The sequence below is a fragment of the Tenrec ecaudatus genome, chromosome 17, assembly GCF_050624435.1.
Source record: "Tenrec ecaudatus isolate mTenEca1 chromosome 17, mTenEca1.hap1, whole genome shotgun sequence".
In the NCBI taxonomy this organism is placed as follows: domain Eukaryota; kingdom Metazoa; phylum Chordata; class Mammalia; order Afrosoricida; family Tenrecidae; genus Tenrec; species Tenrec ecaudatus.
In genome coordinates, this window is record NC_134546.1 from 61,761,300 (window position 1) to 62,049,657 (window position 288,358).

The window sequence follows — 288,358 nt, forward strand, 5'->3', positions numbered from 1 at the left end:
AGCTAGTGGGTTTGATCCGCCTGCCTTGCAATTAGCAGTCCACTGCTTACTAGACAGCGCCATATAGTTACATACAGTGGAATGAAAAATTACCTAAATTGTATTAAACGTTAAAGACAAGCTCTGGAATTGTGTAGGACAGGTGAAGCCCATTTGCATTCTAAAAACTGGAAATGAGCAAATATATATCCAGAACATTTCTGGGAAACCACTCAAACGTTTGTTAATATTGAAAGTTAATAATTGCAGAGTTTTAATCATTACCCAAACGGGAGGAGGTATGGGTCAGGAAGGGAACTTTTTATTTACTACTTGACTTATTCTTCACTATATGAAAATGTTTCCAAATACGTAGCATTCTGACACCTTTTTTTTCAATTACCGGTAACTCAACAAAACATCGTCTCAACTAAAGGCATACACTGAACAATAAAGACACAAACTTCAAGGCAGGTTTTTTGTTTTGGTTTGAACATTTACTGAACACAAATATCAGTTTTTCCTTTTATACAGCAAGATTGTTCGTTTCAAATTAGCTGATCTATTAAGACGATCCATTGCCACAAAATGAAAAGTGATGCCCCGTGCCGGGTGTAAATGGGAAATGCCGTGCGCCATGGATCACTACCAGACCTCTGGTGAAGGCGGCCATGCTAGGAAAGCTCCTGGAATGTTTGACCGACCGAAGGGCGCGCTGGGATGGCGTCTCTGGTTCCAGGTCAGTCACAGCGAGCTGCTACAACAGCACGCGCCGGCCTCGCCGTGGAGCTGCAGGATGGGGCGCCGATCAGAAAGGACGGATTAGGCCCGTCAGACTTGACTCCTCTGTGTGCCTCGGAAGCCGGGCTGTAGTTCTTCCCCCTGAACTTTCCTCTTCAACCAACCAATTACGAAGCACCAACCAAATGCCATGCGCCCGTTTACTACACTTGATCAAAGCAGAAAGAAGTCCTTGTTCACAAGATGGCAAGCTTACATCTTTCTGACCACTCATCGTAACACACGACCCCCCACCCCCTGCACACACACACTCCAAATGAAACCTAACTTAGCCATGCACACTCATCAAGGGACACTCCCCAGACCCATCAAGTCCCTGTCTGTCCCCACCCAGGAGCGCAAACTACACACAACTAGGACTAGACACCACAGTCGACTCCGATTTGAAAACTAGTACACCATGATGGGTTTACAATTTACTTCAGAAAGCGTCGTCTTTGAGGCGTTCAATCCAGCCTGTCTGCAACAAGGGCCAGAGCCCTGCAGTGTACTGTATGAACCTAAGAGCTCTCTGCTCTCCACAGAGGCCACAACAGAGCTGGGCATTTGAAAAGTGGGGATGAACACCCAGCTTCAAATCTTAGGGACTATATAAGTTTCCGTACAACAATGGGCAGATTTTGGTTTTCTCTCATCTATTTTAATATTACGTCAGTATCTTGGCTGTGGAAAGCAAGCTACTCGTCAGTACAGACACCAACCTGGAAGGAATGGTGACGATTTGTATAGGCAACTGCCATGAAAACAAGCACTTTATAGGCTGTTTTCTATCCACTCCCTAATCAACCCACTGGCTGCTTCTACACCAGCAGCTCACTCCTCCCCAAAGAGATGCTTCTGCATGGAGAATCCCAAGTCTTTCTCAACTACAAGGGCAAGAACTGGTGGCAGGGGCTGTTCCTTGGGGATCTCATTTTCACAAACCCTGACCAATACAGGGCTGGTACTTAAGAAGTTGCACCTGCACCCCCATCCTCCCCTCAGTGCTATCACACCTACCTAGGTTTCTCACAATTACCAGTTACTGATCAGCTATTATTAGTACAATAGAACTCACCCCTGAATCAAGCAAGACCAAAGCTTACAGATGGTCTGTTTTGGGGACTTGCTTGTTTCAAGTTCCTGAAGCAACGAACCTTTGGGCATTGGGCCCTGAGCGGCTAGAGCTATTCGGATGGATGGAAAGCAATGATGTTGCCAGTGGCCAAACTCGTGTGTAAAAACTGGCCCTTCCTTTACCAGTGGAGGCAATGGATTTGCTGCCCACCCTGCGAGTTAAGCCACTACCTTCGCTCGAGGTCCATGTCACCTGCTCTAGGAAAAGGCCAAAGCCCCCTCGGTCTCACATGGTTTGCCATTAAAAACATCCGCCAGGGCCTCTCAATTGCCCAAATGTCTGACAGTCACTGACAGGCGGGATTCACTTGTAATGCCATCAAGAGTTAGTGGTCAAAGGCCCAATATGACCAATAAGAAAAAGAACAGAGAAAAGAGCTGAGATATAGAACTATCACCTTTCTTACCCACCGTATATATTCCTGTATAAGCCATTTTCAGCACATTACTTATGCAGCTTTTGTGGTAACAGTAGGTGCCTCAGCTGATATTCGGGTCGGCTTATACTCGAGTACATACGGTATTTCTTTTCCTCTTTCAAAAACAATAATACCAAGTACGGGGAAGGGTTAACTAAAGTTTTAAAGTAATTCTACCCCCCAAAAAAGAATTTTTTTTAAAAAACAGGCACGTAGAGCACTTGTTTCCAGAATGATTTTATACAGATGTTTCACAATACATACTTGGATTTTACACATCCTTAGCAGTACAGTGCACGATGTATTACTATAGTAGAGTTAAAAAATAAAAAGGGCTCCGCTACCACTAGCACAGGTGTTTATTCCACCGCCTTCCGATCCTTTCTCCTACTGTGTCAGCATCCGATCGGCATGGCCCTGCTTTCTCCAGCCTTCCGTCCTCCCTTCTCAGAGACATCCAAGTGTCACTAAATTGTGATGTCTGTATATGCACATTTCACCGTTATCCTCATTCTGTAAGCACTAACCAAAACAGTGCTTGTCCTGGGTAGCAAAAGGGACGGCATGTCGTCAAGCCCGCAGCGCTATCGGCAATCGTTAAGTCTGGGTGTTTAAAAAGCATGGACATGAGTAATGGGCACCAAGTGAACACCTCAGTTGAAGGATTTCTTACAGTCCAAAGAACAGGCCTTGAAGTAAAACCAAAAAAGAAAGAGTCCCACCTGAGCCACAGAAAAGGCATGATTCACTCACCTGGAAGTGGGACATTTTCCTTTAAAGGCGCCAAGAGTTGCCAAGAGCAAGGTAGTCTTTCCTTGATGCAGCCCAGGCAGGAGGGTCAAGGGCAGAAATCTCCAATCAGGGCTCATTCAAATACCCCACCCGCCACCCACCCCACTTAAATCCTTCTAATAGACCTTCCTTGTAAAAACTTCAGGGAGGGAAAATAGAAATCTACTACCATGCCAGAATTTAGGATCAGAACATTTCCCAAGCAGGAAGACACACTAAACAGAACTATAGGGGTTGTAAAAGTATCTTGCCTCTTATGTGGTGAGGCGGGGTTCAAGGTCTCCCTTCCATCCCCTCCCACTGTTGAAAGGACTTCATTTTGGGAGGTCTATTTTATTTAAGGTCCTAGGTGCTGATTTTGGCTTGGTCATGAGGCTATATTGATCCAACTGCAATATTTTTCTCATTCATACATCAACTGTTTATTGACACCTTAAGAGTTGATATCTGATGTTACCGTATCATAATGCTTTTCATTAAAGGAAAAAAAAAGGTGCAGGTCGTCACTGACAGTGCCAGGCATTATGAGGAGCTAAGGCATTCATTTGGCACTAGAGAGAAAAACACAGACATAAGCTAATTTTACTTTCTTTGCTGTTAACTTCCCTGGAAAGGAGTGCTCACCCTTTACTTGAACTGCTGTGATGCTGAATCATCACAGAATGCCCTTCATCTGATACGTACAATGTAGTGAAAACAAAGCAAAACAAACAAGCAAGCAAAGAAAACCCTAAAGGGCTCCTCTGTACAGCCTGCCAGGAAAACTAACATTTTATGGTTTAAACTGTGCTGCTCTCAGAAATACCTTTCAGAATGGCATTATGAACTTTCGTCATCAAAAACAATTGATTTCTTCTACCACACTAGTGGTTCTACTTATCAAAGACTAAGTAAAAAATTAATAATAAAATTTAAATCTCCGGGGTGCCCTTTTGTCATGCTGGACTCAGTCCATCCTGACTCAGGGTGGCTGACCCTGTGTGTTTCAGAGTACAACTGCACTTAGGGAGGCACAATGATGGCCCCTGAAATCGTAGCTTCCACATGTGGAAAGCCGGGAGGATCGGGGAAGGTGGAGGGGCAAAAATAGGCTGCATAGTGATCCTGTGATTGCACTGTGCATTCCTAATGTTGATGCCTGGGAGCTGAATCCCACTGGAACAGAAACTTCTAAGAATGCTAGTGCTCCAGCTGAAAGACAAAGTATCCATCAATATGCTTTAAAAGCTGGCTTTGGGTTACTACTTTGAATGTGCCACCCAGCACAATAGTACCATTTCACTAGATTGCCCGAAATTCATGTGTGTGGCTATCACTGTATGAGCACATTAGGAGTTAACTGTAAATTTTGTAAGTCCTCCTGATGTGAGGTGGTGTTCCACGGCACATATACAACTGAGGACCTCTACAGAGGCTTGGCATGTTGGAACGCCTGGGCATCCTGCTGTTTTCAAAGGTCCTTTAGGCCTTTTCCTTCAGCACATCCTCAAGGCTAACTGCATGGCTAACATGCTGACATAGGCTTTTAACAGAAATACGTTTTTAGGCAGCGGTTTAAAAAACATTGTCCGCTTCAAATAAAAAATGTTACATAAACAAAATAATTTATATTCACCTCTTAAAAAAAAACACCTTTAAGTTTAGCTATACTTAATCAATGTGGCTTCGCTTAGGGCATATTTCAAATTAATTACCAGAAGAGGCGAGAAAAACAGACAGAGCCCGTGGGGAGGATGGGTTAGAGGGGTAGTGAAAAGAAGGGTAGAATTGATGAACACATAATTCTAGTGTCTGCGATTAAAGTCCTTTACTTTTTAGCACCACATTAAACGATTTTACACATCCAGTCACTTAATGAAATCCAACAAACTCTTCCAGAGTTCTGGGGATCTGGTCTTGATAGTTAATGTCGTTAGCCCGAACTGCTCGGGCAGCCAGGCACTTGAGACTCATCTTCATTTGAGTTTTAAGTAGTATTTCCGATACCCCAGTCGTACTTTTGTCTAGCGGAGTTTTGTTCTGTTTATTTGTCATATCAGTGTGGGCGCCAGCTTCAACCAGGCTGATGATGATGGAGTGCAAGGTCAAAAAGTCACTGATGGGCCGGTTGTACTGCACGATGACATGAAGGGCGCTGTTCCCCTCATTGTCCACGGCGTTCACTTCAGCACCACAGTCCAGCAGGAGCTTAGTGACCAGAGCATTTGGAAAGCTGCAGACGTCATTAGTGTGGAAGTCATCGACTGGGGTGTTGGAGTTGACAGCCAGGTGGAGCAAGGTGAACCCTTCCCGGGTCCTGGGGTCCAGGTGAATCAAATTGTAGATCTGCTTGTTAATTCGGCACTGATCCTCCTCACTGCACTGCGTTTTGGTGGAGATGCACACTAAATACAGAAAGGTATACAGATTACATTCATAGTTGTCCATAGCGCTGTGGACATCAGCATCCTGGGTATTCTTCACTCTGTTCATACTCTGTTCTATTTCCAGCACACTGCATCGCAGCACACACTCGATGTCTGGGGCCTTCACACATTCATTCAGATGTATCATCTGGGAGAAAACTTGGGCAAATCGGAGAAGATCCTTGTGGGTGTTCCTGTTGCCTTTCTGCCTGAGGTGCAGCGCGTGGAGCCACAACTTGATGCACTGTTCAAACTCCATGTTATCCGCATAGACGGCCCCCCTGTAGATGATGGGATGGGAAACATCAATATTGTCAGCACCTAAAATCCGCTCCCGGACGATCAGACCTTCCATATGAAGAGCGTCTCTGTCTTGCCGGATGGACTCTAGTTCCTGAGGATTTCTGCATTCAGTTCTATTCCCATAGGCATGGATCGGTGGGAGAACCTCTTTCTCTAGGATGTCACCATCCTGAAACCTCTCCAGCATGGCCAAATAGAGATAGTGATATGTCTTCATGATGTCATAGTTCTCACGGTCGTTTGCAAAGGAGGCCCCCAAGAGTTCCAAAGCTTCGATCCGACTTCTCCGGTCACAATCGGCGTGAGAGAGCAGCAATTCGACAACATCAGCTTTACAGCTTTCCGCAGCGACTTTCAGGGGTGTCATCCCATGGCCGTTCACGACGATGGCAGCCCGCCATTTTATCAGCTCTTTGACAATGTCGATGTGGCCAGCTTCCGCTGCAAAGTGAAGGGCGGTGGCGCCACAGTGCGCTTTAGCATTGGGGTCAGCACGCTGTTCTAACAGGTAGCGGACCACATCGGTGTGCCCCTTATACGCTGCAATCATTAGGCAAGTGTTGTCATACTTGTTGGCGATGCTGATGTTGGCATTATTCTCAACCAAGTACTTCACGATGTCCAGTCTGCCATCAAAGCACGCTGCCCGGAGAGGGGTGGAGTTAGTGACCGTGGTGTGGTTCACATTGGCTCCGTGGCTGACAAGAAGCTTCACAACTTCAAAGTGGCCTGCTCCTGCTGCGCACCAGAGGGCAGTAGCACCGTCGATGACGTACCTGCACAGGAGAGGAACACTCAGTTAGAAAACAGGGGCCACGGCACGCGCATGACCCCGACTCAGCCCTCGCTCCCCACAACCGTCCCCAAACACCAAGTCAAGTCTGAAGAAAGCTGAAGATGCCTGGCTATTAAAGTGTCTGAGGTCTCAGGCTTGTCATTAAACAAGCAGCCATCGAGCAGGAAAGCAACAATGCCACACCAGCCTCTGTGATCACGAGGTGTCGACAAGAAGTGCTATCAGAAGTTCAAAAACAAGCAACCAAATGTGAACAGACGTGGATTTAGTGGAGAGCCAAAACCCACCTGTAAGATAAGTGGACAGTCCCTCTCAGAAGGGGCTCAAGGAAGGGCTGAGAAATCCAGGCTGCAGTATGTACTAATAAACCTCTTAACTATCCTCTAGCTCTTTAATATTTCCTCCCCAGTAAGGTTATGGTTTTTATTTGTTTTACCTCATTAATCATGTTAGATTTGCATATGTTAATTTGTATATTTAAGATCATTTGGTACATGAAAGTCAAGATAGATAACTCATCAGGAACTCATCAGTTTAGCAAACTGTAGGAAACAGTAACAGGAGTAATGGGTGCCTGAGGGAACAAAAAGGGGTGGGATCAAACAACAGAAATTGTACGTAAATGGATATATTGGATTGTGTAAGATATGGGGGAAAAAACAAAAAAACTACTCTAGAAAAAAAAGGAACAAGTGTTCCTGGGGGGTATGATGAGGGAGGGAGGAGATAAGGGGAGTTCATATCAAGGAGTTCAAGAAGAAAGGTTTTGAAACTGATTGTGGTAGCAATTGTACAACATTGCTTGATGTGACTGAACTATGGAATGTTATGATGTCTGTTAAAAGCCCCATTAAAATGACTAAAATGAATAAATAAATCATCTAAGTTAAACATGTTGCACAGAACCCTGACCTGGTGTGAGCTCAATATTGCCAGTGACTGTTAGTCTAGTGTAAGCCTCAGAAGAACTCTGAAGAGTCTCCAACTTTCCTCCAGCAAAATTAAGTAAATTTTAGGAAGCACAGTGGGAAAGCGCAAACCTGGGGAAACTCCGCGTCACCAAGCTGATGCACGGCCACCTCCTTTCCTCAACATCAGCAGTCAAAGGCTCCGATCCCTAGCCAATGTGGGGTCAGAAACCATTTTAGGAAGAATGATTTTTTTTTTTGAAGAATGATTTTCAGTAGATAGTTTTTTCCTAAGATGATCAAAGCCAATTAAAAAATTTACTTCCTCAGCCACATCACTTAAAATGAATTACTTTTCCATAAAACAAGATTGGGGGGGGGTGTCACATAATTAAACACTGAAGCAAAAGAAGTCAAACAAAAATAGTAATGTGCATATTACATTACTGCATCCATGTGGCTGTCTATACTGTTAGGAGACAAGATGCTGACGACTTTGCCTGACACTAACAGGAAGGAGCCCAGAGGGGACTTTCCTAAACAAACATGTCCATTTCGTGGAACTTTACTTATGTCTGAGAGTTTCAAGAAGTTGATGGGTAAAATGGCCTTTTTTAAAAATAAGCTATTATATACTTATTACGGTTTTTGTAAGCAGATCACCAGGCCCTTCTTCCTAGTTTATCTTAGTCTGGAAGCTCTGCTGGGACTGCCCACCGGTCGTGACACTGCTGGTGCTTGAGCAGCAAAGCACTGCCTCCACCTCACAGCAACCCGGTAGCCACCCCAGTACAACAAACTGACGAGTGGTGTACGAAAGACCTCCTCACAGGTGAAAAAGGCACACTGATTGATCACACAGGCTCTGCTGACATTCAGGAAGAGTTTCAAGAAAAGGTGCTAAAGTATCTAGCTACTGTATGGGCAAAGTAACCTTGACTCCAACTTCACGTTGAGCACAAAAATTAAAGAAAGGGCAGAGGCGTGTATGTAAAACACAAAACAATAAAAACTTCTCAGGAAAAAGAAAACAGACTACCTTCCTGACTTTGGGATCTTAAACAGAATACAAAAGAGTACAAACCATAAAAGGACTTTTTTCTGATTTATGAGACTTCATCACAATGAAACATGTCTGTTCTCTGTGGAGCAGTTCTCCTCTGCACTCATGGGGTCACAGGGGTCGGACAGACTCGAAGGCAATCTCACGACCCAGCAACGCCACTCCTTGGGGTAGACTACAGAGAAAACCCCAAACCAAGCCAGACCAGCCAAACCCCGGGCAGTCCAGTTGATTCCAATTCATAATGATCCTTTAGAACAAAGCAGATCTGCTCCATAGGGTTTTCAAGGCTCTACATCTTTAGGAAAGCAGGCAGCCTCATCTTCCCGTGCTAGGTTCAAACAATGGACCTTTCAGTTAGCAGTCTAGCACTTAGCTCGCTATGGCACCAAGAGAAATTAATAAAAATGTCCACCAAAAAGACTGTTCATAGCAGCTTTATTCATTTTTGTCAAACATGGGAAAACAACCAAAATATTCATCAGCAGGAGAATAAAGAAACTACAGTATATTCACACAATGCAATAGTATATAGCAATATTTTTAAATATTAATTTACTACTTAACCCATCAGCCACTCTGCAGAAGAAAATGAGGCTGTCTGCTCCTATAAAGATTAGTAATCTTGCAAACTCCATAGAGGGTCGTTAGGAGTTAGAACAGACTCAATGACAACAGATTAGGTTTTTTGTTTATGCATATTTTGTAATTGATCTAATTGAAAGATTTACATGACATTAAAAATACAAAGTGCTCTGAAAACCAAAAAATATATCAGATATACATGTATAAATGTATTAAAATATAATCTCATTGTTCAAACATTGTTTCATTTTAAAGAGCATTTTTTCTAATTGATCATTAATGTAATCTAAGAAAATAATGCATAGTATATAGTTATACATAGTTACATTTTCTTGCACTATTCTTCAAAAATGCAAAATTATTTTAATTACATGAACTTAAAACGAACACTCAAGTCAAGAACGGTTATGTACATATCTATGTAACATACTATACAAACCAATCACATGGAAACAAAGCACAACATTTGCCCAGGGATAAAGTTCAGAAGGCAGGAAGGGACAGGAAAGGATGAATGAAAACCTGTGAAGCCAGAGAGTTAGTAGAAAGTGTTGTACATTGTGAGGATTTCAGCCCAGTATCAAGAAACAAATGTGCATGGACTGTTGAATGCAAAGATGATTCCAACTCATAACTGTCACCCAATCATAAGAAGTTGAAAAGAAGGCTGTGGATGGCAGTGAAGCCCAAACTCCATTTGCAGGTCCACACGTGGATTAAGCCTCTGACCATAGTTGAGGAATGCAAATGGCTTTGTTATCAGAGAACACTGTAAAGGCGATCATTCTCCTGAAGCAAGAGGAAGCTGGATGTCAGGAGCAGGAGGGTACAGAATCTGTTGGTAAGTAAATGCTCGAACAAGTGCCTCCTTTGCTATGGGGCCAAAGAACTCCCATTAATGAACATTTTGATCAAAGAGTCCATGGAAGAATCCAGATCAAAGTGGGGGAAACACAACAGAATTTCAAATTCTCATGAAACCCACACTTCCTAGTTCTATGGAGACTGGATAAACTCCTGAAGCTACTGCCCCGATATAATCTTTTAAGCGTAAACCAAATACAGCACCTGAAGCCTGAAAACCACACAATAGCGTAATTCGCAAGATACGTTTGCCTTGAGCATTATCAGCTTGTAAGAACTATCTATATGGAATTAAAGTGAACACAAAAAGTCAAAAAATTAGAAGAAACCCTTAGCAAGCGTGAGCTTGTGTTAATGGAAAGAACCTGAGACAGGGGGAGGAGTACGGTACAGTCTCAACTCTGGGAATGTCGTCAATACCGTTACATGGTGTATGTAGAAATGACCCCCCAACAAAATAACTGTTTTAAACGTCCAATATCTTGCTGATTGTTTTCTAAATAATAGTCCTTCAGAAACATTCACTTTGGTAAATTTAAGATTTGTACATCAAAATATGAAGGGGAAACAAATACTTCGGACATTCCTGGGTCTGTAAAAGTTAGCGAAGATTACAAGTGTGTACACTTTCAAAACAAAGACCAAACGTGTTTAATAGAAAATAAAGTTACACCAAAATTAATGCAGCATTTACTTAGCTCTAATGGGAGTACTCTAACGATCTTTCTAGACTCAGTCCAAAGTTTGCAGTGTGTACACAATAAACTGTTAAACAAAAACTCGTGAAAACATGAAGCATTTCAGGATGAAAGATAAGCTTTCTGATCACAAAGCGAATCCACTTCCTGGTTCAATTTTAAGTAGAAAGTCCTGGTTCAAGCATTTGGAATGGAAACAAAAATTCATCAAAGGCACAGCTTCTGAGTCACTAACTGGTGGCTCTCCTTTCATTTCCACTAGTGTCGCTTTTCTTCTGTCCATTCATCCAATGTTGGTTGTTAAACCATAAATAAAATCATCTCAAGTGTTACTCCTAAAAATGTAATAAGGGCTCACATGTCAGCAAGGAACTGAATCTGGATGGGGGGCGGAGAGCACAGAGCGGGATCCCTTTCCCTCTTCTATAAGAATCCACCTGAGACGTGTATATTTCCAACAACAAAACAGAAAATTCATAAAAATAGAACACATTCAAGTTTCCTAAAGCATTGTGGACTTTTTAGCAGAACAGACTTATTTTTTAATGTGGTATGTATTTATTTTAATGTCTCCTTTATGCTGCATGCATGTGCATGAGCCAGGATGCCCACGTGTGCATATACACACACACATGTAGCACATCGAACCATAATCACAGAGGTACAGATGCTTAGAATGGAGACGAGATCATTTAGAGGAAAATACTAAGTAAACCAAAGGACAGAGGGTAAACTGTACCCCCCCCAAAAAAAAAAAATTTTAAGGTGACCTGTGAGGGACCAAACTCTAGACGGCACCTAAAAATGTCTACTTCAGTGGGCAGAGAGAACGTTTTCTTCCTCACCTGGCCACTGGGTTCATGTGCCCAAAGGAATCTAAGGAAAGAGTCTTGGCTTTCAAAAGTCAGCCCGAGGGTGAGCAAGCTCCTATTGCTAACAACTCACTCAGGCTGACATTTCCACAAGGCTGGGAATGAATGCAAAGTGCCCGCACCACATTTGCAAGTAACATCTGTTTTTCTGGTACTGAAATGACAAAACGACTGGGAGAAACAGCAAAATCATCTCACAGGGTGATGCGAGTGGGCAGCAAGGTGGTCATGAACATCAATTCTCCCCTTATCAGCTCCTCAAAAGTAGAGACTTTCCAATTTGCCTGTATCTTCCACAGACTGTGTTGGGAATCTTGGTCCATGGCAAGTCTTACATAAAATATATGCTGAAATAAATCCACATTGATAATAATCCATAAACTAAACAGATTCAAAAAGGCTCCCACAAGTCGCAAATGATGGAGATGTTTGCATTGGAGTCTTGGGATTTTTCCTCAGGATCATGGAAACCTGGTCTCCACTTCTTCCCAGTCTCACACAATCTCTTAATTGGCCTGGCAGGAATCCACTCCTGGAACCACACTAGAAGCACTTGTCACTGCACCTGCAGTGTGCTACTGCCAGTTTTTCCTCATTGCCTATGATCTTTTCAGACTCAGCTTGAATACCATCTTCAGCTGAAACCTTCCCTGGTTGCACCAAGCAAAGCTGTGCACTTCCTCCTCCCCTGGGCAACCCGACCCGCAACCCCGCCAGGCTTCCAGATAGTTCTCTAACCTTAAATGGCATGGCACCTGCAATCACTCATTTATGTATCTTTCTCTCCCCACCCCTTGCCCCACTAAATTCTGTCCACAGTGGAAACTGTATGTTATTCATTTCTGCCCCCAATCACTACCACAAAGCCTGGCATCCAACAGTGTTCAATAAATGCTGGCTTAGCCTACCATCATTTCACCATCCGATGTAGCAGCTCACAGGCTCCGTGGGGCATTCTGAATCATTTCAAGTGCTCCCAACTGCTGTCCCTGAAGAGCTTTCTCCTTGATGGCCAAGGAAAAGGGCACTAAGAAGCACCTTTCCAAATTCTGGAGAAAAGTTTCTGTCCCTTTGGCCGCAGAGGTCTGAACAAGCTCCCCAGCAGCTGGTACTGCAGAGGACCAAACTTCAGAGTGGGAGCTGGCACTCCCGCTGTAACGGACAGCTGGAGCAGAGCTGGAGGTGCAGGGCTCATTCAGCGCCACTGCTCGCTGGGTGTAGGCAAGAAAACCGGTCCCAGAAGAAGAGCAGCATGCATCAGGGCCCATCTCTGGTACAAGGGGTCAGCAAAGGCAGTCCCTGAGATAAGCCAGCACCCTGGATGATCATTTCATGAAAGGGTCATGCTCTTAAGATTTTCTCTCTCAAGAAAAAGCTCTTCTTATTTAAAGCTAAATAAGAATCTATGCTAAAATGTAATGCCCATGGTCATCTTTTTAAAAAAAATTTTTCAATCAGGTTCTAATCAGATCGCTTTCAGTGACCAAAGCGGTCCATAAACATTTACACTCAGACATCATCTACTTCGAACGAGGAAACTGACAGTACAGAACAGCTTATGGGCTAGTCAATAAAATACACCCTATCTAGCAAACTCTTTGAAGCTGTCATCTGAAAACCATGTGTATGCCCCTCTAGAACAGAAAGGAGGAGACTACAAAACCTGGCCGTTTTGTGTTCAACACAATCACACTCCAAAGTAAACCCAAGCAAGGGGCAAGCTTTAACTGTGGCCACATGAAATTTCTAACTCCCCACCTCCACTACCGGTGAGTGATCAAACTTCCCCACATTATCACATGTAACTTGACATTGCTCTCCTCCTCTCCCATACGCGGTCCAGTGCCACTCTTGTGCCCAACCGATCTCCCCGGAGCCCCAGGGAAGAGTCAGACCCTGGCTTGAGGTGGGTGGGTGGTAGTGAAATGACCCCTCAAAGGATTGGGGCTGCTGACGGCTCTGGGAGCGGCTGTTGACCGGCAGGCAACAGGCAAGCTGCTAAGGGCCTTAGCCAACCACTCACTTGAAAGGGGAAGGGGGCACTGGGTGGCCAAACCATTGACCAGAGGTCTTTCATGTTAATTGCTGCTCTTGGCCACAGCCCTCCCATATTGATCAAAATAAAACCTGGAGAGGCAGACCCCTCCCTCCACACCACACCGACGGTTCACAGACTGTCCAGGAGAGAAAGACACCCAGCTACCCAGCTAGAGGGTGTGGCTATCTATCCAAAGAGGGAAGGGGTGCAGATGAGGCAGCAAACCACGGGACGGAGGATGAGCGCCCGGTGGGCTCATTGGCGGCAGGAGGAGGTACACCCAGTGGGTGGTGAATACCGACATCCAGAGGGTTCCGCGCGCCTCGAGAGAAGGCTGGAGTGGGGCTGTACCTACCCGTCGAAGCGGACGGTGCCAGTCTGCTGAGTCTGCACTCGGTAGTGTTCTAACAGCAAGCGGACCACCTTGGCATGCCCATTGCGGGCCGCGATGATGAGGGGCGTGGAGCGCTGCCCGCCCTGTTGGCTGACATAGCCCAGCAGGTAGCGGATATCGCTTTCGGACCGGTTGAGCAGCAAGGCGGCCAGGGTCAGCACCTTGCCCTCGCTGGCCGCCTTGTACACATAGCCAGCCAGGCCCTCCATGGCCGCCGCCAACTCCAACACCCGTTTGGTCGCCACCGCTGCTGCCGCCAGGCGCCCCCGGAGGCCGCGTTCGCCAGAGCTTCAAACGTGGACCCTCACAGCCCATTCAACAGGACGCCGCCGCCGCCGCGCCCAGGCAGCAGTGCGGCCCGGCAGGGCGGACACACAGAGGGGGCCTCGTGCCGCCGCGGGGGGCGCGCCGGTGACCCAGCCCCGACGGGGAGGAGGGAGGTCAGGGCCGCCCCCAGGGCCCCAGGCGGCCGCCCTGGGCCAAGGGGTTCTCCATGGCGGCCACCGCCCCGGGGCTCGGGCCGGACCCTCCTCCCAGCGGGCTGCGGCAGGCGCGCGCCCGAGCTACGGGTCGCGGGCGGGATCCCGAGAGGCCCGCGCGCCCCAGACGGCGCAGGCGGAGCGCGTCTCGCCCGCCTCGGGCCTCACGCTCGCCGGCCTCCAGCGGGAGGCCACCGCAGAAGCTCGCCCACCGGGCCGCGGAAGGGCTGGGCACGGGGGTGGCTTTGGGGGACCCGCGTCCCGTGGGGTGGGGGGTCCAGAGCGGGGCGGGACGCGCGGCCGCGGCAGCAGCAGCCCGGAACTCCAGGCGGCGCGGAAGGCCGGCCTACGCCGCCCGGGCGGGGGCGGGGCGGGGCGCGGAGCGGGGGCGGGGCCGGCCGAGAGGGGTGTCTCTTCCAAAGCCGGCCGGCGGGACACCGAGACCGCCGAAGAAAGGTTCTGGTGCGCAAATGGGCCCCCACCCATTGACGCCTGGCCATGTGTCCTGAGTGCCCTTGATGCCTGGGGACAGACACACACACACGCCTCCATGGGTCCCTAGCCAGAGTGGCAGCAGAGTGGGTGCGCTCAATCTCGCCCAAGCAGCTCACCCCATTTGACCAGGGACATCTGGGGACTCTGCCCAGGGAGGGAATTTTGCTACATGCCCATTTGGGGGCTTCTGATCCATGCAGGTGTGAACTATGACCTCCGACCGAAAAGGGAGAGGGAGACATGCATGAGAAATGGGGGACCCAAAGGAACTCAAGAGGAGAATTCGCAGAGAGCAGAACTGAGCCTGGCAAAGTCAAGGTTTCCTCACTTCCCTCACAAAGCATTTCAAGTTTCAAGAAACCGTTTACCCAAGAAATACTAGAAGTCTCTACAAGGCTCTCCAGCAGTGCTGTCTGGTAAGCACTGGGGGGCTGGCCACAGTGATGGTTCAAACCCACCTTCCACTCTACAGGAGGAAGTCCAGGCTGTCTGCTAAAGATTTGCAGCCTCCTTACTTCATACGGGGTCACCACAAGTCAGAATCAACGCGTTGACGACGAGGTTGGGTTTTTTTGTTCCTGTTGTTTGTTTTGGTTTGGTTTTTGCTTGTTTGTAATTGGGGTCTAATTTTTTTTTAATTAACCGCCATGAATCAATGTTGGCTCATAGCGACCCTACAGGCTGCCCCTGTGAGTTTCCAAGACTGAAACTCCTTATGGGAGTAGAAAGCCTCCTCTTTCTCCTGTGAAACCACTAGTGGGTTCAAAATGCTGCCCTTGCAGTTAGCAGTCTAACAAGTAACCACGATGCCACCAGGGCTCCTTGATGTGTGATAAAAAAACAAATAACCCAACAAAAACCTCACTGCCACTGAGCTGATGCCACCTCAGACTGACCCTCTAGCACCTGGAATTCAGCCCCTTCCCCACAGGGGACTGAATTGTTGTGAAGTAGGCAGCAATAAACAAGTAAACAAGAGTATCCTTATCATTAGTTATTTGCTAAGAAGAAAATAAAATAAAGTTGGGGGCAGGGGGGACACTAATTTGGTGACCAGGGAAAAACTAAATGTCAAGTGACAAGGACAAACTATTCTTGGCAGAGGGAATGATCTAATATAAAGGCTTGGAGGCGTGAACTCTCTTGGTGAACTCAGCACAGTGCAGTCAATGTAGTAGGGACGCACTCAGATATGTGACCTGGGGCTACCTCCTCAACGGAGTTCCAATTCTCATTGGCTTCAGTAGTGCCCCCAGACCCCTCATCTGCTCTTCCCTCCCGCCCTGCTCCCTCTGGGCACTGCCACCATCAGAGCGCCAACTGTCAGCCTGCTTCCCTAGCACACTGTCAGCCTCTCTTCTTTTGCTCTGTTATGTCCCTGCCTCCTGCTTCACCCACAGGACTTTTTGAAGGTCATTTAAAAATCCAGACAAGACCCTCTCTCCCGGTTTTGTTGTCTGAAACCAACATGATTCATCCACATGGAGTTTGCTGGGCATGAAACTTCCTCCTTCCTTCTCCTGCCCTCTCCCCCTCACTCTGGCGGTGTAACTGGGAGGTTGCTAGGGGGTGTGGCTGGGGCTCAGAGCCTTCACTGAGTGACCTCCTCCCCAGAGAGAAATGCCATCTCTGCTCCAGCAGCCGAAAGCCAGGGAGGATGTTCCCTGTTGTCGTTGGTATTCACTGCGGGTGCCTAGTCCACGGTTCTGGGCTCCTGGGAGCTCCGTAACTGTGCACTGACCGGAGACTTTTGGGTTGTGCCTGGAGAGTGACTGTGCTGTGGGCTGGTTGTGCAAACCTGGAGAAATGAATAAACAAGAACAGGGTGCTTTGCCAAAGACCAGATCCCTGTGTTCCTGACCTCTTCCTTCCTTTTGACAGAAAGAAACAGAGCACCGAACAATGGTCAAGGTTAATCCTGAGGAGGTAGAGCCTGATGGACATTGACTTGCTAAGGGCAACACTGCACCTTCCCCCTGAAGCAAAGGCAGGACGAAGTCTCCCCAACACTGTATTTCCTGGGAGGAGGCGGCCTCCGAGCACAATCGCTGGACCTTCCGTGAGCATTTCTCTTTCTAAGACAGATTGTGCTGTCCTGAGGGGGCATGATCACAAAGTTCTAATAATGAGCAGAGAAAACTTTGATCCGGCGGCATATGTGGAAAATAGAGCGTGGGCACACAGGCTGACGCAGGCCAAAGCTGTGTGTGACTGCATCCAGAAAACAATGCAAAATGAATGGTTTATAGACCAAGTGGATGGGGGCTGGTTCTCGCCGTAAACAAACTGAACACGAACAATAGCTTTCACAAACTCTTTGGTCTGACCTGCTGTTGCCACCAGAGTCGGAAGGGTTTATGTGCTGATCCAGCAGGCCAACGTGGGGAAGAAGCATGAATGTTCGCTTCCTTCATTTCTGTCTGAGTTTGGAGGAAAACTCCCTTCAGCCAGTCTTCCTGATTGTGTGTGTGTGTGTGTGTGTGTGTGTGTGTGTGTGTGTGTATCTGCTCCATCTGTCTTTCCCATAGACCAGCGGTTCTCACCCTGTGGGTCATGACCCCTTTGGGGGTCGAGCGACCCATTCACAGGGGTCGCCTGATTCATAACAGTAGCAAAATGACAGTGATGAAGCCGCAACGAAAATAATGTTATGGTTGGGGGGTCACCACCACAAGAGGAACCGTATGACAGGGTCGCGGCATGAGGAAGGTTGAGAACCCCCTGCCCTAGACCCAACTACTGCTCCCTGCCTTCCCAGATTGCCAGGGACACTGTTTAGGGCTACTGCTCCTTCTCTCTCCTTGGGGCGTCACCACGGTAGTTAGGTTGGAAAGGGGGGAAGCATGGGGGGACTCAAGATGGCATTAGGACAGCTTCAAGGCTTAGGATGGAGCTGGGGCTCTTGCTGAAGGCTTATCGAGTGCCTTTGATTTTAGGTACTAACCCAGTGCCAAGTCTGACTGCGGTGCATGAAGGATGTGTCTCAGAGTTGTATAAAATAGATGCAAACATATTTGTCTTCTGGTGCTGTTGAAACAGCAATGCCACAAGTGGGTAGATACAGAGAACATAAATTTATCCTCTCGGTTTAGGAGACTACAAGTCCCAAATCAGGGCACTGATCTAGAGGAAGGGGTGGCTGGGTCTGGAGGACCATCCTTGTTTCAGCGTCTGCAGCCCTGGCGCTCCTCGGTTCCTGGGTAGAACGGTCTCCCTCATGCGTGCAGCTTGGTCTCTGTGTCTGTGCTGCCACTTAGACCTCAGAAGAGATTAGGTTCAGGCTACACCCTATGCTGATATCTTCTCATGAACGGAACAGAAAGCCTTGCTCTCCGAAAAGGATGACTTCCACAGGCCTAGAGAGTAGGATTCCAACACACATGGGTGGGGAGCGCAGTTGGATCCACAGTAATCCTCTCCACTTCCCACACAGGCATGGAGAAGGAGAACCTTGGTCTCAAGTGCTAATCTGGCTAGATTTACTTAAATCCCCTCTGTATGTCTACATGGACTAACTGTGGATGTGAGCACATTGCCTCGTCTGTAAAAACAAGTTTAATAACGACTGAGCTTGCAGGCTTGAGGACAGATTTGTTGCCTGCCCCCTGATTCTCACCTGCTCCGGAGGAAAAGGAGACCACACATTCAGATATCATTTCGGGACACCCACTTACTGTGCCTTAAACAAGACAAGACAGATCAGCCCGGTGAGGGGCCTTCCATTGTGAGACCATACCGGCGTCGAAAGACTCACAGATACGTGGCCCCTTAAATAGGATAGAGAGGGGGAAACCCGGTCACAAAGCATGACTGGCTGCAGTGATAGGCAAGATGACAGAGTGGAGAGACCGAGGTTGTGTTGTATAGGCCACTGCAGATGAGAAAACATACGAGACTGGCTCAGCGCCTTCCGACCACCATGGTCAGAAGTCTGACTCATGATCACGGAGCCCTGGGACCCCAGTTTCCATCAAGGGTACACCCAGGCAATTTCCTAAGGGCTCGACTGCCCCACTGGGCTGGCCAGGGGATCCCAGCAAACAAACTCTCCCTGAGGGCAAAGCTTGTCACACTGCCTGTCAAGGCCCAGGACGCACTCCATGCAAAAGGGACACAGGAGGAGACTCCAGAGGGGCCCTTCTAGCCTTCTGCAAACGCCGTGCCTGCCCAGGAAAACACGCCCCATCCCATCCCCATTTCCACTGCGGAGATGTGTCTACCTCCGAGAATGGGAGGGTCTGGGGCAGCCCATTACCAAAGCTTCCGAAATCCCCGCAGAGCGACAGAAGGAAGATGCCGTGATCACTTTGGCGAACAGAAAGTCACTGCTGACGAGCTTCTACGAGCCCAGTCTCAGAGGGCTGAGCTCCGGGCCTTCAGCTCCTCTGCCTCCCATTCCCCCTGTCTTTTCCTGGAAAGCAGAAGGGAAAAAACAAAGCCTAGAGTGGGGGAGAGAGTGCAGTGAGCCTGAGTTCATAAACCCACTCACCCCTGCCCAGCCTAGGTTTCCCAGGAAAGTAGATTGTGGTAGACTGCTTTGTTCTAATGCAGTGGTTCTCAACCTTCCTCATGCCGTGACCCTTTCATACAGTTCCTCATGTGGTGGTGCCCCCCCCCAACCATAAAATTATTTTCGTTGCTACTTCATCTCTGTCATTTTGCTACTGTTATGAATTAGGCGACCCCTGTGAAAGGGTCGTTCGACCCCCCCAAAGGGGTCGGGACCCACAGGTTGAGAACCACTGTTCTAATGCCTCTTTCCTGGCTGCCTAGTGGTGGCCAGCTAGTTGTTGAGACAATAATTAACAATGACTAGCCCCGACTGCCTGCTTACTGTGAGGCAGGCCCCACGCTGAACACGGCACATAGAGGGTTGTTGTCCGTCGCTGTGATTCTGACTCTTGGGCGCCCCATGTGTGCAGAGTGTAAGTGCTCCGTGGGGTTTTCAGGATCTTTCAGAAACAGTTCTCCACTGCTAACGTACCTCTGAGTGAATCTGAACAGCCATCCTTTTGGCTAGTAGTCCAGTGTTTAACAGTTTAACACAATCAGGCTAGTATTTTAAATTTGTACAAGTCTCTGAAGTACACGTCATTACCAGCACCCCCATTCTACGGGCATATGGAGCCTTGGTGGCTTAGGGGTTATGCACAAGGTCAGCAGTTCGAAATCAGCCACCAGCTCTTGAGGAAGAAATATGGGGCTTTCCCCTCCTCACAAGAATGACGGTCTCAGGATGGTGGCGCTGAAAACATGAAAGAAGGAAGCCAGTGCAGCTCCTAAAATGGAGGCCATTGCGAAGGCATTAAAGGCCACGAAGGCCATGCTGGAAGGTGTCTACAGCCACACAAAATACGAAGATCCACATGTGACCAACCTTCCGGCAGCCCATGACCCTGAGGCAGTCCAAATGCCCTCGGAAGAGTGCCCACAGAAGAAACAAGTTTGACCACTAGGCCGTCATCAAGTTCCCTCTGACCACGAGTCCACTATAAAGAAAATGAAAGGTAACACCACACTTATGATCATGGTGGATGTCAAGGCCAACACGCACCTTGACATTGGTGGTGAAGAACTGTATGACATTGGCATAGCCAAGGTCAACACCCGGATCAAGCTTGTTGCTGAGAAGAAGGCATATGCTCGACTGGCTCCTGACTGACACTTCAGATGTTGTCAACAAAATCAGAATCAGCTAAACTGAGTCCAGCTGGCTAAGGTTAAATATAATTTTTTTTAAGTATAGTCTCAGAAACCCACAGGGGCAGTGAGTCAACATCAACTTGATGACAGTGAGTTTGCTTGGTATTTTGTTGTGCTTGTTTGGGTTCTACAGGTGAGGAAGCAGAGTTGTTGAGCATGATGGCCTCAGAACTGCTGTGAGAGACTCTCCTCTGTCCAGGCCACACACATCAACACTGCGTGCTGTCTCACTGCCCTGCTGCCAACTTTCTGGGCTTAGATGCAAGGGCTGAGCACCTCTCAGAGTTGCCCCCACCTTGCCTGCTAGGACCCAGGTGAGAAGCCCCCAAGGCTTTCTGAGGTCCTGAGTGTAATCCCCTAAAATACTATCATCTACACTACCCTAACTTACTCCATGTTTGCAGTGCACCTAACACACCTCACCCCAGTCTCTGTGGAATTTTTACAACTTTCTGTACTGCTCAGGGACAGACAGTGTGTGCGCAGCAGCTGGACACTTCCCTTAGTGAAGAAGATTGCTTGTACATCACAAATGGTGCCCTTTCTGTCTTTATCTGATAGTTAGTTATCAATGGCCTTTACATCTTGTGGTTGTCCTGTGACTTGGGTAAAGTAAGACACCTGGGAAAGCACGTGACTCCCCCAGAAAACACATTCCAATGTGGACAAGATATACACTCCTTGTGTTGCAGTCACTAAGGGGGCTCCACCACACCGCCTGCATTGCAACCGGAGTACTTCTAATGAAACTCCTTTCTTTTCTCTAACTTGCAGTGGGTGAGTCTGTCTCCACTGCTCCAGGGCACCAACCCTTGGTTGGAGTAACACCATCACTGCACGCACACAGGACAATCCTCGTTGTTCCCCAGGAACACGGGTCCAGATCCAAAGCAAATGCCAGAGATCGTCCTTGATTTTTCCAAGTGCTCAACCACGTTTTCACGTTTCTTCCTTTCCACAAATAGTGGAACTTCCACCTTACTCCTTTCCACGAACAGTGGCATCTCTGTGGCACTTTAAGGATCCTTGGTGGCACTGTGGTTTTAAGTGTTGGGCTGCTAAGCAAAAGATGTGCTGTTTGAACGCACCAGCCCTATAGGTGAAAAATGTAACAGTCTGCTTCCACAAAGATCCGCAGCCTCCGGAGCCCAATGAGGATGCTCAAGTCTGAGCTGCCGGGTCCCTGTGAGTCCCAATAGAATGGACCCAATTCCAGAAAGTTGTTATACATCGACCTGGTGCTGCTGTGGGATGAACATCACAAAGTCGAGGTTCACACCCACCAGCTGCTCCATGGGAGGAAGATGAGGCTGTCTGCTCCCATAAAGATTTACAGTCTCAAAAACCCCATATAGGGTTGCTGTGGGTCAGAAACGACCTGCTGGCAGTGCGTTTGACAGGCTGCAAAGTACTTTCTTGTCCACGTGACCCAGCCTCCTCTCTCCAGGCCTCTCACCCGACCACCCTCGATAACTGAAGAAGCACGTAACATGGCAGTTCAGAGCCTGAGTGTCTGAATCTACTTGCTAGCTGTGTGACTTGGAGCAAATTACTTACTTAATCTCACTGCATCTCTGTACTGCAGATAATAAGAGTGCTTCCCCAACTGCCCTGGAGTAAGAGATTGGTAAGTATTGGTTGCTATTATCACCCTTTCATTGTATCTTCCAAAAACCCTGTGAGGATGAACAAAGCGAGTAAGTTCTTGTCATGAGAAAAAGGAGGTTAAACCAGATGACTCTTCTAGGTCCATCACGCGATGATACAACCGTGAATCATTGCTATTTGTGGTCAAGTCTTCGCTTCTCAAGATTGTAGCAGTCTCCTCGAAGCCCTGTCCTTAAAAAGAAAAAAAGCCCTGTCCTGAGAGGCTTGTATACAGTAGGTTCTCCCAGCCTCGGCCTGGGGGTGGGGTGGTGATAGCTCAGTGCCACGATCCCTCCCTCACGCAGGCACTGGATGGAACCAAGGAGAAAATTCCTACAAACTCTTGAGCACAGATTCTGCCACTTAGTAAATGTCTAATAATTGACAGCTCCTCGGTATCTCCATTTGACAGCAAAGCACCCAAGCATGGATGTGAAAAAGAATAGACTCTGGGGCCAAACTACCTGGATTCATCCTACCGCTGACCTGTGAGACTGAGCAAGTTAATTACCTATTTTGCTCCTCAGTTTCCTCATCTGTCAGATGGGCCTGATGATAACCTGCTTTACAAGGTTGTTGTGTGGGTCAAAGGTGTTAGTAGGAAGCGCACCCAGAACCCTGCCTGGCATCTGTTTAGTGAGTGGAAGTGCTTTTCCCCGTCATTTGCAAATGAGGAGACAGGGACGTAGACCCATCAGACGACGTCTCCAAGCCTTTTGGAGCTAGGATCCAAACCCAAGCCTGTCTGATTCTGGAACCTCAATCCTATTATTAAGATATGACACCACCCCATACAATTCATATACATTTTTAATTGGTATTTTACCAGTTTGAGGATCAACACAGACGGTATGAACAATTTCCACATGATTCTTAATGCACATACCAAAAATCTAAGAAGCCAGCAGTGATCATTCTTTTTAACCTTCCACTGACTTTCTAGCTTTAAATTTGGAAACAAAGTTTCCTCGAGAGGATATCAAGGACCAATATTTTCAATTGTTGATAGACTGCTACATCATTGTTGTTACTGCTGCCAAGTCAGTACGAACTCTCACCGCGACCCCGTGAACACGGCCCAGAACACAGAAACACAGCCCAGTCCAGCACCATCCTCACAATTGTTAGTTTGTGCCCATTGCTGCAGCCACTGTGTCTGTCCACCTTATTGGGGGCTTTCTCTCTCTCTTCTTTTTTGGCTGACCCTCTCTCCACCTTGCCAAGTATGATGTGCATTCCCAGGGACAGATCTGATCCTGTGTCTACAGTAGATAAGATGGAGTCTCACGATCCTCCCTTCTAAGGAGCGTTCTAGCTGGACTTCTTCCAGCACAGGTGTGATCATTCTTCTGGGAGTCAATATGCTTGACCACCACCATCATTCAAATGCCTCAGTTCTTCCTCCGTCGTCCTGATCCGTTGGTCAGCTTGTGCACACATAGGAGGGGATTGAAAATACCTTGACGTGGGTTAGGCCCACCTTAATCCTCAAAGTGACTCCTTGGCTCTTTAACACTGTAAAAACCACTTTTTCAGCCAACTTGCCCAATGCAAGATATTGTTTGCTTTCCTGCCTGCTGCTTCCACATGTGTTCATCGTGGATACAAGTAAAATGAACACCATGACAGCTGCCAGATTTCCCAATTTATCGTTGCTTATTGGCCCAGTTGTGAGCTTTTTTGTTTTCTTTACATTGAGGTGCGATCCGCACTGAAGGCTGTAGCCTCTGATATACAAAACTAAGTGCTTCAAGCCTTCTTCACTTTGGGGAAGCTGGAAGACAGCAGGCTGCTCTCAAATCATAGCACGGAACAAGTGGCCTTTTCCTCAGCTGTGTCTGGTGACATGGCATAGCATTCCATCAGGACTGAGGCCCAAGAGCCTAAAAAAAACTGGCACCACCCACACCTGTCCTCTAGCTTGGAATCTGAAGCAAAGCCCTCATTAGGCACGCCGATGTAACCCCAAAGCTGGGCCCCAGCCTTTCAGCATGGAGAGGCCTGGGCCTGCGGGCTTTCCCCATTTCTGAGGTATGATTCACCCAGAAGGCAAGACCAGACAGACTTGTACCAAGGTAAGGAGGGCTGGGTAGTGTTTCCAGAGGAAAAAGGAAAACAAACAGGGGTTGGAACTGGGCAGGGCTCACAGCTGGCTGCTGGATACAGGAGAGGTGCAGGAGGAGTAAGGTCGAGGCAGTCTTTGCTGGAGGAGCTGTGTAAAACGTGGCCTTCTGCTTCCTTGCAGTCAAATACACGGAGTTCAACACGAATCCCGCTGTGCCTCTAAAACTCCAGGAAAACACATATCACATTTCACGTGTGTACAGCCCAATCTGATGTTCAAAGTACTTGCATACAAATAGCCTTAATTTTGAGCTGTTTATATATATATATAATATTTCTCCAACACTATATGCTTAAGGGAACAGTAGACAAAGAACCACTAAGCATTGTAAACATATATTCCCCAAATGAGAGACCCACTAAATACATCAACCAATCACTCCAAAAGATGAACAAAGAAATCACAGCCTCAACAATTACAGTAGGTGACTTCAATACACTGCTCTCTGAGAAAGATCACAGGGAAAGAAACTCAACAAGGAGGCTAGAGATCTAAACGCTATAATTAAACAGTTTGACCTGATAGATATTTACAGAGCTTTTAATCCAAATTCAAAGAAATTCACATTCTTCTAAAGTCCACATGGCACATATTCAAAGATAGACCACATGCTGGGGCATAAGGCGAATCTACATAAATTCAAGCACATTGATATCATACAGACCTCTCTCTCTGACCACTGTGCCATGAGGCTGGAAATCAATAAAAGGAAAGCGAAGAAAACAGGAGCAAACAATTGGAGGATGAAAAACTCTCTACTGCAAAAGAAGTGTGCACTGGCACAGATCAGAGATGAAATTAGGAAATTTCTAGAAACCAATGAGAATGAGAACACGATGTACCAAAACGTATGGGACACAGCAAAGGCAGTTTTCAGAGGAAGTTTCATAGCAATACATGCATAACTGAAAAATGAAGAGAATTATGACTTATATACTGGCACAAAATTTACAGCAACTAGAGCAGAGTTAATAGTATAACGCCTCAATTTTTAATTTCAGGGGAAAAAATTTTTGTTCTTTACTTTCATAGTTACCAATATATATATATAAACCAAGTATATTTAAAAATATAAAATTTGCAATTTAAAAAAATGTAACCAATTGTCACATTCATCCATGGATTTATAATACAAGAATAAAAAAATTCATCTTCATTTCTACATTGTTTTTCATCTTATTTTATTATTAAATAAAAACAAACTGTAAACTGATTTTATTTATAAAATGTAACACAAAATTCATTTGTTTATAATTTTAGTTAGTGTGAAATTGAACAAAACAATTTTTTTATTTTGTGATACAAAGATGAACTTTACATTTGCTGCAAGAAAATACTGGGGCACTCTTGCAATTTACATTTTTGCATCTTCCTCTGTGACCTTGGGGTAATGGTGAAGACCATCCAAATGGGTATCTCTTCCAGGGATACTTTTATATAATTAAAATTTTATATTGTAAAATCAAAAATTTTAAATATTATACACATTTTATTTACCAAATTCATCCATATTAGCATCTGGTTCCTTGTCTGAGTCTGTACTGCTTCCATCTAGGTCATAAATTTGCCATTTTCCATAAAACAAATCACAATCCATTCTGTGGTAATTTTTGTCACCGTCAATTCAAAAGACAAATGTAATGAATTCCTTATGTTTTGAAAAAGCGGAAATATATCATAAATATGTTTTTATGAGTATTACACCTCTGACATAAAACTACAGTTTTATGAACATATACAAAAATATCAACACTAAAACTTCACTGATTGAAAATTATTGTAAAATTTACTAAACACCAACAGCCACTTAACCTCAGATGCACAATCGGTCAAGACATGGGCTACTATTCAAGCATTTGCTGCTAAAATGTGTGATTGTGGTGTGCATTTGTACTAGTAAAGTGTGAGGATTTCGTCAACATCGTCGTCGGCTCCAAAAGCTTTACAATTTTGGTACCAAATACGTTTTAATTAAATGTCGCACTTGCCATTATAAGGTTAACAGGACAATGCTACTAATAGCAAAAGAAAAGAAATAATAAAAATCGGCTGAGATTCAGGAGAGGGAAAATAAGAAAACTATGGAAAAAATAATGCTGCTAAAAGTTGGTTCGTTGAAAGGATAAACTGAATTGATAGACCACTGGCAAACCTAACCAAAGAAAGGAGGGAACAAATTTCAATATCAAGGATGAGGGATGAAAGAGGGGACATTACAACAGACTCTAATGAAATCAAAAGGATAATTACACAGTACTACAAAAGACTGTACCCCAATGTATTCATCTGGAAAGACATGGACAAATTCTTGGGAAAAACAATCCCTCCCTAGACTGTCCCCAAGGGATATCAAAATTTCAACAGACCCATAGCAATAGAAAAAACAGACAAGATTATTAAGGGATTACCAACAAAAAAAACATCCTGGACCAGATGGCTTCACAGGAGAATTAGACCAAGCATTCAGGGAAGAACTGACACCAATTCTACACAAACTCTTCCAGAACATAGAAGAAGACAGCAAACTCCAAAACTCCTCTAAGAAGCTAGTATAACTCTGATATCAAAACTGGGCTGGGATCCCACAAGAATCAAGAACTACAGACCAATATCCTTAATGAACATTGATGCAAAAATCTTTAACAAAATACTGGCCAATAGAATACAAAATTATGTAAAATAAATAATTCACCACCACCAAGTGGGATTCATACCAGAAATGCAGGGATGGGTCAACATATGAAAGGCCACTAGTATCTTTCGCCACTTTGACATGAAAAACTAAAAGAACCACATGACACTATCGATAGATGCGTAAAAAACATTCGATTAACATCCAACACCAATTCCTGTCAAAGACACTTGAGAAGATAGGAATGGAAGGAAGATTCCTCAAGACAATACAAGCTATATTTGAAAAACCAACAGCCAACATGGTAGCCAATGGATAAAAGACGAACATAATCCCACTGAAAGGGGATCAGACAAGGATGCCCCTCGTCCCCACTCTTATTTAACATCATACTGGAGGTTGTAACTAACAGCATAAGGCAAAGAAAAGACATCAAAGGTATTCACCTGGGGAAGGAAGAGGTGAAACTCTCATTATTCACAGATGATATGATTTTATATATGGAAAATCACAAAAGCTCCACAAGGGGAGTACTGGAAGCAATAGAGGAATATGGCAGAGTGGCAGGATACGAGATCAACAAACAGGAGTCTATCAGACTGGAATACACATCAGATAAGACTACAAAAGAGGAGATCAAAAAGGTGGTACCCTTCACAATAGCCAAGCTCAAATTAAAATAATTAGGGATATGCCTGACTAAAAAAAACAAAAGATTTATATGAGGAAAACTACAGAACACTATTACAAGAAGCCAAGAGTGACCTCAACAAATGGAAGAATAGCCATGCTTGTGGATTGGAAGACTCAATATAGTAAAGATGTCACTTCTACCTAAGGCACTATATAAGTTCAATGAAATCCTGAAACAGTTACCCTCATCTTTCTTTAAAGAAATGGAAAAACTGATTACCAACTTCATATGGAGAGGGAAGAAGCCCCGAATTAGCAGAGAACTCCTCAAGAAGGACAGAGTGGGAGGGTTTGCTTTACCTGACTTTAGCACGTATTATACAGCCACAGTGGTCACAACCACATGGTATTGGTATGATGACAGATACTCAGACCAATGGAAAAGAGCTGAAAACCCAGAAATAAAATCATCAGCATACAGACAACTGATCTTTGATAAGGGCCCAAAAAATATCCAATGGGAAGCAGATGCCCTCTTCAACAAGTGGTGCTGGAAAAAAAATGGATATCTACTTGCAGAAAAATGAAGCAAGACCCTTATCTCACTCCATGCACAAGAATAAAGTGAAGGTGGATCACAGACCTCGAAGTAAAACCCCAAACTATTAAGGTCATGAGTGAGGAAATTGGGACCAATGTGAGACCTAGGTGCAGGGACTACACAGGCTACCAGAAACAGGGAAGGACACAAATACAGGGGAGACACAAATAGACAAGTGGGATATACTGAAGAAAAAACAGCTGTGTACATCGAAAGAATTCACCAAGAGAGTAATAAGAGAGCCCACAGGCTAGGAAAACTTCTTTAGTAATGACACATCAAAGGCCTTATTACTAAAATCTACAATACCCTGCTAGCTTCCAAAAATAAAAAAAATGAATTGCCCACTGAGGAGGTGGGAAAAGGACCTGAACAGAAGTTTCACAGGGGCAGAAATCTAATTGGCCAATAAACATATGAGAAAATGTTCCCAATCTTTAGCCATAAGAGAAATGCAAATTAAAACAACTAAGAGATACCACCTAACACCCTGAAAGACAGCCCAATTTAAAAAAATCAGAAAGCAACAAGTGTTGGAGGGACTGTGGTGAGACAGAAACTCTCATTCACTGCTGGTGAGCTTGTAGGTATGTACAGCCACTATGGAAATCGATCTGGCAATAGCTAAGACAGATGGAAATTGAGCTACCATACGACCCAGCAATCCCCCTATTGGGCATATACCCAGAAGGGGCAAGAAACAAACCACAGCCAGACATCTGTGCTCTAACGTTCATGGAGGCACAGTTCACAATTGCAAGGAGTTGGAAACAACCCAAATTTCTATCAACTGACGAATGGATTAAAAAACTGCTACATACATACAACAGAGTACTACACATCACTAAAAAGCAGTGATGCATGTATGAAGCACATCACCATATGGGAAGAACTGGAGGAAATCATGCTAAGTGAAGTAAGCCAAGCACAAAAGGACAAGCACAACATGAGTCCACTGAGGTAAGCTTTAAAAAAATGCAAAGGGGCACAGGGAAAAAGCTACTGTATACAAACATTCCTGGGGTGAGGTCCAGGTAGTATGGCAGGGGCCAGACCACATTCAAGGATACATATGGTAGCCAACTAAACAGGAGGGGTGGGAAAGAACAAAAAAGAAATGGGTAACGGGGAAACAGGACACTAACCCACCCAAGGGGAGGGTATTGTTTATTTCTCCACAAGGAAAGAGGGACCAGACTTCAACCAGGTGCTCCAAGATGCGAATCCAACATACCGGCATGAAGTAAGGAACCAGTAAAGAGGTGTGAGGGGCCAGCCCCAATTCAAACTACGTGAACAGCCACCCCTCCCCCTGGAAGAATTTACTTCAAAGGACAGCATTGAAGCTACAGTTCAGGGAGAGGGACATGTCTCACTAGAGCTCATGGGAGCAAATGAAGGGGGAGGAAGAGAGAGTGGAGCACATCCTGGCCCACCAAGCCTTGAAGACAATATCCCTGCTCAGAGCAGCCAAAGCACAGAGAGGACTATATGGCCATCCCTACTACAAGACAAGGCATCCCTCACTTACCCATAGCCCTGCATGGGACAACACTGGAGACACAGTGTGGGAATTGCACCTGAGCTAACCCCACCACACTGAGGTAAAACACTAAGGGCCTGCAACAGAACAGTAAAGGGAGCAGAGCAAGGAAGTCCTGAGGGAATACCAAAAATAGACCTGGGGGCCAGGTTGTGGCATCCTATCAGACTTGACCAGAAAACACTCCTAAAAGTCAACAAACAGACTTTGAACTATTTACAGGCTTTTCTTTTTTGTGTCATTTTTTGTTGTTGTTTTCTTTTCTTTTGTTCCTTTGTTTTGCTCTGTCTTGTTTTTGTGCATATTATTACCTCTGCAGGTCTGTCTAGATAAGCTAGGCAGGACAAACAGTCTGGAGGAGAAAACAACTTGACCCACGGTTCTGTGGTAACATGGGAGAGGGGGAGGTTGGGAAAGGGAGTGGTGTTAACAAGCCCAGGGACAAGGGAACATCAAGTGATCCAAAATCCATAGCGAGGAGGGTGTGGGAAGCCTGGTAGGGCTTGATCAAGGGCAATGTAACCAAGAGGAATTACTGAAACCCAAATGAAGGCTGAGCATGATAGTGGGACAAGAGGAAAGTAAAAGGAAATAGAGGAAAGAACTAGGAGGCAAAGGGCAGTTATAGAGGTTTAAATATAGGCATGTACATATGTAAATATATTTATATAGGATGATGTGTAAATAGATCTATGTGCATATATTTATAGGTTTAGTAGTAAGGCAGCAGATGGACATTGGGTCTGCACTCAAGTACTCCCTCAATGCAAGAACACTTTGTTCTATTAAACTGGCATTCCATGATGCTCACCTTCCCGACACGATCACTGAAGACGAATGTGTACATAAGCAAATGTGGTGAAGAAAGCTGATGGTGCCTGGCTATCAAAAGATATAATATCTGAGGTCTTAAAGGCTTGAAGGTAAACAAGCAGCCATCTAGCTCAGAAGCAACAAAGCCCACATGGAAGAAGCACACCAGCCCATGAGTCGAAGGGATCAGGTATCAGGCATCATCAGAACAAAAAATCATATCATTGTGAATGGGGGAGGGGGGGAGTGCGGGGTGGAGACCCAAAGCCCATTTGTAGGCCACTGGACATCTCCTTACAGAAGGGTCTAGGGGAGGAGAGGAGCCAGTCAGGATGCAATGTAGCAATGATGAAACATACAACTTTCCTCTAGTTCCTAAATGCTTCCTCCCTCCACTTCCTCCCCCCAACTATCATGATCCCAATTCTTTCTTACAAATCTGGCTAGACCAGAGGATGTACACTGGTACAGATGGGAGCTGGAAACACAGGGAGTCCAGGGCGGATCATCCCTTCAGGACCAGTGGTGAGAGTGGTGATACTGGGAGGGTAGAGGGCGGGTGGGTTGGAAGTGGGGAACTGATTACAAGGATATACATGTCCCCTGGGGGATGGACTGCAGATGAGTGGATGAAGAGAGATGTTGGTCAAGGCAAGATATGACAAAATAATAACTTATAAATTATCAAGGGTTCATGAGGGAGGGGGGAGCAGGGAGGGAGGGGGGAAATGAGGAGCTGATGCCAGGGGCTTAGGTGGAGGGCAAATGAAAATGATGAGGGCAATGAATATACAGATGTGCTTTACACAATTGATGTATGTATGGATTGTGATAAGAGTTGTATGAGCGCCCAATAAAATGATTAAAAATAATAATAAGACAGCTCTAAATGCTACCTCACTGCTGTCAAGTTGGCTGTGCTGCGGTGACTTGTATGTTGTGGTACTAGAAGCCATGCCCCTGGCAGTTCAATCACCAGTTGTAAGACATGAAGAAGGCTGCACCAGGATGGCAGGAAGATGCATAACAACCGGAAATATGTAAATGACACACCTTGTTTGCTTAAAGTAAAAATGACTTGAAGCACTCACTGAGGAAAATCAGACTACATCTTTCAGGGTGGGCGTCCCTGTCACATAAAACAAACAGACATCCTCACGAGACTCACAGGCAATATCATGATAAGCAGAGAAGCAATAGGCATTGGCAGAGTGAACAGGTTATTCGGACCCACAATCAACATACACGGAAGCAGCAGTCACGAGATTAAACAACATACCGCATTGGGCGAATGCACTGAAAAAGGCCTCCTGACAGTGCAGAAGGCAAGGTGTCATTTTAGGGACTAAAGTGGGCCTGCCCCGAGCCATGGTATTTTCAACCACCTCATTAGCATGCGGAAGTTGGAAGAAGAATCTATGTATTTGAATGGCTAGAGATGGAGGTAGGTAAGAATACTCCATGGACTGCTAGGGGAGTGGCCAGATCTGTGCTGGAAGAAGTTACAATCAGAGGACTCCTTGGAGGCAAGATGGCAAGCCTTCATCTTACGTACTTTGAACACATTATCAGGAGGAACCAGTCCTTGGAGAAGGACAACATTCTTGGGAGAGAGCGCGCGCACACACACACACACACACACACACACCAAGGTAGGCCCTCAAAAGAGATGGATCACCCTAGTGGCTGCAACAATGGGGTCAGACATAGGAACGATGGGGAAGCTGGCGCAGGACTAGGCCGGCACTATGATGGACATGGGATCGATATTTGCTGGGACCAACTCAACAGCACCTAGCAATAACAATAGCCACGAGTGACGAAGAACCCAGAGAGAGCCTTGCTAACAAAAAGATGACCTGGTATAGGAGGATGGGAGCATCACTCGTGAGCTCCTCAGGCACGAGGAAAAAAGGGACAGAGATCTGATAAATAGATGGCAACTCCAGAGGTAGCCATAATTTGACACAAATGACCTGCTTGAATAGTTCTCCACAAGTCGTAGTAAAGTGAGGTATGAATTCATAATCTAAAGATGGTACAGTTTTGTGTGGACTGAGGGGAAGGGTAATATATTCAGCATCCAGTCATCTTACTGGCATTGGCTGCTGATTGAGCTAATTTGATTAAAAAACAACCATCAGGGATGGTTATGATAAATAGAAAAAAAACCTTATAATTTCATAATGAAGAAAGACCCATTAAAACAATAAAGAGAAAATATCATTATGAAGCATGCTTAGATCAAACCTATTAAAATACCAGCAATTAAGAAATAAGGGTGCAGAATTTTAGCTGCTGGGATGTATTCTGGTTTCATGCATCTTGGAAGCTTTTGAAAGTTGTCTGCTTCTGACGCCCAGGGTGTTTCCCTCGGAGTTTCAAATCTTCATTTGGTTAACGAAGCCCAGATAGACGATTGGCTTTCTCAGTTGTGATACACGAAGGCAGCAGTTCACTCCTAGCTTTGCTGCACCAAGGTCAGCTAAGAGAACGAGAGAAAGCCTCTTCCAGAAATGGTCTGAGGTCAGCAGTCCAAGCCCAGCAGCCACTCCATGGGAGACAGATGAGGCTGTCTACTCCTGAAGAGTTACTTTTCAAACTCTCTGAAACGCAAGGCAGTCCTGGCTGTACTACGGGAGCTTAGCCAGAAGCCATCAGAAGTTGACGGCAGGGAGTTTTGTAACAGGGGAAACAATCGTTTGGGAAGCAGCCTGTTTAGCAAAGTTGCATTAATAAGGGTATTTCCTTGAAACTTTTCAGTTCAGGGTGCAACTTCTGCCCCAGACTCAGGGTGTAGGACAGACTCAAGGTATTGGCAGCCCAGGAAAGGAAAGGCCACAGCCACACCTTGGAAAAACACTACTAACTCTCTTCCAACCACACCCACCATCCTGCTGGGGGCTCAGCGTGGCAGCAGTCTGCGGCAGGAGCTGGAAGAGAGAGGTCAGGAAGAGCCAGGGACATCAGGATGCTGGTGGACAGATAGTTACAAGCACATCCCACCCCCAACCCCACCCGTGGACAGGAAGGAGGTGGGCCGGCTTCTGACTACGCTTTATTATCCCACAGGGCTCCGCTTGCAAAACTCAAAGTCAAAGATAAACGCACAGATGTCAAGGCAGCGGCAGTGGAGCATTAAGCCAATTGCAGGAGACTTTCTGAGCACTAGGAGCCCTATGGTATAGTGGGTCCCACTGTTAGGCTGCTGACCGCAAGGTTAACAGTTCAAACCCACCAGCTGCTGGGAGAATGCGGAAGCCTTCTGCTCTCATACAGACTTGCAGCCTGGTAAACCCACAAGGGCCTGTCGTGTAGAATTGCTATGTGTCATACTCCACTCAGAGGCAGGAAGTCTGGTTTTGCATTTTTTCTGAGTGCTGGACACTATGGACAACTGTTTGGGCGTCACACCCATGAGTGTGATCCTATATGAGTAGAGACCTTATATGACCACAAATACGGATAACATCCTGAGCCGTGCTGGCCAACAGGGAAGGAAAAAAAAGTGAGTCACAAATTCCAGGTGGACACGTTAAAATGCGGTAAACAAAAACCCGTGAAATTTATTTTAATAATGAACCAAGCTTATCTAAACCCGGTTGTGTAGTAGTTACGTATTGGGCTGTGACCTGCATGGTCAGCAGTTCAAAACCACCAGGAGACGGACTGGGCTTTCCACTCCCATAACAGGTACAGTCCCGGAAACCCCCACGGAGTCTCTATGCGTAGGCAGTGAGTTCATTACATAAAGGAGTGTCATTTTAACGTGCTATATTCCTCAGAGGCATAGCACAGACTAAGTCGTCAAAATGCAGTGTCTATTCTGCTCTCAGAGCACATCAGAGTTTCCGGGGTCAGTGATCACATGTGGCTACAGCAGTGACTGTCTGTACACAGGGCAGATCTAGAGAGTGAAAATGAAAGCAGGTGGTCAAGGTACTGTTTATCCTTTGACATTATGTTGGCCACTCACAGGAACCAGCTCTTTGGCACCATAATTTCTTTTTGTTTTATCATTTTATTGGGGGCTCATACAACTCTTATCACAATCCATCCATCCATCCATTGTGTCGAGCGCATTTGTACATATGTTGCCATCATCATTTTCAAAACATCTTTCTACTTGATCCATTGGTATCAGCTCCTAATTTTTCCCTTCCTCCTCCACCCTTCCTCCCTCATGAACCCTTGATAATTTATCAATTATTTTATCATTTCTTTCACCCACTTTTCTGTTGTCCATCCCCCAGGGAGGGGGTTATATGTAGATCATTGTGATCAGTTCTCCCCTTCTACCCTTCTCCCCCCACCCTCCTGGGCACCAGAATTTCTGCGTGTAATTTTGACAACAATTGTTTTGGTATTTTAACAGGATTACTAAACCACATCAGTATATTTTAAATACAGTGAAGCGTGTGAGAGCCCACTTGATAGGGTACAGTCTTGTCACTTTTCTACACTTATGCTCTGCCCTTAGGTCAACTGAATCAGAGTGGATGCGATGGCAGTGCATGCGGTCTGGCAGCCCAGAGGATCCAGCTGTTTGGGATCAGTTAGGGCCAAATCCCAACTCAGGAGCCCTAGGAAAACAAAGCAGAACCGTCCCCATATAACTTAGAGGCAGCCTGTTCCACCTCTCCTGCAGGAGTACATGGATCCGAACTGCCGATCCTTTGCTTTGCAGCAGAACACTTAACCACTGTGCCACAGGGATGCCTGGGATCCTCCAGAGAGAGCAGAATGCAGCTATTAGATACATTGCTGAACACTGGCTTACACTTCCGGGAATTATTTTACTGTGTTAGACTGCCAAGTAGTGGCAAAAAGAGGGAACTACAGGCCACTGAAAAAAATGAAATAGTTGATACATTAAAAAAAAAACAACAACACATGGATTGCATCTAAGTCCCTGAACAAAATCATACCCAATGTGAATGGGAGGAGGTATACAGTGGAGACCCAAAGCCCATCTGTAGACAATTGGACATCCCCTCACAGAGGGGTCACAGGGAAGAGAAGAGCCAGACAGGGTGCAGTATAGCACCGATGAAACACACAACTTTCCTCTAGTTCTTTGGTGCTTCCTTCACCCCACTGTCATGACCTCAATTCTGCCTTACAAATCGGATTAGACCAGAATGTGCACACTGTTACAGATAAGAGCCAGCAACGCAGGGAATCCAGGATAGATAAACCCCTCGGGCCAACAGTGAGATTAGAGATAGCAGGAGGATTAGGGGAGAGTTGGGGGGGGGTCAACATATAACCCCCTCCCAAGGGGACAAACAACAGAAAAGTGGGTGAGGGGTGACAGAGGACGATTTAAGATGTGAAAATATTGGGAGGGAGGGTGAAAAAAAAAGAAAAATGAGGAACTGATTCCAAGAGCCCAAGCGGAAAGCAAATATTTTGAAAATGATGAGGGCAACAGATGTACAGATATGCTTTACACAACTGATGTATGTATGGATTATGATAAGAGCTGTATGAGCCTCCAATAAAATTATTTTTTAAATAATTAAATTGCTCCCTTTTTTAAACAAAAAAGAGATATGAAAATTATAATATATAACTTATCATGAGGAAGGAAGGGAGAGGGGGAAATGAGGAACTGATAACAAGGGCTCAAGTAGAAAGAGAATGCTTTGAACAGGATGGCAGCATACATGCAAATGTGCTTGACACAATGAGTGTTTTCATGGATTGTGATAGCGATATAAGAGCCCCCAATAAAAGTATTTAATAATAAAATTTTTAAAAACCATTGATTGTCATTATTTAGGAGCCCTGAGTCTCTGCTAAAGGTGTGTGTTTGTGTGTGTGTGTGTGTGTGTGTGTGTGTGTGTGTAAAACAGATAGTAGTGACAGTTACGCAACATGAGAAAAGCAATTAAGGGAGTACTGAGGGAGACAGAGCACGAGTGTTGGTGAATGTGTGGATCAGGGGAGCCTCATACACTACTCTCTACTCTCTACTTTCCTGGAGTCTATAATTCATTACAATGGACACACAGAACTCACGGACAATGCTCACGATCATGGGGCTTCTTAGGGATCTTACGGATTACAATTCAGGTGAGACATGTTCAGGATGTAATTGTTCAGTCAGGGTAGCTTCTCAGGCCTCTCTCTGGTCCTCAGCTTCTTGGTCTGGCCTCTGCCCTGCTCCGGCCATGTTACAAAGTTTCTTTAGGTCTGCCACTAAGTCCACCAGAAGTCTCAGCCTGAAGGCACTCAGCTCCAGCTCTGTGAGTCAATACGTCCAGCTCCCAAATCCAGTGCCCAGGGGCATCCCACTCCACAAGTTAACCTCCTGCTCAGTGTTTGGGGGAATTCACCACTGTCTCATGCTCTGGTCCCTCATTCTGATGTTGCCGTGTCAGAGCTGTTTCTTGTATCAAGGAGGTTCACTGTGTAGGGACCTTGGGGTTCAAAAGATGTGCTCCTCTCCCGCCTTTTCTCTCTTGCTGGTAGTGAGAGCTCTTCTTCCTTCTTCTGGGATGTCTCATTTTATACCCAGCAGGATGGGCATCACAATGAACTCTTCTAACCACTCAAAGCTGAGTCATCACAACCAGTATCTTTGCCCGCCTTCTTACCCAGAAGTCAGGAAAAAAGTCATTTGGTGGGAGTTAGAGACTATGGCTAGAAGAGTGAAGTCAAATAATCCACTGCACAGCACGTAGTTTTCCTAGAGTTCGTAAAGCTTGCCAGTAGAGTTGGTGTGGACTGGTACCTCATTGTGGCCCAGTTTTACTCCTCTTGCCACACAGTCAACTCCAACTTCTGGTAGCCCTGCCTCTGGCAGAGTAGACCTGTGTTCCACAGAGCTGCTTTTTCTTTTTTTTTTTTTTTACATTTTATTAGGGACTCATACAACTCTTATCACAATCCATACATATACATGCATCAATTGTATAAAGCACATCTGTACACTCTTTGACCTAATCATTTTCAAAGCATTTGCTCTCCACTTAAGCCCTTTGCATCAGGTCCTCTTTTTTGTCCCCCTCCCTCCCCGCTCCCCACTCCCTCATGAGCCCTCGATAATTTATAGATTGTTATTTTGTCATATCTTGTCCTATCCGAAGTCTCCCTCCCCCCCTTTCTCTGCCATCCATCTCCCAGGGAGGAGGTCACATGTGGATCGTTGTAATCGGTTCCCCCTTTCCAACCCACTCACCCTCTACTCTCCCAGTATCACCCCTCACACCCCTGGTCCTGAAGGTATCATCCACCCTGGATTCCCTGTGCCTCCAGCCCTCATATGTACCAGTGTACAACCTCTGCCCTATCCAGTCCTGCAAGGTAGAATTCGGATCATGGTAGTTGTGGGGAGGAAGCATCCAGGATCTGGGGGAAAGCTGTATTCTTCATTGGTGCTACGTCACACCCTGACTGACTCATCTCCTCTCCTAAACCCCTCTATGAGGGGATCTCCAGTGGCCAACAAATGGGCTTTGGGTCTCCACTCTGCACTCCCCCTTCATCCACTATGGTATATATAGTGTGTATATATATAATTTTGCATGATGCCTTATACCTGATCCCTTTGGCACCTCGTGATCGCACCAGCTGGTGAGCTTCTTCCATGTGGGCTTTGTTGTTTCTGAGCTAGATGGTTGCTTGTTCACCTTCAAGCTTTTAAGACCCCAGACACTATCTCTTTTGATAGCTGGGCACCATCAGCTTTCTTCACCACATTTGCTTATGCACCCGTTTGTCTTCAGCGATCGTATCATGGAGGTGTGCAGCCAATGATATGATTTTTTGTTCTTTGATGCCTGATAACTGATCCCTTCGGGACCACATGATCACACAGGCTGGTGTGTTCTTCCATGTGGACTTTGTTGCTTCTGAGCTAGATGGCCGCTTGTTTATCTTCAAGCCTTTAAGACCCCAGTCACTATCTTTTTTGATAGCCGGGCACCATCAGCTTTCTTCACCACATTTACTTGTTCACCCACTTTGGCTTCAGCAGTTGTGTCGGGAGGGTGAGCATTGTAGAGTGCCAATTTAATAAAAGAAAGTATTCATGCATTGAGGGAGTGTTTGAGTAGAGGCCCAAGGTCCGTCTGCCACCTTAATACTAAACCTATAAATATAGACACATAGATCTATTTCCCCATCCTCATATATATATTTGCATGTACATGTCTTTGTCTAGACTTCTATAAATGTCCTTTGACTCCTAGCTCTTTCCTCCATCTCCCTTGACTTTCCTCCTGTCCTACTACGATGCTCTGTCCCCACCTGGGTTATAGCTATACCTCTTCTTTACGTAACCTTACCCTTTATCATTCCCTACCAGGCCTGTCACTCCCCCCTCACTACCATTTTGGGTCCCCTGTTGTTCCCTTGTCCCTGTGTTTGTTAACACCACTTCTTTATCCCCCCATGTCCCCCTATCCCAAGTCCCCCTGGAACTGTCGGTCCGTTGTTTTTCTTCCAGATAGTTCATCCAGCCTGTCTTATTTAGACAGACCTGTGGAGACAATAACATGCATGAAAACAAGACAGAGGAAAACAAAGCAACAGTATACAACCAGACAACAAAACAGCAACAACAAACAACTGACAAAGAACGAAACAAAACACATCAAGAAAGAAGAGCTTGTCGTTAGTTCAAGGATTGTTTTTTGGCCCTTAGGAGTGTTTTCCATGCCCTGGCCCCAAAGTCCACTTTCAGCATTCCCTGGGGACCTTGTCGCTCCATTCCCTTGCTGTTCCACTGCACTCCCCCAGTGCTTTGCCTCGGTGTGGTGGGATCAGGTCAGGTGCAATTCCCACACTGTGTCTCCGGTGCTGTCCCCTGTATCGTCCTTGGTCACTGAGGGGCATCATGTCTCATAGTGGGACCAGCCATGTTGTTCTCTCTGTGGACTGGCTGTTCTACTCAGGAACATCATCCTCACGGCCTGGTGGGTCAGGCTGTGCTCCACTCTCTCCTCCTCCCACTTCCTCTGCTCCCGTGTGCTCTGATCAGAAATGTCCATCTCCTGGAGCTGCAGAATCAATGTCGTCCTTTGAAACAAATTCTTCTTGAGGCAGGGGCAGGAATCCACTTAATTTTTGGTGCTGGGGCCAGCCTCCCAGACCTCTCCACTGGTTCCCCACTCCACGCCGGGATGTTGCATTCATACCTTGCGGCACTAGGTTGAAGTCTGGTCCCACTTTCCCTGTGGAGATATAAACAATACCCTCCCCTTGGGTGGATTAGTGCCCCATGCCCCCACTCCCTTTTCTTCCTTATATTCATCCTAAGGAGATTACCAGGCCTTTCCTCTGAAGTACCTCTGGTGGACTTGAAATCCCAACCTTTTCATTATCAGCTGAGCATGTTAATGCTTTAGACCACCAGGGACTCCAGACTCCCTGACAACAGGAAGGGGATGCTCAGGGATGGGGTTCTGAGGTCACCACGGGATGCATTGTGGGTGTGTGGCTAGGGCAGAGCAGCACTGGAAATCCACCATGCACACCGCCACTGAAGGCACAGCCTCCTGAAGCAGCAAGAGAAGCCATGCTCCTGACTTCTGTAGCACTCTCTACTGAAACAGCTTAGCACCATGGCCACTGAGGAGAGGTGTTGTCACAGAGGATGCCAAGTCCACCAGAAGCCAAGAACCCCTATGGGCAACAGTTCTCCCCCCACCCCCCAGGAGCACACAACAACAAACTCACAGGGCAGGGGTTGAAAAATGAACCTGGAGCAGAGGCAATAAAGTGATCGTTACCCAAGGAGCTGAGGTCTGAATGGAAGGAAATGCAGGTTGGCACTACCCCAGGAAGGGTTGCAGGGGGGGGGGGGGGCTTTGCCTGGAGTGCCCAGCAGGTGGTTCTCTGACACTCGCCCTGAGGCCACTCGATATCTTGCGAGCCTTGGTGAAGCTCTGTCCCTGCTCACAGCTGCAGAGCCTTTGCAGGTGATTCTGAAGAAGTACACCCAGAAGCTCAGGTCAGCCCCTGGGCCCAACTGCACCACCACCTGGGGAGAATTATGCCTTCTCTCGGTCTCCTGCTTCTCAAATCTCACACAAGTGCCTCTCCTTTGCAGCATCTCAACTGGATCAACACGGAGCAGAGGTTTCTGGGAAATGTAGTTTCTGGCTTCTTTGTGCTGCCAAGGACGGAGCAGGAAGGTAAAACGGGAAACTGGGAGATTACATGAAGAGTCACATGATCCAAGATCTACAGGAGCTTGGCAGGGTGCCAGAGCCCCCAAGGTTGGTTGGCAGGCTGCAAGGGCCATCAGCCCCAGGGACTGACAGCAAGCCATCCAGGCAAGCAAGGTAAAGAAGAGCAAGACAGAGACGTTCTCAATGCCTCTCCTATAAACAGGCCGCGCTCAAGGAGCTAGTGCCAGCCTGAGACCTGACTGATGGTTCTCCACCCAGGTACCATCAAGTTGACAGAAATCTAAAAAAAATTTTTTTAATTTACAAAAAGAAAATCTAACTCTCATAGACATCAGCTACCAAAACTAACTCATGAAAGTATAGGCAATCTGAATGCAACAATAACAAACAAGGAGACTAAATCGATAATCCAAACCACCCAGGACCAGATGGCTTCACAGAGGAAGTGCAAACAGTTAAAGAAAATCAGCACCCCTATCTTTCCCAAATGCCCCGAAAAAGGAAAGCTAAAAGAGGAGGACACACTTCCTATCCAATCAAGGCCAGTGTGACCGTGATGCATGATGAGAAGAACAAAAAAGCTACAGGCCAATTATATCTTATTAGTGTAGATGCAAAACCCTCAACAGACTATTAGCAAGCCATATGCAACAGCATGTCAAAGAACTACACATCATGATCAAGTGGGATTCATCCCAGGAGTGCAAAGGTAGTTGGATCAACGTAATAGAGCACATTGATGGACTGAATGAAGGTAATCAGCCACACGCTCATCTCAATGGATGCAGAAAACGCCTTTGACAAAACCCAGCACCCCCTCATGATCTAAAAACACTCTCGCTACACTGGGAGTCAATGGAAACATCCTCAATAAGACAACGGCTTGAGGTCAAAAGCCCACAGCTAGCATCATGCTCCACAGGGGAAGGCTGGACGTATTTCTAGGAAATCGGGAAAAAGAGAAGGGTACCCACGTTTCCCACTTCTATTCAACACAGTGCTGCAGGTTATTGCCAGAGCAACCAGACAAAACAAATCGTAAAAGCCATCCAAATTGGACAGGACAAAATGATGACAGGCCATCTCCAGATTGTGTTGCTGTACCTTAAAGAACCTCTTGGTCAGTCAGACCAGGTACATAGGATTCTTATGTAGCCTTACTTTGAGGCTGGACCGACTTGATGGCAGTGAGTTTAGTTTTGAGCATTTAATGCAACCAAAAGGAACCCTGGTGGTGCTGCTGGGTGAGTACTGGACTCTCTGCAGCACAAAATTAATCTCTCTGCTCCTAGAAAGATTTACAACCTCGGAAGACCTATACAGGGTCCCCATCAGTCAGAATTGACAAGAAAGGCTCAAATTCTTCTCAATGATTCTACTTGATGTGATTGAACTATGGAATGAGACGTTATGTGTATTAAATCCCAACTAACATAAAAAATAAACTACAGATAAATAAAAAATAAAAGCTGCACGTGGAGCTAGTGACTGTGATCAATGCGTTGTGAGCAGGAGCTGATGCGATCCTTTGGAAATGAGCGTATTTCTTTTTTTTTTCTTTTTTTACATTTTATTAGGGACTCATACAACTCTTATCACAATCCATACATATACATACATCAATTGTATAAAGCACATCCATACATTCCCTGCCCCAATCATTCTCAAAGAGCGTATTTCTATAACATTAAAGTAAATGTTATAAGCTGGTGGCGCCCCAATCACATATGGTAGTCAGTCAGGCCACTGCGTGTGACTCTCCAGCATCACACATCAGGTTCCTGAATGGGTTCACTGTGTATCCTCCAAGTCTCCCACTCCAAGCCTTCAATCCATAATTTTTCCATTCTGCTTACCTTGATGATGCAATTGTAAAAATTCCAGTCTTTTCCTGTTTCAGACAAGGGAATACCAAAAAGAGTCTCATTTTTCCTGTTAGGCGAGCACCCAGCAACTCGCTCAGAGTTAGTGCACCCAGCGGCATTGCCTGGGAAGTTCCTGTCTAGTTCTGTCAGATAGCATTGTCCCATGGTCATCCAAATCAGGAGCTGTTCCTGCAGTGGTGTTCAGACCAGAGCAGGGGAATGTCTCTCTCTGTGCAGGGGGTTTCACTTCTGTTGGGGTATAAAGCAGGAGGGGCTTAGAGAAAACACATAGCATTACTTAGATAGACCCCCAAAGAGAGAGTCTGCCCTGTATTACATTCCCAGGCATGCATTTCTGGCCGAGTTTCTATTGAGTCTTTGGTGACCCAAGCCACCTGCTATAGGCAACCTGGATTGTAGATTTTGTCTTTTTTGAGGTGTACAGCCTTCTTCCCAGGCCACACCAGAAAGATCCAATTTGGAAGCCCCATCAAGTGAACCAGACTTAACACACCTGTAGCAGATTAAAGGAACAGAACTGCTCCTTGAACTCAAGGCTGAAATGCCCTGGTGTGAGAAGATGAATACTATCTCAAGGTCATGGATTTGGAAGTCATTGGAATTTGGCTCAAATCTCTTGCTTTTGAGAGTGCCCGATAATTGGCGACTTAAGACTGCCACATATTTGCTATTTTCAGACTCTGTTTTTTATGACAGGTCTTATGACTGCAGACATGGTTTTGCATTAGTGAATGAATATTATTGAAATATTTGCCTATTGCCCAACCCTGGCTGTTTTTCTTAAACAGTGTTCAGTCATTTAACATTTTTTTAAACTTTTTTTAATTAAAAAATTTTTTTTAACATTTTATAAGGGGCTCATACAACTCTTATCACAATCCATACATATACATACATCAATTGTATAACACACATCTGTACATTCTTTGCCCTAATCATTTTCTTTTTTTTTTCCTTTTCTTTTTTTAAATTTTATTAGGGGCTCATACAACTCTTATCACAATCCATACATATACATACATCAATTGTATAAAGCACATCCGCACATTCCCTGCCCCAATCATTCTCAAAGCATTTGCTCTCCACTTAAGCCCTTTGCATCAGGTCCTCTTTTTTTTCCCCCTCCCTCCCTGCTCCCCTCTCCCTCATGTGCCCTTGGTAATTTATACATCGTTATTTTGTCATATCTTGCCCTATCCGGAGTCTCCCTTCCCCCCCTTCTCTGCCGTCCATCTCCCAGGGAGGAGGTCACATGTGGATCCTTGTAATCTGTTCCCCATTTCCAACCCACTCACCCTCCACTCTCCCAGCATCGCCCCTCACACCCCTGGTCCTGAAGGTATCATCCACCCTGGATTCCCTGTGCCTCCAGCCCCCATATGCACCAGTGTACAACCTCTGCCCTATCCAGTCCTGCAAGGTAGAATTGGGATCATGGTAGTTAGGGGGAGGAAGCATCCAGGATCTGGAGGAAAGCTGTGTTCTTTCATTTAACATTTTAATCTGTACAAATAAGTAATCCATGTATTTTAGTCTAAAAAGCTTTCCTATGTATTTTTCCTTTTCTCGATAATGTTTTAAGTCCTACACCACAAGCTAAATTAATGATATTACTATTAGAATTACTAAATGTCCTATGGGGGGGCATAGACAGTGGAATAAGGCCCCCCTATGTAATGACCATCTGCGAAGCCTTTATGCCTGTCCCATAAAGACTGAGCTAAGTGGTACTAGTTATTATAAGGTTTTCCATTTGTGATCATTTTGCTTACAGGATATGATGTACATCATCCTTTAATTTATGCCCAGGCCTTACATGGAAATCAACTCTGAAATGAAATAGTATTCTTACAAGAAGGGCAGTTGGGGCAGGGGTCAGTTTTTCAACTGGTGAAAAAGTGCGTTGCCTTGTTTCATGTGTGCTGGTCATAGCCTTTCGTGTTCTCCAGGGAGGAGCGGCAGAGGAGGAAGACTTGGGCGTTTAGTCATCTGTGAGGGAGAAACAATAGCCACCGAGCAGCTGGACAAGGGCAGTAAGGAATACTGGTTGTGTGTGTGCCTTGGTCTCTTGCAGCTCAACAAATGCCTATTGACCAAGGGGGTAACTGAGTACTGCCTCTGGGTAAGTGTCTTGCTAGGAAAGAAAAGACACCCAGCCTGGTCTGCTAGGTCCATTTAGAATTATGACTTACCCATTGTTCAATGGCAGATCCTGTAGCCAAACAAATAAATAGTTAATTTAAAGTCAGGCAATGAGGGCTTTCTTGCTCGGGGTGGAAATTTAATTCCCGGACAATCCATGCATTATGTATAGACAGCTTTGACCTGATTCTGCTCTCAGCGCAGGGAGATTATGGGAGGGAGGGAGAGGATGAAAGAGAGGGATGGGGGTGAGTGACCTAGTTTAGAGTCTCCTTCTCACGGTGCAGGGCTGAGGAATCTCCGGGCCACAGGAGTGCAAAGTTCAACTTGATTCATCATCAAGATGATGCTGCTGAGGTACCACTGTCTCTATAGCCCAGAAGGTCATCTTTCCTAGCTTCTGCCAAATTGCAGAACAGCGGGCATTTTTCAGATGAAAGATCTACTGAGATGGCCCAGAAACTTAGACAAAGAGTTGACACTTCCTTATAAAGTCAAACATAGGCTTCCCAAATGACCTCGGTATCTACCCAAGATAGATGAAAACAGCTGTCCGTCCAAACACTGGCACCAGACTGCTCCTTCTACCATTCGGCAAAGGAAGGCGAGTATGGCTTCACAACTGGAAGACTGCACTCGGTGTCACTGGATTGTGCATGGGGCCATTACCACACCGGTGTCTATTCTGCTGTGTACATTCTCAACAACACAACACCGATGAAACAGCAAGGAGAATGTTCCTATCAGCTTTATTCACAAGAGATCTGAAATAGAAATAGTCCAACACACATTTCCTTCAAATGGTGCACAGATAAACAAACAACGGTCCACCCAGCCTACAGAACAGCAATCAAGTTATAAAAAGGACTGAATCCTTGACATACCACATGAGTGAATCTCAAAAGCATAATACTAAGATGTTTTTAAGCTGATGGATTACTAAGGACAACTTAGAATATGATGAACTATTTTAAGTGAAGAATCCAGAAACAAAAAACAATGATTCCACTAACATGAAATTCAAGAAAAGGTAAAACTCTCAAGACAAAACGGTCAGTAGTCGTTAGGGGCTGGGGACAGGGGAGGGGAGTGCCTGCTGAGGGCCTGAGGGGATTTTTCAAGGTGATGGCCTGATTCTGAGTTACGAATCTATGATCATTACATGAGAGGACATATTGTTCAAAACTCATCCCACTGGCTCTTTTCTGAGTTTCAACCAGGCAGTATGTCCTTGTCCTGTTCAAAAAACAACCTCTTGGTCTGAGTACAGGAACACAGTGAAATGTTCTGGAATTCTCGTGTATATCCAGAATTTGTTATGATACACATGCTCTGCTTCCTCAAGAAAAATAGCTAAAAAATACATCTTCCTGGGATTCTCTGCTCGCAGCCAAGACCCAGCAGACATCAACAAAGGCAGCCTGGGTCCACCTTTCAGGGGCTTGCGTTTGGGCGCTTCCACTAGGGTATTGCTGCCATCATCCTATCCCCATCTGCAGAACAGAGTAACCGCCTCCACCGCTACCAGGTTCTTGTTCCCACACAGGAGGCCTAGATCCCTTCTTTTCTGTCTGCCTAGTTACAGAGGGAGCAGGCATAGTCGCCTACAATCCAGCCTCGCTGATTGGTGCAGTGTGGTCACCTGGCTCAGGCTGAGCCAATCAGGACACTCCGGGGGAATGGGACCTAGTGGGAATGAGTCTGAGTTTACTGGGTTCCCTCTCCTAGATGCAGGAGGGGTAGACTCTTGGGCTGAGGTCATTTGCAGCAGGAAAGCCAGTCAGCAGGGCAGAGACAGATGTCAGAAACAGAAGTGGAAGGGAGCGACTTTCAGTTGTGCCCCTCCTTTTCAGAAGCCCTGTTACATCTTTCAAGGTAGAGTCCTTTGGACACTCAGGGATCCTAATAAAATCTTTTTTTTTTTCCTTTTGGCAATTTGATCTCAGATGTTTCTAGTTCCCAAGAATATTAAATAGTAGGTCTATGGTGAGCGAGGAGGCCTGGGGTCACAGTGAGTTCATCACTGGTCTGCTGGTGGAGTCTGAAAGCTGCAGCAGGGGGCAGAGACAATGCGGTCTGCTTCTGTAGAGATGGACAGCCTCCCAAACCATGTGAAGCAGTGCTGCGCTGTCGTATAGGGTCACCGTGGCAATTACATAATCTCCTGTCAACTTGAATGTTGGGGTGGAGTAGTCAAGCCTGTCAATCAGGTCATAGCCAATGAGGCCTCTGTGTGGGCATGGCCTTCTGAGGATTCTAGGAACTCCTGTCTTCCTCCCTGGAGGCAGGACACACTCTCTCTCTGCTTGACATTCCTGTTGACAAGCCACATGGAGCTATGCTGATGGCAGCCAGAGCCCTGGAGCTGGAGGTACCATGTGGAGACCCACGCCAGTGCTGAGATGCTTCCACCACCACTGAATCCACAAGACTTCCTACCCACTGGCCCCTGATATTCCTGCATTCAGCATCATTAAATGGCTGTGTGAGTCTAAGGAGAAATTTATGGACTAGTATCGGACATATGGGCTAATACCAGACTTATGAACTTGATCTGGACTGGACTGGGATATCGTCTTAATACACAATGGCTCTTTGATATAAAATTCTTTTACACACCTATGAGTGTCTCTGGATTTGTTTCTCTAGTTCACCCAGACTAGCAGTCACTATGATTTGTGATCCACTCAAAGGCAGTGGATTTGGTTTGGATAAGGTAAACAATAACACCAAGGAGTTATGAGCCAATCAGCACTACCTGACTACATGGAGCCCTGGTGGGGTAGTGATTATGCATTGGCCTGTGATCTGCATGGTCAGCAGTTTGAAACCACCAGCAGCTCCAAGGAAGAATAAGCAGGACTTTCTACTCCCGTAAACAGTTACAGTCTCGGGAAACCCACAGAGAGCCAGCAAAAGGGCAGCATTTGTCTGGGGACAAAGCTCAAAAAAATAGGACAAATGGAAAAGGGGAAACACAGGGGAGAAGCGAGAAGACAGCAAAGAGAAGACTGGGACAGAGCCAATGATCCAGGAAGCCCAACCTCCCACAGCTGAGAAAGGCATGCTGGTTCTGAAATAACCCAACAGGGGGGACAAAAAACCCCAAACAATCTCCTGTCTTCTGCCACTATAGGGATTGATTGCCATCAAGGTTCCACACTGATGAGTGGAAAACTAAATTGCTCTGTAAACTTTTGCCCAAGTCACAATTTTAAAAAGGGGGTCTGAATTTAAGTAGCATGAGGCAAGCACCTCCTCCTCTTTCTTCCCCCTCAGATTCTCCTGCAGCTTCCTTGAAGGCAGCCACAGCCTGGAAGCAGTTGACAGGTAAAGCCCCCTTCCATTTCCTTTGTAGCCCCTCATTCTTCCTTTCAGCATTCCAGCCCTCCTGTGGTCTTCCCACTTCTTTCCCACTGTCAGTGTCCCTCTGTCAGGTCTTCCTGACCACCTTTGTCCCGACGGCATAAGTGATCCTTCCCCTTGTCCCATGTGTTTGCTCTTTGCCCTCTTGGGTCTCCACGCCCGAGTCCAAGGATCTGTAGGTGATGCCTCCCAGGTTCTGACCATGGGTCATCAAGCAGAGCCTTTTGATGCCTTCAGGGCAGCCAGTGAGGGAAGAGCACAGGATTAGGAATAGAGGGACAGTCTTCCCGTTCTGCTTTACCTCTCCCTAACTGTATGACTCGGCTTCAGTTCTTCTTTCTTTTGGGGGACCCCTAGGTGTACTTGGTCCTCCACCCTCTCTGTGTACAGCCAAACGTTTGCATTGGGGGCTGCACTATTTTGTGCGGAGGTGCAATCTCACGGAGGTGAGAGTGAGGCGGAGGAGGATGGACAGCCTAGACCGGAGGAGGATGGACAGCCTAGACCGGAGTACTCTGCTAGAACTACCGATTGGGAGCTCTCCTGGGACCTCCTCTAAAGAGGCCATGGGAACTGCCGATGCTCAGAAGAGTCCATCAGGAAGAGGCACAGAGAATAAATGATCTGCCAGCTCTGTATCTTGTTGGACCAAACTTCACCTGGTAGAATGTCCAACAACTTGGCACTTCCGGGGCCACAGGTGTCATGGGAGATGGAGGGTGGGGGGAGACCTGGGCCTGCATGACGTTAATTACCACAGCCTCGGGAAGGAGACAGGTCACATGAAATCCTTGAAGACAGATGGGGCTGGACCCCCCTGAGGGGCTGCTTTAAAGTCTGCTACAGCTCCAGGAGGGGGCTTCTCAAAGTCTGTGAGAAATCCTCATGCTCTTTTCACCCCAGTTTCCCACAAACTTCTGGAAGCCTCCTTGCATCAGTGAGTCTGAGCGAGAGACTGCTGGAGTGCAGGTTGACATCACTGAACGGGATAACCCTGAAGGATCTTCTGAGCTGAGAAATCTGTGATGCTGTTCACACAAAGCTGCTGCTCAGAGATGAGCCTTTTTGCCCATCTGGTGTGCAGGGACCAGGTCCCCAGAGAGGCAGTGACCAGCAAGATCCCTGAAAATGTGTATACCCCTTAATGCCCACGTGTTGGCACCAACTTTGCCCTACTGCCCCATGCAAATTCCCATGCCATGTAAAAGGGAATGCAGGTGGTATTTTAAAGAGTCCTAATGAGATGGGAAAGGAGAGGTGGGGAGGCCCAACAAGCTGGGGTGGGTGGGGTGGGGGTGTTGGTTCTTCTTGTTCATTCAGAGTGGTCTGGCCGTCCTGCCTGGACTCCCTTCCACACAAGGAGCAGCTGCCGGCCCCAAGCAGAGGGGAGATTGGTTGGTATTGAAGGGATGGGCGGATTAAATGGCCCATAAGTCTGCCTCCACACAGCCTCCTCCTCCGAGGTCTGGAAACCATGCGCCTTCCTCGGGGGGCAGCACACTTGCAAAGCCAGCAACTCTTTACTGGCCTATCCAAAAATCAATCTGGAGATCAGCTTCACCAGGATTACACCCGGAATCCAGTTAGCTGACATTGAACATGCTACTTCTGCTCAGGGCCTGAAAAAATAGGGATACACCTCACTCTGCTTATGGTGTGGTGAGGATCAGATGCAAGAAAGCTATAAAGCAGAAGTGCCCTTCAGGGAGACCAGGGTGGGGTTGGGGTGTGGCATGTGGGCTGCTAGAACCCAGAGTGAAGCTGATAGAAGAGGGCCCATGAGCCAGGCAGCCCCAACCTGCCACCACTGAGAAAGCACATGCTGGCTCTGAAGGGACCCAACGACCCCACCACCACCCCAGGACAAGAAAGCAAAGAAAATAGAACAGAAATAAACATAACTCGAACTCCTTCCATCAGGAAGGGGAAATTGAGGTCCAGAGATTATTGTAAATATCCAGGCGACCAGTCCCTAAACTATTTCTTTATTTGTTTCGATTGAATCAATGTAATTTTATCAATTTAATCGATGCCACAAACTTCTGATAACAGAAGAATAAGCCAGGTTAAGAGAATGGTGTGTGTTCCCCAAGTGCTACAACTTCTGCTGCCCGCGGCACCACCCGTCCTCCTCCTGCTCCTTCTGGTTCCTGGTGTCACCTCTATTTCTGTGACAGTATTCCTCATCTGTCTCAAGTTTAAGGTGGGCCTACAGCCCAACTCCACTCCCCTCACTCATCACCCAATCACTTCATCACTGCCCCAGTTCCTCCCAGGCCATTCTCTCCTTCCTACTGTCACTGGATAACAACTTCCTACACACAAGGCCGTCTCCATTCCTGCTTCCTCGCAGCCACCGCCCACGTGGCAGGGGCGGTTCTAAAGTACAGACACGATCCTACCACTTCCCAGCTCAATGCTCTTTAAGTACTTCCCATTACTCTAGGATCTGCCCCTACCCTTTCCCGGGTCAAGTCTTGTTGCTGTTCCTCCCTGCAGGCTCTTAGTACAGTGTCTGGCTGTGGGGCCTCCTCCCTGGCTGGGCCTGGGATACCCTTCCCACCCAGTGTGTCTGCATGACCCCTGCCCAGACTTTACTCTCCGTTCGCAAGTCCACCGTCATGGCCAGGATGGCCAGGGTCGTCTTCCAATAAGACTGGCCTGAACCTACTCCCTCCACATCTCAGCCTGCACATAGTTTGAACCTTCCTCCTTGCCCTGCTTACGAGGAAGACACACATGTACACACCCCACAGAAACCTTTAGGAACTACTGTTTCAGGTGCCATAAACCCTATTCAACTCCTGCTCATGGGGATCCCATAGGACAGAGCAAAACTACCCTGTAGGCAGACCACCAGACCTCCCTTCCCTCAGAATGGCTGGGGGGTATGAACCCCTGTACCACCACAACACCCTGTAAGCTCCACGAACCCACTGCCACGAGGGGATACCGACACAGTACAACCCTGTAGAGGGTTTCCGAGACTTTAAATCTTTCGAGAGGAGGTTGCAAGTCTCACCGCTCTCCCTCAGAGCAAGGGGGGGGGGGGGTTGTTGAACTACTGACCTTGCAGTTAGCCCTAGCAGAGCACCTTGGAAACGCTACTCAAGCAGACCTATCTGTTCTCCCTCAGCAATGTGCTGCTCCCAGCAGCCACTTACTACATATTTGAATAAGTCGAGGAGTGGTTTCTTCAAGGCCACAAAGCCAAGTGGCAAAGGCAGGCCTGGAATCTGAGTCATGGTCACCATGTCAAAGGAGAACTCTGGTTCTCTGCACTCTGTCCTCTCAGCCCACGTGATTCCATTCCTGGGTCCAGGGCCACCGCTGACAAGGTGGGCGCCTAACATAGTGGTGAAAACCTGCCCCACCCATGGGGTTCATCTCCAGTCACGGCGACCCCATAGGGCAGGCAGACCATCTTTCCCCGAGTTAGACAGCCGCAACTTTCTCCCAAGGGGCAGCTGCCGAGTTTGAGTCTGAACCGCCAGTCTTGCAAGTGAGCAGCGCAGCGCTTACCCCACGATGGCTGTAGGACATGAACACTCCAGCCTCGAGCCTCAACCACACAGAATCTGCCTCATCACTTCCCAAAGGGACACTGGGTGAGGTTAGTCTTGCCTGGGATCCTCACCTAGGCCCATCCCAACACCCGGGCCTCAGCCGGCCTAGGCCAACCCGGCAGCGCTCGCTCAACGCAGGGAGCCCCCAACTCCAGCCCCGAGAGAGGCACACGTGCTGCACACGCAGGACCTCTTAGCCCGCGGACGCTGCAATCGCTGAGGCCAGCCCTCCCTCGCGAGCTCGCCCCGCCCTCAGGACGCCCCGCCTCCGTGACGCCCCTCCCATCGTGACGCCCCGCCCCGTGACGTCCCTCCCTCAGGACGCCCCGCCCTCGTAACGCCCTTCCATGATGCCACGCCCCTCGGGACGCCCCGCCCACTCCCGGCCGTCCCTAGGCCTCGCCGGGGCCTCTGGGGGCGGAGTGTTTTCCCGCCGGCAGGCCAGGCCCTGCGCTCTCGGAAGTGCCGTCTCTTCCTCGGGGAAGTAGTGCTCAGGGCCCTGCGCGCGGCGGCCCGGCACCATGGAGGCAGCGGCGCGCAGGCGGCAGCACCCGGGCGGCCCGGGCCCGTCCTTCCTGCAGGCCAGGTGGGCGCGGGACGCCGGGTGAGAGGCGGGGCCCCGCGCCGGGACACGGGGCCGGCGCGCCCCCCGCGTGGGGGTGAGGGCCGCTGCTGGAGAGCCCCCTGTGCGCAGGCGGGGAGGCCCGATGGAGCGCGGACCCGGGTGGGCTGGAGGCTGCCTCCCGAGTGGCTCTCCCCTGCCCTCAACAGAAGGCAGCCGGGGCCTCGGCTTCCCTTTTCTTCCTCGCGGGGCTCCCGGCTGAACCCCCCGTGAGAATTTTGCATGTCCACGCCTAGATAGCCCTGAAGCCGAGACTGTAGGTGATTCCGTGTACGTGAGAGTGGTTATCTATGCCCAGGAGTCACCTGGAGAGGGGCTTAAACTGTGGATTCTAATTCGGTATTAGCTGGGATGGAAAATAAATTCCCAGCCGCGACCGCACCTGAACGCCTTGATTCCTTTTCACTCACGGAGTGGGTGGGCAAGAGGCTGGAAGCCACCCTTGAGAAACCCCCTCAGCTCTGGCCCGTGCCTGCCATTCATTCAGCTGGCATCCTTTCTGCCCGTCGGTGTGCTCGGCGCTGCCCCGCCCCGTAGGAGGCGGCAAGGCGAAGTTGGGAGGGAGGGAGGGAGAGGTCATCTTAAAGGCTCGGGAGGGTAGAGGACTTGCACAACCAGGAAGAGAAGCTGTTCCACCCAGGAGACAATTTGGGGAACGGGAAGGAGTGGGATACACACGTCGCTGGAGCTTTGTGGGTTTCAAACGGGACCGACTGAAGAGCACTCCCTCGCAGGGCAGGCCCCTCGGTTGCCTGACCTTGCTCTTGCCGTAAAGGGCAAGGATGTGGCTCTGATTCCACATATAAGGACCACACATAGGGAAGGGGCTTGCGTACTGTGTGCTTAGAGCAGGGAGCACAGGTGGTGCTGGGACTAAAGCGCTCCTCAGCCAAGCTAAAGGTTGGGAGTTCGAAGCCACCGGCAGCACTGAGGAAGAAATAGGTGGGAAAGATTAAACGCCATAAGGCCTATAGGCTCCCAACAAGTTGGGATGACTTGATAGCAGTAGGTTTTGTTCAGCTTTTGGTGCTTGGAGCCAGTTTGTGATGTGATTTTGGATAAGGTGAGGTGTCAGACTCACACATGCACATGCTCCTGAGGCAGCAGTTCTCAACCTGTCGGTTGAAACCCCTTTGGGGGTCAAATGACCTTTTCACAGGAGTCACCCAGTTCATTACAGTAGCAAAATTACAGTTATGAAGTAGCAATGAAAATGTTATGGTTGGGGGTCACCACAGCATGAGGAACAGATTAAAAGGTCGTGGCATTCATTAGAAAGATTGAGAACCACTGGATTTAAGGCTGTGCGTTTTTCCATTTCCCTTGGAAACAGTGTAGTGATTACATACTGCGTGTTCGACCCATCAGCACCTCAGTCTTGCCTCACAAGATAGTGTTTCGCGGAAACGGGCTCAGATGAGCTCAGGAACCTACTTAGACTGAGTCTCGGAGCCCAGACTACCACGTGTGTCATGTGGCCTTCTCCTTCCAAATAGACCCCAAGCTACTTGCCAAGTCTCTCCTAGGAGCCTCCAGCGCTGAGGGGCCATCTCTGTTGTGATCAAGTAAGTTGAGGGTCTTTGGCTGCCCTGATTAGAACAGCCTGTGGGGATCAGGTGTGGTCACCACGTTGTCTAGCCTCTCGCTCAGTCTTCACTATCACTCAGTAAGCTCCCCACAGGTGGGGAAGTGGAGGCCCAAAGAGGTTATGTCATGTGCTGGCAGGAACATAGACTCCTGGTTCCTGTTCTTAGTACTCCATCTTGACTGCCAGGAAGTCTTGTCCCTTTTTGCTTCTGTATGAGCTTCCCACCTGCCAAGCTACCCTGCCCTCCCTCCACCCCACCCCCCAGGAGATGGTGTGAGGGGCTGTTTCTCTCCCAGGGAACGTCTGCCTCCTCCCACAGTGGGTCAGTCTGGGCTCATTTCTAGTATGTTGTTGAAGACAGAGGCCAGAAGCATTCCTATCCAATTCCTAGAATGCTTGCATTGTCGCTACTGCTTTGTTTGCTTGCCTCTAATGACAAGGCACTCATTACCTCTCTAGCTTCCAACTGCCGTGTTAGACAGTTGCTTGTATTACTATGGAAGTAAGACATGCCCATGGTTCAAAGGGTATAGGGCAGAGCGATTAAGAGTCAAAAGCAACCAGCCTCTCCCCTCCCCTTTCCCTGCGCCAGAGACAACCACTTAGCCACTTTGGTTATATTTTTAGGTAAAAGATTGGTAATAATAGCACTTTTGTCATGCTTTCTGCAGTGTAGGCACTCGTGTACTGTTAACTCACCTCAGCCCTTGAGGTGTGATCTGTTGTTCCCGTTTTACAGGTGGGGAAACTGAGGTCCAAGAAGTGAAGTGATAACTTGTTCAAGAGCCGGTTAGTAGACGAGCTGGGATATGAACCCTCTTCAGTATTAGCACTCACTGCTGTTTCTTGGTCTTGGTCACCTACTGACTTCCTGCCACCGGTTGGCTCACTGCTACCTTCCCGACGGAGCCCTGCTGATGCAGAGCTTAAGCACTCGCTGAAGGCAGTCCGTTTGTCCCCAACAGCCGCGTCAAAGAATAAAGGTGTGGCAGTCTGCTTCCGTAAAATAGTCTAAGTCAAACTCACTACGATCGAGTTAATTCTGACTCAGGGAGCAGCCCTATAGGGTAAGGTAAAACTGCCCCTGTGGATTTCCAAGTCTGTTACACTTTACAGGAGTAGAAACCTCATCTTTCCCTAAGTGTACTGTCTGGTGACCTTGCCCAACAAGTAGCCCACTTTGCCACCGAAGCGCCACTGTAAGGCAGTTCTGCTCTGCCTGATTGGGTCTTGATGGCTTGGAACCAACTTCACAATGGGTTGCTTTTTAGTACTTCTTCCATCTTCCCATGATAGCTCTTTTTATCACCATGTCTGCCGGCTTATAAGAACAGAAATTGTCTCACCGTTCTGAAGCTAGGAGTCTGAATTCAGGGTGTCGGCAGGGACTCGCTCTCTTGCTGCTGTAGTGGAAGGTCCTTTCTTGTTTCCTGATCATCCCAGGCACCCCTTGACTTACAGGTGCATCTTCACATGAGCCATCGTCCCCCACATCTGTCTCACTCTGCCTTTTCTATAGAACACCTCTCTGGTTGGATTAAGTCCACCCCATTCCTTATAACCGCTTGTCAACTGAACACATCTTCAGAGACCCTACTGATGGGCACCAGGGGTTTGGACTGTGACATCAGTTTTTGAGAGACACAATTCAGTCCATGACAGTTACCTTTGTAGCCTTAAAGAAGGTGCATAAACCTCTTTTTATGATCATCGCTGAAGGCAGGCCAGGAGCTCTGATAGTATAGTGGTTACACGAGTTCGAAACCACCAGCCACTGCTCAAGAGGGTAAGATTTCTATCTCCATCACCAGTTACAGTTTCAGAGGGAAAAAAGAGGAGCTGATACCAAGGGTTCAAGTAGAAATGTTTTGAAAATGATGAAGGCAACATAGGTACAAATGTGCTCAATACAATTGATGTATGGATTGTTGTAGAGTTGTAAGAGTCCCCGATAAAATGATTTATACAAAAAGAAATTACAGTCTTGGAAACCCACAGGGGCAGTTCTACCCTCTCCTATAGGGTCTCTATGAGTTAGAATCAACTTGATGGACATTCAGTTTGCTATAAGCAGCATCCCTTGATGTCCCACTTTTTTAAAAAATCACTTTATTGGGGGCTTGTACAATTCTTATCACAATCCATACATATATCCATTGTGTCAGGAACGTATGTACATTTGTTTCCATCATCATTCTCAAAACATTTGCCTTCTATTTGAGGCCTTAATATCTGCTGCTCATTTTCCCCTTCCCCACTCCCCACTACCTCATGAGCCCTTCATCATTCATAAATTATTATTTTGTCATATGTTACACTGTCCGACGTCTCCCCCCGCCTTCTCTGCTGTCCATCCTCCAGGGAGGAGGTAATACGTAGATTCTTGTAATCAGTTCCCCCTTTCTACCCCACATTCTCTCCACCCTCCAGGCATCGCCACTCTCACCACTGGTCCTGAAGGAGTCATCTGTCCTGGATTCCCTGTGTTTCCAGTTGTTATCTGTACCTATGTACATCCTCTGGTCTAGCCAGATTTGTAAGGTAGAATTGGGGTCATGATAGTGGGGGGAAGGAGCATTTAAGAACTCGAGGAAAGTTATATGTTTCATCGTTGCTACCCTGCACCCTGACTGGCTCGTTACAATGATATGATTTTTTGTTCTGATGCCTGCCACCTGATCCCATCAGCACCTCGTGATCACACCAGGCTGGTGTGCTTCTTCCATGTGGGCTTTGTTGCTTCTGAGCTTGATGGCCGCTTGTTTATTTTAAGACCCCAGATGCTCTATCTTTTGATAGCTGGGTACCATCAGCTTTCTTCACCACATTTGCTTATGCACACAGCGATTGTGTCAGGGAGGTGAGCATCGTGGAATGTCAATTTAATAGAACAAAGTGTTCTTGCATTGAGGGAGTGACATTTACATTTTTAAGGAGCCCTGGAAGTGCAGTGGTTAAGCCCTCAGCTGCTAACCAAGAGGTCAGCTGTTCAAATCGATCAGCTCTTCCACGGGAGAAAGATATAGCAGTCTGCTTCCAGAAGGATATATGACCCTCTAGCAGTTAGTTATGCATTGCCCCAGAGCTGTGGTTGACTTCCTCATGCCGCGACCCTTTCATACAGTTCCTCATGTTGGGGTGACCCCCCCCCCAACCATAAAATTATTTTTGTTGCTACTTCATCACTGTAATTTTGCTACTGTTAGGAATTGGCCAACCCCTATGAAAGGGTCGTTCAACCCCAAAGGGGTCGCAACCTACAGGTTGAGAACCGCTGTCCTATAGGGTCATTATGAGTCAGAATCAACTCAGCAGCAGTAGGCTTGGTTTGGGTTTACATTATTTTAGCCACTAAACAGTATTCTCTACAGAGCCAGGCCAAGTTAAACGATTACTACACTTGCTTCCCTGTGTTGTTTTTGTTTCTCCTGGGGTCTTTAATGGCCTTCCTTTTATCCCCTCTTCTTGTTTGCCATCAGTTCCTCCTTCTTTTGGTCAGACTTTCCATCAAGTCAAGAAGTTCTATAGGTTCTTCATGAGGACTCAATCAGCCCCTGACCCCTGGCTTGACTCCCCCTGGATGAGATGTGCCTCCCCCCTTCTGCCAGACAGTCCTACAGTGGTGCCAAATGCCTTGAATATTTCAACGGCATGGCACGTGCTCCCGCCCTGCTTGGTAGACTGGTGACGCTGTGGAGGAGAGGCAGGCGCAGCCAGCCTTCCGGCCCTGTCCTCTCAGGTTCCCTGCCTCTGTGCATCCTCCCTTGTTCTCCGCGGCAGTTGCTGGAGACTGAGACCTAGGACTGGTGGCTCAGCACGGAATTTGGCGCTGCCCCAGGCGGGGGCTGTGAGGGGAGGGTGCCCTCCCTCCAGGGCCTGCCTCCCGTAGCCAGGGTTTCAGCAGAGGAAAGAAGCCTGGTGCTGACAAATCTTGCTTCCAAGCTGGATGCCCCCTGGTGCCCGCCTCTTTTTCCTGCCTTGCTTAGCGGCCACTGGTGTGATGGCAGGGGTTCCCCCTGCCCAGGCTACCTCCCGAGGTAAATGAGGAACTAAGTTACTGAGCCCATAACATGTGCCCAGGGCCCACAGCTTCTGGGGACTTATACCCTAGTGCTTCTCCAGCCTTTTGACTTCTGGTGCCAACCATCCCACTTTGCAGTTTCCAGGCTAAAAGGCAGAAAACCCTGAGGGGTCTTAACTCTTCTCCATCCAGGTTCTTTGGGCCTGGATGTTATCAGTGCCTGCTCTCTGAGGAAGGGTCAGGGGCCATGCCAGTTCCTCCCTGCAGGCCCCTGAGAAGTCCACACAGAGCTGACTCTCAGCCCAGTCTGAAAACCCAGGCCACACTGCCCAGCTCCAGCCAGTGCCTCTATGCACGTCCACCTCCAGCTCTTGACTCTGGTGGCTGCCGCTCTCTTCCCTCAGCCACGCAGAGCCCTTTCTATCACGTGCCGGCTGGGCTGTCGTGACACTCAGAGCAGAAGAGCAAGCTGTTAGGAGCACAGGCCTTCAATTCAGCTGCAGCTGCGTTCCGCTCCACGTGGCAAGTGACTGAAGTCCAATACCCTTAGCAAAGGGACTCAGAAGGTCTACACTGTCAGGGCTGCTTTGACCCCTGTTCCTTGAGACTGGATGCTTGGCCACAGGCTGCCCTGGACTCAGCCCTAAAACCTTAGTACCAGCTCTTCCCCAGCTCCAGGAAAAGTTCCCAGAGCCAGCCTGGATCACAGGCCCTCCCTGTGGCCTAGGAAATGCCATCTCTTACCCGAGGATGCGGGGGTGGGGTGGGGTGAGGGTGAATGGGTAGCAAAAGGTATAGGCTTACAGCGTCTTCCTGGTTGGTGACCTTGGCTCAGCCCCTTGCCACCTCTCAACCTAAGACAGAAGGTGACACTCTTGCCTCCCAAGTTGACCCGAGGGGGCTGATAACATTCCTGCCCCACGCAGCTGGCATTCAGTAAGCGTGGGAAAACCGAGGAGAGAGGGTTGTAAGACTTAGCAGATCCCTAGCAAAGACCCACCCGCCTGCCTGTCGTCCCTGCTACCCGGTTGCTGTTGGGCACCTTCAAGTCCATTTCAACTGAGAGCAACTCTGGACCCAGAACACAGCTCTGCCTGGCCCCTGCGCCATCGTTACGATCCCTGCCGCCACTAGGCCAGTCCCTCTCTCTGAGGGCCTTCCCCTTCTCTGCTGACCCGCTTTTGCCAGCCAGGATGCCCTTCTCCAGGGGCAGGCCCTCCTGGACACATGCCCAAAATAAGACAAAGTCTTGCCATCCTTACTTCTAAGGAGCATTCTGGCGATAGGAAGATAACTCCCTCCCCTCCCCCAGGAGCTCGTCTCCCTGGCCTGCAGATGTGGACCATTCTCAAGATATGCCGAAAGAATCCTGGAAAGTTACTGACGGAAAGCCAACAGCCGAAAAATTTATTTCAGGCTGGGAATGACCACGGTACAGGCAGGCAGTGAGCTGAGAATGCTGGGACTGTGGGTGAAGTCACACCACTCCTCCCGGCAAAATGGGACAATAAAAGTCATAGCTCAGGCATCTTAGAGCAGCTGGGGCACTTGTCACAGAGGGGTCCAGGTAACCTCAGGGGTGCTGCAGTGGGAATCTGGACTCTGGGGGGCAGGTGGCCTAAGAGCCTAGGTGAGAGCCAACTCCTGTGCCGCCTTTCCGCAGGCCTGAGTGTGTATGCACTGTTCCCTGAGCTGTGGCTGTAGGAAGGGCTGTACCCAGAGGAGGGCGCTGTGCACTGGGCCAGCTCATCAGGAAGCAGCACTCGGCAAACTGCAGGAGGGCCAAGCACCCTAAGACGTATTGTCAGGTGGTGCCCCGCTTCTTGTCACATCTCAGGTCACCTTGCCCCGCCTGGCTGCTTGTCTCCATCTGACTGGTTTTCCCCCTGTAACAACAACGGCTCTATATGACAAATCTCATTAGAGGGCTGTGATTGGCCCACCGAGTCACATACCTATCCCAGGGACCAATCACTGAGCACAGTGATGGGAGAGAATTTTAAAATACAAGCTCTGGGAGCCTAATCTTTCCGGCCAAGTTCTTCGGCTGAGTGAGCTTGGGCAAGTTGCTGAACGCTGTGGGTCAGAGTATGTTTTTACTTTTATAAGCGAGGAATATTCGAACCTCCAACGGTTTAAAAGAGTTAAAGTAGGTGATGCATGTAAGGACCTAACACTAGGCCTGGGACGTCGAAAGTGCGCAACGATGGGTAGCTCCTTGTCATGATGATCGTGCCTCACAGTTTTGTAGCTACATGTGTTCCCTTTGCTTCCTTTTGATATCCCATCATCCCATGGGGGGAGAGAGTCTATCATTATTATTATCCTTCTGCGTCCTTTCTTCCGGACGCACTGAGGGAAGCACTTGGCCGCTGCAGTTTCGTGTTTCCAGTGAGAACCTTTCGCCTGGAACTTCCGCCTGGATGTCACCCCCAGCCCTCTCTGAGGCTCCTCCCTTGAGGGGCATTACCACCGGAGGTGGCTGAAGAACTGACCCTCTAGTCTGCTTCCTTCCCAGGCATGGCTCCATCAAGGCTGATGAAGCTGCCCGCACCGCTCCCTTCCACCTTGACCTCTGGTTCTACTTCACTCTGCAGAACTGGGTTCTGGACTTTGGCCGCCCCATTGCCATGGTGAGTGTGAAGCTACGGTTGGCGTTCTGACCAAGAGTGAGGAGACTTCCAAACCAAACGCACCAAGCCCACTGCCATCAAGTCGATTCCAACTCATAGTGACCCTTTAGAATGGAGTAGAATTTCTTCGTGGTAGGGTTCCTACTGCTGTCAATATTTACAGGAAGCAGACGGCCCTATCTTTCTCCAAGAAGTTGGCTGGTGGGTCTGCACTGCCAACCTTGTAGCTAGCAGCCCATGGCTTACCCCACTAAGGAGACCTCAACTTGCTGCCATCGTCAGTCCCAGCTCATGACAACCCTATAGGGCAGGGTGGAGCTGTCCCTGTGTGTTTCTGAAACCAAATCTCTACAAGAGTAGAAAACCTCATTTTTCTCTATAGGAGTGTTCAAATCATTCACCTTGCCAACTCAAAACTTCGTGTGAACTAAATTAGCTAAGTGACCTTGGCCAAGTCCCTTACCAACAACACAGAACAGGCCAGGATACTTTCAGCTCTATAGCTCTTTAATTGAATATTTGGCAGCTGCCAGCATGTTGGGGACCTGGATAGACATGTGCCCTGACCACCGTAAGCCCCCATAATAAACTGGTCAGCCAGGTTTAACCAAGTCACTAAGATAGTAGTACAGGAGCGGGAGACTTAATCCCCACTGCCCTTCCCCAAGGCCCGAGAGATTATTTCTGTAAAGGAGACTAGTAGAGGCGGGCTCTGCACTAATATTACTCTGACTTGGGGACTCAGATACGTTTTTGTGCCATCTGGTGAAACTCTCCTTCCCTTCAAGGCTGCTTCATGCATTGATATACAGGGGTGGCTGCCACCCAAATCCTCTGCCGCCAGGCCAATTCCAACTCGAAGGGACTAGGGCGGAGTAGAACTGCCCCAAAGGGTTTCCAGAATGTCCATCTTGAAAGAGACCTACTGCCACATCTTTCTCCCCCAAAGCAGCTGGTTGATTTAAAGTGCCCCGTGCATAAGCCCCTGCCCCACTGGAGTTCCTTGAAGGAGTAACAGAAGGCAAACAGGGAGGCTGATGTGTACTGGAGTGCTTGCTCTGGGCAGAACGCTCCACATTCTCAGCCCAGCGCTATTACCTGATCCCCACTGTCCAGGCGAGGACACTTGGCGGTGGAGCGGGTGGGTAAGTGGGTCAGGGTTGCACAACCAGCCAGTGCCAGGAGCCAGGATCTGAACCCAGACGCAGCCTCGCTGACAAGGTTCAGCTCAGCCATGCGTGGTTCCGGAATCCTAATATGCTCAGCATCCCTCCTGACGCAGAAAGACCTTTCCAGAGTATCTGCCAAGACGGTAATCCCGGCCACAAGAGAGTAGTGTCTGCCACCACAGCTGTTGGTGATAACCTGGCCACGTTGATGATAATGGCCAGAGTCTGGCGAGGCTACAGTGCCCAGCGGAAGGGACGAGGAAACTCAGCCCTGCCAGTCCAGGATCAGTAATGGCCCTTGGCCAAGCAGCAGGAGTCGCGGAACATGTCCACAGGAGAGAAAAGGTGCCTAAGGGGCAGGTGGATGACGGGTGGCAAGGCAGTGACAATTCTGTGTTCACGGGACTGCAGACCTGCAGGAATGAAGAGGGGCGGTCATTCCTGAGAATGGGGTCAAGGCAAAGGGTCTATTCCGGGAGCTGGTGCTCCTGGCTGCAGACTGTGTGTGATGACATCATCCTGTTTTTTAAATGCAGAAAAAAGAAAAGGCACTGAGCCAGCGATCAGAACACCTGGTCAGGTGCACAGGGGTGACTTGGCCAAGCCACTGTCCTCTGGCCTTCCCTCCTCTCCTCTCCTCTGTTGAGATTGCACTGAGCCCTCTTTCAACTTGAAAGCCTCACTACTTGCTGTCCCAGGAGCTGCCTGTCAAACGGACCTTCAGGAGTGAGAAGGCGGAGTCAAATGCATGACTCTCCCTGCTCATTAGGGCTCCGGCTCAGCTGGCCTAAAGGGGGTCTCCTGCTGGGCAGGTCACTTTCTTGTTCCTGCCTAAAGTTGCTGAAGCCAGTCAAACTCTACGTGAGGCCCACTAGGAGAGCATCTGAGGCTTGTCCAGCAAGAGGAGGATTCAGAGACGCTGAGCAAATCCAAGTGTGTCATGTGTATACCAGAGCTTTCTAAATGTATATAAACCCCCCCATACACACACACGTTTGTAATAACTACAAATCAAGCACAAATGTTCATAAATTAAAGAAGTAATATAGTCATAACAAGCCAAGTCATACTCTAGTGTACAAAAAAAGTCGATGAGATGCTCCCTGCACCAGTTCCAGAACTACCCCTGACAGTTTGGGGCCCATCCTTCTTACAAATACTTAAAAACGCACGGCTCAGACAATGCCAGGTGTCATATCTCTCCATAGCCATACAAGGATTTCTCTTAATAGCCATCTAATCTGTGGTCAAGGTGCTGGCAAGGTCAGCAGTTCAAACCCACCAGCCACCCCATGGGAGGAAGATGAGGCTATCTGTTCCCAGAAAGATTTACAAAGCCTCAGAAATCCTCTACCGAGTCAATCTGAGAATCGACCTGATGGCATTGGGTTGTTTTGTTTTTAGTGAAGATGTGCAGTAATGTACTCAACCGGTCCTGTTCAGTTGAAGAAGCAGCCTTTCTGGTTTTACTGCCACAAAATAGGGGTCTAGAAAGAGATAAAGAAATACACAGAGAAAAATAGTTTGGGATCGCAGGCAGCTTTAATCCAACAGGGCATGTCGGGTTCAAAATCAATACATGTTGACTTGCTTGTTAACAGTTTTAGTTCATGCATCTTCTCAGTCAACGCCCACCATAAGCACTGGCGTTTTATGCCACGGGGTCTTCACACTGACCGGGACAAGACTTGACAGATGGAGGGGAGGAGCTGCCCTCGGGCCTGCCTGCCTCTTAACAGGCAAGGTAGAGTTAGGGATGGGAGACTGGACTGGACTCCATCGGTTCACTGTGTACACCTTGCCTTCAGCCCTTCTGGGAAGATCTGCCCTTCGGTGGCTAGAGCGTCTCCCCACGCCTGGGCTGGGAAACGGCCACCAGCTTAGTCAGGAGACTGTGTCACCATCAGGACCCCACAGTCCAAGTAAACAGCACATGGGACCAGGGCTCACAGAGGGAAGGACTTGCCCAGGATTACCCAGCCAGGTGGTGGCATCACTGAGCCCCGGGGGAGGGGGGCTGGGGGACCACCTGACGTCCATGCTGGAATCCGGGGGCGTTTATTTAGGACCTGCTGGAGAGGAACACGGGGACAGGCACCAGATTTGCACCGGTGACTCAGGGACAAGTCGTTTTACCTTCTCTAGGCTTGGGGACCTTTTCTTTGGGGTTGCCGAGAGGATTCCCAGAAATCACAGAAGTATATGTGGAGGGGGACCCCGCTGACTTCCTGGGGACCGTGAACACCTTGCTCTCCCCGCCCTGCCAGCTGGTGTTCCCTCTGGAATGGTTTCCACTCAACAAGCCCAGTGTGGGGGACTACTTCCACATGGCCTACAATGTCATCACCCCGTTTCTCCTGCTCAAGGTACAGTTCCTCACTGCTGCCTCTGCGGGCAGCTCCTCCCCTCCTGTGTAGCTGGCTGAGTGGGGCTGGACCCAGAGAGCTGGGCAGAGCCTGGAGCCAAGCGCTGGATCTGCCCAGAGTAGGGCTCTTGCCCTGCCAGAAGGGGTGGGGGTGGGGGTGGGGATAAGGGGTGTAATCAGGAGGCATGGAAGAAACCTACTCAACAGCATTTGAGGCTTTGGAGCTGGAAGGAGTGTTTTCATGGCATTTGTGGAAGAACACCTGTCCACCTCCATGTTCGTTTGGACCCCTCAGCAATCCGAGGGGCCCTTTAACGTGCCAACAACCCAGCCACCCATGCCGGGGCTGCAAATGCAGTCGGGGGCAGCGAGAGGACCGGACCTGCCCCTGCCAGTTCTTGTGTGGCCTTCGACAAGGTGCTGGCCCTGTCTGCCTCACGGGTCAAGTGCATCAGGAGGCCGGCACAGTTAACCAGGGTCCCTCCAGTCTCCAAGTGACCCTCCATCTGGTGGCTGCCACTCCCATCCCAGGTGTTGGGGTGGGCAGCACAGGTGCCTTGCCCTGTGACAGAGGGACGGGTCAGGCTGTTGGGACTCGTCTCGCTCTGCCCCTCAGCTCATTGAGCGGTCCCCCCGGACCCTACCGCGCGCCATGATCTACGTCAGCGTCATCACCTTCATCATGGGCGCCAGCATCCACCTGGTGGGAGATTCCGTGAACCACCGCCTACTCTTCAGTGGCTACCAGCACCACCTGTCCGTCCGGGAGAACCCCATCATCAAGAATCTCAAACCGGAGACGCTGGTAAGGCCCCTGCCCTCCCTGCACGGGAGGTGCCCCAACCTGTCCACTAGGTGAGGCCCCTGTCGGGCTATTAGAAATGAGCGGGCTCCCATGGGGCCCTTTGGGAGGGGCTGCTTCGGGCCAGGCCCCCGGGGGGACATGCCCCCCCACTAATCCCGCCCTGCCCGTGCCCCTCTGCCGCCTGCAGATCGACTCCTTCGAGCTCCTCTACTACTACGACGAGTACCTGGGCCACTCCTTGTGGTGAGATTGCCGCGGCCGCTGTGAGCCGGCCCCTGGGGTGGCTGCTGCATTACTTCAGAGCCAGCTGCTGGCCCTGGCCTCCCGCCCCTCCCGGGCGGCCACTGGAAGGCAGTGCGTGGCCGTCTCCTGTCACCCCCATCTCCCACCCCCAGGAGCTGAGGGAGGACGCAGCCCGAGTAAACAGCCCTCCCCCTCCCTGGTGGTGGGCTAGGGATACAGTAGGGCACTCCCCACTGCGGGCCCAGTCTGGTTTGCGGGGGTGTGGGGTAGCATGGAGAAAGCAGGGCCAGGTTGGGGACATAGGATGCTGTGCGTGCTCTTCCTCACCCCTCCGGGCTTTTCCACCCAACGGTTGGCCACAGGGAATTTAGAGCCCACACCGGGAGCCTCTGCCTCACAGAGGATGCTGCGAGGCAGGAGGAGGAGGGCTGTCAGTGACAGAACTGCTGGGGGCCCTAGGGGGCCAGGTTCCTCAGTCATGTTGCACAGACTCCGCCCTTGGGCATTCACGGTCTGCTTCACAATATGCTAAGTGGCCCTTTGGGCTAAGAGAATGGGGTGGTGGGTGAGGGTCCACACAGGTGTGTGGGAGAGGGAGGCTCTGGGGGAAATGTCTGTGCATGGGAGAGGGTGGGTTAGACTGCAGATGGGCATTGTTCTTGGTCTCTCACCTCAATCTGGCTCCCACCAGGCCCAGCAGCTTGTGTTGGGGGCGGGGGGCCCTGAGACATCCCACAGCTCCACCTGGAGTGAGTGAGGAGCAAGGTCCTAGGGCCCCCACCATAGCCTTGCCCTCGGCTCTCACCACTTTATTGCTGCCTCACACCAGGTCCCCAGCACAGGAGAAGCTGTTCTGCGGCATTTTGCACCAGGAAGTGATACCCAGGGCTGTGGGGGTGAGGGCAGGGCCTGACTGGGGGGCGCTGGCCGCCCCTAAGGCTCTGGCCTCCCTGTTGCAGGTACATCCCCTTCTTCCTCATCCTCTTCATGTACTTCAGCGGCTGTTTTACACCTACCAAAGCTGAGAGCTCAATGCCAAAGGCGGCCCTGCTCCTGGTGGTGCCCAGCGGCCTGTACTACTGGTGAGTGGACTCGGAGTGGCAGGGGGAAGGGTGGGCGCTCAGCAAGCAGTAGACATCCAAGCTGATCTCAGCCTGCTGGGGAGCCCAGGTGAGAGTCTCCTAGTGGGGCTGTGGCACCTCTGTTGCCAGGGGACCCGGCCTGAGTGTGGCAGGGATTATGGGCAGAAGTAGTGAGGTGGCCCAGCCCCTCCCCTTGTAAGCCACCCCCCAGTCCTAAGCTGCCACCCTGGGCCCGCAGAGCCCACCTCTAATGTGGAGCCCTGTAGAACTTCTGGGCCTCCACTCTTCGCTTCCTTCTCCATGAAATGGAGGTGATGATCCCTGTCTGTCTGCCTCTGGGGATTGGTCGGGATTCAGGCAAAGAGAAAAGGGGGCTCTGTGGACATGCCGGGTGAGGAGGGTGTAGCCTCAGGAGCACCTCGCCTATGTCCCTCCAGCTCTCATTCCCCTCACAGACGACGCAAGCCCCGCCAGGCTCGCTCCCTGTGCCGGTCGTGTCTCCCTGGAGATGGGCTGCCAGGGGTGTATCAGGACGGTGTCCAGAGGGCCTCCTGGAAAGTGAGGAGGCTCCCCCATGGGGCCTGCCCCTTGTAGAGAGGACCCGCTGGGACAAGGTGACAACAAATGGGTCAAACCTTGGGCCGAGGAGACAAGGTTAGACATGGACACGTGCTTCCTGCACTGTTCTTCCCAGAGAGCTCGCTGCCTGGGTTGCTACACAGTGGTAGCAATCATCCTTTGATCTTGACCAAGAGGTCTGTAGTTCAAGCCCACCAGCCGCTCTGCAGAAGACAGATGTGGCTGTCTGCTTCCTTGGAAGATTGAGAGCCCAGGACACTTGTCTCGCAGGCTCTCAGTGAGTCAGAACCGATTTCATGGCAATGGGTTTGCCTGGGGGTGCTGCTTCATAGGCCTTGAAGACGTCCTCTAACTCCCCCAGGGCTCCACGACCACCTTGTAAAGCTGTGGCCGCATTGCGGCTCACCTCAGAGGCAGGGAAGAGGACCGGCTGACCTCCCAGAATTCCTCGGTTCCTGACTGTGTGCTAGGGATGGAAGGTGGGAGTTGCAGGGAGCCCTGGGAGATCAGAGATGCTCCCCAACCTTCATGGAGACAGTAATGGCAACTCCCTAAATCAGAACTGTATTCCCAAACTCAAATGTCTACGGAAACCAAGCTCGGACAGAAGCGCCTCACCCAGGTAGCAAGTGAGACGCCAGGGAGTGGGGAGGCCTGTGGCAGACTAGCCCAGGGGCTGCTGGCTGCTCTAGGTAGACGTCTTGTGGGAGAGCAGACCCAGAGTGGCCAGAGACTACATTTAAAGGCAATCTGATGATGAAATGCTGGCAACACTCAAAGTTTAAGAAACAAAAACACTCTAAGCCAAACCAACATGGCATCTTGGGGCCAGGGAGGGCGCAAGGTGGTGCTGCTGAACAGGCTGGGGTGGGCATGGCGCCACCTGACTCCACCTACCGGTCTCGCCAGGTACCTGGTCACCGAGGGCCAGATCTTCATCCTCTTCATCTTCACCTTCTTCGCCATGCTGGCCCTCGTCCTACACCAGAAGCGCAAGCGCCTTTTCCTGGACAGTAACGGCCTCTTCCTCTTCCACTCCTTCTTGCTCACGCTCCTGCTCGTGGCGCTCTGGGTTGCCTGGCTGTGGAGCGACCCCGTCCTCAGGAAGAAGTACCCAGGCGTCATCTACGTCCCTGAGCCCTGGGCCTTCTACACCCTCCACATCAGCAGCCGCCACTGAGGGCCCGGCACCACCTCCCCCACCCCCACGTGCCCGTCCCACGTGTTACTGAGCTAGTTCTGCCCTCCTCAGGTGGCGCTTGCCCCAGGTGGCCCCTTGGTCCCAAGGTGGGGCGTGGGGTGGGGCTGAGCTTGCTGCTTCCTTCCGGGGTAGCTTGAGGCCCAGCCGCCTGTCGCTGCCCTCTCCCATCAGGGAGGTGTGTGGGTGCCCCCCAGCCCTCACCTAACCTCAGGCCCTCCAGGGTGTTGAGTCATCTCCTGGGAGCCCAAGACCTGCCAGTGCCCTCCCTGACTGCACCAGCCTGGCTCAGGGCCAGGGAGCCAGCCCTCCCTTCACCTCCCTCTGCCTGAGGCCCGTCTCCATACTTCTCCAGCAAAGCTGAGGGTGGCCTTCCACAGCAGCCTGGCCACAGGTGTTTGGGCTGCACTGAAGGCAAGCCTCTCCCACCCATCAAGGGGACGGAGGCGGGGTGCGGAGCGGCAGGCTCTGCTGCCAGCATTGTCTCAGGATCTGGCCTGGCCCTGCTCCCTGGAAAGGGAGGCCGTTTCATGGTCCACTCTGCCTGGGCAGTGCGCACAGCCTCTCCCCCAACACCGGCTACTGTGAGTGGGGTTCTGGGAGCCTGCTGTGCCTTACAGGACAGGCCTTCTCCCTCCTCTCGGGTAGCCCAGGCTTCAGCCGCCTCCTTCCTGGGAGGGGTCCTCAAGCCCCCCCGGGTCCTCTATACCTTCAGGGGGTGGGGGTGTGAATAAAGGTCTTGAGGAGCCTGGTTGCTGGGTGGGAGCAGGGGCACTGGCTAAAGCGGGGACCCCTCTGGCAGCAATAAGAAATACAAAGACAATGAGATCGGACCTCACAGCGACACTTCTATCAAGATTCAAAATAAACAGAGTATGTGCAGAGATGGGGGTGCTCACATTGTGGGGAGTACAGGATGGCACCACCTTCAACAAATGCAAGTGATCCTGCGCCCCTCTCCTGAGTCTCCACCCTACAGAAATACAGAACACACACACAGACATGTGCACCTATGTTTATGCAGCAGTTTCCATAACAGCAAAAAACAAGCAACGAAAACCTGTGATTATAGAGGAATGCATCAAAAACTGAAACACAAAAGGAAGAGCATGGACAAACCTAGAGAACATAGGAAGTTAGTCATTCCTGTAACTATTTGATGACACCGTTATATAGGGAATGTGTTTATACCAAAAGAAGACTTTGAACACTATTGGGAGGCAGGGAGAGGGGAGAGAGAAATAGAGAGGGAGGATGGGAGGTGGGAAGAACCACATTGTTGATCTAATAGGACATGATTCCTGATTTCAAGACCTCTCCAGCTCTGGCCTTCAAGTTGTCCTGCTGAGACTGCCAGGCCCCTTCTGCAGGCTGAAGAGGATGCCCTCTGAGCGGGAAGAGAGTGGCCCTTCGGCCTTGGGTGAGTCCCTTGGACTCGATGCTCCAACAGCTAAGACTTCCTTAAAATCCAAAATAAAGACGAGAGTGCAGGCTCACAGCCTTTAAGAAAGTCACAGGAAGTTGCAGGGGCTTGGATCTCTGTGTCCCCCGAGCCACACCGGCCACTAACGGCTCCCCCTAGAAGTACCTGATTCCAGTCCTCCTAGAAGCCCGGAGGCCGTGGGTTCTGACCAGGACGACGGATGGGGTGGCAGGAGAGCTAGTTAGAAATGCCAGTTCCTGGGCCCTGCCCCAGACTGCTGGGTCAGAAGGGCCTCCCGTTGACTGACGTGCTCAGGTTAGAGCAGCCACGTGACCCTGAGTAGGCACAGAGCAGTAGCATGGCCTTCACCCACAGAGCTCAGAATCCTGCCCCCCACCCCACCCCGCTGCCCTTGTAGGGTCAGCATTTTAACCTGATCTGGGAAGCTACAAAGCACCTTTCACAATCCCTCTCCCAGGGCCTTGGCCACAACTCTGCAACTTCTCAGGTGATTGTAACAGCTACATGTGGGAGCACAAAACTGGGGGTCTGACGGGAAGGCCTTGCCCCTTGAAGGCTCCTTCCCTTCCTATACCTCGCTGCCAGTGTTTGCTGGCCTTCCTTGGCTTGTGGATACATTGCTGTAGCCACTTTCTGTGTCACCGCCTGGTCCTCTCACCCCCTCGTGTGCGTGTCCACCAGTCATTGGATTTTCTGCCCACCGTGATTCAGTCTGACATCTTCAATTGATTATGTTTGCAAAAGAGCCCCTCCCCCCTGCCTCCATTTCAAAATTAATTTACACTTATGAGTTTCATTTTTGGCGGGGAACCCTATTCAGCCCAGTGTGAACCTGAAGCTTAAGCTCCAGAGTCTTGTTGTGGGGTGCACAGGACTGAGGGAAGCAAGGCTCAGTGGATCAGTAAGGGCTACCTCAGTGCCCTGAACCCAGCAGGCACTGGGAACCTGCCAAGAGCTCAAATGGGGCCTGAGGGGTGGAGGAGCCCCAAAGGTGCAGACAAGCTCGACTGAGAAGTCAGGCAGAGTGGCTGAGAGGCAGGACTGATGTGTCTGCCAGGCATGGTGACTGGGCTTGGCAGGATGGTGTGGGAGGCAACACGCCAGCAGCAGTAACATCTCTCCGGGCCTAGTAAGGAGGGCTGAAGGATAGAGGGTGACATTGCTCCTGCCTAGAACCTATCGGGTCCAGAGGGTCAGAGCACAAAGGAAAGAACCAGAGGGACACCCTCCACCTCCTCCCCCCACCGAGAGAGGCCAGGTTTGAGATCAAAGTAGACCATGGCCTCCAAGTGTCGGGGGGCTCCTGTGTTTCCATTCTGTGCCCGTGTGTGCAAGGGCCTTTCAAAGCTCATGGACAAATTCCATTCTCCTTTCCCACATGTGTTAGTCTGGGCTGACTAGAGAGACAAATAGACACTCGTGTGTAGAGGAAGGGCTTTATATAAAAGAGTATCTTTTAAGTCTGATATTAGCCCATATGTCCGATACCAGTCTGTAAGTCCTCTTCAGACTCACACAACACATGCAGTGATGGAAGAAAGATCACAGGTCAATTGGTGGAAATTCTTGTGGATACAGTGGTGTTGGAGCCTCTCGGCGCTGGCGTGGGGCTCCACGTGGCTCCTCCAGCCCCAGGGCTCTGCTCCATCAGCATAGCTCCATGTGGCTTGTCAACAGGGAGACTGGCCTCCAGTGAGCTATTTATCTCCTTCCAGCCTCCAAATAAGGTCATCAGGCTGAGACCTGATTGACAGGCTAGACTCTACCCCTTTCCAGTTGACAGATTATGTAACTGCCACACCAAACTTTCTGACCGCCCCACCCTGTTCCTCTGTATATAATGTACCCTCGTAGGCACCACCCCAAGGCAGAAGGCAGGTGTTTTTTGACCGATTGCTGATACATGAGGGAGTTTGCTAAGATCTATGAGGAGCCCTAGTATCATAGTGGTTATGCACTGGACTGCTAACCACAAGGTCAGCAGTTCAAAACCACCAGCGGCTCCAAGGGAGAAAGATGGAGCTCTCTGTTGTGAGTAAAGACTCATAGCCTGGGAAAACCACAGGGACAGTTCTACCCTGTCCGAGTGGGTCGGCGTCATGTGGATGGCAGCGAGATCAATTAGGAAGCCTTTGGAGACCTGTGACCTGAGCACAGAAGCCCTGGTGAGACAAGGTTAAACACTTGGCAGCAAGCCAAACAGAACTGGCTGCTCCTATAAAGTTACACCCTAGGAAGCCTTAGGGGCTATTTCCAATGTCACACGGGGATCTTGAAAAAGTTCATGGAACAAAAATCCCCTTGTGCACATGACTGCAACACGTGACCATCCTCGGGCATATAGCAACACCCCCAAGCACACAAGCGGACCTAAACCTCGGGGGAATAAACATCTGGTTACCCTCCTACCCAAACCAGGGGCTGCGTGCTCTGCTCGGCCCCTTCAGGCTTCCCCAGGAGCCCCAGCGCTGCCCAGGGCCTTTGTAAGACTTTGCCAGATTCCCACTTCCTCTTCCTGCTTCCTCTAGGGACCAGTCTTTCTTCCTGTTCACCCTCTGAGAGTGTGTGTGTGTGTGTGCGCGTGCGCGCGCGGGGGGGGGGGGGCGGTGGTCAGGGACCTTCAATGGAAACTCGGCTCTCCAGGTAGAGTTGGGGTGACAAGAGAAATAAAGACACCATCTGGAGGACCAGAGAGCGCTGCCTGGAAGTGGTCAGGAAGGAAGTAGAGCACAGGCAGGCCCCTCCCCCTAGTGCCCCCGCTTTTGTACATATTAGAAAGAGGTGTTGCTTGTGCTGACCAGGGGAAGCCCCGCAGACCACCTGCTGTCTATGGCCTCCGGCTGTACATTGGGAAGTGAGGTCTCAGAGCCGGCTGGAGTGGGAGCTTCCCCACCGTCAGGTCAGTGCTGACTCACAAGGACCCTAGAGGACAGGGTAGAACAGACCCTATGGGTTTCCACCTGTAACTTTTTACAAGAGTAGAAAGCCTCGATTTTTCTCCCCAGGGAAAACTAGCAGTTCTGAACTAGTGGTTTTGAACTGCCAACCTTGCGGTTAGCAGCCCAACCAACACGTGACCACCAGGGCTCCTTCCTAGTGAGCTCTTGGGAGGGATGAAAAGGAAGCATTCCAGGCCTAGTAAGGCCACCTTCAGGGTCTCCTAAGGGCTGGAGACACCATCCAGCCCTCAGGGGAATGGCTCATCCAATGTCATCCAGCTGCTCAGGGTCAGAGGAGGGATTTGAACCCCAGCCCAGGAGCGAAGGCTGACTTCCTTCTCCAATGCCGCCTCCCGCGGCTTGGGAGTCAGACGCATCTCCTTGGGAGTCAGAGCTGCACCTTCTTGGGCAGATTCCCCCCTTTCCTGCAAGATGGTGCCACAAGCCTTACATGTGGGGGTACCATGTGACAGGTGCCTGGCACGGGGAGGCTTGTTCCCTCCCAGCTTAGTCCCAGGAGAGGGAAGCGGGTCCCTGAGACAGGCTCAGGGGTGAGACCCAGGCCCAGTTCCACCCCAGCACTCCATCTGCTGCACTGGGGTGCAAGGCACTCAGTATCCCCGTCTTCAAGGGCAGCCATAACAAGGGGTGGCTTCAAAGAGCACGTGCTTTCCTTTTGCAGAGCTCGGGGCTAGAAGGACACACCAGGGCCTGGGCCTCGCGGGTGCCTCCTGGGCCTTCCAGAGAGGAAATGCACGGGCCTTGCCTAGCTCTGGGGAGCCAGCGAGGAGCAGGGGTGTTCCTTGGCTGCCTCGCTGGGCACATACCTCCCCTCTGGTGGCAGCTGTCTCTGAATCTGTTCCCCTCATAGGGCATTAGGATTCGGACCCACCCTCCTGCTGTGCCTTGGTGGTTACGTGCTTGGCTATGTCCCGGATGGTCAGCAGCTGGAACCCACATCTGCTTTGCGGGAGGATGTGGCGGCCGGCTTCTGCACGGATGCACAGTCAGTTCTCTGCCCGAGAGGGCTCCACTGAAGCAGGGTTAGTTTGCATCTCTCTCTCTCTCTCTCTCTCTCTCTCTCTCTCTCTCTCTCTCTCTCTCTCTCTCTCTCTCTCTCTCTCTCTCTCTCTCTCTCTCTCTCTCTCTCTCTCTCTCTCTCTCTCTCTCTCACTTCCGTAGTTTAAACTGCTCACAGCTGCAAAGAAAAGTCCCCCAAACCAGGCAGCTGGGTAGGACTTTCCCATTCTTTCTTTGTTTTTGTTTTTAATTTTAAATTAGTTGGGGCTTTACATTTTCCATCATCAACTTTGTATACAAGGGTTTAAACTACTAATCTAGCCCCTCAGTAGTTTTCTCTTTCCTGTTTGTTGACTCCCCGCCTCCCTCTGCGGACTGCGGGAGAAAGACAGGCTTTCTGCTGTAGTAACCAGTTGGTCGGGAAACCCACAGGGCAGTCCTCCCGTGGCCGACAGGGCCGCGCTGAGTCGGCATCCACGCCATGGCCATGAGTTTGTCTGCTTTCTTCGTGTGTTCCTGTGGACCACTCTCCCCTTGCCCCCACGTGAGTGAACACTGGTCGTCAGTCTAGCCCTGTTCTTTATCTCACCACCCCCGCCCCACGACCCACTGGCAGTCTCCGAAGCCTGCCCCCTTTGGTCTGGATGTCTTTATCTTGGTTTTTAGTATTTTTCTCCTCTTATAACCTTGATCTCCTGCAATAGTTGTCCTGTGATTAGCTGATTTCACTCAAGCACGATGTTCTCCAAGTCTAGCCGGGTCATGAGACGCTCCATTGTTCTGTAGCGATGCCTAATATTCCATTAGGAGCCTGGTGGCGTGGTGCTTACATGTTGGGCCGCGGCCAGAAAAGCCAGCAGTTCAAAGCCACCGCCTGCGCCTCAGGAGAAAGGGCTTTCTGCCCCTGGAAAGAGTTACTATCAGAAACTCACCGCGTGCCGTTCCACCCTGTCCTGTAGGATCGACTCGCAGGCAGTGCGTTTGGCTTTTCGGTTGGCAGTGTGGCACTGTGCGAATGTATCCGGCTTTCTGTATCCACGCCCCTCTGGCGGGCACCTGGGGTGCTGCCCTCTCCTTGCTGTGCTGAGCAGTGCAGTGACGGACAGGGGCGGCGTGTGTCTGCGCCTGCTGTGACTGTGACGTCTAGGACATACACACAGCCGAGGAGGGGCTGCTGCATCATAGGGACCTTCGGTCCCAGGTGTTTGAGTGAGCACCATAGAAGTTCTCACCACGGCGGTACGTATTGACAGCACCCCCAGCAGTGGATGAGGGTCCCAGCCTCCCCAGCATTTGCTGTTTTCTGTTTATTGAACGTGGCTGCGTCATGGGGGCTCAGCCTGGTTTTGATCTGCACCTCTTACGTGGCTCGTGGATCGTCAGCATGTCTTCATAGATCTGTGGGCCATTTGGATGTCAACCCCGCCCACGTTTTAATCGGGGTTTCTGTCTGTTTCTTATTGGGGGGCTGCAGGCTTCTGTCGATTTTAGAGCGTTTCCCCTTGTCTCGTGTGCCCCATTCCATGAGTGCTCTTCTTTCTCTTTTGATGCACATAAGCGTCTTGATTTTAGGGGGTCCCGGCCATCTATGTTGTCACCTACGCTCCACAGAGCTTCTGGGAGGGGGACGCACTTGGTCCAGGAAGGAAGCATTTGCCGTCCTGCTGCAGAGTGTCAGCTGGCCTGGGCGGGCGGGGGCTCCCCAGTCGCGTGGCCCCACTTGCTCAACACAAGGCTGTCTCCTCGCCTGCCAAGCCCTGACTGTGGCACCGGAAGCTGGAATCTGACCCAGTGGCTGGGCCCGGTCGCCATGGCAGCACGGCTTTATTACTGAGGCCTCCACCCGGCCAGCTTGGCGGACTTTCGACTTGAAGCAAGGAAGAAAGGCAGCCCTGGTCTGAGAGCAGGCGCCCACAGGTGGCACAAGGTGACCAGGCGGAATGGTGAGTGCGGGTCTGTGCCGCCCTGGCCGGCTGACCATGCTGGGGAGGGGACTACGGATGTCCGTCACTCCCTGACCCATGTCTTCTCTCTGCTGCAGGCCAAGTTTCTTTCCCAGGACCAGATTAATGGTAGGTTATGTTTGCTCTTTAATTAGCTATTCCCAGCAAATATGGGTCTCATTAGGCAATTTGTCCTGTTCAGTTTTTATCGGTGGAAGGAAGAAAGGAAGGAAGGCAGGCAGCTGGTGGTGGCTGGGCCCACCCAGGGACCAGGGGTGGCTGCGCCAGCGGCGGGTGGGGCAGGGGTGGGGGGCAGGGAGACCTGTGCCGTCCGTGTCTACTTGTCGGTATGATTTCAGCAGTGGGGATGGGGATGGGGAGGACTTTCCTCCAGAACCCAGAGGGGAGTTTTGAAGGATGGAGTCAGCGGGTGGAGGGTCTGTGAACTGGCCATGGCCCGGGCCTAACAGCTGAAATAAGAAAAGAGCCCAGGTCAGCCTCCCCAGATAGGATGTGTCCTCTCTCTGGGCCTCAGTCTCCTCCTCTGTAAAATGGGGGCAAGACACAGTGGTCCCTGAGCTCCTGCTCTGAAAGCAGCCCCGCCTTGGGGTGAGCACGTCATAGACTGACCTGCCGGCCCTCAACCAGGTTTCAGTTTGCCTCGGTGAGTAATTCTGCCTCCACCAGACTAAGCGAAAGAGTTGGGTTACAGAGACCTGAGCCAGCTGCTTAGCTGAAGTGCCAGAGGCTCCCTCCTTCAGGGGAGACCGAGCCTGTGCCTGGGCCTAAGCCTGAGCCTGGGCCTGGACCACAGGAGGGGCTGCTGGCTGTGTCCCAGGAAGCAGTGCTCTCAGTGGGTAACCTTTGGGTCTAAGCTGAGATGTCACCCTCTCACTGAAGCCGTCACCAGCCACTAGAGATGGATCACAACCAGCTCAGGCCTGTGGTGTCCTCGAGGCCCAGGGCAGGGCCACCCCTGGAAGTGGGTTTAGGGTGACCTGGGAGGGAGTCAACAGCCTGGAGTTCCAGAACTTGCTCTTGAAGCCAGCCGAGGCAGGGCTGTGGGGGATTTCACTCTCCTGAGACTCCGGGAACTCCTCACCCCAGGATGGTCAAAGCCAGAAAGGGGACGGGAAGATGGCACCTGGCTCATCATCCCCTCTGAGCCCAACCTCATCCTGAGGCTCCCTGACCCGGGCAGATGGTGGGGCGGGTCTCTGTACCGCAGCAGCTGAGCACTGAGAGGGAGGGGGCTTGTCGAGGCCTGACCCTGCACCCAGCCCAGGCAGGTGTCACCATGGGTGTAGGCAATGACTAGAAAATTTTCAGGGATTTTGTGAGTCGGTTGTTAAACCTAGCCATTGTTAAATAACGTAGAATCAAACAATATTCCAATCCCTGCATCTATCACGAAGCTAAAAAGCCCATGTCTATTGTGATGTGTGGTGGTGGCGAAGCTTGGGAAAGCGGGTTCTCTTGATGGATATCATTTGTCCAGGTGAGAGATGGTTTGGCAGGAGCTCACCTGCTGGACTTAACAACAACAGGCTTCCTGAGAGAAGCCATTGGCACCAGCCCCATCTGCCAAAGCCAGGCCTGCTAGACCCCATCTCTAAGTTGCCTGAGAGGTCAGCAAAGCTCATTTGTGACCAGGTTACTATATGGAATGTATCATAAGAGATTTTATGCATCTTCTACGTAAATGCTGTGTAGCCTTAAAATAAAAGCTCCTGGCAACCTGCCCACGTGTCAGCCAGAGTGGAGCCTGCTGCACAGGTTTTAGGTGGTTTTTTCTCATGGAGATCACCCGGGCTTTCTTCTGTGGTGCCTCCGAGTAGACTTCAGTCTCCTGGGCTTTGGTCAGCACTCAAGCACCTTGGCCATTGGTACCACCCAGGACTTTGTCACTTATATTGATAATATTGTAAATGTCTCTATATTTAGACTAGAAGGTTTCAGAAAGCCTGGGGGAGGATGGAATGAAAAGATAATGGGGCTTTCCCAAGAACCTTTTGAAGCCCTCTGGGGAGTGCATTAGAAAGTGAATCAGGACCGCACCTGACTGGCCCAGCCAGGGGGCACATTAACCCTTAGGGACTCTCCTGGGACTTGGTACTAGGCTCATGAACCGACCTCCTAAGCGTTTCTCTCTAGACAGTGCCCATGCCCCTTCCTTCTTCTGTTGTCCCACCTGCAGCCGGGACGTATCAATCTGCCTGTCACCTCCGTGGCGGTTTCCCTTGTACGACGCACTATGTACATGGGATGCCCCATCTAAGCGGCTGTGGTTCTGTGAATCCTTGGGCAGCCCGTGGGCTCGTGTGGCTGGTCTCCCTCACCCCGATGAACCGTCTTTGTCTTTATCTTTAGACTTAATAACCGTGTCTCCCTACATCATATTTGGGTTTGGGGTTTCTTTTCTCCCCCAGAACACCAGGTGGACTTCCGCTGCCTCTTTGGGAAAGCACTGAGATTGGGTTAAGGTCACCTGTCGTAGGGCTGGGGTGGATGCAGGGTGGCTGCGTGGGACAGGAGAATCTCTCCAGAGGACTTCCCAAGGCGGTGACCTCACCAGAGCGGAGGACCAGCTTCAAAGCACCAACCGTTAGTGGTTGAGGGAGGGCTGCAGCGGGTTTGCCACCAGGGCGCCTCTGCCAATGGGACCGCCAGCCAATTCTGAAGACAGACCCCACCTGACTTCTCCAATCAGCGTCTGCCTGTGGTCTCAGGGGTCTTCCCTAAGCTCCAGAGCTGCAGAGCCTTAGAGGCAGAGAGGGGACACAGTCCCCACTGCCAGACCCTCTATGCTGTGAAGCTACACAGCTAGAGAGGCTGCTTCATCTCCACACAGAGCTAGGAAAACGGTGGTCCCACAAGGAAGCAGCAAGCCAAATTACAGTCAGACCCTGGGAGGACTTTTTAGTTTCTCTTTTCCATAGTTTTAATGGCATATAATTCATATATCATATAATCCAATATTTCAGTCATGTAAGAAGAGTCAAACACTCACCACCACAATCAATTTTAGAACAGTTTTTCTTTTCTTGAACTCATTTGTTATTGGCTCCTCATTTCTCCCTGATCTCCTCCGTCATACCCCCCCCCCCCAGGGATCATTAATCCAGTTACTGTCTCTAGATTTTACCTATCCCGGATTTCAGATACAGAAAAGCATACCAAAGAGCAAGCAAACAAAACTTAAAAGAATGCCAAAGTAAAACAGAGAAAACCCTCAATCAAAAGGAAAGTAGAAGAAAAAAACAAAACAAAAACCAGGACAAATTTAAAATGGGTCAGAAGGGAGATCAGATGGTCAGGTGTTACATTTTAAACTAACGGCATGTCCGTAACCCACTGCCCGCCCTCCCACTGCGCTCTGCTAGGGCTATTCACAGCCCTGGGCCACGGGGAGAGGGGGTTCCCCAGAGGCCTAGCTTCCCCTGCACTTGGCCTAGGTTACCAGTTGGGCTGCAATCGGCAAGGTCAGCAGTTCAAAATCACCAGCCAATCTTAGGGAGAAAGACACGGCTGTCTACTCCACTAAAGAGTTACAGTCTCTGATGTGAGGTACAATTTTCCATGATATGATTGAATGATTGAAGTTTTGAATTATATGATATGTAAATTACTTGTGAATAAAACTGCTGAAAACCCCCCAAAAAAGAGTTATCGTCTCGGAAACTCACGAGGGCTGTTTTACCCTGTTCTACGGGATCACTGAGTCTGCATCGACTCAATGGCAGTGAGTCTTGTTTTAACTGAAACAACTTTAAAATAAGCTATTACATTTTAACCTAACTCCATCGTCATCGTCAACTTTATGGTGCTCTCTGTCCATTAACAAGACTCTTCTCATCCCTCGACTGTGGTCAGAGGCGAGTCACCCGAGGTTTAAGCCCACCACGGTGGACCCTACAAATGGACTTTGGACTTCCGCTGTCGTCCGTAGCCTGTGCAAACCAGGTGTCCACAACTTAAGCTTTGCTCCCATTCCCTCCTTTGGCTTGGGGCTCTATTTACAAGCTGCTGGGCTTCCTCCACGGGGACTTAGTTCGCCTTCCGCAGATGGCTGCTTGTTCGAAGACACCAGAGCTCTTCTCTGAGAGGCGGGGACCATCTGCTCTCTTTGCCACACTCTCTCCCTGCGGGTGAGCATCACGCCGGGCCATGTCATGGAACTGGTTGTTCTTGGACTCTTTGTAAACTTCTGATTGTGCATTGAGTGCAAGTCTACAGAGTACAAGCAGTTTCCATTCGCTAATGCAAACACATTTTGTTTCAGGTCACTGAGAACAATCCCCACGATGTCCCCTCACCCGGTGTCCCCTGCTTGCATCCTTCCTCCCCTCCTCACCTTTCTCAACCGTGTCCTTGGATGGATGCCAGCCTTTTGATCTCCAGTGGTTGATTATCCTAAAACACTCATACGTCCCTGGTCATAAGTTCTCGTCCCCCCCGACAGGACTATTGTCTGGCTGAAGAGTGAGCCATGTCTGAAGGGTAGCCCTCCATGCCTCAGGGATGCCACCAGCCCCCGTCTGACCAGAAACCTTGCTCTTCTGTGATCATTTTCAGTTTTGTTCCACATTTTCTTGGAACCTTCCAAAGTGATCGCTTTCACAGCAGTTGGTAGTGGTAGCCGGGCACCCTCTAGGTCTTCTGGGCTCAGGGTTCTGAGAACTTATGTCTGCACGGCCCACCCACTTAATCATTTCCAAGCATCTTCGATTTCTGTCACTCTCCGTTGCTCCAGACGGGCTGACCAATGGTTGCCTCGTAGTTGGCTGCTCACAGGCTTTTACTGCAGTCACTTCTCCCCAAAGCAGGGTGCAAACCAGTGCCTTTGGGGCTGTTAGGCCAATTGACCTTGGGAGCCAGGGTCCTTGGACACCAGAGGCCCGGTGACTCAGTCCCTCGAGGCCACTTGGTCTATCGCAGACGTTCTCTGGATTTTGCCCTGAGTGCTGGCCCGTAGCTGGAGCACTCCGTGACCTGCAGGCCCAGGTGGGGCATGGACCCCCGCAGTGTGGACAGTTAAAATACCAACCAGCCTGCGGATCTGTAGAGTGAGGGCAGCCTCTGGGGGCCACAGCTTGCCCTGGACTACTCTGAAAGATTGGCAGTGGGACCAGTACCCTCAACGTTAGCACCACTGAAGAAGGGCCCGGCCATCTTGGTTGGCCTTCTAATCGGTGCCACACAGGTTCCCTGGGCTGCCCCTTTTTTCCGGGCAGACTGCAGGCTGTCAGGGCTTGCTTCTGAAGAAACACGGAGTGGGTTCAGCCTGCCAACCTCTCAGTCAGCCACTGCCACTGGAGTGCTTAACTGCTGCACCACCAGCCACCAGGATTTCTTTCCCTCAATTTTAAAGCCATGAAAACCCTATAGCACAGTTCTCTGCTGTGCCACGTGGGGCTGCCTGGTGTGGGCTGGAATAGACTCCCAGCAACAAAGTGTGTGTGAGTGTATGAGTGAGTGCGTGTGTGTATGAATGTGTGTGTGAGTGCGTGTGTGCATGAATGTGTGCGTGTGTGTGAGTATGAGTGAGTGCGTGTGTGTGAGTGCGTGTGTGTATGAGTGAGTGCGCACGCGCGTGTGTGTGTGTGTGTGTGTGTGTGTGTGTGTGTGTGTGTGTGTGTGTGTTGAAAGACAGCCACTGTCTGCCAGGCCTTCCCGGAAGGGATTCCTGGGCCTCACAGCATCGCAGACAGCAGTCCCCCAGGTAGACTGAGGTTGGTCTGGCCCAACAGGGTGAGAGCTTTGACTGTGGTTTCAGTCAGCTATGAACGAGGAGAGGGAGAGGGGGAGGGAGGAATAGAAGGGGAGAGGGACAGAGAGCAGGAGGGGGAGGGAACAGAGCTGCAGCAGGGAGCAGATGGAAGGAAATTTAAAGGGAGGAGTGGGTAGAAGTTCACATAAAATACAGGCATTGGGTTGAATTCGAATGTCAGATAAACAGCAAATGCTTGTTTAGTACTGAATATGTGCCGTATAATATTTGGGCCACGCTGAGATGTTATTCGTCATGTGTCCAAAATTAAATTTAGCCTGACAGGCCTGTGTTCTTGTTTGCTGAGGAGGGGAAGGAAGAGGATGAGGGGTGAGTGGGTGGGGAGGAAGCAGAGGGGCTGGGAGCTGGGGGTGTGGAAGAAGGAGTCCTAACTGTCCCCTGGGGCTGTGAACAGAGTACAAGGAATGCTTCTCCCTGTATGACCAGCAGCAGCGAGGGAAGATCTCAGCCTCGGACCTGATGGTGGTGATGAGGTGCCTGGGGGCCAGCCCGACCCAGGGGGAGGTGCAGCGGCACCTCCACACCCACCACATAGGTAAGTGACCCAGGGAGCCCATGGCCAAGGGCCATGTCCAACCCATGCATTCGTCACAAACCTAAAACAAGACCAATGGGGTGTGGAGCGTGGTCCCCGTTGCGTGTTTGAAGGAAAGCTTCCTCTTCCGGAAGGCTTCCCATGCTCCCAGCTAGACTCCGACACCCAGCGCAGAGGCCCTGCCCTGGCGCCCACCGCACAAGTGAAGAGCAGGGCACAGCGCCATTAAGTCCCTCAACCCAACGGTGGAATCGGGGTGGGAACCAACGGGTGCTTCTGATCGCAAAGCCTGACGTGCTGGAAGGCGTGCAATGCCGCTAAGGAAGAAGGCCTGGAAGAAACCCACTCCAGCCCTCACGTGCTTCCTTCTGGGTGTTCACACCATCAGGGTTGCTTCCTGTGTTTTCCACAGTGGGAGCTTGGTGTCATCGGAAGTGAACATTCTGTTAGAGAGTGAGAGGGGGCACAGATTACACATGGGTCTGCTAAGCACAAGAGCTTCAGGGAGAAAGATGAGGCTCTGCTCCCACAAAGAGCTACCGCCTTGGAAACCCATGGGGACAGTTCTACCCTGTCCTGTGGGGAGGTCTCTATGAGTCAGGATCACCCCCTCCCCCATGGCAGGCAATTTGGGTTTGGGGGGACCCCTTTGCTTTGATGGGTGGGAGTGGCTGGGGAAAAAGCACTTGGCCTGGAGCCCCTAGGCTACTTGTCCATCTGTGGGATGGCTGGTCACCCTCTGCTGGCTTCCTGGAGGCCCCACAGAGGGAGCTGCAGCTGCATGGCTGGGACCCACCCTTGCTGGGCTGCCCAGTGGTTTGGCACCTGAGGTCTCCCATTTCCAAGTGGCTCCTGTGTCCTCCAAACAGGAAGTTACAGTGGGATGGAGGATCTGATTTCTCCAGGCGTGGGCCTCAGCGCCCAGCACTCCCTGGTTGAGGTCTTTAGTGGCATCATCTCCTGCCCCTCCTGGCTGTCTGCAATGGCTGCCCAGGGTGGCATGGTGCTTGGCCTAACGTGGGCATCCCTCCTGTGCTTCAGAGCACACCCTGACCCTCCTGAGTCGGTGATCGGTTGGGCCAGGCTGGGAAAGCTTGGGCCCCAAGAAGGCATTTCTCGCTGCTCACTGCTCTGTGTTTGGGGGTTCGCTAGACAGAAACGGAGAGCTGGATTTCTCGACTTTCCTGACCATTATGCACACACAAATCAAACAAGAAGATCCGAAGAAAGAGGTCCTGCTGGCCATGCTGATGGCTGACAGGGAGAAGAAAGGCTACATCCTGGCCTCCGAGCTGCGCGCCAAGCTCACGAAACTGGGGGAGAAGCTCACCCACAAGGAAGGTACGAGCTGGGGACTCCGCCTCCCAGGAGCTGGGGGGCGAGCTTGGCAGGGCACGGAAGCCAGTCACTGCCACCCGGGCTGTGGAGACCCCCTCCCCCGCAGTTGATTTGTGTCCCTGACAACTGGAGCCCTGGGTGACACCCCCGCCCACCGGGGCCCTGGAAGATGCCTGTATTTAGCTCTTCCTGTGGACCTGCGTCTCACGTGTACCACGAATGCCCCTGTGAACGCAGAGATACCCTCCCCCTCGCCCCATGAAACCCCTAGCCATGGAAGCAACCCTAGTCGTGTCTGAGTAGAACTGCTGAGGGGCTCATGGCCGACTCTTCAGAATTCCATCACAAGGCCCTCTTCTGGGGCACCTCGGGGTGCACTTGAGCCTCCGGCCAGGTGAGCAGCTGGGTGCAGCGCCATTCATGTTACTCGGGCTCAGACCGTCCTTCCAGCGACAAAGGATGCGAAGTGGGTGCCTGTGGCTCGCAGGGCGGGGTTCTGGATGCCCGTCATTAGGACTCCCTGCTGGCACGGCGGGGGAAGTGCTGGCCGGCTAGCTGTAAGGTCCGCAGTTCAAACCCACCTGCTGCTCCTCAGATGGACTGTCATGGAGGCCCCCAGCAGCAGCTCCACGAGCCTCGCTGTGCCTGAGCCCCCAGCACGCTGTCCACTGCGGATGCCCAGAGCTCCCCGGACTCTCCTTCCTCAGGGGCCCGTGCTGCCACAGTGGACAAGCATTGCTCTCCTGTCCCTGCAGGAGTCGGACCCTGGGCCCTGGGTCCCCTGGGAAAGCCCTTTGTGATCTGTACAGGGTGACCCCAAGGCTGTGCTGTTTGTGGGTGCTCATCCAGCCTGAGGGGACACTGCCTGCCTAGTCCTGGGTGCTGCCACCACAGTCGTTGCCCATCACACACACACACACACACACACACACACAAAACAAGGATTCCTTCTGAGTGAGCTTGAGGCCTTTCATTAAAGCCGGGTTTGATTTCACAACAAACCCCAGGAAGGGCTGGCACCCTGGCTCCCTGGGGGGGAAGGGCACTCAGACACGGGTTCTTCGCCTCGCCCATCCTCCTCGTGTGCAATGAGGTAACCACAGCCCTCCAAGAGCTCTCGGAATCAGACTGTTTGGGTTTTCTTTCCTTTTTCTTAAAAAAATCATTTTATTGGGGACTCATACAACTCTTATCACAATCCATCCATCCATCCATTGTGTCAAGCACACTTGTACATCTGTTGCTGTCATCATTCTCAAAACATGTGTTTTCTACTTGAGCCTTTGGTGCAGTCAAAAGACATGGTGGTACAAAACATTTATAAACAGCGCCACCGAAGGCAACTTTATCATCTTTGCCCCCCACCCCCACCCCAACCCCTCAGGAGTGTGCCTGCCTTTGTGGCCTACTCCTGTGAATGGGGCCACAGGAGCATCCTCAGGCCCAGTGTTGAGGAGGCCCCACCTCAGTAGATTAGATCTGCCCAGCTTAATGCTTGTGGTCAATGATCTCTGTTTAAAGCAAAAACCAGGGCCCCCAAACTCCCATTCATCTCTGCTCATTTGTTTAACCATCAAAGAAATATTTCAAAGAAAGTGGTGATGTGTCCCAGCCAAGCTGGGGGACAGGCTTCACTTCCTTTGCCGTGAGGGACAGGAAGGATGACTGGAGGCAGAGCCCTCGGCCCCGGGGAGTAAAGGAAACACTTCAGTTTAAGAAGCATTCTGGGGCAGCGGCTGTAGGCTGCTGGACAGGCCTCCCTTCTGAGGCCAGGGAGCATGCTGCCTGGAGCACCCTGATTCTTCGAAGGGAGTCGGAGGACACACTATTTTACCCTGGTGGCATCAGTGGAGGTCAGCACCTGGCTTTGAGCTGATGCGTCCTCTCCTGGACAGGAGGCCACAGTGGCAGCCCCGGTTCAAGCTGGAGCTGGCACTGGGCAGATCCACGGGGGCAGATTTAACCAGCAGACGGATGGGTAGACGTTGCTCAGGGAGAGAAGATAAATTAGTCTCCTAACAGTTCGATACAGCCATCCCGGCTATGGCTGGGGCAGAATTGAGACTCACAGGGCATTTATTTCCTCACTGCTCCAAACTGGGTGCATCGGGGGCAGCTAGGCCCAGGGCATGCCAGCCCACGCAGGGCAGTGTGTGTGTTTGCAGGGAGTGAGGACACTCCTAAGGGTCGCAGGCAGTGGGCCCAGAGAGGCGGACTGGAGACACGCAGGCCGAAATGGGTCTTCTTACCAACACCAGGGACAAGCTAGTCTCTGATCTTGGAATCCGGAAGCAGAAGTAGCAAGCAAAGGAAGTGATTTTTTTTTTTTTTGTAACGCCCCCAAACAATGTCAGTTTTGTATTCTTGGGACCATCGGCAGAGTTGGCCTGTATGTTGCTCGAGACCCTCCCCCCCCAGCAACACACTATTTTTTTAAGCGGTGAGACATTGCTTGTCTCTCCCCGAGGGTGCCCTGTTGCTGTGGGGGCAGGGGCGGTGGGAATGCTGATCTGGAACTAGAAGAGAAGGCAGCCGGGTCAAGCACAGGCCTGGGGCTGGCTGCCGATGAGCTGTGGAGGGGAGGGTGCTCAGAGGCTGCGCCGGGAAGGGGAATTCCAGGCCAGAGATTTCTGGGACTGGAGACACCGGGGCCCCATATAAATGCCCGGTGACCGAGCCCTAACCAGAGCTTCAGCCCAGCCCAGCCCAGTCCTGGCCCAAAGCATTGAAAGTTCAGCATTGAATAGGGGGGTCTCCAAGGCGATGGAGTAGGCTGTTCCTTTTCTGTTGGACTGGTTTACTTCCCAGTCTACACGAACAGTCCTGTGGGCACTCAGGGGAGTGCCAATCCCCAAAGAACTCCATGTCCTAAAATGTACCACGACAGCCAAACTGAAAAATGTATGTGCTTTATTGCAGTGGACGAACTTTTCAGGGAAGCAAATATTGAACCAAACGGCCAAGTGAAGTATGATGAATTCATCCACAAGATTACCCTTCCAAAGAAGGACTACTGAAGGCGGCTGAGGGCCAGAGCACCTTCCCGGGGCCTGGAGACACGGAAAGATGATGTTCTAAAATTCACTTCAGGGAGACAGCAGACACAGCCGCAAGATGATAACACGCAACTGGAGCAGAGCATCGTTGGCTGGCAATGGAAGGAAATCGTTTCAGCTGTAGTACTGGTGTGTCTTTAATAAATGACTTATATTGATTTGAAGAACTGCCACTAGGCCAGTGCTTTAGTACAAGTGAGCCTGTGGCTTTGAGTTGGTCCTGGCTTTTTGTTGCCCTGCTGTGTGTCTGGGCTCATCATTTCAGGCTTCAAGGTCTCAGGATCCTCAGTGAAGGGGGATTTCTACTTCTTACCTTAGGGAGAAGGCGCCCTGGTGACTCAGTGGTTAAGCATTTGGCTGCTAACAGAATGGTTGGCAGCTTGAACCCACCACCCATTCCACAGTCAGAAGAGGGAGTGTGCTCCCATTGATTTTTAACCAAGGATAGCTCTAATTGGGCAACTCTATGCTGTCCTATGGGGTCACAAATATTTTTTAAAGTATTTGTTTTCCTTGAGAGGACAGACAGATAATTTGAAAATGCCTTTGCAAACTCTACAGCACTGCACAATTCAGACCGCGCATCTCCTGCAACAAACAATATATCCCAAGGCCATGCTCCACCACTTTCCACATCACTGAGGGGGAAAAGCCAATGCTAACGGACAAGTAGCAACAAGCAAAACACATTAGAAACACACACGAATCGCTTAAACCAGTGTTTCCCAAAGTGGGCTGGGTGCCACCCCATGGAGGGCGCTGCAGTGATCCAGGAGGCTGCAAAAGCAGATACCTACACTTGACCCGCGATCATGGGTTACAGCACAAAAGTTTTTAATTGCCAGGGTAGAGCTGAGGAAATTTTCCTGAAAAGAGGGCGGTAGGCCAAGAAGTGTGGGAACCCATGACTAAATCCAAAACTTATGCAACAGTTCTTGTAGCACATGGGCCACTTGCAAAGTCTCATTTCCATCCCGAATACAGTTCTGAATGTTCATTCCTAGACAGCGCAGTGGAGCACAGTCCTGTGGAGGCAGGGATGTCCCATTTTTGCACCAAAGGAAACCGCAAGATGGGGCATGCTGCCTTCAAAGGCCTTCCAGCCTTCTGAGAAGACTGGACAGTCTCGCTACAATTCCGAGCTCTCTCTCCTGGGCTCTGTTAACAGAGAGTCTCAAGGAATTAGTATGGTTGTTTAACTTAAGGGGATCCAACTGAGCAGGGCCTCAACCCACTTGCCCAGGTCTAAGGAAAGGGCCAGGCGGTGTTTCCTGTTGAACATCAATAAGGTGGTTGGGTTGGAAGCCCTGCCTAACAACAGTGACATGGGCTTAGTGGGGGTGTAGTGAACTGGCTGCAGTCCTATTTGAAAGTGCAGCCATGGCAGAGATACAAGAGGTCTGGACAAGTTGTAGGGATGCTGGTCCTTCTGGGAGCCCTCCTAGCTCAACAGTCACGATGTGGCACAGGTTGGTGCTGCCCGACCTCCAAAGGTGGTGGTGCTACATTTGTGCACTTCGAAGTGTTTGCACCACCTTAAAAAGCTCTGGAGCCTCACACCAGCACACTGCATGGCAGAGATTTTCACCTTCCTACGAATCCAAATTCGATTCTCTGGTCTGTAGCTTGGTCTAATGGTGTCAAAGATAAGACAGGCAAAAGAAAAAAAAGATAGGCATGTGCCTTTGGGAAATTATTTTAGACAGGAATCTTGACTAAGGATGGGGTGGCAAAATTGCAGGACGACCGGCACAGGCTCTGTGCAAACATCACACCTTGCTGTGGGGCTCCAGATCCACTGGGTTCTAAGAAAGTTCTTTTTCTTTCCCCAAATCTAATTAATTGCTGACGGGAATGACAGGAGCTGCAGGGAAGGGTTTCGTGGAGGGCAGGCAGTCAAGGTCCCCCCCACGACGAAGCAGTGTTCATCCCAGATCCCATGCTGCAGGCAGACCCAGGTTTTGTGGGGCCTGAGACGTCTACAAAACGGGCTGCAGTCCGAAAGATCAGCAGTTTGAAACTGCCAGCTGCTCCACAGGAGACAGGGCCGTTTACTCCCATGAGATACGGTACGTTTCAGGAACCCACAGGGCAGTTCTACTCTGGCCCGGGTGGACATCGACTTCATGGCAGTGAGTCTGGTTCTTGGTTTGGAGGCTTATATGATTTAGTCATTTTTTTCAATACAAATTTTTAATTTCCTATCTCTGCAGCTAGCTGTAAAAACAAAAACTGAGAGGTCGCCCAGCCAGCCTTTGGGGGAGCTTGATCCCACTGGGAATGGCAGCCCCGTCTATGAAAGAAAGGCAGGCTTGCTGGGGAGCCCGAGATGAGTACTGGAAGTGTTTAGATGAGAGCACGGAGGATGCGTCTCAGTGCGAGAAGTTAAGAAGCTCATTTGAATCGAATTGCCCCCAGCAATGGATAAAATATTTTGATAAAAGAAGAGACTACTTAAAATTCAAAGAAAAATTTGAAGCAGGACAATTCCAGTCTTCAAAAACAACCACAAATTCCTAGACAGTACCTGAACTTTTCACAAAACTTGACTGTACGTACAAAGCTCTATTAACCTTAAGGACAATAGTAATTACAGTGCTATTTGAATTAAGGTAATATCAATACTTGTTCTCTATAAAGGACTCTTAATAACTAAAGTGATCAAATAACAGGATTCATTCAGACTATGAATAACTGAAATAAATGGTGTAAAATGTATTGTGTTTAAAAAGCCTATATTTTAAGAAAAATAAAAACACAATACTTATTTTATTATTGGGAGATGCGCAGTAGGTACATAGATAATAGATAAATGCTTAAAAATAAACAACCCAAAAACAAAAACTGCCTTCTTGGGGTGGGGTTAATTCCAGCTACAAGGCCCAGCTCATATTTACTTTTTGGACCTTCTAGTGCGTCTGGTCAGAGCTGTGGGCACTCTGCTTTTGGGAAACTTTGAATCACTTGTTTCGTCCGCATGCACTCCAAGCAAGTGTAGGTATCTGCTGTCAGCGTTTTATGGTCACTGTTTGGTCGGATGTCCTGGTGCTCTACCAGCGACAATACTGTGGTCGTTATTTGTGAACCTACATAATTAACTTGAGAACGAAGCAGGAACTCCAGGAAAAAGAAAAGAAAGACTCCAGGTTTCTGCTCAGTACTGTAATGTTGCCATTTCATTTGCAAAGCATTTGTTAGTACGTATCATCTAAGAACTAGTGTAACTTAGCACTGTAACCTATTACCCGGATTAAACCTGATAAACATGATCGATTCTGCTAGGAAAGCAAGTCCGTGTGGGGGTGGTGGGGGGGTGAGACAGACACCGATCCATGCCACTGCCTAGACCAGGGGTCCTCAAACTTTTTAAACAGGGGACCAGTTCACTGTCCCTCAGACCTGTTGGAGGGCCGGACCCCGCTACAGTTTAAAAAAAAAACTATGAACAAATTCCTATGCACACTGCACATCTTATTTTTAAGTAAAAAAAACGGGGCAAAAACACCCGGCAGGCCGGATAAATGTCCTGGGCGGGCCGCATGTGGCCCGTGGGCCATAGTTTGAGGACACCTGGCCTAGACCCCTTTTTAAGTCATGGATGTGATAGCAAGGCTTAGTCTGGCTTATACGGCAGAGAACAGGAAGTCCTGGCCTGCAGGAGTAAACAAAGGCCTTTCCCTCAAACGTCCCCTATACCTATCCCAGGGGCTTTAAAAGCTTGTGGAGAACAGCTTTTTTTTTTTTTTAAAGGAACTTTCTGCACAAGCTTTATGAAACCCTTCATATTTATCATCCAGTGACAACTTATCTCTAGGCATTGATTTTAAAAACCTGTTGACCTGCCCCCGACCCAAATTTATAATAAAAAATTCACTAAAACCAAAGAAATCCATTACTGTGGTGGACTGGACTTGCGGCCACCTGTCCGAGTGGCCATGTTCTGCAATCCTCAAAGGAACAGCCAGCCACGCCCTCCTCCCACAGGGGTTCCCACTTCTCACTGCTATCGAGTCCACGGCGACTCACAGGGACCCTAGAAGAGAGGGCGCAACTGCCCTGGTGGGTTTCTGAGGCTGTACCTCTTTGCGGGAGGAGAGCGCCCCATCTTTCTCCAGAGGGCTCCCACAGGGTGGGGATCTGAGGTCGAGCATGCCAGAAACAGTGCTGCACAGTGGCCAACAGAACTTCACGGAGGGACATCTCCGTGTTCCCAATTACAGGTATGCAAGGCCAAGGTCACTACGATTTTGTGGTGTTTGGACTTCAACCTCAAGCCTAGTCCCCCACTCCGTTCTGAAATCCCAACTGCGTCTGCTTGCCCTGTGTGTTGTTCACAAGAAAGCCTTCAGGTGCTCTTAGCATTCAAACTGCAGGTATTCAAGAGATGTCCACTTCAAAGCCGGCCACGGTTCACTAAGGAGGGGCAGTGCTTGCTGTGTGCTTGTCCCTTGGCACCCCGTTTTGGCCTGGGGCGGGAACGCGCTGTGGAAGGAGCAAGGCCCGAGCACTTGCTCCTGGGTTGTCGCCCTGAGGACTCAGAGGTGTTTTACAGACGACCTTTAGCTGAAGGTGTTTCTTTTATTACATCTAAAGAGCTCTACATAAACAGGTAACATTCAATAATAGGTAAACAATTTTTTTCCAATGCAAGTAATAAATATTTTCACTTGGTACTTTTATACAAACTGACATTGGTCTACTATACATTTTTAAAAGCCATTTTACTGGTTTGGCATGCGGTATGGAAATTCTAAGAGAAAGTTTTAAGGCAATGAATCACAGATTTAAGTTCATGGAATTTATGGTAGCTTTTATATCTGTTTATATACATTTTCCCCTTTGTTAATTAAACAATTAACAGCAGCACACTCTGGGACCACCAGCATTTCTTCCTCCCTCTTTTTAAAGTCTAAGCTTTGTGTTTCATTAAGAAAACAGAATTCAACATGTCTTATACAACAAAATTCTTACTAAAATAATTTCAAATGTGCTTTAGCGTCTCAAAGATCTCGAAATGTAGTATTAAAACTGATATATATATATATATATATTTTTAAAAACCGATGTGCTTCCTACAGTTAGTAAATTAAAACCAGGAATAAAATTTGTTCCAGATCTGACTCAAAGGAAAATCTGCCAAGAAATCATAATTTTTAAAAAGTTTAGGTGAATCTTTACTAAGTCAATAGTGACACAGAATTGTGAGAATGCCTAAATTAATAGTAGAAAAACTGTAATGCTAAAAATAAATTAGTCACCTAAATACAGCATATGGTAAAAGTTCATTCTTGTAAAATGTCCAATAATGCCCACAAGTAATTAAAAGCCACGGCAACCCTGTTACGCAAACAGCTATTGTATTGAAGACGCACGTGCCCACAGCACGGCACAGAAACAGAGCCACAGACGACAGCAGCACACTAGTCATGACGACAGAGGCAAAGGGACGCGGGCAGCGCGCGAGGATTGTGGGCATCGCCGTCTGCTCACGGACACACGTCAGTCCTGGCCGGCTGGGGCAGTGCCGCTGGCTAAGGGAGAGGAAGGACGTAACTCCAAGCGGGGCTGTTTGTCTGAACTAGGAAATGAGGGCACAGTGCACGCTGCTGCTAGTCACGCAGTCACAGACCGCGGTCAAGCACGAGACCAGCAGGGTGCCAACACCAGCAATGGAACGACCTAGACAGCCCATAGCGGACAGAAGCGAGCCTCCCACAGAACCGAAGGGACTCGAACACATGGACAACTGAACGGAGACATGACCATTGCCACTCGCCAACATTTATTTCTCTCTACTCCGTGTTCTTCCTTCGGGTTGGTGCAATGCAGAAAATGAACAGAACTCCCGACTACACTAAACGGGGCTCAAGCAAGGAGCGGGGAGGGTTTTCAGCTGGATCACTTCAGAGTTTGTAATTTAGCATCACACAAGAGTTATTGATCAGAGCTTTGGGACCACAAAGGACAGATAAAGGGAACCCAAAATAAACACAAAACACAAACTATTCACCGTACACCTTAGGTAGTTGAATGACTAAAAATACATGTCCTATTGCAAAGTGAAGTAAGAAACAACTCCCACAATGTCTACCTCAGTCCAAATTTAAACACAAATTAGGGTACTCTTAAACATTAGTCTAAATTAATAGAATGAGAATTTGTAAAGCTTTTATACTAGTAAAGCATCATAAGTCATAAAAAATAACTACTTCCTGTTTGAACTGACAATGAATCCATTTTTGTTGTTTGTTGGTGGTTTTCTTTTTTATTGCAAATTGTTTAGTGACTAACTCAGCCATTTATGTGTGGAAAACACATGCCTAAGGGAAGACTGTATAACTCACTGGTCACACTTACTGTCTATAAATAGAGATACACACACACATGTCAATACCAAATTCCCCCGAACCCCCAAATTCAAGTCAATTTAGCGGCAGCGAGATGCTGTACAAAGACAGTATTGTTAGACGCTACACAGTCATGTGAACCATTACGTTTAGCATACAACCAAAGATACAGCCATCTTGAATTCTACCTGAAATGACAGCAGGTCATTTTGTTACCAACACATGGTTTAAAAAGACAAGTCTATACACAGAAAAAAGGGGTCCTTCATCAACTCTGAGAACAATGCATTAGCGTTAACAGTTCAGATACAGATTCCAGGCTGGAAAACTGGCAGTCATTATGGCCCTTCTTTATCTTTTTGGTGAAACATGCACTTTCAGTCAGCTATAAAAATACTTTCCGCACCTGAGAATGTAACCCCTTCTCTGATAAGGATTTGGGGACACACGTAGAGCCACTTTCCTTCCCTCCAGCCCTCACTCATCCCTTGGAAACCAGCTGTCAATAATAGTATTTACACGTTGTGTGATTGCCAAGAACAGAGCAGACCCATCCAGGGATGCTTAGGGGAAGTGACTTTCCTATGGCATGCCTGCCTTTCAAAGATGAGAATAAACAAACAAATGAGGGAGCCAGGTTAATCAGAAGTAGAGAATGCAAATCTGTTTAAGGTTCAAACCTATGTTGTATTTCAATTGTTTATCGAGTAGCAGATTTCTAAGACTGACAGGTGTGGTGCACTGTATTTTCAAAGCAGAATTTATTGACTTCCTTTTTGAGCTGATGTAACTTTACCTCTTTCAGCTGTACAAGACAAGCAACAGGGCTTTCTGAACTACTGCTGCTTCCTCCTTCGGTATGAAGGTCCTCCGTGAAAACTCATTACCCTGTGGCCAAAAGAGCAGGTCTTCCCAGACTTTGCTTAAATACGCAATTCTGGCGATCAAGCTTCGGAATAAAGAAGTAGAACTAGAACAGTGTATTTGTTATTCACAGGTCTGCAAAGCCTGCCCTTAATTCTTACCCTGACAGCTTTACTCCACTATCTCTAAAACATATTCTCACGGGGTAGCTAACATGTAGGAGAGAAGATGTGATGGAGAACATGCCAGTGGGGTAGTTGATAAAGATGCTTAGAAGCAAGCTCAAGGCCTTCAAAGCACTTTTTGAAAGAAGCAGGCAACTGACATGTCAACTGAATGCAAACTTGGGCAGAGAAGGAACAGTGCTGACAAGAAAATACACACAGACCGACCCCCCTCCCCGCCCCACCCCACGAGCTATGTCCTGGAAAGACAGAGGGAATGCAGTTGGACAGATGAAAGCTATAACTTAAGGCTGGATAGAATATGAGCGCGCATGTGCACGCGTACACACACACACACACACGCACACACACACTTTTAGCAGATGGAAATTAAACCTATCTCCCCCCAGCCCCACCCCACAACAAAGAAAAGCCCACAATTTAAAACTTCATACATGCAATTCCTTTTCTGTTACTGCAAATAATGCCATTTGTTGGAAGTAAAACAGAACCAAAACCATAGGACAAACGAGGAAACTCTTCAGAATCCGGGGGAAATACACTGAAGGTGGTTTGTGGATATTTTTTCCCTTTTTCTGTTTCTTTCCTTCCCTCCCCACCCCCATCCCCCCCCTTTTTTTAAACAAGTGTTTTATCAGACAGGCAGTCTTAGATTTATATACAAAAGTAAAACTGAAAATATAGTTTTGTTCTCTGTACAATTCTTTTAATTTTTTTCCTTAAAAAAAGGAAAAAAACAAAACAAAAACCACGCTTGCGTACTTTTCTAAACAGAATAGGGTAAAACAGCACAAAGTTCTCCTCTTTCAGCCAAGTTCATTTAATCTGGGGTCGGGGCGGGAGCAGCAGGGGCAGCGTCAGTCCAACGAGATAATGTCCGGGATGATGCCGAAGATGGAGGCTGTGTCCGTGCTGCTCCGGGTGGCAGCAGTGTGGCTGTGGCTCTCCCTGAGGCTGTTGGAGGACACAAGGCTGCTGTTGCTGCCACTGCTGCTTCCATTGGTGGTGGGCAGAGAAGCACTGCCCCCTGTGTGCAACTGGTCGAGAAACATCTGCGAGGAGGTATACGGGAAAAACCGAGACGAGTGTAAGAGGTCTTGGTCGTCTGAAACGGCTGCGGCTGCAGCGGCAAGGAGGGAGGTGTTGTAATGCTACGAAGGGAAAAAAACAAAAACAGACCTTTTGTTTTGGGTTGACATTCGTACTGCAAGCAACTCTAAAAATGCAATTTCTAGAGGGGCACGTGCTCCGAAGATGTGCACAAGGTGCCTTCTCGTAAGGAAGCATATGACCAGAAATCGACCATCACTGGGGCTCAAGGGACCTATGCATCTTTTTAAAGCAGTGCTGCTGGACAGAGCTAGGCAGACACTGTCCATGTCGCGCACGCAGGCACTGCTAAAATAAAGAGATTCTGGACTCAACAATCGAGGGATGAGCACCCCAGAGTTCTCTCTTCAAGGGGAAATTGCTTTCTCTTTGCTGCACATTAAAGGGCCCTGGTGGTACAATGGTGAAGCACTTAGCTGCTAGCCAGAAGTCTGGCATCTGAAGCCACCAGCTACTAGTTGGTAGGAAAAGAGACCGTCATCTGCTCCCGCAGAGCTGACTGCGGGCAGGTGGGTGGCTCTGCTCGCGCACACAGGTCACTAGGTTGCATTCCACTCACAACACAGGCGATTTCCAAGGAAATGCCCTTTCTTTCTCTTCGGTACATGTTACACTTCAAAATATTTCCATGTTAAATGAAAAGTCATTTTGCACACAGCATACCTGATTGTCTCCTGATAAGAAAGGAAAGAAATCTAATCCTGTAAAACCAAAAAAAGAAAAAGAATTGTTTTCAGTGTTGGCAAAAATACAAAGAAAAAACATTCCAAAACGTTGCAGTATCTCAGAACAAATACAACCGTCAACTGCGGCATCACGGGGAAGTGTATTTAAACATGAAGAACTGAGCCGAATGAGCTTTCTGCTCTGCCCTCTCTACACCACCAAGGCTGGCTGGCAGCACTGCCTCGGCAGCTCTGGGAACTCCTCTGTGGACTGGCCACTGATACCTTCTCAGAGCTGACATTCAGCCCCTCCACGGGCATGGACGGCACTTTCCCCCCAAGCCCTCTCAAGGGCGCCTCTTTTTTTTTTTTGGTGAAGAACTAGTTTATTTTAGGCCTTTGGTTTGTATTAAATTTGTGTGCCTGTGCCTGTGCCTGTGTACATGTGTGCACACGCGCCTATGTGTGCGTGCCGAGCAGTTTGTCGCTCTGAACTGTCTCTACTGTGATGCAGACATTTGCAGTTGACAGATGGCCTTCTGCTGTCGGGACCCAGGCTGGATGCGACTATGCCACGTGGGCAGAGCTGTCCAGCTGAGCTCGGCCACCAGCCTGTGCCCGTGTCAAGGGCGCCTCTTAAGTAACCTTTCAATCTACTCTACTCTATTCCTTACAAACACCTTTCGCTTGTCATTAATTTGGGCCCCATTTTTCAGAAAAGAAAGTTTGAAGTTGAAGAGATGAGGCCAACTGTAGCACAGGTTTACTTCTAATGGCTCTTGGCCCTCTCCCTCACTCGCCAGCTGTCAGCAGACTCAAAACCTCACACAGGCCAGTGGGGGTGGGGCACGGGTGGGGGACACGGAGCAGCACAGGGTGTCCAAGAGCTGAGGTGGTGGTCTTTACAGCAGGACCAGCCCTGACCTTTGGTTGCAGGAATTTACTTCAAGCAGGCCACTTCCAGTCCACATGCTTGGACACATTACCCAGGTGTAATGAACTGCAATTTCCTGTGAAAGTGAAGTGCAATGGCGTCCTGGGAAGCAGCGAACATGTTTGAAAGACCTACCTCCTTACGATAGCTAACCTTGGAGAACTACAACAAGCAGATATGTCACCCCACAGCCTCTGAAAGTTAGGTTGTGTGGGGGTCCAGTCACTGTCAACACAACAGATATGCATAGCCCTATGGTTCTTGATAATGAGATGTGGTTGTGGGTTAAGTGAGAGACCGGACTCACTGTCACTGTCCAACAAAGGAGCCACTAACCACACGGGGCTAAATGTGTTAGGATTCACTAGTACTAAAAACTCAGTTCTTCGGTCAAACATGGCTAGTGGCTACTGTACTGGGCAGTAGAGGGTAAAGTATTTCCCACATCACAGAAAGGGCTATTAGACTGTACTCAGGTAGGGTTTTCCTAACAATCACTAAGAATTCCCTAGCCACGTTTCAGGTCCACCTACCTGTGGTCCAGGAATTTTCTGAAGAATCTCAGAGCCTAAAGCATGGGGATCTATGACAAGAGTACGAATTTCTCCCTCTTCTTTGGGCCCAAGTCTCCATATATAACCCCCATTTCTCAATTCCTCCTGAGACTTATCGAGCAGAGGACTGGATGAAAGGCACCCGGTGCCTCACCTTGCAAGTCATAAGGCATGGGCGTCATGTGAAAAGGATGCCTGTAGTCCTGGATAAGGGACGTGTTAATGTAGCTCGTGTCCACGGCAGGCAGGCTTGGGGTGCGGGACACTGGAGACGCTTGATGCGGAAGACTTAAGATGCTGTAAGAAAGAAAGAAAGGTTTGCACCATTTTTATAGGTGAGCTGGACTTGTAGGTTTAACAAACGAGTTACATTTCACAAGTTCTAGTTCTCGTGGTGGAAAATGAGCCAACAGGCAAACAGAGCACTGTATAACTTAAAACAGTCACAGTGTGGCTGCCATAGCATTCTGCAGGGAGAAGCAGGTGGGTGCAACGGTACAACCGCCACAGACTCCCAGCTGTTCTGATTCACTTTTCAAATCTAGAAGCAAGCCATGTAGCAGAGCCAACTCAATGGAAGAAGAAGAAAATGTATCCACAGTAGAGGAAGCTCTGAAGCCTGTCTTAATTAAGGACCAAAGTGTTGACAGGTACAATGCTCCAATGAATGGTACAAACCGCTAACTGCCTTGAAAGAAAACGCTGGTGATCAACTCCCAACAGGTCCCAATGCTGAAAAATCTCACGGAGCACGGCACTACTCACAACACAAAGCATCTTCTCGAGTTAAGACTCCACTTGATGGCAAAGTGTAAGTAAATCCAAGGAAAGGAAACACACAGAGACGAGGCTGGGGGAATGAAGCAGCCCCAGCAGTCAGGACTTCATGGCTGACCCACCAGCCGTGTAAGCTTTGTACGAGCAAACTCCAGATCTGGTCTACCTGGCTGTTTCTAAAGTCAACAGTACACTAGCTACACAAAAAGGCTCCCTGAATGAAAGTACAGTGTGACAAGGAGGAAAAAACACTCCCAAATGAACATGTTCTGGAGTTTAAAAAGGGAACACAGTATCCCAGGAAAGAGGAAGACAAATAGAGAAGCCTCTAGAATATAAGTTTTTAAATAACTGGGAATCAAAATTCTTTCATTTTCCCAACCGAAAATTGAAGGAAAAAGCAGAGAGAAAAAAAAGAAGCCCCCCCCCCCCCCCAAGAAACACAAGCCACACTAGGCCATTGTGTTTTATAAAATAAAGAGAAGAGAAAAAAAGAGCTTGTCTTTTATTTGATAAAATTCCACTTACAGCACTTAGCATGTGGGAATATAATTTCAATGGCACAGACTATTTCAAAAGGTTTCCAGGAATAGAGTCTACTTATGGCCATCCACCACATTTTTATGAATGGGATATGAGACATAAACACTCTCACCCGCCTCATTAAAAATGTTTCATCTAATGGAAACTCTAATTAAGCCTCTCATATCTATAAAAAGTACCATTTTCCATTAGCCATCTCCTCGGACAACGCCCATGGGACTCCCAGGAGAAGGAAGCCGTTGAAATGCTTTTGTTTGACAACATTTCAGTATGACAAACAGTATAGGACATTTCTGGATGAAATACTTGGCTAGAAGCACAGTCAGCGACTAAAGACAAATAAAATGTTTTCTATTTCCTGGTGTTTGCTCCTTTCTGACTTCTGGATGGCTCCTTTTCTTTTAATTTGGTGATAATATTCTAAAATGAATTTCCAATTTTACGTTCTATGTAAACAAAAATAACATCCTGGGTTTTGTATCTAGTTATTGGCTTGTCCTGGTGAAATGGCCACTAGTATTGAGTATGACATTACCTTATTTCTAAAAATGTCATACACTTTCAGGGTTCCTGGTTTTTACCTGGCAGCAGAGAAAGAAAGGTCTGGCATCTGCAAAGACTGTTTCTGGGTTTAATTAGTCACTGGGAAGGCTCAGGAAGTCATTCATATAACTAATGAAATTTTCCCAACATAATAAACATAAAAGCTATATTTGGAGAAACAGCAAAGTAAATACTCAAAGAATAAAAATTAGGTTTTAACACTCAAGACATTTCCTTTATGGGGGAAAAAAAAAGTGCAGTCAGGAAAACAAAGCAAACACACCACATACACTCGAGTATGAGTCGGCCTGAGTATCAGCTGAGGCACCTATTTTTACTGCAAAAACAGCATTAAAAATGTGCTGAAAAACTCGGCATATACACAAGTATATATGGTAATTTATGTAGATAGTAAAGCTACTATATATATAAAATGATGCATCTAACCCTAAAATTAAGTATTTATATACCCAAAGGTTTTTAAAGCATCTTTTAATGCTGCCCATATGGCACTTAAGGGGGACAAAAAAATCAGATGAGAATATGTATTTGGTCATACTGTGGTTTGAAATCAAAGATAAAAATATCATGGAATAAAAAATTGATAAATGCCCTAATTATGCAACAGTTTCCAGAAAGTTGGTTCTCCTCCCCCAGGTGCTCCTATAAGCACATGTATAAAAGAAGTGGATGTGGTAACAAGGCCAGGTTTGCTGGGTACCACAATCCAGGCAGTCTAGCCTCTGTAACGCTCGATTATACAGATTCCTCAGTCAAGGTGAGGGCACACGTTTACCAGAACGGTGCCGTTTTACTGCTCTAGGCTTTTACCTTTCAAGCAACTACACATACATTCATACGTAAGATCTTTTCATCTCACCACACAGTATCAAAGCTGAAAATGATCTGGCTCCAAGCAAGGAAATGCCTGTTCTTGGTTTGGCACCAACTTTCCCTCTTGGCCCTGAGGCTTTCCCTTTTTTGCCTTACATTCCTTCTTCAGGAGCTATTTACTGTTTGTTGAAAGATGTTCTGACTAGTTTTTATCAGTTACAGCAGGCCGTGTTTTTGGAGTCGACGGATACACACCTAGGGAGGATGCGTGTTATCTGGATCCGCCTTGCATAGCCAACAATGCCACAGTAGATGATCAAGTCTTTAGGCGTACACTCCCTCGTGTCTCGCACAGACTAACAGTCTGCATTCAAACCCACCCCAAACCCACTAGTGACTCTAGTCCAGCTCACAGCGACCCTGTGCAGGTTTCCCAAACTGCAACTCTTTCCAGTAACAGACAACCGCATCTTTCTTCCCCGGAGTGGCTGGCGAGTTCAAACTGCAGTTATTAGTCAAATGCTTACCCGAGCACAGTTCTCGAAAAAACTCACTGTCATCAAGTCAAATGTGTCTCATAGGGACCCCAAACTACAGTGTAGTGCTTTCGAACTGCTGACCCTGAGGTAAGCGGCTCATCTGGAAAGCCACTTTACCACCAGGCATCCTGAGGACAGCTACACACTTGCTATCAAATCACTACAAGGTATTAAACTCCTTAAGGTTAGGACTGAATTTACTCATTCAATTATTATCTGTAACTAGTACAGGAAGTTTTACACAAAGTACATATCAGTCAGTGTCTCACGAATTGAACTGAAGCACCGCCAAGCATTATTGTTAACACGTGACTAACAGAAATACAGGCAACACGTATGTAAATGACAAAAGTAGTATGTATTATAACTGAATTAATCTTTGACCTCCTTCCTGGCAGCCTCACGTAGATCCTCGGGTAGATTGAAAGCATTTTTCTGAAGTTCTACTGAAATGTTACAGCACACACATTCCAGTTTGGGCAGAAATCTTTATGCAGCATCAGCATCAGGAAGTTATGAGAAATACCTCTCTTCTCAGACAAGGGCGAGGGAGGAGTAAGTACTGTGCTTCTTTCAGTGCTCTAGATTCAGATGCAGACTACAGCGTTTGAGAACTGGCCGCATCTTTGGGTATGATGAACACGGCAACCTAGAGACACCCCCGCCCCCGCCCCCCTGAATGAATTATTCAATCCCTCACAAATACGTGGGGAAAATTCACCCATAATTTGATTGCAAAGTTGACAATTATGAGTTGTTTATTTGGCAGACTTTGAATCTCTGTCGGGTTAACTTGCATGGCTCTTCAGCCCTTACCCTTTAGTACTGAGTGGCGAGGTGGGAGACAGAGAAGGGCAGGTCCTTTTGGCAGAGGGCTCTTCCTCCTCTTCATCTGATGAACTGTCTATGGTGAGGTCAATCACCTCTACTTTCTTGTTTTTACTCGATGACTGGTGGTGAGAAGACACTGGATGCTCCACCGTGGAGTTCAAGCATCCTATGATGGAGGAGTAACAAAGAAAGCAAAAACAGCGGTAACTTCTTTTCTCAGTGCCCCTATGAATTGACTCATTATGTACTCATAACACTGCTGGGGCCAGAGATGGAAATAACTACATTGGCTCTAGCCAAATTAAAAAAATTTTTTTTAATTGTAAAACCATGCTGATTTAGGGGAATCATTAAGTCATGTCCTCTGCAAAATAAAAGCAGCTGGAAAGCAGACATGATACCCCAAAACCAAAACCCAGAACTGTGCTGGGTGGAGAGGAGCTCTTGTACGATGCATTTCCCCAGAAAGGCGAGCATCGAGCAACTCGCTGTTAGAGCAGCATCTGTGGCACTGCCTGGGAAGGTTTCTCTCTGGTCAGAGTGAAGTTTGTAGTAAAAGCAGTTTTGGTTAAACCTTGTTTTTGTGATGGCCAATTTAAGAGAACAGCGTGCGGCTATGAAATTTTGTTTCTTGCTTGAGAAAAATGCTGCACAAAAATGTTGTGATGTTGAACACAGCTTACAAGGGCAGCGCTATGGGAAAAACTCAAGTGTATGAGTGGTTTTTCTCATTTCAAAAAAGTCAAAATGTCAACTGATGACAAACCTCATTCTGGACGTCCATCAACTTCCCAAATGGACAAAAATGTTTACTCAAAATACATTTGGAGTTTGTTCCACCAAGTCAGACTGTTAATCAAGCTTTCTGTTTAAAGACTGCATAACAGTGTATGATAAAGAAAGGCCTGATTTGTGGCAGATGGGAGACTGGTTTTGCCACCACGATAATGCACCTGCTCACGCAGCCATCTCAGTGAGCCAGTGTTTGGCAAAAAACAGCATGCCGCTCTTGCCCCACGCACCTTACTCACTTGACCTTGCTCCGTGTGACTTCTTTTTGTTTCAGCAAATGAAGAGGGACATGAAAGACAGCGATTTGACGATGTAGAAGAGGTGAAGAAAAAAAACGAGGGAGGTGCTGTCAGCCATCCAAACAGATGAGTTTGAAAATGTTTCCAAGAATGAAATAGCAGATTTGACAAATGTATTAAGTGTAATAGAAAGTACTTTGAAGGTGATAGGTTGTTTTGTAAAAAAAAAAAAATTTAATACATAGCTTTGAAAAACAATTCTGCTTTTTGGGGGGGTACCCCCTCATATTACATAGACTTATCTGGACGGTACTGGGCCTACGTAAATGTTAAGGTACCATTTTAAAAAAGCCACAGACTACTTTCATTGAAAACATTAAAAACTGCCTATGTGTGGGGGTGGTAAGGAAGGGGGCTGTGGGACAGACAAGCGGTGGGGGGACACAAATGAAAAAGGAATGTTCACTACTCTGTACTAACTCTGTTAAAAATTTAAAAGGATACCATCTCAAAAGCATGACTTTACAAATGACTTATTAGATTATGCTTCTTTGAAATCTTACATCAGAAAATATCTAAATCTGGCGCACACACACACACACACAAATAAATTTAAAAGGAGTCCTACTACTTCTATTTAATGAATAATTTCATATGTGTTGTGAAGGCGTTCATAAACTGTCCAGTGTTTAAAATCCCCGCTCACGGTAAGACTGAAACCAGATCTTGACAGCAGCAGGGAGCCTGCACCGTCCTTGGGACGGACACACACACACACACTCACCATCGACTCCGTTGTAAGAGGCAGGCACTTCCTGCACTTCCTTTTTTGATCTCATGGGCGCCCAGGAGCCGTCCTCCTTAAACTGTATCTCATCACAGTCTGTACAGTATTTTAGGATTTCCATAAACAAACTATAAAAAAGGAAAATTGCAAAGTATTCAAATCTTCTGTTTGGTACAAATCTGAGGGGGCTACAAAAAATTCATGGAAAAACAGAACTAAAAGACCATGGAACTTTTTTATAACTGTTTTGAAGCCCCTCATATAAATAAGGAACAGTAAAGTAAAAGACAAGTTATGTATTGTCTATTTTCATATTTATTCATCTAAAACAAAAGAGAAAATAGTTAAAACTACAATATGATGTATCCATGACCAATGAAGGTTTCAAAGATTATAGATATTTATTTTCTTATTTACACCCCTTTTCATACTACAAATTACCAATGAGCACTTCTTATGTTTAATTACATAAAAAAAACTCAATATAAAGCCCGAGTCCCAAACACAACACGTCCTGTTTCTTCTGTTGCCGTGGTGACCATGTGTACAGTGGAGAGCGGTTTCACTGCCTTCTCAAGGCTGGGGCTTTTGGACGCAGACCACCAAGCTTTTCAGCCAAACTTTCAACTAGTAATCAAGTGCTTAACTGCTTGCACCATGCAGGGGCCAATTTTTACACACACACACACACACACACACACACACCTTTTATAATAAGAGGGACAAAATCCTTGACTGGGGGAAAACCAAACCAAACCAAACTCACTCTCCCCAAGTCAACCCTGTGGGTTTCCGAGACTGTGACTGCTCATGGAGTAGAAAGCCTGGTCTCTCCTGCCGAGCTGCTGGTGGGGGGTTTGAGCTGCAGATCATGAAGATTGCAGCCCAATGTGTAACCGCTACACCATCAGGGCGCTTGGGGTGGGGGGTGAGGAGGAAGGACACTTAAAACTATATATTGCTAATAAAATATTATACTTCAGTTCAGATTCATTAGATTCTCGTCATCATTGATATGTTAAACATAAAACATTTAAGTTACATGTTTATTTTTTGCCTTGAGCAGTGTGACATCTTCTGAATTCTGGATTACTTGTACTGCTAATGTTTTCCCAAAAACTACACATAAGCTGCCTTCAATTTTTTCATATAGAATACAGGAAATATTAACATAGATACTCCTTTTCTGCCATTTATTATGTTTGTTCCATGGCAAAGGGAGGCTTCAGAGTAGGGGACAACATAGGAAGTGTTCCACGATGTCTAATAGGATAAAAATAAAACAAAAACCCAAGAGTATGTTGAAAATACACATAATTATTGCAATGCTGTAGATAGACCACAAAGCAAAAAGGGAAGTGCTTTAGACGAAATCAATTCTTCCATTTGTGTTAACCAGTTTCGTAATTCTGTGTCCACTATGTGCTGTATGTCTTGGGCTAGACAGCCTTAGGTGAAGGCGTAAAGCACACTTGCTGAGAACCACTGGTGCTTTGAACACTTAGAACATCTGTAGGTATGAGCAGTGAAATAGGCATCCCCCACACAAGGGACATCAAGGTGAAAAGAAAAGAAAAAACCCCCACCAAGACAGGGGCGCTTTAGATTTCCAGGTGGAACACAACACTGGAGAGTGACATACCCATCAATAATAAGGTGTTCATAGGGAGCCTTCTTGTCACAGACAGGACACACCCAGGTTGGTTTTTTCTCGTTCATCTGAATATACAGAGTAGCATCAAAACACTGCAGGTGAGAACACGTGAGGGCCCGACATGGGATGGTCAGCCGCATTTTTCCGAGCTTAAAGAGAGGAAGAAAGGTATTTGATAATTCTTATTAAAAATGTAAACTTGAGCCAAGCTTTCCTGAAACACGATGTGTGTGTGTGTTGTGACTTAAAGCAAATTGTGTTGACTCTGCATTGCTGTGAGGGAAGATGAAATGCATTCTCCGTGAAACATGACCACAGTTTTAAAAGTATAGTATTTACTCTGGCTGTTAAGCACAAGAGACTGGAGAGGTTACACCAAGAGTTATTACTCCACTCCACAACTCATGGGCTGGTTTTTAGAGGGAAATCCGTGAGCCCTTTGAAATACTACACAAATTTTTGTAAGAATGTACATGTTGCTTTCACTAAATTCTTAGAGCAGTCTTGATCTAGAAAAGTTAAGAGCCACTTCTCTAATAAGGCTTAATTAAGAAAATGAAAAGAACAACGTCTTATTTCTTCACCTCACAGACTTTCTTAGCAAACACTCCTCCTGGTCCCTTAGCATCCCTGACTTATTTGGGGACTTTTCCTGCTTGCTCTGCAAATGCAGTCTGAGCTGACACTGACCGAGTCCATCCTGTTGTCGCTGTGTGTCATCGAGTTGGTCAGACTCATAGTGACTTGACAGACCCAGTATGTTCCTGAGATTGTCAACCTTTACAGGAGCAGATGGTCAGGTCTCTGTTCTTGTGGACTGACTGGCAGGTTCCACCTGGCCTCCAGGGGTCCTCTAAATGAGGCACACTCTTTATAGTCAGGTCCCCGCGCTGCTCCTTCTAGCCCACCGAGGCAGACAAACAAGCTACCAACAGATCTGCACAGGGAGCTGCGAAGGAGCCCTCCTGTACCACAGATGGGTAAGTGACTGCCATCGGACCTCACAGTCCACACTGGCCAAATAAGACAGAAATTACTTGTGTGAAACGACCATATTATTTGTCAAATATCAGGATAAGATATTCTACATATTTGGCAGATTGTATATTAAAAAGGTCCACAAAGATAGCAGTTAAACAGGATAAAAAAGGAAAAAATAATCTTGGTCTATAAGAATTTCAGGACCCACACCCCCCAAAGATGATATTCCTGCTCAGAGCAGCTAATGTACAGAGAGGACCATATGGCTGGGCCACCACAAAACACAACTTCCCTCACTGACCCATGGTGCTCTGGGGGACAACACTGGAGACACAGTGGAGGAACTGTGCCCGATCTGACCCCACCACACTGGGGCAAAAAGCTAAGGGTGTGCAACAGAGCAGCAAGGGGAGCAAAGTAATGAAGTCCCCAAGGAATACCAAAAATAGACATTGGGGCCAGGGCGTGGCACCCCATCAGACTAGACCAGAAACCACTTCTACAGGTCAACAAGCAGACCTGTAACTATTTACAGGCTTTTCTTTTTTTGTCATTGGTTCTTGTTGTTGTTTTGTCTTGTTTTGGGGCTTATTATTGTCTCTGCATGTCTATCTAGATAAGATAAACAGGATAAACAACCCGGAGGAGAAAACAATGGGACCAATGGTTCAGGGAGGACACAGGAGACAGTCAGGAGGGGAAATCAAAGGGGGTTGCCAACAAACCTAGGGACAAGGGAACAACAAGTGATCTAAAATCAATGGTGAGGAGGGCATAGGATGCCTAGTGGGGCTTGATCAAGGACAATGTAACTGAGAAATTACTGAAACCTGAATGAAAGTCGAACATGATAGTCGGACAAGAGGAAAGTAAAAGGAAATACAGGAAAGAACTAGGAGGCAAAGGACATTTTTAGAGGTCCAATATAGGCATGTACATATGTAAATATATTTTTATAATAACAATAGAAATAGATATTTGTACCTATGTTCATATGTTAAGTATTAGGGTAGCAGATGGACATTGGGCCTGTACTCAAATGCTTCCTCAACGCAAGAACACTTTGTTCTAATAACCCGGTATTCTGTGATCCTTATCTTCCCTGACAGGATCACTGAAGACAAAATGGGTGCACAAGCAAATGTGATGGAGGAGCAGATGGTGCCCAGCTATCAAAAGACATAGCATCTGGGGGCTTGGAGATAAACAAGTGGCCGTCTAGCTGAGAAGCAACCAAGCCCACATGGAAGTAAGCAGCACACCAATCTGTGTGATCATGAGGTGTCGATGGGATCAGGTATCAGGCATCAAAGAGCCAAAACAAAAAAAATCGTATTGATGAGAATGCAGGGGAGGGCGGAGTGGAGACCCAAAGCCCATCTGTAGATAATTGGACATTCCCTCACAAGGAAGAGATAAGCCAGTGAGGGTGGAGTATAGCACCGAGGAAACATACAAATTTCCTCTAGCTTCCCCGCCATCACGACCACAATTCTACCTTACAAATCCGGCTAGACCCGAGCATGCAGAGATAACAGCTTGCAAAACGGGGGATCCAGGACAGATAAACTCCTCAGGACCAACAATGAGAGTAGCGCTATCAGGAGGTTAAGAGGAAGGTGGGGGGAAAAAAACAGAATAGTGGGTGAAGGGAGACAGCAGTTGGTATAAGACATGAAAACATTTTTAACAAGTTATCAAGGGTTCATTAGGGAGGAAGGTGGGGTAGGAAAGAAAAATGAGCCGAAACCAAGGGCTCAAGTAAAAAGAAATTGTTTTGAAAATGATGATGGCAACATATGTACAAATGTGCTTGACAAAATGGATGGATGGATGAATTGTGGTAAGAGTTGTAAAAGCCTTCAATAAAATGATTTTTTTTAAAGAAAAAGAATTTCAAGAAAATGTGCAATTTCCTAGTCTTCAAAGGAAATTGTCACTGAGAGCTTCACATCATTATTCTGGTACCAGTAATTACTCCTCTAAGAAAGGCATTTAAAAACTTATCTGGGCTTCTTTTTTCAAACAGTTTCAATGGCCAGGCTTCTTTTTCTTTTTATCTCTAAAGTAACACTGCTTCCTCCGCACTTCAAGACTGCATATACGAAGGAAGAACACGAAAGTGCTAGCAACCCTTGTGAGAATGAGTACCACCAGTTTACAGTATCAGAAGTGTGGACAGGAGGGACCTTCCCAAGAGAACGAAGAGCTCCCACCTGTACCTGGCATATGGCAGCATTTCTGTGCACATGCACTAAAAAGGCATCGCTTGATCTGTCTCCAGTATTTAGAAACACTTGCTATATAGATACAACAGAGAGCTAGTCTAGTGTACCATGACGAAGAATGGCTAGAAAGCAGCTTTTACAAAGGATGTACAAGGTAACCAGGTTCAAGTCTAAACTTAGACTACCCTAATGTGGAGGTGATTCGGACTCTGAGCAAACCCACAGGCCAGAGAAACCCTGCGCATGAGGTTTTCCAAAGCTATAGAGACTTAGAGAAGCAAGCTGCCACATCTTTCTTCCTCAGCGCAGATAGTGGGTTCACACCAATGATCTTTTGGTTAGCAGCTGAGCACTTAACCACTGTGTCACCAGAACGCCCACCCCCCTAGAGTCGATGCAGACTCAGCAATCTTAGAGGACAGGACAGAACTGCTCCAGTTAATTTCCAAGACGAAAACTCTTTACAGAAAACCCTGTCTTTCTCCCCCTGAACAGTTGGTTTTTAGCTGCTCACTGTGTGGTTAGCAGCCCAATATGTAACCACTATGTCACCAGGACTCCCAGATTTTTTTTTTAATTTAGACTAGCTAGGTTTAAATTCAAGCCCTACTAACTCACTAATTGTGTAAATTCTGAAAGTTATCTAGTCTCTCTGTAACTCGTTTTAGTGAAATGGGGGACAAAACTAGCACTATAAAACAAAAATAGTATAAAACAAAAAACCAACCTCACTGCCATCGAGTAGATGCCAACTCATAGCAACATTATAGGACAGAGCAGAACTCCCTGTGAGTTTCTGAGACTGCAACTCTTTTAAGGCAGCAGTTCTCAACCTGTGGGTCACAACCCCTTAGGGAGTGGAATGACCCTTTCACAGAGCTCGCCCAATTCATAACAGTAGCAAAATTACAGGTATGAAGTAGCAAGGAAAATAGCTGTATGGTTGGGGGTCAGCACAACACGAGGAACTGTACGAAAGGGTCGCGGCACTAGGAAGGCTGAGAACCATCGCTTGAAGGGAATAGAAAGCCTTGTCTTTCTCCCATTCCACAGAATGGTGGGTATTAAATTACCTATATGCTTATTGTATGGAGTCTAACACACATGGTGTCACCTACTACTAATTAAGGAAACATACTTGGTTTAAATCACTTTGTAACCCATCCCAACCTCTGCTCAGTCGTTCTTTCTAGTCTATGCTACACAGTTTTAGTCAACCTCATTATTTTCTCACAGTTTATTTAATTCTTACAGTACACATATGTTCCAGATGAAATACCCCCCAACTCTCAAATAAATTCAGCCACTTAACAGAAAAATCCCCTATGGACGATGAGCCACGGCATGAGGTATTAATCTAAATACATTTTCCAACAAGCAACCCAGTTGGCAGAGCAAAATTTTTATATCTTAAATAAGATCTTAATCTACCTGTGAAGTGCAAATTCCAACTGAGTCTGTATTTTTGCTCGTACTCTAGTACTAAACAGCAGACACTCATTTCCACAGGGCCGATTCTGACTCATTTTCTCAATGTTTAACCATTTAGTCTTATGGACTTATATTTATTTCATTAAAATGACTGATTTTTGGCTTAAAATTTTTCTAGTGATTTTTGTATACAAAACAAATTCAATGATTCAGGGTGAAGAGAATAGTTTCTAGTTTTATAATGTAGTTGCCAAAATGGTTAAATTGAATATGTAAGTAATCATGGTCAGATTTTTATTCAATGGAATATATTTTAAAGATTAATTTACAAAAAATACATTGAAATAATCAATACTCCTTATTTTGAGATTTCACAATTGCACAGGAGAGTCATTAATCACCAGCAATATTTAGATGTCTTACTAAAGGTAGAAAAATTACTGTATACATTCTAAAAATTCTTTCCATTTCAACAAACTGTAAGAAAGGTGGGTAGGTTTAAAATGTAAACATTTTCTCACACTCTGCAAATAACTTCTGAAGACATTTATGTTAAACCTTTTGGAAAATAAATATTATTTAACACTTACTGGGCATAGTAGAGAAACCCTTAGGCTGGTTGTAGCTATTTCACTGTCTGGATCCGCAGTCAATTTCTCTTTAACTGACATTTATTGAAGAAAAACAAACAAACAAACAAACAAACAAACAATCAGAACAAGTTTATTAAAGATACATCACTAATGGAACCTTTTTCTTTTTTTTATTGGGGGCTCTTACATCTCATCACAATCCATACATTCATCCAGTGTGTCAAGCACCTTTGCACATATGCCGCCATCATCATTTTCAAAGCATTCTCTTCCCACTTGAGCCCCTGATAGCAGCTACCCATTTCTTCCCCCTTCATCCCCTACCCGGCCTCCCTCACGAACCCTTGATAACTTATAGATTATTATTTCCATATTTTACATGGTCCTCCGTCACCCCTCACCCACTTTTCCGATATTCATTCCCCTGGGAGCGGGTTATAGCTTGATTGTTGTGATCGATTCCCCCTGTCTCCCCCCACCCTGGAACATTTTTATTTTTTTGGAACATTTTTCTTAATGAGGTATTTAAAATGAGGGAAAAAAAGAAGTAAAAAATAATCTGCTCAACTTTTTCTAACCAATTGTGTTTAAGAATTAAAATAATTATATGGCCTATAAATTCTACCATAAGCAAAGGAAGGAAAACAATTGTGTATCTATGGATTGACTAAATTTCCTGTGGGCTTCCTGTTTCTTACCCACAAAACAAACGAGTACACTGCACTAACATACAGGGCATTTCCAGGGCAGGTTGACATACTCGCTGATGGCACACTCTTTAAAAAAGAAACAAACAAAAGGAAACTGAGGTACTAGAAAATTATTTCTTTTTTTCCTAAACTATGACTACTACTATTTTGGTTCTTCTATTTTAAAGAAAATGAATAAACCATAAAATAATATTCATAAAAATTAAATCTCAGATAAAATGCATATTGTAAAACTCATTAACTTGAAATCATGAAAGGAAAAATGCCTTTGTTTATTAAGTCATATCAGGATTCGAGTTCTAAATTTATTTACCAAATAGTGCTATTTTGGGTAAGTCAATCCATTTTTGAGCTTAATTTCTCTTCTAGTTGAAAAAAGAAAAACTAGATTATATGTCTTTTTAGTTCAAAAGAGGCAGCATTAGTTTTTTTATCTTTTAATGATTAATCCATTACTCTCCTTCAGTCTAATATAACAAGGACATTTATTCATCTCATCTAGAGATCAATAAAATATTGTGAGAGTAGAAATGCTTAAGCTTATTATTCCACTAATTTTAGTAACCACCCCCCACCGTACCTTTGAAGTCTATACAGTAGAAAGGGGGTCTCCAGTGAGGTGACTGCACTATTGAACCACTGAATCTCAAAGGTGTGGCACGAAGGCGACCACATAGTAAATTCTGGAGACTATCCAAACCTCAAGTCTTCTAGCCAACTGTTGCCATAAACCGTGGTTTCAACTAAAGTGTACAAAAGGCAATGATAACGTTTTATAATTGGCTCAGTGAATCAGTGGGGAAGAGGGACATCACTTGAGAGTTTTCAAAGTCTCAGGTGTGATTTTGATGCTAGACCCCCAGCTCACAAATCTTTTAATGACCTTGAAAGTCCAAATGATCAAAATTGGTTTACTGTATATACTCGAGTATAAGCTGCCCCGAATATAGGCCGGAGGCAAATAAATTTACCACAAAACTGCATAAAAAACGTGCTGAAAAACTTGGCTTATACACGAGTTTACAGTATTTCAAACTAAAAAGCATAAAAGAAATAAATCTTGGTTAATTATAAGAAATTTGTAGTTTTCATGAAGAATTAATTAAAATTTTATATGATGATTAAAACAGCAATTAAAAGACTTAAGCCAAAGTGTTTCAAAAAATGTATAAATTTCATAAGACTGCCTCTTCTAGCTGAAAAGGCATAAAACTCCTAGTTTTAAGTTTGAGAAAATACAGTGTTTATATTGCTTACAGTAATTAATCAATACCATATGTAAACTATGAAGAGCATGCTTTACGTCATTATAGACTCAATGTTACCAATTCTTTATTACAAAGAAATGTTAAAAAATATATTAAGAATGACACATAATCCCTGTACAAAATAAATATGAAAACGGGATTCTACTATGATTGCTAATCATTCTGCATGCCTTCACCGTCCATTCCACCAGCACCCGCCCCACCCCACAGCAATGGAAAGAGTAACTGATTTTGAGCCTTGTCTATTTCATTTCACTCAAATGAAGCAATATAATATTAGCCTTATGCAAAACAGAGTTCTGTAGATAGTACTTAGAAAAGGCACATGAAGAACAACAACTTGAGATTGTGGTTAAGAGCACCCTGGCTCTACGTCTAGAGTCAGCTAGGTGTGACTCTCCATCTAGTCTCTTAGTCTATAGGCCTTGGTCGAGTTACTTAACTTCTCTGTGCCTCTGTTGCACCATCTGATAAATGGGAGTAATAATATAGGTTCACTTTAAGAATTAAACAAAAAAATATTCCATAAATAATAGCCGTTACTTAAAATATACGTGATTTGTATGTTCGTTTTCTCTTCAGAGGGAGAATTTTCTGAAATTATTTTAGAATGAGTTTATCAGTTTCTATTTTTAACTGAGTTTGCTAGGATCTAGATTAGGATTGGATTCAATTTATGCATCTTCTGGAGAGGGCTGCTGTAGTCAAACTTTCAGGCCATTAACATAGAGGATTTCCCCACCTGGTTTGCTTCTTCTTTTCTCTCAGCAAAGCTTTATTGGTTTGGCATATTAGTCCTGATATATTTTGTGAGATCAATTACTGAATATAATATACACCTGTTTTGGGGTGTTATTGTACAGCGGTTTTCAAAAAAAAATTTTTTCCCCAAATGTTCACTGGTAATATACTGTATATATTTGGGTATAAGCCAAGTTTTTCAGCACATTTTTTGTGCTGAAAAACTGGGGTTTGGCTTATGCACGGATCAGTGGTACCCCAGCAAGGTGTAACATCTCGCTGCCCTGCCCCCACTCAGGTAACAGGATGAGCGCCCGTTATCTCATAGGTGATTGCTGTTTCTCCGCTGTTCATTCAAAGCCCTGCTGATACTGCAGGGCTTTGAATGTTTGTTTACTCACATGTAACCAATCAGAGCCGTCCTATGACGTGTATCTTTGAATAAGCCTTTTAAAGACCGTGTGCGAAGGATGTGGCATGAATGGATGTCATCTGGTCAAGCCCGACTAACAAAAGGAGGAAATCTCATGAAGCCTGACATAGAGTTAATAGCAAAGTGGGTTCGAGATGCACGGGAAGACATTCCAGAAGATGGTGCGACGTGCCTTCTAGAAATGTGGTATTAGTAATGCTATGGATGGCAGTGAAGACTGCGCTTTGTATGAAAATGACAGCAGTGATGGTGATGACGGCAATCTCAGTAAGGACAGCATCTATGATGACCTCACACCAGCTGAAGCTCTGCATTGGGATACGGATGATGATGAGGAATCCTGTTTTGAAGGATTTTACCTCTTTACATTTTAGCTTGGTTGCTGATTGAGCTCAGGGATTCTAAAGGTATCATTGTTGATACCTTACTATTTTTGTTGAACCTATTTTCCACTTACTGTGCTGGTTTACTAATGTTAAATGACTTGGTGTCCTTTTATTTATGTTTTTTATTTAAAATAAATATTTAAATACATTACCCCACTGATGTCTCAATTTTTAGTAATTTTATTTTCATTTGTTCTGATTATTGAAATAGCTTCTGCATTTTCCACCCTAGGATTATACTCAAGTCAATCCGTTTTTCTGGTTTCTCAGGTAATAATTAGGTACCTCGGCTTATACTAGGGTCGGCTTATATTCGAGTACATATGATAAATAAAATTGGTGTTTGTATATAGACTGTTTACTCCGCAATCCTACTAAAATCATGTATTTGTTCTAGTAGCATTTTTTAGATTCTTTGGGACTTCTCCTAGTAATGTCACCTGCAGATAAAGACAAAATTATTTTATTTTTTCTAATGCATATATATTTTTAAAATTTGGGGTTGAGTTGTTATCGTGTTGGCTAGGATCTCCAGGATAATGCTGAATAGACGTATGCAGAGCATACTTATTTTCCTGATCTTAGGGTAATCAAGTTTTTGACCATCAACTTTGATGGTATTATTGACTGTGATTTCCTGGTGGCAAGATGTTTCTATAGCTGGCTTCATCTGAATGTTTCTGACTTTGGATTAGGCAGATTTCTTAAGTATGCATAAAGTTTAAACTAGAAAAAGGAAAAATTAAGTTGATTTTATCAAAATTAAAATAAACTAACAAAAATCAAGACCCTGATAAGAAAATGAAGAGATAAGTCACTGAGTGTGAGAAAATATTTGCAGAGACACATCTGGTAGAGGATATTTTTCCCCAGAATATATAAAAAGTTCTCACAACTTGAGATAAGCAACCCAACTTTTTTAATGGGCAAAAGGACTGAATAGCTACCTCACCAAAGAAGCTAAAGAGATGGCAAATAAGCACATAAAATTACACACACACACACACACACACACACACACACACACACACACATATATATATAGTCATTAGCAAAATTCAAAATAAGACTACAGTGAGATTCCACTATCCCCTAACCAGAACGGGTAAAATCAAACCAGCCTGATAATAGTGAATACTGGTAAAGATGTGAGCAAACTGGAAATTTTATACAAGAATGAAAATTAACAAATTGCCAAATTATTTTCTGCCTATTTAGTATATTGCTTGCCCAGTAATCCCACTTGCAGCTATTTACCCAAGAAAAATAAAAACATACAGCCACAAAAATGGAATACTCCTATGTAAAATGTCAATGCTTATAGTGGTTTATTTATACCAACTAAAAGTGAGACACAATCCAAATATGCACCACCTGATAAATGGATAAAGTATGGAACAAATAAATGGGCTGCTAAACCAAATAGTAGCACCTCATCCCCAACCCCAAGCCAACTGCAACGAAGTCATATCCAATTCATTGGGGCACTATCTAGGGTTTCCACGGCTGTTAATCTTTACAGGAGCAGATAGCCTCAGCTTGCTCTCATAGAGCAGCTGACGGGTTTGAAATGCCAACCTTGTAGTTCATGGTTTACCCAAAAGTGCCTCCAGCACTACTCAGCATCAGCAGTAGAAACAAAGTATTCATGCATGAAATTATACGAATGAACCTAAAAAGCATTACTGAGCAAAAAGATCATACCATATTCTTTTTAAAAAATTTAATAAATCATTTTATTGGGGCTCATACAACTCTTACCACAATCCATAGATACATCAATTGCGTAAGATCATACTGTATTCTAAACAAAATGTATGCTACACATATTTGGCGATTTTGCCACACCCTCCCATCCTGGGGTATTTTTAAAAGCATAATATGCTAATTTTGTCACCAGTAGCACATTTGAAATTAGCATAGCACATTTATGAAAATGTAGAGGAGGAGGGTGTTGGCAAAAATGCATATAGCATGCACACTGCTTCCATAACAATTTATCTGTCATTCTGGGGGAGGTAGCACTATGGCTACAGGAGGCACGTAGGTAGTCCAGAGCCTGGATGAGCTGCCAAGGGCCACAAGAGAACTTTTGAGAGGTGAAGGAAATGTTCTCTAGTTTGATTGTGGCAGTACTTTATGACTGCCGACATTGTTAACCTCACCCTAAAAAGGGAGGTGAAATGTGACTTCTTGTAAACTGCATTTCAATAACCTGGCTGGGAGGGAGGGAAACAGACAGAACCACAATAAATTTAATCATAAACCCACTTGTCCTCTGTTGCTAAGGGAGTAAAAATTAAGACCAGACACATATGTATCAATTGTAAAAACACCTCTGAAGTCTTCTAGATTTGCAGCTGAAACAGTTAGGACTCACAGTAAAGACACAGCTAAATACACTTGTATAATAAAGAATTTGGCTGGCCTTTGTCCCTGGTTCCTGGGGTGTAACTTGAGTCTCTGGAATTCCCCAAATGATTAGTATATTTGATAATTCACGGTGGGCACCCCAACCACACTTGACAGTTTATGCTATTAAGACACTTCAGAACAGGTGGATGATCATGCCAAAAAAGCCCAACTCTGTGATTAGTGGTTTGGCCCTTTGCATAATATAAGCCCAACCTAAGAGAAGGGAACTAGAGATTGGGTCCCATCACACGGGCAATGATCTATTAAATCAATCAGGGCTATGTAAAGAGGCACCAATGAAAACTACACATCAAAACTTAGGTGAAATGCCCTAGTTGATAGTACTGATGTGCTGGGAGGATGACACGTCCCTGAGGACAATGGAAACTTCACATTGTAGACTTCCCAGATCTCAACCTCTGAGTTTCTCCCTTTGACTGGCTCTGATTTGTATTCTTTTCCTACAATACAACTTGAAGTGTCACTCTAATATAGCTGTAGTGTACATATAAAGATAACAAATATAGTGCTGGTGAAGTAGGCAGTCAGTGAAAAAGAGAAAGACCCTCGATGAGATGGTAAGGATGGTGCAGGGCTGGCAGTTGTTTCAGGGTGTCTGAAGTGAGAGCAGTCTTGTGGAGGCCTGTGCTCTAAACACGTGAAATTTGGGTCATTGGTGTTAAAAGTTATGTTATGGTAAGAGTTGGAGTTTTTACTTCATTTATGTAGTTACTAGAGGAAAGATGAAAGAGGGTCAAGAAAAAGGAAAGTTATTTAAAATAGGTTTAAAAATTAAAGGCAGAATGTAATGGTTCAAATCAGGGCACTGACAATAGAAAAACAGAAGACAGATCTGAGATATATTTAGGTTGTAAGTTTGATAAGACCTGGTAAGTTCAGTTTTGAACACTGAATTTGAAGAAGTTTAGGTAAAGGGAGTTACTTAACTTTTTAAAAAGTCTAAAATTCTGGGGAAAGGTCTGAGATGGAATATAGATTTATGAGCTGGCGTGAGTGTGAATCACTTTCTAAGTCTACAGTGGGCTAAGGACAGAACCTCAGACAGCACCAACATTTAGGAGACTCTTTAAAAGAAGCCATTGGGGGAGGGAGGGGAAGGGAAAAAAAGGAAACCGAGCTGATTCCAGTGGAAGGTGAATTTTGAGAATGATGAGGGCAATGAATGTATAAGGGCGCTTTGCTCAATTGATGGCTGTATGGATTGTGATAAGAGTTGTATGAGCCCCAATAAAAAGACTTATTTAAAAAAAGCCATTGAAGGCAAGTGAATGGAAAGGAAAGGCTTATAAGGAGTAGAGGAGAGAATTTCCAGGAAAAAGTGGTTGGTTTTCAGCACAGATACGGAAAAGGCATTCTTTCCATGTGACAATCAGTAGATCAGTGATGCCATCTGCCAGAGCAGATTCCGTGGAAGGAAGAGGGTTACAGAGAGGAGGTAGAGGGTTGAAGGTAGACTAGACTAACTAGAATGAGAACAATGGGGAAAGGGAGCTGAACTTACAAGCGCTTGCTTTTTTTCTTCAAAGAATGGAGAACTGACATGGAAGTTGGACAGGGAAAGCCTCTGAAAGCGAGGAACTGAATGCATAGAACAAAGAGCACATAAATGAGGGAACACCCTCCCCTCATCTTGTTTACTGGCCACATCTACCCGGCGGTCTCACAGGCAGCTCAAATACCATAATCTAACTGCACTCTGCTCTTCACCCTGTGCTGATTTCCACAGCATTAAATGGCACCACCATGTGATCTGGTGCTCAAGAAGGAAGTTTAAAACACATCCTTTTGTCTTTACTTCTCACTTGTAACCAAACACGATATTTATCCCCACAATACTCCCCCAAATCCACCAATTTTTGTTCCATCATTATCTCGAGCCCCAAACGAATTCACGTTCTCTGGCTTGGTGCTGTCATCAAGCTGGTTCATAGTGACTCCATGAGCAAAGGAACACGCACCATTGGACCTATGTCATCACCACAATTGCTGTTATGTTTGAGCCTACTGGTGTAGGCACTGTGCAAATCCCTCTCACTGAGGGTCTTTCTGTTTCATTGATGCTCAACTTTGCCAAGCTTGATGTCCTTCTTCAAGGATTGATGCCTCCTGAGAACATGATACCCAAAGTACACGAGCTGGAACCTCGCCATCCTCACTTCTAATGAGCGTCCTGGCCCTACTTCTTCCAAGAGAGATTTCTCCATTGTTCTGGCAGTCAACGGACTGTCAATATTCTTTCAGAACATCATAATTCAAAGGCATCAATTCTTTATGTCTTCCTTTTTCCAGGTATAGTTTTTGCATACATGAGAGGCAGATGAGAAGGCCATTGGTTGGGTCAGGCACACCTTAGTCTTCGAAGTGATAGTAATTGATGTTGAAGACTTTCAGAGGCTTTCTGCAGCATACTTACCCAATGTTATTTGCCTTCCTGGTTGGTACTTGCATGGGCATTAATTACAGATCCAAGTAAAGCAAAATCCTTGACAATTTCAATCTTTTCTCCAGTTATCACATTACTTAATGGTCCAGTTGTTAGGATATTTATTTTTATTTACCCTTTTGCCCCAACAAAACAATCTCTCTCTCTCTCTTTTTAAAATCATTTTATTGGGGGCCCATACAACTCTTATCATAATCCATACATCAATTGTATAAAGCACATTTATACATTCGTTACCCTCATCATTCTCAGAACATTTGCTCTCCCCAAATCATTTCTTGCTTTCACTACTAACTGGCTCCACTGCCTCACCCTCGCCCCACTTCAATTCAGTCTTCAAAGGTGATGCTGTCATCCCTGCTGGAAACTCTACTGGCTTTCTATCAGCTTCCTTTCATTGTCCACTCCAGCACCACTGGCCACCTCTCCCTGCCCATCATGAGACTAACTCTTCCTCATGCTCAGTCTAGTCTTCGATATCACACCTCCAGAGAGGACCATGTTCCCCTGCGTTCACTGTCTTTCTTCATGGCACACGTCACAACTGTCACTCATTAATGACTTGTGCAATGACTTAACGACTGTGTTTCCCACAGGGAATGCAGAGTCAGTGTGTGTCTTGCTTATTGTGATATTCTCTTATGCTTGGAACACAGTATAGTTGAATATAATTTCTTGAATGAGCAGAATAAATAATAAAAGATTAAACAGGAGCAGGAAAGGGGGCTTTTGTTCTCAGATGACTGGAGAGAATAAAGTGAGGTTTGAGAACAAAGGTAGACACGTTGAAAGGTAGTTATGGTGGCACAGAGAAGGGAGAAGAAACAGGCAACTTAGAGAACTCACATCTGGTAACCAGCTCTCTTTTACTGACAGTGGGCTGGGATAGGAAATAGTATGCGAGCAAAAGTATGAAGTAGCTGCTAAAGTGGGCGAGCTGAGGGGTAGGACCTGCCCAAGAACTAGTAAAGACAATAAAGGAATGTTGAGCTGATAACTGTACATAAAACATAAAAGCAATATGATAGAAATTCACTCAAGTTAATGAATCTGAAAATAAACTTTCAGCTTAGTAAAATATTATCTACTTTTTTTCAAGAACATAATAGTACCTGACATGACTAATAAAACATGGTCAGTAGAATTTAATAAGATGAAGGAAGATTTATAATAAATATATCTAAGTTATTTCTTTTTACATATGCTCAAGGTAAATACCTAGTGGTGCTGTGGAAGAAAAGGCCTGAAGACCTGCTTCCATTATTATTGCAACCAAGAAAACTCCATAGAGCAGTTCTAGTCTGTAACACATGGGGCTGTTGATAACTAGAATAGTCACAATGGCATCTCGTAACAACAGACAAGACAATCCTGAATCAATTATGACAAATGTTCTTTTGGGCAGGGTCCGAATGAATGTTCACTAGAACCCCAGGTTAACAAATAAAAGGCACAAAGTGTCACAAAGCTCCCTCCCAATCTGCAGCTCCTCTCTATCTCCAGCACTGTATCACAGCCAAATAAACATCCTTTACTACTCTTTATTAGCTAAGTGATCCCTTACAGAAAATAAAATTCTAGGGGGTCACCTTCCCACTCTCTCTCCAGGTGGTGCTATAACTATAAGTGGAGAAGAGTTAAGTGTATTATGATTATTTTGTAATATCATAGCTTTACTTGCCTTATTTCTTGGTATCCCTTTCCCCACAAAGACTCCAAAAATGCTTTCTGTCTGTCTGGGTTTAGCAATAAGGGACAAATATGATGAAGATTCTCAGTGGAATGAACAGGACAGTGAAAAAGGACGTTTCTATCCCTACTCTACAATTTCTTGCTCCTTGTCTGAGAGACTGTCTCTATACCTTTAAATCTAATACGGGCTGTCAGGCTAGTCTGTCAAGGAACACCTATAGAGGCACTGAACAAAGGCCTGCTCCCTCTGGCTAGGACAATTTGCATTTCCAAAATAGCCCTTCAATCTAGAACAACCCTTCTGTGAGTTATCAATATGAAATGGTGATCTGAATATTGATATTTAGAGGTAGTAGGATCTTTTATGCTGACACAGAAACAAATGAACAAAAAAGATCAAAGCTGTGCTACAAAGGGAACTTATGAGCGGCGTTCTTTCCCACCAGTGTGCTCCAAAGTAACAGGGGCGCCTCACTAACCAACTCACAGCAAGGACTGGCTCCTTAAAGGCTAGCTAGCTAGCTAATTGCCGCCTGTGTAAGTTTTGTTCTCTAAGTGCTCTCAAATCCAATAACACCCTACCAAAAAAGAGAATAAAGGAAGAAATAAAGGTTCACCTCTTTGGAATGGCCACTGACCTGTGGCCTTAACAAACATTGGGGCAGGAACAGTCAATGTGAAGACTTTACTATGTCTTAAATTGTACACCATCCAATAATTCTCATCTATGAAGCAAAACTTGATAGAGATGTCAGAAATCCTATGGTCCAAACCTCTTGATGGAGGGATATGAGACTAATAGTAGAATGGCATGTCTAATGTCTAAGACTACATAATTAATTAATGACAGAACCCACCTCATTAGGATTCCCACTAACCTATTAACTGTCTTAAGGAGTCTTGGTGGCGCAGTGCTTAAATGCTGGACTGCGATCTGAGAGTTCAGTGATTCGAAACCATCAACTACTCCTCAGGAGACAGATGGATCTTTCTATTTCCGTACAGAGTTACTGTCTCAGAGACTTACAGGACCAGTTCTACTCTGTCCTATGGGGTCACCAAGAGTCGGCAACAACTCGATGGCAGTGAGTTTTGGTGGAGAATGACTTTCTTTAGAGTGACCGAAATAGAAATGAAGAAGGTTGTTTATAAATCCACCACTTGAAAAGCTTTCTTTAAAGAAGCTGTGGTGGTGCAGTGTGTTAAGAGTTGGGCTGCGAACAGCAAAGTCGACAGTTCAAATCCACCAGCTGCTCCAAGAGAAAAAGATGAGGCTTTCTGCTCCTATAAAGATTTGCAGCTTCAGAAATCTAAAGGGGTACCTGTCCTACAGGATCACTATGCGTCGGAACCAACTTGATGGCATACTTGATGATATACTTTGTGAATACAGGGTCTTCCCCCCTGCCCCCCCCAAATAAACTTTCACTCTAAAATAATGCTTTTGAAATACATACCAAGTTTCCCTACCCATCTTTCTGGTTAAAATTGGTTAAAATTCCTTAACCAAGAATTATTTATTGTATGAGGTTTTAGCAAAATATTCTTCAGTTTTCATGAACTAGTCACACAGAATTACTTTTAGGATCAGTAAAATACAGGTTATATATAAGTCATAACAATGAAATGAACTTTCCTTTCAAGTTGTGTCTTACTAAACTCATAGAAAAGGTTCTTAGTGTTCTGGACTCTAGTAAAAGATAAACCCGGAAATTCCTCAAGTTGAGCAAATACTATTCTAACCTTAAACAAATTAATTTTAGCTACAGAAATGAAACCAGTTTATTATACGTACTTAAAGCTCTAGAATGATCCGGATTCCTTATTCCCTTTGCTCGTAACCTCTGAAGAAGAACTGTTGAGGACAACTGTTTTACAAGATATACTGCCATGGAATAGTTCTGGAAAAAGAAAAAAGAAAAAGATGCACTAAACAACCAGCATATGTAAGTAAACAATACATCTACTTAGTCCCACACTGAAAGGGAAAGAAAACTAGCATTTGTTTAAAAACCTATTGTGTATCAAGCATTCTCTTACGTGTTTCCATTTGATCCTTCCAAACTGCTCCTGAGGTCACACACTACTATCATGGATGTGAAAGTGCTGTCCGAAAAGCAAACTAACTTGCCCTACTTTTACAACTAAGCGAAAAGGTCAGCACTTAAACTCAGGTGTGTCATACGTATCTACTGCCTGACTGACTAAACTTAAAGGTTTTTTATTCAAGGCATTAAATAATAGAACAGTGTTAAGACTTTAAACCAAGGGTATAGGCAGCAAATGTTATAATAAATGATATTTAGTAGGTAAGATATATATCTAAAATATTAGCTACTTAAAAAAGTTATGAGATTAGCTTCCTATCCTGTCCTAATTTAAACCTTTTAGCCTTATATACATTCAGCAGGTCTTGAAAAGACTTTATCTGGGACATTATAACTATGAAGTTCTACAAATAAAGGGAATATTAAAACTTGCTGGTTTGGTAGCTCAATATGAATATCCACTGCCAGCAGAAAAGGAAACAGAGAAGAATTCATCAGCAAGCCAAGACGGAGTGAAAGGTACATGGCTAGATAAAAGACGCTGGAGCTGCGGCGGCTAATGTAAGGCAGTGGACAGACCTAAATCCAGGGCTGGGATCAAAATGAAGAGCAAGAGATTTGAAAGGAAGCAAAATGAAGAAAAATTAGCGCAATCTTATATTTCAATAGCTACTTAGAGTTTTCAAAGTAAACTTTACAGAAGACCTAGAAGATACAGACAAGATAGGTACTTTTCTACGTGAAGGACGGATGAAATTGAGGTGCAAAACGATGATGTATTCTGTTCATGACCATCCAACTACTTAGTGAAAGAGCAGGCACTTGAAGCCAAGAGTAGGATGTCAACAGAGTGGCCTTAATGACCCAGTCCAGTGTAATTCTAATTCTCGGCACTTCTTGCTTTGAGCCTCAGAATCTAGTCCGATACACATTCTAATTTTCAGATACTTAAACCATTTTGAAAATGTATTCCTTGCTTTTGGCAACAGAAGAAAATATCCATCAATATCCCCAGGAAGTCAAATTTTTACCGAAGTTAATATACCTATCCATGTTTACATGTTATGTTTTCTCTATAGATGAGGTTGCAACGCCTTTCCATGGAGGGTTATTGGGAGGGGGTGAAATGCAGAGGAGGGTTGGAGTATCAAAGAAAGCAAATTTACTTTCCAAATAATCTTAAAACTGTCTTAATTTTTAGAGCATAAAACGTATCAACCTAATATAAACCAAAAACCTTCTTTTAGGCAAAAAAGAAAACTTACCCTTATTACTTATTTGCTTAATAGTTCCAGTATGATAGAAAGTGGAGAAATGCTAATTAACACTGAAATTATGTACTGACAACTTGAATCTTCAGAACTAGGAATTACCCCCAGGCTTTATATAAATATTTAAGAAGAGATCAAATAGAAACCACAGTTACAAGTTCAGTGAAGAGGTACGTTCACTCTAGTTGAAACATGTAACCAATTAAAAAAGAAAGAAGCAACAAGAATGGCATGTATTAACAAATGCCACATGTATCAATAGTATAGAATTAACTTTTACTTCAAATGAGAGATCAGCAGTAGTTACACTCACTCCTCAAACTCAAGGGTGGTAAGGCCCCTCTTCTCGGTAGAAAATACACTGTTACTATAGTGCTACTACTATTAATCCTTCTAAGTACTATTGACATTTACAAAGGGGTTTCAAAGTTTGTGGAAAATGTAATGAAAAGATAACAAACATTTCCAATGGACTTTCTGAAGCCCTCTCCTATGATATCACTGAAGTTTTTATCAAATGCTTTCCTGAAGGTCTTGTAAATGTTCTCTATTAATATTTGAAAAAGTTCTTTAAGGCCCCAATATCTTCCCTCCTTTCAGATTTAGCTCACTTCCTATCATAATGGAAGTCAGCAGATCAGAACTTATCTCTCCAGTACTAAACATGTATACTTCTCAATCATTTCACTCTCGGACTCAACAAAGCTGTCTTGTCTTGTATAGGACATGTCACTATTCACCACTGATGGGTCTTTCTTCTCTTGTATATTTAATGCCTTCCTCTCAAGAAGATACATCATTTTTTAAACACATTAGAATTTCTCCCATTAAAACCAACAACTCTCACCCCAAATTTTCCTTTGGCTCCCCACGCACCCCTCTTTCAAAACACATTTCTAGCATTCACTACCTCCACTGCCTTGCCTCCACCCAACTCAGCACAACCTAGCTGCTACTCTGACTTTCCGACCCAAACAGCTCACACTCCAGTCACCTTCATGTTCGAACCCAAAGGGCCTGTATATGCTACATTTTAGCACGCTTGCTTTCTACCATATCGCCTTTTGGAAACTCCTATCTTAGCTTTTCCATTACCCAGCTTCATTTCTCTCACACTATTTCCCTGTTTATCCTTTGGGCTCCTTCTCCACCATCGGTGGTTTCTAACAAACAACCCTTAGGTACCCTTCTCTTTCTATACAATGCATGCCTCCTAAACAATGTCAGCTCTGTCTAGAACAGAGCTGATACGTACCCCCACCCCAGCATGAAGGCATCATTCAGTCCTGTATGCCCAATTCAGCTTATCTCAAAGGCATTTCAAACTCAAAGCTTCAAAACTGAACTCACAAGGTTCTCTCCATCTAATCACTAACCCTCCTCCTTAAAAAACCTACACTTGTCCCTTTTCCAGTTTTCGTTCTATCTTGGCAGTATCACCACCCACCTTTTTTAACCAAGTCTGACACCTAGGAGACATCCTGTTGCCTTCCTTTTCTCTCATCCATCCATTCAAGCAATCCAACATTCAGTCCTTCGGATCCACCATGCACTCTAAGCCAAAAGACTCTCTCACTAATACTTAAGCAACAGCCGGCTCCTCAGCAGTGGTCTCTCTACAAACCCCTATTCAAACTAAGTCCTTCTCTGGGAGGGAGCTTTTTTTCTTAAAACAGAAATATGATTCTGTAACCTCTGGCTTAAAAAGAAAATCCATAACACTGGCATTATTTACAAGGTCCTCCTCTATGGTTTCTTACCTCATCTTAGACAATGCTCCTTCCCACTCTGGCCTACAGTTACAGAATCCCTTTTTCCTCTTTTTTCTAGTGGGGTGGGAGTATGGGACGGGACACACACACCCTAAGCTCACTCCTGCCAGTGGGTGTTGCACAAGCTATTTCTCCCTAACCTAGTACCTAGGTAATTCCTACCCTTCATTTCACTCTTGGCACAGCTCTCTCTTCCTTAGAGAAGTCCTCCCTGACCTCCTCCTACCCCAAAGCACTATCAAAAATAACACGCAAAAAATGACGACGCCACACCCTTTATGGTATGTCCCTTTATGGGATGTATAGGTCCACAGTTTTTGGAGTAAGACTGACTGGTTCCTTAGAGGTCGCGAGCTCTCTGAAGGCAATGATCCTCACCAACTCCCTGCAACTCATGGCACTGCCAAGGAGCCCGGATGCCACAGTAGTTGAGTGCTCAGCCACTGACTGAAAGGTTGGTGGTTTCGAATGTGGCAGTGTCTCCATAAATATTTATTTATTCTTGAGTACCTGATATTTTAATTTTATCCACAAAGCTTTACAGTCTCAGAAATCCTAGGGTTTTACACCATCTGAAAGGGGTTGCTATGAGTTGCAATCAACTCAACATCAGTGGGTTTGTGGTTTGGGTATTTTCAGTTGTGAGCACAAAACCTGGTACACAGTAAACAAACTGTAAATTTCAAACAAATTAGTGAATACATATGAGTTCATATTGTGAAGTTTCAATAACCAAAAGAAACTTTCAGAGACCAGCAAAAAACACAGAAACTTCAAAAAGAAACCCAAGATAAACAAAACTAAATTTTAACACTAGATTCAGAAATCAGCATTTGTTTAGTTAATGGTGCTATATTATTAACCAACTGTTTTCAAAAAGTGAAAAAAATTTATTTTAAACTATACCTAAGGGTGAGATAGATTAGATCATTAAATGCAAAATAAAAAATCATAAAAGGCTAAGAGAAAATATACCCAAGTACACATTGTTGTTGTTAGTTGTCATCAAGTAGATTCTGACTCCTGACAACCCCATGTGTGCAGAGAATAGCTCCACAGGATTTTCAAGGCAAGGACCTTTGGAATGCAGATCCCTCACAAGAGGCCTGTCCTCAAGGTGCCTCTGCATGGTTTGAGCCACCAACCTTACTGATACTACCTGAGTGCCTCATTATTTGTGCCACCAAGGGACTACCTAAACAAACCACCACCACCATCAAAAATATATGTCTGTCTCTCTGCATGTGCATATTTTAAATGAGAAGATAGTGAAAATTCACTGTGAGATAATAATGCCTTTTCAACTTATTTTGTAATATCGTTTCTTTACAAGTTCCTGTATCTATGGAGATTATTAACCCTTAGGTCAATACAAATATCTTCTAGGAAAAAACAAATGTACTTACTCTTCCAATTTCTGCCGTCCAAGAAACAACAATGGTGTTTGGTACTGTTGTGGATAATCGGACAAGTGAGGTGATATTAATTGGTCGGCTGGGTCGCTTTGGTTCCACACCATTTTTCGTTGGTGGAAGATAACCCTAAGGATGACATAAGTTCTTACTTACTGCTTCCACAATAACTTACTTGTCTTATCAAAAAACTTATTTATATAATTTTTATAAAAAAATTCACACTTCATATATTATTACATTTCTAATCCGAGCACTCAAACCTACAAGCTAGAAAATAGATTTTCACTGAGAATAAAGAATCAAACATTTAAAAGTTTTCTGTTATTATTTCTCTAAACAACATAGTAGTTTTAATGCAATAAGCCTGAAAAATAAATCAGATAGATTAAGACATCTTTAAGATTTAAGAATCAAGAAATATTCATAGAGCTATAGAGCTTCTTCTTCCAAAGGCTTTTAAAGCCCTGCTTATAAAGCTTACTAGGAATATTTTTTGTAGGAGCCAACGCAGTCTCCGAAGTGTAGCCCTCTTCATACCTTCATTTTACCATAGGATGACGTCACGGTCCACGTGGAGCTGGGGTTTCATTGAAACAACTTTTTCTCCCGTAAAGCTAGTACACCTGATCTCCATTGCTAAGGTCACAGCTTTTAATTAAATAGGAATTGGCCAAAGTGCTTAATCCAATCACATAAAAATATACCCAAAACAAAAGTTTTCTTAATAAAAAAAACTATTGTCATATTCGTGGTGTCTTACTTAGTAGCTATGTTGGCAATGAAATTTAAAAAAATAGCTTTTGAGACTTACTGGAAGGCTGCAAGGTTTTGTATTCACTTTAACACAAAGATTGGGTGGGAAGTGATCTTCTTGTGGACAACTGGTTTCTGATAAACAAAACCTAAACAATAGAAATTTAATTTTCTTTAATAAAGCATCAGATAATACTTTTGTTCAACAGCTAATTTAAAGCATGATCAATTATTAACAAGAGGAGGAAAATTATAAAAACAGGGTATTTAAAAAATAATAAAAACATGGTATTTCATATTATGAGCATATATATTTAAACAAGTTTACAAGAATAATTCTGTCAATGTAGGGTTTCAATGAGCAAACTACAGTGTCTGTTATCATGACACTGTCAATTATGAGTTTAAGTGTGCTCTAAGAGGACTAGCTACTGGGATAGTAGGTTTACAATCTCACTGCCATGAGGTCAATGCCAACTCACAGGGACCATATTGGTAAGGGAGATGCCCCATGAGTTTCTGAGACTGTAACTTTACAGAAGTAGAAAGCCTCTCCTTTTTCCTGAGGAGTGGTTGGTGGTTTTGAACTGCTGACCTTGTGAAATGCAGCGAAATGCATAAGCAGTCCACCACCAAGGATCCCAAGGGCAGTATATAGTATTTTCACATTTATTTGCCTGTGAAACATTTTTTTTTTTATCTCAAACAGAACAGACTGGAAGTGCTACTCCCTTACCAAGACAAAGGTAATCTACTGTTGCCCAGAACTAAAGAAAGTTGAACAGTAATAATACAACCATATATATTTAGAATATTATTTTAGAAACTTACATAATCTTTGTGAAAACCATGATTTTTAATTTCTCTTTCTACCCACATATATAAATATATTATCATTTTGTTATTTATGACTTCTGTTCTTTTATTATAGCCTTATTCCCAATATACATTGGAGGGTCACTCCACTTTATAGACTGTTCACACACATGTTAGTTCTACAGTTTGAAGAACCCTACTGCTGAATCCTGTGAAATACTCATTGCGTCCAAACCTCTTCCCTCATTATCAGTGCCATGAGGTTTTTACCTGCCCACCACAGAATTTACACAGAATTTGGGCAAGGTCCCACAACAGGTCATTTTTAATATGTTCATCGCTTGGGAAACAATGAAGAGTTCTCATCAGATTCTCAAAAGAATCAAACCCACTGGCATTGAGGGTCTGGGGCTATAAATCTTCATGTAAGCAGAGACCCTCATCTTTCTCCCTCAGAATGGCTAAGGTGTTTGAACGGTGGATCTTGCAGTTACCAATCCAATGTGTACCCACTATGCCACCAGGGCTTCTTCTTTAAAAGGGGCTATTCAAGCCAAATTCGCTGCCACAGAGTAGATTCTGACCCACAGCCATCCTACAAGACAGAATAGAACTGTGGGTTTCTGAGCCTTAAAGGAAGTAGAAAGTCTAATCTTTCTCCCACCAGAAGGCTCGAAGTTTCAAACAGTTAATGTTATAATTAGCAGCCCAATGCCTAACTCACTGTGATAGCAAGTACTTGCAAAAGGAATAAAGACCTTTGAAAAGGTTAAAAATTACTGGTCTACAAAGATTTTTCTCAAAATACCCAAACTCATAGGTTCATCTTCTAGAATAATTTTCCATTATAGGCAATTTTAAAAAGTAATAAAATACTGTAAGAGTCAAAGAGTTATCACAATTAAAAAATAATTTATTGTTTAATATATGAACAACCTTGGCTGTCTGCGACTTCAAGAAGAGTAATTCTTTATGACAAGTGGATTCCTATTCTAAATTGTCCTACTAAAATGAGGAGAAAAATCAAGGGGGTGGCGGGGGGGCTGTTGTGGAAAGTTGCCATGAAAGGAGTTCATAAAATGGAGAACAACAGGTAAATAAATGAAGTAGGAATGTAATAAAGAAATCACTGACACAAATTCTAATCATGCTTTAAAGAAAATAGAGAGGAGCTGATGCACTGTAACTGATTGTGATTATATAACTGAAACTTTCAAAACTATAACCACACTATGGAAGGGTATCACGTGAATTTTATTTTAATCATTTGTTTACTTATTTATTTTAATAAATCATTTTATTGGGGGCTTGTACAACTCTTATCACATCCATCCATCCATCCATGTGTCAGGCACATTTGTACATTTGTTGCCATCATCATTCACAATACATTTTCTTTCTACTTGAGCCCTTGGTATCTGCTCATTTTCCCTCCTCCCCCGATAATTTATAAATTATTATTATTATTTCCTATTCCATTCTTTGAAACATTTTTGGATTCATCTGTTTGGCTCACTACTACAAACTCATCTGTTAGGACGGCTGCCAACACCTCCCTCGTTTCTTCACCTCTTCTACATCATCAAGTCACTGTCCTTTCATGTCCCTCTGCATTTGCAGAAACAAAAAGAAGTCGCACCATAAGGTCAAGGTGACTAAGGTGCGTGAGTAAGGTGCATGAGTATGGTGCATTGAGATGGCTGCACGAGCAGGTGTATTTTGTCATGGTGGCAAAACCTGTCTCCCATCTGCCACAAATCAAACCTTTTTTGTAGCACACTGTTACTCAATCTTTTCAAAGTCGCTAACTAGAAAGCTTGATCAACAGTATGTCCTGGTGCAATGAACTCCAAATGCATTATGAGTTGACATTTTGGTCTGTTTGGGAAACTGACAGATGTCTAGAATGAGGTTTGTCATCCATTGACATTTCAGCTTTTTTGAAAAGAGAGTTTTACCCACAGCACTATCCTTGTAAGCTGTGTTCAACATCACATCAGTTTCTGTGGCATTTTTCCTGAGCAGGAAACAAAACTTCACGGCTGTATGCTGTTCTCTCAAATTGGCCATCACATAAAATGAGGTTAGGGCAAAACTGCTTTTACAAAAAAATTCACTGTGACCAGAGAGAACCTTCCCAGGAAATGCCATAGGGTACACTAACTCTCTTTCTCTTTCTCTCTCACGCACCCACATACATACACTTTATATTAAAAGGCAAAGAAATGAAATATTTGGTGCAACTCTATGAGTTTTAATTATTTTTATTTTTTTAGACTTAAGTACTACAATAGCTTGCCTTTATCTACCGTAGCTTGCCTCTCATGCAAATAAGCAACTTGCTTCCCTAAAACGTTGTATTTCTAAAATGTTGACCACTATGCTATTTAAAGATAGTAGTTGGAGCTTTTGAACTAGCTGAGGATAACCAAAGTAGAGAAATAGGGTAAGACAGTAGATACACGTCTTTTTTCTTTTTTACGACTTGCTATAGCAGCATCTAACACAAACCCAAAGCCATCAAGCTGAATCCAACTCATGAGCAAACCCTACCGGACAGAGCAGAACTGCCTCATGAGGTTTCTGAAGCTGTCAATCTTTATGGAAACCTCACCTTCCTCAGAGAGGCTGGTGAGTTCACACTCTTCACCTTTCAGTTAGCAGTCCAATGCTTAATTCAGGTACTATGAGGGCACCTTTTTAAAAAAATCTGAGTTTGTTAGAAATTAGGGTATTTCATAATAGGAGAATGCTTTTTTCCTATTCAACCATGGAAATTCTCTACACACTGGCTATTTTGAACAATATCTAAGGAGTTGTAACATCTCAAACTTTGCATATATACTGCACTACAGTCAACACCGTACCTTAACTGGACCTGTACTGTGAAGTCACATTTGGTCCCAGAAATATCCCTAGAAAAGACAGACAGAAGAGTTATCACTATTTTCAGACATGCGCATCACATTAGAGCTAATTCAAAGATACTGTCATTCCAGAAGAAAAAAAACCAATTTATCAGACATGGCTGTTTTGACTGTAAACAACACTGTATAATAAAAAATTTAAGTACTAACATTTCTTTTTTTTTAAGTACTAACATTTCATGACACTATTATTCGCTATAAAAATTTCAAATTATCATAGCTATATTTGTTTGGAGACAACTAACATACTACAATAAAAATTTTAAGTACTAATATTGCATGACACTAGTACTTACTACAAAACAAACCAGCCATTCTCTGCCATAACCTATGACATAGCCTACAAAAACACCTGAACTCTCTGTACTCACTTCAAAACCAAAACCGAACTAATAGCCACTGGGTGGATGTCCACTCGGAGCAACCCTCTAGGGCAGATTAGAACTACTCCAGTGGGTTCCCGAGACTGTAATTGTTCATAGGAGTAGAAAGTATGGCTGGTAGTTTGAATTGCCAACCTTGAAGATCGAAGCCCAGTGCATAACCATTATGCCATCAGGGCTCACTGTTCACCTACTATGTGGTTTTAAAAAAATCACTTACTATAGCCGATCTTGGGCTCAAACGTCAAACTGTAAGTTACACTTGAAGACAACTTACATGGAACTACTGATCTGCTGCACTTGTTGTGGTGTCAATGCAAATGCAAAACAGGTTTCTCGAAAGCGCTGACTGTTGTCTGATGCTAAAGAAGAAAAAATATATAATTTTAATTACCCTCAATTTCAACAATAGAGAAAATAGCTCGGCAAAAATATAATCATACCTTTAATTAATTAGAAAGCTTTCTAGATTACATAACAATGCAAATCAGAAGAAAAGACCAGCTTTTAAAAAATTATGTAAAACGCATTGAAGATAGCAGATAGACTTTGGGCCTCTACTCAAGCCTCCTTTAGCACAAGAACACGTTATTCTGATAACCTGGCACTCTTTGATACTCACCTTCCCGACAAGATTGTAGAAGACAAAATGGGTGCATAAGCAATGTGGTGAAGAGAGCAGATGGTGCACGGTTAACAAAATATATAGCATTTGGGGGTCTTCAAGGCTTGAAGTCAATCAAGCGGCCATATAGCAGGGAAGCAAATAAACCCACATGGAAGAAGCACACCAGCTGGTGTGATCATGAGGTGCCTATGAGATCAGGTATCAGGTATCAAAACAAACAACTATATTGATGCGAGAGGGGTTGAAGACCCAAAGCCCATCTGTACATAATTGTATATCCCCCTCACAGAAGTGGTATAAGGAAGGGATGATTCAACCAAGATGTAGTATAGCATTGACGAATCACACATCATTCCTTTAGTTTAGTGGTTATCACCTTGTGGGTCATGTGACTCCTTTGGGGTCACATGACCCACCCACAGGGATCACCCAAGACAATCAGAACCACATATTTCCAATGGTCTTAGGAGCCAAGACACCGCTCCTCTATCCATCTCCAGGCGGGTCCGCCCACATAAGAGTACAAGATGTGATGCTATCATCACACCAGCCCCATCACATATATCCCATACAAATACAGGTGTATGTGACAGGGTTGGTACCATAATGTACTTATGTGTACTAGTCACACAGGTGTAGAAAGCAACTACTATGTAGAGAGAAGCTACTGTGTTGAAAGCAGCAGTATTGGAGGTAAAATGAGACTTCATGAATTAAAAGTAATTACAGGGTAAATGTAAAATCATTACTATAAAATCATAAACTACTGCAAAAAAATCTACCATGGGAACTTAATCTGGATGCTGATTAGTCTTTTTATATTCAGCTGTGGTTGATGTGAAAACTGTCCCTTTGTGATAGTAAGAGGTATGTAAAAAAAAAAACCCCACAATGGTAAATCATAGGAAACTTTCATGAACTGTATTGTATCATCTTTTGTATTATTAAAGCTATTGTTATATATATTTTCATTAGAAAAACATCCCACGACAATGGATCGTGTAGAGAAGAACGTTAAGACAAGAAAACATAGTGAGGATTTTTTTTAAAACAGTTTAGAGGATTTTTTACAGTTTGATTTTACTTCAATAATTATAGCAAGAATTGAGAAACCACACTCTGATACTTGTGGTTAAATTCTATCAACCGAATCTATGAAGACGAACACACTAAACCGCCATTTTGTTAGCAAGCACTTGAGCTTTGCCGGCAAGGATACCAACTATTTTAGATGCAAAGCTGATGGACTGGAGAAAGCCAGACTTGACACTGGTGGCCAGTACCACAGACACAATGTAGCAGCTGTTGAAGCTTCATATTTGGTGGCACTCAGAAGGGCCAGAGCTATGAAACCTCACACCATTGCTGAGGATTTACTGTGGCCAGTGACCAAAGACATTGTTCCAGTCAATGATGGGAGATGAATTTCTTACAAAATTGAGTGCAATTTCCTTATCTAATGACACTGTCCACAGAAGAATAGATGACATGTGGGCTGATATTCGTAATCAGGTAATCCAGAAAATGAAATCTGCTCCACCTACAGACGCTGCAAACTGTTCACAGTTACTGGTTCACCTGAGGTATATTAATGATGGTGACTTTAAAGATGAGTTTCTTTTCTGCAAACCTCTTGAAACAACAACTACTGCACGTGATGTATGTGACACAGTTGGTTCATTTCTGAACGAGCATAAGATCTCTTGGGAAAAAGTCTGTGGTGCTTGCACAGATGGTGCTCCAGTTATGCTAGGATGTCAATCTGATTTCAACGTTTGGTACTGAATGAGTCACCAAGTCAATGGAACTCCCTGTATGATTCATCAGCAAATATTAACCCTATAATTCCGAGCTCAACGTTTTCGTAACATTTAATTAAGGCATATCTGGAACCGAAATTATGGAGCTTTTGGAGCCAATGACAATGTCGATGAAATCGTCGCATTTTACTAGTACAAATACATACCATCAATCACGTATTTTAGCGGCAAAATGCTTGAGTAGTGGCATGGGTTCTGATTGATTGTGCGTTTGTGGTTGAGTGATCGTTAGCGTTCAGTGCATTTTACGATAATGTTCACTCTAGTGAAGTTTTGGTGTTGATATTTTTATGTCAAAGGTGTAATACTCATAAAAAACATTATATTTATTATATATTTCCGCTTTTTCAAAACGTAACAACCTGGTTACATTCATCTTTTGAATCAACGGTAACAAAAATTACCACAGCATGGATTGGGATTTGTTTTACGGAAAATGGTGAATTTATGACCTAGATAGAAGTGGTACAGACTCAGACAAGGAATGAGATGCTAATATGGATGAAACTGGTAAATAAAATGTGTATTATATTGCTATTAAAATTATTTTGATAACAATATTTATTTTTCCCATGACAGGAAGTGACTATACGCCCGATTATTCTGATTTGGATAAATTAGCAGACCTCGTAGTTAGTAATAATACTAGTGAAGATGAGTTAGCAACTTCAGTGTTTGAAGTTGAAGAATCAATTCCAATAACTACAAGTTCAAAATCACCTATATCAAGAAATCAAAGAATTTATCTTTGGCAGCACATTTCTGGAGACGGTACAGCTAGACCTATGCCTGAATGGTTAGGACAAATAGATTCTTCTGGGGTAGTAAAACGTCCTGTTGAATATTTTAAACATTTTTTCTCAAAGCACACCATTACTCATATTGCCGACCAATCAAATCTTTATGCAATCCAGCAAAATCCCAATAAACCTCTTGTACTGAGTAGCCAGGAGCTTGAGCAATTTTGGGGTACACCGCTCGATTTGATAGACTCGCTAACTGCACTGTATAGAATTCACATCAGATTGAAAAAATATTATCACAAATTATTTTTTATTTTATAGAGGTGACTGTTGTGAACTCTTGGTTACTTTATCATAGAGACTGTGAGAGCCTTCCGTTACCAAAAACTTTTAAAAAATCCAAAGTCTGCAAGAGTTCAAAATGAGCACTGCCAAAGCTCTTCTTAAAGGAAAAAGTAATAGACCAACAAAAAGAGAAGAGGTCCTGCCACCAAAAGTATCCCTGAAAGAGATACACATTTGGATGGTCTTCACCATTATCCTGAGGTCACAAACAGAGGAAGATGCAAAAATGTAAATTGCAAGAATACACCAGCATTTTTCTGCAGCAAATACAAAGTTCATCTTTGTATCACAAAAGAAAAAAATTGTTTTGTTCAATTTCACACTAACTAAAATTATGAACAAATAAAATTTGTATAATATTTTATATATAAATTAGGTTTTTAGTTTTTTATTTAATAGTAAGATGAAAAATAATATAGAAATGAAGGTGCATTTTTATTCTTGTATTATAAATCCATGGACAAATGTGACAATTTGGTTACATTTATAAAACATTGCAAATTTTAATTTTTTAATATATTTTGGTTGTTATATATATTGATAACTTTGAAAGTAGACAGACAACAGAAAAGCGGGTGAAGGGAGACATTGGACAGTGCAAGATATCACAAAATAATAATTTATAAATTATCAAGGGTTCATGAGGGAGGGGGGAACAGGGAAGGAGGAGGCTAAATTGAGGCGCTGATGCCAGGGGCTTGGGTGGAGAGCAAATGTTTTGAGAATGATGAGGGCAATGAATGTACAAATGTGCTTTACACAATTAATGTATGTATGGATTGTGATAAGAGTTATTATGATTTAAAAATATGAAAGAATAAAAATAAAAAATTTTCCCTGAAATTAAAAATATAGACATTGTAAGGTTAAAAACAAAGATTCTGCCACAAGAGTCATAAGAAGTAATGAAAAGCATAATAAGTTCTGTCAATTTTGCCAAGGTGAGCACTTTAAAAAATCATTTTATAGGGGCTCATACAACTCTTATCACAATCCATACATACATCAATTGTGTAAAGCACACTTATACATTCGTTGCCCTCATCATTCTCAAAATTTGCTTTCCGCTTGGGTTCCTGGAATCAGCTCATTTTCATTTTTTCCCTCCCCCTCCCTCCCTGCTCCCCCTTCCCTCATGAACCCTTAATAATATATAAATTACTATATTATCTTATCTTACACTGCCCGGTGTCTCCCTTCACCCACCTTTCTGTTGCCCAGCCATCAGAGAGGAGGTTATATGTAGATCCTTGTAATCGATTCCCCCTTCCTACTCCCCCTTCCCCCTCCCCGGTATCGCTACTCTCACACCTGGTCCTGAGGGGTTCATCTGTCCTAGATTCTCTGTTTCCAGTTCCCATCTGTACCACTGTGCATCTCTGGTCTAACCAGGTTTGCAAGGTAGAATTAGGTTCATGATAGTTGGAGGGAGGAAGTATTTAAGAACTAGAGGAAGGTTGTGAGTTTCATTGTTGCTACACTGAAGCATGAGTGACTCATCTCCTCCCCACTACCCCTCTGCAAGGGATGTCCAGTTGTCTATAGATGGGCATTAGGTCTCAATTCCGCACTCTCCTCATTCACGATGATATGATTTTTTTTCCCCACCCACCTTTGGTGCTTGAAACCTGATCCCCTTGGCCCTTCATGATCACACATGTTGGTGTGCTGCTTCCATGTGGGCTTTGTTGCTTCTGGGCTAGATGGCCGCTTATTTGCTTTCAAGCCTTTAAGACCCCAGACACTATATCTCTCCATAGCCAGGTACCATCAGCCTTCTTCACCACACATACTTATGCACATATTCGTCTTAAGGGTTTATGTGGGTACGGTGATTACACATGATGGCTTTTGTTCTTTGGTGTCTGCTACATAATCCCTTCAACACCTCGTGTTCACACAGGCTTATGTGTTTCTTCTCTGTGGGCTTTGTTGCTTCTGAGCTAGATGGTCACTTGTTTGCCTTCAAGCCTTTAAGTCCCCAGATGCTGTATCTTTTGATAGCCGGACACCATCAGCTTTCTTCACCACGTTTACTTATGCACATGTCTGTCTTCAGCCATCATGTCGGGAAGGTGGGTGTCATGAAATGACCGTTTAGCTGAGCAAGGTGCTCTTGTATTAAGGGAATGCGCGTGAGGAGGCCTAATGTCCACCTGCTACCCTACTACTAAACCTATAAATATATAAGGCAAGCACTTTAAACAGTCAACTGTTTCCACAGCTGCATCGAGTTGGATATGCCGAACAATGCTCTGCTATTTCACAATGAAATGGGGTGGTTGTGGAGGGGAAATGATTTAAAACGTGTTTTTGAGCTTCGTGATAAACTCAACACATTTTTAATCATGATGAGAGTACCACAGAACTTCCTTGCAAGACGAACTACCTTGCAAGACATCGAGGCACCTCAAAGAAACAAACACAAGAAACTCCACTCTAGAGAAGAAATAAAGTGTGACAATAGGGCCCAGCCAAGAAATTGGACCATTGCCAAGAATCAACAGCTGATCCAAAGAGTCACCACAAACGTGTGGAGAAACCTGATAGGACGTGACTGGGACAGTGAAGACGTCAAAGAGCCAGCCAAGCTGTCCATTTAAACCTGGGTAGAGACATTGACTTTTTAGAGAGCTAAGAACCAAGAACATCAACTCCTGCTCTCTCCAACGCTACCCAGGGTGAGTACACCGATAGGCAATGCTTGTTGGGACTGTGATGCTAGAATGATGTGTGCAGAGTGCTGCTATTATGCCCATATGCTCATATTTGCTTCAATACGCTTATCCTTAGGAGTTTGAGTTATATTTTAGATTGTGTGATGTGTGTTTGCAGTGAATAAACCAAGCATTTGAAAACGTCTAAGAGAGTCAAGTAATTATTGATCACGCCGCTCATGACAAATCAGAAAGCAAGACCGCAGTTCGAAGCAGTTTTCAGTGATAAAAGTGAACAGTAGAAACTAGCTTACTTGGTTGACACATTTGCCACCTTGAATGAGTTAAATTTATCACTGCAAGGACCAACTGCAACATGCCTCGATTTGTCTGAAAAGATCTGATCATTCCAAATGAAACTTCAGCTTTGGCCCGAAAAAAACCAGGATGAAAATAAATTTTACATTTTGCCTACCTTATCTGCTTTCTTTGAGGAACATGACCACTGAACCAGACAAAAGGATTACAATGATAATTTCTGTGAAAGAACACTTGATGTGCTTGCAGACGAAATTTCATTGTACCTTCCAAATCTACCTGACACCCCATTTGTACTTGCCAGAAGCCCATTCACAAAGTTGAAGATGTTCCTGAGACAGCATAAGAGGAGTTCATTGAACTTATTAACAGCGATGCAGCGAGAACTGATTTCTCTACAATACCAGTTACAAAATTGTGTTTGCAGCCATATCCTGTTCTGTCTGAGACTGCGCCTTCTTCCATTTCCAACAATATATATTTGTGAAACAGGGTTTTCCAGCGTGTTGGTTATCAAGTCTAAACATAAGAAGCAGACTTGTTGTGGAAGATGATCTTCATTGTGCTCTTGCAAAGACTGCCCGGAGAATTTCTGATCTGGGGAGAAAGAAGCTATCTCAACCTTTGCACTGACGTTGGCTTTTTACGCATACTGTCGCAAAAATGTGGGAATGTAGTTTATTGTTGTTATATTAAGACTGTTATCCTTGCTACACTATGCTTCGAGACAAAATTTCATTTATTTGTAATTAGAACATTTCACAATATATAATTACATATTGTTTTGTGATTAATTACTGTGCTTTAATTATGTTCATTTTGTAACCATGAAAATATATCCTGCATATCAGATATTTATATTATGATGCATACCAATAGCAAAATTAGTTATAAAGTATCAACAAAAATAATTTTATGGGAGGGAGGGGAAAAAAAAAAGAGGACCTGATGCAAGGGGCTTAAGTGGAGAGCAAATGCCTTGAGAATGATTGGGGCAGGGAATGTATGGATGTGCTTTATACAATTGATGTATGTATATGTATGAACTGTGATAAGAATTGTATGAGCCCCTAATAAATTGTTAAAATTTTTTTTAAAAGAATAAATAAATAAATGCAAAAAATAATAATTTTATGGTTGGGGGGGTCACCCCAACATGAGGAAATGCATTAAAGAGTCACAGCATTAGGAAGGTTGAGAACCAATGCTTTCTGTCCTGAATACTTTCGTCCCCCCACCCCTGACACCACCATGACTCAGTTCTGACAAATCTGGAGAACATACATTGGTACAGATAAAGAGCTCTCAACAAATGGAATTCAGGAAAGATAAACCCCTCAGGAATAGTAATGGGAGTGATGATATCATGAGCATAGGGGGATGGTCCAGGAGGGGAAAGGGTGAGAAAGGAGGAACCCATCACAAGATTGGATATATATATAGTCTGCCCCGCTAAGGGGAAAAATAACAGAAATGTGGGTGAAGGGAGACAAAGGACAGTGTAACATACGAAATAACAATATATAACTGATCAAGGATACACAGTGGGGGGGGGTAGAGCTTACATCATGGGAACAAGTAGAAAATGTTTTGGAAACGATGATGGCAACGTATGTACCAATATTCTTGATACAATTGATGTATGTAATTTGTAAGAGCTGTAAGAACCCCCAATAAAATTATTTGGGGGGTGGAAGCATCTAAGAGGTAAATTTGTAACTTTTATTAAAGAAAAGGTTGAAGGAAGGGAGGAAAGAAGGAAAATTATTAGGTGCTATCCAGTCAATTCTGACACACAGTGACCTGGGTCCTCCACAATCCTCAAAATTGTTATGTTTCAGACCATTATCACAGCCAGTGTCCATCCATCTTATCAAGGTTCTTCCTTTTTCCAACCTTCAGCATTACCAAGCACGATGTCCTTTTCCAGAGACTGGTCTCTCCTGATAACAGGTCCAAAGTATCACCATCCTTACTTTTAAGGAGCATTCTGGTTGTAATTCCCCGGGACAAGGCACATTTGTTTGTTCTTCTGGTAGTCTACGGTGCTTTCAGTATCACTGTCCAGCTTGCACACGCATATGAGTCAACTGAAAATACTACTCCTTGGGTCAGGCACACCTTGGTCCTTAGAGGGAAATCTTGGCTTTTTAGCATTTTAAAGAAAAAGAATAAAGGCAACAACATTATATACTAACATGCTTGATTCAATTGATGTATGGATTATGATAACAGTTGTATGAGCCCCCAATAGAATGATTAAAAAAAAGTCTCCCACAATTTGGCCTTTGATTTTTGACTGTTGTTTCCAAGAGATTTAGCTGATGGTGGATTCAAGTAATTTGCAATCTTCGACAACTTCTATCCTTTCTCCATTTACGATGTAGACATTGGTCCACTTATGAGGATTTCTGTTTTCTTGACATTGAGTTGCAGTCCACACTTAAGGCTGTAGTCCTTGATCTTTATCAGCAAGTGATTCAGGTCCTGCTCACTTTCAGGAGAAGCAAAATTGTATATTTTACCCATATATTGCAGGCTGTTAATAAGTTTACCTCTAATCCTGATGCTATGTTGGTCTTCGCAGAGTCCAGCCTCTCAGATGATCTGCTCAGAATACAGACTGAATAAGTATGGTGAGAGGATACCAACTTACTGCACACTTCTCTTGATTTTAAACCTTCAGTAATTCTCTTGTTCTGTTCCAGTGACTACCTACCTCCCAAGTTTCCTTAAATTAAACCCATGTAAAGATGCATGGTTTTGGAGCTAAGTAACAAACATCTATACCTTGAGATTGGCACAGGGGAGATGACATGTGGGCTTTACCACATTTTGAGCAATTTTATCTTATCTTAAACACCATAGTTTTTCCTACGCTTAAATGGCTTGACTTGAAATTTTGTTGCACTAGCTGTAGAAAGAAAGCTACAAGAATCAAAGGAAGAGATAAAACAGAGGGGGAAGAAGTGAATCCGAATGAGCAGGCAGGCAAGCACAAGTTAGTCTGGAGTAAGAATTCCAAAAATATGGAATTCAGTCTCCCTTTGAGGGTTATTCACAGTTTAGGGTCAATATAAAGAAAGCCGTCACAAGATTTTTGTGACCTTGGCTTTTCTTTGGGATAAATACCTAGGAACAGAATAGTTCATTCATAAGGTTAGTGAGCATCATAGGAAATTACCAAATTGTTTTCTGATATATCAACTGGTTTTAATGTACCTCACAAGAAAGGAGGAAAAAAACAAACAGTGGTCAATATTCCAGACACACAATTTGGCACAATGTAGCACTGAATGACTATTACTTATAAATGAGTAAAGTAACTTAAAAGGTTTAAGAAATGACAGATTAACACAGTTTACCCACTGCAATTTTGTAAATAAAAAGGTCCCTAAGAGTTATAAACAAAAATTTCTGCTCTGTGGGACACAGACTGGGGGAGGGGGAAACAGCTGAATTTGATGCTACTTGCAAGCAACACTTCTATAACTACCACCCAAACTGTTTCATGTTATGCAGAAAATTTGTAAAAATGAAACACATGAGGGAAAAAAGAAAAGGGCAGTGCTGATCTAGAATTTCATCTTAATGAAAGTACGTTTTAGATTAAAAGGCTAGGTTGGAATTTTGCTTTTTTTTACATTTCTCCTGGGGCTTGGAAAGGCCTGTTCTTTTCTTTTTAAAATAATTTCATTGGGGGCTCATACAATTCTTATCACAATCCATACATCCATCCATTGTGTCAAGCACATTTGTACATTTGTTGTCATCATCATTCTCAAAACATTTGCTTTCTACTTGAGCCCTTAATATCAGCTCCTCTTTCCCCACTTCCTCATGAGCCTTGAAAACTTATAAATTCTTATTATTTTGTCATATCTTATACTGTCCGACGTCTCCATTCACCCACTTTTCTGTTGTCCATCCCGCAGGGAGGAGGTTATATGTAGATCCTTGTAATCAGTTCCCCCTTTCTACCCCACCTTCCCTCCACCCTCCAGGTATTGCCACTCTCACCACTGGTCCTGAAGGGGTCATCTGTCCTGGATTCCCTGTGCTTCCAGTTCCTATCTGTACCTGTGTACAACCTCTGGTCTAACCAAATTTGTAAGGTAGAATTGGGATCATTATAGTGGGGGAAAGAAACCTTCAAAAAGTAGAAGAAAGTTGTGTTTCATCGTTGCTACCCTGCAACCTGACTGGTTCATCTTCTCTCCGGAATCCTTCAGTAAGGGGGTGTCCAGTTGCCTATAAATGGGCTTTGGGTCTCCACTCTGAACTCACCCTCATTCACAATGATTTTTTTGTTCTTTGATACCTGATCCCTTTGACACCTCGTGATTGCACAGGCTGGTGTGCTTCTTCCATGTGGGCTTTGCTGCTTCTGAGCTAGATGGCTGCTTGTTTATCTTCAAGCCTTTAAGACCCCAGCCGCTATCTCTTTTGATATCTGGGCACCATCAGATTTCTTCACCACATTTGCTTAGGCACACATTTGTCTTCAGTGATCATATCGGGAAGGTGGGCATCATGGAATGCCAATTTAATAGAACAAAGTGTTCTTGCATTGAGGAAGCACTTGAGTGGAGGTCCAATGTCCACCTGCTGCGGGAAGGCCTGTTCTTAAAAAAATCTTTCTCCCTTAAAGAATAGCTTCTAACCAGAAAAGGTTATCTTAATTATGAGGTATTATGCTGCCCTATGCGCAATAGGTTAAGGACTAAATTGTAAAAAGGCAGATATTTCCCGTGGTCAAGAAAAGCAAGTAAGTCCTTTGCTGCTCAAAGAATATATTGATATAAAGATTTTCAGTCCAGTAAGCTGTGCCTAAATTAGATCTTTTTGGCTCCATTCTAAAACAGTGCTAACATATTTTCCCAAGTACAAAAATGTATATTCCATGGCTAAGCAAAATTTCAGGTTCATTTTAGAATATGTAACTAAAGTTAAGTTTTGGGACACAAAGATTTACACAGAGATTATATAACAAAAATAATCAGATTGTTTTTAATGGAGTATATATGAATCAGGTTTATTACTTAATAATAATTTCTTACTTTATACCCTCTTCTATACACAGATATACCTCAGATATATTGTAGGTTTGGTTCCAGACCACTGCAATAAAGCAAATATTATAATAATGTTGTTTCTCAGTACATAGGAAATTTATGTTTACATTACTCCGTAGTCTATTGTCTATAATACATTATGAAAAAGTTTGAAATATTGTTGAGAATTACCAAAATATGACACAGAGATAAGAAATATTGCTGGAAAATTGGTGCCAAAAGGCTTTCTCAATGCAAGTTTGCCATAACTCTTCATTCAATTTATAAAATATACAGTATTTGTGAAGTACAATCAAGTACAAATAAGAACAATAAACGAGCATGTCTATATGTCGGTGCTGACCTTGCTTGCAGTTAACAGCCCAATGAGTAGTCGCTATGCCATGAGTGCTTGGTACAGTAAGTGGTCATAGAAAAATAGAAGATCCAAGTGGAGAGCAAATGTTTTGAGAACAATGAGGGCAATGAATGTACAGATGTGCTTTACACAACTGATGCATGTATGGATTGTGATTGAATTGTATGAACCCCTAATAAAACGATTTAAAAAAAGAAAGAAAAATAGAAGACCCTAAATGAGATGAGTTGACACAGTGGTTCCAACAATGAACCTGAATACAGAAACAATTTAAAGTTGAAAGGAAGATGCAGGATCATGCAGGGTCTCATTCTGTTGCTAATAAGTTGCTGAGTCAGAAGTGACCCAATAACAACATTTTCTTTCTGTCTTAACATCTCAATGCTTAATGTAACAGAAATATTACAAACAGATGGCTTTAAGGAATAGAAACTTATTTTCGCAGTTCAAGAAGCCAGATGTCAAATTCAGGTCAGTTGCTCTAGAGAAAGGTCTCATCCAGGGGAAGATCTCTTTAAGCTTCTGCTCCCTGTTCTTTGGCAATTTCTGTGTTTGTGCTGGGTCATCTCTGTGACTAATTGGTTCTTCATAAATTTCAAAAATGATTTGGTTTAAGTGGATCTGTGAGGGCATAGTGGGTAATATATTTGGCCATTAACCACAAGGTCAGCAGTTTGAACCTACCAGTCACTCCTCAGGAGAAAGACAAGGGCTTGTATTCCTGTAAAGAGTTACAGATTGAAAAAAGCAGAGGCCATTCTCCTGTGGTCATGATGAGTTAGAATTTGGAAGTGAGTTTTTGAGTTCTAAATATATAGCCTTGTAAACAAAGAAAACCCTATTCTACAACAGAGTTATATCCCCAGGTACAGAGGGTGGATTTCCCAGACATACTTAGGAGGATAAAGTCTAACCCCTAACACTTCTAAAGTAAAATCAAGCAATACACAATTCATTATTTGTATGTAATTGCTTGTATGCAATTATTTACTTCTGTAATTTTTTTTCAACATTTTATTAGGGGCTTATACAACTCTTATCACAATCCATACATATACAAACATCAATTGTATAATGCACATCTGTACATTCTTTGCCCTAATCATTTTCTTTTTTTACATTTTATTAGGGGCTCATACAACTCTTACCACAATCCATACATATACATACATCAATTGTATACAGCACATCTGCACATTCCCTGCCCCAATCATTATCAAAGCATTTGCTCTCCACTTAAGCCCTTTGCATCAGGTCCTCTTTTTTTCCCTCCCTCCCAACTCCCCCCTCCCTCAAGTGCCCTTGGTAATTTATACATTGTTATTTTGTCATATCTTGCCCTATCCGGAGTCTCCCTTTCCCCCCCTTCTCTGCTGTCCATCTCCCAGGGAGGAGGTCACATGTGGATCCTTGTAATCAGTCCCCCATTTCCAACCCACTCACCCTCCACTCTCCCAGCATCGCCCCTAACACCCTTGGTCCTGAAGGTATCATCCACCCTGGATTCCCTGTGCCTCCAGCCCTCATATGCACCAGTGTACAACCTCTGCCCTATCCAGTCCTGCAAGGCAGGATTCGGATCATGGTAGTTGGGGGGAGGAAGCATCTAGGATCTGGGGGAAAGCTGTGTTCTTCATCGGAACTACCTCGCACCCTGACTGACCCATCTCCTCTCCTAAACCCCTCTATGAGGGGATTTCCAGTGGCCGACACTTGAGCCTTGGGTCTCCACTCTGCTCTTCCCCGTTAATTCAATATGGTATATATGTGTGTATATATATATATATATATATATATATATATATATATAGACACACACATATATACATATACATACACACACATATCTTTTTTTTTTTTTTGCATGATGCCTTATACCTGGTCCCTTTGGCACCTCGTGATTGCACTGGCTGGTGTGCTTCTTCCATGTGGGCTTTGTTGCTTCTGAGCTAGATAGCCGCTTGTTCACCTTCAAGCCTTTAAGACCCCAGACACTATCTCTTTTGATAGCTGGGCACCATCAGCTTTCTTCACCACATTTGCTTATGCACCCATTTGTCTTCAGCGATCCTATCATGGAGGTGTGCAGCCAATGATATGATTTTTTGCTCTTTGATGCCTTATACCTGGTCCCTTTGGCACCTCGTGATTGCACTGGCTGGTGTGCTTCTTCCATGTGGGCTTTGTTGCTTCTGAGCTAGATGGCTGCTTGTTTATCTTCAAGCCTTTAAGACCCCAGTCACTATCTCTTTTGATAGCCGGGCACCATCAGCTTTCTTCACCACATTTACTTGTTCACCCGCTTTGGCTTCAGCAGTTATGTCGGGAGAGTGAGCATCACAGAGTGCCAATTTAATAAAAGAAAGTATTCATGCATTGAGGGAGTGCTTGAGTAGAGGCCCAAGGTCCTTCCGCCACCTTAATATTAAACCTATAAATGTAGACACTTAGATCTATTTCCCCATCCTCATATATATGTTTGCATGTACATGTCTTTGTCTAGACCTCCATAAATGCCCCTTGACTCCCAGCTCCTTCCTCCATCTCCCTTGACTTTCCTCCTGCCCCACTGCCATGCTCCGTCACCACTTGGGCTACAGCTATACCTCTTCTCTAGGCAACCTTACCCTTGATCATTCCCCACCAGGCCTGCCACTCCCTCCTCACTACCATTTTGGGTCCCATGTTGTTCCCTTGTCCCTGTGTTTGTTAACACCACTTCCTTACCCCCTTCCCCTCCTCCACCCCAAGTCCCCCCGGAAATGTCTGTCCCATTGTTTTTCCTCCAGATAGTTCATCCAGCCTGTCCTATTCAGACAGACCTGTATACAACCAGACAACAGAACAACAAAAACAAACCACTGACAAAGAACAAAACAAAACACTTCACAAAAGAAAAGCTTGTAGATCGTTCAAGGATCGTTTGCTGGCCCTTAGGAGCGTTTTTCAGTCCAGTCTGTTGGGGCACCACACCCTGGCCCCAAAGTCCACTTTCAGCATTCCCTGGGGACCTTGCCACTCCATTCCCTTGCTGTTCCACTGCACTCCCCCAGTGCTTTGCCTCGGTGTGGTGGGATCAGGTCAGGTGCAATTCCCACATTGTGTCTCCGGTGCTGTCCCCTGTATCGCCCTTAAGTCACTGAGGGGCATCATGTCTCATAGTAGGGCCAGCCACCATAGTTTATTTTAGTATGTAGTGGTATAAGCAATTAATTATCTTTACTCCTATTGCTTAGTTATACAACATAATCTGTTAAATAATCCTTCCATTCCATATTAATATATAAACTTCATTTATCATGTATTAAATACTTATATTCAGCAAGCTCCATTTCTAGCTAATTTTCTATCAATTTGTTTTATCCTAGAGCTGGTACTCTTTATATATATATATATATATATATATATATATATATATATATATATATAACTTACTGTGTTTTAATATAGGTAGGGTGAAAATATTATGCTAAGTAAAATAAGCCTGACATAATAGGACAAATAATGCATAATTCCACTTACCTGAACCCACTATAAGTGCCAAATTCATATAGACAAAAAATATATTAGAAGTTACCAGGAGTTGAAGGGGGAAAGGTAGAATTATTGCTTTATACATAGTTTGTGAATGAGAATACATAAATTTTGAAAACAGATATATGCAAGTGAATGTATCCTTGAAATGTGTTAAAATATTGATCTTGTTTTGACTAATTTAAAAGTTGTTCCAGTTAAAAATAAAAAAAAGTGAAGGCCAAATACACATGGATTTAAGCCTCCGGTTAATTTCCTCAAACCATAGAGCAGGGGTGTGAATAGTCTTGCTGTCGTATCAGGCAGAGTGTATTGGAAAGTAGATTATTGTTCATATAGTTAGATTAATATTTAATACCTTATAATTCAATCTTCCTTTTGACCCATTTAAAATATGCTCTAGTTTTTAATATTTTCTACTTTTCAATGAAAGTTTTCCTGTTTTACTTTGTTACTGTTCTTAGTTTTTTTGTTTTATGTTATCTAGGTATCTGAAATGTGGGATAGATAAATCTATAGAGATAAGTAATTGGAGTAATAGCTTCTTGGGGACATGATAAGAGAGGTTGGGGAGAAAAAGGAAACTAACAGTAAGTATAAGGAGAAAATGTTCTAAAATTGATAGTGGTAATGATTTTACAACTTTCTTATATGACAGAACTACTGAATTGTATATATGGGTTATGTGACAATAAAACTGCTTTAAAAAAGACAATTGTTAAAATATCAACTTATGTATTTTAGCACAGTTAATAATAACAGTTCATATCAAAGACTGTAGGGATGAATGTAAAACTTAAAACGATAATGTTTTAGGAAAACCAAGAACACACAAAATCTTTTTAGATCTTTGATTAGGCAAAGTTTTCTGAGGGCACAATATCAAAGTAAAACTATTATATTATTAGTATTTTAATTGATGATTTGGACTTCATCAAAATTAAAAACAGGAGACAGTTAACTTCTGCTAAGGGAAAAATTAAGGAGTGGATAATGGTAAGGATGAACAACATGCTGAATGTATTTAGTGTTAGTGAACTATACAGGTGAAAACTGTAAAAACATCAAATGTTCTGTTATCTATATACTTACCAGCATGTTTAAGTCTTTTTTTTTTAAGTAAGAATTTCTACATTTGGAATGTCACTAGACTGAAAGAGAAACATCACAGACTGAAAGAAAATATTTACATTATCTGTTAAGGGATTTAACATTATCTGCTAAGGGATTTATATTTAGGACTTAGAAACTACATTTTAATAAGAAAATAATCTAATAATCATAATCATAGTACTTACTTTCAAGAGACAAACTAGAAACAACCCAACTGTTTACCAAAGGTGAAGAAAAACAAATTGTGGCATAACCATGCAAGGAAATAGTACTCATCAATAGAAAGGAATGGACTACTGATACATATGTATATAAGCCTTAAAAAGTATATACATAAGCCTTAAAATAGTAAGTGTATGAAGCCAGAGCAAAAAATAAAATACAAAAACAAACGCTACGATTTCATTACATGAAATTCTAGAAAGTTCAAGCTTATGTGACTAGTCTTCTAGGGGTGGGAGGGACAGGGATGAAGGGGCATCAAGAGAGATTTTTAACAGACATGAGAAAACTTTGGGGGAAATAAGTATGCTCATGATATTGATTGTGATGATAGTTTGCCATGTCAAACTTTACCACATTGTACAGTTAAACACTACATATATGCGTCGAAAATACTTTAATAAAGTTGTTTTGTTGCTGGTGTTTGGTTTTCAAGTAGCTAAAGCAAGATGGGGTGGGCTGGGGTGCAGGAGATGAGGAGGAGACAACAGTACTCGAGAAACCAGTGCCAACACTAGTGCCTAACGTTCAAGTCAAGGGGAAAAAATGCCCAGAAATACAGAACGAAAAGCAGATACAAATAATATCTCTGATACAAAAACAGAATTTCAAAGGACGAATGGACAGTGTTAAATCCCACAGAGGTCAGTTAAATTAAGGACTGAGAACTGAATTTCGTAACTAGTAAACTATGGGTGATCTTGGGGGGAGATTAATGATAAAATGCATAAATCAGGATAGCAATGGGTTCAGGGTGGCCTGGTTTAGCTTAAGTCACTCATTTTAGCACTTAAAAATAAGATCTTTAACTGCTTTCAAGTTTGCAATAGGTAATTAATGTTTCAGGTTTGTGAGTTACATGGCTAATTTGAATAAGAGTAACTAACGCTGAATATTCCCAAAGTTCTGTTAACATGTTAAGTAATCTGAAATTTTGGTGGGCTGGGAGTGTCTCAGCCTCTCAATGTAGCCTAAATTGTCATAAGTAGCTCCCATTATGAGCTAAAACCTAAATCACTCAAATTCTCGGTTATTCATGTGCCATTTTAGGGAGAAGATGAGCTGTTCTATTGGTATTCATAATTTGGACAATTACAAAAGTCATGACACCATCCCTTATGAATATTAAGTACGCCCCCCCAAAAAATCCCAAACCAGTACCAATTGTAAGTTTCACCAGTAGGAAAAGTATATCTCAGAATAACCAAAAAGTTCAAAATATACTAGTCATGCAGAAAGAAAATTAAGGCTTTAGAGATGTGGACTTACATTATTTTTTTTGTTTTTTTTTTGTTTTAAACGTTTTATTAGGGGCTCATACAACTCTTATCACAGTCCACACATATACATACATCAATTGTATAAAGCACATCTGTACATTCTTTGCCCTAATCATTTTCTTTTCTTTCTTTTTTTTCCCTTTTCTTTTTTTACATTTTATTAGGGACTCATACAACTCTTATCACAATCCATACATATACATACATCAGTTGTGTAAAGCACATCCATACATTCCCCACCCCAATCATTTTCAAAGCATTTGCTCTCCACTTAAGCCCTTTACATCAGGTCCTCTTTTTTTTCCCCTCCCTCCCCGCTCCCCACTCCCTCATGTGCCCTTTGTAATTTGTACATCGTTATTTTGTCATATCTTGCTCTATCCGGAGTCTCCCTTCCCCCCCTTCTCTGCCGTCCCTCTCCCAGGGAGGAGGTCACATGTGGATCCCTGTAATCAGTTCCCCCTTTGGACTTACATTATTAAAAAACAAAACATATTGCTCCAAAGAGAAGAACTGGACTAAAAGGAAACAAGCTTCATGTTTCAATTTACGTAATTCAAAACCCTGAAAGGTAAAACCTAGATACATAAAGTTATGGAGATTCTGATAGGGATAGAAACATTGAGCTAATTTAAGTGGCTGTACTTTCAATTGCTCTAAAAATATTTGCTATTCCATCTCACCAACAGAAAGTAAAGCTAAAAATAGTCATCTTTCTGTTGTTATTTCTTGCTGTCTTGGGGAACGTGAAATTACTGAAATACCTAACTCTAAATGTCAGCCTTAAAATCTTTCAGGGCTCTCCAGTTTATTCAGAGAAACCAACCAACAAACATGAGCTACTAAGTAATATTTTAAAATGTAATCATTCCTCTCCTAATGAGAACATCTCACCAAACTGAATGTGATCATTTTTCACACAATGTGGCCTCTAATTTTAAGCCAACTGTGTCATCTGTGTTTCTCACAGAAACAGCAATCTGACCCAATACTGGAGGAAGCTAGCTATGTTGTATCTACTTAAATATGGTACAGTACTGAAATTCACAGATGATTTCTGGAATTTTCATCAGTCATTTGGCTAATATACTAATTTTAGGCCCTAACCCCTGTCATTTTATTAGATCAGATTGTTTCCTTTGTTAATGGTACTAGAAGGAAACTAGAGGCAGTTTGTGGATTATAGCAAGAGGCACATCCACAGGTGTGGGGAGAATGTAAGAGCCAGGAGCTAAAGGCACTAGATGCCGACATAGTGTGAAGAATATAGAGGAAGCATGAAGACACCTGGGCAGGTGTGAAAGACAACTTTCTAATGACAACTGGAACCCAGATAAAACAATATTATACTATTATTCATGTTTCTATTAGAGGTCACTTTCCATACCACAAAATCCTCAAATCAGAAAGTTGAGAATAAGGCTTACTGCCAATTAATACAATTGCCAGTAAGTTGAATGCAAACAGCTGTAAACAGTTGAATTGCCACAAGTTATGTACTAATTATATTTACAATGACCAAAACAAACAATAGAGAGTAGCCACTGAAGCTGCACATGTAGAACCAAAATCATCATGAGATCTGGTTCCTTGATTTAGTGGTCTAGGTTTGTGGTTTCATGAAACATCCCAATTAACTGGCCTAAAAACGTGTCTGGGGTTTCTGTTCTACCTCCTAATTAGTTGTCTAATAGTGGCGGGGGGGGGGGGGGGGCTCTTAAATGGTCACAAGTGTTTATCCAAAGCACAACAAGTGGCCTCTATTTACCTGGAGCTACAGAGGAAAGAAAGTCAGGAACAGGATACACAATGTGCTGGTAAACTGATTCCATGAACACCTGCCTTCTTTGTCAAGTGACCACATAGAATGCTATCTGACTATCGTGACTGAACATTTTCATCAAAGACTCTATAGAAATATCGTGATCGCGAAAGGGTTAATGTAGAACAGAAGTTTAAATTGTCATGGACTCTGGACTTTTGGGGAGCTATGGATGAAGAATTAACTCCGGAAACTATTTCCCTGAGATAATCTTTACTCTTCAAACCAAAAATATCTCCCGGCTTGAGCATTATGGCTTTTAAATATCTGTATAGGATTCTATAATGTTCACCTTCCCAACACAACCGCTGAAGACAAAGAGGGTGAACCACTAAATGTGGTGAAGAAAGCTGATGGTGCCCAACTATCAAAAGATATAGCGTCTGGGGTCTTAAAGGCTTGATGGTAAACAAGTGGCCATCTGGCTCAGAAGCAACAAAGCCCACATGGAAGAAGCACACCAGCCTGTGTGATCACAAGGTGCCGAAGGGATCCATTATCAGGCATCAAAGAACAAAAAATCATATCATTGTGTGCTGACCTCCCTGATACAACCGCTGAAGACAAATGGGTGCATAAGCAAATGTGGTGAAGAAAGTTGATGGTGCCCAGCTATCAAAAGATATAACGTCTGGGTCTTAAAAGCTTGAAGGCAAACAAGCAGCCATCTAGCTCAGAAGCAACAAAGCCCACATGGAAGAAGCACACCAGCCTGTGCGATCACAAGGTGTCCAAGGGATCAGCTATCAGGCATCATCAGAACAAACACTCTTACCATAGTGAATGAGGGGAGTAGTGTGGAGTGGAGACCCAAAACCCATTTGTAAGCCACTGGCCATCCCCGTACAGAAGGGTTTCAGGGAGGAGACGAGCCTGCCAGGGTGCAAAGTAGCAACGATGAAAAATACAACTTTCCTCTAGTTCCTAAATGCTTCCTCCCTCACCCCCGTGCCCACTGTCATGATCCAAATCCTATCTTGCAAGTCTGGCTAGACCAGAGGATGTACACTGGTCCAGATAGGAACTAGAAACACAGAGAATCTAGGGCAGATGATTCCCTTCAGGACCAGTGGTGTGAGTGGCAATACTGGTAGGGAATAGGGAGGGTGGGTTGGAAAGGGGGAACCAATTTCAAGGATCTACATGTGACCTCCTCCCTGGGGGACAGATGACAGAAAAGTGGGTGAAGGGAGATGCGGGACAGAGCAAGATATGACAAAATAATAATTTATAAATTATCAAGGGTTCATGAGGGAGGGGGGAGGGAGAGGAAAAAATAAGGACCTGATGCCAGGGGCTTAAGTGGAGAGCAAATGTTGAGAATGATGAGGGCAACGAATGTACAAATGTGCTTTACACAATTGAAGTATGTATGGATTGTGATAAAAGTTCTATGAGCCCTAATAAAATGATGATAATAATAATTTAAAAAAACTAGCAATAGGCACTTGAAAGATTAGAAAGGAACTTTAAAAGACAGTCTGAGTTTATACTTTTAAGGCAAGAACAACTTAGAAAGTATTGAATTGGTGCACACTGTGCTGTTTTATATGTTTAACAACAAAGTAGATAAAAAACAAAACAACCTAGAAGGTCTTAGAAGGAAAGGTTACTTTCCCTAGGAACATAAGACCAACTGTTTAATTACCTTTTTATCCTTGATTAGAGGGGTGACTACAAATAGTTTATTATATCCAATATATACATCTTCACGTCTTTATCTGCCTCTCCCCAGTCCTGGGTACTACTGAATCCTATTTAGATATAAATTTTTATATAGTTATAGTTATATTTATAGTTGACTATATTTTTATATATTATAGTTCACTATAATTATAGTTCACTATATTAGTTCAGATAAGATCTATTCTGCAGTGACTCTCAGCTGAATTAGATTAGCAATCAACAGGGAAACTTTCTTTAAATGATGGTGCTTGGCCAGATGGATAAAGTTGAGTCCATACATCACACCATATAAAAAATTAACCAAAATGAATCTAAAAATATAAAAACTGAACCACAAAATTCACAGAAGAAACCACAAAGTAATGCTTTGAGACTGTGTTAGGCTGGGTTGACTAGAGAAACAAATCCAGCATTATATCAAGAATTAATTATATATCAAGAAAATATCCCAGTCCAGTCCAAATTCAAGTCCATAAGTCTGATACCAGTCCATAAGTCCCTCTTCAGACCCACACAACCATATGCTATGATACAGAATGCAGGACTAGTTTTTGATTCTTAAATATGACACAAAAAGCACAGGCAACAAAAGAAAAAATGCACTTCATTTTTTAAAACTTTTGTGTATCATAGGAACTATCAAAGCAACAAAAAACAATGCAAAGAAGGTTAGCACCTTCCTGGCATGATCTCTGAAGACAAGGGGTGCACAAACAAATGTGGTGAAGAAAGCTGATAGTGCCCGGCTATCAAAAGCTATAGCATCTGGGGTCTTAAAGGCTTGAAGATAAATAGGCAGCCATCTAGCTGAGAAACAACAAAGCCCACATGGAGGAAGCACACCAGCCTGTGAGATCACAAGATGTCAAAGGGATCAGGTATCAGGCATCGGAAACGAAAAGAAAAAAAAAAAAGAGTCATAGCATTGTGAATGAGGGGGTGTGGAGTGGGGACCCAGGGCCCATCTGTGGCAAATTGGGCATTCCCTTGCAGAAAAGCTGCAGGGAGATGAGCCAGTCAGGGTGCAGTGTAGCAATGATGAAACAAACAATTTTTCTCTGGTTCTTGAATGCTCCCTCCATCCCACTATCAAGATCCCAATTCTACCTTACAAACCTGGCTGGACCGGAGGATGTACACTGATACAGACAGGAACTGGAAACACAGGGAATCTAGGACAGATGAACCCCTCAGGACCAGTGGTGAGAGAGGCAAGGGAACGAAAGGTGGAGGGAAGGTGAGGGAAAAAGGGGGAACAGATTACAAAGATTACATGTAACCTCTTCCCTGGGGGACGGACAGCACTCTGGGTGAAGGGAGACGTCGGATGGTGTAAGATATGACAAAATAACAAGAATTTATAAATTATCAAGGGTTCAAGGGGAAGGGGGAAGCGGGGAGGGAAGGGAAAAAATGAGGAGCTCATACCAAGGGCTCAAGTAGAAAGCAAATGTTTTGAGAATGAGGGCAACAAATGTACCAAAGTGCTTGACACAATGGATGGATGGATGGATTGTGATAAGAGTTGTACAAGTCCCCAATAAAATGATAAAAAAGGTTAGCAAATATTTGCAAATCCTATGTCTAATAAAGGTTTACTACCTAGTACATTCAAATAACTGTCATAACACATCAGTAAAAGGACAACTCAATTACAAATGAACATTGGTCTTAAACAATTAGTTCTTAAAAGACATACAAATGACTTATAAGTACATAAAAAGATGTCCAATGACATTACAAAAATGCAAATTAAAAACCATGAGAAATGACTTCAGATCCCCTTGCTTGATTATTCTGAGAAAAATGGAAAATATCGTATATACTCGAATATAAGCCGACCCAAATATAAGCTGAGGTACCTAATTATTATCTGGGAAACCAGAAAAACTGATTGACTCGAGTATAAGCCTAGGGTGGGAAATGCAGGATGTGAATTAACACAGAGACCAGAGGGGAGAGACGGAGTGCAGCCACAGACACATCCTTACCAGTTCAGCTGCCTTTTTAAGTGAATCACTATGGGTGCTTCTGCGAATTGGAGTCGTCCACGTCATAGGACGGCTCTGATTGGTTAGATGTGAGTAAACAAAGATTCAAAGCCCTGTAGTGTCAGCGGGGCTTTGAATGAACAGCGGAGGACTGGCAATCACCCGTGAGATGTTACACCTCACTGGGGTACCACTGACCAGCGTATAAACTGAACCCCAGTTTTCCGGCACATTTTTTTGTGTGCTGAAAAACTCGGTTTATACACAAGTATATACGGTAGGTGCTGGAGGGGATGTGGAGAAACTGGATCATTAACACTGCTAGTAAGAATGCTTAATGTTGCTGTGGAAAAAATTAAATACTGGATTATTCCTCCCACCTCCCCACCCCGAAAAATGCAACTCAACATCAAAATGCCCTATGCCCCAGCATTTCACTTCTAGGTATACACAAAAGAATTTTTAAAGCAAGGACTCATAGTACCTAAAAGGTAGAAACAACCCAAGTGCCAACATATAAAAATGATAAATATATACAATCAAATTTTATTCAACCATAAAAGAAATGAGGTTCTGATACATATGATGCATTTGAGATTTCTCTTAACATTTTAAACAAACCACACTCAAAAACGCAAGTATCACAGGACTTCATTTACATGAAGAGGAAATGCATGTATACAAGTTTCTCTCTCAATGGCAACCGACTGTTGGGGAAAGAAGCTAGTGGACAGCAGTTGTTTAAGGAACACTGGGTGTCTGTTAAGGGGTATGAGTCGGAATCAACTTGATAGCAGTGAGTTTTTAGATTTGGGTGTCTGTCTGGGGCAATAAAATACATACTATTTAATTTTTATATGAATAGTGCTGATAGTTGCACATCAAGGTCAATGTGGCACACCATGGTGAATGTGATCACATCACTGAATAATAAGATTAAGATGAGCTAAAATAGCAAATTTTTTATAGATATTTTATCACAATAAAAAATCCATAGTATTCTGAAATTGATTGTGGTAATGATTGCATTATACAAATGAATGATTAAATTGTATGATATGTAAAATAAGTGAATAAAACTATTTTCAAAGTCCACATAGTACATCTACATACTAGCAATAAACACATGGAAATAAAAACGTTCAAGAGAAACTCTCAAAATAAAATATAAACTCAATAAATACAAAGCTCTTATACTATACTATTATGCTAATAAATTAAATCAAAGAATTAAATAAGTGGAGAAACCTGCCATATTTATGTAGTGGAAAACTTCGCATATAAAGTTTATATATTTCTACATTTATAATCAGGTTTAGTGCAATTCCTATGAAAATCTCAGAATATTTTTTATAGAAATAGACAAGAAAATTCTAAAATTTATAAAGAAAGGCAGAAGAATTAGAATACCTAAAGTAGTTTTAAAAACCAAACTCTCTGTCCATTTTTATTTCTTTATTGGACATTTTATTATGGTGTGTCAAAGATCTATTGTGTGGACTTGCACAGAAGGCCCCTGGATGACATAAGCAGTATATGCTCAACTATTACCTGAAAAGTGGATGCTTTGAACACCCCCAGCAGCGTTGAGAAAGGTCTTACCAGTCTCCTTCTATAGAGATTATGCAGTCAACAAAGCTTCACGGAGCTCAATTCTACTCAGGTCACCATGAGTCAGAAAGTTGACAGAGTAAATTAGTTTTCCATTCAACACTCTATCTTAAGATTTATTATACATGTAGCTACAATAATCAAGACCACATGATAATAATGGAAAAATAAATAAATCAATGGAACAGAACAAAGAACCCAGAAAAAGAAACACAAGTAATGCAGGAAAAGCCCAAGTACAGAACAGAACAAACAACCAACACCACTGCCATCAAGTGGATGCAGACTGATGCCAACTCTCCTTAATCCTTCCCATATTACTGAGTAGAACTGAGCTCTATAGAACCTCCTTGGCAGTGATCTTCAAGGAAGTCGAGATGGCAAGATCTGCTGCTGGGTAGGTTTCAAAGCTTGCATCACCCAGGACCCAAACAAGCACAGACTTGTGATTTTGATAACAGAAAAAAGCAATTAAACAGAAGGAGGACAGATTTTTCAACAATGCTGCTGGAATAATTAGATTTCTGTTGGAGTGCAGGTGGGGAGGTGAGAACCTCAACCTAAACCTTACACTTCACACAGTCAAAACAAATGGATCACAGGTTTAAATGAATTTGGAACTATAAAATTTACAGGGAAAAAAAACCAACAAAATTGTCCAGACTTAGGGATAAACAACAAATTCTTGGACTTTAAATTCCTAGATCCAAAGTAAGCTCTTTAGAAGTAAATTAAATCTATGGATAGGACTGCATTAGAACTAAATCTTTTTCTATCTAAGGAAAAGATTATTTTAAAGGATGAAAAGAAAAGCTACTGTATATACTCGCATATAAGGCAAGTTTTTCAGCAAAAATTTAATGCCATTTTTTTGGTGTGATAAATTTAGGTGCCTTGCTTGAAGGTTAACAAGCGGCCATCTAGCTCAGAAGCAACAAAGCCCACATGGAAGAAGCAAACCAGCCTGTGCGATCACGAGGTGTCGAAGGGATCAGGTATAAGACATCATCAGGAAAAGAAAAAAAAAATCTTACCATAGTGAATGAAGGGGGAAGTGCAGAGTGGAGACCGAAGGCCGATTTGTCGGTCACTGGAGATCCCCTTACAGATGTAGCACCGATGAAGACTAAAGCTTTCCTTCAGTTCCTAAATGCTTCCTCCCCCCAACTATCATGATCCGAATTCTACCTTGCAAGTCTGGATAGAGCAGAGGACGTACACTGGTGCAGATAGGAGCTGGAGGCACAGGGAATCCAGGGTGGATGATACCTTCAGGACCAGGGGTGTGAGGGGCAATACTAGGAGGGCAGAGGGAGAGTGGGTTGGAAAGAGGGAACCAATTACAAGGATCTACATGTGACCTTCTCCCTGGGGGACGGACAACAGAAAAGGGGTGAAGGAAAACGTTGGACAGGGCAAGATATGAAAAAATAATAATTTATAAATTATCAAGGGCTTATGAGGGAGGGAGAGCGGGAAGGGAGGAGAAAAAAGAGGACTTGAGGCAAAGGGCTTAAATGGAGAGCAAATGCTTTGAAAATGATGAGGGCAAAGAATGCACAGATGTGCTTTACACAATTGATGTATGGATTGTGATAAGAGTTATATAGGTGCCTTGGCTGATATTCAGGTCAACTTATACTCGAGTATATACGGTAGATAGTGGAAGAAAATATTTGTGTGCGGCTTACCTGACAAAAGAATTAGTATCTAGAAGATATAAAGAACTGTCAAAACTGAACAGTATAAAACAAACATTCTAATTAGAAAATAGACAAAAGACAGGAATAAACATTTCATTGAAAAGATTGTGGGGGTGAAAAGATTATGGAAATACAAACTGAAACCACAATGATATATTACTATGCACTTATCAGAAAAGCTAAAATTGAAAAAGTATTAATACCATAAGCTGTACGAATGCTAAGAAACTGGAACATTCATACAGAGCTGGTAGGAATGTAAAATGGTACCATCACTATGAAAAATAGACTGGAAATACTTTTAAAAACTGTATATGAACTTACCATATGGCCCAGCAATTGCACTCTTGGACATTTATCCCAGAGAAAAGGAAAACATGTCCATTACAAAAGCCTGTACATGCATATTTTGTATACAGAATAAATGCTTTTTCACCCAGAAATTTGTATACATATATTCACAGAAAAATTTTATCAGTAACAGGAAACTTGTGGCAAGATGGTGAACTAGGCAGAAATGCTACACAGAACCTCTACACAACAGACATGAGACCAAATGAAACATATGGTATACGGATGATAATTCTGGACTCTTGAGCTTCAGAGGATGAACAGTGAACACAGATGATTCTGAATACATATAAAATGAAAACAGAAACAAACAGAATAGGAAAATAAGCAAAGAAAATGAACAATTCAGACTACAAATGGTTAATTAACATAAAAATGTCCACCTTCTGCAGTAAGCAAGACGTTCTAATTAAAGCAAGATATTTTCATTATGTCCATTTACATCAACTTTTAAAATTGATCAAATTAATAGACACTCTCAATAGAGTGTTAGTGGGAGTTTTAAATTTGAGGCAAAAGAGAAATGCAATTTGAAAATACCAAATAAAATGTATGCACAGCCTCCAACCTAAGAGAACTACGTTGGATTTAATAACACATTCTTATTTATAAGGCTGTTTTCACTGATGTTAAGAGAAAAAAAAAACCACCATCAAAATGTACCCAAAAAGGCTAAAACTTAAGGTTATAGTTTATAAGTATAGTCTGTAGAAGTTCAATGGGGAAAAAATGACTTTGAGAATGTGCATATAATATTCTATGATGCCAAATACAATACATAGGTTGTAGATTTTTATTTTTAATAAGCACTCCCATATAACTGGGATTCAACTACTTCACAAGTCCAAAATATTAAATCCATGTTCCCTTGTAAAAATAACGTCTCAAAAAAATAACTTCTCTAATTTTTACCAAAATATATTGTTTTTAAATTTGCTGTGCCAAGATTTCAAAAATTAAAAAAAAATATGCTTGACTGTTGTACTAGGCCATGAACTTCTTATATAAGCAAGTCATACTTTTCTAGCAACTAGAATGGTGCTTGGTACAAAATAAAATTCAATAGATACTAGCTGAATTGATTTTTAAAAATTAAAATAAACATTTTACATCAATATTCACAATGAATTGTATGGAGCTCTGAATAGTAGAATAGAGAGAAATTTGAACATTTAGTTAAGAAAAGTGTTAGTGGACTCATACTTCCAAATCAAATCTTACTTGAGATTAAAACTACAGTGATATAAACAATAATGATGCTGGCATAAGAGCTGACATATAAACTAATGGAAAATAATTGAGTATTTGCAGAAATAAATCCAAACATCTATGGTCAAAAACCCCCAAGGTTATTCAATGAGAAAAGTCTCTTCCATAAATGATGCTGGGACAACTGGAGTTCACATAAAAAAGAATGAATGTGAACGCTATCTCATAGCATATACGAAATTTAAAACAAGACAGAGATCTAAGTGTCATCTAAGAAATCTACACCATAAAACTCTTGGAAGAAAAACCAGGGCAAATTTCATGACCTTAAATTGGTAGTGGATTCTTAGATTAGACACTAAAAGGATGAACACCAAAAGAAAAAAATAATATCTAATTTTTTTAATCAAGGAAGTAAAGAGACAACCTACAGGATGGGAGGAAATATTTGCAAATCATTTAAGAGGTTGATATCCTAAATATACAAAGAACTCCTACAATTCAACAAAGAGACCCTTTGAAAATGGGTAAAAGTATTTGAACAGACATATATCTGAAGGCAGTACACAGGGCTAAACCAAAGAGCACATGAAGAAGATATGCTTAATATTATTAATCAGTAAAAAATGCAAATCGAAGCATCAAGATACTATTTCAAAATCTCTAAAATGGCTAACTATCAAGAAATGCAAAGGCAAACAGCAAGTGCTGGACACGAAGAAACTGGAATCATGTGTTGCTGCAGGGAATGTAAAATGGCAATCATTGCAGAAAACAATTCAACAGAAGCTTGGACCATAGGACCCAGCAAGACTATTTCTAGGCAGATACCGCAAAAATTGACAACAAGCAATGGAATAGCAACTTGCGCACCAATGCTTACTAGGCTATTATTCATTGTTACCAAGGTCTAAACCAGGGGTCCTCAAACCACGGCCCCGGGCCACATGCAGGCTGCCAAGGATATTCATCCAGGCTGCCGGGTGTTTTTGACCTGTTCTGGTTCTGCGAATGAAGAGGGACATGAAAGGACAGCGATTTGATGACGTAGGAAAGGTGAAGACAAATACAAGGGAGAAGCTGTCAGTCATCCAAACATTAAGTATGAAAAATGTTTCCAAGAATGGAATCACAGATTTGAAATATTTGCCCTTGCTACTACAAGGATGAATCATGACAACACTATGCTAAATGAAATAAGCCAGACAAAAGGGCAAATATTATATGGCTCAACTTTTATCAAGTATTCAGAATAGGTTAATTCATAAAGACAGGAAGTAGAATAGTGGTTACCAGATGATGGGGAAAGAAAGGAATAGGGAGATATTGCTTATTGGCTATGATCTACTTGGGATAATGAGAAACTTGAAAAAGATGGGGTGATACCGCGCAACATGGTATTACTAACATATGAAATATATGACGGGGTACTCCCCCCCCCAAACAGAATTTTTTTCAAACCTATGTATTTAAATTTTTTTTAAAACCCATCTATCAACTTAAATGTACTTTCCAATATACTTAATACATTTTCCAAATCTGCGATTCCATTCTTGGAAACATTTTTCAAACTTAATGTTTGGATGGCTGACAGCATCTCCCTTGTATTTGTCTTCATCTTTCCTATGTCACCAAATCACTGTCCTTTCATATCCCTTTTCATTCGCAGAAACAAAAAGAAGTTATATGGAGTGAGGTCAGGTGACCAAGGGGGAGAGCCAGGGAGGAGGGTGGCAGAGAGGCTTGCTGTTGTTGCTTTTGCCAAAAACACAGTTGCATGTTTTCTCTTAAATTGGCTATCACAAAAAGAGGTTTGTGCAAAACTGCTTGTTCAAAAAATTCACTGTGACCAGAGAGAACCTTCCCTGGTGACGCCACTGGGTGCACTAACTCAGAGCAAGTTGCTCATTGTTCGCCTAGTGGAAAAAACGTGTACTACGAAAGTGAAAGCTCCGCTTAGCAATTTTTTGGGGGAGGGGGGCTACCCCCTTGTATTATACACTTAAAAAGATAAACTGACATTCCTTTGCTATGTATAAATATATATTACTACAATAAAATTTTCAGAAAAACACATTTTTTAATGTATATAATTAAAAGGTACCATATATACTCGAGTATAAGCCAACCCAAATATCAGTCCAGGCACCTAATTTTACCACAAAAACTGCATTAAAAATGTGCTGAAAAACTCTGCTTATACACAAGTGTATATGCTAAAAAATATTCTGGGAATAAATAATGGAGAAGATTCTACTTCCATGTGCATGGACATTTACTTTAAAACACAAGTTTTAAATGTTATTTTTAATAATATTTTACAGTGGCTTTACATGGAAAATAATTTTAAACATTAAGAAAATATTAACTCATAAAACCTTTATAATTCCTGTGTTTTTATCTTCTATTCAAGTAATTTTAGGATAACTAACCTCTAAATTTTACTTATTTTATCTGTTCCTACTTTTTTGAGGAATTATCTTCATTTTATTTTTAGTCTCCTTATATCTTAAAAGATACATCTAGATTGTGTCTCTCTTTATTGTAGATCTTATCAAAAACACAAAAAGGGGAATCCACTTAAATGTAAATTTTCAGAGATTTTAGATGGATGACATGCTATTTTAATAAAATGAATCTTAGCAAAACCCTGAAATTTGGACTTGATTGAAAAGAAAATGTAAATTTCTTTATAAATTGAAATCACAAAGCTTCTTTTTGTGAAATACAAAAGATATTTAGTAGTAATCTATAAATTTCAACATACTTATCCCCAATAATTTTGACTTTTATTTAGATTCAGGGATATTTTTCTAGATAAAAATGAGAGCAAAAGATGTTACAACATTACTAGTGAATAATTTTACTTTTAAGAAATAGCTTGGAAAACTTTGGCTATAGAATCAAATTTAATTCTGATGTTGGAAAAGAATAAGAACACACCTATCTTAGAAGTACAACCAGACTGCTCCTTAAAAGGGAGTTTGAAAAATATATTTAAAATATAAAATACTTGGGAGGATGGCAAAACTTTATCTTGCATGCTTTGAACATGTTATTAGGAGGGACTGGTCCCTGAGAAAGACATCATATTTGGAAAAGTAGAGAGTCTGTGAAAAAGAGGAAGAATGACATAGACGAAGACGGACACAAAAGGGATTGACATAGTGGCCACAAGAATGGGCTCAAACACAGTAACACCGTAGTGACTATGGGACAGGATGAGGCAAGATTTCATTCTGCTGTAACATAGTTGCTATGCATAGGAGCCAATTTGGCCACAACTAGCAAATTCATATTTTATGTAACAGAATCACTAACTTTGTTAAAATAGTAAAATTTAGGAGCACAAATAATTTTTAATTCAAAAATATGGCTTCAAAATAAACACTGAAGTGTTCCTAGAAAATTCTAGGAACTCGACTATCACCAAAGACATACACAGATTATTTAAACAAAACAAAACCCTTAATTTAACAATTCAGCCTTTGGTTTTACTTTAAACTGATTTAATTCTAGCAACAACACTCAACATATCCTATTCCAGTTCTTACTCACTGTAACACCTGGCCCAGGGTACACCTCAAGTTTGTTTACATTGTGGTTTTAATAAATTTAGCCAGCATTACTGCCACAGAACTAGAATAACTACCATGTATACTTGAGTACAACCCGAACCGAAATTTTATTTTGGAAATTTTGAGTCAGCTTATCCTCGAGTATATACAGCAATCTCCCTTCAAAGCTAGTTAGTTGGTCATCTACTAGTTCTGTCAACAATGAGAGTAATGTGGCTCAAGACAGGGACTGATTTAAAATCATCTTTCAATTACTCTAAAAGAGATCAATAAAATTACCTTACAAAAAAATATATTGCCAAAATAGGGTACTCCTCTAGTTTACCATCCTACTTGCCTGATCACAACTACAACAGCTCGGCAAGTCTCCCATAACACTGCATTTATTTCTTCTGACTCCTAATGATTGGCTCATTAATTTAGCTATTAAAAATTTTAATTTGACATCCTGCACTGACCCATGACCAAACACGGGACAGCACCGGAGACACAATGTGGGATGTGCGACTGAGCTGATCCCACCACACTGAGGCAAAACACTGTTAAAGGAAATCATTTCAGATTCCTAACAACAACAAAAAGACTATCATTCTTAGTCCCCAAAATTACATTCATGTATATATATACCCATTCATTAAAAAGCCAATGGATGCTTTAGGGCTTCTGGGCAACTGCACAAATACTAAAATATATTAAATTAAACTTACCATTTCAAAACGTAGAATACTATACACAGAGAAATGTAAGATTTAGAAAGTAAGTCTTACATTTTGTTTTGAAGGTCAGATACAGTGCTGCCAAAATAGGAAGTGAAGTTTCTAGGGAAGAAATCCACCTACAGAAAAATTAGTTCTTCTGGTTTCCCAAAATTCAAGTATAGAAGAACAGATTGTGTTGAATTGTTAGAAGGCAAATTTTCTAAAAGCAGAGAGGAGTGAATCACAAAACCTTTGAATGCCCTTTCCAGTACTTATCAGACTCTGTGTCCTTGAATTTGCATCACCTGATCTCCAGGCCCTGGCTTTTAGGCATGTAGGGGAAGGAAAATTCAATTATAAAAAACGAGAGAAGGAAACTGTGAAATATAATCCAATGCCAGAGAAATCCTTGGCAGAAAACCCTGGTAACCAATGTTATTAAGATGTAACAGAAACCTTGTCCCCCTGCACAAAATAGATCATTTTAGCTATTTAGGAGTGCTGGAGCATCTGCTGCTTTTTTTCATAAGGCAAAATTCAAGCATATTTTTTCTCAAACCTTTTCTATGAATTATTCATGTATCTTTCCAAGCCTAGAATAGTTGTAAATTTATATAAAGAAATGCTTTAAAAGGTCAGCATACTTTTCCAAAATACTAGATTCTAACTCAATACTAAGCTGTTGGTTTTCCTCAAGAGGTATTCTTGTCTGTTCCATATCAAGTAAGAGCTACTTCACTGCTTTAAAGAATCTAAAACTGGAAATAATCAATCTCAAAGAAACATCTTGATCTTTATCAAAGACTGGTAAGTGTGTTTCAGGTGAAAGAAGTTTATACTGTATAATTTCATCCACCACTTTCTCATTGGTTCAAATGGCACTGAGTAAAGGAGGATGCTATCATTAGTAACCAACTAGAAAAACGATGAATCCGAAGACTGGAAATAACATTCTAAATCAGTGATTACTATTTCTCATACCAATCAGGGAGAAAGTTCTAATTCATAAGAACACATGATAGGAATTTACTTAGATGTACTGCCTAACATACTTAATCTAAAAAGAAAGCATTCCTTAGAATGAATAATTTGGCTTAAATGTGATATAAAGTAAACCTCTGGATGAGCCCCTAAACTTACATGTAAACTTCAAATGCAAAGCTGTTCTCTACTTAGAAGCCTTAAGGTAGTTTAAAGATATTAATAAAAGCAATTGATGAGGGCAGTGAGTGATATATTTTTTAATGTTTTAAAGCACTATTTTTACATCTTATTATTTTCTAAAATTTATCCAAGTCAAGGGAGATCCAAATAAGTTATTTTAATCCTCTATTATTTTTCCTTTTTAGGTAAAGAAATACAGAGAGACTTGACTCAGTAAAACAGTGGTTCTCAACCTTCCTAATGCCATGACCCTTCATGTTGTGGTGACCCCCAACCATAAAATTATTTTAGTTACTACTTCATAACTGTAATTTTGCTGTTATGAATCTTAATGTAAATATCTGATATGCAGCATATATTTTCATTGTTACAAATTGAACATAATTAAACATAATGAAAGCGCAGTGATTAATCACAAAATATGTAATTTTATGTTGCGAAATATTTGTGTTTTCCGATGGTCTTATGCAACTCCTGTGAAACGGTTGTTTGATGCCCCACCCCACCCTCGGGGTCCTGACCCACAAGTTGAGAACCGGTGCACTAAAAAAATACCAGGGTGCTCTCGAAAGTTTGTGAACACAGTTATCTATTCATTCTATTTTTCCATGAATTTTTTGAAGCCTCCTCTAAGACTTATAACCAAAATACAAACTTGTCTCTAAAATCAGCAAGCATTATCTAAGGATTCTAACATTAAAGTAACATTTTTAAGATCAAGAAAAAATTTTAATAAAGTTTAGTAAAATTCCAAGTTATCAATTAAAAGATCAAGTGGCGGTTGGGGGAATGCCCTTTTCCCCACTCCATTCTTCACTGAAAGCCACTTTTTATGGTGGTAGAGTATGGTATCCACAGTTGTGTTTGAATAGCAAAACAAATGAAATTTGTTGAATCTGGAAAAAGGGTCGATGTATTGTATTCAAAGTGAACTAAAATCTAACAATTGCATAAGCAGCTATTATTAGGAAGAGAGAGATGAATATTGCAGAGTCCTTGCCCTTTTGGAAACTAAGAAGGCTATCATGTTATGAGTAAATAACACCCTAGAAATGGACTGCACATGAGGGTAAGGATAAATGTAAGGGAGAAAATAAGAAATACGAATGGAAAAGTTTACAAGAGAGCATTTCAAATAGACTGCAGAACCTAGAATAGGACTTTAACACTGATGGGCAAAGTTTATAATGACTCATTAAGTTTATTTTACAACCTTCTCTTACTTTGTCTCTTAATTTTTCTAGCTAATTATCGAAATGAAAAAAGATTCTTTTTATGGTTTCACAATAAACAAAAATGACTTATGTTTAAAGAAATAAATTTTCCTTAAGGATGGGTTAAGAATGGTTGCAAATTCCTCCCCCCAACTACCATGATCCATCCGAATTTTACCTTGCAGGGCTGGATAGGCCAGAGGTTGTACACTGGTGCATATGAGGGCTGGAGGCACAGGGAATCCAGGGTGGACGATACCTTCAGGACCAGGGGTGTGAGGGGCGAGGCTGGGAGGGTGGAGGGTGAGTGGGTTGGAAAGGGGGAACTGATTAAAAGGATCCACATGTGACCTCCTCCCTGGGAGATGGACGGCAGAGAAGGGGGGGAGGGGAGACTCCAGATAAGGCAAGATATGACAAAATAACAATCTGTGGATTATCAAGGGCTCATGAGGGAGAGGGGAGGGGGGAGGGAGGGGGAAAAAAAGAGGACCTGATGCAAAGGGCTTAAGTGGAGAGCAAATGCTTTGAGAGTGATTAGGGCAGGGAATGTACACATGTGCTTTATACAATTGATGTATGTATATGTGTGGATTGTGATAAGAGTTGTATGAGCCCCTAATAAAATGTTTAAAAAAAGAAAGAATGGTTGCATAAAAAATGTTACTATTAAACTATTACTTTTAGTTAGGAGCATGAGCCATGCACGAACACATTATGTTTAAATCCAAGTATCTTAGCATTTCTTTAAATCGAATGCAGAAGGGCAAAATGGATGGCAAAAATACAAGTTAAGTTTACATGTCACAATCTTGAGTAATTAACTGACTAATTAGCAATCTAGAACAAGCTGATTCCAGGTCAAAATTAAGTTCCGAAGGGCTTGTAACACAAATAGGATCACTTTAACTACACTATGTATTTAGAATTAAAGAGAATAGAATCTGGAAGCCATTTAAATTCCGAAAACATAGTCTTACTGGATTCAAAACAAATAAATGCTCTAATGGCAAAAGTAGCCCTTTAGGGAACTAAATTCTGGGATTAAGTAGCTACTTCATTCAACAAAGTAGAAAAAGTAGTCTTTTAATAACATTAATGTACCGTATATACTTGAGTACAAGCCATCCCAAATATCCAAGGCATCTAATTTTACCACAAAACTGCATTAAAAATGTGCTGAAAAACTGGGCTTATACTCGAGTATATACGTTATGAATAAAAACCAACATAGTTTCAAAATAACTCATCCTGAACTTTGCACAATGCTCAGAATCTATTTTCCTTAAGTATTTTCCATATTCACGGAACATTCCCTTCCCAAGCATGTTTACTGAGTCAATCAAGAAAGTCTACAAGTTACTTTCTGGTGAGATCTTTTTAAGCATAATCAAAGTATTTGTTCTTTAGTTCCATAAAAATAAGATATTAGAAATCTATATACATACCACCATAACATTCAAAAGCAACCTATATTACCATTCACTTTGTGATTATATATCACAGCAACAGACTTATTTATAAAAATTAGTATTTAAGTCAGTTGGGTTTAAATGTGTAAGGAAAACTCAAAACAAATTTCATGGAAAATTCCTGGCTACAATTACTGGCTATCTTGAAGGATTCTATAGCATAATCCTGATGAAAGGGGAAAAATAAATAACAGAATTTCAAGTTCTCAGATTCCTTATTTTCTAGAGTTATAAAGGCTAAATGAAGCCCTGAAACTATGCCCCTAAAATAAAATTTAAACCTTAAGCCAAAAATATTTTGGGGGTATTCTTAAAACCAAACAATATAGTTTGGCTTAACTACTTTTTTTAAATCTGCCCTGATCATTACACTCTTTAAAATCTGTATATTTTGCATCAAATTGACAAGAACTAGAAAGATTAGACAGGAAACTGAAGAGTCAGAGTCTGTATCCATGAGGGAGGAACACCTCAAAAGACAAGGGTGAGAATGGCTGCACAAATTGAAGAATGAAATACATGCTATTGAATTTTACATATAGAGCTGGTGTTATCTTTGCCATGTATATTCTCAGAAACTAGAAAATAAAATTTAAAAATATTTAATAAAGGCAAAGTTTCTTTACCACAATAAAGTGAAAAAAAAATCAACCAGACAAAATCTCATGGTTTTTTTGTGTATGTGGCACTGCTTTTAAACCGTAACACCCTACCCCTCAAAAAAGCCCACTGATGTGGTGGAGAAAGCTGATGGTGCCCGGCTATCAAAAGATATAGCATCTGGGGTCTTAAAGGATTGAAAGTAAGCAAGGGGCCATCTAGCTCAGAAGCAACAAAGGTCACATGGAAGAAGCACATCAGTCTGTGTGATCATGAGGTAGCAGGCATCAAAGAACAAAAAATCGTATCATTGTGAATGAGGGGGAGTGTGGAGTGTGGACCCAAAGCCCATCTGTAGGCAACTGGACATCCCCTTACAGAAGGGTCTCGGGGAGGAGACAAGCCAGTCAGGGAGCAGTGTAGCAACAATGAAACATACAACTTTCCTCTAGTCCTTTAATGCTTCTTCCCCGCCCCCCAACTATCATGATCCCAATTCTACTTTTAAAAATCTGGCTAGACTAGAGGATGTACACTGGTACAGATAGGAACTCGAAACATAGGGAATCCAGGACAGATGAACCCTTCAGGAACAGTGGTGGTGAGAGTGGCAATACCAGGAGGGTGGTGACAGGGTGGGGTAGAAAGGAGGAACCAATTAGAAGGATTTACATATAACCCTCTCCCTGGGTGACAGTCAACAGAAAAGTGGGTGAAGGGAGACGTCCGACAACGTTAAGACATGACAAAAATAGTAATTTTTTAGTTATCTTGGATTCATGGGGGGGGGGGGGGAATGAGCTGATACCAAGGGCTCAAGTATAAAGAAAATGTGTTGAGAATGATGATGGCAACAAATGTACAAATGTGCTTGACACAAGGGATGGCTGTATGGATAGTGATAACAGTTATACAAGTCTCCATTAAAATGATCTAAGGGGAAAAAAGACCACTGACGCTCTTCTAGCAGTTTTAAAATAAAGAATAAAAATAGAAAAATTATTTCAAATATATTGTCTATAGTTCAAAAATAGTCATTATGGTAAGACATTTAAAAATTTAGTCTTAACAAGCACCTAATTACATTTTGAGAGAAATTAAATCATTTTATCTATTACCAATACATAAAAAATTCTTAAGGATAAAGTATTAAAGCAATATCAATATAAAATATCAACTATGATAAATTAAGCTATAATAGCTATGCAGGCAGGAAACAGTAAAAGGTAAGTGGTACAGCCAATTAGAAATGAATACCTACTATACATATATACAAAGTATCAATACCTACTGTTCATATACAAAGCATCCTAGTATAATAATTTAAAATGTTTTAAATTATCCAATTATCCAATATAATAATATGTATGTCAGTTTGTATTCTAATTACTTTAGACTTGATATTTTTATTGATGAAAATAACCACACTAAACTGTTAAGGAAAGACTTGGGCGTTTCCATTTTTCATTTTCACTGGTTTTCAGTATGTGTTAGCTGTCTTTTCTTGTTACAGCAACAGGAAATAATATTCATATTGTTTGAACATGACTTTTATAATCCTTGCTTGAGAAAAGTGATGTAGTTCAGTCGCAGAGTTCGCCCATTTCATGCATTAGATCTAGGTTTAACTCTAAGCCAATATACGCAAGCTCATCCATCATTCAACTATCAGTAGTCATTTTGAATGTTCCTATCATGCTACACAGTTTTTGTCAGAGCTTCCAGACTAAGACTGACTTGAAAGAAAGGGCTGCCAATCCAGTTCTGAAACAGTCAGTCAATGTAAACCCTATGAACTATAATACTCCGATTCTGTTGTGTGCATGGGGTTTTGTTGAGTAGGGGCCAACTCAAGAGCAACGAGCAACAACAATCTTCACGTACTCAGGTGAGTGTAGCTAAATAAAATTAAAGACATATTCTTCCCAGTTCAAAGCAGAATTTCAGTAATTCAACACTCACTAATTCCTCAAATTGAAATGTTTCATTATTTGTAATGAAGTTTGGGGAACTTTTTCTGGAATGAGCAAGACTAAATATTTTAGGGTTTGCAAGAATACTCAGTCTCTGCTGTATATTCTTCGTTTTAAACAAACTTTTAAATATAATTATTACAGAGCCACACAAAAACAGACTGAGGGTTACATTTGGCCTGACAGCCATAGTTACACACTGGTGTAAACAACAAACCAGCATGGAGAATTCAAGTACTGTAAACATATTATACAAAGGCATTCATGATCATAATGGGGTCAGTTATAATCTACATTAAAATGAACTAGTATTACAGTAATTGCCATGAAATTACAAATTGGTTAATAATACATCAAATCCTAATATGCCAGATTCTATAATCAAATACAGAATATGCACAATCAAGTATTCAAATTATATAACCATATCCATATGCCCATATAATCATACATTTATACTTGGGGGGAAGATCATTTGAAGTTAAAATACCACACATAGAAACACAAATCTTCTTTCATAATAATTAAAACAATTTACACATTTTAATAACCGAAACTCTTATGACTTCAGTCTCTGAAAATTAAGAACTAAATCCACAATCTACTAGTCATTTATTTGGTTTTAATTTATAGTTTATTTTTAAATGTTAACAAATAAATGAATAATCTAAAATATTGTACTTTAAGAGGTTTAAGTCTTGAGCACATTTTAATTCTTACTATTGCATCAGCACCATTGCTAGAAACTTAATAACATTTACTTTCCCTTGTCTCAAAGATAGTTTGTATAGATATCATTTTATCTACTATCAAACACAAAATTCACTGTGAATAATAAACTGGGTCAAATTTAAAAGTCTAAAATGAAAATGTACCCCACCCTGCCCCAAGTAACCAAAAGAGCATTATATAAAACCTTACCTAGACTGGTGGGCTTTATCAGTTCATCCAGCAAATCATAAAATGGTAGTTTTTGCAGTTTTATATCCGGATGGACTGGGTGAAGAGCTGATGTAAGATGTGGGAGTTCCAGTTCGTGTTTAGGTCCAAGAAGAGAAACAGGGAGTAACGGTGAGGATGCAGGGTGACCGTCATACGTGAGTTGTGGAATGGCTGATGGAGACAAAGTTGCTGGCATAGGACTTGAGTGTACGTTGGGGATGGACAAGTCCGCAGGTGTCATGATCTTCTGGGGGAATCGCCGTCTATACAGTTCTTTGATTTTCATTTGGACAGCAGGGCTACAGCCAGCCTTTAGCAAATGCAGGGCTTTTGTGAGAAGTTCGTGTTTGCGTCCGTGCTTGTTTCTCCCAGCGTAGCCCAGTAATACTTGGAGTTCAGAAACTCTAAGGCTCATAACCATTTGCTTAGGGACAAAACAAAATGTAAAAAATTAGTATTCCAACAATATAATTTATAATACTAAATAACACTTTATTATAATCCTTTTGTTTGTAGTTAGTTAACAATCAATCTTAGTTTTTCAAACTTAAAATCTGATTAGTAACATAAATAACCAAAGAAAATTAAAACTTAATATTCAGCAGTGCACTGACTTCCATGGAGAATGCTAAACAGATATCAGCTAAAGTTCTTGGTACCATTTTTCTCCCTGATGAAACTGTCAAATATTTATCAAGCACTTACTGAGTCTCTAGGAAAGTGTTGAGGGGATGGATGGTAGCCTTCAAGAGTATTTTGTTTTCTTGGGGAAAAATCCAAAGTATATATGAAACATGCATAAGTGTCTCACTTCAAACACTTGGAGGCCATACATAAGTAACATTATCAAGTCTGTCTCTGTCTCTCTCTCAATTCCATCAAGTAGACATCAACTCTCAGTGACCCCAAAGGACAGGGTAAAACCACCTCTGTGGATTTCCAAGACTGTAACTCTTTACCAGAGTAGAAAGTTGACCGTCTGCTGACTCTGCAACTAGCAGCCCAACAAATATCTGCTACACTACCAGGGTGCCCACTGAGCATTACAGTCTCCACTAACGCTGAAAAATGTAGAACTTACGCGGCACTCACTGTGTATCAAGATACTATCAGGACTCCCACTGCGAAGTGGAGTAAAACAGAATCCCCAAAGAAGAAAATGGTCTTAAGTGTCTGATTGACCGTTACTGCACACACTGTTCCCTCACTCTGACAATTCAACCTTCTCGTTCTACACATGTGGCAAAACAAATATCCAAGCATGAGCACAAAATATATTAAAACTCTATATGCAGTAACAGCTGGCTAATCAAACACAGGAGGTTATTATGAGTTGGAATAAACTCAGGCTTAATTCTACAAATATGAGTTCTTTCCCTACCACTTGAATCTGGGAAGCTGTTTCCTCAAGGTTTGGCTTTTTCAGCTTTGCCAAACAGGCCAGATTAAAATAATGACATATCTTTCAATACTTTATAATTTTTTGTTTATACACGTGATCCCATGACCAGACTGAGGTTCTTTGGGGCACATCAGGATCATCTTATCCTCAGAATCTAAGAGTATGACCTGACAACAATAAAAGCACAAAAGCCTAGACAAGAAATCAGTGAACCACTGAATGATCAAATTAACAAGAAAGGCATACCAGAAGAAAGGTTAGTGATGGAATCTATAATGAAAAAATATGCTTCTTTATAGAAGACATAAGGTAGAACTTAAAAACAAATGACTCCCCAAATCCTAAAAATACTATCAGAAACTAAATAATTACTAACTATAACGCCAGCAAAATGTTTATCCTTACTCAACCTAAGATCACAAAACCATTTGAAATATTTTATACTGCCTGTTTTTGAGGACTAAACATTTGCAAAGTAAAATAAGCTTTTGCTTTTAAAGAAATAACACTTTGAAAATTAGTGATTAAAAATAAATTTAAGTTGAAACCCCCTGCCACCAAGCTCACTCTGACTCACAGTGACCCTACACAGTGTTCCCAAGGCTGAAAATCTTTCAAGGGCTGAAAAATCTTTACAAGAACAGATAACCTCATCTTTCCCCCCAAGAGTAACTGGTGAGTTTGAACCACCAACCTTGTAGTTAGCAGTCCGATGCTTACCCAACAATGCCACTAGGGCTCTTTAGATTGAAAGATTTAAATACACAAATAGAGTTCTACTTTTCTTTAAAAACACAGTGACATAAAATAAGGTCTGTTACTAGATGGTCAAAAGGAAAACAATACATAACTACAAACCCGAGTAAGCCCTCCATTGTGTTTGTGACTGTCTTTGAAAGACATCGCAAGCAAGTAGCAAAAATAATACTTAGTATTCAGTAGGTACTAAAACAGTAATTGCTATGAGCAGGCCAGGGTTTGTAATTTTTGCTTTGTTCTTACTGGAATGTGTCACTAATTGTCACTGTTACAAAGCGAATATTATACTCGTGTTGTAGATGAGAATAATGAGGTCTAGGGAGGTTAAGACACTTGAATGTCACCCAACTAGTTTTACTCCAAAGCTAGTGCTTTACTCCAAGCACTGCTTTTGTACTCTGTGATGCCATATAGAGAAAATAAACTTGGAAAAATAAAAAGCTATCTATTAGACGATTAATCTATTTAACATTTAATCTCCATTTCAAGCTTCAACATCTTGGCTTAAAAAATTGGTGGTTAAAAAACAAAATGCATCGGGATTCAAATGAATCATTGCACCTTATAATCAGGTACAGTGAAATATCAGGTGGTATCTTTGCTATTATCAGAACACCTGTTCTTCTTAAGGACTATAATAAGCATTCAGTATTTTTTAAAAAGCCAAATAAAAGAAGTGGGTGGGAAACATTAAAACATCGGAAGCATCACTCAACTGAAAAGCTGCAGAAAAGCATGGTGTAGTCAATTCACAATGTCAAGTGTTGACAACACAGAGAAAAACTAAACACTTAAGTACATCTGAGATGTTGAAATGCAATATATTTTTAATCTGTCGTGTTTTAAAATCCCCATTTGTTAGCACTACAACGAAATGAATATTTACAACTAAGGATAACATCAACCACCAGACTATTATAAATTATTACCAACTCAGCAGCCAAAATTCCATACCATTCTGCTGACTCTACATGCTAAAATGATAGTTCTCAGAATCCTAGCAGATTTAGAATGACTGTAAATTATATATATTCTGTACAAAAGAGCATTCTGTGCTTTAAGGGGTTCATCTTTTTCAAATTAAAAATTTTAAATCAGATATACATGGTTTAAAAGCCAAACATTTTTTTAAAAACTTACCCAACCCCAAGTTTCCCATCCTGAGGCAACAACTTTCAACTCAAAAAAAGTTTCTTCTGGTTTTTCCCCACTATATTCTAAACAGCAAGCCTGTACAGTTATTTCTTAATTTCTCCCTTTAAGTACAGGTCTATCAAAATGATATTGCAGGCTAGGTTCCTGACCACTGCAATCAAGTACTACGAAGGCAAGTCACATGAACTTTTTGGTTTCTCAGTACATATAGAAATGATGTTTTTATTATGCTGTATAAATTAAGAGACAGCCTTATGAAAGTTTAAAATATTGTGAGAATAACCAAAATGTGACAGAGACACAAAGCAAGCACATGCTGTTGGAAAACGGCACTGGTAGACTTGCTTGTTGATGCAGGGTTGCCACAAACCTTTAATTTGTATCCGCAAAGTGAAACAAAGCAAAGTTCAATACAACAGGGTATGCCTGTATCTACTGACTTCCTATTATTAAAGATAATGGTTTAGTTCTATTACAGCTCCTTTCACCTATCTTCTACCATTATTTTTACTTATTTACATTATTACAATGACTATACATAATATCCACAACTAAGTCAAACGCACACCATGATTGCTCTTGAGACTTTGCTTTTCTTATAGTTAAATAACTGTATTATTTTGCATTTGCTTAGCTTTCTGTGTTGTTGTTGTTGGCTGCTGCCATTCCAATTCATAATGGCCATGCATATGTGCAGAGTAGAACTGTTCCAGAAGATTTTCAAGATTGTAATCTTTCTGAAGCAGCTCACCATGCCAGGCCCTACTTCTGAGGTAGTTGCTTCTGGGTTGGTATGTTAATTTAGCTGCAAACTCCATGCCAGATGTCTGACTTTCCTTTCAATATATTCAAATAGATCAGGAAAAGCTATGCACCTTGGAGACATACCTGTTGTAATTTGGACTGCCTGCACGCTGGGCTTGGTTTATAACCATCGTTGTAGATTCACTTTTAACTTATCCTTAAAATCACCTTGTCATAGGGAACAACAAGTGATCTAAAATCGATGGTGAGGAGGGCATAGGATGCCTGGTGGAACTTGATCAAGGGCAGTGTAGCCGAGATGAATTACTGAAGCCTGAATGAAGTCTGAACATGATATTGGGATGAGAGAAAAGTAAAAGGAAAGAGAGAAAAGAACTAGGAGGCAAAGGACATTTATAGGGGTCTAAATACAGGCATGTACATACGTAAATATATTTATATATAACAATAGGGAAGTAGATCTAGGTACATATATTTATATGTTAAGTATTAAGGTAGTGAACAGACATTGGGAGTATTCAAGTATTCTCTCTATGCAAGAATACTTTGTTCTAATAACCCAGCATTGTGATGTTTTACCTTCCCTGACAGGCTCGCTGAAGACAAAATGGGTGTAAAAGCAAATGTGGTGAAGAAAGTTGATGGTACCCAGCTATCAAAAGATATAGCATCTGGGGTCTTAAAGGCTTGAAGATAAACAAGCAGCCATCTAGCCAAGAAGCAGCAAAGTCCACACAGAAGAATCACACCAGCCTGTGTGATCATGAGGTGTTGATGGAATCAGGTAACCAGCCATCAAAGACCCAGACAAAAAACTTAATCCATGTTAATGAGGGGGAGCTCAATTGGAGACCCAAAGTCCATCTATAGACAATTGGATACCCCCTCACAGAAGGATCACATTGAAGAGATGAGCAAGTCAGGGTGCAGTGCAGTACCTATGAAACACACAACTTTCCTCTAGTTCAGTGGTTCTCAGCCTTCCTAATGCCGGAACCCTTTAATACAGTTTCTCACATTGTGGTGACCACCCCCAACCATACAGTTATTTTTGTTGCTACTTAACTGTAATTTTGCTACTCTTAAGAATCAGGCAATCCCTGTGAGAAGGTCGTGATCCACAGGTTGAAATCAGCTGCTCTAGTTCTTTAGTGCTTCCTCCTCCCCACTATCATGAACCCAATTCTACCTTACAAATTCTGCTAAACCAGAGCATGTACACTGGAACAGATAAGAGCTGGAAACAAAGGGAATCCAGGACAGATAAATACCTCAGGACCATTCATGAGAGTAGCAATACCACGAGGGTAAGGGGAAGGTGGGGGCTGAAAGGGGGAACTGATCACAATGATCTACCTAAGAACCTCCACCCAGGGGGCAGACAACAGAAAAATGGGTGAAGGGAGACAGCAGTCAGTCAAAAATATGAAAAAAATTTTTAATAAATTATAAAGGGTTCATGAGGGAGGGAAGGAAGGAGAGTGGGTGGGCGGGAGGAATGAGCTGATAACAAGGACTCAAGTAGAAAGAAAATGTTTTGAAAATGATGAAAGCAACATATGTACAAATGTACTTGACACACTGGATGGATGTAGTATGGATTGTGATAAGAGCTATACGAGTCCCCCAAAAATGATTTTAAAAGACCCTTATCTTTCTTGGTCCTCTTTCTTGGGTTTTCTCTTATTTTAGTGGGAGTTTTCCCCCAGCAGAACCTTGAGAAAAAGTGCTTGGAAGGTACTAAATTTTTTAAACTGCATCAATGGATCATCAATGAACTCTTAATTTAGAGATGTATATCCTTTGGTTCTGGGTACTTTTTACTATCTTACCAGGATCTAAAATTTTTTTTTAGTTTACCATTTTGTATGCCTATTATTAAAATTATGGTATTAAGGAACACTGGGGCACTGTTGAGTAAATCTTGGACTGCTAACCACAAGGTCAGCAGTTCAAATCCACCAACCACTTGCAGGGAGAAAGACCAGGCTATCTGCTTCTGTAAAGATTTACAGACTTGGAAACCCTATATATGATTACTATGAGTTAGAATTTAATTGATGGCAGTGGGTTGGTTTTTATTAAGGTAATGGTTCTCCTTGACTGATTCTCTATCTTCTAACTTTTCCTTTCATTTACATTCTTGTGTGCCACTTTTATGTTTGTTACATACTTCTTATTCCTTACATTTTGTTCTTGTCACTCATGAATGCAGTATCTATCCTCTCTCTTCTCTTTGAGGACATAAGTATTTGCTGCTGCTGTTGTTATTGTTTTACCTGCTCCCCGCAAAGTCTCTGTAACCTCAAGTTAATTTTTTGCTGTTTGGTTCAGTTTTCTCCCTTTGCTGCATAAATGTTTCCTAAGAGTAAGATACTAAAGAGACAACTAAACAGAAGTGACCCTCTAGTCTACTCTAGAGGTACGAAATTAGCTTCCAACATTATCAAGTGTAGGGGAAGGAAGAAGACACGGGGAATTTTACCCTTCACTCTACACACACTCTCTCTCTCTCTCTCTCTCTCTCTCTCTCTCCCTCTCTCTCTCTCTCTCTCTCTCTCTCTCTCTCTCTCTCTCTCTCTCTCTCTCTCTCTCTCTCTCTCTCCACACATCTTGTGGGAAAGAATGGAACTAAAGATAATCGAAGATTTTGAAACCCCCTCATAGATATGTGTGTATATATTCCCAACTACAGAGGTAGACTCCATACTGAGGAAGATTAAAAAAACAAGGCAATGTTAAAGTAATATCATCAAGTATCATAAAGATCAAGCTCTTTTTTGGTGATTAAACAGAAAGGACTGATTTCACTGTTTCATTAGCTATTAAAGGTCATGTCTAAATTATGAATAGGAATGAGGTGTTTCCTGTTGAACCACATGAATTATTCTCACTCCTACCTCCCACTGTAGTAGTTTGTAAGATTAGTAACAAAACACCCTAAATTGAGTCTTTTTCTGTTGCCCATTTTTAACCATTTAAAAACCAGAATGAACTCATAGTATTCAATAATGCTAAATTTTCACTTATATTTTTGCTTCCAGTCACAAAAGCCAAAAACGATTAAAAATTCTATAATTGCATACACCAAGTCTGCACTGCACAATGCAAACACTTTTTCTTCATAATTTTTCAAATCAATCAGATCCCTCATTAATGGAACTTACTTTCTAACCCTCCCTGACTGAAAGAGTTAATAAGCAGTTGTTAGGTGTTAAGTTTGTCAACAATGCCTTGTTCAACCAGAAAACCTAGTTAGACAGTTTCTATTCAAAGCAGCATGAAAGGCTGGTTACATACTTTTCCATGATCTTGTTCCACCCAATTTCTCATCTTTTATTTACTTCTCAACATAAAGTAACTGAAAAATGACCTGGTTGTGCTGATCATCTGCTTCTTCTCCTCCTCTCTATTCCATCATACTAATTTCATTTTGCAACTACTTAATGACAAAATATTGTGATTATTCCTACATGGATACTCCATTCTTCTTTAAGCAAAGTATAGACATGAACTATTGAAATGGCTATGATTTGATTTCTGATAAAATAATTTAGAAATCACCCCCATTTGTATACTGCCACATTTCATGAAACATATGTAGATGTCCTTCAATCAGTTCCTAAATGATAACTACAGTACTAAAAATAACAACTTCAACTAAGATCATTTAAATTTTGAAATAATATTTTTCAAAATGAAATACAGATTTTAACTTAATCCTTTTCTAACACATTGCCAAGTTGCTCTAAACACAGATGTTGAATAAGTTTTCTGGATCAATGCACAAACTCTAAGTAAGTATGCAGAGAGAGACAGTAGAGCAACAAACAATAAATACGTAGAGATAACTTATGTAAATCTTCAGAAACATACACATCATAGTAATTAAATTCCCAAACATACATAATCATAGTAATTAAATTCCCAAAACGGAACACCTTTTATATACCAGCTACACATTTCAAATACTATGATATTAATACATGGGCCTTGAATCCTCGTAGTTCTTTCTCACTTATTTATACATCCTTCACCAAATTACAACCTTTCCTTGCATCTTTATTCACTGCCAAAAAGTGAAAACATGAACTAAAGGTTCTCAAAGGGTTCTTAGACTTCAAGATTCTATGGAAGGAACGCACGTTCCCATTCTTCTGTTCTATTGTTGATGAGCAAACACAAGCAATACATAGGGCCAATGAAATACTTCTATATTAGCAATTTTTCCAATCAAAATATTCTGGTTTTGGTGAGTTTACATAGAAAATTAGGTTCCCATTAAACAATTACTACAGATTGTTCAATGGCATTTATTACATTTTCACAAGGTGTCAAGATTCTCATTTAATACTATTCTGGATGTTTCTTTCCTAGTAATGTGATTTCCTTGTTCCCTTACCCTTTCATCATTGTTTAAAATAAAAATTGCTGACTATCTGGTCTTCAATCAAATTTTAAATGGTATTTACATGTACTGATGAAGTAAAATAGTAAAATCCAAGTAAAAATAGGCTTGACTAAAAATAGAAAATGTTAAATGCTCATGATGTGTCAGCTATAAATTAATTATAGTAAACATGATTGCCTTATGTAATCCTCAAGAAATTATGAAAAATAACTATTATTATTTTAATTGTATGTATGTGAAAAATGATGTTAAACTATATTTTAAATAAACAATGGAAACAAATCTGACCCAACTCCAGAGCCTAAATTCATAACTACTTACCAATACAGTCTCATATCACAAAACTCATCCAGGAAAAGCAATGTGTTACAATAGGGCAGGGCCAAAAAATTGAGGCCAGGGGTACTAAATGACAATTAAGGAACTTAGATTGTACTGAGGGAGCAAGTGGTAGAATGAACACACATTCAGGGGCAGTAAAAATGTGGTAAAAATGGTGCTTGATTGAGTAAATAACCGCCATGAGTAAGACCAGAGGCAATAAGACTTCTTTAAGAAATGCTTCTGTCCTTGGCTGCTCCAAACAGGAGTGTCATCCTTCGGGTCTGGTGGGCCAGGATGTGGTTGGTTGGTTCGTTCTCTCTCTCTCACTCTCTTTCTCTCTCGCCTTCCCTCCCTCCATCTTAGTTTGCTTTCCTGTGAGCTTGGGCGACTCCACTCTCCCTTGGATATATCTTGGGTGCTGTCCTCTGTAGTGGGGAGGGGAAGACATAGCTGGAACTGGGACCGGCCCAACCACAAGACGCGATGTCCTCTCACTGACCCACAGCGCTGCAGGGGGCAGTACTGAAGACACAGTCCAGGAACTGTGCCCCGTCTGATCTGATTACACACACACACACACACACACACACACACACACACACACACACACACAACACATGAAGTGAGCACAGCACAGTAGCAAAGGGAGCAAAGAAAGGTAGTCTCCACGGAATCCAGAAAATAGAGTTCAGACTCAAAGAGCAGTGCTTGGCATCTCATTAGACTCAATTGGAAAACATATATAAGGGCCAGCAGACAGACCTGGAACTATTTATAGGCCCTTTTTCTTTTTCTTTCATGTCTACCTATATTAGATAGGCAAGATAAACAATCCTGAGGAGAAAACAATGAGACTGACGGTTGGGGGGGGGGCACAGAGAGGAGCAGATAGGGGAAAGAGAGGGGGCAGCCAACAAACTCAGGGACAAGGGAACAACAAGATCTCTAAAATGGTTGGCGAGGAGGGTGTCAAATGCCTGGTGGGGTTCCATCAAGGGCAATGTAGCCGAGAGGAATAACTGAGAGCAGAATGAAGGTCAAACATGACAGTGGGACAGAAAATAAAAGGAAACAGAGCAGCAGTTCTCAATCTGTGGGTCGCAGCCCCTTTGGGGATGAACAACCCTTTCACAGGGGTTGCCTGAATCATAACAGTAGCAAAATTATAGCTATCAAGTAGCAACAAAAATAATTGTATGATTGGGGGGGGAGTCACCACAACATAAGGAAATGTATTCAAGGGTCACCGCATTAGAAAGGTCGAGAATCACTAAAATAGAGGAAAGAACTAGGAGGCAAAGACATTTTTTGACGTATAAATATAGACATGTACATATGTACATAAATTAATATCTAATGAAAGGGATATAAGCCTATGTGTGTGTATATTTAACATATATATATGTTAAGTGTTAAGGAAGCAGATGGACATTGGGCCTCTACTCAATACTTCCTCAACCCAAGAACACTTTGTTCTAACAACCTGGCATGACATTTTACGATGCTCACTTTCCCTTCATGATCACTGAAGTCAAAATGAGTGCATAAGCAAATGTGAACAAAGCTGATGGTGCCCAGCTATTAGGATATAGCATCTGTGATGCTAAAGGCTTGAAGCTAAACAAAGGGCCATCTAGCAGAGAAGCAATGAAGCATACATGGAAGAAGCACACCAGCCTATATGATCACGAGGTGTTGACAGGATCAGGTACCAGACTTCAGAAGACCCAAAACAATCATACTGAAGTAAACGATGGAGGTTGGAGGTTGGAGATAAACCCATCTGGAGATAATTGGACATCCCTTCACAGAAGGGTCACAGGAAGGGACGAGTCAGCCAGAGTCCAGCATAGCACAAACAAACACACAACATTCCTCTAGTTCTTTAATGCTCCCCCCCAACTATCATGACCCTAGTTCTACCTTACAAACCAAGTTAAACCAACAGCATGTACACTTGTACAGATAATAGTCCTCGACACACGGAATCCAGGACAGACAAACCCCTCTGGTACAGTAATGGGAGTAGGAATACCATGAGGAGGTAGGGGGAGAAAGGAACTGATTGCAGGGGTCGATGTATAATACCCACCCCCAACTCACCTGCTGCCAGGGGGACAAACAAGAGAAACACGGGTGAAGGGAGAGACTAGTCGGTGTAAGATATGAAAATAATAATTTATAATTTGTCAAGGGTTCACAAGGGTGGGAGAGGGAGAGGAAAATTGAGGAACTGATAGCAAGGGCTCAAGTAAAAAGGTTTTGACAATAATGACAACAACATAAGTAAAATGTGCTTGATATAATTGATGTATGGTTTAAGAGCAATAAGAGCCCCTGAAAAAACGCTTTAAAAAAAGCTTCTAACTAAAGCAATATGGCAAGCAGCAGTAATTATTTACAAAGTAAAGTCTCAAAGTAAGAAAGCCCCATAATGGTAACAGAAAAGAAAGGGACATGAAATATTGCAAAGAAAACTCATGAGTCATGTTCAATGTTCTAGCTTCAGGTAGGTCTTTTTAAAAAATCAATAATGTACTTAGATCATCAGTCAGCAAACTTTTGATTTGAAAGATACAATCCTGTCCTTCACAAGAATTTTAAAATTATTCAAGAACTATAAATACATTTTAACAAATGAAATCACTATTACCTGAATAATATTCTTTAAAATATTTTCAACGTTACTTCAAAGTCACATGTGTGTAACAAAAGAGCCGCATATAGCTAGAATGCCGCAGTTTGCTGACCCCTGTACTTGATCATAGCAATTTTCACTTTCAAATAAAATATAAAATTTTAAAATAAACCAGGCTTTCAAGATTATTTTAATTCTATCAAATTCAAAATGATTTTGAGCATTCTTTCCTAACTCTTCTTCTCTAGCCAAAAACTAGGTTTACAACCAGAGATACCATCACATCTAGATTTCAGACAAGACCAGAAGCAATGAAAGAAATAGAAAACTCATCTCAGAAAATGTGAGAGGAAGAGACATGTACTAACAAAACACAAAACAGAGAGTGAGATAAAGGATATGTAAACAAAAAAGATCTTTAAATCATAGGCTTCATTCAGTCAAGGTTCTATAAAAGAGATTAAGAAAAAACCCTAGAATAAAAAGTACCAAGCATTACTATAAGAAATCAGAAGGGATGTACACAAATGGAATAACATCCTATGCTTGTGGATTGTAAGGCTCAATATTGTGAAAATGTTAATATTACCTAAAACAATACACAGATTCATTGTAATCCCTATCCAAATCTCTGCATCACTCTTCAAAGAAATGGAAAACATGATTATCGACTTCATATGGAGAAAGAAGAAGCCCAGGATAAGTCAAGAACTCTTCAAAAAGAAGAATAAAGTAGGTGGTCTTGTTCTATGTGACCTCAATACCTACTATATAGCCACAGTGGTCAAAACAGCCTGATACAGGCTGGGATAATGACAGATACATGGACCAAAGTATCAGGACAGAAAACCCAGAAATAAAAACAACCGCATATAGACAACTGATTTTTGACAAAGACTCAAAAAACATTAAATGGGAATCAGATGCCTTCTTCAATAAATGATGTTGCAAAAGCTGGATATCCATGTGCAGAAGAATGAAGCAAACAAGACCCATATTTCACTCCATGAACAAAAACAAATTCAAAGTGGATCAAAGACCCAATGTTATCATGATCATCAATGAGACCAGGACCTATTAAAAATAAAACACATATGTAGAAAGACTTTATTGAGTGAACCACTAGCAATGATTGACACACAACCACAACCCCCCAGGTGTGGGGGATCAACAATAGAAACCATGGGGGAAGGGAGCTAGCAATCGATGTGAGATATGAAAATAATGATTTATCGTCTATCAAGGGGTCACGAGGAGGAAGAGAAAAAACAGAAGCTGAAACCAAGGGCTCAAGCAGAAAGCAAATGTTTAGAAAATAATGATGTAAGAGCCCCCAATAAAATGATCTTTTAATAAAAAATTTTAAAAGTGAAAAGCCCACAGACTGGGAAAAGATGCATAGCAATGATACAACCAAGAACAAATTACTAAAATCTACAGAATTTTACAAGCTTACAAGGAAAAACACTAATAGCCCGCTGAGATGGTGGGCAAAAGACCTGAACAGACGATTCACAAAGGATGGCACCCTAATGGCTTTATTAAACACATGAGGAAATGTTCCCAGTTATTAGCTATCCAGGAAATGCAAGTCAAAACAACCATGAGATACCACCTAACGTCCATTACTGTAGTCCAATTAAAAAAAGACCTGAGAACAACAAATATTGGTGAGAGTGTGGTGAACAGGAACTCTTTTCATTCTTTTAAAATCATTTTATTTGGGGCCCGTACAACTCTTATCACAATCCATCCATCCATCCATCCATTTTATCAAGCACATTTGTACATGTGTTGCCATCATCATTCTCAAAACCTTTTATTTCTACTTGAGCCCTTAGCATCAGCTCATTTCCCCCTCCCTCCTGAACCCTTGATAATTTAAAAATTATTATTTTGTCACGTCTTACACTGTCCAATGTCTCCCTTCACCCACTCTTCTGTTGTCTGTCCCCCAGGGAGGGAGTTATATGGAGATCATTGTGATCCGTTCCCCCTTTTCCCCCATCCTCCCCTTCCCCTCCTGGTATGGAAACTCTCATTATTGGTCCTGGGGTGTTTATCTGTCCTGGACTCTGTGTTTCCAGCTCTTATCTGTACCAGTGTACATTCTCTGGTCTAGCCGGATCTGTAAGGTAGAATTGGGATCATGATTGGGGGGGGGGGGGGGGGAATAGGGGAGAGAAAGCATTAAATAACTAGAGGAAAGTTGTATGTTTCATCAGTGCTATACTGTACCCTGACTTGCTCGTCTCCTCCCGCAACCTTTCTGTAAGGGGATGTCCAGTTGCCTGAATCCTGGTTCTTTGGGGGGCACATGGCATGCTCCAGAGGCTGCATCAGTGAAAACCCATAGGGGAACCCCACTGGGTGAACAGGACTCTACCTCAGACACCCTTGTAACCTGAGGGCTTAAACCAGAAAACACATGGTGTCTGTAAAAACAAGACAGCTGTACAAAGAGTGGTGTGCTGTTAGTTGGCGGACAAACAAGCTAGAACGGTGTGCTGCTGATTGCTGCATCAATGCTCTGTAGGCTATATTAAGATACATTTTATTCTGGCAATCCTGTGACAGCCATTCTGTTCAATTTTGCTCATGCGTGTTTATATTAGAGTGAATCTCAGAGGTATACCGCCATTGGGGGTTACCCTCTTGAAGCTGTGTTACTTGTTTCTCTGTTTTTCGGTAAATGAAACCCAGGGAAATGAGTCTATATGGAAAGAAAATATAACAAGGGTTTATGGGGAGGGGTGGAGGAGATAAGAAGGAGATGATGTCAATAAGTCCAGGAAGGAAAAGTATGTTTGGAGACTAATTATGAAAGCAACTGTATAATCATGTTTGACATAATTGAACTATGGAATGATAAGATATATGTATTAACTCTTCTCAAGTAATAAGCAAATTAAAAAATTTTAAAGCATAGATCCAGGAATGGGTCTTGAGTGTGCACTAAATTCTAGCTCCAACTTTAGAGCAATTAGTTCTTACATCATGGCCCTGCTCAACACTCACGTTCATGAAACGATCACTGACAATAAGGATGGTATAGCAAAGTGTGGCAAAAAAAGTAGATGGTGTCCAGCTATCAATTGGAATGGTGTCTAAGGTCTTAAAGGCTGTGTTCAAACAAGCAGCCTTGTAAGCAGGGAGACAACTAAGTCCACACAGAGGCACACCAGCGTGGATGATCTGAAGATGACGACCACAAAACCTGAATGTGGCGAAAAGGAAAGGCTCAGAACTAAAATTATGATAAGCCAATGTGGAGAAAGCAATGTAGGGCAGTGGGAGCCCAACCCCATCTGCAGAGTATCCAGTCAGACTGCCCCTGGCAGATCTGTTCTAGCCAAAGCCAAGTCTCAAACAGCCTTACTACTAGGCAGAGACTATTGTAATCCTGATTATGCTGGATCGAACTTGATGCTTGGTCAGTTGACTCCCCTATAGCCACCACTGAGTACAAGTTATCTCTTACTTGTTCCATGACAAAAATTTCCCCGCTGGCTTTTTTAATGCTGATGAGGGTCTTTCCCTTCTTACACATTTGTATTTTTGTCTTTATACTATTATGATTGTATCCTTACCACCTTCGTACAATTTTGGTTTTTATTGTTTTCTGTTTGGGTTTCCCAGCTGTGAAGCACAGGAGGAGCGGATGCATAAGAATAATGGTCACAAAGGTTACAGGGAATGCAGGGGTGGGCAATAGGGAGGGAAAGTGGGTTTCAGAAGTAAATAATGAAGGAGGGGAGGGAGCACTACAGCTGACTGTGATTGCACAACGCATTTAACCATGGGGGAGGGGTGCTCCAAGACTGATATGGTGGTCATTGTACAACTGATATGACCGAACAATAAAACTATTGAATTGTATGATATGTAAATTAAGCACCTATAAACTTGTTGGGGGGAAAAGAAAAGTCCTGAGAGAACTGTTTGAGTAACAAATGTAATCCACTCAAGGCTATGTAGTTAGTGGCACTCACATTAAAAAATGTCACATGCCAAAGTCCTTACAATATTGCTGAGTACTGACAACAATAGACACTTAGAAAATTATACTAGTCATTTGGGAAATGTGTAGCCATCAAATTATAGTGCTATATATAACTTTAAAAATCAACAATAAATGTAATTCTAATAAATTTTAGAAGTATAAAATAGAACTTAAAAGATCTTATCCAATCCTCCATTCCTTGATTGATGGCCTCCTAGACCTCACTCAAACACTACTAAAGAGTTCACCTTCTAAAGAAGCCCACATTAGTGAAAATCTCTATTGAATCAAAATTTTCCTCTTTCATCCAAAGCTTCTAAAATGCTGTCCTCTGGGTACCACAGTCTGAAAAATCCTTAGAATGTGTGTGGGAGGAGAGCTCTTTAAATTATTTTATTGAGGTCTCTTACAGCTCTTATAACAATTCATACATCAGTCTTATCAGCCTTATATGTTGCCATCCTTATTTTCAAAACATTTACTTTCTGTTTGAGCCCTTGGTATCAGCTCCTCTTTTTTCACTCCCTCCCCAAGCCTCCCATCCTCATGAACTCTTGATAAATTATTATTATTTTCATATCTTACACCGTCTACTGTCTCCCATCACTCTCGTTTCTGTTGTTCGTGGGGGGAGGGGGGGGCTGAGGTATACGGCAATCATTGTGATAGGTTCTCTCTTTCTCCCCCCTACCCTCATGGCATCACTACTCCCATTACTGTTCCTGAGGGGTTTGCCTGTCCTGGATTCCATGTGCCGAGAGTGTTCTTATCCGCACCAGTGTACGTGCTCTGGTCTAGTTAGATTTGTATGGCAGCACTGGGGGTGGGGAGACATAAAGAACTAGAGAAGGAGTGTCAAACTGGCGGCCCCGAGGTAATTTTTTGTGGCCTGCAATGTTCTGAAATAAAATGAAAATAGAAACAATTGTTATGAAGAAAATAGCACTTAGGGGAGATCAAGGCAATACCATAATCACAATTCCCTCGTTACATTTTATTTCAGAGCATTGTGGGCCACAAAAAATTACCTCGGGCCACATGCAACCCATAGGCCGTCAGTTTAACACCCCTGAACTAGAGGAATGTTGTGTGTTTTGCTGCTGCTATACTGCACCCTGGGCTAGCTCGTCCCTTCCTTGTGATCATTCTATGAGGGGAAGTCGAATTGTCTACAGATGGGCTATAAGTTTGTTTGTTATGGGTCTTCTGATGCCTGATACCTGCTCCCATCAACACCCTGTGATCAAACAGGCTGGTGTTCTTCTTCCATGTGGGCTTTGTTGCTTCCCTGCTAGATGACTGCTAAACTTCAAGCCTTTAAGACCCCAGACGCTTTTTCTGCTAATAGCTGGGCACCATCAGCTTTGTTCACCACATTTGCTTATGCACCCATTTTGACTTCAGCAATTAAGTAGAAAAGGTGAGCACAACAGAATGCCAGTTTAGAAAAACTATGTGTTCTTATGTTGAGGAGGAGCACACTTTTCATTTAATTGGCTGGGTTTCGAGATTCCTTTTCACCTTGATCATCATTATCTAAGTCAATCCAGTTATAACCTTATTTCAGTGTCTCTAATTGAGGTTAACTTGCTCACTTACTAAAGGAAGGGTTGGCAGTCTTCAACCATCCAAAAGTACTAGAAGGCAGGCCTACTGTTCTTTCAAAAACAGTCACTGAAAAGCTTTGGAGCACAGTTCTACTCTGATACACAAGGGTTACCATGAGTAGGAATCGAGTCATCAGCAACTGGTTCCAAAAGAAACAAAAGTTTTCCATAGGCTTTCCATCTTATGTTTTTGGTTCTAACAAAATTATTAAGAAAATCCCTTTCACTCTTATAAGTGTTCCAGTTTGAGTTAAAAATTATATGATCACTCTTAAATTTATACTCTAAAACAAAACACATCTTATAAAACATGTGAACTATCTTTAACAAATGTCAAACTAACACAACCATATTCCTGCATTTTGTTAAAATATGTACATGATACTTAATCTCTATCACATTTCATAAACCTCTGAAAGAGTTCTCTGCTAGCACTGCATGTACTTTCAAAATATTGTGGGCTACAGAATTTCATTAAGCTCACAAACCAAATGGTACTGGATAGTGAAGGAAATCTAAAACTGCATTCATAGTTATTAAGACATTCATTTCCACATCTATTAATTAAGTCCTATGAATCCCACTGTTAGGTGTCAATTAGTTAGCTTTCAACTTAGTGACCCCATGTGACAAATAGAGCTGCCTGATACGGTTTTCTTGGCTGCAATCTTTATGAGATCCTGTAGCTGTGTCTTTCTCCTGAGAAGATTCTGGATGGTTTTGAACCACCAGCCTTTGGGTTCTCAGTCAAGCACTTAATCACATTGCACTACCAGCGCATCTTCTGCCACTCCTACGACCATAAAATACTCAAGCCCCTACTATCACTCTTATCTAGACTACCATAATAGCTTGTGTAACGCCTACAAAAAAAACTTTTAGCTGTTTTCCCTGTCTTCAACTTTGTCCTCTCGAAGTCATTCTCCAAGCCTTTTTATCTTGAAAATTTAAGTCTGATCACCACATTGTACTATGGATAAACGTCAAACTTCTCAGTATAGTCTAAGATTTCCTTCAGGGTTCAATTTCAGCCATTGTCACCAGCTCTCTTAAGCAGCTATCCATTCCTCTAGGCCATGTATACATACTTCTTTCAGTGAAGAGCTCATTTCTTCTCTACTCCTATCTTTTCCAAGCTAACTTCATGTGTCCACTTCACTAGATCTCCACACCTTGGGATGTGCTTTCTATAAGCCAACCCCAATATTAGTAAAATTCCCCTCTTATATTTAACCTAGTATGGAGATTTCTATGTCTGCTATATTTTTGCCACAATTAAAAAATAATAATTACATAAATAACAACGAGTACAAGGAAGAAGAAAATGTTCTAGAACTGAGTGTGGTGATAATTGTACAACTCTTCTTGATATGATTGAATTATTAAATAATATGACATGTGGATGAAGTGCTAATAAAACTTTTAAAATAAGTAAAATCAGGGGAAGAATGTCTGTTTACATGCCTATCTTATTCAAAACTATAAAACCTGTCTAAAGAAACCGTGTCTTGTTCGTTGTCAACAAATATAAATAAGTCTAACATAAATCCGAATTACTACTTACCCTTAACAGTAGTACAAATCCATTAAACGTTATACACGACGGGGCTTCAAAAAGCGTGTGGAAAAACAGAATTAAAAGATAGGGAGATTTTCACATGAACTTTTTGAAGCCCCTTCCTATTACCTCCTCCAGATAACGACAGTATATGATTGCTTAGTTCCTATTCAGTATGTTACTTACATCCAAATAATTATTTACTTTGTTTGAAGAGACGAGAAATATGTTCTTCAAGGATCGACATATAACCCCCTCCAAGGAGGATGACCAACATAAAAGTGGGTGAAGGGAGACAGCAGACAATGAAAGATGTGAAAGTAATAATTGTTTATTTACTAAGGGTTTATGAGGGAGGAAGGGGGAGATGGACGGGGGGGGGGGGTGTGAGGAGCTAATATCAAGAGCTTAAGTACAAAGAAAATGCTTTGAAAATGATGATGGCTCTTGAGATCAAAGGTGATGAAGAGGAAGAGAAATTCTTGGAGAAGAGAGAGGAAGGACAAACTACCTTTAACCAGTAGGAACCAACTCTTGTTGATGTCCAGAAGCACACAGAAATGACGAGCATCTGGATGTCTAAATAAAGCCATTCTTTTCCCTAAAAAAAGAAAATGATGATGGCAACTATGTACAAATGTGCTTGACACAATGGATGCATGCATGGATTGTGATAAGAGCTGTAAGAGCCCCCAATAAAAGTAATTTTTAAAATGTGTATTTAACTCCATAAAATATAACCGAAAAACCAAACTCACTGTCACTGAGTCAATGCTGACTCATAGTGAACACCCCACCACCTGCCCAGTGGGTTTCTGAAACTGTAACTGTTTACAGGTGTGGTAAGCCCAGTCTTTCTCCTGAGGAGCTGCTGGTGGTTTCAACCTGCCAGCTATGCGGCATCGCTGCCCAACACATAACCACTACAAAATATAGGGAATTATAAAAACTTTTCACTTTTGGGAAACTTGGACTGTGGGTGGGGATAAGACTGACAAAAATAAATCTGACTAGTGTAAACATATTGAAAGGAAAAATTAAGTCTAAGATCAATTTGGGTTGTTCCATTAGTCCCAGGATGAAACAATGAGAGTCCAAAATAGTTAAGAGTGGCAGATGAGAAGGGTGTGTGTGTGTGTGTGTGTGTGTGTGTGTGTAAGAGAGAGAGAGACTGAGACTGACTGACTTGGGGCCCAGCCTTATCTATTCTTAGTGATACAGACAGATATCACCAAGATGGATAAGACTGGGCCCCAAGTCCCCACTACTCTCATTATATATAAAATCATTATAATTTATATATTATATATAATGGGATTAAAAGTAGACAAGGCTTGGATATAGAATAAGTTTATAATTCAGATAGATCAGAAATAAAGAAGTCTTTCTGGAGACCCCAAATTAAGTCAGATCTTCTTTTAACGTGTTCTTAGACCCCATCTTTTTCCTTTACAGTACTTAATCAGTTCTGGCCCTCCAAATGTTTTGGGTTATTTTTAAGTTTTATTGACTCTCATCCACATATCAGAGTTGAATAGTTCTACCATATCAAGAAGCGTTGTATACTTTGATAAGTTTCATGCTATACAACAAATATCATCCTTCTCCAAATTGTTCTATTATTAAAATGAACTCAATGTCCCCTAAACTTTAAAAACTCTTCCTCCTTCACCCATTGTAAGTACGCATTGGTCAAGTTTGGTTTCTTTTTTTAGTAGTTTTCTTAATATTCATCTATCATACACTTCCATAGTTAAACCGCTTCTAAAAAAAGTTGCATATACATCATTGTGTCAGTCTGGGTTGACTAGAGAAACAAATCCAGAGACATTCATATATATGTAAGAAAGAGCTTTATACAAAGAGTGATTGCATATTAAGAAAATATCCCAGGCCAGATCAAGTCCTTTAAGTATGACATTAGCCCACATATCCAATACTAGTTTATAAATTCCTCTTCAGATTCACAAAACACATGTAATTATGCCATCGAATGCAGGAAGCTCACAGGCCAGTGGGTGAAGTCTTGTGGACCCAGGGGTAATGGAAGCATCTCAATGCTGACGTGGATCTCCATGTGGCTACTCCAATCAGGGCTCTGGCTCCATCAGCATAGCCCCATGTAGCTTGTCAACAGGAATGTGAAGCAGAATATATGTCCCCCCTCCAGGGAGGAAGACAGGAGTTCCCAGAATCCTCAGGAGAAAGCCATGCCCACAGAGAGGGTCGTTGGCTATGACCTGATTGACAGGCTAGTCTCCACCCCTTCGTTCAAGTTGACAAAAAATTATGTAACTGCCAAATCAGTTCTAATGGCACCTCCTCTCTTATGCATCCACTGATCACTTACCCTACAAATTTCAATGTGGAAAGTTATAATAATAATCTTGCCCCAAGTCCCCAGAACTCTTATTACTCCCTTATGCAGATCAACACATATAATTCTACTTTGGGTTCCATAAACATATCTCAGTATTTTTTCTCTATATCTCTTCAATGTTGTTCTCTCTGGTTAAAATAACCCACCTGTCCAGTTTGAAATAAGGTTAGCCAGAAACGACTTCTTCCTCTTATAACTACATTGTTAACTATTTACATGGTAATCCTTAATAAAACCTTATTACACTTGTTCTGTACATTTCTCTCTTCCACAAGAATGAGGCAAACTCCTCAACATCAACAATGATGAAAGCGGGGGAAAAAAAGAGTTGTCAAGGCACTAAAGAAAAGGTTTTCTAAACACAAAGACTAGCAGATGGAAAAAGTATCAAATGACTCAATGAAAAGTAATCTAAAAACTGTCTATTCTCTGCCCCAAAAGATTATTACAATGAATGGGTTCTACAGACTCCTATAAATGCTGTTCTTCCTAATTCTTATTTTATTACTATTTACTAGTGGTAATACCTCTATAGCCACACCCGTCATCCCAGCTGTTGTCAAATCCACACCGATGCACAATGGCCAGTGCATGTGTCCAGAGTAGAGCTGGACCATGCTCCACAGGGTGTTTTTTTTCCATTGGCTGGCTTTCCAGAGGTAGATCACCAAGGCCTTTTTTCTGAAGTGTCTCTGATTGGACTTAAAATTCCTCAACCTTCCATCAGCCAAAGACATTATAAGCGTTCCTTAGCACTCCCAAGGACCTCCCAACTCTAGAATAGTGTTGCAAATGTGAGTTACATATATAATTTTACGTTTTCTACTAGCACCTTAAAAAAGGTAAAACAAAATTTCAAAACATTGAAATCATACCTAGTATTTCCTCTGAGCACAAGTAAAATTAGTAACAGAAAAAAAACCCTGAAAAATACAAACATATGTAAATCAAGTAAAAGGAAGCACAAATTTCCTATCCAAATGAAAACAATAGCACAGAATACCAAAACTTATGGGATGCCATGGAGGCAGTACTCAAGAGGAAAATTTATAGCAATTAGTGTGTACGTTAAAAAAAAATCTCAAATCAGCAGCCTAATTCAACAACTCCAGGAACTTGAAAGATAAGTCAATTAAGCCTAAATCTGCTAGAAGAAAGGAAATAACAAAGAACAGAGCAAAAATAAAATTGAAACCAGAAAAATAATTGAACCAATAAAACCAAAATTAGCTTCATTGAAAAACTGACAAATCTTGTTATATGATGAAACATGAAAATTACTAAAAAAAAACAAAAGAGGAGACATTGCAACTGATTCAATAAAGAAGATTATGACAATATTATGAACTGGCTGCTAACCAAATGGATGACCTAGACCAGCAGTTCTCAACCTGAGGGTCAAGTGACCCTTTCACAGGGGTCTCCCGATTCATAACAGTAGCAAAATTACAGTGATGAAGTAGAAACAAAAATAATTTTATAGTCGGAGGGGTCACTACCACATGAGGAACTGTATTAAAGGGCCGCAGCATTACGAAGGTTGGAAACCAGTGACCTAGACAAATTGGCTAATTCAAACTAACTCAAGAAATAAGAAAAAGTTTCAATAGATCCATAATAAGTGAAGAGACTGAGTTAATGATCAAAAATTTCCCAAACTAGACCAGATTGGCTTCAATATAAAATTCTGCCAAACACAGAATGGACACCAATACTGTTTAAATTCATCCAAAAAGTAGAGAAGTACTTTTCTAATTCATTCTAAGAAAGCAAACACCCAGAGTAGACACACACACACTCCAATAGCTTTTATGGCTACAGTTGCAAAAATCCTCAACAAAATACTAGTGAACAAAATTCAACAGCATATTAAAAGACTCATGCACTATGACCACATGAGGTCAATACTAGACATGTAGGGATAGTTCCGCATTAGAAAATCAATCTGCATACTACCTCACATCAATAGAACAAGGGAAAAGATGCGTATTACAGCAAAATGATTCAGGGCACATGTGGAAAAGTCAATAGCTACTATTACATTTAATGGAGAAAAAACTGAGTTTTCTTCTTGAAATTGGGAATAAAACAAGGGTACTAATTTTTATCACTTCTATTCAATATTGTATTACAAGTCCTAGCCAAAGAAAGAGAGAAACAAGAGCTATCTAGATAGAAATGTAGTTGTAAAATTATCTCTATTCATGAATTATATAATCTTATATGAGGAGGCTTCAGCAAAAAGTTTGTTGGAAAATTCCATTAGCATTTCATTCCATTTTTACACGAACTTGGTGAAGTCCCATTATATTTTCAACAATAACTGAAAAGAAAAAAAGAGTAACTGCTGAGGCTGCTTTTGAACAATCAAACACCTCATGTCAGTTCCTTGGTTTGGAGGTTTAGGGGCACAGCTTTAACCCAGTTAGTTGGCCTAATAGCATGTCAGGTGCTTCTATTCTACTTCTTAATTCACTGAATAAAAGCTTCCAAGTGGCCACCCAAGGCACCATAATTGGTCTCTATACGCTCCCTTCTCCTTTGAACAACTGCCTCCTTTGCCATGAGATTAGAACTGCAAGGTACCCAGCTACTACATTACATATTTTAATCCAAGATTTCCTAGAATAATCCTGATCCAAAGGGGGGAAATGCAAAACAATTCCAAATCCTCCAGGGTCTAGACTTGAAAGGTAGATGAACCCTTGATACTATTGTCCTAAAATAATCTTTATAAACCTTAAACCAAAAATATCCCTTGAACCCACCTTTAAAACCACACAATCATCTAGCTTAACCAGTAAAAAGGGTCTTTCTTGAGCACTACACTCTTTTAAGATCTATATGGGACTAATAGGAGCCCCAATGGTATAGTGGTTACCCGGTAGACTGAGATCTGCATGGCTGGAAGTTTGAAATCACCAATAGCTCCATTGGAGGAAAACTGGGCTTTCTACTCCTGTAACCACAGTCTCAGAAAATCACAGGGGGTCGCTATGAGTCAGCATTGTTTTTATGGCAGTGAGTTTTGAGTTTGTTTTATAAGATCAATAATGGCCTGTGGTGTAGTGGGCTACAAATTGGGATAAGTGCAGTCAGCAGTTGGAAACCACCAGCCACTCCACAGGAGAAAGAAGAGACTTTCTACTCTCAGAATTACCGGCTTGGAAACCCACAGGGCACTTTTATCCTGTCTTATAGGATCACAAGTAGGAATCAATTCTATGGCAGTGTTTTGAGTTTTGATGGGATCAAAATGACAACAGCAACTCAAAAGATTAGATAGAAACCTTCTGGAGCAATGAGTCAAGATGGGAGAGGCAACTCAGAAAAAGAGGGTGAGGTGGTTGCTCAACTTAAAGAATGTATTCAATGTCATTAAATCATACATGAAGAAACCACTGAATTGGTCATTGCTTGGGTTTGTTTGTTGTTGTTTTTTTAATTGTTTTGGTTTTGCTCTGGGAGGGGAGCCTGTTGGCTTCTAAGGTTCCTTGGCAATCGCTATGTGGTGTGGCAGCTATCTTCCCCATTTCTGCTTGCTTCTCTGGGTCCAATCTGCTCTTTTTATAACTCCAAGGTGACTGGTTTAAACACACCCTATACTGACAAAACTTCTTACTCAAATAAAGAAAAATCCATTCTCAAATAAGATTATAACCACAGTACAGGAGGTTAAGATTTACAGCATATATTTTGGAAGATTACACAGTTTCATCCAGAACATAATGTAAATGTTACATAAATATATATATATCTGTATATACATAAAATGTATTTTGAAGGCATGTGTGTACATCTTAAAACCTTAAAGCTAGGTATGAAAAACAGGTTTGGGGACCAACTGCGGCCTGCGTATCTTCCACAGAATACTCCCTAAACAGAGTTTCACAGAGAGGGTGCTGGACTGACTCATACTCAATGACGGAGAGCTAATTTGTTTGTGCGTTTTTAACAGTCAACTTTATTGAAATCTCAATAATAGAATGAACAATATTAAATATATAGTCAAGAGGAGTTTGGGGAAATTTATATATCTGTGTGACTACCACCAAAAATATATAATTTGACTCTCAAAACATAGAATTCCAATCACTGTGAAAAATCTCCTTGTACTTCCTTTCAATCCTCCTCACCCCAGGCTCAGGAAACACTGATGTCCTTACCATCACTTTCCATTTTCCTTTTCTAGATTTTCTTTCTTTCTTTTTAAATTTTTAATTTTATTTTATTTCTTTTCTAGATTTTCGTATCAACTGAACTCTTTCGTCTGAATTATTTCTCTCAGCATAATATTTTCAACATTCATCTACATCTTTGTTGATATTAGAAGTCCTTTCTTTTTTACACTGTTTTTTAAACTTGCTACTGTGATTTGGATGATAACAAAATTAATATTAAATAGCAACAAAACCAATAAAATTTAGGGGAGGGAGTTATTTTAAACAAAAAAGTTAAAAAGGTACAAAGACCCCACCCAGTACGGAGACCAAAAGAACTAGATGGAAACTGGCCATCACTGCTCTGAAAAGGAGGATCACAACAGAAGGCACAGAGTAGAGTGGACGAAAATTGTAAGGAAAAAACAAACCAAAAAAAACCACCTCCCCCAGGAGTGGGGGCTAAGGACAGGGTGGGCGAGCTTGCAGGGGTCAGAGAGGGAGGGCTAATGGGAGGGAGGGAGCCAGTCTGCTTGGGGAAAGGAAGGAAGGAAGGAAGGAAGGAAGGAAGGAAGGAAGGAAGGAAGGAAGGAAGGAAGGAAGGAAGGAAGGAAGGAAGGAAGGAAGGAAGGAAGGAAGGAAGGAAGGAAGGAAGGAAAAAGAAAGGAAAGAAAGAAGAAAGAAATGGATGGATAGATAGATAAATGGATGGATGGATGGATGGATAGATAGATAGATAAATAAATGCCCGCCTCAAAATCTTTTTTTTTTTAAAGCAACAACAATCACTAGGCTTCCTGGTCTGATACACAGAGACGGACCTCCAAGACTATGACTCTTGGGCATAGTTCTGTAAGCCTTGCACAGAACTCAAACCACAGGCCCAACCTTCAGTCAATGGACGGACCAAACAACAGGCAGACATATAAGGTGAATGTTAACATCAGAGAGGAATGCTCGCCTTCCACAATCAACCAAGGAGATAAAAAAGGCAGCAAGTGCCTAGGAAGAGAGAGCTCAGAAGGCAAAAAGGATAAAGGGAAATGGTAAACCCTGAGATGAAATCATTTCAACATATAAAGAACATAACATACTGAGATTGTGCTATGTCTTCAAAATCCAGCGAGTACTTTCTACCTGAAATGCATCTCGTTTACCAGTCAAGTAGCTGGGGGCTACACTATCAGACATGCAGCTCTAAAACATCCCCGTCATTTCCCGAAGACTTCAGTGGCTCCCTCAGCCTTCCTAGGCTTTCCCAGGGCTCTTGATTTCTTGACTGCTCATCTTTACTCTTCCCCCTCAGTCACCCATTCCCATGACCACGATAGATCTAACCACCAAAACAACACTTCCAAAATCATCAATTCAAACATTTCTCTCCAACGTCAACCTCTCATGCTTGCTCATTTAAGTATCCCAGTGCAACATCAAAAAGATCTCCTATCCACCGAAGCTATCCCTCTTTATCCACAAGCCTCCTTCAGTTCCAGTTTTTAAAATATTCCAAAGCCCATTACTAACCATTACTAACCATAACCTTGCAAAATTCCCTTGCCCCTGTAACTGTTAACTGGTTCTAATTTTGCAGGCAAAAAGAATACATGCACTCAGATGATCACATGTTGCTATACTTCTAAAATCCCCAATATCAATGGGCAATGACATTCTCCACTAAATGTTTTCAGTAAATCAGCAATCAAATATCCCACAATTACTTCATATTTTTTTCTTGCTCAAAAAAAATATATATCTTTAAGATGATATAAAACAAATGTCTAAAAATAAAAAAACAAATGACTAGCTTTATAATGAACTTAAGCTGTTGCTTATTTTTAAAATATGTTTAAAAGGTAACTAATCTATTTTCATATACAAGTACTAGAATGTAAGTTTCACAAGGGCAAAAAATCTATTTCCTTCCTGATTTACCATGAAGCATCTAACACAGTTAGGCATAAATCAACACTTTTTGTTGTTGTTGTTGTTAGAATGAATGAATAAGAACCTTGCTTTAAGCAAATGTGCTATGAAAGATCAATGTGCAAACGGGAAGAACGTGGAGGGAGAGAATGTTTATTTTCAAAATACCTATAAGCCCAGTAAAGAAATAACTGTCCTTATATAATAAAACTTTTTTAAATAGGCAAAAATATATCAAGTATAAATAGATTTTAAAGGCTTATGTTTTTCTCCAAAATTTGAACATCTTTTCCTAACTTTGATTCAACTTCTTCAAGGATACAGCTTGGACACATTTAAATCTGAACACTTTATCAAAACTCAACCAAATGTGGATAATTTCTGCAATTAACTTAAGTCCTTTCCCCAAACATCATTAGGCAGATAATTGCTAGATACTATGATCACGTATATTTATACCACAGTAATGCATATTTTCTAAATGAGATCTCAAATCTTTTATCTCAACCTGCACCTACAGAATCTTCCTCTTCAAAGACTACTATAGCAAATTTGGAAATGCACAACCTATGATGAAATTAAAATAATCGGAAGGAATGATTTAAAGGCAATCTAAAAATACTGTTTAAAATATTATTTCATTGTGATTTTTTATTTTTTAAATAACCTATTAACATAAATAATAGGTGGATACAAGTGAGAACCCCCATAGGATGAGGGGTTAAACAAAGGAAGGTCTCAAAATTTTAACTTTTCTTACATCTAACGTATGTTTTACTATTCTTCTCAAAATTACACATTTTGCTATAAGTTATACATATTGTGCTGTTTGGTCTGTGTATTTAAGAAGCAACCAATCTTTCCAAAAACAACACAATTTCTAGTATCACTCAGTATAAGGATTAATTCAACATTTACAACTATTCATAAAATAGTAATATAATTTATATTTTAAGGTTCACTGAAAGTTTATAAGTATCGCCAATAAAATATGGTGAAGTAACTATATACAAATATCTAGCACAGTCTATCCCTGAGAGTAAACAAAAATGACAGTAAGGGAAGAAAACCAGAACGAATAATGCATAAGGGCAAAGGAGAAAGCTAATAATGTTAACAAAGTTCTTGAAGATAAAAAGCAGAAAGAGTTGTGATAACTAAACTATGAGAAAAACCTATAGTCTACATATGTTGAAAGAGGCGAAAAGGAAGAAAAGCAAAGTAACACCCCAAAGAAGGCATGGGTGAAATACAAGGCTGAAAAACAGAGGGATACTTAGAAATCTGAAAACTGGATGATTAGACACTCAAGACGCCTCTATGCAAATATGGAGGAAACAACTATCGAACCGCACTCCAAGGCACCTTGTACAAGTGGCCAGAGGTTTGTATATGCAGTGGTTCTCAAACTTCCTCACACCACCACCCTTTAATACAGTTCCTCATGTTGTGGTGAGCCCCCCAACCATAACATTATTTTTGTTGCTACTTTCTAACTGTCATTTTGCTACTGCTATGAATCGGACAACCCTGGTGAAAGGGTCTTTCAACCCCCAAAGGGGTCATGACTCACAGAGGTTGAGAGTCGCTGTATACGGGGACAATTTAACCACAGGAAGACTCCACATGCAGGAGTCTCATAGAAAGCTTCCATGCAGTTCTAAACTTTACTGAGTAAAGTCAGCATATCCATTAAGTCGGCCCTTTACCAAACACCAGCAGTCAGGTAAGTACTCCCCAGGAAGAGATCAGAGAACTTTCCTCTGGAGAAATGAATAGCCCAAACCAACACTTATTCACAACTGGTAGATCACAAAAACTGTATGGGGGACATCTCACTTCTCAATCATCTTACAGTAATTTTTAAGACCACCAACAATTTGAGAAAGCCTCCCAACACAAAAGATAGACAAGAAAAAAATAAGTACAGTTAAATGGTAAATGTTCACCACACAAAAGGAGAAAATTTTAAATATGAAGAGAAAAATCGCTATGTTGGAATAAATTGGAGAAAAAAAGCCAAATACTAGTCTTTATATTAAAGAATGAAGGAAGAAAAAAAAAGGAAAAATAAATTGTTTAAGTCAGGAAAAAAAATAAAAGGAAGAATGAATGATGACCTATAGAGGAAACAACCAGAATAAGGATTCCTAGGGGGTGCAGTGGGGGACAGGGAGCTGATACCAAAGAGTTCAAGGAAGAAAAGGTTTTGAAACCGACTGTGGTAGCAACTGTACAATACTGTTTCATGTGACTGAAGTATGGAATGATATGTCTGAACTAACTCCTAATAAAATGGTTTGGGGAAAAAAAACCCCAAAATATTGCAAGAACAAAAGAAAACTGCTGGAATGATCAAGGGGTCTGCCAAAGCGGCTACAGGCTATAGTACAAAGATTGTTAATTGCCAGAGGGGCACTGAGTAATTTTTTTGGAAAAGGGAGTGGTAGACCAAGTAAGTTTGGGAAGCTATGGGCTAGTAGGTTTGAACAACCAACCTTGTGGTTAGCAGTCCAGTGCTTATCCGACAGCACCAACAGGGCTCTCTAGGTTTTATGCTATTTAGTGCAATTTGGTAGCTTAATTTTGGGGGTTTCACTCACTCACTGCCAACTCATAGTGACCCTATAGGAAAGGGTAAAACTGCCCTGTGAGTTTCTGAGACTATAATTCTTTAAGGGAGTAGAATGCCAGGTCTTTCTCCCAAGCAGCAGCTGGTGGTTTTGAACTGCCAGCCTTTCAGATCACGTCCCACTTGTAACTATTATGTTATCAGGGCTTCTTTCTTGGGTTTAGGAACATGCAAAACCTTTTCCTACATATATGAACAGTAATTGTTTCTTTGTTTTACACTGCTTTGTCGCGTGAATGGTTTCATAAGTACACTACTTTCAAATAGCTGGAGAAAATTTGTACCAGGATGTAACTTTTAGCCTAAGTTATGGCTATTAATTTTAGCTGTCCTTCCTTTTAGTCTGAGCTACCCTGGGATTACTATCTAAATTCAGGAGTAAAAATACTGGTAATCCTAAAAATCCATGTTCTTCTCCTTCATTATGATAAAAATTAAACAAGATGCCATATATATTTTAAAGTTCTTTCATATCTAAGATGCTACTTTATTTTCAATGAAAATATTAGCCTAATTTTTGCTACAAAAATCATCTTTTCCTATTCTTTCACACCTTGGAAAAGATGCTTGAGGAATACTGATGCTAGAGTTTTTCAAAAGCAACTCTAAAGAGTAGAAGACACTGAAAAATATTGTCTTTTTTATGATCTCTTGGCTCAGTTTCAAAAGGAACCCTGGTGGTGTAATGGTTATACACTGAGCTGTTAACCAAAAAAGTCAGCAGTTCGAAGCAACTAGCCACTCTATAGGAAAAAAGATGCACTTTTCTACTCCTATAAAAAGTTAAGTCTCAGAAACTTACAGGGGGAAGTTCTACGCTCTTTAGAGGGTTGCTGAGTCTGCATCAACTTGATGGCAGTGAGGGTTGTTTTTTTTTGAGGCCCATTTTCAAGGACCTTAGTGGAATAGTGGACTATGTATTGGGCTGTTACCACCAGTTACATGGAGGGAGAAAGATAAGGGTGTCTTTTCCCATAAAGATTTACAGCAAATAAATAATTTTTAGATATCTGGTAAGAACTCAAGCTTTGCTGAAAGTACAGGCTACAATTAGGTTAGGGGCATCTGAGTATCTGTACTAATTCCCCATCCTAAGAGTCCTGGTGGGATAGAGGGTTATGTGTTGGACTGCTAATCAAAAGGTCAGCATTTCTAAACCACCAGCTGCTGCTGGTGAGAAAGACCTGGCTTTCTACTCCACTAGCTACCCACCAGCTGCTCTGCAGGAGAAATATGAGGCATTCTACTCATGTAGCAATTTCTAGTCTCAGAAACTTATAGGGGCAGTTCTACTTTATCCAATAAGGTCGCTATAAGTCAGAATTGACTAGATAGCAGTGCGTTTGGTTTTTTTGAGATTGAATGTACATTTGAAAATAGAGGGTCTCCCCCCAAAAGTGATTAACTATCAATATGTAGATTAATCTATCAATATTTATTACACTTAAAGTTAAAGCCAAGCATTGTAAGTTGTCAATGGAAAGTAACAGTAAATGATTGCAGTTCACATAAATCACACTTTATAAAAAAATATTTCTAAAATAAAAATTAGCAAAATACATAGCTTGTTCAGGTAGCTATGGGTATCCCTCGAAACTTCACCAAAACTCAAGCTTCTTAAAGATAGTTGCATATGCAATCTGAAACCCTATCAATAAAGTTTCCTGACTCTGATATACTGACATCTACTTGTTTATCTTCCATTTTGAATGGATCTTTCTACCCTTGCATGCTTTTGTAACATCGTGCATTGGTTATTTAGAAAACAGAGGTTCATTGAAGTATGGTGGGTAAGGCATTGGGCTGCTAACCTCAAGGTCCATGGTTCAAACCTTCCATGAGTCTATGTGCTCCTGTGAATATTTACAGTCTTGGAAAGCCTATGTAGAGTAGCTATGAGTTGGAATCAGCCCAGTAGCATTGGGCTCGGTTTGGTCTGGGTGAGTTAAGACAGACCCTCCAAATGTTAACACATTTCTTCATATGATTCCAACATTATCACATTCAATAATATTACCAATGATTTTTTTTAAGTCAAGTATTATGACACTGTCATGCTCATAGTTACAAATAAGGTTTTGAAAATTCTATTTCCTCCTCAAAGCTAGAATTTTATCACTAGCAACAAATATTGTCAGTTATTTTCCCTGAAGTGACAGAAGCGCTTTATTTGTAAGAAAGTAGTTGCAAAATACCCAATTTTGTATAGTCATATTTTGTCAGTCCTTCAAGTAAAAATGGCATTCCATGGAAAAGCAGCTCATTCAGTCATCTACTTTTCTTCAAGCTAACCATCAGATAATAGTATTCAGTAAAAGTGGCTTTACCAGTATTTTGCATTTCATTACAAGAATTTTTTATGCAAGGCATCCCAATAATAGAATTAGTAAGTTCTGTTGCTTCGTGATGACACTAAGTATAACTGACATCTATTTTTTAATTCAAAGTGCATGGCAATGAAGACTATCACAACTACAAGTATATTTGAGTGGAACTGCCTTAATTGGTGCTAAGGAAGTAGAAATTCTAGCTACCCACAGTGCTTTTGCAATTTTCAAGTTAGCAAATAATGCCTTTTTATTATTGGGAAAATAACTCTGACCTGGAAGACTCCCAGAAAGTTTGGGGAACTTTCAAGGATCTGTTGAATACATGTTTAAAATCACTTCTAACAGTTGATATCTTACTTGTATGACTTTATAAAAAGGCAATTTTGTCAGTAACTATCCCATAGTAAGGCACCGGTGGCAGAGCGGGTTATGCGTTGGGCTGCAAAATCACCAGCTTCTCTGATGGAGAAAGATAAGGCTTTCGACTCCCATAAAGAGTTAGTTTCTAAAACCCAAAGAGTCATCCTACTGTCGTATATGGCTAGTTGCCATACGTTAGAATTTACTCGAAGGCAGTTTTTTGGTTTCTGAACCATTCAAAATATGCAGTCGTGACCGATGAAAGCAAGCGTGGCCTATACATCGCAGAACCACCAAATCTCCTGTGCGGTAGAGTTTAAGCCTACACAGAAACCCTAGTAGGCAGCAGTACTCCATTTAAAGAAGGCAGCCGACGTTGAATACGTGTCAGCTGCCATTTTCATGAGAAGGCATCACAACTCAGGTCAAAAACTAACAGATTAGATTGTTATGCACCATATACATTGCCCTTGTTTTCAATGACCATGACCGAACTGTTTCAAAGTCATGGTTTTAATTAAAACCTGTATTATACATGGCACTATAGTCAATCCACAAATAGCCTGTTACCTCACACACAGTAGGCACTCAAACAAAGAATGGTAGAATGTGATAGACAGCTCTTAAATAAATAGCAATTACCAAAGGCATTGGTAATTCAGTGGTAGAATTCCTGTCTTCCCTGCAGGAAACCTGGGTTGACTGGCAGCGAACGCATCTCAAGAGCAGCCATCACTTTTCTGTTAGTGGAGGCCTTTATATACTGTTACGATGGGGAACAAACTGCAGTAGAGTTTCAAACTAAGACTGAAGAACAAGAAAGGCTTGGAGATCTACTTTGGAAAATCATCCTTCAAACTGAGGTTTGATGACTCAACAGATGACAAGGGCCATATCTGAAGCCAAATGATTGTGGACGGGGCAGTATTGTGTTCTGTTGCACAAGGGGTTACCCCAACAATAACCACCACCAGCCAGGTTCTGAGCTTGTAGCCTTCACATTCCCCTTTCCTTTTTCTGCATTCCCTTTCTAAAGGAATTTTTTTACCTTAAGGAATTTTTAGAAGCCTATAGATCCATATGATTATTTTAACTTGAGAAATGTTTCATATTTAAGATTAGGCCTACATGACTAAAAAAGAAGATCTTAAAATTCATCATAAAGCACAAGATAGCATGTTAAATTCTATTTTAAGAATGATGCCATGAAGCTAAAAACAGGCTTGCTCACACTCAGAAACCCAAATATAAAATGAATTGCTTTGACTATGTATTGCCAGAACCCTAAAAAGAGCCTGCATTCCACTTCTCTTCAATAACCAAACTCTTACCTGCTGTTTTTTTGTTCCTACTTTTAGTGAAATTCCAATATTAATACTACAGAGGTTAAAGGTTGAAACTAATTTTAAAATAGGGTAACAAAACCATCAAAATAAATTGTTAATACAAAGGGTAACAAACCTCCATAAACATACTGAAGTATAGGGAATTTACCTAATATTGTCCTACCAAATGACTGGATAGGAATATGCAAAATGTGAGGTATTTGTGGCCTAGCATGAGAATTGGATAGCTTGCTAATAATGTAAAAGAAGGTACATGGCACCCTAGAGACAGGGCCATGCAAATATAAGGTATATGGAACTCCAATAAGGTGACTGGTTAATTTTACCATTCTGCTATGCTTAAAATGAGCTATTTCAGAAGCATAAAGGGGGATCTCACAGCTATCAAAAAAAAAAAAAGAGCCAGAAATGGAGTTCAGCCTTTGGACAAGAGATCTCTGTGCTGAGCCTCTACAATTCAGAAGACAGAAATCCAGAGAACTGTTACACTCAGTGGCAGTGAGCAGAAGCAGGAGCAGTAAAACAGCAGCAGTCCATAGAGCAAGAAATCCGAGTGTCTTTATTTAGGCAGGAGGCTTGCTGAGAAACTGGAGGGCCCACAGGCACTTAATTGGAGGGGGATGGAGCTAGGTTTGCCAACCTATGAAGTTGAGCATCTTCAGGTTGAGGCCAGTAGAGAGGACTGGTATGACTCTGGTGGGCATTTATTGGCAGAGCTAAAAGAGCTTTGTAATCCTTGCCCAAGCAGGGAGAGAGGCCGCAGGCTCAGGGGTAAGACCTAGATATGCAGGGGTAGGATCAAGGGGCAGAGAGGTGTGTTCCTGTGAGCATGACTGAGAAAAAGCTGTCTTGATTTACGAATTGCATCCTAAGCATTCCTGATCGTGAATTGTAGCTTCCCTGACAAACCTCACAATCATATGGTCTGTGAGTTCTGAACGACCAAAACAATGATTTATCAAACTCGGCTGGGAAGCAGAGAATGCCACAGTATCAGAATTGGTAAAAAAAAGTTGGAGGATGAGGCAGGTCTCATCGCCACCTCAAAGGAATTGCCCTTGGGCTATTGGTTTTGCTTTTCCTTGTGAAATTAGAGATCAGATGAAACCCCACCATTTTTGCATATACAAAATATATATAAACACAAACAGTTAAAAAATGAAAACACATGTCATGGAAAGACTTCCAATAAATAATGGTGAAAAGATCAAGTTACATGGTTTTATGATAACATCATCCCTTTAAGGCTTTTTGAAAAGGTGTTTATATAAGTAAAACTCTACTTTTATATGCCTAGTTTTGTTCTAGATCTAGACATATATGCATACAATAAGTTACAAATGATACACATGAAGGGAAAACTAATACAAACTTAAAAGACGCGCAAAATGTAAACATTTATCATGTATTACTCTGGATATGCTATTCATGGTAATCAAAGAAGCAACCGTGAAAAAGTTTAAAAGTGACAAGGGTTCAATAGAAAGAAAAAGTCTAGAAAAAAATGAAGGCAACAAATGTACAAGTTCGCCAGAGGCAAGTGACAAGAATTGTAAGAGTCTCCAAATAAATTATCTTTTAATAAAATAAATGACAGAAAATATAACTCGAGTTAACTTAAAGAAAAATATGTGTAACAGAAAAAAAGGGACTAAATGAGGGAGCTTCAAAAAGGTCTTGGAAAATTTTCATGAGCTTCTCATGGTATTTCCCCCAGTATTTTTTGAAGGCCCCATATATGACCTTATCTCAAAATAATCAAACTTGCAGCAACGATGAAATATACATCTTTCCTCTACTTCCTAAATGCTTCGCCCACCCCCGCCTATCATGATCCCAATTCTACCTTACAAATCTAGCTAGAGCAGAGAGTGTACACTGGTACAGATAGGAACTGGAAAAACAGGGAATCCAGGACAGATGATCCCTTCAGGACCAGTGGTGAGAGTAGCGATACCGGCAGGATGGAAAGAGGGTGGGGTGGAAAGGGGGAACCAATTACAAGGATCTATATATAACCTCCTCCCTGGGGGAAGGACAACAGAAAAGAGGGTGAAGGGAGATGTCGGACAGTGTAAGATATGACAAAATAATAATTTATAAATTATCAAGGGCTCATAAGGGAGGGGCAGCAGGGAGGGAAGGAAAAAGTGAGGAGCAGATGCCAGGGGCTTAAGTGGAGATCAAATGTTTTGAGAATGATGAGGGCAATGAATGTATAAATGTGCTTGACACAATGGATGGATGTATGGTTTGTATTAAGAGTTGTATGAGACCCTAATAAAATGATATTTTAAAAAATAATCAAACTGAGGCTGGCATACAGATATGAGTATCTGCCACTTCATAGCAGAAATAAAACTTTAATTTGATCATATAACAAATAAGTGTTAAACAGCCCTAGTGATATAGGAGTTAAGTTCAAAAAACCACCAGCTCTGTGGGAGAAAAATGGGGCTTTTTATGCTACTCCCATAGAGTTCAGTCTCCGAAACCCATAAGGGCAGTTCTATCCTGCCCTATAGGGTATCTATGAGTCAGCATAGACTCCATAGCAGTGAAGTGGGTTTTTCATGTATATCCACAATATTCAGGAGAAAGATGAGGCTGTCTGCTCTGAAATTCCAAAGGAACAGTTTTACTCCTGCTGTATAGGGTTGCTATGAGTCAGAATCAACTCCATGGCAGTAGGTTTGACTTTTTTTTAAATCTGCATAAAAAATAAGGAGTATCAGACTGAGAGCATTAAGACTTACTATCCTGTTTTCAATATAAAACCATCAACTGTTTTTATAGACAGGACAAGATGAAAGGAATTTTTTTTTTAAACTGGCCAACCAAAGAGTTAAGTGGGTTGGGATTGAAAGTACCTGGAAAGGTTAGAACAAGAAGAAACTATTAAAAATTGGAATATTTTCAAAAGCCATGTAAGCGTTATTGATAGTCCAGCATTACTAATTAATATTCAAAGCATTTGTTTTGCTTGCTAGCTCTAAAGAGAAAGGACCAGAGTCTCGGGGGACATCTAAGTCAATTGGCATAATACAGCAATGTTCTAACATTGCTATTTGGTAAGTAGCAACTGAAGTCTTACAAGCTTGGGAGTGGCCTTCCAAGATACAACTCAGATCTTCCATCGCTCCTTGTCCAGAGCAAAGAGGGATGAAGAAAATCAAAGAGTGAAGGAGACAATTAGTCAGTCCAAGGGGCTAATGGGCCACATGAAACACAGCTTCCACTAGCTTGAGACCGAAAGATCCAGATGGCAACCAGCTATTAATACCCACCATCCTAATCAGGATCACAAAGAAGTTTTGGATACAGTAGGACAAAAATGTAAAACAAAACCCAAACTCACAAAAAAGACTAAGCATACTAGTCTGATAAGACTAGTAGGCCCCCTGAGACTATACTCCTTAGACACCCTTTAAACCTGGAACTAAACCCACTCCAACAGATCACCTTTCAGCCAAACTGGGCTATAAAGTGAAGAATACCACCCATGAGTAGAGCAAGCTCCTCGGTGAAATCAACCATATGACACCAAGAGGGGAGCATTTGCCCCAAAAAGGTCAGAAGGCAGGAAGAGTCAAGAAAGAAGGAATGAAAACCTAGGAAGTGGGAAGCAGGCTGTTACATTGAGGAGATTGCAACCAATGTCATGAAACAAAATACTGTTGAGTGGGAAATGAATTTGCCTGTAAACTTTCACCCAACAATCATGTTTCAAAAAGAATACAGGTCATAGCTTCACTTTGATGAATTGTAAATGTTCATACCAGAAAATTCTGAGGGAAGTGGGTTCTTGGAAATTATCTTTTCATGTTACACCACTGAAATTATAAACAGAGGAAACCAAAAGTAATGGGAGTTCCTCATTTTTAACATGGACAGAGAAGTAACCAATATCTACTTTTGAGGGTAGCAAAAAGTCCATGGCAATTAGGACTACTTCCAAAACTGATGGTAAAGGGCAATTAAGTACTTCTTTAAATTCTCTATATACCTGTTTCAAAAATCCTATCAATAAAATATTACATAAATTCAATTTTGACTGTGGACCAAATTCTGACAAATCAAATGTAGAGTATGATTGACTTCACATCCTTAATTTTATCTTCTACAGTACAGTGCTATTTTTCTGATATTGTGCCAATTATTTGGCATTCTTAATAGACATGTTAGTTGGCTTAACCCACAAAGGTTCCTTCTTAAAATAGGTATTATTGTCTATGTAACCTCCTTTCTATAACCAGCTCCTCAAAACAGTGTTACCTACCAATCTACTTCCATAGCAACATATTGCTGAGGCTAAATATGAAGGCAAGTTTTCATTTCCACTTTCTCTGTGTTAATGTTCAGTATAAGTTTTCAATGTCACTTAAAAGCTGGATGAGTATCTAACTATGGCATATAACTTGCAATATTTGGTGATTATAATTACCAAAATCAAATGTACCTGAAACAAGCTATATAGCTGTTTCATATTCCCAACATATGTTCTGATTCAGAAGCAGTATTTGCTTGTACTTTATGATGTGTATCTCTGCCATTACATAATGATCTTATATGACATATCAGGAGACCTGGTGGCGCTGCTGGGTATGCTTTGGACTGCTAGCTGCAAGATTCGTGGTTCAAATTCACCCTCCTTGGGAGACAAACGAGACTTTGCCCCTATACAGATGTTGCAGTCTCACAAACTGACGGGGTTGCTGTGAGTCTAAACCAGTTCTGTGACAATGGGTCTGACTTTGGGTTATTTTTACAGGACACATTTATCAAAACAACAATAGAGGCATAAATAATGACAAGGCACAACTTATTTTTTCACTCATAGCACTTTATCTCAATAAAATGCCTTTTGCATTGCTTCCTTAAAGTTAAGAAAAGCACCTGTTATATCAATTTATTTCAATGAAGCAAAACATCTGCAAACTTTTTAAATATATAAATCATTTTATTGGGGGCTCATACAGCTTTTAACAATCTATACATCAATTGTATCAAACACACTTGTGCATTTGTTACCATCATCATTTTCAAAGCATTTTCTTTCTACTTGAGCCCTTGGTATCAGCTCCTTTTTTCCCCTCCCCATCCGCAAACTTTTACATGAAATTGTTTGTGGAACCACTGTTTAAAATAAAAGAAAGTTTTTAAGTGGAAAAAATTTAACTTTCTAAAGATACTCACTGTCACTGACTCGATTCCAACTCATATGACCCTATATACGATAACAGTTGAGTAAATTACAATGGAACTTTTAAAATGATAGATAGAACTATATTTACTGATATAAGAATAACTATGAGAATAGATTTTTTCAAAAAAAAATTCAGTGTGCTCTTTTGTGATGAGTATACATATATGCATAGACAAAGGAGCTACAACAGTGGTTCTCAAACCTTCCTAATGTCACGACCCTTTAATACAGTTCCTCATGTTGTAGTGGCCCCCCCAACCATAAAATTATTTTCATTGCTACTTCATCACTGTACTTTTGCTATTGTTATGAATCGAGTGACTCCTGTAAAAGGGTCATTTGACCCCCAAAGGAGTTGTGACCCACAGGTTGAGAACCGCTGGTCTAAATGGATATGTATCCGGATAATACTTCTGGTGCTAGGATTATAGGTACTGCTTATTTTGCTGCCTACTTTTCAATATTATCTGAAAGTTACCCAAGCAAAAATGTCTATGATTCCAAAGAACAGACTCCAAAATCATCTTTACTAAATGCCCAAGGAATGTTCAAAAATACCACAACATAAAGCGAGGGGGTAAAGGACTAGGAACAGCATAACCAGAATCCATTGAGGAAGGCCCCCCTGGAGGGCTCCGTACTACCAGGGCACCTGTAAGGTAGCCTACAGCCCATGGTTTTAAATCAGAACACCTAGGTAGAAGGCCCCACCGGTTTTATTTTTATGACCTTGAACTTGTCACTTGCCCTTTCAAGGCTAAGTTTATAAAAGTGAAATATTACCTGCTTTGTCTACTTAAAGAACTGCTGAAAAGATCAAATGAGATAATGCATATACACTGCAAGGTATTGTATGAAATAACTAGATTTTTTTTGAAATAACTAGATTTTTATGGCTTTTTTTTTCTTTTTTTTTTAATTTTAACAATTTATTGGGGCTCATACAATTCTTTTCACAGTCATGCATATACATACATCAATTGTATAAAGCACATCTGTACAGTCTTTGCCCTAATCATTTTTTTCTCTTTTCTTCTTTTACATTTTATTAGGGACTCATACAACTCTTACCACAATCCATACATATACATACATCAATTGTATAAAGCACATCCATTTTATGGCTGTTTTTAAAGGTTTCATCTCATCACAAATATCTAGTTTTTCTGGACTTAAATACCTCTATTCAGTTCTGCTACAACCATGAGCTATTTTCTTATCCCGAGTTACCAGAAAGAAAAGGTACAATTATACTGAACTCAAGTCTCAGCAAGAACTCTGGAGTAGCATGCTGATGGAGTTCACTAGGGGAAATCCAAGGTTAATCAGCTATGGACTGACCACTAAGCACTACTGCAATCTACGAGGATTACAAGAGGCTCTCTGAAGAAAAAGACAACACAATCACCAAGAAGAAAATGGGGACGAAAAGGCACAGTATTTTAAAACAATTGCATAAGATGCTTAAAAACTACAGTGTTTCAGAAATTATTTTTAAATACCATTCCTAACAATGGTAGCCTAAAAGTCATTTGACACAGATTCCAAATCAAATCCATGAATAAATTGTCATGTTATTTGTTTCTATCCAAAATAAAAGCAAATTATACCATAAAGGTCAAAACTAGTGGCTGTCTGTGAAAATAAAAAGGTAGACTACAACAGGATTTACTGAAAGCATAGACACTTTACAAAGTATGGTTTCTCCTCTCCTTGAATTTCATTTTTGTACTCTACTAAATCAATCAACTTCTTTCCCACTATTAAATTGACAATACAATTTTGTTAATGTTTTGGTAAAAAGAAAATACTGTAAGCATACTTTAAAACATATGTTCCCAGACTCATTTGGCCTACGGCCCCTTTTTCATGAAAACAAAAAATTATTCAGGGTCCCCTGGCCATTAAAACTTGGCGTCCCCTGGCAATTAAAAACTTGTACTGTAGCCCATAATCCAGGATAAAGTTTTTTGTAACCCCCATGGATTGGGTAAGCGCCCTCCAGAGGGTCCTAGCACCCACTTTAGGGAAACACTGCTTTAAGAGGTGCTAAGTCGAGTTTCCCAAGTAGAAAATACTACCCTCTAGGGGGGTGCTGGATTGATGGGAGGGGTGTTTCTCCAGGATTATGGGCTCCAAGACACATTTGTCATTACCAGTGTCACACTGAGTTATTGTTTGTTTTTCTGAAAAGGGTGCAGTAAACCACATAAATTTGGGAACCTGAAAAAATAACAATAATTTATAAATTATCAAGGGTTCGTGAGGAAGGGAGGGTGAGGGGGGTGAAAAAACGAGGAGCTGCTACCAAGGGCTCAAGTACAAAGCAAATGTTTTGAGAATGATGATAGTAACAAATGTACTTGACACAATGGATAGATGTGTGGGTTGTGATAAGAGTTGTATGAGCCCCCAATAAAAATTTTTTTTTAATTTTGGAACCTATGAGTTACACAAAACTGTCAAGATTCTTAACTACCAATAACATCCTACCAGTTATCAGATCCTGTATTTTTTAAGTTCCTAAATATAATAAAATGCTCACCCCTTCCACATTCTTAAATGTTATTTATGTGCATCTGCTAATGAAAATTTACATCTTGCATAAACACACGTGCACAGGACTCAGTTTGATGAGTATGACTCAATCTAATTTTATTGGCAATGGTTTGAAAAGTATGGCAGCTTATATTATTCCTATTGTGGCTACGGATCTATTGCTGCAGGTTCCTTATAGATTTGAAAGGATCCACTAAAAATGGGCTGTGGGGAAAATAATTATAATTACAATCCACAGCAAAGTGAAACGTGGATTGATTCTAAGATAATGAATAAATCATTACATTAACTCAAAAGCCTCAGCGCTGGAAATTCATTGAGAGTTGTATCCTCATCTAAAACTTCAAAAGATATTTTGTTTAAAAAAATGTGTATCCTTGCTTTTCCTACTTTACTATAAAATATCCTCCCTACTTTAAAAAAATTGGAAACTAAAACCTTCAAAAATTTCCAAAAGGAGTATTTCTCAAAGCTTATTGCATCATATACAAACAGGCTTCAAAATGTCATGGGATTTTTTTCCATGAAAATTTAAAGCTCCCTTGTATACATATACATACAGAAACATATAAGTTTTCAAATAACCCACTCACAGATGTTCTTAGATTGCTCCTCACGCCCAAAGAAAAAACAACACAACAAATCTAATCACAATCAAGTATTAAGAAACATTTTTAACATGGTTATCACCAGCTAAACCATTTATCACAGCTCTTCAAAGTATCAGGCACACAATGACAGACCAGAATGTCAAAACAGCTATTAAATTTAACAAATTATAGCAACAGGAACGTTAAAGTAAAACAAAACAAAAACTCCTCTGGAAAAACTCAAATAGATTTTCGAGAGAGCAAGAGAGGAGACCAATTTGAAAAAAAATAACATTTTCCCCAAGTGTTTATCGCCCATCTGACATTGGCTCTTTTTTTTTTTTCCAGAGAAACTTTACCTAACAAAACTCACACCAGGGATCTGATCTATCCCCAAAGGCACTTTCTTAAATCCAGAAAAGAACAAAGGAGGAAATCGCCCAGCATGTGCTTTCCACACCAGTTTCTTTGGACACCATCAAGCGAGCACATCTCTCTCCAGCTTCGCTCTGTGGTCCACGTATTAACAGAACGGATTAGATCGCATTCAAAAGGAGTCCTACTAAAAGGAAGTACTAGAAAGCAGGGTTCACAGCAAGTTATTAACTGCATTTGTAGAGAGTACAACTAAAGAAAACACGTCCTTGAAAGTTGTGATTTTTACTCTTTTTACTATCTCCAGACACTTAAATCCCGGAGGGTTTCTCGTTTCAGTCAATAGTTTCAAATTGAGTAAAACGAAACCAAAGCATTCCACATCGTCTCTTCCTCAAATGAATTTGGTATCAGAAGTAAATTCTAAAAAGAGTGCCGCGCATGCCAACACCAGGCAAATCTTGCCAGATTAATGAGAATCTTCCAGCGAGGCTTTGCCACAGAAAAACTCCCCCCTTAAACAAATTTGGCACGGCTTGTACTAGAAGTTCGGGTTTCATTGTAACGGAGAATTTAAAAATTTTTTTAAAGATTTAATCATTATAAAAAGACTCTCCCCCAAAGATTGTGTTTATTCCAAGCTCCACTCTGACAGAGATGTCAGTTCTGCGGCCAAGAAACAACCAGCTGCTGGGTTCACACACAGGAAGCCACGGGAGGAAATACGGTGTTCGGGGCTTCAAAATAATACGCGTTAGTTAAAAACCGCTTGCTACTAAACCAGAATTATTCAAGTGGAGCCTCATTTGTCACAATCCAATCATAAGGCTTCCACCCCCTCCCCCAACTGCTGGTCGAGTGGGCATATCGGCTTCGGTGAAGAAGCCATCATCAGGTAAGAAAGAAGTGGGGGGGGGGCGCCGAGATGAGGGGCTCCCTTAGCACCTTAATTTCGCGAGCCGTGAGCCATCGGTACAGTGGAGAGGAGCGGAGGAACCTTCGGTCGGGGCCGGGGGGCTTGCAGGAGGCCAGGGCAGAATTCCGTTCAAATCAACATGGCCAGCAAGATGTCCCCACAAACAAAAGGCGACGGGGGGATATAAACACGAACCAGTCACCTCCATCAGCTCTGGCATCGCCATCATGGTGGGTGCCGAGCCCCCCAAAGCCTCCTCTCACCCCGCACCCAGCGCAGAGGCGGCGGCGAAGAGCGAAGGGCAGCGGCGTCGCAGCACCCACCACCGCTCCTTCCAAACACACAGCAACCTTCCGCGGAGGTGTCTCCCCCGGGGTGGCCCCGAAAGCAGAGAGCAAGAGTATCGTCCCACCCAGGCGGACTCTCGCCGGCGCTCCACAGCCCAGCGCCGACGCCGGCCCGGGGCTCCCCAAACTTTAACGGAGCTTCGCTCCCAGGCTCCCACCCCCATCACCCCAGGATCGCGCTTCCCACCAGAGCGGCACCCCCGGGCGCCTCCTGACAGGCGGGCAGCCCAGGCGAGCCGAGTCCAGGGCGGGGGCGGCGGAGCGCCGCGGAGGGGCGGGGCGGCCGGAGCCAAGTTCCCGGGGGTCTGAGGAGAGCGAGCGCCTGACAGGAGCCCGGGACTGCGAAGGAGGAAGAGGAAGCGGCGGCGGGGAGCTTTCCCAATCCCCCCGACACCAACACCCTGCCCCCGTCACGGGTCCCCATGGGGGGCGGGGAGACCGCTGGAGGTGAGGCGGCAAGAGCCCCGGAGGCAGCCGCAGTCCCCACCGCCCGACTCCCGACCTCTTCCCCCGCCACCCCCGCCAGAGGCGCCCACAACAATAACACGCCGGGGACGACCCGTCAGCGCCCCCGAGGCACCCGGGGCCCGCGGCCCGTCGCTGCCGAGCCCCCTCGGCAGGGGCCTGGCGCGTCGCTCCTCCCCACAACTCCAGCCTCTGGTAGAGCCGGGCCCGAGCGGACCCCCAGGACCGGACCCATCCCCCCCGGCGCCAGCAGCGCCGTCTCCGCGGCCGAATATTAGAAGTGAATTTGAGCTGCGCTTTACCTTTAGTTCCGCACTGTCCGCCATCTTGCGTCTGTCAGCGCAAGCGCACTGAACCTCGCCTGGGGCCGCTTCTGGACCCGCCCCTGGAGACCGCCTAGCCCCGCCCCGGCCCTCCTCCTCTCGTGCCTCCACCTCCCCGGCCCCGCCCAGACTCCGCCCCGCTCCGGGCGCTCGGAGCCCCGCCCCCGGCACGTACCGCTGCGGGACAGGCACGTACTATTTAAATAATGGCGCCAAGAGGGGAGGTTTGACAGTTACTCCCTCCGCGGCCTCCCCGCCCCCCACCGACTCCTGGTTAGCAACCCTAAAGCACGGCCGGGGCAAGCAGGGTGCTGGCCTGAGCCCCGCCCCGCTGCGGCCCCCGAAACCGTGGGGTTCTGCAAAGCTTCCCTACCGACAGTCGTGAAACAATCATCTCACCCCGCTTCCCCGGCCGCAAGTCTTTTGAAGCACCTGCTACCTACCAGGCTCCATGTGGGCTAACAATAACAATCCGTTACATTTGCAGAGCACTTGATGAAGCATATCCAGGCTTGTTATCCCAGATCCTCCTGGTGGCAAGGCAGTAAAGTAGGCAAGGGAAGAGATGATTATGCTCATGGCCAATACGAAAGGAAAACCCACCTGTCCAACAAGAACTTAATAAGGATGGCCTACAAGGAGCTCTGGTGGCATCGTGGAGTGGTTACACTTTGGGCTGCTAACCGCAAGGTCAGCAGTTCGTGCCTCAGAAGGAACATTTAAGTTTTCTGCTCTTGTAAAGAGCTGCAGCTTCAGAAACCCAAAGGGGCAGTTCTATTGTGTCCTATAGAGTCGCTATGAGTCCGAATGAACTCGGAGGCAGTGAGTTTGTGAGATGTACCGGTCCGATATTCCCATTGGAAAATTAAAGTAAAACTCTGCTCTTCTGTAACTTTCACTTCTAGCGGGGAAGAAACACGAGAGAATGATAAATTGTGATAAGAACTGGAAAGGAGCAAACGGTCCAGCTAGGAAAAAGGGGGGGGGGCGGTTGAGAGGAGATTTATTCAATCATGGCAGGGCTTTCTCGGCTGTTTTTGGTGAGAAAGATCCCAAATTCCAACATAATTTATAGAGACCCCCTTTTAAAAAAATATTGTATTGGGGGCTCTTACAGCTCTTATAATATTTCCTACATCAATTGCATCAAGCATATTTGTACATATGTTGCCATCTTCATTTTCTAAACATTTACTTTCTATTTGAGCCCTAGGTATCAGCTCCTCTTTTTTTTCCCTCCCTCCCCTCCCCTTCCACCCTCATGACCCCTTGATAAATTATAAATTATTGTTTTCATATCTTTCACTGTCCACTGTCTCCCTTCACCCACGTTTCTGTTGTTCATCCCCCTGGGGGGGTGGATTATGCGCTGATAATTGCAATCGGGTTCCCCTTTCTGCCCTCCTCCCCCCCCTTTCCCCCTACCCTTCTGGTATCTATACGCCCATTTGTGTTCCTGAGAGGTGTATCTGACCTGGATTCCACATGTTGCGAGCTCTTATCTGTGCGAATTTAAATGTTCCTGTCTAGCCAAACCTGAAAGGCAGGACTAGGGCCATGATAGTGGGGGGTGAGGAAGCCTCAAAGAAGCAGAGAAATCTTGTGTTTCATCAGTACTATACTGCGCCCTGGTTACTCATCCTTTCCTTGTGACCCTATTGTAGAGACCCCTTTTTAAGTCTTAAACAGGACCAGCGGGAGGAAGATGAAATTTGCTACTCCCATAAAGAGTTATAGTCTCAGTGGGGAGGAGGTGAGTCACTCAGGGTGCAGTGCAGCATTGATGAAATTCACAACCTTCCTCTAGTTCACAAATGCTTCCTCCCCCCCCCACTACCATGACCCCCATTCTAACTTAGACCAGAGTATGAACAGCAGTGCAGATAGGAACTGGAAACACAGGGAATCCAGGACAGATGATCCCCTCAGGACCAGTGGTGACAGTGGTATAACTGGGAGGGAGGAGGGAAGAGGGGAGTTGAAGGGGGCAACCGATCACAAGGATCTACCTCCTCCCTGGAGAATGGACAACAGAAAAGTGAAGGGAGTAGAGGGAGAAGTCTGGCAGTGTAAGGTATGATAAAATAACAATTTATAAATTATCAAGGGTTCATGAGGGAGGGAGTAGCGGGAAGAGAGTGGGGGGAGAAGAAAAATGAGGAGCTGATTCCAAGAGCCCAAGCGGAAAGCGAGTGCTTTGAGAATTATGCGGGCAAAACGATTGTATAAGTGTGCTCAACACAATTGATGCATGTGTGGATTGTGATAAGAGTTGTATGAACCCCCAATAAAATGATTTTTTTAAAGGGGTTACAGTCTCAGAAATGCATGGAGGCAGTTCTACCCTGTCTTAAAGGCCTCTGAGTCAAAAGCAACTGAAGGCAGTGAGTTGAGCTGAAATAGGACCAAGGTAAGACAAAAACAAATCATCTGGACCAGGGAGAGCTTCAGGACAGGCCGGAATGGTGTCTGAAGGATTCATAGCAACTCGGCTTTCTAACGAGAACTTGGAAAACAGTGGAAATTGTTCTAAAATCAAGACTGCCTGCGGACCAATTCTTCGCAGTCTCATCGAAACTATGGAAGAGGGCTAGAGGAAAGGGGTGAGATCATACGCTATTTCAAGTCCCAGAAGGCATGACTGCGCCTCCTTCCTCCAGAGCAAGCACACCCTGCCTGAGGGCCACTTGTTTTACATTGTCAATCAATAAACGGAAAGAACTCAATGCAAGCTAAATTTGTGTAGAGACTCAATGGATTGGGGGCTCCCACTAAACCGCAGCATTCTGCAAACCTGGTGTTCAGAATTTAAACTCGAATACACTACTAGGGTGACAGCTGAGTAGTGATGAAAGGATTATTTTATACCTCGTCTTCTGTGCTAAAAACCTCCTATATTCCTTAACGCCATTTTCTTTCTGATCAACTTAGTCGTATACTGTATGGGAAAAAATAAAGATAAGAGATCACACCTAAGCTATCTTTCCACCATTAAAACTACTCTTATCTACAAAATAATATTTGAATCTTTTGAATGAAGGGTCCTTGAATCTGTGAAGGTCAGTGGTTACACAGTGACTTGAATTCCTTTTCCTTCCAAATTCCTGAGATTTTTACTCCTACAGTCTCCTCCACTTCCGGATCATTAGGATTATTGGTAGTGCAGTGGTTACAGGGCTCAGCTGCTAAGAGGTCAGCAATCCCAAGACATTAGCCATGCAATGGGAACAACATGAGACAGTCTGCTTCATAAAGATTTACTGCCTTGAAACCCGATGTTGTTGTTGTTATCTACCAATGAGAGGTATGGCCAACAGAGCGAAACATCACACAATTGTTATGTTTCGGCCTATTTTTGCAGCCACTGCAAAGCACCTCCTTAACAGTCTTGCTCTTTGTTGCTGCCCTTCTACTTTATCAAGCGCGATGCCCTTCTCTAGGGAAGGGTCTCTCTTGAGAGCCTATCCAAAGCATGTGAAAAGTCCTGTCATCTTCGCTTCTATGACGTATTCTTGCTGTACTTTTTCCAAGACAGATTTGTTTATTCTGCTGGCAGTCCATGGTACGTTGAGTGTGATTTGCCAGCAGGGAGGTCACTAGGAGCAGAAATCAACGCAATGATTATTTAGTGGGGCCTATTGAGTTTTGGCTTCTGCTTCATTGTTCCCCCCACCTCGCTTCTACTGTGTTAGTTATTTCACACATGAACATACTGACATCTTCCCCCCCCCCCCCCCGCCGAAAAGAAACCCCCTTCAACTCCAAAATGTCCTCCAGCAGCCGCCTTCCCCTTCCACTGCGTTTGTGTTCAGAACGCTTTTTCTAGATCTCTCTACTATGCTTGTTGCCATTGTCTCACTTCAGTCTCTCCAGAGCCGGTTTGAGCGTGCCTCATCAAGATTATTGATAATCTCCACATTCCCAAACCCCATCGTCAATTCCTGATTCTTATCTAAATTGACCTCTCCGCAGCATTGCAAGCAGTTGACTCACTTTTTCCTCCTAACTGCCCTCAACAGCACATGCAGGGTCAACTGGTTGGTTCCGGTTTGACCCCCACTCCCCACCTCTGGCAATAATAGCACTTCTTTCCGGATATACTGAATGTGAATCTACATTTTAACAAGATCCACAGGTACCAATAGGCCACAACTTTTCAGAAGGGGGTGAACCAAAATGAGCTTGTTTAAAACCCTGATCGTGCGGCTTTGTTCTTCCCATCCCCTCAACAGGCCTCCTCTCAGTATCATTTGCTGATTTCCCCCTCCTTTAAAAGGCGGAGTGTTCCAGGGTTCAGTGTTCTCTCTTATACATTCCCTCGGGGGAGTTGGGGGTGGGGGCATCATATCAAGCGTCTGAGTTTAAATCTACATACTAAGAACTTTCAAATTTCTTTCCAGCCCAGTCCTCTACACCAAAATCCAACTTCACAAAACCAATTGGCTACTTACTAGTTTAATGCATGTCTTCTTGTCACCTCAAACTCATTCTGGATTCCTCCTCCCCATGCGGATGTCTCCCAGGTTTTTCCATGGATCGCACCCCCACTAGCATAGTTGTTCAAGTCAAACATCTAGAAGTCATCTGATACAATTCTTTTTCTTTCACCTCCCACACCCAGCCAGGCTGGTTGGTTTGTACTCTGAAACATATCCCAAATGGATCCACTTCTCTGCATCTTCATTGCCATCTCCCTGCTCAAAGCTTTCATTGTGTCCTGACTAGGCAGCTGCAAAGGCCAATTGATTAGGCCACATGATGATTTCCATAGCCCTGGACCACTAGCTCTATTGGGGTCCCTCATTCATATACACACAAAAATGAATCACAGGCATAAACACAAAAGCTGAAATCACAAACCTTTTAGTAGGAAACATAAGAATAAATGTCCATGACCTTACATAGGACATACCTTTTTAGATAGGGATTAAATAGATATTACTGGGGGAAGTGCAAAATAGACAAAATTAGAAAGTTCCTGGAAATGTAGTCATTCCTTTGAAAAATAAAAATGAACTTATCATGTACCTCAACAATTGAACCGTTGAACATTTATCCCAGAGAACTGAAAACTTACTTTCAAGTAGGAACCTGTAAACAGATTTTTTTCTTTTGTTTTTAAGATCATTTTACTGGGGGCTCTTACAGCTCTTATAACAATCCATACATCAATTATATCAAGCATATTTGCCCAAACGTTGCCATCATCATTTTCTAAACATTAACTTTCTATTTGAGCCCTTGGTATCAGCTCCCCCTTTTTCCCTCTCCCCTTCCTCGCCCAACCTCGTGACCCCTTGATGAATTATACATTGTGATTATTTTCATATCTTACACTAACCGCTATCTCCCCTGGGGGCCGGGTGGGTAAAGCAGGTTTTAAGGTGTGAGACCGCCTTACAACAAACTGCTATTCCCCAGTTCTTCCAGCAGGATCCACAGCTAGAGGCACAATGCTGACTGCATCTCATAAACTTTGATGTACTTCATTTTAATACAAATGAAGTACATATGACACGGTTTTCCCCAAAATGCACACTCTCCTCTCACATTAGTTTGGTACGTATACTATGTGTATTATGTGTGTTATTTACACAAGCAGTTGGGAGGAGGGGTGTGGTAATGTACCATGGCCATGTGATAAGGCCATTAAAGGTCTTGAGCCCTAGGGCTCAGATGGAGAGCTACCTGCTTGGTGACCATGCATGGGAGAAAATAGGACATCCATCCCTCTTTGGGATATGGAAGCTCTGCCCTGTGACCCCTCCCAGACATTACCTATTCCTCTTTTCATTTGCCTCCATTTTGGTTGTAATAACCCTTGTAGCCAAAGTATAAAATGCTCTCCATGAATTCTGTGAGTCATTCCAACCCATTGTTAAACCCACCGGGGTAGCAAGAGCCAACAGGCTGGTATCGGCCTTCAGAAGTCTGAAAGAAAGTATCCTAATATGTGGGCTCTGACCTAGCCTTAAGTGGCCGGGCTGGAAGACAGTGGCCATTTAACTTGTGAGCTCTGACCCAGCTGTAGGTGGCTGGGGCTGTGTGTGTGTGTGTGTGTGTGTGTGTGTGTGTGTGTGTGTGAGAGAGAGAGAGAGAGAGAGAGAGAGAGAGAGAGAGAGAGAGAGAGAGAGAGAGAGAGAGAGAGAGATGTAGTGGCTGGCAACAAGGATGGAGAAGTTTGAAAGTGAAGATCAGGCCCACTTGTACCCTATGGGGATTGAATTCATTCAGATCCCTACCATGCAGTTAGCAATGAAGGTTGGACTTATCCACCATCCCTTTCACTTAGGGCACAGATTTATTCATAACAATAAAAATTAGACACTACATAAAGAGCCTTCAGAGGGTGAATGGCTAAACAACTTATGGTAGATCTATATCAAGAAATATTACACAGCAATAAAGAAGAACATACGAATGATAGGTGAAACCTGAATCAACAAGAAAGCTACGCTAAGAGAAAAACAGATACATAATGCATGATTCCATTTATGCAATATTCATGAAGTAAATGATTATAGAGAATTGTGGTTGTCGGAATTGTGGCAGAGGAAGAGACAAGTGTGGTTATGAAAGAATAGGAATATCTTGAGTGCTAGGTGGTTACACAAGGCTACCTATGAAAGAAAATTGCAAAGCTACATACACACACAAGCGAGTGCATGTGGGACTGATGATATCTGAATATGTACTGTGAATTATGCCAATATCAAATTTTATTTTTGTTATTGCACTATAGCTATGACAGATAACATTGAGGAATTCTAGAAGGATATAGAAGACTTCATTGTACGTGTCTTTGCATCATCCTATGAATCTATAGTTACTTAAAAATTTAAAAGTTTTAAATATATATGAATTATGAATACATAATATTTAAGAACTTCAGTCATGTACATAAAGCAGCACTTGAGGGAAGTTTATACCAATATGCGCTTACACTAAAAATTTAATACTGAAAATCAGTTATCTCAGTAGTATCTTAGGAAGGTATAAAAAAGAACAAATTAAACTTAAGGACATGAGCAAAAGGAAAATAATAACAATAAGAGTAGAAATAAATACAAAGAAAATACCACAGAAAGTCAATCGAGCTAAATTTTGTCTTTCTGAAAATTTTATTAAGATTGATAAACCTCAAAACAGACAACTGAAGAGGAAATGAGAGAATTCACCATTATCTAGAATGAACTAAGACACATTACTATGGACTGTCCCCACTCTCCACCCTCACCCCACCCCCCAAAAGACCTGACATTTAGTTGATTCCAACTCATGGCTACCCTATATAGGATTTTCCAGACTGTAAATCATCACTGAAGCAGACAGCTTCATCCTTCTCCCACTGAGTGGCTGGTGGATTTGAATTGCTAATCTTTCAGTCAGCAACCCAGTGCCTTATCCACAGCACCACTGGCCCTCCTTACAAACCTTACAGTAAAAAACTAAAAATAAGAGGATACTATGAACAGCTTGATACCAGTCAAACGGATGATTTTTAAAAGATGAACTAATTTCATAAAACATGCAACTTATCAAAATTGACCCAGGAAGAAGTAGAACATATGAATAGTCCTGTATCTATTAAATAGATGGAATCCCCGTAAGGCTGCCCAGATGATTGTTGCAGCTGCTGTCAATGAGCCGTATACCTATCAACAGCTGAATTGGCAACGGTTATGTCATCATAGGTATATTTACAACAATGACGTACACACAGAGAGATACAGAGGGGAGAGAGAAGCTGGTGAGACTCTTTATATACAGTCAAATACTTCCTGGGATGTGGTTTCTTGCTTTGGAGGGTTCTGGTGACGGTTTCATGGGATATCTCAAATAACTGACTTAAAGATGTTTAGTACTTCTACTCAATATCCTATTTTTTTATGTGGTGCCTAGGTCTTAAAGCTTACAATAAAAGTTTACAAGTGACCACTTAAGACACTTCATGTCTATTCACCTGGGCAACAGAAGGAAGACAGAGAGGAATAGGAGGAAGAAGTGGAATCTGTAACTAATTGCCTTCCGGAAATGCCCACCTCGGCCATGAAACCAGGCAAACTGGATAGTGCCTGAGTTATGGTCAATTAATGCGATCCTTGTAGCTACGGGTCCTCATATGATGGCTGGGCTTCGTACACCTGTGATTATGGTCACATTTTGAAGGGCATTCTCCACTATGATGCTGGACGGGAGTGGGATGGAATTGAGACCTGACCTTGGTGGAGGGTGTGGGCCAAGCCACATCCATTCTTTCCTTGAGGACATCTTTATATATAGCAGTGGCTGTGATTGGATGCCATTAAGTCGAGACGACCGATAGTGATGAGGCACAACCGAAGGAAACACTATGCGGTCTACACCTGTGGTGTATCCTATCCCTGAGGCCACTGATGCCGCCACTGGGTCAATCCAGTCATTGAGGGCCTTTTGCTTTTTTGCTGTCCCTTCATTTAATGAACATGATGATATCCTTCTCCGGGGACTGGTCTCTCCTGACTATATGTCCAAAATATGTCAAATGAAGTTTTGCCATCCTTGCCTCTAAGGAATATTCTGGTCATTGTACTTCTTCCAGGACAGATCGGTTTGTCCTTTTAGTAGTCCATGGTACTTTCAATATTCTTCTCCAGCACCACAATTCAATCGCATCGATTCTTCTACGGTCTTCCTGATCCAACTTTCACATGCACATGATGCAATGGACCCATGGCTCGGGTCAGGCACTCCCTAGATTTCAAAATAACACCCTTGTTTTTGAAGACTGTAGAGAGGTCTTGTGCAGCAGATTTATCTAATGCAATACATTATTTGATCTTTTGAATGTGGCTTCTATGAGCATTGTTTTCAAATCCAGGCAAAAATGAAATCCTTTATAACTTCAATCTTTTCTATATTTATAATGATGGTACCTATTGGTCCAGTTGTGAGGATTTTGGTTTCTTTACATTGAGTTGTCATCCACACTGAAGGCTGCAATCCTTGATCTTCACCAGCAAGGGCTTCAAGTCCTCCTCCCTTCCAGCAAGCAAGTTGTGTCATCTGCTTAGTGCAGGTTGTTAATAAGCCTTCCTCCAGTATCGATGCCACACGCTTCTTCACATAATCCAGCTGCTCTGATGACTTGCACAGCATATAGATTGAGCAGGTTTGCTGAGAGGATACAAGCCTGAAGCACACCTTTCTGGTATTCTCTGCTTTGAGCCAAGATGCATCTGACATCAGCAATGATCTCCTTTGTTGATCTCTTCTGAATCCAACCTGAACTTCTGGCAGTTCCCTGTCAATGTCTCTTTTTTTTTAATCATTTTATTGGGGGCTCATACAATTCTTATCACAATCCATACATCCATCCATTGTGTCAAGAACATATGTACATTTGTTGCCATCATCATTCTCAAAACAGTTGCCTTCTACTTGAGCCCTTAATATCGGCTGCTCATTTCCCCTTCCCTCCCCATTCCCCCCTACCTCATGAGCCCTTCATCATTCATAAATTATTATTATTTTGTCATATATTACACTGTCCGATGTCTCCCCCCCCACACCTTCTTCTCTGCTGTCCCTCCCCCAGGGAGGAGGCTATACATAGATTCTTGTAATCAGTTCCCCCTTTTTACCCCACATTCTCTCCACCCTCCAGGCATCGCCACTCTCACCACTGATCCTGTAGGAGTCATCTGTCCTGGATTCCCTGTGTTTCCAGTTGCTGTCTGTACCTATGTACACCCTCTGGTCTAGCCAAATTTGTAAGGTAGAATTGGGATCATGATAGTAGGGGGAGGAAGCATTTAAGAACTAGAGGAAAGTTATATGTTTCATCATTGCTACCCTGCACCCTGACTGGTTCATCTCCTCCCCACAACCCTTCAGTGAGGGGTGTCCGGTTGGCTACCATTGGGCTTTGAGTCTCCACTCTGCACTCACCCACATTTTCAATGATATGATTTTTTTGTTCCTTGATGCTTGATACCTGATCCCTTCAACAGCTCATGGTCACACAGTCTGGCGTGTTTCTTCCATGTGGGCTTTGTTGCTTCTGAGCTAGATGGCCACTTGTTTATCTTTGAGCCTTTAAGACCCCAGACACTATATCTTTTGATAGCTGGCCACCATTAGCTCTCTTCATCACATTTGCTTATGCACACGTTTGTCTTCATTGATCGTACCAGGGAGGTGGGTACCCATTGATATGATTTTTGTTCTTTCATGTCTGATAACTGATCCCTTCTGCACTTTGTGGTCAGACAGGCTGGCCCTGTCAATGTCTTGTTGCAACCTTTGTTGGATCATCTTCAGCAAAAATTTACTTGTGTGTGATATCAATGATATTGTTCTATAGTTTGGGCATTCTGATGGATCACCTTTCTTTTGAATGGGCTATAGTAATACAGGATTGGGTGTGAACCACGCTGTACCTTTTTTCCCCTTGGATATACAATGGTTCCAACATACAATTCAACACACGTTGCCTCACCTGGAAAGCCAGACCACTATATTCCCAACTGAATTTTTGCAGAAGCAAAAGGGCTGGTGTGGCTTTTGGACAGTTTTGGCTTCTGACTCTAGGCCCTACATTGGGCTTGCCTTGAAATGTTCACCATGTGAGATTTGTCCTCAAAGTTTTGTGAGTTTCTGTGCGACATTGCAGTGAATCTCAGAACTGAGCAATCTGAGGGGATTTACTCAAAGGAGGAGTCAGGGGAACTGAGCAAAGTACAACTATTGGAAGAGTTGGACATTTGGGACATCTTCAGTCTCCAACTCTTTGGAACTAATCGGGTATTCATTCTTACAAAAGAAATTATTATCACAGTGTCCATCTTTCATTACTGAATATTTTGATCAAGGATTCTGTAGAAGAATCTTGATTAAAGGGGGGGAAATGCAAAGTAGAATCGCAAATTCTCCTGGACTTTAGACTTTCTGGAGCCAAGAGTGCTAGATAAATCCTCGCAAAAATCTTTAAACTTTTAAATAAATATAACTCTGCCCCCCACCTCTCCACCCCCTGGTCTTCTTAAAAACCAAACAATTGCTTGGCTTAACTAGTAAGGAATGTTGGCCTCAAGCATTATGCTTTTTAAAGAACTATTTATATGGCATCGGAGTGACGATAATAACTAGAAAGATTAGGTAGGAACATGTCTTGGATCGTATTGTGTTTGAAAAGTATGTGTTGACTTCTCTGGGCCATCATTGGCAGTGTTGTGTGATACATAGATCAAGAAGCAGTTGTTCAAAAAGAACAGAGCAGGAGACATGGGCACCAGGTTCGTACCTTCTCACTACGCTTTTTCAATCCATTTGCCGAGCAACTGGTCTGAGAAGTGTGGTTCTATGGAGAAGAACACAGCATCAGTATGAGAGGAGGCGAATTACCTTGTGATGCTGAGTTGCAGTCAATTAATAAGGCTCTTTTTTTTTTAACATTTTATTAGGGGCTCATACAACTCTTATCACAATCCATACATATACATACATCAATTGTATAAAGCACATCCATACATTCTTTGCCCTAATCATTTTCAAAGCATTTGCTCTCCACTTAAGCCCTTTGCATCAGGTCCTCTTTTTTCCCCCCCTCCCTCCCCTCTTCCCCCTCCCTCATGAGCCCTTGATAATTTATAGATTGGTATTTTGTCATATCTTGCCCTATCTGGAGTCTCCCTTCCCCCCCTTCTCTGCCGTCCGTCTCCCAAGGAGGAGGTCACATGTGGATCAGCCACACCTCCTGGCTTCTAATTCTGGACTCTGCAATGCCGATTCTGGAGGATGTTGTCCACTACACTAATGGACAGACTTGGGGTAGATTAAGGCTTGACTTTGCATTTCCTTGCGGACATCTTTAAGACCACCTCCCTAGAGGATGTGACTTAGAAACCATGCGATCTTCCCCTGGGGCATCTTCAAGTAGCTGCACTAGTGCACATGACTTACGATCTTATCTTTCGTTTTTCTTCTCACAAATCCCTGCCATGGGGTCGATGCTGACTCATAGTGACCCCACAGGACAGGGCAGAACTGTCCCTGTGAGGTTCAAAGACAGTTAACAGTCCAAAGCTCCATGGGTTCCTGTGGAATGGCTGGCGGTTTTGAACTGCCCACCTTGCAGATTGCAGCCCAAGACTTAACCACTATGGCACGAGGGCTCTGATTTGTTTTTCTTGGGTGGGGAATAAATACTGGTGCCACTATACAATTCAGCCACACATTGACTGAAAAGGTATGTCTCTACTTCCTGAGTGAGCTTTGGTAGAAGCAAGAAGACCTGCAGTGACCTTTTGACATTTTCGACTTCTGACTCTGGAGTCTGCACTTGGCTGACCTTAAGGCTTAGGACTGAACAATACTACCATGTGAGACATTTCCTTATAAAGTTTCATGATTTCTCTGGGCTGTTGCAGGAAATCACAGAACCCAGGTGTCCTCGTTGGGAAGAGTTTAATCAGGCCACAGCTTGACTGGGGAGTGATGAAATAAATGGCTTTCCAAGGCCAGCCCCCTTCTCTCTTTCTCCCTGGTGATCAGACCAGAGTGTTGCTGCTTGAGCTAATTCTTTTCCTCAACCACCTGCACTACCTGTGGGCCGAGCCAACTCGTGGGTCGTGTTGCTCCTTTCAGAGCTGCTTCACGACACTGCTGGTGGACTGTGTTGATGTGGTACATCACTTGCACTGGAAACCCCATTGGGGCTGCACTACTGACGGTTGCTGCCCCACTGTGATGTCTGCTGCCTGAAGGCAACTCTATCTGTCTTGCCTGGGACAGACGCTGTTGTATGCTTCCTTGATCTTGGATTAGCAGCACCATGAGTTGAAAAACCTTGAGTACATTAACTATTCCCTTGGCCTTGATATTCCTTCTCCGTGTGTGTGTGTGTGTGTGTGTGTGTGTGTATAAAATCATAAGTGTCCTGGTTTTGTTTCTTTAGAGAACCCTGCCTAACATTCCAGGCATGTAAGGGAATATACTTAAGGAGGAGTAGGGGAAAATAGAGCAGAATAGCATGTTGGAAGAGTTGAACGCTTAGGACACCTTTCGTCTCCTACTTTTTGGAGCTAGTCTGATATAAATTCTTCTAAAAGAAATTATTACCACAGATAGACAGATGACACCCCTTCCTTGCTCAAAGTGAGTAGGACTTAAATCACATACAGATAAAGACTACACATACAAATGGATTATACGTTAACATTTTAAAAAATCCTCACAACTGGGCCAATGAGTGACATCATGATAAAGTCACGTCATGATATAGTCACAAGCAATGCCTATGGAAGAAGCAGTGCAAAAGAAATCTAATGCTGTATTGCATGGGGAAAATCTGCTGCAAAAGACCTCTTAAAAATGATTTTTAGGAGTAGGGCCCAGGACCAAAAATTAAGTGGATTCCTGCTCCTCCCCCAAAAAGAATTTGTTTCAAAGGATGACATTGATTCTGCATCTCCGGGAGATGGACATATCTGATCAGAGCACACGGGAGCAGATGAAGGGGCAGGAGGAGAGAGTGGAACACATCCTGGCCCACGAGGCCGTGAGGATGATGTTCCTGAGTAGAGCAGCCAGTCCACAGAGAGAACAACATGGCTGGCCCTACTATGAGACATGATGCCCCTCAGTGACTAAGGGAGATACTGGGGACAGCACCGGAGACACAGTGTGGGAATAGCACCTGACCTGATCCCACCACACCGAAGCAAAGAACTGGGGGAGTGCAGCAGAACAGCAAGGGAATGGAGTGGCAAGGTCCCCAGGGAATGCTGAAAGTGGACTTTGGGGCCAGGGCGTGGTGCCCCAACAGACTGGACTGGAAAACGCTCCTAAGGGCCAGCAAACGATCCTTGAACGAACTACAAGCCTTTCTTTTGTGGAAAAAAAAAAGTTTTTTAAAGATGTTACTCTGAGGTCTAAGATTTGCCTAACTCACACTGTGGTATTTTCAATCGCCTCATATGTATGTGAAAGCTGCACAATGAATCAGGAAGATGGGAGGAGAATTATGGTGTTGGCAAAGAATATTGAATGCACCATGCCCTGTCAGAAGAATGAAGAAGTCTTTCTTGAAGAAATAATGCCAGAATGCTTCCTGGAAGTGAGGATTGTAAGACTCCACATAATACACGTTGGATATATTACTGTGAGGGTCTAGTCCCTGAAGAAGGACATCATGCCTGATAAAGTAGGGGGTCAGCAAGAAAGAAGATCCCTCAATGAGACGGATTGACGCGGTGGCTGCTCCAGCAGGCTCAAATATACCAATGATGGTCAGGACAGTGCAGGATTGGGTAGTGTTTCCATCTACTATGCATAGAATCTGTTGTACAACTCCTACACTAGGAGCTGAGTCAAACGGACTTGATGGCATCTAACAATAGCATGGTGTTGATGAAGTAGAAAGAAAGGGCAGTTATTATGTTAACGAGTCAGGATACAATTGATCAAACTCAATCCAACTACTGCCCACTTGATTCTAACTCATAGCAACCCTAGAGGACAGCGTGGGGCTGCTAATAGGGTTCCCAAGGGTGCCCATCTTTGTGGAAGCCAACTTAGTTTGAATGATTGACCATCCAGTTAGCAGGCCAGCCCTTAGCCTTCTGTAATCCCAGGGCTCTTTATGCAATTGACAGTGTTAGGTTGCATCATGAGTAGTCAATCGCTATTGAGATATAAAAGAGGTTAACCAAGTGAGAAGAGACCAGAGGGATCTACTACTACCAAGAAAGAAGAGTGGTTAAGCAGAGCATGTCTTTTGGACCCAGGGTCTCTGTGCGAAGAAGCTCCTAGATCTAAAGGGAGATCAAAACGCATGAAGAATTCCAAAGAAATTTAAGTCAAGAACGCTCCGCCACCCCCAGGCTGACAGAGAAAGAAAGCCTTCGCTTGGAGATTGTACTTGAATTTGAACTTCTAGCCTCCCAAACTGTGAGAGAATAAATTTCTGTTTGTTGAAGACATCCACTTATGGTATTCCTGTCACTGCAGCACTAGATAAGTAAGAGGGACACTTAGGAGACAGGGAGTTTATGTTAATGGGGACGAATGACCCTAAGTAGATTAAGAATGGTTGTACAGCTCAAAGGACGTAATTCAATGTCATTGTATTTTATACATAGAAAGTGATGAATTGGAGTAGGTTTGGCTGTGCATAGTCTCAACAACAACCAAATTAATGAAAAACAAATTGAATCCATTGTTTAAAACCACCTCATAAAGAAAACATCAGAACCAGAAGATTTTATTATTAAAATTTATAGACAGTTAAGAAATAATACCAATCTTGCACAAACTCTTCCCAAGAATAGAAAAGTGATAACATACTGACCTCTTTCTTTAAAAAAAATCATTTTATTGGGGGCTAACACAACTCTATTAATCTATACATACATCCATTGTGTCAAGCACATTTGTACATTTGTTGCCATCATCATTCTCAAAACATTTTCTATTTGAGCCCTTGGGATCAGCTCTTCATTTTCCCCCTCCGCCCCCTCCCTCTTTTACAAACCCTTTATAATTTATCTTTTTTTTTTCATGTCTCTCTTCTCCCATTTTTCTGTTGTCTGTCCCCCAAGGAGGGGGGTGTATGCAGATCATTGTGATCATTCTCCCCTTCCCCCCACCTGACCTCTTTCTTAAGTCATCATCTTGATACCCAAATCTGTCCAAGATATGACAAGAAGGACAATTGTAAATAACTTTCTGCCACTTGCCCAGAGACAAAAATCTTAAGCATATTGAATCCAGAAATATATAAAATCATAATGTAACATGACCAAGAGGGATTGATTCTAGGGGCATAACATTTGAAAAACTGATCCATTTAATCCATCCTATTAACAGAGAAAAACTAGAGAAATCGTACAATCATGTTCTAAATACACAAACCAACTTAAGAAAATTTTAATACCTAGTCATGATACTAACTCTGAGAATGGTAGAAGTAGGGTATTTCTTTAATATGATTGTGTAAATATCTACAAAATAACCACACACAGCATTAGAATTTATAGCAAAATAGTGAAAACGTTCCCTTTGATGACGGAAATGAGAGAAGAATGCCACTTTTCATTTATAACAGACTGGAAATCTTAGCCAGGATGATTCGAAAAGCTGAAGAGGGTTTCAGGCTTCGAGAGAAAGAAATAAAACTGTCCCTGGGAACATGATTTCATATGGAGAACATCTAGAAGAGTGCTCAGAAAAACATGAAAAATTATAATAATTAAATAAGTTTATCATTTACTGGATACAAAGTCAACTAATGAAATATTAGTTGTATATTTTATACAGACAAATAAACAAAATATAATTAATAAAAAGATATCACATTTAAACTTTAAGGTAATAAAATTTTTAATGTTTGAACAAATCTCATCCAAAAAAAGCCTTTACACTGAGACCTACTAAAATTTTGATAAATGTCAAAAGACCTAAGTTAAAATGTGCTTTCTTGTTCATAGATTAGGATACTCGATAGTGTAAAGGTGTTAGTTCTCTAAAAAACTATTCTAAAGATCTAACATAATTTCAATAGAAATCATAATAGAGCTGTATAAAAATGGATAAACTGACTCATAAATTTATTGAAATACAAGATTGAAAAAGTTCATGTGATTTAGAGGACCTTGAGTTTATGTTAATTGTGGTGGGACAATTTAGAGAAGGACATCAGTAATGGGTACAGGACATGAAGGGTAAAATCAGCCACACTGAATTATACATGTAGAAGTGTGGAATTGGAGAACGTTTTGTTGTGTATATCTTTGACACTATTAGAAAAAATAAATGAATAATAATGAGAGCAAAAAAGAAGAAAATGTTCTAGAATTGAATGTGGTGATAATTGAACAACTCTTCTTGATATGACTGAATTATTGAATTGTATGACATGTGGATAAAGTGCTAATACAACTGTTGAAAAAAATTTAAAAAGTAATTGAAAGGAGGGAAGAAATTATGTGATCTTGAAGGGAAAAACCAAATTGGAGACCTCACATTATTAGATACCAAGATCTATTATAAACCTAGAATAATTGAATTATTATCCTTTTAGCACCCACCCAAAATCAAGTCTACTACCACTGAGTCAAATCCAACTTATAGCGACCCTGTAGGGCAGAGCAGAGCTGCTCCATCGGGTTTCAGAAGTGACAAACTCTTATGGAAGCTGGTTGCTTTATCTTTCACCCATGGGTTCAAACTACTGACCTTCTGTATGCTCAATTGTAGCCCACAGCTTTACTCACTGCATCACCAGAGTTCCTGTAGTATTAACACAAGGATAGATACAATGGGCAATGAACAGAGCAGACTTCAGAGATACTTGAGGAAAGGGTGGCCTTTTCAAGAAAAGATATATGTTAATTGTATATTAACAGTAAATGAATATCAACCTGCCTCACATCTCAAAGCACACATAAAATTGATGCCACATTAAATATAAAGGTAGACATGAAAACAATTATACAGATCTCTTGTAAATTAACTAAGATTATCTTCCTGACCTTAAAAACATTAATAAATTTGAGTACTGAAGAAAAGATTCAAAGGCCACAACTGACCTCCTTCGGCTACACAGGAGAGAAAGAGAGTCAATCTCCACACCAGCCTGAGGTCAGTGGTCACCAGGCAGAGGTCAGCCAAGCCTCCACACTCCATCTTTTTCACTCACACCATCTGCTCCTCTCACAGCGCTCTACTTTCCTACTGGGTTTGACAATTTGTTGCAATGGTCACATAGAAAACACTTAATAATTGTGGAGGCTTATTAGGGAAGTTAACAGGTCAACACAAGCAAGAATCAGAAAACTTAATTTACAGTCACTGGTCCATGGCAACACCTCTCTCAGCCAGTGGTCAAGTCTCTGTGGTTCTCAGCCGCTTGGTCACTCGGTGCCTCAGCCTCTGCCTCCCTCCCTGGGCCAGGAAGCTCTCCTGCTGCTCCGCCTCACAGTCTCATACACAGTGTTGGTGCTGCCGCTTTGCCTCATAATCTACTGGCCTTGGCCTCTGGTCACAGTACAGTCTGATCTCTGCTGTCTCTTCCATTTCAGGCAAGGTTTTGGAATTTGTTCTCTAGTGGCTCTTCTTCCTTAATGGTCCCAAGAATTCCTCTCAGTTCCTGCTGCCGAGATGGCTCTCATACACAGAAGGATGGCAACCAAGAGAGTCCAATGCCTTATATTAGTGCAGCAGCTCTCAACCTGTGGGTCCTGACCACTTTGGTGATTGAACGACCCTTTCATAGGGATTGCCTAAGGCCATCGGAAAACACATATTTCCGATGGTCTTAGGAACTGAGACACGTTGCCTCTATCCATCTCCTGGAAGGTCTGCCCACATGCAGATATGCCCACATATGAGACCCAGCATGATGACATTATTGTGTCAACCCCATCACATACACCTTGTACAACTACAGGTGTATGTCACAGGGTTGGCACCATAATGTACTTATGTGGACCAGTCACACATGTGTAGACAGCAGCTACTGTGTAGAAAGCAGCTGCTGTGTTGAAAGCCGCTACTCTGTTAAAAGCAGCAGCAGTATTGGAGGTAAAATGACACCTCATGAATTATAAATAATTACTGGGTAAATGTAAAATCATGGGCTGTTAAATTATCACTACAAAAATATCTGTACCATGGGAACTTAATCTGTATGCTGATCGGTCTTTTTATATTCAGCTGTGGTTGATGTGAATAGAGCCCCTTGTGATACTAACAGGAATGTAAAAAAACAACACAGAGAATGGTAAATCATAGGAAACTAATCAACTTTATTGACTGAATTATGCCATGTATCATCTTTTGTATTATTAAGGCCATTGTTTTATATTATTTTCATTAACAACCCATCCCATGTAAATGGATCATGTAGAAAAGAATGTTAAGAAAATATACTGAGGATTTATTCATTTATATAAAAATAATTTTATTAGGGGTTCATACAATTCTTATCACAATCCATACATACATCAACTGCGTCAAACACATTTGTACATTTGTTGCCCTCATCATTCTCAAAACATTTGTTCTCCAATTAAGCCCCTGGCATCAGCTCCTCATTTTTCCTCCTCGCTCCCCGCTCCCCTCTCCATCATGAACCCTTGATTTTTTATAAATTATTATTTTATCATATCTTACACTGTCCAACATTTCCCTTTACCCACTTTTCTGTTGTCTACCCCCCAGGGAGGAGATTATATGTAGATCCTTGTAATCAGCTCCCCCTTTCCACCCCACCCTCCCTCCGCCCTCCCAGTATCGCCACTCTCAACATTGGTCCTGAAGGGATCATCGGCCCTAGATTCCCCGTGTTTCCAGTTCCTATCTGTACTAGTGTACATCCTCTGCTCTAGCCAGATTTGAAAGGTAGAATTGGGTCAAGATAGTGGAAGGGGGGCAGGTAGGAAGCATTTAGGAACTAGAGAGAAACTAGAGGAAAGTTGTATGTTTCATCATTGCTAGACTGCAACCTGACTGGCTCATCTCCTCCCCACGATCCTTCTATAAGGGGATGACCAATTGCCTACAGATGGGCTTTGGGTCTCCACTCCACATTCTCCCTCATTCACAATGATAGGATATTTTGTTCTTTTCTTTATTTTTTTACTGTTTATTCTTATGTGCCTCCTTTTATTTTTTAAACATTTTATTAGGGGCTCATACAACTCTTATCACAATCCATACATACATCAATTGTGTAAAGCACATCTGTGCATTCATTAATTTTTTTGTTCTGATGATGCCTAATACCTGATCCCTTTGACACCTTATGATCACACAAGCTACTGTGCTTCTTCCATGTGCACTTTGTTGCTTTCCTGCTAGATGGCCGCTTGTTTACCTTCAAGCCTTTAAGACCCCAGATGCTCTATCTTTTGATAGCTGGGCACCATCAGCTTTCTTCACCCACATTTGCTTATAAGCCCATTTGTCTTCAGTGATTGTATCTGGGAAGTGAGCACACAATAATATGATTTTAGTTCTTTGATGCCTGATAACTGATCCCTTCGGCACCTTGTGATCAAGCAGGCTGGTGTGCTTCTTCCATGTGGGCTTTGTTGCTTCTGAGGTAGATGGCTGCTTGTTTACCTTCAAGCCTTTAAGACCCCAGACGCTATATCTATTTTTTAAAATCATTTTATTAGGGGCTCATACAACTCTTTTCACAATCCAACAATCATGTCCAGCCAATGCATACATATGTTGCCATCATCATTCTCAAAGCACCTGCTTTCTACTTGAGCCCTTGGTATCAGCTCCTCATTTTTTGTCCTCCCTCTCTGCTCTCCCCTCCCCTCTGAACCCTTGATAATTTATAAATTATTGTTATTTTATCATATATTACACCATCCTACGTCTCCCTCACCCACTTCTCTGCTGTCTCTCCCCCAGGGAGGAGGGTATATGTAGACCTTGTCCTCTGTTCCCCCTTTCTCCCTCACCTTCCCTCCACCCACCCAATATCCCCACTCTCACCACTGGTCCTGAGGGGTTCATCTGTCCTGAATTCCCTGTATTTCCAGTTCCTATCTGTGCCAGTGTACATCCTCTTGTCCAGCCGGATATGTAAGGTAGAATTGGGATCATGATAGTGGGGGTGGGGGGAGAAGCATTCAAGAACTAGAGGAACATTGTATATTTCATCATTGCTACACTACACTCTGACTGGCTCATCTCCTCCCTGCAGCCCTTCTGCAAGGGGATGTCCAATTTCCCCCAGATGGACCCCACTCTGCACTCACCCTCATTCACAATACTATGTTTGCTTGTTTGTTTGGATTTTTTTTTTTTGGTCTTTGATGCCTGATATCTGATCCCTTCGACGCCTTGTCTTTTCACAGGCTGGTGTGCTTCTTCCATGTGGCCTTTGATGTTTCTCAGTTAGATGGTCCCTTGTTTATCTTCCAGTCTATAGGACCCCAGATTCTATATATTTTGACAACTAGGCACCATCAGCTTTCTTCACTGCATTTGCCTATGTACCCGCTTTGTCTTCAGCATTCATGTCAGAGTAGGCTGGTGTGCTTCTTCCATGTGGGCTTTGTTGTTTCTTAGCTAGATGGCCGCCTGATTGTATTCAAGCTTTTAAGACCCCAGAAGCTATATCATTTGATAGCTGGGCACCATCAGCTTTCTTCACCACTTTTGCTATGCACCCACTTTGTCCTCAGTGATCGAGTCAGGACAGGCTGGTGTGCTTCTTCCATGTGGGTTTTGTTGTCTCTCAGCTAGATGGCAGCTTGTTTATCTTCAGGTCTTTAAGACCCCAGATGCTATATCTTTTGGTAGCCAGGCACGATCAGCTTTCTTCACCACATTTGCTTATGCACCCGCTTTGTCTTCAGCGATTGTGTCAGGAAGGTGAGCATCATGCATCATGGAATGCCAGTTTATTAGGACAAAGTATTCTTGCATTGAGGGAGTACTTGAGTGGAGGCCAATATCCATCTGTTACCTTAATATTATACTTATAAGTATATATACATAGATCTATTTCCACATCCTCATATATAAATATATTTACATATGTACATGCCTTTATTTAGACCTCTATATATACCCTTTACCTCCCATTGTTTTCTCCTCCAGATTGTCCATCCAGACTATCTTATTTAGACAGACCTGTAGAGATAACATACACAAAAACAAGACAGCAAAACCAAGCAACAAAATAAAACAACAGCAACAACAAGCCAATGACAAAAAAACAAACAAAACAGAACAACAAAAAAGAAAAGTTTCTAGTTGACTCAAGGACTGTTTGTTGACCTTTAGGAGTGGTTTCCGGTCTGATGGGGTGCCAAGCCTTGATCCCAAAGTCTATTTTTGGTATTCCCTGAGGGCTTCGTTGCTCTGTTCCCTTTGCTGTTCGATTACAAACCCTTAGTGTTTGCCTCTGTGTGGTGGGATCAGATGGGGTGGAATTCCCACACTGTGTCTCCAGTGTTGTCCCCTGTAGGGCTATGGGTCAGTGAGGGATGTTGTGTCAGTGAGGATTTTTTAAAGTATGGTTTTACCTCAATAATGACAGCAGGAATTGATAAATCGCAATGTGTTATTTGTTGTAAAGTTCTATCAGCCAAATCTATGAAGATGAACAAACTAAAATGCCGTGTTGATGGCAAGCACTTGAGCTTGCCGGCAGGAATACCAACTATTTTAGAAGCAAAGCTGATGGACTCAAGAAAGCCAGACTTGACACTGGTGGCAAGTACCACAAACAAAACGTAGCAGCCATTGAAGCTTCATATTTGGTGGCACTCAGAATCGCCAGAGCTATGAAACCTCACACCATTGCTGAGGATTCACTGTTGCCAGTGACCAAAACATTGTTTGAGTTATGATCAGACACCAATTTGTTATGAAATCATGTGCAATTACCTTATCTAACAACACTGTCCGCAGAAGAATAGATGACATGTCTGCTGATATTCTTGATCAGGTAATCCAGGAAATTAAATCTGCTCCACGTCCAATAGTTAGCATCCAGCTTGATGAATCTACAGATGCTGCAAACTGTTCATAGTTATTGATTGGTTCACGTGAGGTATATTAATGATGGTGACTTTAAAGATGAGTTTCCTTTTCTGCAAACCTCTTGAAACAACAACTACTGCACGTGATGTATGTGACACAGTTGGTTCTTTTCTCAAAGAGCATAAGATCTCTTGGGAAAAGGTCTATGATGTTTGCACAGATGGTGCTGCAGTTATGCTAGGATGTTGATCTGGATTTCAACATTTGGCACTGGATGAGTTGCTAAAAGTCATCGGAACTCACTGTGTGATTCATCGGCAAATATTAGCAATGAAGATGCTGCCCCAAGAGTTACAAGAAGTAATGAAAAGCGTCATAAGTTCTGTCAATTTTGTCAAAGCGAGCACTTTAAACAGTTGACTGTTTTCACAAGTGTGCAACGAGTTGGATGCACTGAATAATGCTCTGTTATTTCACACTGGTGATGTGGTTGTCAAGAGGAAAAGTTTTAAAACGTATTTTTGAGCTTCGTGATGAACTCAAAGCACTTTTTAATCAGAAAGCAAGACTGCAGTTCAAAGCGCTTTTCAGCGATAAAAGTGAACTGTAGAAACTAGCTTTCTTGGTTGACATCTTTGCCACTTTCAGTGAGTTAAATTTATCACTGCAAGGACCAACTGCAACATGCCTTGATTGGTCTGAAAAGATGTGATCATTCCAAATGAAACTTCAGCTTTGACACAAAAAAAATTGGATGAAAATAAAATTTACATGTTGCCTACCTTATATGCTTTTTTTGAGGAACATGACATTGAACCAGACAAAAGGATTACGATGATAATTTCTGTGAAAGAACACTTGCACATGCTTGCAGATGAAATTTCATCGTATTTACCAAATCTACCTGCCACCCCATTTGCACTTGCCAGAAGCCCATTCACAGTCAAAGTTGAAGATGTTCCTGTCTCATTGAAGATGCTCATTGAACTTATTAACAGCAATGCAGTGAGAACTGATTTCTCTACAATGCAAGTTACAAAATTCTGGATCAAGTGCTTGCAGCCATATCCTGTTCTGTCTGAGACTGTGTTGTGCCTTCTTCTTCCATTTCCAACAACATATCTTTGTGAAACAGGGTTTTCCAGCTTGTTGGTTATCTAGTCTAAATACAGAAGTAGACTTGTTCTGGAAGATGATCTTCGTTGTGCTCTTGTAAAGACTGCCCTGAGAATTTCTGATCTGGGGAGAAAAAAGCTATCTCAACCTTCACATTGACGGTGGCTTTTTACGCATACTGTCGCAACATGTAGCAATGTAGTTTACTGCTGTTACATTAAGACCATCACCCATGCTACACCATGCCTCAAGACAAAATTTCATTTATTTGTAATTAGAAATAAACATTTCACAATATATAATTACATATTGTATTTGTGATTAAGCACTATGCTTTAATGATGTTCGATTTGTAACAATGGAAATACACCCTGCATATCAGATATTTACATGATGATTCATCACAGTAGCAAAATGACAGTGATGAAGTAGCAACGAAAATAATTTTATGGTTGGGGGGGGGGTCACCACAACATGAGGAACTGTATGAAAGGGTCGCAGCAATAGGAAGGTTGAGAACCACCATATTAGTGTTTCACACACTCTATTTACATGATCTCATCCAATTATTTGGTGGGAGTTACAAAAACATGGACAGATGAGCCATTCCAAGAAATGTCACTTCATCATAAGTGCATGAACACATCAAAAGACAGGGAGAAAGTGAAAAGGAAAATCCAGGAATGGGGGGAAATGCTCGATATATATTGATTTCAATAAAGGTACAGGTGTAAGTATAGATCTAGATATAGACTTAGATCTATAGATAGATATGTATATACACATAGACATAGATATCTCCAACAAAATCGCTTACAAAACTATTGTACTTGAAATTTCTAAAATTTCACATCAATTTAAAAACCATAGAAAATGGGCAAGAGACTTGAATTGGCACATTACTAAACAGCAATCTCCAAAGACATTAAAAGAATGCTATGCTTCAATTAGTTATCAGAAAAACACTCATGTAGTGTTTTCAAAATTTCAAGGACGACAGGGACAAGCGTGACTCAGCTTGGATGTTGTTCCTCTGAGATGTCTTCTATCTGATGCCCTGCAAAAGCAGTTGACTGTGTGGCTCAGAACAAACTATGGACAACCTTGAGAAGAATGGGAACTCCAGTACACGTCACTGTGCTCACATGGAACCTGTATGTGGACCAAGAGGCAGTTATGCAGACAGAACAAGGGAATATCACATGGTTTAAAATCAAGAAAGCCGTGTGTCAATATTTTATCTTCTTACCATACTGACTCAATCTGTATGCTGATCAAGTAATCCGAGAAGCTGGACTCTGTGAAGAAGAACGAGTCATCGAGAGGAAGGCTTATTAATAACCTTCAGCAGGCAGGTGGCACAGTCTTGCTTGCTGAAAGTGAGGACTTACAAGCACTGCCGCTGATGATCAAGGATTGCAGCCTTCAGTATGGATAACAACTCGATGTAAAGCAAACAAGAATCTTCACAACTGGACCAGTGGGTGCCATCATTATGAACAGAGAAAAGGCGGAAGCTACCCGGGACTTCATGTTGCCTGGATCTGAAACCGCAGAATGCTCATCGGAGCAGCAGTCCAACGAGCAATGCCATATTGCATTCGGTGAGTCTGCTGCACCAGGCCTCTTGAAAGTCTTTGAAAACAAGGTCGTGACTTAGAGAACTAAGGTGCAGTAGCCCAAGCCGTGGTGATTACAATTGCCCCTGTGCAGGTGAAAGCTGGGCATGAATAAAGAAGACCAAAGAAGACTCGGTGCATTTGAATTCTGGCGCTGGTGAAGAAGACTGAAATTGCTGTGGACTGCCAAAAGCACACGCGGATCTGTGCTGGGAGAAGTACACCCAGAATGCTCCGTCGAGGCAGGGTTAGTGAGCCTCTGTCTCATTCATTTAGGACATGTTGTCAGCAGAGACCAGTCCCTGGAAAAGGGCATCATGCTGGGTACCACTAGAGGGGCCATGAAAAAGAGGAAAGTCATCGACAAGATGGATGGGCACAATGGCTGCAACAATGGGCTCAAACATAAGAACAATTGTGAGAATATCACAGGATTGGGCAGTGTTTTGTTCTGTGGTACACAGGGTTACTATGGATCGGAACAGAATCGACAACACCTAACAACAATCGCAGCAGCTAAAGATAGTACCTGATAGAGTTAATTTCACCTGTAATTAGCTTCTGCCCAATTTTTGGCTGATCCATACCTAACTTACCTCTATTGTCATAGGAATTACTATTTTGAGAGATTTTTTGAACCAAGTTTAATGAAGCCCAGGTTTTCTATTGGAACACTGTGACACAAGGAAGGAGACCAGGCAAGCACACCTTCCTGAGGCACAAGTTTCTCAGTTGTGCTTGCTACCCAGTCTCTGGATCTCTCAGGGTTCTATTCGCTTTCCAAGCTCAGTCCTCCAGGCTCCCATTAATCTCAATCACCTTCAATAAATTCCCCTTTTTGCTTAAGTTGGTTCTCTTGCTTGCCTTAAAGAATCCTGCCTGATGCATTTTTCTTATTTATTTGTACATTGTACTTATATACAAACCAAACTCACTGATATCGAGTCGGTGCCGACTCATAATGACCCTTCAGGACAGGGTAGAACTGTCCCTTTGAGTTTCCAAGACTAACAGCTTTATAAGAGTAGAAAGCCCCGTTTTTATTCCACAGAGAGGCTGGTGGTTTCGAACTGCCAACCTTCAGGATCATACCCAGCCCACTGTTTAACCATGATGCCACCAAGACTCTGGTACTTAATCATTGTTCATAACTATTTAATTCATTTATCTACAGCTACATATACCTAAGAGTATGATTCTTGAGGCTAGGAATGATATCTGTCCAGTTTTCCACTGTATCCCCAGCACTTTGAAATGATAATGTAATGGGAACTCAGTAGATGGTAGTTGAATGGGTGAATGCCTCCTTTGCTTACTATCCTTTTGTCTGGTCTGTTTTTTTCATACTCACTCAAAGAGTTTTTATCAGTCATCATTTTAATTTTTAATTAGACATATGTTCACCAGAATATTTAAAACCAATGATTAAGAGCCAATATTTAATGAGTTTAGCTTCAAGATAGTCCTAGGATCTAATTGCAGCAAAAAGATTAGAAAGCTGCCCGTGTTGTGTCTTCTCAAATATGCCAGATATCTAGGCTAACCTTTCACTAATTAAAAAAGAAGTGCAATTTCCTTTCTCACTAGCATTCTTCTAGCTAATAAATTAGATAATCAGACTTTGAAGAATAGCCATTATTTTTTAAGAAATTAAGCCATTTTTAATTTTGAATAAAAACAAAATAGAAGGGGGGAGTGATATAGATATTTTATTTCTTTTCTGAGTTGACCTTGAAAAATATGTTATTCATCATGCTTTTGTATCTTTTATAGAACTGCATAACAAAATCTTGGGTATGGAAAGGAAGATAAAATAAAAGAATATTCCAGCTATGATTTATTTTGAATGAATGAAGAGGAGTGGAAGGAATCCATTCTCAAGGGTCAGGTGATTTTGCGTTGTTGTTTTTTTGGGTTTAAGGCAAATTTTACTTCAAGGTTGAATCAGAATATGATAGTCTATTTTCAGAACCATAAAAGTACAGTATCACAGCCCTATTAGAATTTAAGAACTAAGGGTAGGGGTATGAGTAATGAAGGATTACTATTACCTTGTGCTAAGGGGGGGGGGAGACCCCAGATTCCATGGTAGTTAATAGAGAATCTTTGTCCTTAAATAAGACAAAGTCATACATAAATAAAAATATTAATTCATAAAAATAAAGGTATTAGCCTATGTACATCTATTTATTTGTGCAACACATTGAGAAAGTGGACGAACTTTGGGCCTCTGCTGAAGCCCTGCAAGAACACTTTGTTCTAACAACCTGGCATTCTGTGATGCTCACCCTCCTGACATGATCACTGAAGACAAAATGGGTGCATAAGCAAAGATGGTAACGAAAGGTGATGGTGCCCGGCTATCAAAAGATATAACATCTGGGATCTTAAAGGCTTGAAGTTAACCAAGTGACCATCTACCAGAGAAGCAACAAGCCCACATGGAAGAAACACACCAGCCTATAGGATCATGAAGTGCCAACCAGATCAGGTAACATGCACCAGAAGACCCAAACAAAAAACATGTTGTTGAGAATGAGGAGTCAGAGCAGACACCTAAAATGCATCTGTAGATAATAGGACATTCCCTCAAAGAATGGTCATAAGGAAGGGATGAGTCAACAATGGTGCAGTATAGCACTGATGAAACACACAATATTTCTCTGGTTCTTTGAGGCTTCCTCACTCTCTACTATCATGACCCCAGTCCAGCCTTTCAGTTCTTGCTAGACCAGAGCATGTACACTGGTACAGATGAGAGCTCTCAACACATAAAACTTAGGTCAGATACACCCTTCAGGAACAGAAATGGGCATATAGATACCAGGAGGGGAGGGGAAAAATTGGGGACTGATCACAATGATCGACACATAACTGCCCCCTCAGGGGGGTGAACAACACAAACGTGGGTGAAGGGAGACAGTGGAAGATATGAAAATAATAATTTATCAAGGGGTCATGAGTGGGGGGGAGGAAGGGAAAAATTAGGAGCTGATACCAAGGGCTCAAATAGAAAGCAAATGTTTAGAAAATGATTATGGCAACATATATACAAATATGCTTAATACAATTGATATATGGATTGTTAAAAAAGCTGTAAGAGCCCATAATAAAATGATCTAAAAAAAAAAGGACAAACACAACCAATAAAGGAAATGGTCAGCATAAAGCCTATGGGCTTTCCACTGACTCATGGCTATCAGCTAGTTATATATATATAACTCTCAGAACTAATTACTATCAGTGAACTCTGATCCAAAGCAACCAACCTCATAAGACATAGTAGAATTGCCTCTATGGGTTTAGAGGACGGAGTAGAACTGTCTCTATGGGGTTCCAGGCTGTAAATCTTTATGGAAGCAGAAAGCTTCTTTATTCCACGTGCATGCTGACCCAGAGTTCTCACTTGGACCTTGATCACATGACTAAACACTGAATGGGGTTTGGGGGCTATTTCTCTTGAGAAATAAACTCAGACTTACTGCCATCAAGTAATTCTGATTAAGAGTGACCCTACAGGACTGAGTAGAACCACCTATTGGGGTTTCTGAGATTTTAAATACATTTTTGGGAGCAGACAGCCTCATCTTTTCCCCACAGTGGCTGGTGGATTTGAACTGCTGAAGTTGGGGTTAAGCAGCTCAGTTCATAAACCACAACACCACCAGGGATTTTTCCCTTGAGATGTGTGAAGGGAACTACTGTGAAAAAGGCACTTGGTGGCCACAGCTGTGAATGACAGCAGTCCTCAGGGCTGTTCCCTTAATGATCTGTTCTCCTAAAGGCACATCATGAGATGCAGCCGGCATCAGCCTGGATGACTGCGACCAGCAGCACCTTCTGCCAAGAAATAAGCTTTTCTGGACTTCAACCATCTGCCTTGCTTTTGCTTAAATTCACACCACTTCGAATCTATCCATCCAGCCCAGATAGTGATCAGTATACTTATCTTTGGAGGACAAAACATTATGAAGCAAGAGAAGAAATCGGCAAACCATAAGTGAAGGGAAGGCGACCAGTAAATGAGAGCTACACTGGTGTACATACATATGTTCACTTTTGTGTGGGAACCCAGCCCATTGCGAGTGGGGTTCCAGCTCATAATGATTCCGTACTGCACAGCGGAACTACCCATAGGATTCCAAAGGCTGGAGCCCTGGCGGGGGTGGGGGAGGTGGGGGTGTGGCGGCGGGGCAAGGGTAGGGGTGGGGACGGGTAGTGGCTACCAGTTGAGCTGCTATCCCCAAGGTCAGCAGTTTGAAACACACCTGTCACTCCGTGAGAGAAAGATGGGGCTTTCAACTCCCTTAAAGAGTTCATCTTGGAAGCTCGCAGGAGCGGGTCTGTCGTGTCTTAAATGAATTGGCATCGACTCGATGGCCTGGAGTTTTTGAAAATCTGCACTGAGGCAGAATGCCACTTCTTTCTCCTGCCGAGCAGCTGGTGGTTTCAAACTGCCAGCCTCCATTCGCAGCCCGTGCTCTCACGAGGGGACCACCAGCGCTCCTTTTGGAGTGATAGACGACCCGCTTACAGCTTTGGATCCCAGGAAAACCTTCACAGCATCGTTATGGATTGAACTGTGTGCCCTGGAATATGTGTTGGGTTTCAGTGATCTGGTGTGGCTAGGACAGAAATTCCCCAAGTAGATGTCTGAAGGGAATTTATTTTCTCTCTCCCGAGGGGGCTGAGAGGGGGGCTAGATGTCTGCGGGCAGAGAACTAGCTCTAGGGAAGGCTTTTCCCTCTGTCAGCTCTGGAGGAAGGATCTTGCTCCTCTAAGCTGCTCCTGAGTGATCTTAGTGACTGGGCATCTATGGTCCTCCATCTCTGCTAATTTGCTTGCTCATTTAATTTCTTTTATATTTAAAATAGATTCACTCAGGATACATCCTACACACGAATTCTGTCTCATCAACATAACACTCTATTACCAAAGGGATTATCTCCATAGATATAACCCACTCCCTACCCCACCACCATCCAGGGAATTTCCACTCACAGGCATCTTATAGGACAGACTAGAACTGTTCTTTTGCGTTTCTGAGGCTGTAAACCTTTATGGGAGCAGAAAACCCCATCTGTCTTCTGTGGGGCCAGCTGTGTTGAATTCAAATTGCTGACCTTATGGTTCGCAGCCCAACGAGCATCCCACTACGCCACCAGGGATCCAGCCACAGGTATCAAGATCCTGTCCCCCAAACCACAACCAAACTCACTGCCATAGAGTCATTTCTGACTCATAGTGACCCTCTGGGTCAGAGTGAAACTGCCCTGTGGCTTTCTTAGACTGAATCTTTGTGGGCGTAGAAAGCCTTATCTTTCTCCCTCCAATGGCTGGTAGTCTCCAACATTGACCTTGTAGTTAGCAGCCCAATTCACTGCACCACAGAGCTCCCAGAGCAGTGGTTCTCAACCTGGGGTCACCTAAGACCATCGGAAGACACATATTTCTGATCTGGTGAGAAAGAAGTTATTTCAGCTTTCGCATTGAAGTTGGCTTTTTACACATACTGTCGCAACATGTAGCAATGTAGTTTACTGTTATATTAAGACTGTTAAAATGTAAAAAAAGAAAAGGAAAAAAGAAAATGATTAGGGCAGGGAATGTACAGATGTGCTTTATACAATTGATGTATGTATATGTATGGATTGTGATAAGAGTTGTATGAGCTCCTAATAAAATGTTTTTTTTTTAAAAAAAAAGACCGTTACCCATGCTACACCATGCTTCAAACAGAATTTCATTTATTTGTAATTGGAAATAAATATTTCACAATATATAATTACATACTGTTTTTGTGATTAATCACTATGCTTTAATTATGTTCAATTTAAACAATGAAAATACATCCTGCATATGACAGTAGCAAAATGACAGTTATGAAGTAGCGATGAAAATAATTTTATGGTTGGGGTTCACCACAACATGAGGAACCGTATTTAAGGGTTATGGCATTAGGAAGGTTGAGAACCACTGCCTGAGAACTTAAAATTCTGAGCATTGTTTTCAAAAGGTTATGGATTACAGTGAAAGTTCTAAATCCATTTTTTTAAAGTTTCCAAGTAAATCAAGCCTCCCATGATTCTTTGGACCAATAACTGGCAAAGTGAATAGTTTGCCCTCAGACAGACTGCATTAGAAAATGAATTATGGGGCTGGCCCCAATCTCAACTACATGGACAGCTGCCCCTCCCCCAAAAGAATTTACTTCAGAGGACAGCACTGAAGCTACAGCTCAGGGCGAGGGACATGTCTGATCAGAGCACATGGGAGCAAATGAAGTGGGAGGAGGACAGAGTACAGCACATCCTGGCCCACCAAGCCTTGAGGACAGTATCCTTGCTCAGGGCAGCCAATGCACAGAAAGGACCATATGGCTGGCCTCACTATGAGACACAACCTCCCTCACTGACCCATAGTCCTTCAGGGGACAACACTGGAGACACAGTGTGGGAATTGCACCCGATCTTACCCCACCACACGGAGGCAAAACATTAACAGAACAGCAAGGGAAACAGAGCAAGCAAGTCCCAAGGGAATACCAAAAATAGACTTTGGGACCAGAGCTTGGCACCCCATCAGACTCCATTGGAAAACACTCCTAAAGGTCAACAAATAGACCTTGAACTATTTACAGGCTGTTCTTTTCTTTGTCATTGGCTTTTTTTTTTCCACCCACCCCCCTCCGCCTTTGCAGACGGTTTACAAAAAAACTTTGCTATGCACTCAGAACCCCTGTCATTGGCTTTTTTGTTGTTGCCGTTGTGTTGTTTTCTTTTGTTGATTTGTTTGCCTCTGTCTTGGTTTTTGTTTTGTTTTTTTTTGTGTGTGTGTGTGTGTGTGTGTGTGTGCAATAGTATTATCTCTGCAGGTCTATCTAGATAAGATAGGCTGGATAAACAATCTGGAGGAGAAAACATGGTTTTCAATGGTTCCAGGGGGACATGGGAGAGGGGGAAGTGGGGGAAAGAAAGTGGTGTTAACAAACCCAGGGACAAGGGAACATCAAGTGATCCAAAATCCATAGCGAAGAGGGTGTGGGAAGCCTGGTAGGGTTTGATCAAGGGCAATGTAATCGAGAGGAATTACTAAAACCCAACTAAAGGCTGAACATGATAGTGGGACAAGAGGAAAGTAAAATGAAATAGAGGAAACAACTAGGAGGCAAAAAGCATTTATAGATGTCTAAATACAGGCATGTACATATGTAAATAGATTTATATATGATGATGGGGAAATAGATCTAAGTGCATATATTTATAGGTTTAGTATTAAGGCAGCAGATGGACATTGGGCCTCCACTCAAGCACTCCCTCAATGCAAGAACACTTTCCTTCTGTTAAACTGGCATTCTATGATGCTCACCTTCCTGACACCATTGCTGAAGACAAAGCGGGTACATAAGCAAATGTGGTGAAGAAAGCTGATGGTGCCTGGCTATCAAAAGATATAGTGTCTAGGGTCTTAAAGGCTTGAAGGTAGACAAGTGCCCATCTAGCTCAGAAGCAACAAAGCCCACATAGAAGAAACACACCAGCCTGTGTCATGAGGTGTTGAAGGGATGAGGTATCAGGCATCAAAGAACAAAAAATCATATCATTGTGAATGAGGGGGAGTGCAGAGTGGGGACCCAAAGCTCAATTGTAGACAACTGGACATCCCCTTATGGAAGAGTCGCTGGGAGGAGATGAGCCAGTCAGGGTAGAGAGTAGCAACGATGAAGCATACAACTTTCCTCTAGTTCTTAAATATTTCCTCCTCCCACTATCACGATCCCAATTCTACCTTACAAGTCTGGCTAGACCAGAGGATGTACACTGGTACAGAGAGGAACTGGAAACATGGGGAATCCAGGACAGATGAACTCTTCAGGACCAGTGGTGAGAGTGGCGATACCAGGAGGGTGGGAAGGTGGAGTAGAAAGGGGGAACCAATTACAAGGATCTACATATAACCCCTCCCTGGGGAACAGACAACAGAAAAGTGGGTGAAGGAAGACATCGGACAGTGTAAGACATGACAAAATAATAATAATTTATAAATTATCAAGGGTTCATGAGGGAAGGGATACAGGGAGGGAGGGGGCAAATGAGGAGCTGATATCAAGGGCTCAAGCAGAAAGCAAATGTTTTGAGAATGATGATGGCAACAAATGTGCAGATGTGCTTGACACAATGGATGGATGTATGGATTGTGATAAGAGTTGTATGAGTCCCCAATGAAATTATTTTTTTAATTAAAAAAATAAAATGGATTACCGCATATACTCGTGAATAAGCCGAGTTTTTCAGCACATTTTAAATGCAGTTTTGATGTAAAATTAGGTGTCTTTGCTGATATTCGGGTTGGCTTATATGGTACTTCCACCCCCTTAAAGTAGTTTAGGGAAGGGTAGTCCTAGCCTTTAGAGATTTACATGGGTGTGCCCTTGATGGAAATTGGGTCCTAGGGTCTGCATCCTCATGAATCCTGACTGCCTTGGTTGGTGATCCCAGAACCAACCCTGCCCGCTTATATAGCATCTCTTGTCCATCATCTCGGTTAACTTGCTCGCTTATGTAACCTCGTTCATATTTTTAGATATCAACTAAAGACACACTCCTATCTAGCATAGAAAAGCTTAAAGGGCTGTTCTATTCTCGCTGCCGTAATTGTGCAATTGTGATGCATGGACCTGCCACCAATGAGTCTTTTGTGACAGCTTCCTGGTACGCCTTGGCATACTTAAAGTTCCTGCATTTCTGTGAATCTTTGGACACCTTGATGGCCTTCTGCTGATGGTCATCTGAGTGAATTGCCTTTGTCCTGTTTCAGACTTCCTGACTTCAGGAATTCCTAAATTCTTCCTCTATGTTTTACTTTCATAGGAGGTCTCTTTCTGAAGTCTCAAAATCAAATAAGAATGAGATTCTAGGCATCTTCCAGCCCTAAGCAAAATGCTTTTTCACCTATGCACCTGTGAAATCTAGGTTAGAAATGATTTGTTTCCAAAGTGGAATGATGGAGCAGGCACCTGAAGGGAGAGAAGGGGTAACAAGCACCAAGCACGTCCCAGGTGCAGCAGAACAATTTCCATGAGCTCTCAAGGCCGGAAAAGGATCCTCTCTTCTCTGAGAACATTGGGCCCCGCCCTCCAGACTTCGGGTGTTGGCCATTTGTCCCGGATTCCAGTGTAAGGCCTCCCTGGCCTTCGGCTTCAGCACTAACTTCCGGGCCCACTGAGGTGGCAACTTGGCTCCTTTGGTTTTAGGTGGCTCCATTCTCCTAGTTCATCTTGATGGGAACCCTGGCAGGTGTCACTCTTCTGCCTCTTTGGCATGGCAGCCCCATCCCCTCAGCTTTGGGCAGTGGCCTCATCTTTTGCCTGGCTGAATGGCAGCCCACCATCTGGAACCAAGTTGGTGAAAATCTGCTTCTTTGAAACCTAGGAGGTTTACCGTTTGGCTCTACCCTTCGAAGCCTCAGAAGCTATGACCCCACGCCCTGAGACTCTGGCAACTCGGCTTCCGGGGTCCCTTGCGACAGTTCTGCGGATCTCTGAGCTGTTCCAGGGAGGATTCCTTTCTTTCCTTAGAGGGAAACACCTGGGGCTCTTTTCCTTTCTAGAGAGTTCCAAGGGGAAGATGGTGTTCTTTCCTCCCTTTTTCTTTTTTAAAAATCGTTTGATTAGGGGTTCGTACAACTCTCATCACAATCCATACATACATCAATTGTGTCAAGTCCATTTGTACATTCATTGCCCTCATCATTCTCAAAACATTTGCTCTCCACCCAAGCCCCTGGCATCAGCTCCTCATTTTTTCCCCTCCTGCCCTGCTCCCCACTCCCTCATGAACCCTTGATAATTTATAAATTATTATTTTGTCATATCTTGCCCTGTCTGACATCTCCCTTCACCCACTTCTCTGGTGTTCTTTGCTTTAATGGGACATTGTTGAATTATTTTTAACAATGGGATTGTCATAGTATGCATGCATTGAAAGATGTACATGGTCTGTTGTTTAATGGAACAAATGACTTTCAGAGTAAATGTAAAGGACAACCACATTTTTACTAAAGCGCAAAGAAAGGGGGAAAGCCCATAATGAATATAATTATACAAACCAAATTGTTAACATCACACACTTACTATTATATTAGATTATTGTCTTTGCTCCAAACTCATGCCTCTGGACTATGATGTTGGAACCGAACCAAAAAACACATTTCTACTCAGTTGCTCTCTGTTAAACTCTGAAAATGGCTAGCTTTGGGGGGAAAGATTCCTATACCACCCCCCCACACACACTGCTCAGTGCCTCTGAGTGGACGCAAACCTCCAACCTTCCTACTAAGAGCTGAGTGCATTAGCTGCTTTTTGCTGTATCATTATCATCAGCCTCTGAAGCAACATGAGTTAGGAGCATCCTCCGACCTGACATCTGGTCCACAGGGAAACTTGTCTATGACTGTGTGAACCAGTTCTTTGCATACACACACACACACACACAAAAAAAAACTTCACTGGCTTGGCTTCTCTAGAGAACACAAGGCAGAAAACTCAAGACAGGCGGGTCTAGGCCCCTAAGAAGAGCATCATGCTTGGGAAAGTGAAATAAAGGGTCGGCAATACGATGGATTGACACTGTGGCTGCAACCGTGGATTCAAGCATAGCTGTGAGAGTAATCATGGGCAGGACCCAGCAGTGGTTTGTTTTGTAGTACACATGGACGCTGTGAGTCAGAACTGACTTGACATCACCTAACACCACATTGCCCATATGAAACAAGCAGTTAATGCATTTAATCTCTCTGACTTTCCCTTTCCAACTTTACAACACACAGGAGAGACCTTCAGTGGACTAAGCACTTGTTCCTCGGATGATATTTTGCTCACCCTCAAGCCCCTCCATCATTAGGAGCACCACAGACAGTGCAAATCCAAAGTCTGGGTCTCAGAGTCCTGTTCGCCTCCATACCCCCAGCATGCAGTTCCCTAGGTTTTGCTATGGTGATGTCCCACCTTACCCAGTCGGCCGTGCTATGCACACACCCGATGCCTGTATCTGAAGAAAGAAAGAAAAAACAAACCAAAAAAGCAACTTCAAATGCAAAGCCCTTCAGAGGGATGGATGCTTAGCCCGAAGATAAAATTGCGATAATGTCTCCAGAGGTGGGAAAAAACCTGACTGTGTAATCATCCTGCCTGGGCTTTGTTTGAATAAGAGTGTTTGAGAAATGTGTTCAGAACTATTTAAACTCAGACCTTTTAAATTCTTAAGAATTCCAAAACTAAGAGTAAATACTTAAGTGATTTTAAAGATTATCGAGAGGGGAGACTGTCTTATAGATCTTATAGCTTATAGATCTTCCACTGCCAGCCCTCCTCGCCAAGGTTCTGAAGGTCAAGTGATTCTAGGGGGTACGTTTGGAGGGGGAAACAGGGAAATGGATTCTGTAAATGTACAATGAAGACATTCATCCTGGCCTTGCTGGGTACACTCTCAATGTCAGACTTTCTGGTGTTGGCAGACAACATATATTGAAACGTTGTTGTTGCCAACGTGACCACTATTTTAATTCAGTGAGACCATCTACTCCAACACCTTTACTTTCCAAAGAAGGATGTCAAGCCCAGAGAGGGACTTAGCAGTGCTTGGCAGGGTCTGGTAATCGCTTACTAAATATTTGCCAACTGACTAATTTGGGCCAATGACTTGCCTGTAAGTTGTGCTTAGAATGCAAATGCACACGCAAGTTCTTTGACCTTGACTTCAATGCTCCCTGGGCTCCTGCTCACTTCCAGAATAGCTTTACCTCTCCGGGCATGAAAGAATGTATGTGCCCTGTGCCTTGTTGCCTCTGCATTGTGTCCCCCAGTTGCGCTTTGGGGGAGGGGGAAAGGCATCAGATTCAAACATGTTCTACAGAGACCTCTCCATTACCTATTAAGCAGGACAAAGACCAAACAAACATAATCATCTGGATGATTGGGAAATCGTTAGTGTGCATCAGTTTCTTCTGATCCACAGCCATGGCTTTCATACATCGGATACAGAACAAAAGTGACCGTCACAAGAGCATGGCTGGTGGTCAGGAAGCCATCAGCGTCGAAGGCTGGACCATGGATTTGGGGAAAGGACCATGGCTGGGCTACATATTGCAGGTTAAGAAGGTCACATGGTTGGTTCTGGAGCTTTGACCCTCTGGCTACAAGGTGGTATCAATATGACTCATGGCCATGAGACACTGGGTCAGAGTCACAGATGGCTACATGACAATCTTAGGACCCTAATTTAAATTAGATAACATGATGCTATTTGGGACCAGTTATTAGGGACATGTGCCTTTCCACCCCCACCCCCAGATTGCCTAGTTCTTTGTCTAAGTATGAGGACCAAGGGCCTCTCCCTGGGGGGGGGGTCCCCCTGGGAGCTGCAGTCTGCTTTCAAGTATGTTCTTCTTGAGGGCCAAATGCCGTTCCCTGTGCCTGTCCAGACTTGTCTCAGCAGAGCGACATTGCTGAAGTAGCATAAAAAACTCAAATGGCACCTGAACGTATGACAAGACTCAAAATGGAGTTAGGATTTCCACTATGGCAGCATTTCTTAACCTGTGGGTCGCGACCCCTTTGGGGTTCAAATGGCCCTTTCACAGGGGTCACCTGATTCATAACAGTAGCAAAATTACAGTGATGAAGTAGCAACAAAAAATATTTTTATGGTTGGGGGATCACAACATGGGGAAATGTATTAAAGGGTCGAGGCATTAGGAAGGCTGAGAACCACTGCTCTTTAGACTGCAGCCTTCCATGAACCAAGTGCTTTAGAATTTAAGTTTCAGTACAAAGTCTAGCCCCTAGAATCTAGCCTTGTTCCAGGGCAGTGGTGCAGACCCACAAGCTGCCCAATGGGTCAAAGATGACGTTCTTTGCTCCCAGACAGATGTATCGACTTGGAAATCCTTTGTGGGGTCACTATAAAGCAGAACTGACCCCTTGGTGGTGGGTTTGAGTTTGGATATATTTACGGATATATTTGTGGATAGAAACTTATTTGGAAATAGAAATTTCATTATGTTAATGAGACCATACCAGTGTAGGGTGTACCCTACACCTAATTTTTTTAAATGGTAAATTAGGTGGAGGTTTACATGTCAGATCATCAACTTTGTATTCAACAGTTCAAATCACTCATCAAACCCTGAAATGGTTTACCCCTTACCTCTTCTGCTTCCATTTCACCCAAGTTACCAGTCTAGCCTAGTGGTTCTCAACCTGTGGGTCTCGACCCTGTTGAACTACCCTTTCACAGGGTCACCTAAGGCCATCGGAAAACACATCTTTCCGATGGTCTTGGGAACAGAGACACCACTCCTCTATCCGTCTCCAGGAGGGCCCGCCCACATGCAGACAGGTCCACCAGTGTGAAGACTGTTACCCATGCTACACCACGCTTCAAGACAAAATTTCATTGACTTGTCATTAGAAATAAACAGTTCACAGTATAGAATGACATCTTGTTTTTGTGATGAATCACTATGCTTTAATGATGTCCAACGTGTAACAATGAAAACTCACCCTGCCTATCAGATATTGACATGATGATCCCTAGCAGTAGCAAAAGGACAGTGGTGAAGTAGCAACCAACATAATGTTACGGTGGGGGGGGGCACCACCACATGAGGAACTGTATGAAAGGGTCCCGGCATGAGGAAGGGTGAGAACCACTGGTCTAGCCCATTGCTTTCTCTTCCCCCTCCCCAGGCCTTCCTGCTGTAAAAACAGAAGATTAGAACGACTGGGGAAGAAAGCTGTGCAGAGCCTGGGGCTGCTGCCCACAAGGCAGGGCTCTAAAGAAGACTCGGAGGTGGACTTTGAACTTCTAGGACTGTGAGAAAATAAATGCATGTTTTTAAAAGCCCCTCTGTGGGACTTGTGTTACAGCAGCACCGGGAAACGAAGACGTTCAGTCAGCATTGATCTTGTCTTTAGTAAGTTCACCAACTCGGCCATGGGCAGCCTCGGTTCCACACAATTTGCATGCCAATATTGACCTAGTATTAGCAGCTAGAGGGTTCTCAAGCAGGGGGGTCTGGGATTCAGGGGACTTCTAAAATCTCAACAGCTGTCTTATGGGTAGCATGTGACATCACTCACATGGACCCTTGTGATAAAGCTGTCTTGCTTTGAGTCAGACCTCTCACCCCCAACCCCCCCCCCCCCCCCCGCCGCCCCACTGGACAGAAGATGAGGTAGAAATCAGTGGTAGCTATCTTTCTAGGCTAGACATGTGGGAAGTTTCTAGGATGTAAGCATGATAACACTAACCAATAGGCAGAAGTACAGACACCAACAGACAGGACAGTGAGCAGTAAACCATGAGGTGGCCAAGCATGCGACCTCAGAGCTCCACAGGGTTTCGGAAGTCGGGAGCTACATGCACATCAAAACAAACCGAAGAAAGGAGTCACAGGCAGACCACTTTCTAGAGGCATCTTTTAAATCAGTTGAGGTAACCTGAAGTTGTCGCCCTTCCTTCCAGCTAGAGAGAGCCTCAGGACCCAATGCAGCCTGGCAGTTCGACGCTGGGCTTCTGCCTCGTGTCCTTATTGTCGTTCCCCTTTGGGTGTGGACCCTTCGGCCACATGACGGGGACCCTTGGCCTACATTTGTCAGGCCCTCCCTTGGAAACACCAGCTAGGATTTTCTAAACTCCCAGCTTCTGGCTTTTCAGAATAAACTGATGACCCAGAACAAAGGTACTTCCGCCTGTCTGACTTCAAGAACTGCATGTCCCTTTTGGACACTGTGTCTTGGACTACTGCCCACTTCCCTGAGGGGTAGTCTGATAGCTCCATGCCCTCAGGCATCCGGCTCCTCTTTTCCCCCCATTAACTCAAGATCCTGAGGGTACCTGCAAACACACTCGTGCAATAAAACTCTCCTTTTCTATTTTTGGCTTTGGGCTCGTCTCTAAAAAAATACAGACATGGCTCCTTAATTTTTAGTTTTTTCCCTCGTTTCTTGCCGCCTTGGTTTGCATGTTTATTCCATTCTTTAGCAAGAGACCATCTTAAGTTTAAAGACTTCCTGAGATTGGAACTTCCTCAGGGTTATGGGTAGCATGTAAATAATAGAGTGAAATGCTCACATTGAGCCTGAATGCTAGTTCAAACATTTCTGGTCATAATGTAAAATTTGACAGATTGTAAAAAGTTGCTTTTAAAATGGAGCTATAGAGTTATTTAAATACATTTATTATGGAAAACTTCAAACACATATAAAACAGTGAAGCAATCCTGTGATGAATCTATATGCACCCATCACACAATATCACCCATTTAAAATGCATATATTTATCTTTGGTGTTCAGTTGACTGAATGCAATCAATACAGTATGAATCAACGAATCTACCTGCAGGTCAATGAATGAAGGTCAACTTAAAAGGACAGCTACTGATTATATTGTTTGATTAACCTGGGTCATCCGACAGTTATTCTTTGACCCACATTGAATTGGTTGGCAAGTATTAATGATTCTCGCCTTTAAACATCTAGTCCAACCCTTTCTACCTCCACTCTGTTTCTCTACTTCTGGACCTCAATCCTCTCTGATCTGTTTGACTCACCAGTTAACCAGTTACGCTGGGAGTCCATGGCCCCAAAGGACACCCATGTGCCAGAGGAGAATTGTGTTCCTAGTATTTGGGGGTTTGGTTTTCTTTCCAATTAACAATAGTTCTTTAATATCCAATATCTAAGAAGCTGTTCACATTTCTCCAAGAGTCTCATAATTATTTTAAAACTAATTTGAAGCAGGATTCAAATGAAGTCTATAATTATAAATGGTCGATCCATTTTTTATCTGTAGATTTTTGCAGCCCCCTCTTTTTGCTCTCTCTCCTTGTAGTTTATTTATTGAATTGTCTGTCCTGTGTCTTCCCTACAATCTCAATTATGCTCTTGAATCCCAATAGTGTCATTGAATATGAGCAAACTGGTTTTTGAAATTATTTTCAGATCTATATCTGTTTTCATTGTTCACCTATAATTAACTAGTTAGGGTATTCTGAATTGGGGCTCCCAGGAGCAACGCTTAGGTATAGGAAGAATGTAAGTTACAATGATGAAGCCAACGACCAATATCCTATTTTTCACATAAAGGTTCTACATGCATAGCTCAGTGACACTGGTTTGCATTGTTTGAGTTGTAACTCATTCTCACTTTCCCTTTCTAAGTTCTTTCTCCCTCATTAACATAAACTCACTGCCCTTAAGCTGCCTATTAAAATTTTGGAGTTGCCATTATTGATCCAATATAGATAGGTCTTAAAAGCGTATAATGCTCACAACAGACATCTTTTGCTCATTAAGCTAAACTGTGTTTAGTGTTAAGAAGACTTCAGAGGATATGTTTAATTTAATGTTTAAAGATGATCTCATGGCAATAGGTTCTGGGGTTGATGTAGCCCTATGGCTCCAGGAAGTCTGGAGACCGCAAGAACATGACATTCTGTTCTACATTTCCTTCCTTTTGATCAGGATTCTTCTTTAGAATCTTTGATCAAAATACTCAGTGCTTTTCTTCTCCTTCTTGCTTGGTGAATAGTGTCTGGAGCCTTAAAAGCTTGCACGCGGCCCCCAAGGCACCATCCAGTTCTTCTGGTCTCAGGGCAAGGATGGTTTATGGAGGCAATTAGCAACACATTCCATTTGCTCCTTCCGTTCCTAATTCCCCACCTTCTGTTGCGTCAGGTAAATAGACCAATGGTGCCTGGGGGGGGGGGCCGCGTGCAAGCTTTTAAGGGCCAAGACACTATTCACCAAGCAAGAAGGAGAAGCACTAAATCCGCTCTTAGACTAACTGGGATAAAACCCATGCAAGTAGGATCCTACGATTCCAAACAAGGAACCACATTCCATGAGGTGTTTGGCTGTGCATAAGCAGTTTCAGCAGCCACTCTGGTTTTTTTCCTCCATAAATGTATCTATCATGCAACTTTGGCCGATTCATACTTATTACACATGTACAAGTTTTAACGGGAACTATAGTCACTGTGTGACCCTATATTAATCAATGGTCCTTTTCCATCACTTTCAACTGAAACTCAGTATTCCATAAGCAATACTCTCCTTATCTCCCTCTTCTCACGCATAAACGGCAGTCTCTCTCTATTTGTCCTTGTCTTTTTATACAACTGAAGTCAGATAATACCTGTCCTTTTGCAATTGGCTTATTTCACGCATTTCATTTCACTCAGCCAATATATTCAAGTTGCACCCGTATGATAGTGTATACCAAGACTTTCATTTGTTTTCTATAGTTTTTCAATGGTTGCTTTGGGGATGGAGGGTGGGATGGGGAACCGATAACCAGATCTTTCTTCCCAGGCATCTCTGGGTGGACTTGAACCCCCAACCTTTTGGTTGCATGACCGGATTTTGCATTTTGAGATTTTAATATATTTCCTCCTGCTGGACACGAACAAGCCTTCAACTCTGACTGTGATCCTCCCAGAAGGGTCCACGGCAAGCCAGAAAGAAGCAGCGTATAAAGCCTTTTGGCTTTTGTTTTCCAAAAGCCCAAGGAGCCTGAAGGAAAATTAGAGGGTTTGCACAGGAAAGAAGAGAAGATGGCTATTTGCAAGCCTAGATAGTGTTTAGGGGCAAAAAATAGACAGAGGGGGTGGGGTGAGCCAGGAAAGACAGGCCTGAGGGTCTCTGATCAACTGGGGCCTTGGTTCTCTTGGCTGACAGGCTGAAAGTCCCCAGGGAGAAGTTGCTTCTGGCTGTGTCTAGGCTGGTGACTCTAAATCATTTCTCAAAAGATCCCCACCATGAGTCAGAAGTAACGAAGCCACAGAGGATGGCTGGGATGAAAGTGACCACGTGGGCAGGGCCAGGGGTTGTCTCAGAGGTGCCACATGTTTGATGAACTTCCCCCTGCCCCTCCACAGCTCCAACCCACCAATCTTGGCCCTGGCAAGACACTGGAGCTCCATGGCAACCACTCCGTTGGTGACTCGAGAAGAACTCGGGTCAAGCTCTCAGCTGGATGGATGGAGACAGGGTTGAGCTTTGGAGTCAATTCAGTCACTTGCCCAAGGTCTGACAGTTGCTAGCAAATAGCTGCTCTGGCTTCAAGGTCAGGTGTTTACTTCAGTATCCATGTGTTTCAGTACTCAAATAAATTCACGGTCATCACATCTATTCTGATCTTATAGGACAGGACAGAACTGCCCCTGTGGGTTTCTGGAATGGTAATGCTTTACAGGAGTAGAAAACCTAGTCTTTTCCCCACCAACCAGCCAGTGAACCAGCCGGTGGTTTCAGCTGAATCTGACCTTGGGTTTAGCAGCCCCAGGCTTACTGCCACACCCCAGGTGTCTGTACTCAGCAGTACTGCAGAACTTTCATAGCTTAGTACCAACGTCAGGTCCTTCCAAGGTTTTGTCACAGAGGGCTGAGATACCCTTTGAGGTCAACTGACTGCCATTAAGTCAATTCTGACTCCTGGACACCCTATAGGACAGGGTGGAACTGCCCCTGTAGCTTTCTGAGATTGAACTGTTTATAGGAGTAGAAAACTTCATGTTTCCCTCAGGGAGCAGCTAGTGGATTGGAACTGCTGACCTTGGGATTAGCAGCCCCACGCGGAACTGCTATGCCACTACTTCTTCTGTGAGGTAAGAGGGGTAATACTGGCACAGCACCTGACTCTCAGAGCCCTGTGACAATCCCAGACTGCTTACTCCTCACCTGTGCAATGGAGGGGCCACACCGACTTCATAGGGTTACAGCGAGCCTTAGGCAAGATCATGGAGATGAAATAAACTACTGTGCAAATGTCCCAGTTGAGGAATAGATAGGTAGAAGAACAGTAGCTACTAGCCCCGCGGTCCAGCTGGACCTCCAAGGGAAGTTAGTTCCTGAAGGGTGAGTTTTCTGGTTTCCAAGCTTATGCCCAGCTAGCTGCCTTTTCTTGGAACACCTTGCCCATCCTCTTCAGCCCACTCTCCTTTCGGAAACTCCTATGGATCCTCTACTCCGTGTGGATGGTACAATGCAGTCAGCATTGAGCTGCTACCTACAAGATCGGCACCGGAAGCCTAGCAGCCACCCCCCAGGAGAAAGAGATGGCTCCCCGTTCCTGGAAGGATTTACAGGACACCCGAAGGAGCAGTGCTTCCCTGTCCTGGAGGGTCATTATGGGTCAGAATCACCTCCATGACAGTGGGTTTGGTTTAATTTATTGATCTTCTGATCTCAATTTAGATGTCCTCTCCTTTGGAGAACTTTCTTTTTAAATCATTTTATTCAGGGCTCTTAGCGCTCTTATGGCAACCCTCCATCCATCCATTGTGTCAAGCACATTTGTACATATGCTGCCATCATCATTTTCAAATATTTTCGTTCTACTTGAACCCTTGGTATCAGCTCATTCCCCGCCACCCCCCCTCCCAAGACAGGAGGATTTTTAAGAAGCATCTTCCAAATTCATGTCCTCTGGTATCTCTGTATCATTTTGTCCTCCAGCTATTACCTTTGCCTGTGAAAGGTGGCTGGAAAAGATGGATGTTTTGCTTGAGTTCTGCGATTTCCTGAACTCTCTGTGGCTCTTTATTTTTCTTTGGCCTGTTCTTTATGAATGTAGCTTGGCACTTCTGTTTGATTGCTTCAGCTCTCTTCATACCCTAGCTCTTGCTGGTGTTTTACAGGCTCACATCTAGGTTGTAATGGTCAAATTAATTACCCGCTGTCAGATCTTTACCAGGTGTTTCTGGGAATGCTTTCGTTCCCTGGCCTTGTGAGGATTACACTTCTTTTTAAAGTGGTTTTTAAAATCATTTTATCGGGGGCTCGTACAACTCTTATCACAATCCATACATCCATCCATTGTGTCAAGCACATTTGTACATCCGTTGCCATCATCATTCTCAAAACCTTTTCTTTCTACTCGAGCCCTTGGTATCAGCTCCTCATTTTATCCCCGCCCTTCCTACTACCCCCTCCCTCATGAACCCTTGATAATTTATAAATTAGTATTATTTTGTCATATCTTACGCTGTCCCACGTCTCCCTTCACCCACTTTTCTGTTGTCCGTCCCTCAGGGAGGAGGTTATATGTAAATCATTCTACCCCACCGTCCCTCCACCCTCCTGGTATCACCACTCTCACCACTGGTCCTGAAGGGTTCATCTGTCCTGGACTCCCTGCGTTTCCAGTTCCTCTCTGTACCAGTGTATATCCTCTGGTCTAGCCGGATTTATAAGGTAGAATTGGGATCATGATAATGAGGGGAAGGAAGCATTAAACAACTGTAGGAAAGTTTTATGTTTCATTGTTGCTACACTGCACCCTGACTAATTCATCCCCTCCTGAAGACCCTTCTGTATGGGGATGTCCAGTTACCTACAGATGAGCTTTGGGTCTCCACTCAGCACTCCCCCACAAACACAAAAATACGATTTTTTTTTTTGTTCTTTGATGCCTGATACCTCATCCCTTCGACACCTTGTGATCACACAGGCTGGTGTGCTTCTTCCATGTGGGCTTGGTTTCTTCTCAGCTAGATGGTTGCTTGTTTATCTTTGAGCCTTTAAGATCTCAGACATTGTATCTTTTGATAGCCAGGCACCATCAGCTTTCTTCACCACATTTTCTTATGCACCCGCTTTGTCTTCAGCGATCGCACCCGCTTTGTCTTCAGCGATCGTGTCAGGAAGGTGAGCATCATAGAATGTCAGTTTAATAGAACGAAGTGTTTTTGCATTGAGGGAGTATTTGAGTGGAGGCCCAATGTCCATCTGCTACTTTAATACTAAACCTATACTTATATGCACATAGATCTTTTTCCACATCATCATATATAAACATATTTACATATGTACATGCCTGTATTTAGACCGCTATTTGCCCCCTGGTTGTTTCCTCTATTTCCTTTCACTTTCCTCTTGTCCCACTACCATGCTCAGCCTTTATTTGGGTTTTAGTAATTCCTCTCAGTTACATTGCCCTTGATCAAGCCCTATCAGGCCTCCCACACCTGGAGAACTTTCTTGACCACCTAAATATCAGGATCCCTTATCAAGTCTCTGGAAAAGCAGATATGCAGTGCTCCTGTGAACGTTGAAATTCCCCTATTGACCTAACTCCTCTCCCCCTAAGGAAATTAGTAAGTTCTTTGAGATCGAGGACTGCACCCTTGTAACTTTAGGCCTAGAAGAGAGCCTTGTACAAAATAGATGCTCACTATTTCAATGTTTGCTAAATGAAGAGAGCGATGAATCTGTACTCTGAATCATCAAAGGCAAATTGATTGAAAATTCAAATAGTTTCACTGCCAAGAATGTTTTATTATCACTTACCTCCCTGAACATTGGTACTCAAAATATGGGTTATATAGTTATTTATATAAATATATATATATATATATATATATATATATATATATATATATATATATATATATATATAGTTAGTCATCAACTGACCTACAAGTTGATACTAAGTATCTTCTAGAATGGCTTGCTCATTCTCTTTTTCTTTTTAGAAAGTTTTATTAGCACTTTATCCACATGTCATGTAATTCGACAATTCAATCATATCAAGAAGAGGTGTACAATTATCACCACATTCAATTTTAGAACATTTTCTTCTTCCTTATGCTCATTGTTAATCATGTAATTATCTTATTCTAATTGTGGCAACAAATATGCACAACAAACGAGTCTCCATTTTCACAAGGTACACAGGTATCATTCAGTGCCTGGTTTGCTAATCCTCTGGCTTGCTTCATTATGCTTTCTGTGAAGAATGCCCTCAAGAAACATTTGTTTATCGGCTTCAATGGACAACCAAACTAGAAGCAAACCCACTGCCACTGAGTCCATGCTCACCCGTCGGAGAATAGCCCCTGTGAGTTTCCAAGATTGTCATTCTTTGCAGGAATAAAAACCCCACCTTTCTCCTGCAGAGTGGTCCATGGTTTCCAACTGCTGACCTTACAGTTAGCAGCCCAGCTCATAAAACTCACCAGAGCTCCTACAAGCAGACAACTCCAAAGATGAGGACAGAACTGTGGGGGCCGGTGAGGCTACATTCCTGGAGAAGGAACAATGTAGAAAAGGGGGTGAGGATGGTTGCCCAACCTGAAGAAAACCATCAACGCCACCTGAAGGATACAGTTGGAAATGGTGGGAGTATGTTTTGCTGTATATATTCTCAATAACAACAACAAATGAAACAAATTATCTTTTTTTTTTTTTCAAATTATCTTTTCAAAGATGCATTTGCTGAGTACATGGTCAACATCCCATTCCTTCCCTTGTCCAGGGCCAGGAATAGAATGAACTGTGTACATTTTTTTTCAAATTAAAAGCTATGTGTCAAAGATAACACATTTCTTATAATTTATGGATATTACATTGATTGTCATGCTGGCATATACAATCATGTACTTAAATCAAATAAAAGTCAAAATAACAAAGAACACATTCTCCCAGAAATCTTAAAAAGTTAGCAGAAATGAATAAATAGTGTGCTCTCAGGAGACTTTTAAATGTTCAGCCTTTCATATAAATTAATATGCTAAAAATGTGGAAATAAGTAGGAAAGGGGATGGAGGGTAGACAAGAAGAGTAACTTCATGATTTTCCTCATTCCGGGGGTAAGGCCTTCTTGTCTTTAGGATGAAAGACTTTCACTTCAAAAGTAGCAAAGTATCTGAGAAGGGAATTTACATCCTTCAGGTAGGTGGTATTCTTGTGCTACTTTCTCAGCAGTCCATGTGTCTGGATGGAGTTTGTGGTTGTTTAGAAGCGTCAGTGCCTCCACAATGGACACTTTGCCCTTAGGAATGTTCACAAGATGCAAGGTATCAAAGGGATGAGGGCCTTTTGGCAATCGGAACTCCTTGGGTTCTTGATGCATTCTACCATCTTTCACCTGAATAGAAGAAGTCACGGGATCTTTGGAATCAACATAAACACTTTTTAATAATGAAAGAAGCTTGTCGTCTTTTCTAGCAATTTCTCCCTTAATTTCTGCATGGCGGCTCTTCTCCTCTCGGAGCAGGCTCTTGGTGGAGGGATGCTTGGGAGCGAGCGAGGGTTTCAGCCTGCTGATCTCGCGCTTCGCTCGGTTCTCGACATTGAAGTTCCTGATGGCGCAAGTCACAGAGCCGCCCATGTCCGCAGAGCATGGTGTCCTCAGGCTCCCGCGGCACGTGGGGAAACGCCAGCGTCCGGCCGGCAGGCCCGGGACGCACCGAACTGTGTACATTCTTACTGTTTTACTGATACATCAGCAAATGACTAACAACCACCGCCACAATTCAAAGCTGCTAAGTGTTCTGTGTTTCATAAATTAAGAGCATGGACAAGCTTTTTCCTCTGAAAAAAATCAAGGACCAGTATATGAGAGACCTGGTGCCAAGAACTAGGAGATGGTCAAGGTAATCCAGATCAGTGGTTCTCAAACCTGTGGGTTATGACCCCTTTGGGGGTCAAATGACCCTTTCACAGGGGTCGCCTGATTCATAATACTAGCAAAATGACAGTGATGAAATAGCAATGAAAATAATTTTATAGTTGGGGGGGTCACCACAACATGAGGGACTATATGAAAGGGTCATGGCATTAGGAAGGTTGAGAACCACTGATCTAGATTGTGGACAGCCCAGCCTTCAATTGCTTACAATTGATATGTATCTTAGTTGTCTAGTGCACTGTGATAGAACTACCAAGAAGGCAGGATTTTAACAGAAAGACATTCATGCTCTCAGTTGAGATGGCTGGAAGTCCAGATTTAGCACACCAGCTCTAGGGGAAAGCTTCCTTTATTGTTGGTTCTGGGGGAAGAGTCTTGGCTCCTTTCCACATTTGTGACCCACTGTTCCTTGGAGCTAAAGGAAGTTCTGGGTGCAGGGACCCAGGTCCAGAGGCCATGCTCCATTCCCAGCTTTCCTTTCTTGGTGGTACCCTCTGATCCCTGCCCATTGTTTAATCTGTTTTAGACCTCAAAAGAGATGAAGTCAAGACACAACCTTATCTTGTAGATTGTACCCTGTCTCATTAGCGTTCTAGAGGTTAGGATAATGACATCGGATAACAAAGTGAAGGATAATTACGTAATATCCTGAGAAGGATGTCCTAGCCAAGTTGACACATTTTAGGGGAGCACAAATCAATCCACGATACAGTCTAATGCTGGAAACTAATAAATAGCACGCCAATCCCCAAATGGCTTCTGCTCCACTCCGCAGATAGGAACTCTGCCCCGCTTCTGTATCTCATGCTGGTCAATGAGAAGTTAATGAACTAAGAAAGTCAGCCAAGCCCTAAACCAACAACTGCTCTAAATATTGACAAGACTGGCTGGCCACAGATATTTCACAATGAATGAGGGGGGAAATCCAGACCTATGTGCAGCAAACTGTACTAAATTAAAATGTATCCCACCCTACCATGACAAGCAGGTGAGCCACTAAAATTACAAATTGCCACTTAGACTAATGTTGTTGTTTTTTTTGCCTGATACCTTCTGGAGCTGTTCGTCTCTTGGCCAGCAGTGCCACTGATACGTGACACCTTGGTTTTGTCCTGGGCTGGCCTATGAACAATGAGGCCCCTATAAAGCTTTGCATGGCTGGTCTCAGGACACAGCTGTCACATTTATTCTGATTATTTTTTTTAAATAATACCCTGTACTCTCTGGGCACAAGTGATGTGATGCATTTACTTCTGAGGACGAAATGGACATAGAGATGCAGATTCTCTGTCTAGTTCCCATCTGTTCAGAAGGAACTTTGGCTGATGGCTTCAGGGCTGCACATCTGAGGAAGGCTGAACCAATACATTCCTTCCTGAGAAAGCTGGGATCGAGACTAGGAGAATCCAGGTTCAGTGTGGCTGAAACCTATAGAGTTTATAAGTGCAGACTTAGAGACTCAGAATCTAGGTGTGGGATTCCTGCCACAGGGTCCAGAAGCAGAGTCAGCCCGTCTGCTGTTTGTTGTAAGGCAAGATGCACTGAGAGCGTGAAACCTGAGAGAAAGTTCTGACAGCACCCCGGTTCCTTTCTGAGGCTCGACAACCTTTTCTGGGTTCCACAAACACCTCTTTTTCTCCCAGTGAAAACCCTACCTTTTTTTTTTTTTAAGTCGGCAAGAATCGGTTTCTATTTCTGCAGTCAATGAATACATGGGTCATTAATGGGGTACACATAAATTGCCACAGGAATTTGAGAAGAGAACTTACTAACACAGGTGGTCAGTGCCAAAGCCAAGTTAGAGTAGAAGCCTTTAGGTTTGCAATTTGATGATTTTCCCATTTGTGTGCTATCGGAGCTTTTTAGAGCTTCGAGTTTGTCCACGGAAGAAAGGCTGGTGCTATACATTTTCAAGAAAAACTGTAATTAATTGAGATCAATGGTATGCTGGTCCATGGTTAACAACTGACTTGGGAGGCTGTACACCCCTCTTTGTTGCATTGGAATGAGACTTCACAACAAAACAAAACAACATAAGACCAATGACAAAAAAAAGAAAAACCTGAAAATAGTTCAAGGTCTGTTTGTTGACTTTTAGGAGTGTTTTCTGGTTGAGTCTGATGGAGTGCCACGCCCTGGCCCCAAGTCTATTTTTGGTACTCCCTCAGGACTTCCTTGCACAAAGAGTTACAGTCTGGGGGATTCCACCAGTCTCTATCAGACCAGTAAATCTGGCCTTTTTAAAATGATTTTTAAAATTTTGTTTTATATTTTTCTTCCATTCTCACTGGGCCCTTCTGTAGTCCCCATGAGAGCAGTTGGTAGAAGTACACAGGCACATTTAGTTCTTCTGGGCCTCGGGAACTGGAGGCTGCGTCTTGTGTTGTCTATTAGATTGGGCAGATTCTCCCTCATTATATGTTGCCTTTCCCTTCAGCCAAATCATTTATTAACAGCTTAATTGAAATATAATTCACATATCATACAAGTCAGTAGTTAAACATACTTACAACTGCCAGAATGGTCTTTCCAAAATACAAGCCTGATTACGACGTTCACTCCCTGAAACGTTATTGTGGCGGTAAACATTAGCTCCACAATACACAGAAGCAAGAAATAGCACCTCTCATCGTTCTACATAAAATAAATGGCTTTTGACCTCCCTTTCACTAGGAGAATGGTTTATTCCTGAGGATTTTCCTTCTTAGAACTTACAGGTATCCCAGCGCCGTTTAAAAAGCCAGACCATTTGAGGAAAGACCTTCTGAGCTTCAGTCTGCCCCCGGACCTGCCGAGATACTCTGTCCAATTTGCAAGGCAGCTCCGCTCCCTCTGACTCACCTGCACACAGGGCTCTTTGACCTAGACTTTCACAATGTCGTGATATCTGGGTTCAGCTCTCGGGAGCCCCCCACACAGCCAGTCTGGAACTGGAGTATCCTGTGCCCAGAAGCACTTTGCCCAGGGGTCCCCCAGTCCTCTGGGAGGTGCGGGTGGGAGGAGACAGTCCCTCGTTTCCTTGGGGAAACCGACTCTGTCTCTTCAAACCTGGGAGCTTCCCATCTTCCATAGGAACTCATTTCCTATTTAGCACGAGGCAGTGGAAGGTGGCAACAATTCTCTGCGGCAGGAACTGCCGGTCCACTTAGCTATGACTCTCCCTTTTCTAAGATTTTGTGGAGGGCCAATCCACTGTCTTATCAACACATTCCTCCCTTGCTCGCCCGGTGGAGTTGCAAAAGGGAGGACGGAGTAGAGCTGTCAATGATTAAACAACCCTGCTGTCAGTTGATCAAGCGCTTTCGGGATCCAATAGCGACCGAAGAAGAGTGCTTGGGGACTCGGGCTTTGAGAAGGGCGTCTCTTCTTTCTCAGCCGGCCCCTAGACAGACGCAATGGGAACGTCATGAGCTACTTGAGGTTCGCCAACCTTGCAACCTCTTGGTCTTTGCGACTTTGCTGACCTGGATCCCTCTGCCTGTGATATTGGCCTTCGCCCCCCACCCCCACCTTCCCTTCTCTCTACCGGGTGAACCCTTAGTCTTCCTTTAACACCCACTTAACTGTCACCTTCTCCAAAAACCTTCCCAAATCATCTCCCGACATACTTCATTCACACCTCTCATCTAGGCCTTCCCAGGTGAACTTGGGCCATGTTATCAGGAGAGACCAGCCCCTGCAGAAGGCTATCATGCTTGGTAAAGTGGAGGGGCAGCAAAAAATAGGAAGGCCCTGGGCAGGATGGACTGACGCAGTGGCTGTCACAGTGGGCTCAACCATGACCAGCTGTGCGGACGGCCCAGCTGCACACAGGGTTGCTGTGAGTCGGGACCAATGGAGGCGCCTAACAGTAACGACAGCAGCATGCTAACTACCACCAATTTCATACGTTTGTTTCATCCCCACACACATCCATCCCCGCCTTACACGGTGAATCCCTTATAGGTAGGAGTCTGGTTTCTAGGAACATCTTTGTCTCTTCAACATGCCTAATGAAGACTTTGGCCTTTTCACATTTTTTCAGCTGGATCCCTAGAGTTTTAGAGGTGAAGGGACCTCGACGGGGGCAGGATGTGACAGTCTGCCTTAGTACAGAGCCAAGCCTCGGGCGCCTTCTCCTCTGTCCTGCAGGGTTACTGCGGGTCCGAATGGGCTGGGCAACAGTGAGTTTTATTTGTAATTTAAAGCGCTCTTGAAGGCCACCTAATCCAGGGGTTGTCTAACTGTGTTTCAGTTCTGCAGTCCCTTTATGGTTAAGCAAAATTGAACATGGAAATCCAAGACTTTCACAGGTGAGAGCAGGCATAAAAGCAGAGGAAGCAAGCTGCTGAGAGAGGCCCGTGGCTCCCCCACCATCAGTCCAAACGTAAAAGCCCACAGGTTGTTTTACAGGTGAAGTAATCAGGGCCTGGGAACCTAGACCCTTCTCGTAAATCTCCCCCATCTCACCCCTTCAGAAAGCTGCCTCTTTATCTTTTCCAGTTATATGACAGTGGGCCCATCACAGATGCACAAGAAGAATCAGCATCCCATTCTTTCAGGACGCCGAGAGCAGCGATCGCCCCTGCCTTGTATTGTACAGCCTAGTAACCGAGTCTTCAAGGAGTTTACAGGCAAGTTTTCACTCTATCCGGATTGTCGAAACATGCATAGCAATTATCGAGATTCTTTTTTAATTGCTTAACACCCACCCCTCCCCCCAATAATACTGTGTGGGTGTCTGTGAACTTAAATGGCTTGAGTCAGTGCCACATGGCTCTGCCGTTGACCTCAGTGAGCAATTCCATGGCCAAGATTGACAGAAGGGGTCTGTTCTCTCTTATTACAAGGTCCAGTTTAATAAAAAGAAAAGGAAAAAATGTGGAGAAGCCAACTACAAGGCATCCTTCCCTTAGAAGGGGACAGAGCCTTGGGATGCCAGACCCTTTGAGGGGGGGCCTGGGGTTTCCAGTACTCGCTTCCTTGATGAAAGACACGGGGGTGATGGTAGGGGGGTGGTAGTCTGGTCTACTCCCCAAAGGGTCTGGTCATTAAGTGGAAATCAGCTTTACGCAAACATAGAGCATGACCACGTTACCTCATACCCCAGCTCATGCTATGAAGAGCCTTCCAGGCCCCGACTGATACCTCCTCCCCAGCCCTCTCTCAGGAGAGCAGCCCCCACCTCCAGAAGCCAGGCTGAGCAAGCACAGCCGTGCTCCCCGTTCCCAGAGCCCTTCCCCCACTCTCTGGAGCTCACAATCGTTTCAGGATGGGGCCCTGGATCATCCCCTCAATGACCCCAAATGCCCTTGGTGATTGCTGCAGTGGGGTGCAAGTTCCCCTCTGGTCTCCTTGCCTGCCCCTTGCCCGGACATTTCCGCCTTAGCTGAGCAGCCCTCTTCCCTCCCCAAGCGCCCACGAGAATCTACAATCGCAAACTTCCTCCTACACCCTGAAGGCAGTTTCAGCCTCTGCCCTTGACCTTCAACTGCAGCTGCCACTTGGTCATTCACCTACTGACCCCACCTCTGCGAAGGTAGCCTTCCCTGTCCTCAGTTACGCCCACCCAGAAGGGGTCCTAAGTTAAGAGGCTGTACAGGTGCTTGCCATCTGACATGACATTCTGTGGATCAGGGCACCTGAGTACCCCAGCTCAGGGCTCCTAATCACAGCTCATCCTGTCCCCGCTGCCCCTGGGGGCTGGGAGCTGGGGCCCGAACTTGGGTTCCTACTTCCTCTTCTACCTTGAGGGCAGGGGGACCCGTCAGGGACCTTGCCTTTCCTTACTCCCAGACTTATATCCTTATTATGCAAAATAGCCGAACTGTAGTGTGCTACTGCTGTTGTAACTGGGACATGCAGGATGATGAGGTGGTCGGTAGGGTGGGAAATGCACACCTTGGGTCCTGAGTTCTTTTAAAGTATGAGGGGGGCCATTGGAAACTCTCAGCATCAGATCCCAATTGCCTAGAGAAGTTTGGAATACCGTAGGAGGGGACAGTATGTTCTATGACATGGCTGAGTCATTACCAGTCCTATCACATGACACTTGACTCACATGGCGTCTTGCCTTCTTTCCTGCTGTCACTGCCAAGTCCCCATCTCCTTCGGGAAGATTACGGTTGCCTTTAACACATTTCTCCGTCTGTATTTCAGCCCCTGCAAGCCATCTTTGTTTGAGACAAACAAACCCATTCACGGTGAGTCAATTCTAAGTGGTGGTCACTTAGTGCATAGCCTAGGGGAAGTCCCTTCATGTATTTAACCTTCAGTCCCCCAGTCTCCACCCCCCACCTGCTCGTAATTGCCACTGTCATCTGCCAAGGAATCAATCCCAACTCAGAGTGACCCTGGAGGACAGAGTAGAGCTAACTGCCTTTTTGGGTTTCTGAGAATTGAACCGCTGACCTTGGGCATTCAATCTACTGCATTTGAGTGTTTGGTTGAAGTATGTGAAGAAACTCCAGCCCCGCACCGATATACAAGACAAAAAGCAAAACCAAACCAAACTCACTCATTGATCAAGTGTGACTTGTAGCAATCTATAAGACAAAGCAGAACCACCTGTGTGGGTTTCCAAGGCTGTGAATCTTTATGGAACAACAGCCTCCTTTTTTCTCACACAGAGCAGCTGGTGGGTTTGAACTGCTGACCTTGCAGTCCAACTCATAAGCCACTAAACCACCAGGAGTATTTAATGGCCTTTTCAGAGAACCGTGGCTATTCCTCTGTGATATCACTTCAAATCTCATCAAGCAACAAGGTCAGATGCAATATGGATTGAAACCACATCCAAGCACTTTCATAGGCGGCAGGAACATTAAAATCCATGCATCTTTCTTGTGCTTTGAATGCGTCCTTTATGTTCCATGCATGACTTTCTAATAGTATGCATTGGCCATTTGGAAAATATTAGTTCACCGAGACTTACAGATTTTTCAAATGTCAACATATTTCTTTGCATAATATTTTAAAAATCAACATTTGTTGGCGTCACCACCAACCCCACCTGATAAACCCCTAAGCACTGCAAAGATGGGTCCAGAGGTTTCCCTCCCAAAATCCTAAATTTCCCTTGAAAGCTCAAATTTTATCACTGGCTACAAATACTGTCGGCTGTTTTCCTCGAAGTGACTGCCTCCCTTTGCTTATACTCAAGAGAATGTCTGCCAAATAGGCACGCTCAGTCTGTCAGTCTTGCCCTCTTTCAAGCAAACCTAGAGGGCCAGGAAAAAAGCAGGGGTCCCGTTTGTAATACAAACAATTGCGTAAGAGCCGGTCATTCTTTTTCGGGCTTTAGCCTTCCTTTCTGGTTCACCATGCAGAATCGCGCGTTAACCAGACATGCACTCCAGATTAATGAGAGTCATACTCTGAGCACGTCAGCAAGGGGACTCTGCGTGAATCGAGTTTTTTCTCCGGCTTTTCTTTTGAGTCTGTGTGTGTGTGATGATGAGGAAAACATCTTCTAATACAGCCTGAAGCCACTGCCTGGATTCAGCAGCAATGGTACCTACTGTGGCTTTCGCACCACCAACCTGGGAGAAAAGTGAAAATGGCTTGGAATTATTGTCAGCATTGTTTTTCTCGGTTTACCTCCACAGATCTCATGGGAGGGGCTTGAGCAGCCCCAGGGGTCTGCCAACCACACTTTTGGTAGCAGCTGGACTTGAGGAAGGACATTGAGAAACAAGAAGATGGGTCCTAACTGAAAGGGTCATGGCCTAGGGCAGTACCTTGCAGGGGCATGGAGACAGAGGGGACTAGAGAAGACCCCTAGGGTTGATAAAGTTCACACTTGAAGCTTGCTTATCACTAAGTCATGGTTTCCCAGCATATTGGACACTGGAGCCAATCATTTTTTAAACATCAACTTTAATTTTAGAAGAGTGTTTGGTTTACAGAGAAATTCATTCTGCCTGAGTTCCCAAATCCCTCCCACGTGCACCCAGCTTCCTCTCTTATCTCACCTCAGTGTGGTATGCTTGTCACAGCTAATGAATCAATACGATAGGTTATTGCCATGAATGCCCACAGGGTATTAATTCTCCCTTAGTGTTTACCTAACATCCTTTCTCTATTCCAGGATCACATATAAGAGACATCGTCTTTCATTTGGCTGTCCTGTCTCCTTAGGTTTCTCTTGGCTGTGACATTTCCAATTTTAAAAACATTCCCCTCCGTTATTTTCAATAATCATCATAATTATTGAGATCATCAACCATTTGGGATTCACAGGGCAGCAGTTCCCCAAGGACAGTTCAGAAGCGTTAGAAAGAAGGAGAAATGAAAGGAAACAGGGGACCTGGGGGGTGGAGAGTGCAATCCGTGATGTGAAACAAATTGTAGATGCACTGTGGAAGGGCAAACTGATCTGCCCTATAAGCTTTCACCCAACTCACAATAAAACATTAAAAAAAAACCAATTAATTCAAACAAATATGGTAAGAAAAGAAAGGCAGACAGTGAAAATTTTCTTTCATTACACTTCGTATAAATGTTCATGTAAGTGTAGCAAATATTATCCACAGAACAGGAAAAATGTTAGGATCAATCCACAGTGAACCTCTTTTTTTAAAAAGGAAAAAATTTTCACCTACCCATGATTATCATTACTGTTTCTAGTCTCTTAATTTGGGCTTTAGCTTCAAAACAAGTAACAGTTATGAAGAATAAATTTCAAATACAAGACATTAAAAATATAAAATGTTTCATGTGTAAATTGAAATTTCGACTTATGAAAGAAAAATTTTGAGCACAAATAAAAACTCCAGGTGATCCTGTAGAATGATGGACTTGTAATCACTATTTATTAGAATTGATGGTTCAAGTTCAGGAACAAGTAATACTACAAGGATTGGAGAAACAAATTGGGCCTGAAATGGGCTGAAGGACAATTCTGAAGTTTACGCACATAGCTGGGTTTGCACATGTGTATGCGACTGAAGCAACTCTAGAATCAGGAGCGCTCTGGATTAACTTTCATATAGAATACAATGTATTTTAAGAACTATGTAATAATGCCAAAAGGAACTCTGGTGGCATCCTGGGTAATGCATTGGGCAGCTAACCACATGGTCAGCAGTTTGAATCTACCGGCTGCTCTGCGGGAGAAAGATGAAGCTTTTTAACCTTGTAAAATTTTACAGACACACAGGGGCAGTTGTACTTTGTCCTATAGGGCTGTTAGGAGTTGGGATTTAGTTGGTGGTAGGGAGTTTGAGTAACAATGCCAGGAGCCTTAGTGGCCCAGTGGGTATGTGATGTGGTTGACTGTTAACCAACAGGGTAGTGGTTCAAATCTCCCAGTGGCTCCTTGCAAGAAAGACATGACAATCTGCTTCTATAAAGATTACAGCGCTTCCCCCCATCCACAGTCAAAATAAGAAAGCAGTGGGCATTAAGAAGAAAGGCTTTTGATGTAGATAATATCTTTATACCACCATCTGCCGATGTCTTCTATTGCTACTGTGACTCTGGAAGCTGTATCACTGGCGTTCCAAATACCAGACCGGTCATCCACTGTGGGAAAGTCCCAGTGGAGCTTCCAGACAAAACAGATTACGAAGAAAAGTTTGACAATCTGCTTTTTAAAATTAGCAAGTCAAAACTCTACGGACCACCCCCCACTCCCCAAAAGAAGTTTTATAGCTTTGGAAACTCAGTGGGACAGTTCTTTTGTGTCCTAGGGATCACCATGCCAGTTTGAAGCATCTGTCGTTGAAATTCAACAAGCAGTTGCAGAAATGGTTTAGAACTTAGTCCAGCTAAGGTTTTTGTTTTGCCTTGTTTTTAAGAGAAGAGTAGTTTATCATTGACGTTGCTTAAGGTCTTCGTATTGCTTATACATTCTCTGGAGATGATCCACTCCTTTAGTACCTACCCCACTGCTTTTAAAAAACTTACCTCTTTTAACTTCGCTATTTTCTAATTTAGGTTTGAGATCCACACAAATATCTTGAGCTCTCAATGCATGCATGCATGCATTTGGCGTCCCTTCTCTTCCTTGGGTTGCATAAGTCAAAATAGAGAGCCAAGGGGTCCAGTAAGGTAGAGAGGAAAGGAAAGGGATACATTGGAAATACTGGTCATCCGCTTCCTAGAAGGAAAGGAGAAAGTCTAACTTCTTTATCCTGCTTCAAGGCTGTCCAGGGTGGATTGCTTCTGGTCTTTGGAGCCCTATCTGTCTCCCATCCAAACACTTCCATATCTTGTTCCCCATTCACTCAGATTACTTACTCCCTGTGCCTAGACTACCTTCTCCTGTCTCTCCTGCCTATTAAAAGCTTCCTCTTCTTGCAAGGCCCAGGTCACATGTTGCTTCCTCAGAACCTTAAGCCCTCATTGCACTTGATTGGTGTCCAACCCATAGCACCCTCATTGGCAGCCAGTTATCCTTACTTCTAGAATCTTCTTGAAACCCAAAACCACAAGGGTATATAATTTTGTCATCCACCAGAAGTTTTTTTACTGTGTGCCTAGCTTGTGTATGGAGTGATACAAGATCATATTACACAATCCCTCTCTGTTTAGCAGAGATTAAAGATAGGTCTTATTGGTATATGAAGATACAATGAGGACGCAGAGTCAGGAAAATCTAGGTGGGGATTCTGCCTCCTGAGGTTATCAGCCGCTCTATTTAACTATTCAATTACATAAAAAATGTTTTATTGGGGGCTCTTACAACTCTTCCCCCCCATTTTAAAAAATCATTTTACTGGGGACTCTTATAGCTCTTATCAAATTCCATCCATCAACCCATAGGGTCAAGCACTTTTGCATATATGTTGCCATCATCATTTTCAAAATATTTTCTTTCTACTTGAGCCCTTGGTATCAGCTCTTCATTTCCCTCCTTCGTCCCCCACCCTCCCTCCCTCACTCTTACAGTTCTTACAAAGATCCATACATCAATTGTATTAAGCACAAGTGTAATGTACATATGTTACCATCTTTATTTTCAAAACATTTTTTTTCTACTTGAGTCCTTGGTATCAGATCCTCTTTTTTCCCCTCCCTCCCTTCCCTCCTACTCCCATGAACCCTTGATAAATTATATATTATTATTTTCACATCTTTCACCATCCATTGTCATCCTTCACCCACATTTGTCATTCATCCTCCTGGGTGGGGTGTTATATGTTGATCAGTGTGATTAGTTCCTCTTTTCTCCCTCTTTTACCCCACCTTCCCGCTACCCTCATGGTACATCTACTCTCATTACTGTTCCTGAGGGGTTTATCTGTCCTGGATTCCATGTGTGGAGAGCCCTTATCAGACCAATGTACATACCCCCGTCTAGCAGGACATGTAAGATAAAACCGGGGTCATGCAAAGGCTTTATTACTAAAATCTACAATACTCTGCTAGCTCCAAAAATAAAAACACTAACTGCCCTCTGAGGAGGTGGGCAAAGGACCTGAACAGAAGTTTCACAAGGGCAGAAAGCCAAATGGCCAATAAACATATGAGAAAATCTTCCCAATCTTTAGCCATAAGAGAAATGCAAATTAAAACAACAATGAGGTACCACCTAACACCCTCAAAGGTAGCCCAATTCAAAAAATCAGAAAGCAGCAAGTGTTGGAGGGGCTGTGGGAGACAGGAATTCTCATCCACTGCTGGTGGACCTGTAAATACGTACAGCCACTATGGAAATCGATCTGGTGATATCTAAAACAGATGGAAATCGAGTTACCATACGACCCAGCAATCCCCCTACTGGGCATATACCCAGAAGAGGCAAGAAACAAACCACGGCCAGACATCTGTGCTCCAATGTTCATCACGGCACAGTTCACAATTTCAAGGAGTTGGAAACAACCCAAATTTCCAATAACTGATGAATGGATTAAAAACTGGGCTACATACATCCACTGGAGTACTACACATCGCTAAAAGGCGGTGATGAACACACGAAGCACATCCCCACATGGAAAGAATGGGAGGAAATTATGCTAAGCTAAGTAAACCTAGCACAAAAGGACAAGTACAGCATGAGTTCACTGAGGTAAGCTTAAAAATGTAAAAGGGGCTTAGGGAAAAAACTACTATATACAAACATTCCTGGGCTGAGGTCCAGGTAGTATGGCAGGGGCCAGACCAAATCCAGGGATACATATGGTAGCCAACTAAAAAGGAGGTGGGGGGTGGAGAAAGAAAGAAAAAGACATGGGTAACGGGGAAACAGGGCACTAACCCACCCAAGGGGAGGGTATTGTTTATATCTCCACAGGGAAAGAGGGACCAGACTTCAACCCGGTGCTCCAAAATGTGAATGCAACATATTTGCACAAGGCAGGGAACCAGTAGAGAGGTCTGAGGGGCCGGCCCCAATCCCACCTACATGGACAGACCCCTGCTCCCCCCAGAAGAATTTACTTCAGAGGACAGCACTGAAGCTGCAGCTCAGGGAGAGGGACATGTCTGACTTAGAGCACATGGGAGCAAATGAAGGGGGAGGAAGAGAGAGTGGAGCACATTCTGGCCCACCAGGCCTTGAAGATAATATCCCTGCTCAGAGCAGCCAGTACATAGAAAGGACCACATGGCTGGCCCCACTACAAAACACAACATTCCTCACTGACCCATAGGGCTATGGTGGACAACACTAGAGACACATTTCGTGAATTGTGCCTGATCTGACCCACACTGTGGCAAAACACTAAGGGCGGGCAACAGAACAGCAAGGGGAACAGAGCAAGGAAGTCCCGAGGGAGTACCAAAAATAGACTTGGGGGCCAGGGCGTGGCACCCTATCACTCTCAACTGGAAACCACTCTTAAAGGTGAACAAATAGACCTTGAACTATTTACAGGCTTTTCTCTTTTTTTGTCATTGGTTTTTTGTTTTGTTTTATTTTGTTGGTTTTTTGCTCTGTCTTGTTTTGGGTGCATATTATTATCTCTGTAGGTCTATCTAGATAAGATAGGCAGGATAAACAATCTGGAGGAGAAAACAAAGGGACCTATGGCACCATGAGAACATGGGGGAGGGGGCGTGACAGGGGAAAGAAGTGGATGTTAACAAACCCAGGGACAAGGGAACAACAAGTGATCCAAAATTGATGTCGAGGAGGGTGTGGGAGGCGTGATAGGGCTTGATCTAGGGCAATGTAACAGGGAATCGCTGAAACCCAAATGAAGGCTGAACATGATAGTGGGACAAGAAAAAAGTAAAAGGAAATGAAGGAACTAGGAGGTAAAGGGCATTTATAGAGGTCTAAATACAGGCATGTACATATGCAAATATATTTATATATGACAATGGGGAAATAGATCTATGTGCATGGATATATAGGTTTAGTGTTAAGATAGCAGATGGACATTGAGCCTCTGCTCAAGTACTCCCTCAATGCAAGAACACTTTTTTCTATTAACTTGGCATTCCATTATGCTCACCTTTCCGACATGATCGCTCAAGACAAAGTGGGAGCATAAGCAAATGTGGTGAAGAAAGCTGATGGTGCCCGGCTATCAAAAGATATATCATATGGGGTCTTAAAGGCTTGAAGATAAACCAGCGGCCATTTAGCTAAGAAGCAACCAAGCCCACATAGAAGAAGCACACCAGCCTTTGTGACCATGAGGTGTAGAAAGGATCAGGTATCCAGCATCAAAGAACAACAAAAAAAATCATATCATTATGAATGAGGGGGAGTGGAGACCTAAAGCCTATCTGTAGGGAACTGGACATCCCCTTACAGAAGAGTCACGGGGAGGAGACAAACCAGTCAGGGTGCAGTATAGCACCAATGAAATACAACTTTCCTCTAATTCTTTAATGCTTCCTCCCCCCACTATCATGATCCCAATTCTACCTTACAAATATAATGGGACCAGAGCATGTACACTGGTACAGATAGGAGCTGGAAACACAGGGAATCCCAGACAGGTAAGCCCCTCAGGACCAATAATGATACCAGGAGGGTAAGGAGAAGGTGTGGGGAGAAAGAAGAAACCAATCACAATAATCTACATATAACCCCCTCCCTTGGGGACAGGCAATAGAAAAGTGGGTGAAGGGAGACATCGGACAGTGTAAGACATGACAAGATAATAATAATTTATAAATTATCAAGGGTTCATGAGGGAGTGGGGAGCGATGAGGGAGGGGGAAAATGAGGAGCTGACAACAGGGCTCAAGTAGAAAGAAAATATTTTGAGAATGATGATGGCAACAAATGGACAAATGTGCTTGACACAATGGATGTATGTATGAATTGTGATGAGTTATATGAACTCCCAATAGAATGATTAAAAAACAACCATGAACTAACGTGGGTGAAAGAAGATGGTGTACAATGTGAGATATGAAAATAATAATTTATCATTTATCAGGGGTACATGAAAGTGGGAGGGTTGTGGAGGGAGGGATCCGATATCAAGGGCTCAAGGAGAAAGAAAATGTTTTGAGAATGATGATGGCAACAAATGTACAAATGTGCTTTACACAACGGATGGCTGTATGGATTGTGATAAGAGCTGTACAAGTCCCCAATAAATTGATTAAAAAAACAACCCCAAACTTGGGTCATGATAGTGGGGGGAAGGACGTATTAACGAACTAGAGGAATGTTGTGTATTTCCTTGGTGCTATACTGCACCCTGGCTGACTTGTCCCTTCCTTGGGACCCGTCTGTGAGCTCCAACTGTCTAGAGATGGGCTTTGGTTCTCCATTCTGACCCCCCACATTTGCCTTCATATAATTGTTTTGGATCTTTTGCTACCTGATGCTTGATCCTCTGGATACCTTGTGATCACACAGGCTGGTGTGTTGCTTGTGTGTGGCTTTGTTGCTTCCCTGTTAGGTGGCCGCTTGTTTAACTTCAAGCCTTTAAGACCCCAGGCGCTTTATCTTTTAATAGCCGGGCACCATCAGCTTTCCTCGCCACATTAGTATAAGTTCCCATTTAGTCTTCAGTGATCACGTTGGGAAGATGAGCATCACAGAATGCCAGGTTATTAAAACAAAGTGTTGTGGCATCGAGGGAGGACTTCTGTCTACTACCTTAATACTTAATATAAATATACGTACTTACACCTACATCCCTGTCATTATATATTAATATATTTACATTTATATATGCCTATATTTATGCCTCTATAAAGGCTTTTGCTTCCTTTCCCCCCCCCCCCTTGATTTCCTTTTACTTTCCTCCTGTCCCACTATCAAGTTCAACCTTCATTCAACTCTCAGTAATTCCTCTCGGCTACACTGCCCTTGATCGAACCCCACCAGGCATTCTCCGCCCTCCTTGCCATTGATTTTAGTTTCTTTGTCCCTGAGTTTGTTGACTCCTACTCCTCTCTTCCCCCACCCCCCACCTCTCCCATGTCCCCCTGGAACCATTGGTCCCGTGGTTTTAGCCTCGGGATTGTTTATCCTGTCTATCTCATTAGATAAACATTTTCTTTAAAAAGCCTATAAAGTTTCAGGTCTGTCTGCTGACCCTTATGAATGTTTTCTGATCAGGTCTGATGAGGTGCCAAGCCCCGCCCACCCCCGCTACCAAGTCGGAAGTCTATTTTCAGACTCCTAAGGACTTCAGTCATTACTTTGCTCTCCTTGCTGCTCGGCTGTGCTCACTCTGTGTTTGCCCTGGTGGGGTGGTGGGTCACAAATCCTGCACTGTCTCCAGTGCTGTCCCCCGTCGCACAGTGGGTCATTAAAGGGATGCCATGTCTCATGGTGGGGCCAGCCCTACTGTCCTCTCTGTGCATTGACTGCTCTGAGCAGGATCAATTCCATTTCTTAAATCTGCCAGATGAAAATCTTAATTTCTACCTCACAAAATTGTTGGGAGGAGGTCCTCACAGACCTTGAAACATACTCATTCTTTCTGCTCCGCATTGTAGCCAGTCGAGTACTTTGTGCACCGAGGTGCTCAGAGATAGTATTCGTCGAGTGGGTGAGTGAAGTAAGACTTTCATCCTCAGGGGATATTTCTTGGGCTTACACTGCTCTATCTCATTGCTTTGTTCTTTTACTTAAGCGTTGAATTCTGATCGGCCTGAAGTAAATTGTGCCCTTTCATCTCCACTCCTCTTCCTGAAGGGAGACCCAAGCAATCGGAAGACTGTTGACTCAGCTCGAGAAGGTTGCTTCTGATGTGCCCCATCTAAGTAGCAAAGGCCGGGTCATCTGACATATAAGAGAATTCCTAAATTCAGAGCTTTATGGAAGCCTTTTGATATTTAAACACTGTGACCTAGTACACTTTTTATTATCATGTAGTTCAAGTTGGAAGAGTGTAAAGGTTGGCTGTGGCCCGTGGGCAGCCAACTTGTAGCCTTTGCTTAGAGCAAGCCAACCGTGGGCTAGCTTTTCATGATGACATGGAAGCAATGGCCTGCAAGTTGGAGAACAAGGGCTTCACACAGGACAGCTAAAACCACCCTCTCCAGTAGGGCATCTCCAGGCCAAGGCTAAGAAGGAGAGAAAAAGCCAACATTCATAGACACACCCTACAGAATCCCCCTGTGGTCTCCCTTCCTCAGTGCCATCAGCATCCCATTTTGACAGGGGGAGAAATCACAAGCTCAGAGATAGTTCACCGCGTGCCCCAATCTCACTTTGTTACAAAGTTATACGACTGGGATTTGAACCCAGGAATATCTGACCAGACTATCAATTCACTGCATCCTTTCAAATACACATGTCTGGCACATGCTTAGTGCTCAGACAGCAGGGTTATGGACGGTAAATTGATTGGCTGACTAAAGACACGCTTCTTGGCTGTATCCTCTCAATGCTAAACAAGAATTTGAAATTCAGCTGATTTGTCTAGCCAAATAAACTAACTCCTCCATCAACCACACAAAACACACGCACACACACACACACACACACACACATACACAGAGTGCAAACAAATTGAAGTGTTGTGTTGGCATCAAAGAGACATCGTGTCATTATCCGTATTATTTTTTGAAACTTTAAGTCTTACATAGCATGAATATTTAAAAATTGGAGCGTGCGCCTGTCGACCAGGTTTTCACAAGCCATTCCTATTCCTTCTGCCCCTCATAAAAAAACATTTTCCCACAGTTAAAAAGTCTCTAATTAGTCTTTCATGAGTACATCCTGTACAGGATCCCAACACTGTAAACCTTCACTGAGTGTGAGTGGCTGTGATGAGGACCATGATACCTGAATATGCACAGTGATTAATTCCTCCATGTCAGTATTACACAACACGGGACTCAAGTTGCAGACCTCGTCTAATGACACAGCATGAGAAGTATTTAGAGTCAAAGTGCCTGTTGACAGCTCTCGCCTATAGAAACATACCGAATAGCTCCCGGGGAGGGTATCACCGCTTTCATGAAAAGGCGCTGAGACAGGTAAGAGAGTCCTGACCAGGTTAACAACGTGGAAGAGCATTTCTGTCTCCTGGTGGCACCTGGCCAGTTTTGGACAGTCCCCTGCCCGCTTCCCAGAGGGTGACATTTTTTGGGTGGTATCTTCTTTTTGTTGCTGTTGTTTTAAATCATTCTATTGGGGGCTCGTACAGCTCTCATCACAACCCCTACATGCATCCATTGTGTCCAGCACATTTGTCCATTTGTTGCCATCATCGTTTTCTTAACTTGAGCCCTTGGTATCAGCTCTTCATTTTTCCCCTCCCTCGCTCATGAACCCTTGATACTTTACAAATTATTATTATTTTTCTATGTTTTGCACTGTCCACTGTCTCCCTTTACACCCTTATCTGTTGTCCATCCCCCTGGGAGGGGGTTATAGATATGTCATTGTGATCAGTTCCCCTTTCTACCCCACCTGCCCCTTACCCTCCTGGGATGGCTACTCTCAATATTGGTCCTAAGAGCTTATCTGTCCTGTGTTTCCATGTCAGACTGTACCTATGTACATGCTCTGGTCTAGCCAGATTTTTAAGGTAGAATGAGGGACATGATGGTGGGGGTGAGGGAGCATTAAAGAACCAGAGGAAAGGTGTATGTTTCATTGGTGCTACACTGCCCAGAGCGTGATCCTATCCTGCCTTTATAACTCCCAGCCTCTAGATGTAAAAACTGGAAACACAGTGGGGAAATGGGATGCATTGGTGATGGCCCCGGCCCAATTTAAGATGAAGTCCAAACATACAGCCAAGCAGCGGAGTCAATCCAAATTCAAATATAGGGATGAGAGTGGACTAGCCCCGGAGAAAACAGTAGCTTTAGAAACATTAAAAAGAACTAAACTATTTGTGTTAGTCTGGGTAGACTAGAGACACAAAATTCATAGACACTCATATGTGTACAAGAAAGAGCTTTATATAAAGAGTAATTGTTTGTGCTGAGTGAAGTAAGCCAAGCACAAAAGGACAAGTACGACATGAGTCCGCTGAGGTAAGCTTAAAAAAAATGTAAAAGGGGCATAGAGAAAAAGCCACTGTATACAAACATTCCTGGGCTGAGGTCCAGGTAGTATGGTAGGGGCCAGACCACATCCAGAGATACATATGGTCGCCAACTAAACAGGAGGTGGGGAAAGAACAAAGAAAAAGACATGGGTGATGGGGAAACAGGGCACTAACCCACCCAAGGGGAGGGTATTGTTTATATCTCCACAGGGAAAGAGGGACTAAACTTGAACTAGATGCTCCAAGATGTGAATGCAACATACTGGCATGAAGCAGGGAACCAATAGAGAGGTCTGAGAGGCTGAATGCAATCCCAACTACCTGGACAGCTCCCCTCCTCCCCCCAAAAGAATTTACTTCAGAGGACAGCACTGAAGTTACAGCTCAGGGAGAGAGACAAGTCTGATCAGAGCACACAGAAGCAAATGAAGGGGGAGGAAGAGAGAGTGGAGCACGTCCTGGCCCACCAAGCCTTGAGGACCATATCCTTGCTCAGAGCAGCCAATGCACAGAGAAGACCACATGGCCTGCCCCACTGTGAAACACGACATCCCTTACTGACCCATGGCCTTATTGGGGACAATACTGGAGACACAGTGTGGGAATTCCACCTGAGCTAACCCCACCACACCGAGGGAAAACACTAAGGGCGTGCAACAGAACAGCAAAGGGAGCAGAGCAAGGAAGTCCTGAGGGAGTACCAAAAATAGGCTTTGGGGCCAGGCCGTGGCACCCCATCAGATTCCACCAGAAAACACTCCTAAAGGTGAACAAACAGACCTTGAACTATTTATAGGCTTTTCTTTTTTTATTCTGTCCTTGGTTTTTTGTTGTTGTTGTTGGTGGTGGTTTGTTTTGCTCTGTCTTGTTTTTGTGTGTGTGTGCACATTATTATCTCTGCACGTCTATCTAGACAAGATAGGTAGGAAAACAATCTGGAGGAGAAAACAGAGGGACCGAAGATTCCAGGGGGGCATGGGAGAGGGAGAAGTGGGGAAATTGGAGGGGGCACGGAGGGTGCTTTTAACAAAACTGGAGACAAGAGAATAACAAGCTATCCAAAATTGGTGCTGAGGAGGGTATAGGAGGCTTGTTAGGGCTTGATCAAGGGCAATGTAACATAAAGAAATTACAGAAACCCAAATGAAGGCTGAGCATGGCAGTGGTACAAGAGGAAAGTAAAAGGAAATGGAGGAAAGAATTAGGAGGTAAAAGGTATTTATAGTCTAAATGCAGGTATGTACATATATAAATGTATTTATATGTGATGATGGGGAAATAGATCTAGCTGCATATATTTATATGTTTAGTATTAAGGTAGCAGGTGGACATTGGGCCTCCATTCATGTACTCCCTGAATGCAAAAACAGTTTGTTCTATTAACCTGGGGTTCCATGATGCTCACCTTCCCGACATGATCGCTGAGGACAAAGTGGGTGCATAAGCAAAAGTGGTGAAGAAAGCTGATGGTGCTTGGCTATCAAAATATATAGTATCTGGGGTCTTAAAGGCTTGAAGATAAACAAGCAGCCATTTAGCTGGGAAGCAACCAAGCCCACATGGAAGAAGCACACCAGCCTGTGGGATCATGAATTGTCGATGGGATCAGGGATCAGGCATCATCAGAACAAAAAATCATATCATGTGAATGAGGGGGAGTGCAGAGTGGAGACTTAAAACCCATCTGTAGGCAACTGGACATCCCCTTACAGAAGGTTCCCAGGGAAGAGACAAGCCAGCCAGGGTGCAGTATAGCACTGATGAAACATACAACTTTCCTCTAGTTCTTCAATGCTTCCCCCCACCCCACCATCATAATCCCAATTCTACCTTACAAATCTGGCTAGACTAGAGGAGGTGCACTGGTATATATAAGAACTGGAGACACTGGGAATATAGGACAGATGATCCCCTGAGGACCAGTAATGAGAATAGCAATGCCAGGAGGGTAAGGGGAAGGTGGGGTATAAACGGGGAACCAATCACAAGGAGCTACATATAGCCCCCTAAAAATGTATAGTCCTAGAACCTCCATATAGCATGCCTAGAAGTTGTAATCAACTTGACCGTGGTTGGGCTTGGTTTTTGGTTTTACTTTTAATATACAAAGAAGCTTCAAAATTCCCTGGAAAAAAATTCCTTATCTTTTAAACCTATATCTCTGAGGGTATTTTTGAAGCCCCCTTATATTCATGCATTTGTTTTTGAAATATGTTTCAACCTCCACCCTGCCTTAAACTATTCACTGTACAGAGAAGGGTGTACAGAAGTCATGACAACATGATAAGCTACGGAGCGGAGAGGTGGGAGAGTCGAGGAAGGGCCAGCCTGACTCCTTCCACAGGGATGAAAAGCTGGGTGAGGGCCTGAGAAGGTCAGGCTGGATGGAACATGCAATTCCTCCACAGAATCCCGATGTTTGACTCAAGTCGAGATCCATGCCAAAAATCAAAGTCCGGCGCTAGGTGGAGCGTCAGAGTGGGTAAGACCTCTAGAGGGCTCCCAGGTAACTTCACTGTGGAAGCTCGGACCTGGGGCATCAAGATCAGAATGATCACAAAAGGGAGGGTCAATGTAAATTCATAACACTGGCCTGTTTTTATTGGGTAAGCTGTTGGACTGGCACCTCAAGGTAAGGAATTCAAGCCCAGCACCCACACCCAGGGAGAAAGATGAAGGCACCTGCCTAGTGGCACCTTGGAGACCTTAGGAATAGGGTCGCTTTATGGTGGTGGTACATTCAGCTAATGTGGTGGTACGACCCTGTTTTCCCGAAAGTAAGACATCCCGAAAATAAGACCTACTTACAGTTTGCCTCTCACTGAAATATAAGGCATCCCCCCGAAAATAAGGTCCCCCAAAATTACCATAACTCTGGACTCTGGACCATAGTGGCGGGCACCGCCGCGCAGCTCACTGTAGGCCTCAGCACAGCCGGAGCTGACAGGAAGTGTGAGGTCCCTTTTAATAAAACAATAAATGTTTACCGTATTCTTCTTCATGGAAAAATAAGGCATCCCCTGAAAAGAAGACCTAGCACATCGTTGGGAGCAAACATTAATATAAGACACTCTTATATTCGGGGAAACAGGGTAGTGATGGATTTAATAACTCTGTATTGACTGGCAAATTGAAGATTCTCTAGCTACCGGAGGGTGGGGTACCAGCTCTGAGAGTCGAATGGGTCTGAGGGGCGGTTGTGTGATTGAGGGGTAAAGTTAAAGAGACATCAGACAAGATAATACATGCAATTGCTCACCCCAGGGGCCGCCATGACTTGAGGAGCCAGGTCCATGCAGAGAGAGAATATATTTCCAGCCAAAGCTTATATACACTCTGGGGCATGCAAGCCCCCCTAATTACTGGTAACCGTATACGTAACAGGAGCGGGACGAGCTAGGGGTACACACACACTAGCAAGGGATGGCACAAGGGGCACACGTGTGACAGGAAGGCGTACATGTAACGAGATAGGCGGCCTCTAGAGTCAAGATGGCAGCCTAAACTTGGTCTGAGTTGGCTTGACCTTGGGTGTCTTTGGGCTTCCTTGGGGAGCGATCCTTATCAGAAGGGAGTGAAACAGACACTGGGGTCTGATAGCCTTAGATGGTTGACACCTTTCAGGTCAACCTTCAAGCAGTTGACCTCCACGTGCATCGTCAGTGAGCAAGTGTTTGCAAACAGCACCTTGGGTTTGGCATTATTATGGGGGGACATCGTGGGGAATCACTTTTACTTGGGAGAATGTGAGGGGACGCGTCTCCAACCCATGAATGTAAAGGTCCCCTCCACAGGAGCCTTGACCTCCCAGACTCCTTCACATGTGAATGTTGAGAGTTTGTCCTCCTACACTCTCTTCCTGGTTCTGTTTCCCACACCTGAGTAGCTGCCTCCCCTTGGGATCTTCCCCATGACCCAACACCCAGTGCATAGGGGTGACCCACTGGGGGGCTCCAGAGTTGTGTTCTGGGCTATAAGCTGCTTCTTTTTTGATCACGCTCCCTGTTTGTCAGGGACCAGTGATGTGTGGGTCAGATCAGCCGAGTTTAGCGGGTTAAGGGTGCCAAGGGGGTGGTTTTGATGCTCTGTTTGCGGGGAAAGTGCTTTGGGAGCCAGAGACAGATAGGCAGGTGTTCACTTGGTGGAAATAGGAAGTGAGGGAACCATATGCACAAAGACAGGATGCGTGGGAGGGTCTGGGTCATGAGCTCCAGGGTGATGTGACAGATGTGTGGGGTGGTATGTCAAGGGGTGACACGAAAAGGAAGATCAGGGATGCCACAGGAAGTAACTTGATTATTGTGCTCACAATTCCCAGAGACAGGGAGGCACCATATACTGTGAAGCAGGGTCACACAGGATTACACCCATGGACAAGGGAACAAGAAGCTAGAATTGCAGAAGATTCTATATGGCAAGTGGGGTAGGTTACCTAGGCCTCATAGGACTGAGCATGGCTCTTGGATTCCTGGCCCCAGGGTGATGTGGGTGGGTCCATCCAGGAATTTTGATAGCCTAATGAGGTGAATGATTATAGTGGGCTTATTCAGCTGCTCAAGGGGGGAGATTCACCAGCCTCCAGCCAACCCCTCAAGACTGAGCCTTAAGAAAATAATATTCGGATGAACTATCTGGAGGAAAAACAACGGGACCGACAGTTCTGGGGGGACTTGGGGTGGGGGGGGTAGGGGGGGTAAGGAAGTGGTGTTAACAAACACAGGGACAAGGGAAAAACATGGGACCCCAAATGGTAGAGAGGGGGAAGTGGCAGGCCTGCTGGGAAATGATCAAGGGTAAGGTTGCTTAGAGAAGAGGTATACTCTAGCCCAGGTGGCGACGAAGTATGGTAGTAGGGCAGGAGGAAAGTCAAGGGAGATGGAGGAAAGAGCTAGGAGTCAAAGGGCATTCATGGAGGTCTAGACAAAGACATGTACATGCAAATATATATATATGCGGATGGGGAAATAGATCTATGTGTCTATATTTATAGGTTAAGTATTAAGGTGGTGGAAGGACCTTGGGCCTCTACTCAAACACTCCCTCAATGCATGAATACTTTCTTTTATTAAATTGGAACTCTATGATGCTCACTCTCCCGACACAACGGCTGGAGCCAAAGTGGGTGAACAAGTAAATGTGGTGAAGAAAGCTGATGGTGCCCGGCTATCAAAAGAGATAGTGACTGGGGTCTTAAAGGCTTGATGATAAACAAGCGGCCATCTAGCTCAGAAGCAACAAAGTCCACATGGAAGAACACACCAGCCTGTGTGATCGTGTGGTCCCGAAGGGATCAGTTACCAGGCATCAAAGAACAAAAAATCATATCATTGACTGCACACCTCCATGATAGGATCACTGAAGACAAATGGGTGCATAAGCAAATGTGGTGAAGAAAGCTGATGGTGCCCGGCTATCAAAAGAGATAGTGTCTGGGGTCTTAAAGGCTTGAAGGTGAACAAGCGGCCATCTAGCTCAGAAGCAAAAAAGCCCACATGGAAGAAGCACACCGGCCAGTGCGATCACGAGGTGCCCAAGGGACCAGGTATAAGGCATCATGCAAAA

General features: G+C 43.4%; 4 protein-coding genes and 2 pseudogenes across 6 annotated transcripts; 3 read left to right on the plus strand and 3 right to left on the minus strand.

Annotated features, from left to right (window-relative positions):
* Nucleotides 1-483: 483 nt before the first annotated feature.
* FEM1B (fem-1 homolog B) lies at nt 484-14,860 on the minus strand. Its single transcript, XM_075536106.1, has 2 exons — nt 13,995-14,860; nt 484-6,591 (listed from the first exon to the last, which is right to left on the minus strand). Exons 1-2 carry the CDS (start codon nt 14,240-14,242, stop codon nt 4,959-4,961), a joined length of 1,881 nt encoding a protein of 626 aa, XP_075392221.1. The 5' UTR covers nt 14,243-14,860; the 3' UTR covers nt 484-4,958.
* A 37,329-nt stretch (nt 14,861-52,189) lies between these two features.
* CLN6 (CLN6 transmembrane ER protein) lies at nt 52,190-72,076 on the plus strand. Of its 2 annotated transcripts, none has more exons than XM_075535631.1 (7): nt 52,190-52,410; nt 60,556-60,670; nt 64,107-64,205; nt 64,821-65,009; nt 65,197-65,252; nt 66,212-66,334; nt 67,823-72,076. In XM_075535631.1, the coding sequence occupies exons 1-7, from the start codon at nt 52,328-52,330 to the stop codon at nt 68,091-68,093; spliced, it is 936 nt and encodes a 311-aa protein (XP_075391746.1). In that variant the 5' UTR covers nt 52,190-52,327; the 3' UTR covers nt 68,094-72,076. The 2 variants fall into 2 exon arrangements, with proteins under 2 accessions (XP_075391746.1, XP_075391747.1); XM_075535632.1 differs by having other exon boundaries at nt 52,190-52,392; nt 67,823-72,075.
* A 1,362-nt stretch (nt 72,077-73,438) lies between these two features.
* Nucleotides 73,439-86,320, plus strand: CALML4 (calmodulin like 4). Its single transcript, XM_075535376.1, has 5 exons — nt 73,439-75,457; nt 75,556-75,586; nt 81,643-81,783; nt 82,936-83,124; nt 86,041-86,320. Exons 1-5 carry the CDS (start codon nt 75,455-75,457, stop codon nt 86,136-86,138), a joined length of 462 nt encoding a protein of 153 aa, XP_075391491.1. The 5' UTR covers nt 73,439-75,454; the 3' UTR covers nt 86,139-86,320.
* Nucleotides 86,321-88,435: 2,115 nt separating this feature from the next.
* On the plus strand, nt 88,436-88,750 carry LOC142430740 (cytochrome c oxidase assembly factor 6 homolog pseudogene; annotated as a pseudogene).
* Nucleotides 88,751-90,970: 2,220 nt separating this feature from the next.
* On the minus strand, nt 90,971-215,791 carry PIAS1 (protein inhibitor of activated STAT 1). Of its 2 annotated transcripts, none has more exons than XM_075535241.1 (14): nt 215,723-215,791; nt 171,189-171,633; nt 131,380-131,464; nt 130,660-130,707; nt 127,035-127,125; nt 126,215-126,349; nt 121,513-121,618; nt 109,606-109,679; nt 104,364-104,524; nt 102,719-102,849; nt 100,889-101,069; nt 96,991-97,133; nt 95,347-95,384; nt 90,971-94,724 (listed from the first exon to the last, which is right to left on the minus strand). In XM_075535241.1, exons 1-14 carry the CDS (start codon nt 215,744-215,746, stop codon nt 94,431-94,433), a joined length of 1,956 nt encoding a protein of 651 aa, XP_075391356.1. In that variant the 5' UTR covers nt 215,747-215,791; the 3' UTR covers nt 90,971-94,430. The 2 variants fall into 2 exon arrangements, with proteins under 2 accessions (XP_075391356.1, XP_075391355.1); XM_075535240.1 differs by lacking the exon at nt 215,723-215,791 and adding an exon at nt 190,343-190,428.
* Nucleotides 215,792-263,506: 47,715 nt separating this feature from the next.
* LOC142430390 (NADH dehydrogenase [ubiquinone] 1 alpha subcomplex assembly factor 4-like) lies at nt 263,507-264,211 on the minus strand (annotated as a pseudogene).
* Nucleotides 264,212-288,358: the final 24,147 nt, after the last annotated feature.

Excerpts from the sequence above, each read along its gene's own strand:
- PIAS1 (XM_075535240.1), bottom strand. The coding sequence starts at position 190,402 with ATGCTCGTCATTTCTGTGTGCTTCTGGACATCAACAAGAGTTGGTTCC. Across the intron at positions 102,850-104,363 it reads GAACACCTTATTATTGATGG|TTTGTTTATGGAAATCCTAA; the intron begins GTATGTCACTCT and ends CCTTTTTTATAG. Across the intron at positions 94,725-95,346 it reads TCTTATCAGGAGACAATCAG|CATTACAACACCTCCCTCCT; the intron begins GTATGCTGTGTG and ends TTCCCTTCGTAG.
- CALML4 (XM_075535376.1), top strand. Across the intron at positions 75,587-81,642 it reads TTCCCAGGACCAGATTAATG|AGTACAAGGAATGCTTCTCC; the intron begins GTAGGTTATGTT and ends GGCTGTGAACAG. Across the intron at positions 83,125-86,040 it reads GAAGCTCACCCACAAGGAAG|TGGACGAACTTTTCAGGGAA; the intron begins GTACGAGCTGGG and ends GCTTTATTGCAG.
- FEM1B (XM_075536106.1), bottom strand. The coding sequence starts at position 14,242 with ATGGAGGGCCTGGCTGGCTATGTGTACAAGGCGGCCAGCGAGGGCAAG. Across the intron at positions 6,592-13,994 it reads GGCACCGTCCGCTTCGACGG|GTACGTCATCGACGGTGCTA; the intron begins GTAGGTACAGCC and ends TCTCCTGTGCAG.
- CLN6 (XM_075535631.1), top strand. The coding sequence starts at position 52,328 with ATGGAGGCAGCGGCGCGCAGGCGGCAGCACCCGGGCGGCCCGGGCCCG. Across the intron at positions 60,671-64,106 it reads TTGGCCGCCCCATTGCCATG|CTGGTGTTCCCTCTGGAATG; the intron begins GTGAGTGTGAAG and ends CCGCCCTGCCAG. Across the intron at positions 65,010-65,196 it reads ATCTCAAACCGGAGACGCTG|ATCGACTCCTTCGAGCTCCT; the intron begins GTAAGGCCCCTG and ends TGCCGCCTGCAG.